Below are 288,358 nucleotides of genomic sequence, written 5' to 3' on the forward strand. Positions count from 1 at the left end.
TACTAGGTCAAATCAAAGGTCCATCTAGCCCAATATCCTGTCTTCCAACAGTGGCCAATGCCAGGTGCCCCAGAGGGAATGAACAGAACAGGTAATCATCAAGTGATCCACCCCTGTCACCCATTCCCAGCTTCTGACAAAGAGGCTAGGGATACCATTCCTGCTCATCCTGGCTAATACCCATTGATGGGCCTATCCTCCATGAACTTATCTAGTTCTTTTTTGACTCCTGTTATAGTCTTGGCCTTAACAACATCCTCTGGCAAAGAATTCCACAGGTTGACTGTGCGTTGTGTGAAAAAATACTTCCTTTTTTTGTTTTAAACCTACTGCCTATTAATTTCGTTTGGTGACCCCCAGTTCTTGTGTTATGAGGAGTAAATAACACTTCCTTATTTACTTTCTCCACACCACTCATGATTGTATAGACCTCTAGCATATCCATCCTTATCTTCTCTTTTCCAAACTGACAAGTTCCAATCTTATTAATCGCTCCTCATACAGAAGCCGTTCCATATCCCTAATAATTTTTGTTGTCCTTTTCTGAACCTTTTCCAATTCCAATATATCTTTTTTGACATGGGGTGACCACATCTGCACGCAGTATTCAAGATGTGAGTGTCCATGGATTTATATAGAGGCAATATGATATTTTCTGTCTTATTATCTATCCCTTCCTTAATGATCCCAACATTCTGTTTGCTTTTTTGACTGCCGCTGTATCCTGCATGGACTTCTTCAGAGAACTATCCACAATGACTCCAAGATCTCTTTCTTGAGAGGTAACAGCTAACTTAGATCCCATAATTTTCTATGTATAGTTGGGATTGTGTTTTCCAGTGTGCATTACTTTGCATTTATCAACATTGAATTTCGTCTGCCATTTTGTTGCCTACTCACCCAGTTTTGAGAGATCCTTTTGTAGCTCTTCGCAGTCTGCCTGGGACTTAACTATCTTGAGTAGTTTTGTATCATCTGCAAATTTTGCCACCTCACTGTTTACCCCTTTTTCCAACTGGAACACTCACAGGGCACCAAACTTTGCTAGCTGCTCAGGTAAACAAGGGACAACAGCATGTTTGTGAAGTGCTTTGAGACCAGTGGAGGGAAAGTGCTAATGTTATTTTATTATTAATTTATTATTATTATCATCATTATTTCATTAATATATAGAACACCTGTCCCTAGGTCAGCTATACCCTTATTACTAAACTAGGAAAACAGTTACACACAATGAGTAGCACTGAAGAACCACTGCTATTGTCATCAGAGATGGTAGCAACTATGGTGTGATTTTTCCAGGAAAAAAACAAACAAACAAAAGCTAAAACAAACAAATGCCATGCACCATGCTCTGAAGTGTGCTAGTCTTATGCTCTGCCAAAGAATTCTAAAGGCAAGGCTCCTCAGTAAGTCCAAACAATTATTAATTCATTATTATTATTAATTTTTCATTATTGTTTATTGCAAGGGCAGATATCATGGCCTTCACAGTACAGTGCTTAGATGTTTCATTTCACTCTAGCCTCTTGAAGCATTTATATAATACTAACTTCTAATAAAGTATGTCTCTCTCAAAGCTTGCTACAGTTCCCACAAGTAAAGCTTTAAATGAGCTAGTTATTAGATGAGGGACTTGAACGAGCTCTTAAGTGAATTTCCCTGAACATTCAAATTGTATTTTAGATGTAGGGAGCAGCATAGCTTCATCCTCGGTATGAAGTAGAGAAATGGTTATTCTTCCTTTGACAGTACTGTTGTTAATATTACACATACATTTCTATGCTTTGTCTTTATCTTCCTCTTCCCCAACCCAGGGAGCATCAATGTCACCTAAAATGATCGTTTTTGTTCCACAACATACTCATCATTCTATAAAGAAAACTAAAGGTGAATTGAAAAGTTGTGGTTTTTTTTTAATTATCCAAATATTGAAGGACCAAGATCAGTAATATGATATATGTGCAGATGTGTATTATTTTCACAGAGGTAAGCCACATCTGGAATACTCTCATGGGCCATCCAGAACAAGCCAAGCACACGATTGGAATTACAATCCCCTCTAAGAGTTAGGGTCATTCTCTGATGAGGTCATGGAAGTTTTGACAGTAGTAAGAGCCTGTGACTGACACATCCTTTTTTGTATAAAAGAGAGTAGATAACACCTGGGACTCCTACTAACAGATGCTGTTGACACTTCCTTTGAAGAGAAGGTTTTACCACTACTCTAAAACATACAATAGTACAACCAGTACTAAAGAAACCATCATTCATCACTCGAGACTTACAGACTATGCCTCAGTGTCTAATCCGCCTGTTGGAAGCAAGCTAATAGAGATACCAGCAAACAGCTGCCTCCATTAGCACGTCAACTGCCAGATTTGTAGATCCCTGTCAGTCAGGGTTCATGTCAGTGAATGGTACAGAAACAGCCCTCATTCTGGTGGCTGACCTCCTCCTGGCTATGGACAAAGGAAATACATTCATACTCATCCTACTGGACCTCTCTGTGCCATTAGATTCCATTAGTCACAGATTATTCCTGTCCTGCCTCCAAGAGGCTGCAGGGGTAAAGGGAGGTACCTCTCAGTTTGAATCCAAAGGGTCATTATGGAAAACTATTCCTCCACCTCCAGAGACCTCACTTTCAGAGGCCCACAAGGCTCTGAACTCTCCCTCATATTACTCAACATCTGTGTGGAATTGCTGAGACAGCTGGTGAGACAACATGGGCTGAAGGGTCAGCAGAACACCCAGCATTACATCTCCTTACATCAAAAGTCAACAGCACTATGGTAGATGGACACTATCCTGTAATATCCTGAACAAACCTTATGAAAATAAGATGAACTTTATAGAATTAAGCTAAACCTTGTCAAATTAGGGTTGATACCCTTGGGGTACATTGAATTAAAATGCAATTGTGTTACTGTAGGTACCTTCTCTAGTAGGGAGGGGGGATGCTAATATAGTTCCTCCATTATCAGCACTTTGAAACCACCCTCCTGGAAAGATATGGCTATACTAGTTCAAATGGTATTCCCCAGGGATCACTATCCATAGAAAGGGTTTTTGGATAATTAGCCTGGTTTTAAGCTGATTCAGGGCCTTCTTCCCAATCCATCAAACAGACAGGACCTCTGGTCCACAGAGGGCCCTAATCCTTATGGGAAGATTGGAAGGACTTGGCCTACGTAAGCTTCATAAGACTGGATGCTTGTTCTGAGCTGAAACTGTGATGAACTTGTTACCACAAGGAATCCTCTTGGATGGGGGTTTGAAGGACTGCTCCTGCCAGAATCGATGTTAGGGTTGGGGCTAACTCTGGTAAGCTTACTAGCACACATTCTGTCATTGTTTTAATATGTTGTCTCTGTAATGCTTTTTACTTTAAGACTAAAGTAGTCTTGTTTAGAAAGAGGTGTGTGGTACCTTACAACACCTGTTAAACACCTGTTAAGCACTGGAATGGGTTACCTAGGGAGGTGGTGGAATCTCCTTCCTTAGAGGTTTTTAAGGTCAGGCTCGACAAAGCCCTAGCTGGGATGATTTAGTTGGGAATTGGTCCTGCTTTGAGCAGGGGGTTGGACTAGATGACCTCCTGAGGTCCCTTCCAACCCTGATAGTCTATGATTCTATGATTCTATGATCTCTGAAGAGAAAGCAAGCAGGTGTCCTTGGGCAACCTGTCTATGCTTGGAAATACATAGGGAAGGCAGGGAAGAGAGCAGCCTGAAAATACCCATCAGAAGGGAGAGGGATATGTATCTCCACTCAAGAGAGACAACAGCTGAGGAACTGTAACCCCAAGAGTGGGTGTCCTTGCTGGGCCATTAAGGGGAAATAGAGTTGCAGTTGAAGTGAATTGTGGCACACACCATCTCCCAGCTGTCTCAATGCTTAGCTTTCTGAATGCAAGTATTTGAAGTGTCCAGTGCCAGTGGTGTTTCCAGAAACCCCAACATGACAGAGTCCCACTTTCTTTTTGCACTGGCTCATAGAGCTGAGCCAGACGAGAGGTAGTGGGTGTACACAACATACTGTTAAAGGGTACATTGTGCTGCTTTCAAGTTGGTTGAAATTGTTTGAGCAAACTTTTTACAATCAGAAAATGGTGCTTTTTCATTTAAACTAAAATGTTCAACAAAAGCGTTGTTGGTTTTGAGCAAAGTTTCTATCAGGAAGATTTCTCAGGATAGGAAGCCCAAAATAGTTCAGGATGTGGAAGATCCAGGTTCAGGTCCTGCTCTACAGCAGGAACTTGAACCTCAGTCCCCCAAGTCAGGGGTTCTATTAGCATACTACAGGGACTGAAGGCCTAAAATCTTAGTCTCTGTCATCTGAGAACAAAGGACAGAAAGTATAACTTTCCTTACCTCTCAGACCACAGAGACCAAGATTTCAGACTTTCAGTCACTGTAATAGGGTAACCGCACCCCTGTGGCTAAGATGACTTTGGTTCCACAATATCATTAACTTGTCAGGGAACTGCCTACTCCCCTTCAACAAGTTTGGATTATCTAAATCAGAAGCCTGTTCTGCATTACTGCCCCCTCTAGACAAGGTCTGCTGCTTTGCTTTCTGAGCGAGACAACTAATAAAGCATGGTTATTATCAGAAAACTATTCAGTAATTGCTGTCTATTGGCTCAATTTACTACAGATTTTAGGTAATAAAGATGGAGTTGATGTATAATTTTTCTTGGCAGGTGCCAAAAGCTTGTTAAAATTTGCCAGTGGGCTTCACTGCCATTGAGTTTAAATCACTTCAACAACTTTTTTAGAAGTAAAAGAGAATTTCTGGAAATGCTGTTTTATATTTTTTTAACAAAAGACGTTTTCCCAGTTGTGTTGGGATTTAACTCAGACATAGTGTAAATAGAAATATTCCTTATAGTACAAAGATCTTTAAATAGAAATTATTTCAATCACATCACACTCTCCACTGAATCTGATTTTGAAATATGAATAAAATGTATGGTTTTCATTATACTAGAGATCATTTTTCTATTATCCAACCACCTGTCTTCAGAGATATCCCAACTAAATATTATGTTTACTAGAAGCCACCTTTACTAGGAACTCCCCCGCTCCCCCACACACACACATTAAAGTTTTTCCTTAAGACACATTTCAAGATAATTCTTAACAATTATTTAGCACTATTCATTTTTCATATGCTATAGCAGTAGCTCCCGAATTGTGGTTTCTGGTCACTTCAGGGGAAGGAGGAGGGGAAGGGATAGGTTTCCCCTGAGCTGGGTGGTCACAGGTTCTGACTTGTTTGCAGCTGCTTTCTAAGAGCCTGTAAGCCAGTTAAAGCAGCTGGACGCAAGGAGGAAAAAGTTTTTCTTGCAACTAATAAGGGCTGCTGCTACATAAGTGGTAGGAGCGAGTGTGTAAGAGCAGTGGGACTAGAACTCAAAGAGTTTCTGGCTTTCAAACCTGGTGCGCTGATCACTAGGTCAGCTTCTCTCTCTCTAATTTCTATTTAGAAATTACTTCCCAGAAAAAAGTCCAAAAAATAAAATATAGTCAATTTGAATTGCTAATGAAGTTGGATGACAATTTTTCAATAAAATTACTTTACCAGATCTTATTTATCTACTTCCCACAACTGGAGAATTGGTTATATACTTGTTTGGGGGAAAACATACAAAAACCTTCCAAAACAAAAAATTTCACACTAGAAAAAAATTGTATCTTTTTTGTGTACTGTAATAGAATCAAAACATTCGCAGGCAATATCATATTTCCTCTATATAAATCCATGTTACGCCCACATCTTGAATACTGCGTGCAGATGTGGTTGCCCCATCTCAAAAAAGAAACATTGGAATTGGAAAAGGTACAGAAAAGGGCAATAAAAATGATTAGGGGTATGGAACGGCTGCCATATGAGGAGCGATTAATAAGACTGGGACTTTTCAGCTTGGAAAAGAAACAACTAAGGGGGGATATGATAGAGGTCTATACAATCATGACTGGTGTGGAGAAAGTAAATAAGGACGTGTTATTTACTCCTTCTCATAACACAAGTATCAAGACTGATTCCCCACTCTGGCACTTCGAGTGCAGAAGGTGGGGGCCCACAAGGATTTAAAAAATGAATACTGGCCACTCCAGGCTGGTATTAAACTCCCAAGGTCACAGCTTCTCTCTGACCTTGGATGCGTAGATACTGCTACCATCCAAATGAAAAAATCCCTTTGAAACCAGAAAGGCACACTTGGTATTCCTTTCTGTGGGGTACCCTCAAGCCCTTTCACCTCCCCCCTCCCACCCTGGGGAAGATCTGAGAAAGAAAAACAAAGCAAATCAGCTGTTGCCACCAGCTAATTAAACAACATATGCACAAACCTCTTAGGACACCAAAAATCCTGTCCTGTCCTTAAAAAGGTAAATTTTATTAAAAACAAAAAGAAAGAAAATATATCTGGAATTTAGGCTTTTGCCAGATTTTAAAAACCCACTTACAAAATTTAAACATCAAGAATAACCTTCTTGAGGTCCATCTTAAAGGTTACAAGCAAAACAAAAAGCATTTGGGGCTAACATAGAGGAGTCCACTATCTATAAGAAATAAACAGAAATAAACCTAATCGAGTCTTTCTAAACATTCCTGATCTACTTACATATTAGGGGTTGTTAAAAGTAGTTCTAGATATGATCTGATAATTTTCATATCTGGCTTAAAGCTTCTCACAATATGCGCATGCCCTGTTCCCCTCTTTCCCGGAGAACCACAACATACAGACAAAGGGAAGTTTTTTCCCAATTTTAAGAAGTTCTAGCCCTCCTATTAGCTCTTTTTGTCAGATGCCCACTCCTTTCCTTTTACCTGGGGGCTTGTTAACCCTTCACAGGTAAAGCAAGTAGAGAACAACCACCAAGAAGGATTCCATAGTCCAGTGGTTCCCAAACTTGTTCCGCCGCTTGTGCAGGGAAAGTCCCTGGAGGGCCTGGCCAGTTTGTGTACCTGCCGCGTCCGCAGATTTGGCTGATCGCAGCTCCTAGTGGCCACGGTTCGCTGCTCCAGGCCAATGGGAGCTGCTGGGAATTGATAGATCTCAAAATGTACTTGTAAATGGGGAATCATCATCAAACAGGTGTGTTTGTAGTGGAGTCCTACAGGGATCAGTTCTTGGCCCTATACTATTTTACATTTTTATCAATGATCTGGAAGAAAACGCAAAATCATCACTGATGACATTTGCAGATGACACAAAAATTATGAAGAGGACAGGTCACTGATACAGAGCAATCTGGATCTCTTAGTAAACTGGGCACAAGTTAACAATATGCATTTTAATATGGCAAAATGTAAGTGTATACTTCTACGAACAAAGACTGTAGGTCATGCTTCCAGGATGGGGGACTCTATCCTGAGAAGCAGTGACTCTGAAAAAGATTTAGGATGTGTGGTGGATAACCAGATGAATTTCAGCACCCAGTGCAACACTGCAGCCAAAGGGGTTAATGCATAACAGGGGAATCTTGAGTAAGAGTAGACAGGTTATTTTACATCTGTATTTGGCATTGGTGCAACTGCTGCTGGAATACTGTATCCAGTTTGGTGGGCCACAATTCAAGAAAGATGTTGATGAATTGCAGAGGGTTCAGAGAAGAGTCACAGGAATGATTAACGGATTAGAAAATATGCCTTATAGTGGCAGATTCAAGGAGCCTAATCTAGTTATTTTAACAAAGAGAAAGTTAAGGGTGCTTTGCTTTCAGTCTATAAGTATCTACATGAGGAACAAATATTTAATAATGGTATCTTCAACCTACCAGAGAAAGGTACAATGTGAGACAATGGCCGGAAGTTGAAGCTAGACAAATTCAGACTGGAAATAAGGTGTACATTTTTAACAGTGAGGATAATTAACCATTGATACAATTTACCAAGGGCCGTAGTGGATTATCCATCGCTGAGAATTATTAAATCAAGATGGGATGTTTTTCTAAAAGCTATGCTCTAGGAATTGTTTTGGGGCAGTTCTATAGCCTGTGTTACAGGCCTTGGAATCCATGTATCTATTGATCTATTCTCTAGTACACATAAAAATATACTAGCCCTAACACACCAGTAAACTGACTGAGGATGGCCTTATGGAAGCAATACAATATTTACAGCTGAAACTGTAGGCTCCAAACCACTTACCCAACACAGAAGAATGTGATATGTTTAATAGTTGCTGTCATTTCTCAATATCCTATGTATAATTGGTGCAATCACAATTTTACATGTATCAGCAATATTATATACTTTATTCATATGTACAACAACACTATGCAGTTTGTAATGCAGCATTTGATGCTGCACAGCACACATCTCTGTGAAATGAAAGGCCTGTCACATATGGATTTTTGACTGGTACCTATGACATTTTTATCAATAATTCCAACTCACTAGTTTCTACACATACATGTTATGACATAGTTGAATTAGTATGAAGACTGTTTTTAATTTAGTTTAGTGAATTGCATTTAATTTTACTTGGATTAAATGAAAATCAGTATCAGTATTAAATCATAAACAAAATATCTATATATAGATGATCCAGTCATTTATAGTCCTCCAGAGAGTATTATAAACCCACCTGCTGTCCCCAATTGCTAAATGCAACATTTAGATCTCTAAGTTAGCTAGAGGATGTATAAAGGCACAAATAGGCAGAAAACTCCTTGCTGACTGTGCCTCAGAGGAGATCCTACTGCATTGTTCTCAAACACAAAAAACATCTTTTGCTTATGACATTTGAGATAGCCACACTTGTTTTCAGTGGGAATATGTAGATGGCTGGTGCATCTGAAACTTCCTGCTTATGCCTGCTTTTAGGAACTATTTGAGCACAAGCACATTACACACACATATTCATCCTACTGTGCTTATGGGAGAGCATGAGAAGCCCAGTGAAAACTTTTACAAGCACAAACTACAGCAAGACCCCCAAGGGTTGTTCACTTTGTTTAGCTACCCAGTTACACTCACATGGGGACCTCGGCTTTGAATCAAGTCCTTCATGTTTTGGCTCAGTTTACAAAAATTTCTTTGCTATGAAATAATGATGCAGGCAATATTTATGGAATAAAGGACAGATATGGCCAGGTGGAGGGGGCAGGGCAGCAGAACAGCTGGGGTGTTAATGTGTCTCTGTGGCATTGTCCTTCGCAGCGTCATTGTGTGTGGCTGCTGCATGCGGGATTGTGCTCCTGTGGCCGGGCAGCCTGAGATAGAGTGACCAGATGTCCGGTTTTGGACCGGAACACCCGGTCGAAAAGGAATCCTGACTGGCCATTGAATGTCTGGTTCGCGGCACTGCAGCTGGGCTGGCAGTCTCCCTGGTCCAGAAGCAGCCGGTGTGTCTGGCTGCTAACCTCAGGGGCTGCCGGGGGGGTCCACATGCTGCCCTGCCCCCCGCCTGCAGGCGCAACTCCCATTGGCTGGGTCAGGGCAGCGGAGGAACTAGCGCCACTCGCAAGTGCTGAGCAGGTGGCTGTTGAGGGGTTGCATGGCATGCGCTTCTCCCACTGCTGACTGGCCCTCTTCTCCTCATGCTTCTCGTGTGGCTGGGCTTGAGCTGCACTGCATGCCCTGCTGTGAACCGCGGTCTGCTGCCCCATCGCCGGCACCAAGGAGTTTGAGGTATGTTTATCCCCGTCTACGAGTGCTGGGAATGGGGTTGCACCCTCATCCCCCTTCATTTCATCCCTCCCTGTCCCACCCCCACATCCCCATCCTCCTGTCATTGCATCCCTCCCCATCCCATCCCCATCCCCCGTCATTGCATCCCTCCCTGTCCCAACTCCCCTGCACCCCATCCCCTGTCTCTGCATCCCTCCCCATCCTACCCCTCCTGCACTCCATCCCCCATCACTGCATCCCTCCCCGTCCCACCCCCACACCCTCATCCCCCGTCATTGCATCCCTCCCCAACCCACCCCCACACCCCCGTCCCCTGTCACTGCATCCCTCCCCATCCCACCCCCACACCCCATCCCCCTGTCATTGCATCCCTCCCCGTCCCAACTCCCCTGCAGCCCTATCCCCCTCATTACATTCCTCCCCGACCCACCCCCATCCCCCCGTCATTGCATCACTCCCCATTCCAACCCCCACTCACACCCCCATCCCCCATCATTGCATCCCTCCGTCCCAACCACCCCTGCACCCCTATCCCCCTCACTGCATCCACACCTACCCATCCCAGTCCTGTACCCCTTACAGCACTCTCCCACCATCCTCTCCACCCCAGAGCCGCCACCCCCATGTCCCTCACCCCCACACCCCTGCACCCCATTCACCTCCATACACTGCTACACTCCCATTATGTCCCTATACACCCCTGTGCACTCAAATCCTCATGGACCCATAGCCTTCTGCCTCCACCTGCATCTCCATCCACCCCACATACCTCTTCCTCTCTCCTTCACTGCCCCCTCATACTCCCACCCTGCTCTCATCCTTAGCCTTTTTCATAGAATCATAGAATCATAGACATTAAGGTCAGAAGGGACCATTATGATCATGTAGTCTGACCTCCTGCACAACACAGGCCACAGAATCTCACCCACACACTCCTGCATCAAACCCCTAACCTATGTCTGAGCTATTGAAGTCCTCAAATCGTGGTTTAAAGACTTCAAGGTGCAGAAAATCCTCCGGCAAGTGACCCTTGCTGCAGAGGAAGCCAAAAAAACCCCAGGGCCTCTGCCAATCTGCCCTGGAGGGAAATTCCTTCCTGACTCCAAATATGGCGATCAGCTAAACCCTGAGCATGTGGGCAAGACTCACCAGCCAGACACCCAGGAAAGAATTCTCTGTAGTAACTCAGATCCCATTCCCACCCCATCTAACATCACATCAAAGGCCATTGGACACATTTACCATAATAGTCAAAGATCAATTAATTGCCAAAATTAGGTTATCCAATCATACCATCCCCTCCATAAATTTATCAAGCTTAGTCTTGAAGCCAGATATGTCTTTTGCCCTCACTGCTCCCCTTGGAAGGCTGTTCCAGAACTTCACTCCTCTGATGGTTAGAAACCTTCATCTAATTTCAAGTCTAAACTTCCTGATGTCCAGTTTATATCCATTTGTTCTTGTGTCCACATTGATACTGAGCTTAAATAATTCCTCTCCCTCCTTGGTATTTATCCCCCTGATATATTTATAGAGAGCAATCATATCTCCCCTCAGCCTTCTTTTGGATAGGCTAAACAAGCCAAGCTCTTTGAGTCTCCTTTCATAAGACAGGTTTTCCATTCCTCGGATTCTCCTAGTAGCCTTTCTTTGTACCTGTTCCAGTTTGAATTCATCCTTCTTAAACATGGGAGACCAGAACTGCACACAGTATTCCAAATGAGGTCTTGTATAACAGTACTAAGACCTCCTTATCTCTACTGGAAATACCTCGCCTGATGCATCCCAAGACCTCATTAGCTTTTTTCACGGCCATATCACATTGGCGGCTCACAGTCATCCTGTGATCAACCCATACTCCGAGGTCCTTCTCCTCCTCTGTTACTTCCAACTGATGCATCCCCAGCTTATAACAAAAATTCTTGTTATTAATCCCTAAATGCATGACCTTGCACTTTTCACTATTAAATTTCATCTTATTACTATTACTCCAGTTTACAAGGTCATCCAGATCTTCCTGTATGATATCCCGGTCCTTCTCTGTATTGGCAATACCTCCCAGCTTTGTGTCATCCGCAAACTTTATTAGCACATTCCCACTTTTTGTGCCAAGGTCAGTAATAAAAAGATTAAATAAGATTGGCCCCAAAACCAATCCCTGAGGAACTCCACTAGTAACCTCCCTCCAGCCTGACAGTTCACCTTTCAGTATGACCCATTGTAGTCTCCCCTTTAACCAGTTCCTTATCCACCTTTCAATTTTCATATTGAGTCCCATCTTTTCCAATTTAGCTAATAATTCCTCATGTGGAACCGTATCAAATGCCTTACTGAAATCGAGGTAAATTAGATCCAGTGCATTTCCTTTGTCTAAGAAATCTGTTAACTTCTCAAAGAAGATCAGGTTGGTTTGGCACGATCTACCTTTTGTAAAACCATGTTGTATTTCGTCCCAATTACCATTGACCTTAATGTCCTTAACTACTTTCTCCTTCAAAATTTTTTCCAAGACCTTGCATACTACAGATGTCCAACTAACAGGCCTGTAGTTACCCAGATCACTTTTTTTTTCCTTTCTTAAAAATAGGAACTATGTTAGCGATTCTCCAGTCATACAATACAACCCCGGAGTTTACAGATTCATTAAAAATTCTTGCTAATGGGCTTGCAATTTCATGTGCAAGAATTTAATATCTTGGATGCAGATTATCTGGGCCCCCCAATTTAGTCCCATTAAGCTGTTCAAGTTTTGCTTCTACCTCGGATGTGGTAATATCTACTCCCATATCCTCATTCCCATTTGTCATCCTACCATTATCCCTAAGCTCCTCATTAGCCTCATTAAAGACTGAGGCAAAGTATTTGTTTAAATATTGGGCCATGCCTAGATTATCCTTAACCTCCACTCCATCCTCAGTGTTTAGCGGTCCCACTTCTTCTTTCTTTGTTTTCTTCTTATTTATATGGCTATAGAACATTTTACTATTGGTTTTAATTCTCTTTGCAAGGTCCAACTCTACATGGCTTTTGGCCTTTCTCACTTTATCCCTACATGTTCTGACCTCAAAAAGGTAGCTTTCCTTGCTGATCACTCCCATCTTCCACTCCTTGTAGGCTTTCTGCATTTTTTTAATCACCTCTCTGAGATGCTTTCTCATTCGGCTTGATCTACAACTCCTGCTTATGAATTTTTTCCCCTTTCTTGGGATGCAGGCTTCTGATAGTTTCTGCAACTTTGACTTGAAGTAATTCCAGGCCTCCTCTGCCTTTAGATCCACAAGTTCTTCAGTCCAATCCACTTCCCTAACTAATTTCCTTAATTTTTTAAAGTTAGCCCTTTTGAAATCAAAAACCCTAGTCACAGATCTATTTTTGTTTATCCTTCCATTTAATTTGAACTGAATTAGCTCATGATCACTTGAACTCAGCAACTACTTGGTGAAGGAATCCTCCAGCTACAGAAAGTATCTCTGTGTAGGCAAAGCGGGTGCATGCATGCATTGTATGTATGTAAGAGACTGTGTGTCTTTGTGCAGGGAGGTACATGTATTGCCGCATGTGTGTATACCTGTGTGAATACAATTTGCAGCCTAACTTTTTGACTTTTATTCCTCTTGCTGGCTTTCACAAAAAAATTGATGACATAAAATATGTGTATTCATTTCATAACAAGTTTTAAAAGAGAAGGGAACTCTATAAGAAATGTATTATTTCTTAAAAAGTGAATGTTGTTGACTAGTAATGCAGAAGAGCCAATGTATCATACATTTCTCCTTACCTTTGTCTAACTACAGTATAAGCTCTTTGTTGTATCTACCACCCTGGAGCCCTGATCTTAGTTGGGGTCTCTAGGCACTAATCAACAATTGTAATAATAAATAATGTGGAAGTATATGTGTTAGTGCATGCTAGATGTGTACACATGAATACACGTGTGTATCTGCATGTAGGTGTGGGAGTCAGTTTCTACAGATTTATTTGTGTAGGTATCTGGATAGGTGTGCATTTCTGTGGTTATGCTCTATGGATTTGTATTTGGGCTTCGGGAGTGGGCCTTTAATGGACCCATTGCAGCTATGATAATGTGTAGTCCTAATTCCACACATAAAATTACAATAATTTTAGTGAACAAAAAACATGGAGCTGGTTAAGAAAAATGGGAAGATGAGAGGGAAAGAATCATGAAAAACCATTGTGAAATTTTTTTTTTTCTAAATTACCCTTTTTGACTATTTGGCTGCCAGCTCTAATGTCCTGTAACAAATAAAACCTGAATTTAGCATAATATATCAGTCAAAACAATAAATATGCCTGTTTGGGTCTTGCAGTGAAAATGAGCATGTGAGAGAGGGTGGCAGAGATCAAGCAACAGAGGGAGGGGGGATGGAGTGAGTGGGGGCGGGGCCTCAGGCAGGGGTGGGGCCTCCGGGAAGGGGCAAGGCAGTGGGTGGGGCAGTGGACGGGGCAAAGGTGTTCAGTTTTCTGGAATTAGAAAGTTGGCAACCCTACCCTGAGAGTTGCCAACCCTACCCTACCTCTGGCCTGCAGCTCAGAAAATGGCAAGGTAGAGCTGCCGAAGCACAGCTTAGTGAAGAGTGGGCGCATAGCTCCAACCTGGATTTCAGGTGCCCGAGTGACGCTACGGGCCGCTGTGGCAGCACTACACCCCTGCTTAGATTTGGGCCTGGATGCTAAGCCAGGCCCATCCATGGCTACACTCCTGGACAGGAGGGAAGGCAGCTATCTACCTGTGTCCAATGAAATTAAGTAAACTGTGACGCAAAACAGTGGAAGTTCCATTTACATATGAATCTGCAGGGAGATGGGCGGTCCACCAACAAGGAAGAACAGTTTGAGGGCATCCTGAGTCTGGAGACAAAATAGTGAGTTTGAAAGATATAAGAAGAGAGAAGAGGACATCTTGTCATCCATCACTGGACAAACACAAGGGACCAGAGCTCTTTCAAGCAGAGAAAGATGGGTCCTTCAACCAAGGGGTTTGGAGATTCTGGGAACTGATTATAAGTGAAAGATCTTTCACCTTGAAAGACAAGGGGAACCACCACCTTGCACTTCTGTGGAAGGGCCTGACTGAGAGAGTCAGCCATGACTGGAAAGAAAAAGATTGGCATGAAACTACCTTGAACCAAGGGTGTAACTTGTTGAATGAAGTCTTAGCCACTAGAAAGCATATTTTACTCTTTTTGCTTGTAACCATTTTGTCTTTAGTCCTTGTACTTTAACTTACTTAAAACCTCTCCCTTTTTGAATAAATGTGTTTTACTTTTATTCTAAATCAACCTAGTACTTTGTTTGACTTGAAGTGATTATTAACTTCAGTTAAAACAACAAGCTACTATGCTTTTGTCTCTTTAAAGGACAACAAGCCTGTGATAGGGCCTTCAGTGGCCAGGCAGCCTAGCGGCTAGATCATTGGTTAGGTGTTGGAGTGGGGGACCTGCCGTCCTTTCCCTCAGGTCTTGGCTCAGAGTCATGGGCCACTCACACTTCTAGACAGGGGAGATGGATCTTGCTCCCAGCCATGAGGGGAGGGGGGGCCTCAGGATCTGTTCTCTGAGCTGCTTCCTATGTAAGTCCTTTAGTTTGGGGCGTAGCTCTGCTAGTCCAGTTTTCCCACAGTTGGGACTTGATGGTAGATTCCCCTTGGCATAGGAAGACTTACTTGCTTCCAGTGGCTGCGTTGGCAGGCAGGTTGCATCTGTGCCTTCAGGCAGACACACAGAGAGATCCTGCTTCTTTGCCAGTCAGCCCCTGACTGAGCCAGGCTCCCTTCTTTTCTCTCCCTTCCAGGCCTGGCATTGGCTTCAGATATAGTGGGGTGGGGCTAGCTGAACCCACAGGTTTTCTTTAACCCCTGCTGGGCCTGGCAGCTGCCTCTCTGCTCCTTTACACATGACCCCATTTGGGGTCTGTCCCCCCTTCCAATTGTCCTCCACCATCCCGTGAAAAGAAATCTGCATTCAGATGGGCTTTCCCAGCCTGGTGCTGGATGTGGAAGGAAAAAGGCTGGAGAGAGAGGTACCATCTCATGATTCAGGGGTTTGTGTCTTTCATGGCATGAAGCCAATGAAGGGGAGCATGGTCGGTAACTAGGGTGAAGTGCATGCCCAGAAGATAATAATGGAGTGAGTCCGTGGCCCATTTTACCGCCAGGGCTTATTTCTTGATTACAGAATAGGTCTTCTCTCACGGGAATAGTTTCCTGCTAATATACAGGATGGGGTGTTCATCGCCACCTACTATGTGCGATAGAACTGCTCCTAGGCCTAGTCAGAGGCATCCATTTGCAACAAAAACTCCTTGGCAAAGTCCGGGCTATACAAGACGGGTTCCTGAGAGAGCCGGGCCTTCAGAGTTTGAAATGCCTCCTCACAGGCTGTGGTCCACTGGATCCTTTTAGGACTCTCATTCTTGAAGAGATCAGAAAGGGGGGCTGCAATGGAGGAGAACCCCAGGATAAAGCAGCGGTAATATCTGGTTAGTTCCAGGAATCAACGTACCTGCTTCTTTGAGGACAGCATGGGGCACAGTTGGAGGGCCTGGACTTTGCTAACCAAGGGTTGGATTATACTTCTTCCCAATGTGTACCCGAGGTAGGTGGTCTCAGGCTTCCCAAGGTAACATTTGGTGGGGTTCGCTGTCAGGCTGGCCTCCTTGAGGGACTGTAGGACCGCGGTCACATGTTTCAAATGGTGCTGCCAGTTATGACTATAGATCACTACATCATCTAAGTATGCAACTGCATATCCAATATGGGGGTGGATAATTTGGTCCATTAGTTGCTCAAATGTGACTGGGTCCCATGCAAGCCAAAAGGCATAGTCTGGAACTGGAAAAGCCCAAAGGGGGTGGAGAAAGCAGCTTTTTCTCTGGACTCCAGTGTGAGGGGGATCTGCCAATAGCTCTTGTTAAGTCTAAAGTGATATATTCCACCTTTCCAAGCCAGTCGAGCAGCTCATCAACCTAAGGCATTGGTTAGGCATCGAACTTCGATACTGCATTTACTTTGCAGAAGCTCATGCAAAAGCAGGTGCTTCCATCATGGTTAGGGACCAGTACAACGGGACTTTTCCAGTCACTGAATGCCTCCTCAATCACGCCTAATGCAAGCACTGAGAGGAGTTCCTCTTTCATGGTCTCTCTAAGCTTCTGGGGAAGGGGCAAGGGGTTTTCTCTGTACTTAACGCCTGGGTCCATCTGAATATGATTGTGGCAGGTTTGGTCACAGAGATGCCTTGGGATTGTCACCTGATGTGCTGGAATTACCTCTGAGCCCATTTTCCACTGCCAGCTTGGGACTCCAGAACCCTGCCTTGTTGAGCCAGACACGCTAGTCTGCTGCAACACAGACCCAGGTCTAAAGCCTATACAGGGTAAACACATAAATTGTCCGCCCTCTATAACACTAATAGAGAGATATGCACAGCTGTTTGCTCCCCCAGGTACTAATCACTTACTCTGGGTTAATTAATAAATAAAAAGTGATTTTATTAAGTATAAAAAGTAGGATTTAAGTGATTTCAAGTAATAACAGACAGAACAAAGTAAGTTACCAAGCAAAATAAAACAAAACATGCCCAAGTCTAGGCCTAATACATTTAAGAAACCGAATACAGGTAAATCTCATCCTCAGAGATGTTCCAATAAGCTTCATTCACTGACTAGACTCCTTCTTAGTCTGGGCCCAATCCTTTCCCCGGTATAGTTCTTGCTAGTTCCACCTCAGATGGTAACTAGGGCTTTTCTCATGACTGGCAGCCCCCTTTGTTCTGTGCCACCCCGTTTTATAGCTTTGGCACAAGGCGGGAATCTTTTGTCTCTCTGGGTCCCCACCCCTCCTTCTAAATGGAAAAGCACCAGGTTTAAGATGGATTCCAGTACCAGGTGACATGGTCACATGTCCTGTGAGACCCCAAGCCTCCATTCTTTCTGGCCTGACTCACACGAACACAGGAAGGCTTACAAGTAAACAGAGCCATTTACAATCAATTATCCTGGTCAATGGGAGCCATCAGGATTCTAAATCACCATTAATGGCCCACACTTTGCATAATTACAATAGGACTGCAGAGTAATACTTCATATTTATAGCTTCAGATAAAAGAATGAGACATTCATACAAATAGGATGAACACACTCAGTGGATTATAAGCTTTGTAATGATACCTTACAAGAGACCTTTTGCATAAAGCATATTCCAGTTACATTATATTCATATCCATAAGCTTATTTCCATAAACATATGGAGTGCAACATCACAAAGATAAGGTATCAAGTGAGTGTGCCCTGGTCGGGTTGAGAAAATGGGAGAGAAGGTGGTGATCAGTTCTTGTGCCTGACCTCTCTGCTCGGGGTTAAGATTGTCCCTAATCTTGGCGATGCCGAGTCAGGTGAAGATGTTCATAAGTTCTGTCGCCACCCCTTTGGCATTCATGGAGTGTAACAGCACTGCTTCAGGGTACCAGGTAACATAGTCCACCACAACAAGCATGAACCAGTATCCGGCGGTGCTCTTCTCAAACGGACCAACTATGTCAACTCCAATCCACTCAAAGAGTACATCTACAACTGGGAGGGGGATCAACGGGGCTCTCTCAGCTGGCCACGGTGGGGTGAGCTGACACTCTGGTCATGAGGCACAGAAATCAGCCACATCTCTGTAGATCCTTGGCCAAAAGAATTGGCCTAAAATCCGGGCCAGTGTCTTTTACCTTCCAAAGTGCCCAGCCATGGATATGGCATGAGCGAGCCACATAACTTCCTTCCAGTAAGGCTGGGGCACCAAGACCTTATGTCAAACCTCTTTGGTTGGTTAATCTTTCTCTATGCGGTACAGATGGTCACCTTGAATCTCAAAAAGTGTGAACTGTCCTGCTTAGCGGGGTTCAACAGTCTCCCCATTCACCACTGCAACTTGGGTATATGCCCAGCTTAGGGTGTCGTCAGCCCGTTGCTCCTCCACAAAGTCAGAGATGTGAGTCAGGATCTTCGATTCGGGTAATGGGGTGAGTTCCCCTCCTGTCTGGATGGGGGCCTGGTGGGTCTGAGTTGGCACTGAGGCCTGTGATGCCCCTTCACCAGGGTCAGTAACCTTCCCCAAGCCCACAAGGGTCACCACTTCAGGCCGTCTGGTGGCTCAAGGTAGGGGTCCTTGACCATTGGATGGGGACCCCACCAGATCCGCTAAAAATCCCCCAAAATAGTCCAGTTCCAGCCTAAAATAACTGGGTAGGCCAGTGTCAGGGCCAGACTGACCATCAGGGGCTTTTCACATTTCCCTACGGTTAAAGTCACTTCTGTGCAGGGGTAGGCCCTCAAGTCCCCATGCACACACTGCAACATGATGGTGCCCTGAGTTGGGCTGGGATTAGGCACTACTGTACTTCATACCAGAATCTGGGCACACCCTGAGTCTACAAGTTTCATTACTTCTTTCTCATTTACCCACAGCAGAATGGTCAGCTTTGCTGGGTCCCCAGGGCACGCTCGTGCCTGGGGAGTCCATATCTTCCCAAAGCTACATTCTATGTAGGGGCAGTCTCTGGACCAGTGCCCAGAACAGCCACACGTGAAATACCGGTCCTGCTCTTGGGTGGTATGAGGGGTTTCCTGCCTGGGTACCTGGGTGATCAGGTCGCAATGGGCCTCGCCGAGGTCTGGGACGAGCAAGGGCCCTGGCTGAGCTGCTGATGGGACTGTGGTCTCTTAAACTGTGGGGCAGGTATCCAGCTCTGGGCCTCTGGATTGGGGGGCCCTGCCACCTCTAGATCCTCTAGCCTTCCGGAGTTCTGGTAGGGGGAGCGGAGGCCAACATTCTTCATGATCCGGGGGTCCATGGGTGGTTTCATCCTTCATGGGCATGGAACTGTTGGTTCCAGCCAACCCCGAAGGGGTTGTCATCCTGGGGAACTTGACAGCTAGATAGTTCTCCATGAGCTGAATGGCCTCCATCATGGTGTCAGGGTGATGCCACAACACCCACTCTCTTCCCCCAGGGGGCAGGATCTGGACAAACTGCTCTAGTAGAACCCATTCAGCAACCTGCACCCCTGTCTTTGCTTCTGGTCTGAGCCATCTCCAGCACAAGTCACGCAGCTTCTGGGCGACCAGGAGGGGTCAGGCTCCCGGCGGGTACCACTCCCCCTGCAAGCGTTGCAGAAACATTTCCTCTGTGATATATAGGGAGTCAAGGATTGCTGCCTTGACCTGGGCATAGTCCTGGGCAGCGGTGGGGTCTAAAGTGCGGTATGCAATCTGTGCTACTCCAGTTAAGTATGGGGCCAGCACTGCAGGCCATTGGTCTTGGAATCACCGGGCTACCATGGCCACCCACTCAAAAGTCTCTAAGAAGGCCTCAGGATCATTGTCAGGCCCCATTTTGGCAAGCCAGAAAGGCTAGGCAGCTCTTCTGGGGCAGCGGCTTGCAAAAGGGAGACCACCTGTTGGACCAGCTACTGTTGCTACTGCTGCTGCTGGGCTGCCAATTCACGAATTAGCTGCTGTGTAGCCATCTGCTATCCATTTCAGCAGCTGTTCCATCTCCATTCAAGGGCTTGGCCTGGGGCTTCTTCTCCCTTTCTCTCTCTCTCTCTCTCTTTTTTTGTTTTTTTGTTTTAACTCCCTTCAGCGGGGAGTGGGGTCGATACCTGTGTTCTCCACCATTTGTGATAGGGCCTTCAGTGGCCAGGCAGCCTAGTGGCTAGATCGTTGGTTAGGGGCAGGAGGGGGAGAACTGCCCTCCTTTCCCTCAGGTCCTGGTTCAGAGTCCTAGGCCACTTTCACCTCTAGACAGGGGAGTTGGATATTGCTCCCAGCCATGAGGGGGGCGCTCTAAGGACCTGTTGTCTGAGGCCTGGTCTACACTATGAGTTTAGGTCGACTTTAGCAGTGTTAAATCGAATTAAGCCTGGACACGTCCACACAGTGGAAAGCCCTTTCTTTCAACTTAAATGGCCCTTTAAACCGGTTTCTTTACTTCACCTCCGATGAGGGGATTAGCGCTAAAATCGGCCTTTGCAGGTCGGATTTGGGGTAGTGTGGACGGAATTCAACGTTATTGGCCTCCGGGAGCTATCCCACAGTGCTTCATTGTGACTGCTCTGGACAGCAGTCTCAACTCAGATGCACTGACAAGGTAGATAGGAAAAGCCCCGCGAACTTTTGAATTTAATTTCCTGTTTGCCCAGCGTGGAGAACACAGGTGACCACGCAGAGCTCAACAGCACAGATAACCATGATGGAGTCCCAGGATCACAAAAGAGCTCCAGCATGGACCGAACAGGAGGTACGGGATCTGCTCGCCATATGGGGAGATGAATCAGTGCTAGCTGAACTCCTTAGCAGTAAACGAAATGGCAAAATATTAGAAAAGGTCTCAAAGGCCATGAAGGACAGAGGCCATAACAGGGACGCACAGCAGTGCCGCGTGAAAATTAAGGAGCTAAGGCAAGCCTTCCACAAAGCCAGAGAGGCAAACAGAAGGTCTGGGGCAGAGCCCCAAACATGCCGCTTCTACGTAGAGCTGCATGCCATTCTATAGGGTGCAGCCACCATTTCTCCAACCATGTGCTTTGACTCCGTCAATGGAGAAACACGCAACAGGGAAGCGGGTTCGGGGTACGCGGAAGATGATGATGATGAAGACAATGAAGATAGCTCACAGCAAAGAAGCGGAGAAACCGGTTTCCCCAACAGCCAGGATATGTTTATCACCCTGGACCTGGAACCAGTAACCCGCGAACTCACCCAAGGCGTGCTCCTAGACCCTGAGGGCACACAAGGGAACTCTGGTGAGGATACCTTTGTAAATATTACACATGGTTTAAAAGCAAGCGTGTTTAATGATTAATGATTAATTTGCCCTGGCAATCGCGGCCAGTACAGCTACTGGAAAAGTCTGTTAATCTGTATGGGGATGGAATGGAAATCCTCCAGGGACATCTCCAAAAAGCTCTCCTTGATGTACTCCCAAAGCCTTTGCAAAAGGTTTCTGGGGAGGGCTGCCTTATCCCGTCCGCCATGGTAGACACTTTACCATGCCAGGCCAGTAGCACATAGTCTGGAATCATTACATAACAAAGCATGGCAGCGTATGGTCCCGGTGTTCACTGGCATTCAGACAACATCCATTCCTTATCTCTCTTTGTTATCCTCAGGAGAGTGATATCATTCACGGTCACCTGGTTGAAATGGGGTGATTTTATTAAGGGGACATTCAGAGGTGCCCGTTCCTGCTCGGCTGAACAGAAATGTTCCCCGCTGTTAGCCACGTGGTGGGGGGGAGGGGTGAAGTGATCATCCCAGAGAATTGGGTGTGTGTGGGGGGGGGAGTTGGGTTTGTGCTGCATGTTAACCCGGAAACCCCAGCCCCTCCTATTACATTGTAAACCCATTTTAAATGGCCAACCCAACGGGTGCTTGGTATGGGAGATGAGGGCGCTGCTGTTTGAAACCATTCCCACATGTTATGAAGGTTAAAAAAGCCAAAAGACTGTAGCTTACCATGGCTGCCTGCAAGCCGAATTCTGTTGCCTGGAACTGCATGAGTGATCTCTCACATCAAACCGGTAGGCCCTCAATATAAGAGGAAAAATGTGACTTTGTAACGAAAGCACATGTGCTGTGTAATGTGAACAGCAAAATTTAATATGAAAGAGTGTACCCATTATTCTCTAAAATGTGTCTTTTTTAACCACCTCTCCCTTCTCCTCCACCAGCTGCAAATGTTTCTCCTTCGCAGAGGCTAGCGAAGATTAGAAGGAGAAAACGGCGGACTCGGGATGATATGTTCACTGAGCCCAAGATGTCCTCCCATGCTGAAAGAGCACAGCAGAATGCGTGCAGGCAGTAAATGTCAGAGTGCAAAAAAGCACAATTTGAACAAGAGGAGAGGTGGTGGGATGAATCGCGGCCTGAACAGAGCAAGTGGTGGGCTGAAGATGATAGGTGGCGTCAGCTTGCAGACAGAAGGCAAGAGTCGATGCTCCGGCTGCTGGAGCATCAAACTATTATGCTCCAGTGTATGGCTGAGCTGCAGGAAAGGCAGCAGGAGCAGAGACCGCCGCTACAGCCCCTGTGTAAACAACAGCCCTCCTCCCCAAGTCCCATTGCCTCCTCACCCAGACGCCCAAGAACACGGTGGGGAAGCCTCCGGCCACCCAGTCACTCCACCCCAGATGATTGTCCGAGCATTGGAAGGCTGGCCTTCAGTAAGTGTTAATGTTTTAAAGTTTTAAACTGCATGTGTCCTTTTCCTTCCCTCCTCCCCCACCCATCCCGGGCTACCTTGGCAATTATCCCCCTAGTTGTGTGATGAATTAATAAAGAATGAATGAATGAGAAGTAACGATGACTTTATTGCCTCTAGAAAGCAACAGAGGGTCCTGTGGCACCTTTGAGACTAACAGAAGTACTGGGAGCATAAGCTTTCGTGGGTAAGAACCTCACTTCTTCAGATGCAAGTAATGGAAATCTCCAGAGGCAGGTATATATCAGTATGGAGATAACGAGGTTAGTTCAATCAGGGAGGGTGAGGTGCTCTGCTAGCAGTTGAGGTGTGAACACCAAGGGAGGAGAAACTCTTTCTGTAGTTGGATAGCCATTCACAGTCTTTGTTTAATCCTGATCTGATGGTGTCAAATTTGCAAATGAACTGGAGCTCAGCAGTTTCTCTTTGGAGTCTGGTCCTGAAGTTTTTTTGCTGTAAGATGGCTACCTTTACATCTGCTATTGTGTGGCCAGGGAGGTTGAAGTGTTCTCCTACAGGTTTTTGTATATTGCCATTCCTGATATCTGACTTGTGTCCATTTATCCTCTTGCGTAGTGACTGTCCAGTTTGGCCAATGTACATAGCAGAGGGGCATTGCTGGCATATGATGGCATATATAACATTGGTGGACGTGCAGGTGAATGAGCCGGTGATGTTGTAGCTGATCTGGTTAGGTCCAGTGATGGTGTTGCTGGTGTAGATATGTGGGCAGAGTTGGCATCGAGGTTTGTTGCATGGGTTGGTTCCTGAGTTAGAGTTGTTATGGTGCGGTGCGTGGTTGCTGGTGAGAATATGCTTGAGGTTGGCAGGTTGTCTGTGGGCGAGGACTGGCCTGCCTCCCAAGGTCTGTGAAAGTGAGGGATCATTGTCCAGGATGGGTTGTAGATCACTGATGATGCGTTGGAGAGGTTTAAGCTGAGGACTGTAAGTGATGGCCAGTGGAGTTCTGTTGGTTTCTCTTCTGGGCCTGTCTTGTAGCAGGAGGCTTCTGGGTACACGTCTGGCTCTGTTGATTTGTTTCTTTATTTCCTTGTGTGGGTATCGTAGTTTTGAGAATGCTTGGTGAAGATCTTGTAGGTGTTGGTCTCTGTCTGAGGGGTTGGAGCAGATGCGATTGTACCTCAGTGCTTGGCTGTAGACGATGGATCGTGTGGTGTGACCGGGGTGGAAGCTGGAGGCATGAAGGTAGGCGTAGCGGTCGGTGGGTTTTCGGTATAGGGTGGTGTTAATGTGGCCATCGCTTATTTGTACGGTGGTGTCCAGGAAGTGGACCTCCCGTGTAGATTGGTCCAGGCTGAGGTTGATGGTGGGGTGGAAGCTGTTGAAAGCATGGTGCAATTCTTCCAGGGTCTCCTTCCCATGGGTCCAGATGATGAAGATGTCATCAATATAGCGTAGGTAGAGAAGGGGCATGAGTGGACGAGAGCTGAGGAAGCGTTGTTCCAGGTCAGCCATAAAAATGTTGGCATATTGTGGGGCCATGCGGGTGCCCATAGCGGTGCCACTGGTCTGGAGGTATATATTTTCACCAAATTTGAAATAATTGTGCATGAGGATAAAGTCACAGAGCTCAGCAATAAGTTGTGCTGTGTCATCATCAGGGATACTGTTCCTGACAGCTTGTATTCCATCTGTATGTGGGATGTTTGTGTAGAGAGCCTCTACATCCATGGTGGCTAGGATGGTGTTTTCTGGGAGGTCACCAATGCATTGTAGTTTTCTCAGGAAATCTGTGGTGTCACGGAGATAGTCTGAATCTGTAAAAAGCAACAGAGGGTCCTGCGGCACCTTTGAGACTAACAGAAGTACTGGGAGCATAAGCTTTCGTGGGTAAGAACCTCACTTCTTCAGATGCAAGTAATGGAAATCTCCAGAGGCAGGTATATATCAGTGTGGAGATAACGAGGTTAGTTCAATCAGGGAGGGTGAGGTGCTCTGCTAGCAGTTGAGATGTGAACACCAAGGGAGGAGAAACTCTTTCTGTAGTTGGATAGCCATTCACAGTCTTTGTTTAATCCTGATCTGATGGTGTCAAATTTGCAAATGAACTGGAGCTCAGCAGTTTCTCTTTGGAGTCTGGTCCTGAAGTTTTTTTGCTGTAAGATAGCTACCTTTACATCTGCTATTGTGTGGCCAGGGAGGTTGAAGTGTTCTCCTACAGGTTTTTGTATATTGCCATTCCTGATATCTGACTTGTGTCCATTTATCCTCTTGCGTAGTGACTGTCCAGTTTGGCCCATGTACATAGCAGAGGGGCATTGCTGGTATATGATGGCATATATAACATTGGTGGACGTGCAGGTGAATGAGCCGGTGATGTTGTAGCTGATCTGGTTAGGTCCAGTGATGGTGTTGCTGGTGTAGATATGTGGGCAGAGTTGGCATCGAGGTTTGTTGCACGGGTTGGTTCCTGAGTTAGAGTTGTTATGGTGCGGTGCGTGGTTGCTGGTGAGAATATGCTTGAGGTTGGCAGGTTGTCTGTGGGCGAGGACTGGCCTGCCTCCCAAGGTCTGTGAAAGTGAGGGATCATTGTCCAGGATGGGTTGTAGATCACTGATGATTTATTGCCTCTGCAAGCGGTGATCGAAAGGGGGAGGGGAGAGTGGGGTGGTTGGTTTACAGGGAAGTAGAGTGAACGGGGGGGAGCGGGGTGGCGGAGGGTTCATCAAGGAGAAACAAACAGAAGTTTCACACCATAGCCTGGCCAGTCACAAAACTGGTTTTCAAAGCTTCTCGGATGCGCACCGCACTCTGCTGTACTCTTCTAACTGCCCTGGTGTCTGGCTGCGCGTAATCAGCGGCCAAGCGATTTGCCTCAACCTCCCACCCTGCCATAAATGTTTCCCCCTTACTCTCACAGATATTGTGGAGCGCACAGCAAGCAGCAATAACAATGGGGATATTGTTTTCACTGAGGTCTGAGTGAGTCAGCAAGCTGCGCCAGCGCGCTTTTAAATGTCCAAATGCACATTCCACCACCATTCTGCACTTGCTCAGCCTGTAGTTGAACAGGTCCTGACTACTGTTCAGGCTGCCTGTGTATGGCTTCATGAGTCATGGCATTAAGGGGTAGGCTGGGTCCCCAAGGATCACGATAGGCATTTCAACATCCCCAATGGTTATTTTCTGGTCTGGGAAGAAAGTCCCTTCCTCCAGCTTTCGAAACAGACCAGAGTGCCTGAAGACGCGAGCATCATGTACCTTTCCCGGCCATCCCATGTTGATGTTGGTGAAACATCCCTTGTGATCCACCAGGGCTTGCAGCAGCATTGAAAAGTACCCCTTGCGGTTTATGTACTCGGTGGCTTGGTGCTCCGGTGCCAAGATAGGGATATGGGTTCCGTCTATCGCCCCACCACAATTTGGGAATCCCATTGCAGCAAAGCCATCCACTATGGCCTGCACGTTTCCCAGAGTCACTACCCTTGATATCAGCAGGTCTTTGATTGCCCTTGCAACTTGGATCACAGCAACCCCCACAGTAGATTTGCCCACTCCAAATTGATTCCCGACTGACTGGTAGCTGTCTGGCGTTGCAAGCTTCCACAGAGCTATCGCCACTCGCTTCTCAACTGTGAGGGCTGCTCCCATCCTGGTATTCTGGTGCTTCAGGGCAGGGGAAAGCAAGTCACAAAGTTCCATGAAAGTGCCCTTACGCATGCAAAAGTTTCACAGCCACTGGGAATCATCCCACACCTGCAACACGATGCGGTCCCACCAGTCTGTGCTTGTTTCCCGGGCCCAGAATCGGTGTTCCACGGCATGAACCTGCCCCAGTAACACCATGATTTGCACATTGCTGGGGCCCATACCTTGTGTGAGGGCTATGTCCATGTCAATTTCCTCATCACTCTCGTCACCGCGCTGCAATCACCTCATCGGCTGGTCCTGGTTTTGCCTTGGCATGTCCTGGCTCTGCATATACTCCAGGATAATGCGTGTGGTGTGCATAGTGCTCATAATTGCCGCGGTGATCTGAGCGGGCTCCATGATCCCAGTGCTATGGCATCTGGTCTGAAAAAAGGCGCGAAGCTATTGTCTGACTGAGGGAGGGAGGGGCGAGTGACGACATGGCGTACAGGTACAGGGAATTAAAATCAACAAAGGTGGCTGTGCATCAGGGAGAAACACAAACAACTGTCACACAGAATGGCCCCCCCAAAGATTGAACTCAAAACCCTGGGTTTAACAGGCCGTTGATTTCACGGAAGGAGGGGGAAGCAAATGAATACATCTATTTTTTACATCTTAAGCTGGCAGCAGATGGTGCAGCATGACTGATAGCCCTCGGTATCTTCTGGGTGCTTGGCAGAAGATACTGTACTACGACTGCTAGCCATCATCATCAAGACGGTTCAATAGGACTGCCGGCAGGACTGAGTCTCCAGGAGACAAAGCATGTCTGCCCAGGTGCCTCTGACTGAACTGGAATACGACGATGACGGATATCAATCTTAATACACCATCTACTGCCAAAAGGCAAGGGGCTGCTGCTGTGTAGCAATGCAGTACCACGTCTGCCGGCACTCAGATGACACATGGTGACGGTGAGCTGAGCTGAGCGGGCTCCATGCTTGCCATGGTATGTTGTCTGCACAGGTAACCCAGGTAAAAAGGTGCGAATCGATTGTCTGCCGTTGCTCTGATGGAGGGGGAGGGGCCTGACGACATGTGCCCTGAACCCCCCGCGACACTGTTTTGTATCATCAGGCATTGGGATCTCAACCCAGAATTCCAATGGGCGGCGGAGATTGCAGGAACTGTGGGATAGCTACCCACAGTGCAACACTCCGGAAGTCGACGCTAGCCTTGGTACTGTGGATGCGGTCCGCCGACTTCATGCACTTAGAGCATTTTATGTGGGGACACACACAATCGACTGTATAAAACAGATATCTATAAAACCAGCTTCTATAAATTCGACCTAATTTTGTAGTGTAGACATATCCTGAGCTGCTCTCTATGTAAGTCCTTTGGTTTGAGACGTAACCCTGCTAGTCCAGTTTCCCCACAGTTGGGGCTTGGCGGTAGATTCCCCTTGGCAGGGGAAGACTTACTTGCTTCCAGTGGCTTCGTTGGCAGGCCAGTTGCGTCTATGCCTTCAGGCAGACACACAGAGAGCTCCTGCTTCTTCGCCAGTCAGCCCTTGACTCAGCCAGGCTCCCTTCTTTTCTCTCCCTTCCAGGCCTGGCATTGGCTGCAGGTATAATGGGATGGCACTAGCAGAACCCACAGGTTTTCTTTAACCCCTGCTATATCTGGCAGCCGTCTCTCTACTCCTTCACAAGGCCTTATTACTCCTCTGAATGTTCCAGGAGAGGGCTGGATATTTCAGGGTAGATGTTTTGGGTAAAATTTGGGACTGGGGTTGTGCTGGGGTCACTTGACAAGTAGTAACCAATGAGTTCTGGAGATCAGGGTGAGGCTGTAGACAGGCTGATGGGGTCAGAGTGTCGAACCAGGCTGCACAGCATACAGACACTCAGGGAACCACACACGTGTCTGCTGTCTGTTGGTGTCTGGGCTGTGAGCCACAGAAGCCAAGCATTTAAGGCACTCAGCCTTACAGGACAAGCAGTGACACAACCTCTTACTGGTCTGAATTACACCTCCAAATCATGACAATGTCAGCTTTGGAATTAAGGACAGATTGAATGATTTTGAAAACATGAGCTGGTGTAGTTTGTCACAGTGTGAATTAAAATAGGACAAGCTAAAGTAGTACTATACAATTGTTCTAGAAGGGATGTGAGAGAGCACTGTTTTTGCTTTGTGTCAGTGGAGAAGGGGTGTCATGTATGCAAGTGACTACCAAGCTATTTGTTTTACTATTGAATACCTATAAACACTGATAACGAAATAAGAAATAAGACTTTACAGAAGTCTGAAGACAGCTTTTAATTTGAAATGGAAATTACTGAGTCATGTCACAGTTACACCCAGTTCTTTCTGCTCCCTGTGGGACAGAGTGAGGGTGCTATAGACCATAACATGAATGGCTGTGTGAGCTAATTTAACATTTTTATTGGGTGGCATATAATTAGATTTCCTTGCCTCTGCTCTGCAGCTGCCTATGAGCTATAATAAATAGACAGATCTAATGGGAAAGCTGTTTGTTATTGCTAGGGCCCTACCTCAAACATTATACAGACTGTACTATTCTGGCTTTCTAGAAGACACCTGTTAGTGGTTTGAATACAGAGCAATACAGGTTAACTTGCTGGCTTGCTGCAAGGTACCAGAGAACACCGGAAGGAACAGAATTCTATGATGACCTTCAACCCCTTTCAGACTAGCTAGCATCTGTGCGCTTGGAGGTGTTGGCAAACCTGAAAGGGTCAGTGTGTGAGTGGACAAAAGGGTGGATCCTGCAGAGTTCATGCCCTGGGGTAGGCAATAAACCCACCCTGCAGGTTCAGGTTCAGGTTCTAAGGAATCCAAATCTTTAAAAAAATCATTTTCCTCTGGCAACTCTCCCTTTATCAGCCTGTGTTGTCTTTTTTGAGCAGGTGGAAGAAAGTGGCTTGACCTCACAACCTGCTTTCAGGTGCTCTCTTTCCCAGAGTCTTCATGAGGTGTCAGTTGGCCACACTCCCCACTTGCAGATTCAGGAGACCTGCTGTGTAAGTACAGATCTCTGCTCTAAATCCAATAAGGGTCTCAGCTGGGGGATGGAAAGCAGTTTGACTCCCTCCCCATCCATCAGTAAGAGCTGAAAAACACATCTCCTGCCACTACAGCCAGAATGACCACAAATTCCCCATAATTCTAGGGTAACCTAGCAACCATGTGCATGATTATGAGGCATTCTAGTGAGTGCCCAGGACATCTGTGTTTTTGCCTTATTAATGCTGAAGCTGGTGCAGCAGGCGCAGAGATGTTTTCCAGCTTCTACATTAACAGTGTGGGAGGGGGAGATGAGGTCAGGGTGCTTTCTTGCTCATCACCAACGACCCTTTTTACTATGGCCTTTACCTGATAACTCCCATGATGCTGGGACAAACAACCAGCTGCTTCCTTGGAGACTGTTATGAGGAGACACTCAGCAGTAGCAAAGAGTAGGAGAAAGAAGTCAGGATTCCATTCTCGTCACACACTCAGACATACAGGGAAGACAACAGAAATAAGGCTGGAGACAGGTAGAATATCCAAGGGTAAGGAAGATGGAGTAAAGGCTGTGCAACAGCATCAGCCCCAAATTGCAAATGGTCAGGGACTGATGTTTGTGGGTGTTGCTAGGACCTGAATCTATGCTGGTTTCAGGAGGGTTCAGATAACGACTCAAACTTTTCACACTGTCCATGGTGTTGAAAAAGATACAAACTCAGAAGGAATTGCCATATGCTCTAGGCTTGGCTTTGTCAATGCAATTCAATGTGTTTACCTTAGCCTTTTTAAGTATGTCAACACGGTGCAGTTAACTGCTGCAGCCATACAGAGAACAAGCATAATACACCTGAGACACTCCTGCATGGCCCATATTTCACATTTGATTTTTACATTCATGGAATCTAGAAATGTGATTGGTCTCCAACTGTAGTGGCCTTCTCTTGCTGTGGACCATTGCTGAGCTTGTAATAGTTATGGAACATAAATAGTTCTTTGTAAATAAATAGCTTATGTTTTATATTCAAATACTAGTAATAATTGTTATTTGCATTGGTGTGCACAATATTGCACAAGCCCCTGCCTCAAAGAGCTTCCAATCTATATTCAATATGAATAATGACAATATTTATTAACTGTTATTCAATACATTTTCTTGATACATCTATAACTATTATATTGACTTTTTTTAATTGTTGTCTTATATAATCCTTTCTCAAGCCTTGAAGTGCTTGACAGAGTTACGGCCCCAATTCTGCAAACACTTGGTACATGTAAGTAAGCCCATTGAAATCAATGTGATTCCGTGTGTGTGTGTGTAAGCATTTGAAGAATGAGGATCTTTTATATCTTAGGGGCATTTTGTAGACCACAGAACTGCAGCTATGGCTGAAGTGACAACCATAGGGATGCTACAACAGCACTACATAACAATTCAGGGAAGTGTGGCCTTGTGTTTAAAGAACAGAATTGAGGCTAAGGAGATTGGGGTTTGGTTGCTGCATTTGCCACAGACTTCTTCTGTGACTTTAATTTTTCTGTGTCTCAGCTCCCTGCCTACAAAATGAGGATGATGATAAAAACTACCTATTGTACAGAAGGGTTGAGAGAATAAATATATTATTTGTGAGAGGCTCAGATACTACAGTGATGGGAGCTTTAAAAGTATCTAGTTAGACAGATCTCACCCAGTGAAAGGAAAAGGGAGAATTTACACAAACAGAAATGTAATTGCACATTCAAAAATAATCCCAACTACACATATATAATGATGGGGGTCTAGATTAGCTGTTATCATCCAAGAAAGATCTTGGAGTCACCATGGATAGTACTCTGAAAACTTCTGCTCAATGTGCAGCCATGGTCGAAAAGGCTAACAGTATGTTTAAAAGTATTAGGAAAGGGATAAAAAATAATACAGAAAATATCACAATGCCAGTATATAAATTCATGGTGAGTCCACACCTTGAATACTGTTGTCCAGTTCTAGTCATCCTATCTCAAAAATGACATTGTGGAACAGAGAAAGGCAACAAAGATGATAAACGGCTTCCATAAGAGAAGAGACTAAAAAATATTAGAACTGTTCATCTTAGAAAAGAGATGACTAAGGGGGCATTCAATAGAGGTCTATAAAATCATGAATGGTGTGGAAAAAGTGAATAGAGAAGTGTTATTTACCCTTTCTTAAAATACAAAAATCAGGGGTCACCCGATGAAATAAATAATACAAACAAGAGGAAGTACTTTTTCACACAATCCACAACAAACTTGTGGAACTCATTGCCATGGGATGTTTTGAAGGCCAAAAGTATAATTGGGTTAAAAAAAGGACTGGATAAGTTAATGGAGGATAGGTCCATCAATGGCTATAAGCCAATATGATCAGGGACATAACCCCATGCTCGGGCAACCCGAAATCTCTGACTACCAGAAGCTTGAAGTGGAAGACAGCAGAGGATCATTCCATAATTGCCTGGATCTGTACACTCCCCCTGAAGCTCCAATATGGGCTACTGTCAGAGAAAGGATACTGGACAAGATGGACCATGGTCTGACCCAGTATGTTAGCTTTTATCTTCTTATATAATTCTGGAAGGCAGAATGTTCCACTGGATAGGACACCAGACTGGAAGTCATGAGACTAGATTCTATTCCTGGTTCTGCCCGTGAGCTGCTCTGTAACCCTGGAAAAATCACTCTACTTCTGTGTCCCAATTTCCCCATTGGAAAAATTGAGCTATTTACCTTCATTAATAAAGCACTTCAAACATCTGATAAGAAGTGCTATATATAAGCTAATTATTAATTACCCCCATAGGAATTTGGCCAGGAAACCAGAGTTCTTTCTATTGTGAAACCTACAGTAATGCTTAACTCTTTTGTAAATTGCTCTGAGATCCTCAGACAGAAAGTGTTATATAAGTAAGTGCTAGATAAGGAAGTTTAGGGAAAGAGAGGTTACGTTCACCCAAAGCCCACAGTGAGTTAGTAACAGAGCTGAAAATAAAATCAATGTGCCACAAGATCTTCAGTGACCAGTAGTAAACAGGAGTTGTGTAAAATATCTTCTAAAATAATGACAAAAGATGTCCATATTAATATGTGGACAATTTTATTAAATTCAGTAAAATCAAGGCATGAAGGTCACCCTTTTCCTTCCCCAAATTGTTATGTAGTGTTGCTGGAGCTATCACAATAATTGTAACATCAGCTGTAGCTGTGTAGTGCACTGGTCTGTGCAGTGATTTTAGGTGTTACATTTAATAATAGTAAAATAATGCTGAAAAATATTCTGAACAGTGATTTTTTTAAATTGCTCATTTTCCTTTAACATAGTGATATGTACTTTTAACTTTCACGTCAGCTGAGCATATGCATATATTTTTATAGAGAGTTTGCAACTCAGTCTGACAGATTTGCAGTTTGGCATCTTTGGTTGAAAAGTAGTATGTAAATGTCAGTCATTATTAGACATTTACACAGCACCATTCAAAATTATGGCAAGAAAGAAAATAAATTGGCACTTGGAGTGGCATTAATTTGCAACCTGACTGTCATACCAGGGCCGGCTCCAGGCACCAGCTTAACAAGCAGGTGCTTGGGACGGCCAAGGGAGAGGGGCGGCATCTGCGGCAATTCGGGGGGTGGCAGGTCCCTCACTCCCTCTAGGAGCGAAGGACCAGCCGCTGAACTGCCGCCGCCGATCGCTGCTTTTTTTTTTTCCAATTGCCGCCGCTGATCGCAGCTTTTTTTTTGTTGTTGCTTGGGGCAGCAGAAATGCTGGAGCCGGCCCTGGTCATACTGTTGTTCCTTTTCCCATTTTCCACCCCCAAGCAGTGATTCTAATTTCCACAAAGAAATACATTTCACCTGTGAACTGTTCTCTTTAGAAAATGTAGTTTTAATTGAGTTACTCTAATTGGAGTCATCTTTCTAATGTTAACAGATTTAGAAAGATGACTAATTACCCATATCATTCATGAAACAGCAGTTTGCTATGGTTCTGAACAAAATAGTTCAGCTTACTTAATATAAATAGTGACTTCTGCAACCATTTCATACCCTTTCAGGTTCTAACCAGTGGCAACTGACTATAGAGTTATATAAATAACAGTAACCTGAAGTACAGTGTGAAATGGGCTTTTTAAAATAAACTTTTTAAACAAACAGTGGAGAAAACCTAAAATCACTAGAACAAAGATTACAGAAAAAAAATCTCAATTTTTTTTTTTACTTTGTGCACTTTACTATACTTTGCACAAATCTAGTTTCATTGTTTCCCCGTATAGCAAGTAAATCACTTTCCTGAGTTTGTGTAGTTGTGTAGTTGTAAGCCAAGCAAGCTTGACAGGAGGATTCAGGGGGAGGTGCAGCACCTTAAACTATTTGAAATCTAGATGATTTGAAAAATAAAAAAGAAATTAAAGTTGACAGTATCTTTTAACATTTAAAAAAAAATCTTACCCAAACATTGTAGTTATTAAAACAAGCAGCCATGAGAAAACCAGGAAAGTCCGAGTTAACATTAAACTTAAAAGAAACCAAAACATATGAAAGTATGGAAATTCACAACTTTATCCACCATAACAATTTCACCCCATCAGGACCCCAAAAATAGAAAGACGTGTGTGTTACACAATTCTGTAACTGGACATCTAATGTGCCAAAGGCATGGGAGGCCACTCATCCAGCAAGGGGAGAGGGAGGGCAGAAAAAAGGAGCAGAATCAGCCTCATGAAAGAAGATGAATGGAAGAGGATTGTCACATGGCATATCGATGTTAGCTGTAGAGGGTGGGGGGGACCAGTCTTCCAAAAGAGATGATGGAGGGGTGATATTCTGTACCTCAAAGTAGCACCCTGGAACCTCCATATTCACCACTGTGATTATGATTAAGTATGGCTTGTGAGATATCATTTTGCAAGTCTTGATTTGTTGAACAATAATATCCTGTTGGATTGTATGTGAAGTTACGAGGTATTGTTACTGAAATATATTGTGAGGTGCTCTCAGATGGTACATGTGTGGAACTTGCAAGATTGCTTGCCTTTAATGGACACTCTCTCTATAACTTTGGAAACAGTTCCTGAGCATGTCTAGTAACTACCACTTCCCTCTTCTAGATGTCTCGGGACCCTTCTGACTAAGGCCATGTCTACACTATGGGTGCAAGAGTGGCACAGCTACAAAACCATGGATAAGCTGCTGTAGCGCTTTAGTGTAGACATTTCCTATAGCAATAGAAAGGGGTTTTCCATCACTGTAGGAATTCCACCTCCCTGAGCAACAGTAGCTAGGTCAATGGAATCATTCTTCCATAGACCTAGCTGCGTCTATAACCAAGGCCGGCTTTAGGAAGTGCAGGGCCCGATTCGAATACCCAGCAGCAGTCCGGGTCTTCGGCGGCACTTCGGTGCAGGTCCTTCACTCACTCCAGGTCTTCCGTGGCACTGAAGGACCCGCCGCCAAAATGCAGGCGAAGACCCAGAGCGAGTGAAGGACCTGCCGCCGAAGTGCCGCCGAAGACCCGGACCGCTGCTGAGTGAGTAAAAAAATTTCAAAGGTGCCTAAGTTAGGTGCTCTTCTTTAGGGCGCAGGGCCCTCTTAGGTGCGGGGCCCTCTTAGACACAGGGTCCGATTCAGGGGAATCAGGAGAATCGGCCTAAAGCTGGCCCTGTCTATAACAGAGGTTGATATAGCTTCAGCACTCAGGATGTGAATTTTTTCACACCTCTGAGCTCCGTAGGTATGTCAACCTAACTTTTAAGTGTAGATCAGGCCTAAGGTGTCCTGCATGTGTGCAGAGACAACATAGAGGATAAAACTGAAATCCATGGCCTGGTCTGCACTACTAAGTTAGATTAATGTAAGTAACCTTGCATTGATCTATTTGTGCATATGTTTACACTCAGTTTTGTCTCTGGTGGACATAAAAACTCCATTACAGCTGTGACGGCGTCACACCCTCCTCCTGAACTTACTGCCAGAGACTTGGACACTGACCATGGCAGAGGCAGTATACCTAAAATTCGTTTTTGGGCTCCCCTATGGGGCAGACACTTCTGTGTCCCCCAAAAGGGAAAGAAACCCTGATCCAGCTGTAGGCTCACAGCTACCAGCTATAAGAGACCTTTAGCTGGCCAGCAAAATCCCCCCCTTTCACTCAGGTTGGCCTTGCTTCCAGCTAGAGTCCTTGGGGTTTGTTCCCACCGCAGCAGTCACCAGGACCCCAACTTTCAGCTCCAGGATACATGTCTCTGTGCACCTCTTCCACTCCATTACAGCCAGGTCATGCTTCTGGGTCTTACTTGCTTTATCTCTTAAGTCCAGGCTGGTGGGCAGACTTTTCTTTTTCCAGGTCAGCCTTTTCCCAGGCAAATTGTACATCAATTTCCATTTGTCTTCCCTTGACACCATCACTCGATGAGCTGGGATACCACAGAGAACACCCTCCTGGCAGAACAGGCACCCCTCCCCTCCTGTCTTGCTAGGTTAGACACTCCAGTCAGCTTCAGCACAGACAGAGGTTGGGCCACACCCATCTGCAGTTCACTGAAACTGAGATGCACTCAGCTCAGGGGCTTCTTAGTTAACAGAGACATTCCCAGCGCCCAGTGTTCAGTCTTTCTGGGCAATTTGCAACTTGTGTAGTTTTAGCTTCTTTTGATCTTCATTTTTACTTATTTTGCTTCCTTTTCTGTCCCTACTTCCCTTTCCCGAAATAAGCAAACAGAAAATAACAAACCAGTAACCACTTTGTCTGTTCTCCAGCCACCACACTTAAAACTCACTTAAAATCACTACCAGTATCTCAAAGCAATCAGCTGTGCACAGACCCTGCTCGACTACGCCACTGTGACGGGTTGGATCACAGAAAACCTCTTGGGAGCTGCCACATGATGTGCAAAGACTAACCCTGCTTCTGTTTTCCCTGCCAGCTCAGGACTCCAGCACCCTGTCTTGCTGAGCCAGACACTCCCGTCTGGCTCCAGACACAGACCCAGGGTCTGAATCACTTGTCCCAAAGCTGCAAGTTTACCTGAAAACAGCTCACAGTAGTGTGTTTGTCTTTAGCACTCAGATGCCCAACTCCCAATGGGGTCTAAACCCAGATAAATCCGTTTTACCCTGCATAAAGCTTATGCAGGGCAAACTCATAAATTGTTCGCCCTCTATAACACTGATAGAGAGATATGCACAGCTGTTTGCTCCCCCAGGTATTAATACATACTCTGAGTAAATTACTAAATAAAAAGTGATTTTATTAAATACAGAAAATAGGATTTAAGTGGTTCCAAGTAGTAACAGACAGAACAAAATAAGTCACCAAGTAAAATAAAATAAAATGCGCAAATCTATGCCTAATCAAACTGAATACAGATAATCTCACCCTCAGAGATGCTTCAGTAAGTTTTTCTCAGACTGGACACCTTCCAGGCCTGGGCACAATTCTTTCCCCTGGTATAGCTCTTGTTGCAGCTCAGGTGATAGCTAGGGGATTCTTCATGATGGCTCCTCTCCTCCCTTGTTCTCTTCCACCCCTTTATATATCTTTTGCATAAGGCGGGAACCCTTTGTCCCTCTGGGTTTCCACCCCGCCCCCCCCCCGCACTGGAAAAGCACCAGGTTAAAGATGGATTCCAGTTCAGGTGACATGATTACATGTCACTGCAAGACTTCATTACTCACTTGCCAGCACACACATATACAGGAAGACTCACAGTTAAATACAGCCATCTGCAGACAATGGGAGTCATCGGCGGCGAACAGCAGAGGCTAACAGCGGGAGTTTGCCTGGGAGCTGTCCGAGAGGAGGTACGCTAAGTGCTGCATTACGGGGGCTGTGTTAGTGAGTATCTGAGTGTCTGCTGCTGGGACAGTTGGTCAGTTTGACAGTGTGCTTGACTGGTATATAAGGGCAGTCAGCAGTGAACCAGCTGAGCGGCGAACAGCAGAGGCTAACAGCGGGAGTTCGCCTAGGGAGAGCTCACCGAGGCTTTCATCTGCAGGTTTCTCTGAGTTGTTCCTGCAACAGTTGAGGAAGCTCTTAAGAGGACGGTGATATGGAAGGTGAGCGATCAGCTGTTGTAACCTGCACAGGTTGTGCCATGTTTGTCTTTCTTCCACAGGACAGAAGCGACTTTGTCTGTACAAAGTGCAAGCTGGTCTCCATATTGGAAGAGAAGGTTCGAGGGCTGGAGAAACGAGTATCGACTCTGCGTTGCATAAGGGAAAATGAAGATTTCCTGGACAGACGTCAGGAGATGCTTCTACGGCCACAATGTTCTGAAGATTCAGAGCAGGCGCAGCAGGGACAGAAGGATTGTGAAGAGGTTTGGCAGCATGTGACCTCCAGAAGGAAAAAGAGGAGCGTCCGTGCACCAGCAATGGAGATACAGGTGAGCAATCGTTTCCATGTTCTCTCTACAGGTACTAATGCGGAGAGTGGACTAGATGACCCATCTGAGGGAAGGGAGCAGAAGGAGACTCCACCGATTGGAAGGCAAAAGATGCACTGTCCTAGGGATGGGGGTTCCACGACCACCACTCCCAAGAGGAGGAGGAGGGTGGTGGTGATCGGGGACTCTCTCCTCAGGGGGACTGAGTCATCTATCTGCCGCCCCGACCGGGAAAACCGAGAGGTCTGCTGCTTGCCAGGAGCTAGGATACACGATGTGACGGAGAGACTGCCGAGACTCATCAAGCCCTCGGATCGCTACCCCTTCCTGCTTCTCCACGTGGGCACCAATGATACTGCCAAGAATGACCTTGAGCGGATCACTGCAGACTACATGGCTCTGGGAAGAAGGATAAAGGAGTTTGAGGCGCAAGTGGTGTTCTCGTCCATCCTCCCTGTGCAAGGAAAAGGCCAGGGTAGAGACCGTCAAATCGTGGAAGTCAACGAATGGCTACACAGGTGGTGTCGAAGAGAAGGCTTTGGATTCTTCGACCATGGGATGGTGTTCCAAGAAGGAGTGCTAGGCAGAGACGGGCTCCACCTAACGAAGAGAGGGAAGAGCATCTTCGCCAGCAGGCTAGCTAACCTAGTGTGGAGGGCTTTAAATTAGGTTCACCGGGGGAAGGAGACCAAAGCCCTGAGGTAAGTGGGGAAATGGGATCCTGGGAGGAAGCACAAGCAGGAGAGCGCAAGAGGGGAGGACTCCTGTCTCATGCTGAGAAAGAGGGACGATCGATGAGTTATCTTAAGTGCCTATACACAAATGCAAGAAGCCTGGGAAACAAGCAGGGAGAACTGGAAGTCCTGGCACAGTCAGGGAACTATGATGTGATTGGAATAACAGAGACTTGGTGGGATAACTCACATGACTGGAGTACTGTCATGGATGGATATAAACTGTTCAGGAAGGACAGGCAGGGCAGAAAAGGTGGGGGAGTTGTGTTGTATGTAAGAGAGGAGTATGACTGCTCAGAGCTCCGGTACGAAACTGCAGAAAAACCTGAGAGTCTCTGGATAAAGTTGAGAAGTGTGAGCAACAAGGGTGATGTCATGGTTGGAGTCTGCTATAGACCACCAGACCAGGGGGATGAGGTGGACGAGGCTTTCTTCTGGCAACTAGCAGAAGTTGCTAGATCACAGGCCCTGGTTCTCATGGGAGACTTTAATCACCCTGATATCTGCTGGGAGAGCAATACAGCGGTGCACAGGCAATCCAGGAAATTTTTGGATAGTGTAGGGGACAATTTCCTGGTGCAAGTGCTGGAGGAACCAACTAGGGGCAAAGCTTTTCTTGACCTGCTACTCACAAACAGAGAAGAACTAGTAGGGGAAGCAAAAGTGGATGGGAACCTGGGAGGCAGTGACCATGAGATGGTCGAGTTCAGGATCCTTACACAAGGAAGAAAGGAGAGCAGCAAAATACGGACCCTGGACTTCAGAAAAGCAGACTTTGACTCCCTCAGGGAACAGATGGGCAGGATCCCCTGGGAGAATAACATGAAGGGCAAAGGGGTCCAGGAGAGCTGGCTGTATTTTAAAGAATCCTTATTGCGGTTGCAGGAACAAACCATCCCGATGTGTAGAAAGAATAGTAAATATGGCAGGCGACCAGCTTGGCTAAACAGTGAAATCCTTGCTGATCTTAAACGCAAAAAAGAAGCTTACAAGAAGTGGAAGATAGGACAAATGACCAGGGAGGAGTATAAAAATATTGCTCAGGCATGCAGGAGTGAAATCAGGAAGGCCAAATCACACTTGGAGTTGCAGTTAGCAAGAGATGTTAAGAGTAACAGGAAGGGTTTCTTCAGGTATGTTAGCAACAAGAAGAAAATCAAGGAAAGTGTGGGCCCCTTACTGAATGAGGGAGGCAACCTAGTGACCGAGGATGTGGGAAAAGCTAATGTACTCAATGATTTTTTTGCCTCTGTCTTCACGAACCAGGTCAGCTCCCAGATTACTGCACTGGGCAGTACAGTATGGGGAGAAGGTGACCAGCCCTCTGTGGAGAAAGAAGTGGTTCGGGACTATTTAGAAAAACTGGACGTGCACAAGTCCATGGGGCCGGATGCAACTGCCCTATTGACCATGCCAGCTCTATACACTAGACACACTCCTTCCTGGAGTAGACAGGATGTACAAGGAGTTGGCGGGTGAGATTGCAGAGCCATTAGCCATTATTTTTGAAAACTCATGGCGATCGGGGGAGGTCCCGGATGACTGGAAAAAGGCTAATGTAGTGCCCATCTTTAAAAAAGGGAAGAAGGAGGATCCGGGGAACTACAGGCCAGTCAGCCTCACCTCAGTCCCTGGAAAAATCATGGAGCAGGTCCTCAAGGAATCAATTATGAAACATTTAGAGGAGAGGAAAGTGATCAGGAACAGTCAGCATGGATTCACGAAGGGGAAGTCGTGCCTGACTAACCTAATTGCCTTCTATGATGAGATAATTGGCTCTGTGGATGAGGGGAAAGCAGTGGATGTGTTATTCCTTGACTTTAGCAAAGCTTTTGATACGGTCTCCCACAGTATTCTTGCCGCCAAGTTAAAGAAGTATGGGCTGGATGAATGGACTGTAAGGTGGATAGAAAGCTGGCTAGATCGTCGGGCTCAACGGGTAGTGATCAATGGCTCCATGTCTAGTTGGCAGCCAGTTTCAAGCGGAGTGCCCCAAGGGTCGGTCCTGGGGCCGGTTTTGTTTAATATCTTTATTAATGAACTGGAGGATGGTGTGGACTGCACTCTCAGCAAGTTTGCAGATGACACTAAACTAGGAGGCGTGGTAGATACACTAGAGGGTAGGGATCGGATACAGAGGGACAAATTAGAGGATTGGGCCAAAAAAAACCTGATGAGGTTCAACAAGGACAAGTGCAGAGTCCTGCACTTAGGACGGAAGAATCCCATGCACTGCTACAGACTAGGGACCGAATGGCTAGGTAGCAGTTCTGCAGAAAAGGACCTAGGGGTCACAGTGGACGAGAAGCTGGATATGAGTCAACAGTGTGCTCTTGTTGCCAAGAAGGCTAACGGCATTTTGGGCTGTATAAGTAGGAGCATTGCCAGCAGATCGAGGAATGTGATCGTTCCCCTTTATTCGACATTGGTGAGGCCTCATCTGGAATACTGTGTCCAGTTTTGGGCCCCACACTACAAGAAGGATGTGGAAAAATTGGAAAGAGTCCAACGGAGGGCAACAAAAATGATTAGGGGTCTGGAGCACATGACTTATGAGGAGAGGCTGAGGGAACTGGGATTGTTTAGTCTCCAGAAGAGAAGAAAGAGGGGGGGATTTGATAGCAGCCTTCAACTACCTGAAGGGGGGTTCCAAAGAGGATGGAGCTCGGCTGTTCTCAGTGGTGGCAGATGACAGAACAAGGAGCAATGGTCTCAAGTTGCAGTGGGGGAGGTCCAGGTTGGATATCAGGAAAAACTATTTCACTAGGAGGGTGGTGAAACACTGGAATGCGTTACCTAGGGAGGTGGTGGAGTCTCCTTCCTTGGAGGTTTTTAAGGCCCGGCTTGACAAAGCCCTGGCTGGGATGATTTAGTTTGGAATTGGTCCTGCTTTGAGCAGGGGGTTGGACTAGATGACCTCTTGAGGTCCCTTCCAACCCTGATATTCTATGATTCTATGATTCTAAGATTCCAAACCATCCTTAGTGGCCCACACTTTACATAATTACAATAGGCCCTCAGAGTTGTTTTATATTTCTAGTTTTAGATACAAGAGTGGTACATTTCTACAAATAGGATGATCACACTCAGTAGATTATGAGCTTTGTAATGATACCTTACAAGAGATCTTTTGCATGAAGCATATCCCAGTTACGTTATGTTCACTTTTTACCATATTTTTCTAAAACTATCCCAGTTACATTATATTCACTTATTATCATGTTTTTATAAAACCATATAGTCTGCACAACGTCACAACAGCAACACAGTAAAATCACTTACCCGAATGGAGTAGAGCCCTGGTCGACCTACTGAGGTGGATAGAGTGTGAGTGTAGACATTGCTTGACATGTATTGACCCTAACAGTGCTCTGGCAGCTGTCTCACAATGCCCCATTCCCTGTGACAATGATGGCTCTGATAACAATTTTAAACCCACGGGTCACAGAGACTGAAAGCCACCCTTCCCAATCTTTAAACACTCTTGCATATTTTTAAATGCCTTTTCCTGATTGCCTACCTTGGGAAGCACACTTAGCAGCTCACATTTATTGTGTGCAACTGCCCTATTGACCATGCCAGCTCTATACACTAGACACACTCCTTCCTGGAGTAGACAGGATGTACTGGATTTCCTGGGCCTGTGGGAGGAAGATTCTGTACAAGCATAGCTATGGACCAGCTATAGATAAGTGGACATTTACAATCAGATTGCATGGTTGATTCAGGCAAAGGGAAATGACAGCAATGCCGCATGAAAGCGAAGGAACTTCACGAGAGATACCACAAGGCCAGGGAGTGCAGTAATAGATCAAATTGCATGCTGAGACAAAAACCCCTGCCATGGACAGCAAGGAAGATGAAGGAAGAGACATGGCAGGGGACTTCAGCCAACATTTGAGACTCCACTATGGTCTAGCCAGCCGTGCCAGAGAAGCACGGATGAGCCTGATGAAGGGGAAGGGAACTCAGGTAAGTGAGTGGATGCATTTTTTTCCTTACATTTTTAACATGTAAAGATGACACCCAGCCCATCCCCAAGTTAACAAGACAAAGGTTTTGACTTTTCATTGTTTTACATGTATGAGACAAGGTTGAGGACCACAAACAGAAAACAGAGTTATCTGCTTTTCTTTCCCCTGGTGGGTTGGGACGGGTGGCGGGCAGACAGAGGGCTTTGTTTATGTGTATAGGATTTTATCCTCCTTTATTCCCTTTTATTCTCCTGAGAGAACTTGATGAAACTTTCATGGAGGTACTCTGCAACCCTCTCTGAAGGTTTCTAGGAGTGGCAGCCTTAGTTCTTCCACTGCAGTAGGACACTTTCCCATGCCTCTCCGCAATGAGTTTGGCTGGCACCATTGCTGTAAGCAGGCTAGTAGCATATGGGCTCAGAAGACTTTGGGACATACCTGTAACAACTGTGCCTTTGTGATCCTCAGGAGTGAGATATCAGCTAAAACCACCAGCTATCACCTATCAGTTATCATCACCACCTGTGGAAAATAGTGCCAGTATTCAGTGCCATTGCTTTGTACTCATACCCGTGGAGTTGGGATTAAAATTTTATAGCTTCATGCAATAGAAAATCCACTCCCCTTCCAACTTGCCCCTGGCAGGCCAGACTCACCATAGCTGGGGCGGGAGAGTGGTGCTATGCTGAAGCACTCCAAAGCTGAGGTGTGAATAAGCATTTCTTACTAAAAGTGTTGATTGGAATAAGGGAAGGAAGTTTTGAAACTTATCTTTTCCTTTGACTGTAAATCCAATGGTACATCTGTCTGTTTTTATCAGTAGCTTCTGATGTGGTGGCCTTGAGGGGGTGCCATCCCCCTGCCCCCTTCCCCTCCCCCCCCCCCCCACACTCACAGAATACCTGACCCTCATGAGGAGGAGAAAGAAGAGGACTAGAGAGGAGATGTTCAATGAGATCCTGCAAGCCAGTACTGCATCAGACCATGAACAAATAGTTTGAAGAGTCAATATGACTAACAGCATAGAGAAAGACAGAGAGGACAGGAAAAAGGCCTCCCAGTCCCAGGAAGACAAGAAGTGAGAAATGCAGCAGGACATGATGGGTCTTCTCAGACTGCAAACCCAAATGCTGCAGGTATACTGGTCCAAAATCCCAGACTCTCCACCCTTTGCAGTCCTTGGAAAACTCCATGATTGCTGCTCCACACACCCTACAACATACTATGTGGCATCACGGGGCACATCTTTCATTACACCTGCCACTCCATGCCGGGAGACAGCAAGGAAAACCACAGCTTCATATACATTGACTTGTGAGAAACACTGTTGGTGTATGTGTACCACAATGGACTACATTTGTACTGAAATGGACTGAATTGTTTACTTTCTAATTTTAAATTTTCATGCTGTTATGTTAAAAGTTTGTATAACATTGCCTGTGGAGCTATTTTGCACATTGATTTTCTGCACAGTTTTTTTTCACCCAGTACAAGTTCTAGTTTTGGAAAATCAAATCATCTTTATTAGCTTACAGCAAACATTTCAGACTGCATACTGGTTGTCAAAGCAAACAATACTTGTAAATGCACACCAAGCACCACAGAACTTATGACTTCAGGAAAACACCCAGTCATATTTATCACTGACACGACACAGTTTTTAGAAGCACCCAAAGCTCCATGCCCAGAGAACATCCCAGTACAGAACACTACCGGGGTTGACCATTAGAGTACTGTTTCAAAGCCTCCTTCAACCACATAGCTCCACGATGGGCTCTTGTAATAGGCCTTGTGTCTGGCTGTTCAAAGTCAGCAGACAGCCCTTTCACCCTGGCAGCAGCTTTTCCAATTCTGCCTCACAGATATTATGGAAGACACAACAGGCAGCTATAACCACTGGGATTATTTTTCTCACCGAGATCCCAATCTAGTAAGTAAACATCACCAGTATCCCTTCAATCTACCAAAAGCAATTTTAGCAGCCATTCTACACAGGCTGAGCTATAGCTGAATCTTTACTTGGTTCTGTTGAGGTGGCCAGTGTACAGCTTCATGAGCCAGGGGAGTAAGGGCCAGAATCATGACTAGCATTTCAATATCACCAATGGTAATCCATCCTGCGCTTTGACGAGTCAGAAATGCAACATTTCCTACAGAACAGAAATGTTTGGAAAAAAATCCATTTTGAAAGACCCAAAACAGAATTTTTCAAATATTTCTGACCCGCTCACTAGCTCCTGACCTTGATAGCCTGGGAGGCAGCTAGTCCACTACATGGGCAGCCAGGTGGCATGGAGTCTGAGAGCCTTAGCAGCCTACCAGACAATCAACCAGGGGTCCCAGAGCCTGGAAGCACTGGTATCCTATACTCAGCTCTGCAGCTGCCTGATTGGTGAGTAACCAGGGAGGAGCTGGGAGCCCAGGGAATGCAGAATCTGGGAGTTCAAGCTGATGAGAGGCTCTAATGCTGCTGTTGCAGTTTAAAACTATGATTTTGCATTAGAAAGAAAATATTTATATTGTTTGGGTTATTCAGGAGCTGCTCTCCCGTGGTTTTGTGCTGATGAAACAATCAGGATTTCCTCAACTCTCTATTGATCAAGCCAATTGATCAAGGGTCAGACTCAGTTGTGGTGTTATCAATAGCTGCTGTTTTAGGAGTTAAGTCCTCAAGAGTGTCTTATTTTTAATTTCCCTCCTATGCCCTATCCCAACACACCTCATGTGAAGACTGCCTAGGGATTTCTAATGGATATTGGGACTACAGAAGGGAATTTATTTTAAAGTGAATTTAATGCTAATAATAGATGAAAGCTTAACAGCCCTAGAGACCAAATGCTTCTCATTACTCACAGAAGGCCTGTAACATGGCAACAGCAATGCAGGCTTCCCTACACTGTTTTGCACCCCATTGCCAATAAATTTCAACCTGCTCTGAAGAGATTATCTTTAGTCGTGAGTAGAGCTGGATGAATAATTGATTTTTTGGTTCAGCTAGCAAACCAAAAAAATAGAACAAATATTAGATTCAGTTCCAAAAATATTTGGAATTTGTCATCAAATTGGAAAAATTCAGAAAACTATGTGTGTTTTCCCCCCTCATTACTTTCACAACAAAGGTTAGGTCACTTGTCTGGGCTGTGGGAGACCTTGGTTTGAATCCCACTCTGAAGCAGGGACTTGAACTCAGCTCTCTCCTCCCCACCACCCCAAACATCTAAGTTATAGGTTAGTCTGCTCTCAATTTCTCCTGTAGAAGCTTGTTCCACTTTGTATATGTAGCCACCCCATATTAGAGGGTCCTCTGCACTTAATTCAGGGTTTTCCAGTCAAGAAGATCCTGCATGCTGCAATCCAGCCTTGGAGACTAAAACTCCTGGGATGCCTTGTGGAAAAGAGGGTGAGGGAAGCCTCATTTTGGATGCAGAGGCAGCAGGTGGTGGGCTCCATTTTGTGGGGGGGGGACGCTTAAAAAAAGAAAAGAAACTAGCTGTTGATAAGGTTTTCACTCATGCATTCCAAGAATACTGGACATTCTGGCACTTTCAGGAATGGCATAGGCCCTACACTACCTATGTGACCCTGACCCTGCCTGCATGACCCCACCCGTGCTGGTGTGAGGTCACACCAGTGGGGACAAAGCAGTGCACTCTTCCAAATGACATTCCCCATCTGATACTGGACAAAACCAGATCTAGTTTTGTCCCAGTATTGGATGGGCAAACCAGCCAAAAAGAGCACCATCCGGCATAAAACCAGATGAGTGGCCTCTCTAGATACTGAGTGACAGAGTCTTGTCTAAGCTCCGTGCAAACGGGATATCAGCCAGCTTCTGCTGTCCTCTGTTCTGACTTGGGAGATGAAACTGTGTTACTGGTCCCCTTGGCAGGGGACAGGAGATTGCTTTGTGGAGTCTGTCCAAGCCAGACACTGCTGCTAAGATGTTGCCAGAAAGCCAGATGCTGCTGCTGAGAAACTGCTTGGGCTTTGACCAACTGAGACACCAAGGAGGCTATTGCTGGGCTTCATTGGATCCAGGGCAGAGATTGTGGCTGTGACCACAATTGCCTGAAGTTAGCATGCAGTGAAAACAGTGTGAGAAACACCTTTTTTGTTAGAGAAAGTGCTTCCAGGGGAATGGGGATAGCATAGAGACTTTAAGGGATTTCCCTGAGTTTAAGAAGAGAAGAAGTGGTTTTATTGTCTTACCAGGATCTGAGGTTACTGATCTCCAGTTATAACAACTCCCTTCTTCAGAGGGCTTGCGCAGCTTGGAATGATTCCAAGTTAGAATGGCTGTTCATTGCTGATTTGGCTGCATTACTTTACCGGACGAACAGGATGCTGTCCCTGGCTTCATGATCTTCAAGCATCCCCACAAAAGCATCTAGAACTTTGAAATTAAGAGAAGTGCACACTCGGGGCTGGGGGAATTGGTGGTGAGGTAAATGTAAGTTGATTACATTTTGTTTACTACTGTATACTGCATTTATTGATTTACTGAAGTGCTCCCTACTTGAAGTGGTTATGACATATTAATTATTCTCAATCTGTTATGCCATATATTTCTGAGTGGTTAAGTAAAGATGTGTTATCTCTAATCTAAGAGTATATTGGTTGTACAGGGAGTGGTACTTTAGCTTAGGTTTATTCCTGGAGGTTGCATGGCAGGCCAGTGTGTGTATACATGTCCCAACCAGTTGGAAATTCATTTCCTTGTAAGTAAAAGGACTGTGGCAGAGGAGTGGATAGAGGATTCACACCCAGCCAACATCACCATAGGGATACTCAGGATCTCCTTTACTGTAAACGATATCAGGTATCCTGGCACACAGGTGAGTTTTTCCTGCTCCTGGGTAACCCAGGAAGGAAGAGAGGAGGGGGTTACATATAAATATTAATATCCATTGGGCCAGAGAGTGTGAGAGAACGACTCTATAGCCTGCTGATTGAGGCCAGGGGCAGCGGGTATCACAGGCCAGGGGAGGCAAAGCCTCCCCAAACAGCCAGGTGTGGTCCCAGCCACAATCCACCCCGAGTCTCCCTACTGGGTCCTGCTCTTCCCACATTGCCCCAGCCCAGGCTGCTTACTCCTCTTCCTGACATTGCTCAGCCCCTCTCCCAAAGCAGGTGCATGCTGGTGCTGGTGCTAGGGCCAGCCAACTGGCAGCCCAGGACTCAGGGCAGCCAGCGGCAGGGCCAGGACTCAGGCTGGCTAGGGTAGGGCTCTTCCATCCGTGATGGGGGCTCGGGGCTTCTGCAGGGGTGGGGATGGAAGGGCAGGGGAGGTTTGGGACCTCAGGTGGAAAGGGCAGTGCCAGGGGCCAACCTCCCTGAAAGGGGGTTTCACACGCCACCCATGATTGAGGCACTCATCTGGGAGGTAGGAGGTGTAGATTCAAATCTTCTCTCTGCCTGAGTGAAAGTAGGGAATCTATAGATCTAAATTTGCAGACTCAATTTGTTATAATATTTCTCTTCACTTCTTGTATAGTTGTATAGTGTTGCTAAAGAATTGCTGTGTTGCATTCCCAGAGGCATTGTGATATTCAGCTATTATTTTTACAATGCTTTGAGATCCTCAGATGAAAAGTGCTATAGAAGTTAGAAGTACCTTCCCCCAGACTCTCACTCATAGATAAAGAGTACCACCACCAAGGTCTGTGCACAAAATATGCTCCAGACCATGTGAGTTGCCAGAATGAGATTCTGCTCACTAGGGCCGGCTCCAGGCACCAGCCAAGCAAGATCATGCTTGGGTTTCCCTCCAATCCTTTTTTTTTTTTTTTTTTTGCTTCGCCGCTCTGGCTGGCCTGCAGGTTTTTTGGGGGGCTTTGGGGGTTTTTTTTGGTTCGCCGTGCTGACCGCCCTGTAGGGGGCAGCAGTGTGGAGGAGGGGAGCGCCCTGCTGGGAGCGGGCTGCGCGCTCTATCTGCCCCAGCCGGTGCCAGGTCTGCAGCAAGCCCAGCAGGGCAGCCCATGTCCTTCCCTGCCTGCTGACCGGAGCGGCGCAGAGCCCTCCCAGCAGGCAGCGCAGCGGGAGGGGCTGCATGGCGAGTGCCCTGCTGAAGGAAGCCCTGGCCGTCCCCCTTCTCTCTCTCCCCCCTGCTCCCTCCCCCTCCCCCCTGCTAGCCGGGGTGTGCACTCCGCTGCCCGGGGCACGTCTATAGTGCAGGGAGTCCCCCTGCACCCTGGCCCCGGACACTCCGCAGGTGGTTTTTTTTTTCGCTTGGGGCAGCAAAAAAACCAGAGCCGGCCCTGCTGCTCACAGTCAATGAGCAGTCTGCTCACAATGCAGCTCTGTGACTCTCCCTCTCCTTTCCTGCATGAGGAATGAAATAGTTCATAATGTTGACATTTAAATCATCGTCACCAGGCATCTGAGCTCACCCCTTCCAAGATTAATGGGGCAGTTCACACCTCTCAGTGCTATTGTTCCCGATTCTCTGCAGACTCTCAGGCTTTGGCTAAACTTGCAGATGTACAGCGCTGTGAGTAAAACCTAACTTTGTGCAGCTGAGTAGGGAAAGCGCTGCAGTCTCTCCACACTGACAGCTGCCCAGCGCACTGTCGTGGCCACATTTGCGGCAATTGCAGTGCTATTGGGAGCAGTGCATTATGGGCAGCTATCACACAGAGCACCTTTTCCCATTCTGGCGCCGTGGGTTGTGGGAAGGGGGCGTGGGTGCGGGGGATTCTGGGTCCTGTCCCAACGCCCCGTGATGCATCGCTTCGCATCCCAGAAATCCCTTTGTTTCTGTCCACTTTTGGCGCCATCTTTCAATGGTTTCTGTGCAGCGCGATCTGTCTGCGGGAAATGGAGTCCAAACTGCTGAAGCGTATGCTGACGAGTCTCACCAGCACGTCACCTTAGGTTGTCGAACTATTCCTTAAGATCCAAAGTGACAGTGAGAGTGAGGGTGAGGAGTCTGACGATGCTATCGAGCTGCGTAACGCGTACAACACGAAATTGCTTGTGGCATTCACGGACATGCTCAGCACCCTGGAACGCCACTTTTGGGCTCGGGAAACAAGCACTGAGTGGTGGGATCACATCGTCATGGAAGTCTGCGATGATGAGCAGTGGCTGCAGAATTGTCGGATGAGAAAAGCCACTTTCATGGGACTGTGTGAGGAGCTTTCCCCCACCCTGCGGCGCAAGGACACGAGATTGAGAGCTACCCTGCCAGTGGAGAAGCGGGTGGCTATTGCAGTCTGGAAGCTGGCAACTCCAGACAGCTACCGGTCGGTCGCAAACCAGTTTGGAGTGGGAAAGTCAACCGTTGGAATCGTGTTGATGCAAGTTTGCAAGGCCATTAATCGCATCCTACTCAGAAGAACCGTGACTCTGGGTAACGTGCAGGAAATAGTGGATGGCTTTGCACACATGGGGTTCCCTAACTGTCGAGGGGCGATAGATGGGACGCACATTCCTATTCTGGCACCACCCCACCTAGGATCCGAGGACGTTAATCGGAAGGGGTATTTCTCTATGTTTCTCCAGGCGCTTGTGGATCACCGTGGGCGTTTCATTGACATTAACACAGGCTGGCCCAGAAAGGTGCATGATGCATGCATCTTTCAGAACATTTGGCTGTTCAGGAAGATGCAGGCCGGGACTTTTTTTCCAGAGCGGAAGATCACGGTAGGGGACGTTGAAATGCTCATTGTGATCCTTGGAGATCCCGCTTACCCATTAATGCCATGGCTCATGAAACCCTACACAGGGAGCCTTGACAGCAGCAAGGAACGGTTCAACTACAGGCTGAGCCGGTGCCGAATGACTGTGGAGTGTGCCTTTGGCCGTTTAAAGGGCCGCTGGTGATCTCTGTATGGGAAGCTGTACTTGGCCGAAAACAGCATCTCCGCGGTTATATCTGCATGCTGTGCCCTCCATAATATTTGTGAAGGGAAGGGTGAAAGCTTCACTCAGGCATGGACCTCTGAGGTTCAACACCTGGAGGCTGAATTTTCACAGGGGCCCAGCGCGGGGCTGCAAGGATTAGGGATGCCTTGAGGGAGCAATTTGAGACTGAAAACCAGCAGTGATATCTGGTGCCCTGCACGGGAGTGAAGTGCAGTAGTTCCAATCTTTAGGAATCAGTGTTTGCTAAGCAGACAAGCAGACTTGCAGTGCCTGTTTATTTCCTGGGCTAAGGAGTCTTTTACTTTATGCCATAATAAAGAATGTTTTCAAAGCCAAAAATCCATTTATTGAAAAGAAACAAGGGTGTGGAGTGGGGAACAGTACAATCACAGATTCGTGTATGTCCTGTCTGGTGTGCTGTGCAGTGAGTGCTGCACTTGAGGACAGCTATACTGCATGGTGATGGGGGTTGAGTGCAGAGGGTAAGGGTCGTGTTTTTCAGGGCTGGGTGGTGAAGATACTGGTGTTAGAGGCAGCGGGTGGCATGAAGAACATGGAAGTTGGGGAAAATGGGTTGGAGGTGACAGTGGGGCACAACGGAAAGAATTTTGGGACAAGGACTGTGGGGGGGGGTGGCGTTTGCGTTTGCGATACTGCTCCTCTTTCTGCATGGTTACTAGCTCCTGGATAACAGCTGCTTGGCGCTTCAGGATGCTTATGAGCCTATCAGTGCTTTGCTGCCGGTGCGCAGTGCTTTGCCGCCTGTGCGCTGCATTTTCCTGGTGGATCCAGCTTTCTCTCTCCCTCCAGTTCTGTGCTTTCTCATTCTCTTTAATAGATTGCTGCATCACTTCTTGCAGAATGTCTTCTTTGCTTTTTCGCGGTCTCTTCCTGAGTCTTTGCAGTCTCTGAGCAGGCGATAAGAAGGACGACTGAGGTCTCAAGGTTGATGCAGCTGTATAGGCAAAATGCAACATTTAACAGAGGCAGCATTGTTTATACTAGACAGACAGAGTAATGATTCCCCCCGCACTTAAAGGAGTAGAAAACACACAGGGTCTACACAATAGCATAATTTTCCCATCCGAAACAGAGCACACATATCCCACGGGAGCCTCAAAATGGTGAGTAAGGGGGACTGATTGTTTCAGGGCTGCACTGTCCTCTGGGTTTCTGTGCCTTAGGGAGAGCCAACAGCTTCAGGTGGCACCTACACTGAACACTGTCCCAACATTTTCCACAGGAGTTCATCCTGGATGATATCTCGCTGCTGAGGGTGACCTGGGAAGCAACGGAGGGTCTTCTACTGCAATGCGGCTTCTGCCCTGGCCCATATGCAGCTTGCCTGTGTGCAGCAATGGTCCCCCCGCCCCTTGCGGGCGCGGACACATTAGCCTGGCTGGGACAAGGACCACAGTGGCTCTCCTGATAAACCTGCGCAAGCGCATTGCACACGTTCTGTATGAGACATTCGAGGAGATTACCGTGGCCAATTACTGCGATGTGATAAACCACATCAATGCACTATTCCGCATCTAGTCATGCATACCTAACCCTCCTCTCCCAAAGAGCACGCACCAAAAAAATTCCTTCCCGAAAAAAAAACCCGCTTACCGGGAACCTGCTCTTCTGTTTGTCCTCCACCAAGTACCGGCCGCTGAGACTGGATACCTTCCTCCTGGCTCGAGAAGAGCTCCTAGCTGCATGGCTCCACAGATTCCAGGGTGTCTCCATCCAGCCCACCACCATCACTCCCATTTTCCTCCTCCTCCTCCTCCCCCGGCTCTGAAGTGTCCATAGTGGTGCTCGGAGTGGAGGTGGGGTTAACCCCAAGTATTGCATCCAGCTCTTTGTAGAATCGGCAGGTCGTGGGGGGAGCACCCGAGCAGCCGTTTGCGTCGCGGGCTTTGCAGTAGGCACTCCGCAGCTCCTTCACTTTAATCCTGCACTGCAGGGCATCCTGGTCATGGCCCCTTTCCATCATGTCCTTTGATACCTTCCCGAAGGTATCGTAATTCCTGGAGCGCAGCTGGGACTGTACAGCTTCCTCCCCTCAAACACTGATGAGGTCCAGCAACTTGCCATTGCTCCATGCTGGGGCTCGCTTGGCGCATGGAGGCATGGTCACTTGGAAAGATTCACCGATAGCACTCCACACCACGCCGGGCTGAGCAAACAGGAAGGGGATTTTTAAAATTCCCGGGGAAATGTAAAGAGTGGGTCACATGGTTGGTTACCTGAGGCCAGGGCAGTAGAGTTTGAACTGATGACCAGAGTGACTAGAACAGGCATTGTGGGATACTGCCAAATAATTTTGAAGGCCATTCACAGCGCATTGGGTGGCCACACTGGCACCGCAGTGGCAGTGCAATACTCGCTATTCCTTTCGGAGAGCGGGAGTACATGCAGTGCTGCAACCACGGAGATACAGCGCTGCAAATGCCTTGCCAGTGTGGACGGGGAGTGAGTTACAGCGCTGGGGGAGCCTTTACAGTGCTGTAACTCGCAAGTGTAGCCAAGGCCTCAGATATCCCTGTATTGGTTACATTTGGTTTGCATTTTTCCGGTTTTCTTCACAACCATACCAGCTAGAGACTAGTTTTCTAAGTGAGATTCTGTAGAAGAAACTAATATCTTCAGGCATGCGCCAGTATAACTTGGCGCCATGTGTTGGCTATTTCTGAGCCCAGTCTACATGATTTAAAGGTTTAAAGTCAACATATACATGACTGAAAATTCATGATCCACCATGTATCAATTTTATGGTTTTCACCCAAGAATTCTGAAGGAACTCAAATGTGAAATTGCAAAACCACTAACTGTAGTCTGTAACCTATCATTTAAATCAGCTTCTGTACCAAATGACTGGAGGAAAGCTAATGTGATGACAATTTTTAAAAAGGGCTCCAGAGGTGATCCCGGCAGTTAAAGGCTGGTAAGCCTGACTTCCATACTGGGCAAACTGGTTGAAACTGTAATAAAGAACAGAATTGTCAGACACCTAGATGAACATAATTTGTCGTGGAAGAGTCAAGATAGTTTTTGTAAAGGGAAATCATGCCTCACCAATCTACTAGAATTCTTTGACGGGGTCAACAAGCATGTGTACAAGGGAGATCCAGTGGATATAGTGTACTTAGCTTTTCATAAAGCATTTGACAAGGTCCCTCACCAAGGGCTCTTAAAGTAAGCTGTCATGGGATAAGAGGGAAGGTCCTCTCATGGATCGGTAATTGGTTAAAAGATAGGAAACAAAGGGTAGGAATAAATGGTCAGTTTTCAGAATGGAGAGAAGTAAATGGTGGTGTCCCCCAGAGGTCTATACTGGGATCAATCCTATTCAACATATTCATAAATGATCTGGAAAAAGGGGTAAACAGTGAGGTGGCAAAATTTGCCAATACAAAACTGCTCAAGATAGTTAAGACCCAGGCAGACTGTGAAGAACTACAAAAGGATCTCTCAAAACTGGGTACTTGGGCAACAAAATGGCAGATGAAATTCAATGTTGATAAAGGCAAAGTAATGCACATTGGAAAACATAATCCAAGCTATACATAGAAAATGATGGGGTCCAAGTTAGCTGTTACCACTCAAGAAAGACATCTTGGAGTCATTGTGGATAGTTCTCTGAAAACATCCACTCAATGTGCAGTGGCAGTCAAAATGTCAAAAGTGCATTGATCCTCCAGATCATCATTTGCCCCATCTTGGACCTTTGCCCCCACCCAACCCCCAGGGCCAACCTTACCATGTTTAGGGAGCTTGCCAAGGGAGAATGAGAAAGAGGTGTATTTAACTATTATGATTTGATACTGTGAGTTAAACTCACAATACTGCCTTTGTGCTCTGTTTATTGTGCTTCTGCAGATGTGCCTTGGAGGGGAACCCACTATACATTGGCTGAGTGCCTCTGTCAGATAAGAAAGCAACCCAGGAGGATGAAGGAGGACATGTTTAGGGAGGTGCTCCAATTGTCTGATGCTGCAGATAATGATCACAGGGTATGGAGATAGCCTGGAGAGGAAGCAAGGCCAGAAGCATATTTTAGTGGGCCAGGAGCAAATGATAAAACTGATGGAGGATCAGAGATGCTGAAGTCCCTGATTGCACTTCAGTCAGAACACATGCAGCTCATACAGAACTGCATGCCATGCCCTCCCCAAACTCCCCATCCACAGTCCTTGTGTGTTCTCAGCCCATCGCAGTACCCCTTTCACTCCACTCCTTTGGATAGGTTCCCTAATTACTGCTGGATTTACACAAAGCTATGAGAGTGCTCCTCAGTGTCACGTCCCTTGTAAGACATCAAATTCTGTGTATTTGTTATTGCTGTTTAATAAAAATGTACTCATAGAAAGAAAAAGAATCTTTATTTTTTCCTCTCTACACAGTGGTTGCTGCTGGAATTCATAAACAGCAGCAATTGGCACATTTGCAGACTACAAATCATGCTCAGGAAGCAATCACCACAAGGGTCATTCCAGGTGGCAAGTAAACAAAGCCTGTCTGAATGCATTCAAGAAAGACACATAACTGGGGCTCATTGTCAAAATGCTGCTTCAAAGCCTCCCTGATTCAAATAGCCCCCATTGAGCCTCTCTAATAGCCCTGGTATCTGGCAGCTTATAATCAGCCACCAGTCGATCCGCCACTCGATGCTTCACCCCTGGGAAATTTTTTCCCTTAGCTTCACAAATGTTATGCAGAGCACAGCAGGCTGCTATGGCCATGGGAATGTTTTCCTTATTGGGGTCTAACCTGCCATAAAGGCAGTGCCAGCAAGCCCTTAATCTCCCAAACACACATTCAATGGTCATTCTGCAGTTGCTGAGCCTGTTGAAGCACTCCTTGCTGCTGTCCAGGTTTCATGTATAAGGCTTCATGAGCCAAGGGAGTAAGGGATAGGCTAGGTCTCCCTGGATCACAGTGGGCATTTCAACATCCCCCATTGGAATCTTCTGGTCTAGAAAGAAAGTCCATGTTTTCAGCTTTCTATACAGGTCAGTGTTTCTGAAGATGCATCTGTCATGCACCTTCCCAAACCACCCCACGCTGATATCAGTGAAATTACCCCAGTGATTCAAAAGCACCTGCAATACCATAGAGAAGTACCCCTTTCTATTGATGTACTCCATCAGAAAATGGTCCAGGACCAAAACTGGAATATGCATGCCATTTATAGCCCTGCCGCAGTTAGGGAATCCCATTGCCGCAAAGCCATCTGCTATTTCACGACATTTCCCAGAGTCACAATCCTTCTCAGCAGGAGGCGATTAATGGCCTAGCATAGTTGCATGAATACAGCCCCAGTAGTTGACTTTCTGACTCCAAACTGATTCGCGACTGACTGGTAGCAGTCTGGAGTTGCCAGCTTCCACACAGCAATCGCCACACGCTTCTCCAAGGACAGCTCTTATTTTGGTGTCCTGGTGCTGCAGGGCAAGTGCGAGCTCCGTACACAGTTCCAGGAATGTGACTTTGTGCAACCAAAAGTTTTGCAGCCACTGCTTGTCACCCCATACCTGCATAATGATATGATCCCATCGTTCAATACTTGTTTCCTGAGTCCAGTAGCAATGATCCACCATGTGCAGCTGCTCCATGAATGCCAAAAGTAATCTGGAATTGTTTCTCTCCATGGCACACAGCAGGGCAGGCACCAGGGATTCCTGTTCGGATTCTCAGCTCATGAAATACTGCATGATCTGCCACGTTGTGTTCATAATTATCACAGGGAGTAGTACAGGATCTATACTTTCAGGCAGAGATGGTGGGCACACAGTTTACATGGGCTGTTGAAAAACAGAGCAAAATGTAACACTGCTCTACAGCCAAAATGCTTCTGAAATAAATGTAGTCAAACTTTACTAATTCTGGGTCACTGGGAACGAAAATGATGCTTAAAATTGTTGATTGACTCTAGTTTTCAAGATATGCTATTGGGTCAGTATATACGACCCTTGACTTGGGAATGGCGGAGGATAAGTGAGTTATAAAGGGAAGGGATCTCAATTTAAACCAGAAATGACTAAAATACATCTTTGACTGGATCTACGAATAAATCTATGACTGGGTTTGGACAGTACTTGCTTTTTAGGCAAAACAATGAATGATGCAATCTGAAGCTGGTATTGCATCATACATGATATGAATTGCATCATGTTATTCCTAGAAGTCATGGATGATGCAATCATAACGAAGCTTACATCACTCTGCTGAACAAATTGCCCTATATCAGCTCTAGAAATCATACAGTGTCATGCTCTCTTATTTGTCAGTGTTTGATTTTGCAAAGGGACACATTTCTGTTTAGCCAAAGTGAGCAGAGGTGCCTTGTACTTGTGTGAACAGTGCAGATAACTTCTGCTATGTTTGTGGTGAAGTGACTTTTGCATCACAAAAGCGCGGTATAACCACTATGGTTAAGAAAGCCTATCACCTTTATTTTGGCTGCAAAATTGGAGATCAGGACAAGAGGTGGGCTCCACACATATGCTGCAACACTTGTGCAACAAATCTTCGCCAGTGGTTGAACAGGAAAAGGAAATCTATGCCTTTTGCAGTGCCAATGATTTGGAGAGAGCCAACAGATCATACCAGCAATTGTTACTTCTGCATGGTGCCTCCAGTTGGGAAAGGTGTGTCAAAGAAGAAAAAGTGGACAGCGCATTATCCAAACATTCCATCCAGTACCCCACGGAGAAGGACTGCCGCTTCCTGATACACCAGAATCATTCTCACTTGAGTCAGACGAGGAAGAGGATGAAACTTCTGGTCCTGAACCATCAATGTCACAGGACCCACATTTTCTCCCATCCTCCTCCTCTGAACCACACCTCATAACACAAGGTGAACTGAATGACCTTGTCAGGGATTTGGAACTACCCAAGAGTAAGGCAGAGCTGTTGGGCTCCAGACTACAGCAGTGGAATCTCCTGGCAGGTGATGTTAGGGTTTCCATGTTCCGTGACCGTCAAAAGGATCTTGTCCCATTCTTCTTCATGGAAGGTGATCTTGTAGCCTGCAACAACATCGATGGTGTGATGGCAGCCCTCAACATCGTTCACGATCCAGATGAGTGGAGACTGTTCATTGATTCATCGAAGACGAGTCTTAAAGCTGTTTTACTGCATAATAGCAACGTTTTGCCATCAATTCCAGTTGGTCATGCAGTCCATATGAAGGAAACCTATGACAACATGAAACAACTTTTGAGCTGCATAAACTATGACCAACATCAGTGACAGCTTTGTGGTGATTTGAAGGTTGTTGCTCTCTTGCTTGGTCTGCAGACTGGATACACAAAGTACTGCTGTTTTCTCTGTGAATGGGATAGTCGTGCAAGCGATTCCCACTACATCAAGAAAGATTGGCCACTGCGACAGTCATTGGAGCCTGGGAGGAAAAGTGTTCAGCATCCACCACTTGTTGAATCAAGGAAGATTTTGTTACCACCCTTACACATCAAGCTGGGTCTGATGAAGAACTTTGTCAAGTCCATTGACAAAACACAAGCAGCTTTCAAGTACCTCCATGGAAAATTTCCAAGGTTAAGTGAAGTTAAGATAAAGGAAGGTGTCTTTGTTGGTCCTCAGATTCGTGAACTTCTTCGAGATGATGCATTTGACCATGCACTGCGTGGCAAGGAAAAGACGGCATGGAAAGCCTTCCAGTTAGTGGCAATACATTTTCTCGGAAACAACAAGGCAGACAACTACAGGTTGTTGGTGGAAAACCTCCTCAAGGCATACGAAAGCCTTGGTTGCAACATGTCACTAAAGATACATTTTTTGCACTCTCATCTAGATTTTTTTCCACATAACTGCGGAGCAATGAGCGACGAGCACGGCAAGCGATTTCAGCAGGACATTGCAACAATGGAGAAACGCTATCAGGGCAAATGGAGCCCATCAATGCTTGCAGACTATTGCTGGACAGAGTGACAAGAGAGGCTCCATTTAATGAATACAAGAGACAAGCCAAGAAGCGCCAAGTTGACACTGAATAGGACTAAACTACGTACAGAATAGTTTTTTGCCTTTTGTTTCATAATAAATTTTATTTATATAACCCTTTTGCTGATTTTTAAAGTGTTACATAAACAGGACAGGTGAACTATTATCATGTAAAGCAACCATAAACACATGACAAGACCTAGGTCATAGAATCATAGAATCATAGGTTTACACTTTATGATTAAAACTCTACTATCTACACAATATACATAGACATAAAATGTAAAAACTTGAATATCTTAGAAACAGTAGCCAATCAGTTGTTTTAATTGTCATATTTGAATTCAGCACATCAAAATACATAATAAATAGCACATTTTATCTCTGAAGCCGACGACTTCTCAAAAATTGTAGACCAGTGTAATCGGAAGACCATGAAATGATGGGACAAAAAAAACTGCATTATGTGAAGGTGAGCCTGCACCCATGATGCACTGTGATCCATTCCCACAACTCCTAGTGGCAGAAGGTGGCGAGTTTCTACCCACAGTGCACCGATCTCTCTCAATGCTAAAGCACCAATTATGGACTTGCTCCACTGACACAAGGAGCGTTGTGTGAACATGCACAAGTGATGTAATTTTAGTGGTTTATGATCATCAGCATAACTTACATCGATTTCATTAGTCGAGACATAGCCTTAGTCAAACAAACACCTCTGTCTAGATGCTGCATTGTCTCTTTTTAGATGGGAGGCTAAGTATCATGTTATGCAAACAACCCCATCCCCCAAAGCAGCAAAGCTATCTATTAAGAAGTGGAATTTGCTGATAATTGCTTTCTACAATTTGTTTTGAGGAATCTAACTGCACTGTTCACCTTTCATACTGAAGCAGAGAATGGTGGGGGGGGGGGAGAAGAAGAACAGGACAGCATGATTTTCTCATCTGTGGAACACTTATCATCCTTATTTAAAAATCAAATTACAGCTATAACAAATAACTCATCAAGTATCCCCAAAACTTTATTTTACCCAGAGCAAATATTACACTACAGTACAGTTATCGCCTGGGGTCAGTTTTCCAGCCTCTGTTCCATAATATGCTTTCATTTAATCATAATTTATAAATAGACATTGTTACTATGAAAAAAAAGACTGATATGACCTTTCCCTGTCACAGAAATTGTCTTGCTAAATAAAGCCAGAGCTGCTGATCTTGTATATCTTCTTCCTATAGTCTGTCTGTTATTACAGGACACTGAAAAGTACTGTGCTAAATGTTGTTTATAACTCTTGAGCTTATCATTCATGCAAAATTTAAATGGCAATAAAAATTCTATGTTTATTGCATTGTTAAAGGATACAATACAGCCCACTGAAACCCTCCCAAAAGTCTAGCCATAATGCTCTTCCCTGAACAGATTTTCTCAAATGGCATATTGCTAGCAGATTGCACCTCAGATGAAAGCACTGATTTGAACTGGTGTTCAGCAGATGTATTAACAGATAGGTGTGCTAATCTCTGGTTCAGTATTGAGTATGGAAACATTCATTAATGGGGAAGGGTGTTATTCCCAGCCTGCAAATATACCACACATTGAGCTGGCAAGGGCTCAGCTCTTGTCAATTGAAGCAGGGTCAGGCTTGGATACGAGACCTTCTAGGAACATACAAAAAGTGTTAAGGGAAGTGGTAGTGGGTGTTCAAACTTTTAAATCTTTCCTCCTGGGCAGGCCTTGACCTGGTTATATGGACTTCACTGTTACATCTAGAGGAGCATTTTTCGAGAGATGATGTAAAACAAAACCCCTGACAAACCATGGACATTAAAGATCATACAGCACTTTTTGCTAATGTGGGAGGTTTAATTCGATGTTTTGAGCCAGCTTCCATTGTGAGGAATTGAGTTCTGCTTACCTCCGTTCCTCTTGCAGCAGAAAAGTTTATTTTTTCTCCCCTAAACTAATGTTTGTGTAGCACAGCTTTTAAATTCCACCTTGGAATTTGTATCTATGTCTTAGTGACAGATGAATAATCTCTTTACAGTGCTATAGAGTACAAGCAATTCTGCCTCCAACAGCAAACCAATCTGATTATTGCAGAGCCTGAAAAATAACCTGTCAGTATGCTGTTTCTTTAATATGGTCGACAAAAGAAGGACTAGCCACTGACATTTTTTTTCCAGTTGGTGAAAGCCAATCCTAGAATAATTTCTACTGACGATATACTGACATCTATTGATTAAGACAGAGCTCCTCAACTACATGCTCTGCTGCTCCTGAAAGCAGACACTGGCCCCCTTGAATCTTCAACACCTGGGCCATTTTTAAAAATACTTCATACGAGAAAATGACACTGTACTTTTAAGACAGGTTAAATTGAACACTGGCAGCCAGAATAGTGCAGAGATACTAATATCACCAAGATCCAGGGCTCTCATAGAAGCAGGAATAAAAGAAGAGGATAGAATAAAGCCTAATAGCCATAGCAATATGTCCCTCTTATATGACCCCTACATCAGACACTAAAAGCCTATTTTCATTATACTATTGTTTGTTAGTTTCATTGCAAAAGTATCTTCAACAGGGAATAGCTCACCTTAACTTAGAAATAATGTATGAACATGTATTCTAATCTCATGCCTCAGGGCACAGCAAAGCATTGCAAATGTTAAGCAGGAAGCCTCCTTCCTTATATGCAGGATTATAGTTCTCTGGAGCAAGAAAACAGTATTTGGCTTTCTTCTAAAGCTTCAGGTTTTGTACAGTGATGGAGCCAGGATACCAGATTTGCTGGAGCCAGTGACAGGCTGTGAAATTTTTAACACAGAGAACACATGCTTCTTCAGTCACTGACAGGTGAGACGTCTCCAGAGTAAAATATTCTTGGCCCCAATGTCCAAGTTCAATACTCTCCACCTTCCACATCCATCAATCTTTCTACCTCTCTGCCCTCCAGCACAGAACTTCAACCTTCCACCCAATTCCCTCTCCCCAGCATTTCACAGAGGCTCACTTTTCTTCCTCCACTACCTGGCAGCTGTTTCTAGGCAGTGGCAGCAGATGGGTGAACCTGTGGTCTCTGGCTAGTGGAAACCAGGTTGCTTTAGTGTTGGGTTGGGTTAGGAAATGGGTCTCCTTTGGTTCTTGGGAGTAGACAAGTCTCCCATAGGTGGTGAAAAGATGGTTCTCCCCCGACTGGTGGGTGATAGAACAGCCCCAACATTCCCTCCCAATACCAACTCTTCAGACTAGAGGCTAGTGCTGGGCACAAACAGGGAGTGTGGCAGGCCGCAGTGGGAAAAGGAGTCCCACACTGTACAGCAGCAGTTTAGCCCTATCTACCCTGCTCTTTATATGTTGCTGGAGCAGCTGGGGATGGGGTAGGGCTGTGAGGAACCATGTGGTATGGGAAGCACAAATGAAGTTGTTCTTGCATTCACTGCTGGATCAAAGAAAATTGCTTGTATGCTACACTGACAAAGAAAACTAACCTAATGAAATACAGGCACAGTCTAAGAGATGGGAGATAGAAAACAAGATTTCCAGTCTGTGAAACATTTGGGGGTTTTGACATTTGTTTTTGTTTCACAGTGGAATGTAACTGAAACCTGTTGGGGGAGAGGAGAAAAAAAAATAAAAGAAAACTACCACACACCTCAGTGATAAGGGCAGTCATCTGGGGTGTGGGAGAGCCACATTCAAGTTCCTGGTCTGCCTGATGCAGAGAAGAGATTTGAAGCTGGGTCTCTCCCATTCCAGTTGAGTGCCTTAACCATCTGGCTACAAAGTATCACTATTATGCATGTGCACATGTGCACTCACAATCTCCCTCTCTCTCCCCCTGCACATCATGAACCTGAGAAGCTTTCACAACTAAATGTTCATGAAGATTGATATAGTTCAGGTTCGACAAATCAACATTTTTGATGAAAAAACATATCAAAATATTCCTGACCAGCTCTACTGAGAGAGACTGGGGAGTCTGATGTGGCTGGAGTCAGGAAGTGCACAACAACCATGAACATCACAGGCTCTGGTAGGATGTTGGCACAAGGCAAGAGACAAACCAATGGAAGCCATAAGAAAATCCCAGGAAATAAATCCTGCTGAGATGCTGAGAAAAGGATGGATGAATGAACTTTCTAGCACAAGCCAAAGACGCAGCAGTGCATATCTGGCCTGCGCTACACTTGGAACAAGAGTTTTGGGTTAGAAAGCTAAGGCCAAAGGAGAGCACGGTCTGCCACAATCAGAGAGGTCCCCAAAGGGGGAGATATCTTAGGCTTTAGGATCACCATGTGACACACAGTAAGAGAGCACATAGAAGGAGCCATTACTGGTCAGTTTGGAGCAAGTCATGCCAATGAGACACACACAGCAGCTGGTTGGACAATCTGAACTCATGCTGTTTCTGCACCCAAGCAAGGCAAGTGGTGATGCTGAAAGTGAGTTTTGAGCTCAGAGGAGGACTGTACAGGGCAGGTCACTAGACCCCTTCTGGTTTAACTGTGGATACAGAGTAGCAACCTTTTCAGATGAGAGGCTAGTGTTGCAAGCCTGCTGAATCTTTACTGGGTAACACATCCAATTCTGGGGAAAGGGAGTGACTCAGTTCAGCATCCAGCCAGTAGTGGTCTCTGTTACCCACAGTGACCATGATAAGTAAGTGAGGGCACAGACAGGATCAGCAACTGGACCTGGTAGATGGAAGGTGAAGTGTGTGCATAGCAGCCTTAGACCTGGCTGTGAAGATAAAGTTGCATTAGAGCTGGGCAGCCACAAATCAAGTCTGGAAGAGTTGGGAGCAGGAAGGGTAGAGATACAAGGTGGCCAAAGGAGCTACTGAGGAGCAGCTGCTGCAGAAGAGTTAGTGCTGGGGAATAGAGCAGGCTGGCTCATGGGCTGAGGAGCTAGCCTATGGCCTGGTCTACACTATGACTTTAATTCAGATTTAGCAGCATTAAATCGAATTAACCCTGCACCCGTCCACACAACGAAGCCATTTATTTTGAAATAAAGGGCTCTTTAAATCGATTTCTGTACTCCACCCCAAAGAGCGGAGTAGCGCCAAAATCAATATTGTCATTTCGAATTAGGGTTAGTGTGGCCGCAATTCAATGATATTGGCCTCCGGGAGCTATCCCACAGTGCACCATTGTGACCGCTCTGGACAGCAATCTGAACTCGGATGCACTGGCCAGGTAGACAGGAAAAGCCCCACGAACATTTGAATTTCATTTCTTGTTTGCCCAGCGTGGAGAGCACAAGTGACCACAGATAGCTCAGCTCATCAGCACAGGTAACTATGCAGGCCGATAATCGAAAAAGAGCACCAGCATGGACCGTACGGGAGGTACTGGATCTGATCACTATATGGGGAGAGGATTCAGTGCTAGCAGAACTTCATTCGAAAAGATGAAATGCCAAAACTTTTGAAAAAATCTCCAAGGGCATGATAGAGAGAGGCCACAATAGGGACTCAGATCAGTGCCACGTGAAAGTCAAGGAGCTCAGACAAGCCTATCAAAAAACAAAGGAGGCAAATGGTCGCTCCGGGTCAGAGCCGCGGACATGCCGCTTCTACGCCGAGCTGAATGCAATTCTAGGGGGGGCCGCCAGCACTACCCCACCTCTGACCGTGGATTCCGAGGTGGGGATAATCTCATCAGCTACACCTGAGGATTCTGCGGATGGGGAGGAGGAGGAGGAGGAGGAGGAGGACGAGCTTGCGGAGAGCACCCAGCACTCCGTTCTCCCCAACAGCCAGGATCTTTTTCTCAGCCTGACTGAAGTACCCTCCCAACCCAATATCCAAGACCATGACCCCATGGAAGGGACCTCAGGTGAGTTTACCTTTTAAAATATAAAACTTGCTTTTAAAACAAGCGTTTTTAATGATTACTTTGCCCTGAGGACTTGGGATGCATTCGCGGCGAGTACAGCTACTGGAAAAGTCTGTTAACGTGTCTGAGGATGGAGCGGAAATCCTCCAGGGACATCTCCATGAAGCTCTCCTTGAGGTACTCCAAAAGCCTTGCCACAAGGTTTCTGGGCAGTGCAGCCTTATTCCGTCCTCCATGGTAGGACACTTGACCACGCCATGCTTGCAGCAAGTAATCTGGTATCATTGCATTACAAAGCCTGGCAGCGTATGGTCCCGGTGTTTGCTGGCATTCAAGCAACATCCGTTCTTTATCTCGCTGTGTAATCCTCAGGAGAGTGATATCGCTCATGGTAACCTGGTTGAAATATGGGAATTTAATTAAGGGGACAGAGGCGGCCCTTCCTACTGGGCTGTTTGCTTGTGGCTGAAAAGAAATCCTTCCCTGCAGTTAGCCAAGCGCGGCGGGGGGGGGGAATTGGCCCTGAGCTTTTCGCGTTTGGCTAGCAGGGATCTTCCCTGTTACCAGCCACGCAGTGGGGGGAGGGGTATAGCGATCATCCCAGATAATTCATGGCGGGAGGGCGGGGTGGGGGGGTTAGTTTGTTTTCTGCAGGGATCTTCCCTGATACCAGCCATGTGGTGGGGGGAGGGATAAAGCAATCATCCCAGAGAATTGGATGGTGGGGGGTTAGTTTGTTTGCTGTTGCTGAAGGTTAACAGGAAAACCGCAGCAGTCAACGGGCTTTGCTTGGTATGTGGGAAAGGAGGGCGCAGAAGCCGAAAGACAATGGCTTACCATGGCCACATGCAAGCTGAATTCTGTTGCCTGGACCTGCGTCTGTGATCTCTAACACCAAAGTCAGAGGCACTCAATATTAAGATGGAAAATGCGACCTTGTACTGAAATCACATGTGTTATGTATATGTGAATAGTGTTGTTCACTATGAAAGAGTATAAGCATTGTTCTGTAAAATGTATCATTTAAAAAACTTCTCTCCTTTTTTTCAACCCTCCCTCCAGCAGCTGCAAATTTTTCAAGCCTCCCTCCTCCGTCCTGAAGGCTATCTCAGATAAGGTGGTGGAGAAAGAGGACGTGAGACAAGATGTTCACAGAAATAATAGAATGCACCCGCAATGAAAGAGCTCATTTGAATGAGTGGAAGGACACGGTATCTAAATTTAGGAAACGTGAGGTCATGAGGGAGGCTCGAGATGAGAGGTGGCAGGCTGCAACACTGGGGCTGCTGCATGATCAAACGGACATGTTCCGGGGTCTGGTGAAGCTTCAGGAATGGCAGCAGGATAACAGACTGCTGCTGCAGCCGCTGTATAACCTCCCTCCCCCCTCACCATGTTCTATATCCTCCTCACCCAGACGTGTAAGAACACGGGGGGGAGGCTCCGTGCACCCTCCCACTCCACCCCAGTGGACAGCCCAACCAAAAGGCTGTCATTATATTGAATTTTTTCACTGTCCTTTTACTTCCCTACTATCCTTCTCCCAAACCTCACCCAGATTACCTTGTCGGTTCTCTCCCTATGTTTATAATCAATTAATAAAGAATACATGATTTTTAAACGATAGTGACTTTATTTCCTTTGAAAGCAAGCTGGGGGAAGAGGAGAGGGTGGGTTCCTTACAGAGAATGAGTCAATAAAGGGGTCGGGTTTTCATGAAGGAGAAACAAACAGAAATTTCACACTGTAGCCTGGCCAGTCATGAAACTGGTTTTCAAAGCTTCTCTGATGCACAGCGCTTCCTGGTGTGCTCCTCTAATCGCCCTGGTGGCTGGCTGTGCGTAATCAGCAACCAGGCGATTTGCCTCAGCCTCCCACCCTGCCATAAAGGTCTCCCCCTTACTTTCACAGAGATTGTGGAGCACACAGCAAGCAGAAATAACAATGGGGATATTGGTTTGGCTGAGGTCTGAGCAAGTCAATAACGATCGCCAGCGACCTTTTAAACGGCCAAATGCACATTCTACCACCATTCTGCACTTGCTCAGCCTGTAGTTGAACAGCTCCTGACTCCTGTCCAGGCTGCCTGTGTATGGCTTCATGAGCCATGGCATTAAGGGGTAGGCTGGGTTCCCAAGAATAACTATTGGCATTTCAACATCCCCAACGGTCATTTTCTGGTCCGGGAAGTAAGTCCCTTGCTGCAGCTATTTAAACAGATTAGTGTTCCTGAAGACGCGAGCATCATGAACCCTTCCTGGCCAGCCCATGTTGATGTTGGTGAAATGTCCCTTGTGATCCACAAGTGCTTGCAGCACCATTGAAAAGTACCCCTTGCGGTTTATGTACTGGGTACCCTGGTGCTCCGGTGCCAAGATAGGGATATGGGTTTCATCTATCGCCCCACCACAGTTAGGGAATCCCATTGCAGCAAAGCCATCCACTATGACCTGCACATTTCCCAGAGTCACTACCTTTCGTAGCAGCACCTCAGTGATTGCTTTGGCTACTTGCATCACAGCAGCCCCCACGGTAGATTTGCCCACTCCAAATTGATTCCTGACTGACCAGTAGCTGTCTGGCATTGCAAGCTTCCACAGGGCTATCACCACTCTCTTCTCAACTGTGAGGGCTACTTTCATCTTGGTATTCTGGCACTTCAGGGCAGGGGAAAGCAAGTCACAAAGTTCCATGAAAGTGCCCTTACGCATGCAAAAGTTTCGCAGCCACTGGAAATCGTCCCACACCTGCAACACTATGCAGTCCCACCAGTCTGTGCTTGTTTCCCGGGCCCAGAATCGGCATTCCACAGCTATAACCTGCCCCATTAACAGCATGATCTCCAAAGCACCGGGTCCCACGGTTTGATAGAATTCCATGTCCATATCCTCATCACTCTCGCTGCCGCGCTGCCGTAGCCTATTCCTCGCCACCTGGTTTTGCAGGTTCTGGTTCAGCATAAACTGCACGATAATGCGCGAGATGTTTACAATGTTCCTGACTTCTGTCTTGAGCTGAGCGGGCTCCATGCTTGCCGTGGTATGGCGTCTGCACTATTCACCCAGGAAAAAGGCGCGAAACGGTTGTCTGCCGTTGCTTCCCTGGAGAGGGGGGAGGATATACTGAGAACCACCCGCGGCAATGTTTTTGGCCCCATCAGGCATTGGGATCTCAACCCAGAATTCCAATGGGTGGAGGAGACTGTGGGAACTATGGGATAGCTACCCACAGTGCAGTGCTCCAGAAATCGACGCTAGCCCCGATACATGGACGCACACCACCGAATTAACGTGCTTAGTGTGGCTGCATACATTCGACTTTATACAATCTGTTTCCAAAATTCAAATTATATAAATTCGGATTAATCCCGTAGTGTAGACATATCCTAACAGAAGATGAAGGGAAGCAGAGAACAAGGTATGAGAAGAGCCTCATATAGGTACCAGACGGGGAAGGGGGGAGCATCATGCAGTCCATCTATCACCTACACCAGCAGAAGTCACACACCCAGCAAAAGACATAAATCAACAGTGTAACAAGGCACAGGGAGACTGCATGGGAGGACCCTAACATGGCCACTAGGCATCATCCAGCGTACCAGATGGGCAACCAAGCTCAGAACTGTGAGACCAAGACTCACTCACTGACTCTGGCTGACAGGCTGGACATAAATAGTCAGCTTGTATACTAGACCCAAGAAATCCTGAAGTTTGTACACTTTTGGCCTCCCCCCATGGGGATAGTATGGAAATCCTCTGCCTTTCTTTTTGTAACTACTCTCTAAGGCCTGGTCTACACTAGGAGGTTATGTTGAATTTAGCAGCGTTAAATCGAATTAACTCTGCACTCATCCACACAACAAAGCTATTTAGTTCGACATAGAGGTCTCTTAAATTCGACTTCTGTACTCCTCCCCAACAAGGGGAGTAGCGCTAAATTCGACATGGCCATGTCAAATTAGGGTAGGTGTGGATGGAAATCGACACTAATAGCTCCGGGAGCTATCCCACAGTGCACCACTCTGTTGACACTCTGGACAGCAGTCCGAGCTCAGATGATCTGACCAGCCACACAGGAAAAGCCCCGGGAAAATTTGAATTCCTTTTCCTGTCTGGGCAGTTTGAATCTCATTTCCTGTTTGGACATCGTGGCGAGCTCAGCAGCACTGGCAACGATGCAGAGCTCTCCAGCAGAGATGGCCATGCAATCCCAGAATAGAAAGAGTGCCCCAGCCTGGACTGATCGGGAAGTCTTGGATCTGATCGCTGTGTGGAGCGGTGAGTCCCTGCTTTCAGACCTGCGATCGAAAAGACGGAATGCAAAGATCTACGAGAAGATCTCAAAAGCCATGACAGAGAGAGGATACAGCCGGGATGCAACGCAGTGCCGCGTGAAAATCAAGGAGCTGAGACAAGGGTACCAGAAGACCAAAGAGGCAAATGGACGCTCCGGATCCCAGCCCCAGACATGCCGTTTCTACGAGGCACTGCATTCCATCCTAGGTGTGGCCGCCACCACTACCCCACCACTGACCGTGGACTCTGAGGATAGGATATTGTCGACGGCCACTTCCTCGGAGATGTTAAAGGATGGGGAAGATGAGGAAGGAGATGAGGAGGACGAGGCAGTCGACAGCGCTTACAACGCTGATTTCCCAGACAGCCAGGATTTCTTCATCACCCTCACAGAGATCCCCTACCAACCGTCCCCAGGTGTTAACCTGGACCCAGAATCAGGGGAAGGATCAGTCGGTAAGTGTTTTAAACATGTAAACATTTATTTTGAACAGAACATTAATATTAACATTTGGTTTTTCATGATTAGTTTGCCCTAGACGCTTAACGTTTTAGTCCTTGGCAGTGCAACTACTGCAAAAAATCTAACAATGTCCGGTTTATCATGATTGGTTTGCCCTAGGCGCTCTACTGTTTAGTCCTTGCCAGTGCAGCGACAGTAAAATTCGGTCTATATGTCCGGGGATAGAGCTGAAATCCTCATGGGACATCTCCATGAAGCTCTCCTGGAGGTAATTGGAAAGCCTTTGCATGAGGTTCCTTGGGAGAGCGGCCTTGTTGTGTCCTCCGTAGTAGGAAACGTTTCCGCGCCAGGCTAGCAGCAAGTACTCCGGGATCATTGCCTTGTAGAGCATGGCGGCATACAGCCCTGGTCTTTGCAGGCTTTCACGAAGCATGCGTTCTCTGTCGGTCTCTGAAATCCTCATCAGAGTGATGTCGCTCATGGTGACCTGCTTTGAATTAGGGGAATGTTAGTATTGGGACTGCTTGCCTGTTCCTTTACAGAACTGTAAATGGCGGTTTACAGCCATGCGGTGGAGGCGGGAGAGGGGCAGCATACAGGGATCTTTCCCGGGGACAGCCGCAAGGGGGTGGGACAGGGGCAGAGTTCATGCTTGCCGGATTGCTGGCAGCAGGAACTGGCCAACGCTAGGAGCATTGCTTTGAACGTGAAAGGAGGGCAGTGCTATTATTAAAGTTTTAAGCAGCCACAAGTCTACGGCTTACCATGTCAGCCTGCTACCCAAATTCCGCTGTCCTGCCCCGCTTGTTTGATCTGCACTGCAAGACCCCAGGCACTGAATGCGAAGGCCGAAAATTCGACCTTGTCCTGAGTGCGCATGTGATAGGTGCTGTGCATGGTCTTGTTCACAGAGAAAGATTATGTTCTTTGTTCACAAATAAATTTATCTTTCTGAGGAATTCACTCCCTTTTTCCCATCCCACAGCTGTGACTGTCTCCCGACCAAACCCTGACATCACATTCCCAGAGGCTGTCGCAGATTAGGCGTAGAAAGAAAAGGACACGGGACAACATGTTCTCAAAACTTATGGGCTGCTCCAGAGCCGAGGCAACCCAGCAGACCCAGTGGAGGGAGAACATGTCGCAATACCAGCGAGCACACAGCAAACGGGAGGAGAGGTGGCGGCAGGAAGACCAGCAGGCGACTCAAACGCTGCTTGGACTAATGAGGGAGCAAACAGACACACTCCGGCGCCTTGTGGATGTTCTGCAGGACCGGAGGCAGGAGGACAGAGCCCCGCTGCAGTCTATCTGTAACCACCCTCCCCCGCCACAGAGTCCCATACCCCCTTCACCCAAAGTACCAAGAAGGAGGGGCGGCAGAGTCCCTGAAAACTGTCACTCCACCCCGCAGACTGCTCAAGTAGCAGAAGGCTGTCATTCCCCAAAATTTGATAAGTCCTTTCCTTCCCGCCTCACCCAAGCTCCCATCCCAGTTTCATCCCCTAACTGTGTAGTTGCTAATAAAAAATACGTTTCTGTTAATTACTGTTTCCATCATGTTTTTTTAGAGGAGAGTCTGTTTGAAGTGGGGGAAGGAGGTTGGTAATTGGACAGGACAGTCACCTTTACCAGGGTACAGACACGGGGGCAGGTTCAACAGCAGGTCACACACACATTGCAGTCACTAGGCACCCTGGTGAGTCTGGGAGGTGGTTTTCATTTTCTGTGTGGGGGGGGCTATGTGACTTTGTGGCGGGGAAGAGCGGTTAGAGATCTTATGCAGCGGTTCTTATCCTGGATCACAGAGCCACGCAGCAGGGGATCTGTAACCGTCCTCCCCCTGCCACAAAGTCACATAGCCCCACACACAGAGTCCCGAACAGGAGGGGTGGCAGGCTCCGTTGAAACAACCAGTCCACCAGTGCGGACCACTCTAGAAGCAGGAGCCTGTCATTCCTCGAGTTTAGAAGCGTCCTTTGCATCACTACACTACACCCGCTCCCCACCACAGTCTGCGTCCCAGTTTCAACACTTTACCATGAAAACAGTAATAAAGAAAAGGGTGTTCATTAACAAATTTCTAGTTATTTTATTTTTAAACGTGTGTTGGAAGGGGGGGAACGGGGTGAAGGGGGTATGAAACTGGAGAGGATAGTGAACATTCACTGGGTAAAGAAACGGGGGCAGGTTCAGCTTCTCTGTAAACAAACTTAATAGTCACAGGTTACCCTGCTCACTCAGGAACCTAGCTTTCAAAGCCTCCCGGATGCACAGCGCGTCCCGCTGGGCTCTTCTAATTGCACGGCTGTCTGGCTTGGCGTAATCAGCAGCCAGGCGATTTGCCTCAACCTCCCACCCCACCATAAAGGTCTCCCTCTTGCTCTCACAGAGATTGTGGAGCACACAGCAAGCTGCAATAACAATGGGGATATTGGTTTCGCTGAGACCAGAGCGAGTCAGTAAGCTTCTCCATCTCCCCTTGAGACGTCCAAAAGCACACTCCACCACCATTCTGCACTTGCTCAGACGGTAGTTGAAGAGTTCTTTTTCACTGTCCAGGGCGCCTGTATAGGGCTTCATGAGCCAGGGCATTAGTGGATAGGCTGGGTCCCCGAGGATCACTATAGGCATCTCCACATCCCCAACAGTTATTTTGTGGTCCGGGAAGTAAATACCTTCCTGCAGCCGTCTAAACAGACCAGAGTACCTGAAAACACGAGCATCATGAACCTTGCCCGGCCATCCGACGTTGATGTTTGTAAAACATCCCCTATGGTCCACCCGTGCTTGCAGCACCATTGAAAAGTAGCCCTTTCGGTTAATGTACTGGCTGGCCTGGTGGTCCGGTCCCAGGATAGGGATGTGAGTTCCATCTATAGCCCCACCGCAGTTTGGGAATCCCATCGCGGCGAAGCCATCTATGATGACCTCCACGTTTCCCAGGGTCACTACCTTTGACAGCAGTACCTCAACAATTGCGTTGGCTACTTGCATCACAACAACCCCCACGGTAGATTTGCCCACGCCAAAGTGGTTCGCGACTGACCGGTAGCTGTCTGGCGTTGCAAGCTTCCAGAGGGCTATGGCCACTCGCTTCTGGACAGTCAGGGCTGCTCGCATCCGGGTGTCCTTGCGCTTCAGGGCAGGGGACAGCAACTCACAAAGTTCCAGGAAAGTTCCCTTCCGCATACGAAAGTTTCGCAGCCACTGTGATTCATCCCAGACCTGCAGCACTATGCGGTCCCACCAGTCCGTGCTTGTTTCCCGTGCCCAGAATCGCCGTTCCACAGCATCAACATGACCCATTGCCACCATGATATCCACGGCGCAGGGTCCCGTGCTTTGTGAGAGGTCTGTGCCACTCTCAGACTTCATGTCCTCACCGCGCTGCCGTAGCCTCCTCGCCCGATTTCTCAGCATCTGCCTCTGGAAAAGGTGGATGATAAGATGCGAGGTGTTGACAATGGCCATAACTGCAGCGATGGTCACAGCGGGCTCCATGCTCGCAGTGCTGTGGCGTCCGCGCTGTCACTCACCAGAAAAGTGCGCGAACTGATTGCCCGCCGGCGCTTTCAGGGAGGGAGGGCGGGATTGATGGTTGGATGACGACAGTTACCCAAAACCACCCTCGACACATTTTTTTCCCCAGCAGGCATTGGGGGCTCGACCCAGAATTCCAATGGGCAGCGGGGACTGCGGGAACTGTGGGATAGCTGCCCACAGTGCACTGCTTCCAATGTCGACGCTTGCCCCGTTAGTGTGGACTCACACAGTCGAATTACTGTCCTTAGTGTGGATACACGTTTGACTTTGTAATATCGATTCCACATATTCAATTTAAGTAAAATCAAACTACTCTCATAGTGTAGACATACCCTATGATTTGTGTCCCAGGGTATTTGCATACTGTCTTTCCTGCCAGCTTTAGTAAAGAATCCTCTTTTACTTAATAGAAATGGAAGAGTATTTACTGGGAATCCCCAAGGGCTGGAGCTAGTAGGCAGGGCCGGCTCTAGGTTTTTTGCTGCCCCAAGCAAAAAAATTGTTGGCTGCCCCCCACCCCAGCCCTGGGCTCTCCCTCCACCCACTGCACCCTCCTGCCGCCCCAGCCCTGGGTCACTGGTAACTCGCTCTCAGAGTGGGTCATTCAGCAGGAATTTTGGATGTGCACAGAACACAGACAGGATTGGTTCCCATATGGTTACAGAACTGCATAAAGTGGAACAATTTTCAGCTTGTGTGACTGGAGGATATCTGGATGCATATTATAAGACTGTCCTCCATAAATGAGGAAAAGTTTATTATTCTTTTGTTCCATTCTTTGTTTCTATGGGGAATGCACTATCACGGTCTTCCTTTTAAACAAATAAAACTAAAACTTGAAAAAAAAAAAAAGCAATGGCTGTTGAAAATACCAATTCCAGTCCTAATAACCACTGGGAAGCATTTCTTGCTCAATTTTTCTACTTTTTCTACAGTAAGTTACAGTGGATCAGTATATTTGATTTGGGGGAAATGAAGTAACAGCTGCCCAAATTGAGCTTGAGCACTCCTGAATTTTGAGGGTGTTCAAATCTGGAAGGCAGGTGCTAGATTCCCTTTCTGAATATTAGCTATATCTGGAAAGGAAAAGTCAATTTCTGCTTCCATGGCTCAGAAGTGGAAATCCTCCTAAGTGCCTGGTACTGTATCTAAAGCTACCCAGGTCCAGAGCCTCCCCTCCCTTACTTTTCATTTTAAATTCTAGTGAGATCCACATACCTCCCTTACTAGACTTCAGATAGAGAGGTGCACCGTCCATTTAGTCCCCCCAATTCCTTCTTTGGGGGAGAGCCCAAGGCTGGGGCAGCAGGAGGTGCGGGGGGAGGGGGAGAAAAGCCCAGGGCTGGGGCGGCAGGGAGTGCGGGTGTGGGGAGAGCCCAGGGCTGGGGCAGTAGGGAAGTGCAGGTGGGGGCCAGAGCTGGGGCAATACAGGGGTGCAGGGGGGGGCGGCAAAAAACCTAGAGCTGGCTCTGTTCCTACCATTCACAGCAAGCTGCAGATTTCAGTTCCATACTCCTTTCCCACACCCCTTCCTGTGGCTAGTGGCCAAGGGAATGCTGGGAAATGTAGTTCTTTCCCTGCTCCAGGGCTAGCTCTATAGGTAGGGAGCCTAACCAAGGAACTACAGCTCCCAGGGCCCCCTGCTGGTTCTCAGCTCCCATGCTGGATTCTTGTGCCCCTTGCAAATCTGACGCCCCAAGCAACTGCTTGCTTTGCTGGTGCCTAGAGCCGGTCCTGCTGGTAGGGGCTAGTGTGTAGCTTGGCGTGTGCACAGAGCTACTTTCTTGTAGAACACACTACCAGCTATCTAGACAGTGACACTCTGCAGCAAGTTGACTACAAACTACCTCGCCCAGACAAAGTAAAAGTAGTTGGATCCTTCCAAAGCTCACACAGTCCAGTTCAAACCACCGCAGAAGTCCAGGGAAGCAAAGCACTAAGATCTGCCTAGTACAACTAGGTAAGATCCCAGGAGGCAGTGGAGAAGGGCCTGGCGATGGGGGGCGTGTTCGTCCCCCTGGATCTGCTGGAGGACCTGGGTGTCCGTATGATCCTGACCTCCGTTCCTCCTTTCCTCCCCAATCTTGCCCTGCTGCCCACCCTTTCTACCCTGGGGAAACCAATTTCTATCATCAGCCCTCTCTCGCTGGGCTGCAAAGACCCCGCCCTCCGTCACGTCCTCTCGTTCTTCCGGCACGTGCAGCTTCAACTGCTGCTGGTGGCACGTGGGGGAGAGGCACTCGAGGGGTCTTTCCTGGTCCCCTATCAGGAGGCCCATTACTGGGTGCATTACTCTATGGGGGAGGCCCGGTGCTACCTCTGCGGGCGATGGGGCATGTCCGGAGGGACTGCCCCTTGGCCCGGCACGGAGGAGCGTCTGGGACCCCTGAGTCCCAGCAGGGCGCCAGCCCATCATCGCCGGCGCCCCTGGCTGCCCGGTACCCGGAGCTGCCCCTCCTCCTTTTCAGACCACTACTGCTCCCACTCGGGCCCGAGGGGTACCCCCCCAACATGCCCAGACGAGTGGGACAGCCCCGCCTCTGCTGCATGCACTATGGCGGGGCTCATAGAGGAGGGTGCGGTGGGGGTGTTGCCGGGTGCGGGAAAGGGCCCTCCCCAGGGGGAATCCGCCCCCCTCCTGCTGCCGCATTGTTACCTCCTCAGGTCCTCAAGCCACCATCTCTGCCCCCCAATCCAACCCCTGTCACCCAGCCCGCAGACAATGCCATGGAGGGCTGGACCCTAGTACAGGGAAAGCGGGGCAGGCGGAAGGCTCGAACTCTGCTCCTGCCATCCGGTGCGGAGGCCCCCCAGAAAACCAGGAAGGGGGGCACCGCTGCCGAGCCTTCCGCCTGGCCCGCCGGTGCATTACATCTACTGTTGCCGGCTGGGGAAGGTGTGGCAGCACCAGAGGATACCACCATCCATCCTCCGTGGTCCCTCCTCGCGGAAGCCCCTGTTGAAGCCCCTCCTGCCCCCTTGTCACCTATACCCCCTGCGATGCCCGAGGCAAGCGTCGCCTCGGGTGCTAGCGGGGAAGACCCCGGGGTGGTGGGAGGTGAGCTGCTTTCTATCGATCAAGGCCCCAGCGGGCCTCTATCTGGCCGACCTCACCCCATCCCCCCTTTCCCCGTCATCCGTGCCCCTAACTGCTGCTCCTGCTCCTGCCTTAGAGGAGCCCCTGGACTCTTTGACCTGCCCGGCTGCGGGTGCCACCCCACTGACGGCCACCGAGCCTGTTGAGGCGACGACCGGTGCCTCGCGGCCGGGACCCGAGTTACCAAGGGCATCCCTCATTGGCGTGGGGCAACTGAGTTCCTTCCCGGGTGGGGATCCCGTTGAAGATTGTCCACCTCCTGTTGCCGTGGCTGTTCCACCTGCCATAGAACTTGAGCCCGGCATCACTGAGGACCCCCTCCCTAAGCCTCAGACCCCTGAGCCCAACCGAGAGGAGCCACCTTCCAGGTGTTCAGCTCCTGGGGCCCAGGATCCTGCCTCTGTCCCTCTTCCTGACCCTACTCCTGCCCCTGGCCCTGCCCCTATTCCTGACCCCGTCCCTATCCCCTCCACTTCCTGCGATGCCATTGCCACCCTTGGGGCCGTCTCCTTCCCTTTCCCGGAAGTTGACCCCCAGGGAGCGGCCTTTGTGTTCCCCAGTCCCGACCCACTAGGGGCTGCTATCCTCCCTCCGCCGCCGCCCCCCATTGAGCCGGGGTCTGAGGCAGGCCATGTGGCGCTGGCCCATCGGGCGCCCCATCGAGGCTCTGCCCCTTGCCAGCCTGTCTCGATGGGCCACGGGGCCGTGCCAGGGGCCCCAGTGGAGGATGACCAGAAGCCAGTGACCCCCCCCTCCATACGCTGCAAGAAGAGCTGCAGGAGTTTTTAGAAGACATCCGTGGCTCCCGCAATAAGGTGCCGCTCGCTCTCCAGCGATGGGGGGATTTCCATCAGATCCTCCGGGCCGCGATGGCCCTCATGGGGGAGGGTAAAAGGACCGGGAAGCAGGGTGCCGCGGCTTACCAGCGGGTCCGCAGCTTCCGTGACACTTTGCTCACCTTCGGGGTGGGTCACGGTTTGCTGTGCGGCCCAATGGGGGCCATGAGCGTCCCTGCCAGCGAGGATCCCCCCCAGCCTTCCTCATGCCACCTATCACTTTTGCAACATTGAACACCCGGAGCTGTAGGGTGGGTCTCCGCAGGTGCCAGGTGCTCTCCTTCCTTCGGGAGGGGGGGTACTCTGCGGTTTTCCTCGAGGAGACCCACACAGATCCGGCTGCCGAAGACAGCTGGCGGCTGGAGTGGGGGGACAGGGTCTATTTTAGCCATCTCACAGTTTGTACGGCTGGAGTGGCTATCCTGTTCTCCCCCGACCTACGGCCCAAGGTGCTGGGGGTTGCCGAGGCTGTGCCGGGCCGCCTGCTGCACCTCTGGGTCTGCATGGAGGGGCTTGTGGTCAACCTTGTCAACATCTATGCCCCAACATCGGTACCAGAGCGGCTACCTTTTTATCAGCAGGCTTCCGCCTTCCTTGGCTCCTTGGATCCTCGTGAGTGCCTGGTCCTGGGCGGGGACTTCAATGCTACCCTCGAGGAGCGGGACCACTCGGGGATAGAGCATTGCCTGTCCGCCGCGGACGTCCTCTAGGAGATTGTGGAACATCACTCCCTGGTGGACGTCTGGCGCGACCACCAAACGGACGATGTCTCCACATTCACCTATGTCCAGGTGGAAGCCCATCGGTCATGCCACTCCCGGTTGGACTGCATTTACTTGTCATGCTTCCATCTTTCACAGGCCCACTCCTCCGACGTCTGGCCGGCCCCCTTTTCGGATCACCATCTAGTCACCGTGACGGCCTCTTTCTGTGCGGAGAGGCCGGGGCCAGCCTATTGGCATTTTAACAATAGCTTGCTGGAGGATGTGGGCTTTGTGGCATCCTTTCGGGAGTTCTGGCTGGTCTGGCGAGGGCAGTGGCGTGCCTTTCCCTTGGTGCGGCGGTGGTGGGACCTAGGAAAGGTGCGCGCCCGGCTCTTCCGCTGTGACTACACCCGGGGCACCAGCCGATGGAGGGATGCGGCGATAGAGCAGTTGGAACAGGTCTTAGAGCTACAGAGGCGTCTGGCTGCCAGCCCTGAGGATCCATCCCTTTTCAGAGCGTGCTGGGAGAAGCGGGAGGAGTGCCGGGCCCTTGATGATCATCGGGCCCTGGGTGCTTTTGTTTGATCCCTCATCCGCCTCCTTCGGGAGATGGATTGCGGCTCCCGCTTCTTCTACGCCCTGGAGAAAAAGAGGGGGGCCAAGAAGCATGTCACCTGCCTCCTGGCGGAGGACGGCACGCCCCTCACGGATCCGGTGGAGATGTGCGAGAGGGCCAGGGCCTTCTACGCACACCTTTTCTCCCCGGATCCGATCCACCCTACCACTTGCAGCGTGCTCTGGGACGGACTCCCGACAGTCAGCACGGGCAACCTGGACCGACTAGAGTTGTCTCTCTCTCTGGCCGAGTTCTCGGAAGCCCTCCGCCGCATGCCCACCAATAAATCTCTGGGCATGGACGGGCTGACCATGGAGTTCTACCATGTGTTCTGGGACATCCTCAGCCTGGACCTAGTCACCGTCTAGGCCGAGGCCTTGCAGAGCGGGGTCCTCCCTCTTTCGTGCAGGCGAGCCGTGCTCGCCTTATTGCCGAAGAAGGGGGACCTCCGTGACTTACGGAATTGGCGTCCCATCTCGCTCCTCAGTACGGACTACAAAATAGTAGCCAAGGCCATCTCGCTGCAGCTGGGGTCCGTGCTGGAGGACGTGATCCACCCAGACCAGACCTACACCGTCCCGGGCCGTAGCATCTTTGATAACCTCTATCTGGTCTGGGATATCTTGGAGCTTGGGTGTAGGGATGGTCTGTCATTCGCCCTCCTGTCCCTGGATCAGGAAAAGGTGTTCGACAGAGTGGACCACGGGTATCTCCTGGGCACTTTGCGAGCTTTAGGCTTCGGACCCCAGTTTGTGGGTTTTCTCCAGGTGCTGTACACTTCCGCGGAGTGTCTGGTCAGGCTCAACTGGACCCTGACCGAGTCGGTCAGCTTCAGGCGGGGAGTGCGGCAGGGGTGCCGCCTCTCAGGCCAGCTGTACACTCTGGCGATCGAGCCCTTCCTCTGTCTCCTCCGCAGGTGGTTGACGGGGTTGGTGCTTCGGGAGCTGGAGCTGCAGCTGGTCCTGTCGGTGTACGCTGACGACGTGCTCCTCGTGGTCCAGGACCCAGGCGACTTGGTGTGGGTGGAGGCTTGCCAGACCGTGTACTCGGCGGCCTCCTCCGCCCAGGTCAACTGGGTCAAGAGATCTGGCCTGGTGGTAGGGGCCGGGTGGCAGGCGAGCTTCCTCCCACCCGTGCTTCAGGCCATCCGGTGGAGCGCGGGTCAGCTGCTCTATCTCAGCTTTTATCTTTCTGCCACGCATCTGTCTCCACCGGAGAACTGGCACGGTTTACAGGGCAGGGTGACGGAGCGGCTCCGGAAATGGACAGGACTACTCCGGTGCCTCTCCCTTCGAGGGAGGGCACTGGTACTCAATCAACTAGTCCTGTCCATGCTCTAGTACCGTATCAGCACCCTGGTCCCGGCCCCGGGCTTCCTGGCCGACCTCCGGAGGGCGATTCTGGAGTTCTTTTGGCCAGGACTGCACTGGGTCTCTGCAGGGGTCCCCCATCTACCCCTGGAGGAGGGAGGGCAGGGCCTGAAATGCCTCCGCACTCAGGTCCATGTCTTCCGCCTCCAGGCCCTGCAGAGGCTCCTTTATGGTGCAGGTAGTCTGGCATGGAGAGTACTGACGCACGCCTTCCTGCGCCGCTTCCGAGGGCTCCGATACGACCGGCAGCTCTTTTATCTTGATCTGAGAGGTCTTCTGCGAGACCTCTCCGGGCTGCCGGTCTTCTACCAGGACCTCCTCCGGACCTGGAAACTGTTCTCAGTGACCAGGTCCGTGGCGGCCACCGGGGGCGGGGGGCAGATCTCCTCGCTGAGCACCTGCTACACAACCCCCAGCTTTGTGTGCAGGTGGCAGAGTCCCCCGCGGTGCGCCAGAGGTTGGTCCTGGCAGAAGTCACCAGAGTCGGAGACCTGCTGGACTACAACTGGGGAGACTGGCTGGATCCCCTGACGCTTGCTTGGTGCATGGGGCTTTCCAGGCCTTGTACTCCCCGGCGCATACTTCAGGAGGTGAGGGCCGCTTTGTTGCCCGCTGCTTGGGTCTACCTCGACCGGGTCCTGCATGAGGGCACGCCCTGCCCACACTCCACCTCCGGCCCGCCGGACCTTTTTATCGGGCCCCTGCCCCGTGGACCCAACTGGTCCCCCCGCCCCTTCTCCATGAGCCGGCTGCACGATTTGCAGCTGGTTCATTTCCTGACCGTGCCAAGGAAACATCTCTACACGCTCGTGCTCCACACCCTTCACTTTCCAACCCTTGTGTCCCGCCCCGATACAAAATGCCGGGACCTCCTACTACCTGTTGAGGGTGAGGAGCCCCGGTGGGCCAGCCTATATTCCACCCTGGTCCCGAGGCCCACCGGGGATATCAGCTGGTGGTTCCTTCATGGGGCCATGAGCACGGGTGTGTACTTGGCGTGGTTTACCCCTGGTCAACTTCCTCTTGGCCCTAGCTAAATTGGCCATCTATAAAACCAGGGAGAGGAGGTTGGCCGATGGAGGCTCCTGTGACTGTGGGGCCTGTTTCCAATCCTCTGTCCGTTCACGTATCCAGGCAGAGTTCCACTGGGCAGTGTCCGTTGGCTCCCTTGACACCTTTGAGGAGCAGTGGGTGCTGTCTGGGGTTCTCTGCTCGGTGTCCCTGTCAGGTTCCCTTCTTTTGACCCTTTGACCGCACTCCTGTCCCTGTTTTTACATTAGTTGTCCCCTGTAATTATTTGAGTTTCAGGCCCTGTGGATCCTCCCCTTAGGCTCGGGGGGAACCCTTTAGCAGTGGGCGGGTTTACGCCCACCCACTTCCTGAAGCCCAATATGTACAATCCTACAGGAATAAAAGCTCTCAGTGAGTTTTGCAGAACTCAGCCCCTCTGAGCAGTGATTATTAGCCTCAATAGTATAACACAGGACAGGACAGGAGATTCTGTCTGATTTAGAAAATATAGAGGAGAATGGGGGAAGACAGCAGAAAGAAGGAACACTGCTTTTATTAATCCAACAATTAAAATGCATATCCAAAAACAAACTTTGCTTCAAAGGTAACAATTTTAATTGCTACAGATACTCTGACTTGGATGTTTGGGACATGAGTGCTAACAACCAGAAGAAAATAATGTGTATTCAAAACAGGGCTACATGTAACTTGGGCTCCCTCCCATACTCCACTCCTAAGACCTCAAGTTATACATTATTCAGGGAGAGTGGTCATAATAGTTACTTCCAACCAATGACAATGCTTTTTCATCTTCAAAGCTCTTGATAAACATTAGAGGCACACAGCACCATTAAGGCTCTGGCTATGACACCGTTCAGGCACTGCACAATGGCTTCTGGAGTGCTGTAACATGCAGAGGCAAATGGGAATGTTATTGCATAAAGGAGAGCAGCACACATTCATTTCTGGAGTAAGTCAGCTCTCCTGGCAGTTCCGGGGGCAGCAGGGTCATGACCCTACCTCCCCTCCCAATTGGAATTGTGTGCTTCTAGCAACACTAGCTCTGCAGTGTCACTATACTCAGGTGAGTACCAAGATTGTGATAGGTCTGGTCCCTACATGTGGCTGGGGTCTCATGGGGTTCTTTGTTCTCTCTCCCACCTTGTGCACTTCAAATCATGATTTGAAGACTTCAAGTTACAGAGAATCAACTTACTAGCTAGGGACTCTGTATTTCCATTACAGAAGCCAACAGCCATGTTTCAGGTTATATTGTATGTGATTGTGTTTCTTCCTCTCACAGAGGACATTTCTAGTCACTATTACCTTTGAACGAGCCCACTCTGTAAATATTATCTATATCAACTGAAGCAGGAATTCACAATGTCAGATAACATCGCTGAGCATCTGGACAGCATTTACAGGGAGAAAATGCCTGCTCCTGGCAAAATCACATTCTGATGCCCCCTGACAAATCCAGGAAGTTTTTGGAAAGTGTAGGGGACAATTTCCTAGTGCAAGTGCTGGAGGAACCAAATAGGGGCAGAGCTCTTCTTGACCTGCTGCTCACAAACAGGGAAGAATTAGTAGAGGAAGCAAAAGTGGATGGGACCCTGGGAGGCAGTGACCATGAGATGGTTGAGTTCAGGATCCTGACACAAGGAGGAAAGGAGAGCAGCAGAATACAGACCCTGTGTGACAGTATTTCCCATAAGGCTGTATGGAAATATGCTTAGAATGTGTTTTATGCTACATATGCCACGTAACATATCTCAAAGGTTATGATCTATTAAATGTATTAATCCTATTTGTATGCATGTATCATTTTTATGAATGTTGGCTGTGTACTGGCTTGATTTCTAAATAACCTTAGTAGAGCATTTGGTCAGTTCCTGGAGAAAGGAATGTTGAAATTAAGTACCTAATCAAGAAACACTTAAAGGACAATGGATCTTGGAATGCTCCAATCCACATAAGAAGTCTACTTGAGGACATTTGAGGTAGCATGTAAACAATGGATGCTACCTGTAAAAACTGAGAGTCATTCATGGACATGTGACTTGCCCAGGTGACTCCTAAACTCCATCTTGGAGCTGGACTTTGAATAGGGGTGGGGAGGGGGTCTCCACCCACAAGAGAAAGTCTATTTAAAGCCCTGGGATTCCCCTCCATTTGGTCTTCAGATGGCTAAAGAGAGAGCATCTCCACCCCCCAGGATACTTGGAAGAAACTGGAACAAAGGGCAGTGACTGCAAGGATTGTGAGTGATTGCTGGACCAAGACTAAAAGGAGATTAGTCTGTAAAAGGGAGCATTCTGTAACTGGTGAGAATCTTATCTGTATTCAGTTTGATTAGACATAGATTTGCGCATTTTATTTTATTTTGCTTGGTGACTTACTTTGTTGTCTTGTTATTACTTGGAACTACTTAAATCCTACTTTGTGTATTTAATAAAATCACTTTTTACTTATTAATTAACTCAGAGTATGTATTAATATGTGGGAGAGCAAACAACTGTGCATCTCTCTCTATCAGTGTTATAGAGGGCAAACAATTTATGAGTTTACCCTGCATAAGTTTTAAGCTTTATACAACTCTGTTTTTTATTATTTCCATAAATTTGATGGTATGGGGAAAATCTGACAAAACCCAGAGTAATCCTGCACCTCTATGAATAGCTCACAGAGAACCATGGCATTGTGGAAAACTCAATTTGGTAGAAGTAACCCTCCCTCTCAAATACCTTTAGCCTTCAGAGAGGGCGTCATTGGGATCCTCTACTTTTGGGAAGGCTGGAGGATGTGTGTATGACATTACCAGGGTACAATCTGGACTGTTGAGCACCTGTGTCCCCTTAATTAGCTATGACTAGCAGTGAGATGAAGTCCTGAATGAAGTGTACTGGTAGTTGGCCAGAGGAACAGATCCAGATTCTGGTGCAAGGTGAGCAAGATGTTTGACTTTAGCAAAAGCATGAGAAATGATCACATCTACAATATTATATGTGAGCAGCTGGTGTGGAGGGTGGGGAGGCAAATTGGATAGCAAAACAATGCAGAGACCAGCTCAAGTGGCTAAAGCCAGACTACTGCAAAGTCAAGGATGCTAATGGTATCTCTGGAACTCCCCATTTTCCTGCCTCTTTTAGAAGGAATTCATCCCACTAATGGAAACTGCATTAAGCACTGAGCTTCCAGGGTTCATGACAACAGTGAGGATGATGACTTCTTAATACCCCTCACAAGTACCACCGGAGGAGAGCCAATCACCAGATGAAGGGCAAGCAGCGACCCTGGAGCCAATGCCAATAACCAAAGTGGTTATGCCATTGGAGTAGCTACAGAACATTCTAGGTCTGTACTCAGAGGACCCATTTAGGGACAGTCCTGGGGAGCAGTCCGCTGCACACACAGCATCAGAAGCTGTGCTGGAGTTGGAGCCTGTAAGTTTCTGCCTCCATGTTGTTTTTAGTAATATATGGATGGGTGGGATGTCCAGCTTATGGGCTTATTAAGTTATTATTACAAGATGGGGGTTGTGTGTGCTTCCATTCAGGAGAGAACCCATGTCAATGTGGATTGAAAATGGACACTGCAAAAAAGAAGAAAAAAATTAAACAAGCAGTTATAAAATTTTTACTAGTTCCTCACTGATTGGTTATATGCATGGGTTGGTGCTCAACAATTCATAGTCTCATGTACTCCTTCCATGCAATGCAGTACACCTTATAAACTGGCCATGCACATACTGTTCCTACCTGCCTGTGAACTGAGTCGCCAAAAACCTGGCTGTTATGAGTTCAAACAAAACTGGAGTGTGTATGTGGTTTGTTATTGGATTTAATGTATGAGTCCAAACTGCAGCAGAGGGTGTCAGTCTGTCTGAGTCCCAATGGAGGGCAGTGAGCTGGGTGTTCGGATGGATGCAGGGTGCTTGTAAGGAGGCTGTACTGCATCTCCATGCTAATCCAGCATTTTCTTGATTTTACCACCAATTTGCACACATTGCTGGCCGATGATGAAAGCGAACTTAACACAGAGGAACTCTGGATGGTCTACTACATTCCGGAGCAGGGTAAACTTATTAGGGTCACCTCTGTAATTCATGAATCCACTCCATTCTGTAATGTGCTGTTCACTCACTAGCTACCAAAATAGCTCCTTAGCACATGCTGATAGTTGTCCTACTGGCCTGGAACAGAAGTTGACACTTCCAGGCAGGGTAAGCTCTGGAGAGCACTGATATTCTGGAGCTTCCCGAGTGGAAGAACTGAAAAACCATAAGCTTGTAACTAAGACAATTGATAACTTCTTCTAGTAAACAATTCCCAGCCCCCAAGATGGGGATACAGAAATAATTTGAATTGAATTTTGTATGTCATCTGCTGCTCCAAAAGATGTCTGAAGTGCACAGTGGTTTTTTGTGTGCGAATAGAATAGAATACAGACCACTGATAAACACTATTATCTTTTGACCTTGAATTAAAGTTGCCCCTTTCATATACTGTGAAATGCATTTGTGACTTTGCACTCCATATGATTTAGTTGGGGATTGGTCCTGCTTTGAGCAGGGGGTTGGACTAATGACCTACTGAGGTCCCTTCCAACCCTGATAGTCTATGTTTTATGGAAGTATGTTTATAAGTGTGAATATGATGTAACTGGAATATGCTTCATGCAAAAAGTATCTTGTAAGGTATCATTACAAAGATTATACTCTACTGAGTGTGTTCATCCTATTTGTATGAATATTATTCTTGTATCTGAAGCTAGAAATATGAAGTATTACTGTGAAGTCCTATTGTAATTATGCAAAGTGTGGGCCATTAATGGTGGTTTAGAATCTTGATGGCTCCCATTGACCAGGACAATTGATTGTAAATGGCTCTGTTTACTTGTAAGCCTTCCTATGTTCGTGTGAGTCAGGCCGGAAAGAATGGAGGCTTGGGGTCTCACAGGACATGTGACCATGTCACCTGATACTGAAATCCATCTTAAACCTGGTGCTTTTCCATTTAGAAGGAGGGGTGGGGACCCAGAGAGACAAAGGATTCCCACCTTGGGCCAAAGCTATAAAAGGGGGTGGAGCAGAACAAGGGTGGCAGCCAGTCATGAGAAATCCCCTAGTTACCACCTGAGCTGGAACAAGGACTGTACCATAGGAAAGGATTGGGCCCAGACTAGGAAGGAGTCTAGTCTGTGAAAGAAGCTTATTAGAACATCGCTGAGGGTAAGATTTTACCTGTAAACAGATTCTTAATGTATTAGGCTTAGACTTGCATGTTTTTGCTTTATTTGGCTTGGTGACTTTGTTCTGTCTGCTATTACTTGAGACCACTTAAATCCGACTTTTTATTCTTAATAAAATCACTTTTGTTTATTATTAAACCCAGAGTAAGTGATTAATACCTGGGGGAGCAAACAGCTGGACTAGACCTGGGTCTCTGTTTCAGCAGGCCAGCGTGTCTAGCTCAACAAGGCAGGGTTTTGGATGTCCCAAGCTGCCAGGGAAAATGGGCTCAGAGGTAGTTTCAGCACATCAGGTGACAGTCCCAAGGGAGTCTCTGTGACCAAACCCATTACAGTGGCATAGTTGAACAGGATCTGTGCACAGCTGATTGCTTTGAGACACTGGTAGTGATTTTAAGTGAGTTTTAAGTGTGGTGGCTAGAGAACAGACGAAGTGATTACTGGTTTGTTATTTTCTATTTGTTTATTTTGGGTGAGGGAAATAAGCACAAGAAAGCAGGAAAATGACTACCAGTGAGGCAGCTACAAAACTAGAGCTGGCCAGCCTGGAAGCGGAAGAGAAGGCAAAGAACCGCAAGTTTCAAATGGGGCTCAAAGAAGCAGAGGCAGACAGGGAGGAAGCTGCTCACAAAAGAGCCATGGAGTTAAAAGACAAAGAGCTTGAAGCCCAGAAAGCTCCCCAGAAGGAGAAGGAAAGAGAGGCAGCTAGCCCTGGAGTTAAAAGACTGAGAAATACAGGCCCAAATTGAGACCCAGAAGCATGAACTGGCTGTAATGGAGTGGAAGAGACAGACCCCTTCAGCAGCTGGCTCTGCTTCCCCAAAAATCCATAAATGGGAGCGGTTATGTCCATCATATAATGAATCTAGTGACATTGCCAAATATTTAATCACCTTTGAGAGACTGTGCACTCTCCATGCAAATCCTGAAGATCAAAAAACGACTACTTTGGTTGCAAATTGACTGGGAGAGCTCTGGACATATTCAATAAGATGCCTATTGCTGATGCTTCAAACTATGGTAAATTTAAGGAACTGCTTTTGAAACAGTTCCAGATTACACCTGAAACCTACAAGGTTAAATTCAGGAGCCTTAAGAGGGGATCTGGATTAAGTTATGTGGCCTATGTAAATGAAATGAGAGATTTGTTAAACAAGTGGGTGAGGGGAAAAGGCATTACAAGCTTTGAAGAAATGTGTGATTTGGTAGTTCAGGAACAGTTCCTGAATATGTGCAGTGATGATGTAAAACAGTATTTGTGGGACAAAAATGTGGATGCAGTGGGTGAATTAGCTGGGTTTGCAGACTCTTTCAAGCAATCACAAGCTGCAATTAAACAAACCACTGGCAGAGGGGTACAGGGTTGGTGGAAAGCAGAATCACCGTTTTATCCCTGGGAAAAGGAGGCTGGGCGTTCACCTCCCCAGTCCCCTGTTACTTGTCCCAAGTCTCCTGTACAAGCAGAGGAGCCCAGAAGGTGCTATTATTGTAAGTCCACTGAGCCTCTGAGGAATAAATGTCCTTGGCTGAGTGGGAACAGGCACCAGGTAACACATGAAGCTGCTGCTTCTCAGAGCATAGGGGTATCCCAGGCTACTGCCTCTTACCATACAGGATTTGTAAAGGTTGCTTCTACACAACCAAGCAGTGAGCATAGGCATGCTGTTAAGCTTAATGGCAAAGTGCTTCAAGGTTTAAGGGACACTGGTGTAGAGATCTCTGTGGTCAGGAGGGACCTGATCCAGGAGAAGGATTTGTTACCAGGAAAAATGGCAGAATTAGAATTAGTGGGAGGTTACAAAGTCCTTGCACCTCTAGCTAAGGTACACATGGAAACTGGTAATTTGCAGGCTGAACTGACTGTTGCAGCGGTGGCACACAAGTTTGTACCATTTCTACTGGGGAATGATTTTTTTTTTTTTTGATGTGGCAGAATCTGTCCCAGGGTTTGTTAGCAGCAAGAAGGAAACTTGTGCTAAAAGGCCCAGAGGGGAGGGTAAAGTCACAAGTGCTGCTGGGGAAATAGGAGAGTATCTGTTTAATTCCTCAGTAGCAGCAGGGATGGTTGTAACCAGTTCCTGTAGCCCTGGGGCTTAAGACAGGTCCCTGTGGGAAGGGCTGGATACAGCCAGCTCCTGTCCTGTGATCATCTCCCTGGGCGAGGGTGATGGTCCACTTTGTAACAGGGAGACCTTCCAGCTGCTGACTGCCAGGAAGTTGTAGTTCAGCAGGGGACAGGCCCTGCCCTAGGGTGCACAAGGACATGTATCCCGGAGATGGAAATTGGGGTCCTGAGGACCGCTGTGGTGGGAACAGACCCCAAGGGCTCTGTAGCTGGAAGCAAGCCCAACCTGAGTGAAAGGACGGGTGGGGGGGATTTTGACGGCCAATGAAGGGTCTGTCATAGCTGATAGTTGGGAGCTCACAGCTGGATAAGGGTCACCTTCCCTTCTGGGGGACACGGGAGTGTCTGCTTCAGTGGGGAGCCCAGAGAGGGAAATCCAGACGGAAGGTGAGGGTGAACAGGAAGGTCTGCCTACCTTTTGTAGAAAGGCATTTCCCCGGGAGAAGGGTGAAGGATCTGCATCTGAAATGCCAGACCCCTCACCTGTGTATCAGGTTTTAAGGGAAGATTGGGGGAGGGGGGGGTCAAATCTCCTGGAGGGGAGAGTGCTCCCAGCTGACCTTTGGGGAACAGAGAGTGGGGTGACTGAGGGGATCTTACCAATCCAAAGCACTCCATTGAAAGAGGTTGTTCCTGCTATGCTTTTAAGAGATAAAACTCTCTCTTCAAGGCAGAAGGAAGAAAAACTTTGCATTTGGGAAGCTTCACAAGTGGGTGGGACCCAACACAAAGAGATTCCAGAGGGAGGGACCAAGGGCAGACATGGTTGCAATGCACCCTTTCCTTGCCAGAACCTCAAACACATGCTTGAATTAAGAGCCTTCTCCAAAGAGGCAGGAGAATCTGTGTCTGAGCACCTACCATGGTACACAAAGGGATTAGGAAATGTAGTGAACTCTGGGCAAGCCAGGCTGGGTGAACAAAATCTGTCAGTCATAAATCGGCTGTTAATCTTGTGTCTTTTGCTACTTCATCTATGGGTCAAGACAAAGAAGTTGATGTTAATGGTAAACCCTTTAAAGATGTGTAACATACCTAATTTGTGGGGGGAAAAAACTTTAGTACATGCTAGGTATGGTAACAAGACAGTCCCACAAGCATGTTGCTTTTCAACTTATACCTGTAAACAGACTGGCAGCTTGGCAAAGCAGGAAAAGCATAACAGGCCTACACTGCTGTATGGAAGGGGAAACTGAGGCACACTGCCTCATGGCATTGGTGGCTGAATGCAAGACACCTACACTTTAACAGATATTACTATCTGCATTCTGTTAGCAATACTACACCCCAACATGTTTTCAGGCACCTGGGGACCAGGTACCCCGCACCTTGCTAGGACACCTATGAATGGCATCATAGGGTTTAAAGGTATTGGAAGAGGGTATGTAACCAGAGACAAACAGGGATTTCACATGTACTGGCTCTGCCATGGACAATGTCCAAGATCCATCAGTAAATTCAGGAGGAGGGTGTGACGTTGCACTCCATATGTTTTATAGAAATATGTTTATAAGTGTGAATATGATGTAACTGGAATATGCTTCATGCAAAAGGTGTCTTGTAAGGTATCATTACAAAGATTATAATCTACTGAGTGTGTTCATCCTATTTGTATGAATGTATTATTCTTGTATCTGAAGCTAGAAAAATGAAGTATTACTGTGAAGTCCTATTGTAATTATGCAAAGTGTGGGCCATTAATGGTGGTTTAGAATCTTGATGGCTCCCATTGACCAGGACAATTGGTTGTAAATGGCTCTGTTTATTTGTAAGCCTTCCTGTGTTTGTGTTAGTCAGGCTGGAAAGAATGGAAGCCTGGAGTCTCACAGGACATGTGACCATGTCACCTGATACTGAAATCCATCTTAAACCTGGTGCTTTTCCATTTAGAAGGAGGGGTGGGGACCCAGAGAGACAAAGGATTCCCACCTTGGGCCAAAGCTATAAAAGGGGGTGGAGCAGAACAAGGGTGGCAGCCAGTCATGAGAAATCCCCTAGTTACCACCTGAGCCAGAACAAGGACTGTACCAGAGGAAAGGATTAGGCCCAGACTAGGAAGGAATCCCATTGGGAACTGGGTGTTTGGGTACTGGAGATAGGTAACCTGGGTCTGTGTTGCAGCAGGCTAGCATGTCTGGCTCAACAAGGCAGGGTTCTGGAAGTCCCAAGCTGCCAGGGAAAATGGGCTCAGAGGTAGTTTCAGCACATCAGGTGACAGTCCCAAGGAGGTCTCTGTGACTGAACCTGTCACAGCATTTTTTGCCATGCTCAGACAATGTTCTTGGTCTTTCTCTTTTCAAAGCCCTTCCACCTCCACAGAGCAAACACACGGCACCAGGAGCCTGGAGTTGTGGACCACCCTAATGCAGGAGAAGAGAAAGTCAATGCAAGCTGATGGGAGATATTCCTGATAAAATGAATTGGCAGATCCAGGTCCACCAGGCCTAACTCAAGTACCAAAAGGATAAGAATGCTTGCAGAGCAGAAGGAGAGAAACAGGTTGCACAGTGTGAGGAGAGATTGGTAGACAGATTCACAGAGCATGACTGCAGGTTGTGGGACAAAGATAGAGCACAGCAGTAGCTGTTTGAGTGCTTACTGGAGCTGATGGCTACCAGATAGCAGGATCCAGTGCAATCTTCAGCACCCAGGCCTGAGTTGCCTCATCATTATTCAGCCCTGCAGAGTATCCATCCCTGATTTCCTTTGCATGTCAGGATCCAGCACCAATAATGACAGGTGCAATGTCTGACTGTGTACCAGTTCAGATGTTTAGCAGTGTCCTGAGTTCACTGCTGGCAAAAAGGTTTCCCCTTCTCCTTGCAGACATTGTGTAGAGCACAGCAAGCCACAATAGTATGGACTACATTAATGACACTGGCATCCAAATTGTTTTGAAGGCAGTCCCAATGGGATTTCAGTCTGCCAAATGCACATTTCATCACCATCCTACAACTACTGACTGTGTAGTTAAAGCTTCTTTTGCCAGGTCCTCTGAAATTGGGGTACGGTTCCATAGTCCAGGGTACAATTTCAGCAACCCAACGGAGGTAAATGAGGTTCCTTAGAACAATAGCAGCAGGAATAGTTTCATTCACTGGAAATAATGTCCCACCTTCTCCATGAAAGTCCTGATCTCCAGAACACGCTGGCATCACGCCCCTGGCCAATGCATCCCATATTAGTACCCATCAATCTGCCTCTGCAGTGGACCAAGGCTTGTATAACAATGGAGTAGTACCCTTGTGCTTGTCAAACTATAGGCACATGTGCTCCATCAATGGCCTCAGTTTGAAAAGCCTATTCTGAAAACTAGCAATTATTTCAGGAACATTTATTATGCCCACCATCACTGGGCAAATCACAGTCCTGATCACAAACCTTTGCCACAACAATCCCCCACAGCTGATTTGCCAACTCCAAACTGGTTAGCCATGGACCTGTAGCAGTCTTGGGTAACCAGCTTTGAAATGGCAATGTATGCCTTGCTGGAGCCCTAGACATAAATAGCAGTATGAAGGCTGAACCAGAGTAGGTCTGACCTGGGCTGGATAGTAACACACTAGGTGTCAGCTAAGCAAGTAGGCACGTTCTTGACTGGAGACAATGGTACACACAGATCTCTCAACTAACTACATAAACACATTCCCAAGAGATGGTACAAGAAGATTAGGAGGGGATGGATAAGGATGTTTTGTTCAAACTAGCAGGTATGAGGATTAGGGTGATAGCTAACAGCATCTAGAGTGCAATACATTACTTGTTTGTATCAATGTATGTAAGAGAGGAGTATGACTGCTCAGAGCTCCGGTATGAAACTGCAGAAAAACCTGAGAATCTCTGGATTAAGTTTAGAAGTGTGAGTAACAAGGGTGATGTCGTGGTAGGAGTCTGCTATAGACCACCAGACCAGGGGGATGAGGTGAAGGAGGCTTTCTTCCAACAACTAGCAGAAGTTACTAGATCGCAGGCTCTGGTTCTCATGGGAGACTTTAATCACCCTGATATCTGCTGGGAGAGCAATACAGCACTGTACAGATAATCCAGGAAGTTTTTTGGAAAGTGTACGGGACAATTTCCTGGTGCAAGTGCTGGAGGAATCAACTAGGGACAGAGCTCTTCTAGACCTGCTGCTCACAAACCGGGAAGAATTAGTAGGGGAAGCAAAAGTGGATGGGACCCTGGGAGGCAGTGACCATGAGATAGTCGAGTTCAGGATCCTGACACAAGGAAAAAAGGAGAGCAGCAGAATATGGACCCTGGACTTCAGAAAAGCAAACTTTGACTCCCTCAGGGAACTGATGGGCAGGATCCCCTGGGAGAATAACATGAGGGGCAAAGAAGTCCAGGAGAGCTGCCTGTATTTTAAAGAATCCTTATTGAGGTTGCAGGAAAAACACATCCCAATGTGTAGAAAGAATAGTAAATATGGCAGGCGACCAGCTTGGCTTAACAGTGAAGTTCTTGCTGATCTCAAACGCAAAAAAGAAGCTTACAAGAAGTGGAAAATTGGACAAATGACCAGGGAGGAGTATAAAAATATTGCTCAGGCATGCAGGAGTAAAATCAGGAAGGCCAAATCACACTTGGAGTTGCAGCTAGCAAGAGATGTTAAGAGTAACAAGAAGGGTTTCTTCAGGTATGTTAGCAACAAGAAAAAACTCAAGGAAAAGAAGCAACCTAGTGACACAGGATGTGGAAAAAAATAATGTACTTAATGCTTTTTTTGCCTCTGTCTTCACAAACAAGGTCAGCTCCCAGACTGCTGCACTGGGCAGCACAGTATGGGGAGGAGGTGACGAGCCCTCTGTGGAGAAAGAAGTGGTTCGGGACTATTTAGAAAAACTGGACGAGCACAAGTATATGGGGCTGGATGCACTGCCTCCGAGGGTGCTAAAGGAGTTGGCGGATGTGATTGCAGAGCCATTGGCCATTATCTTTGAAAACTCATGGCGATCAGGGGAGGTCCCAGATGACTGGAAAAGGCTAATGTAGTGCCCATCTTTTAAAAAGGGAAGAAGGAGGATCCGGGGAACTACAGGCCAGTCAGCCTCACCTCAGTCCCTGGAAAAATCATGGAGTAGGTCCTCAAGGAATCAATTCTGAAGCACTTTGAGGAGAGGAAAGTGATTAGGAACTGTCAGCATGGATTCACCAAGGACAAGTCATGCCTGACTAACCTAATTGCCTTCTATGAGGAGATAACTGGCTCTGTGGATGAGGGGAAAGTAGTGGATGTGTTATTCCTTGACTTTAGCAAAGCTTTTGTCTCCCACAGTATTCTTGCCAGCAAGTTAAAGAAGTATGGGCTGGATGAATGGACTATAAGGTGGATAGAAAGCTGGTTAGATCATCGGGCTCAACGGGTAGTGATCAATGGCTCCATGTCTAGTTGGCAGCCGGTTTCAAACGGAGTGCCCCAAGGGTCGGTCCTGGGGCTGGTTTTGTTCAATATCTTCATTAATGATCTGGAGGATGGCGTGGACTGCACTCTCAGCAAGTTTGCAGATGACACCGAACTGGAAGGAATGGTAGATACGCTGGAGGATAGGGATAGGATACAAAGGGACCTAGACAAATTAGAGGATTGGGCCAAAAGAAATCTGATGAGCACTGGCTGGAATTATTTAGTTGGGGATTGGTCCTGCTTTGTGCAGGGCATTGGACTAGATGACCTCCTGAGGTCCTTCCAACCCTGATATTCTATTCTATGATAGAGTGCAGCATACATATTCTATATTCCATTCTTCCAGCCCACACTTCTTTAGCTTGCCAGCAAGAATACTGTGGGAGATGGTATCAAAAACTTTGCTAAAGTCAAGAAATAATTCTGTGGATGAGGGGAAAGCAGTGGATGTGTTATCTCCTCATCAAAGGGAATTAGGTTAGTCAGGCATGACTTGTCCTTGGTGAATCCATGCTGACTGTTCCTGATCACTTTCCTCTCCTAGAAGTGCTTCAGAATTGATTCCTTGAGGACCTACTCCATGATTTTTCCAGGGACTGAGGTGAGGCTGACTGGCCTGTAGTTCCCCGGATCCTCCTTCTTCCCTTTTTTAAAGATGAGCACTACATTAGGCTTTTTCCAGTCACCCGGGACCTCCCCCGATCGCCATGAGTTTTCAAAGATAATGGCCAATGGCTCTGCAATCACATCCGCCAACTCCTTTAGCACCCTCGGATGCAGTGCATCCGGCCACATGGACTCTCTGCTCATACAGCTAACACTGGAGCTCTAACAGCAGCAGCAGCACTGGCACCATTAACAACTAAGCAGTCTTAACAACATTGCACAGCACTAACAATAGGCTACACCGATCTGCATCTAGACTGGCAGGATTGCCATCATGTGGATGCTCTGACACTGGAGGGTAGGGACAAGCTGCTCACAAACCTCCAGGAATGTCTGCTGCTTCATGCAAAAGTTCTGAACCCAGTGCTGGTCATCTGCATGGCAATATGATCTTACCAATCTGTTCATATGGTCTTATTCCAGAAGTGCAGGTCTACAGAGGAGGAATCTACATATAAAACAATAGGCATAAGCAGCATCAGCTGGTTTGCAGCTGGCATGTTAGCATCCCCCTCTGGGAGGTGTCTTTGGCAGTTCAAAATCTGCCAACAAAATGTCCACCAGCATCCCACAGATGCTCCGCTGGTTTCCAGAAATAGGAGTGACAGCCTGAGGTAGAGAAGTTCTCCCACTGGGGTGGGATCCGTGTTGACTCTGGCTGCAGGGAGTGTGTGGGCACAAAATAGCTTGGCTCAATGTATTTGTGGACTAAAAATTTCCCCAAAAGTCTTCCGTCAACTCCTGCAGGACAGACAGACAGACAAGTTCGCTGACAACCCACTATGAAGAAAGCCCCAGTGCGGCTTCAGCTGTTGAGAGTGATAGGAACTCTGGGATATGATTGTACATGCCCACAGAGCTGAAGTTCTTACCCAGGTCTGCAGAGTGCAGCATGGCTGTGAGGTCTGGATTTCCATTGCAGTGTGGATGTTCAAGCCTTGAAAACACAAGTCCACACCAGTATTCCCTCTAATTTTTTACATTCACGTGCGGAATGAATTTTGTTGTGTGCACCAATATGGAGGTGATGTGTGACACCTTCATATTGGTGCACACAACAAAATTCATGTGGTAGGGTGAAGCCGAGGGGTTTGGAGTGTGGGAGGGGGCTTAGGGCTGGGGCACAGGGGGAGTGAGGGCTCTGGCTGCGGTTGCGGGTTCTGGGGTGGGGCCGAGGATGAGGGGTTCGTGGTGCATGAGGGGGCTCAGGGCTGGGGCAGAGAGTTGGGATGAAGGATGTGCAGGCTCTGGGGTGGGGCTGGGAATGAGGGCTTTGGGGTGTGGATTTTGGGGTGGGGACAGTGATGAGGGGTTTGGGGGTGCAGGCTGCCCTGGGGTTGTGGTGGGGAGAGAGGACTCCCCTCAGCTCTCTCTCACTGCAGCAGCTCGGGGCAGGGGGAGAGGCGCCTCTCCCCTGGCCCCAGCAGGTCCACGCTGGGGCCTCTCCCCGCTGCAGTGAGGCTTAATAGACAGCCGCGCAGCTTAGAGGGAACTTAGGTCTACACGCCCGGGTCTAACAGATCCAGACTTAGTGTGCAGCATAGACAACCCATAGTTACCACCCTCTCAGTTCAGCAGACAAGAAGACAGAGTGCCTGAGTCAAGACACACTCAGCTTTGAAAGAAACCAGGGCCGGCTTTAAGCCAATTCAGCCGATTCCCCGCAATGGGGCCCTCTGCCTAAGAGGGCCCTGCAATGTCCAGGGCTGCTGGCGGAGCGGGGAAAAAAAAAAAAAAAAAAAAAAGCCGCGTCCTGCTTCTCCCCCTTCCCTCCAGCACTTGCGCCCCCATACAGCTGATCAGCGCAAGCCTGGGAGGGAGGGGTGAGGAGGAGGAATGCGGCATGCTTGGGGATGACGCGGGGCCAGGGCGGGGATTTGGGGAGGGATCCAATGGGGCAGGGAGGGGGCGGAGTCGGGGCGGATTTGAGGCGGGGGGGGGGCGTGAGACAATTCACGTCCTGGTGTGGGGCCCTGCACCTGCTAAAACCGGCCCTGAAAGAGACCTGCAACCGATTGGCTGGATTCAGGCTATGGATGATAAAAAGGGGTGGTTTGTGTGTGTGCATATCACCAGCACAAATGTCCTGACTGTCAAGTCACCTCACTTTAAACGGAAGGAAGCTGAGAACAGGAAAGGAAGGCTAGCCTCAACTGCCTGCTCAGTTGACTGGCAGATGCAGCAAAAGCCTGAACATTGCCGGGGGAAAAGACAGTACTGTAATTGCATCTTTCTTTCCAGTGGGATCAGAAAGGCATGGAATTAAACATTAAGTATTTGAGAATTTTAGAAATATTGCACCCCTAGGAAAAATGTGACTTTGGAAAGGCATGGGTCTGTTAAGCACAAACCAGAAGATGTGTGGAAAGATAGCTCCCCATACAGCTGAATTAAGAAACAAAGCATCCCCTTGTGAGTCTGAACAATTCAAAGCATTTAAAGATGGAACTGCTGACTAATAATCAGTAAAGCAAGTCAGGGCCTAATTTAAATGTATCACATACTACAGACAGGGTTAGATTAAGGCAATCCAAGGCCTTAGGCACACCACAGCACTGCACCCTCACAGCCTTGCCCCTAACCTGGAGTAGCAAAAGCAGATGGCTCTCCCCTGCCCCAGAATGCCAATAGGACCCTCACTCCTTATCCCAGCAGCTGGGTTGAAAGTGTGAGGGAGGGTGGGCCAGGCCCGCTGCAGTCCTCTCCTGCCACACAGAGGTCTTTGCTGATGTGATGCTGGCAAGACCCACGGAAGAATACATATTGGAATTAACACTCCATTGAGATTCATGGACAGGTCACACAGCCAAAATATGTTAGGCTCTCTGCAGGCTCAGACCTGGTCTACACTACAAAGTTAGGTCAATGTAAGCTGCCTTGTATCAACCTAGCTGTGCATGTATCTACACTTAAATTTGTCTCCCACTGATGTAAGTGGCCTGTTAGGCCAACATAGTGACATCACCTGCCCAAACAGCGTTGAGCCAAGGTCAATATATGGAGGTTGATGGAGCACTCGCGTAGGTGCTGAGTTACCTATGTTGACTGTAACAGTCCTCCAGCAACTGCCCCACAATGTCTCACACTGACTGCTCTAGTCACCATAGTGAACTCCACTGTCTAAGGGTCACATAAACAGGAATGGGGGGTTCTGATCTAAGGAACCACAAAGTTTTGAAATTCCTTCTACTGATTTCCCGGCTTGGTGAGCATGCCTAGCAGCTCTCCATTGTTGAGTACAACTTCCCAGGTGACCATGCTGGCTACATGCTCCAGCCTGGAGTAGACAAGAGATATTGGATCTCCTGGGCCTCTGGGGAGAAGAGGCTGTATAGGCACAGCTCTGAACCAGATAGATAAATGTGGACATCTATGCCAATAGCAGTGCCATATGAAAGCCAAGGAGCTGAGGCAGACAAACCAGAAGGCCAGGAAGGCCAAAAATCGATCTTGTGCAGAGCGGCAGATCTGCCCCTTTTACAACCAGCCATATGTCATACTCAATGGAGACCCCACCACCACCCCACACAACACCGTTAATATCTGAGAAGCCTAAGTCACAGGCCTCTGCCATGAACAGCAAGGAGGAGGTGGAAGAGGAAGAGGACAATGGGGACAGAGGACAAACAACTGGGGGATCCAGATGCACAGCAAGCCAGGACCTGTTTTTGACTCCACCATAGTTTAGATAGTCGAACATGGACAATCCCACTGCAGGGCATGGAACCTCTGATAAGTGTGTAGATAAATTTTCCATTATAGGGATACCTCCTGCCCCAAAATAGCAGGACACAGCTTTTGATTTTTCATTGATTTACTTGCTAGAAGTAATCAAGAGAGGTAGAGTTACTATCAGCTTTTCAGTCCTCTCTAAAGTTAGGTGGTGGGGCCATTCAGAGCAGTTTCTTTATGTGCACAGGGATGTCCCTTAGAATCCTCCTGGGAGATCTGGATGAAATTTTCATGGAGGTATTCTGCAATCCTCTGCCACAGGTTTCTAATGAGGGCTGCCTTATTTATCCCTCCACGGTAGGACAATTTCCCACACCGCTCAGCAATATCTTCAGCAGGCACCATTGCAGTACACAGGCTAGTAGCATATGAGCCTGTGTAGCTTTGGGAAGCCAGCAGCAGCTGTGCTCTCTCTGCCTTTGTTGCCCTCAGGCATGAGATATCAGCTAAAATCACCACCGCCTGTGGAAAACGGTGCCAGTATTCAGTTCCAAGACCCTATACTTCTAGAATCATGCAACCAAGCAATTCCCTCCTCATTTCCCCTACCCCCAGTGGGTCATACTCACCATGGCTGATGTTATGATTGGTGCCATGCACAAGCAATCCCAAGTGGAAGTGAGAATGTAGGGCTTAAAACTTTAGGGAGCAAGGGGAGTGAGTTCAACATCTTAAGTTTTGCTTTCTGTAATGAATATTTCGACAATGGTACATCTATGTGTTTTATCTACAACTGTTGCCACTGTGGCCTTCAGGGTCTCCCCCCACACCTGCAGAATATCTGACCCAGAGAAGGAGGAGAAAAGATCCTATAAGCCCGTGCTGCATCGGTCCATGAACAGAGGGCCTGGAGGATGAACGGTTGAAGCAGCCTAGAGAAAGAAAGTGGAATGGAGAACAGTACAGGAAAAGGAGAGGAAGATGCACCAAGACATAATGGGGCTTCTCAGGCAGCAAACACAGATGCTGCAGGCTCTGAGGGATTTGCAGTTTCAACTACCCCAGGCTCGCTTCCTTCTGCAGCTCATTGAGAACTCAATATTGAAACCTCCCTATAGCCCCCCCCCTAACATTCTATGTGGCATCCGGGGCTGCTGCACAATACCTACCACTCCACCCCAGAGGAAGGACAGTTACCTGTTCCGTAATTGGCGTTCTTCGAGATGTGCTGCTCCTGTCTATTCCATAATAGGTGTGCGTGCTCGCCACGTGCACTGGTGCCGGAAGTTTTTCCCTTAGCAGCATCCGTAGTGGGGGAGCACTGCTGCAACCCCTGGAGTGGCGCCGACATATTGTGCCATAAAGGGGGCTGCGTGCTCCCCGCACCCTCAGTTCCTTCTTGTCAGACAACTCCGACAGAGGGGAAGGAGGGAGGGATGTGGAATAGACAGGAGCAAAACATCTCGAATAACACCAGTTACGGAACAGGTAACTTTTCCTTTCTTCTTCGAGTGATTGCTCCTGTGTATTCCACAGTAGGTGACTCCAAGCTATACCTAATGGAGGTGGGTAGGAGTTCTAAATGATAAGTGTTAAGGGTTACCCGGGCGAAGCACCGCCCTACCAAACCCGGCGTCATCCCTTGCTTGGGAGATGATTGCATAGTGCGATGAAAAAGTGTGGACAGAGGACCACGTAGCAGCCCTGCAGATGTCCTGAATAGGGACATGAGACACATAGGCCGCTGACGAGACCTGGGCTCTCGTCGAATGCGCCTTGACAATAGGAGGTGGGGGAACCCCAGCCAGGTCGTAACACGTGCGTATGCAGGAGGTGATCCAGCGAGAGATCCAGTGGGTGGAAACCGGTTGCCCTCTCATGCGCTCGGCCGTAGCGATGGAAAGCTGAAGGGATTTCCGGAATGGCCTCGTTCAGTCTAAGTAAAAGGCCAGCCCCCTACGCACATCTAGCACGTGTAGGTGTCGTTCCTCATTGGAGGAATGGGGCTTAGGACATAGGACTGGCAGAAAGATGTCCTGGTCCATATGAAATGCCGAGACCACCTTCGGCAGGAAGGCCGGGTGCAGGCGAAGTTGGACCTTCCCCTTGTGGAAGACAGTGTACGGGGGTTCTGAGGTCAGCGCCCTAAGCTCTGAAACCCTGTGGGCTGAGGTGATAGCCACCAAAAAAGCCACTTTCTCAGATAAGTGGGACCAGGAGCACATGGCCAAGGGCTCAAAGGCCCTGTGAGGCATGACAGTACCAGGTTCAGGTCCCAAGGCGGGACCGGGTGGCTAGCATAAGGGAACACTCTATCCAAACCCTTTAAAAACCTGGAAGTCATGTGGTGGGAGAAGATTGACTGTCCCTTCACCTAAGGCTGGAAGGCCGAGATGGCCACCAGGTGCACCCTGATCAAGGAGGGGGGCCAGCCCTTGGGTTCTAAGGGACAGGAGGTAGTCCAGGACCAGCTGGAGCAGAGCAGACACAGGGGAGGAACCTCTCTCCCTTGCCCACATGGAAAACTGATACCACTTAGCCAGGTAGGACCTCCGTGTGGCTGGCTTCCTGCTCTCAAACAGGACCCGTCTAACAGCCTTGGTACACCTCCCCTCCTCTGCATCTAGCCACAGAGCAGCCACGGTGTCAGGTGGAGCGGGGCCAGGTTGGGATGGAGAAGACGACCTCCCTCCTGGGAGAGGAGGTCTGGGCAGAGCGGCAGCCTGCGAGGGGGGGCTGCCAAAAGTTGCAGTAGGGTCCCGTAACAGTGTTGACAGGCCCAATCCGGGGCTATCAGGATAATACTTGCCCCGTCTGATTTCACCTTCTGTAGGACCCTGCCTATGAGGGGGAAGGGCGGGAAGGCGTACATCAGGGGCCCTGCCCAATTGAGCAGAAACACATCCGTCATGGCCCTGTCGCCCTCTCCCATCCTGGAGCAAAACCTGGGACACAGGCGATTCTGGGCGGTGGCGAACAGGTCCACCTGGGGAGCACTCCACAGTAGGAAGATCCACTCTGCTACCTCCCTGTGTTGTTGTGAGAACACCTTGCTCAGGCAATCTGAAAGCATGTTGCTCTCGCCAGGTAGGTGGAACGCTCGGAGGAGGATGTTGTGGGCCATACAGAACTCCCACAGGAGCTGGGCTTCCTGGCATAAGGCCTTGGAGCGCGTGCCCCCCTTGCCTGTTGATGTAATATATTGTGGTGGTATTGTCTGTGAGGACTCTGACCACCTTCCCTTGTAAGCGCTGGCGGAAAGCCATGCACGCCCGGTGCACTGCCCTGAGTTCCCTGACATTTATGTGCAAGGTCAGTTCCTCGGATGACCACATACACCGGGTCCTGAAGTCCGCCACGTGGGCTCCCCAGCCCAGGTCCAAGGCATCCGATACTAGATCTAGTGAGGGAGAGGGCTCTCGGAAGGGGATACCCTGGAGCATGTTGCTCAGGAGGGACCACCATTGGAGGTCTGCCACCACTGTTGGTGGCACCGTGATGACCTTATCCAGGCCATCCCTGGCCTGGGAGAACCAGGAGGCCAACCAGAGTTGGAGGGGCCTCATCCGGAGCCTGGCATGTTGCACCACCGAGGTGCATGCAGCCATGTGGCCAAGGATTTGAAGGCACACCTGAGCCGTGGTCACTGGGAAAGCCGTGACCAAGGCGATTAGGCCTTTGAGCGCCTTGAACCTGTCCCTTGGAAGGGAGGCCGTGGCCACCCAGGAATCTAGCAGCGCTCCTATGAATTCTAACATGGATTTCTCCTCGTTTACCACTAGGCCTAGAGTTGATCAGGTGCGTAGCAGGAGGGTTATCTGCTGCTGCACCTGGGACCGGGACTTGCCCTTGAGCAGCCAGTCATCCAGGTAGGGAAAGATCTGCAGCACTCTCCTCCTGAGGTGGGCCTCTACCACCGCCATACACTTCGTAAAGACCCTGGGGGCCGTCGAGAGGCCAAAGGGGAGGACTGTAAACTGGGAGTGGTCCTGACCCACCAGGAAATGGAGGAAGTGCCTGTGACCCTCGAAAATGTGGATGTGAAAGTATGCATCCTGGAGGTCCAGCACTGCAAACCAATCCCCCGGTCTAGGGAGGGAACAATAGAGTCTAGGGACACCATGCAGAATTTGCAGCGAACCAAGAACTGGTTGAGTTTCCGCAGATCGAGGATGGGCCGAAGCCCGCCCTTCGCCTTCGGGATCAGGAAATACCTGGAATAGAATCCCTTGCCCCGGAATTCCCAAGGTACCCTTTCCACGGCTCCCAGGGAGAGGAGGCGCTGTACCTCCTGATGTAGAAGGAGCGCATGTTCCAGGTCCTCCACTGACTCCCTGATTGGAGGGCAACTGGGAGCGGGTGAAACAAATTGCAACCTGTACCCCAGGGATATAGTGTTGAGGACCCAGCGCTCCGTAGTGATACAGAACCATTGCAGACGGAAGGCAGGTAAACTATTTGCAAACCTGAACTTTATTAACTGGCGGGGGGGTTAACCTGGCAACAGGCCCGGTGACCCCCCGCAAGCAGTCAAAAACGCCACTTCCCTGGCCTCCTGGCCTTAGAGGGCCCCGGACGAGAGGCCGAACGGGATTGGCGTTGTGACTGGCGCCTCTGCTCCCACTGCTTCTTAGGCAGGGGCTCATATCTGCCCCGAGCCTGTGGAGCGCAGGTGTGAGGCCTGGGTTTGTCCTTGGCCGGTGGGACGTACAGGCCCAGCATCTGCAGGGTGGTATGGGAGTCTTTCATCCCGTGCAGACGCGTGTCTGTTTGATCTGCAAACAGGGCCTGACCGTCGAACGGCAGGTCCTGCATGATCGACTGGGACTCAGCCGATAGCCCAGAGAGCGAAAGCCAGGATGCCCTTCTCATGGAGACAGCTGCAGCCATTGAACGGGCGGCCGTGTCCACCGCATTGGAGGCCGCCTGAAGCGCTGCTTTAGTCGCCGCTGCACCTTCATCCACCAGAGCTCGGAACTCCTTCCTGTCCTTCTCTTGGAGAGAGGGCTCAAATTTGGGCAGGGACCCCCAAAGGTTAAAATCATATCTGCTCAAGAGCTCCTGGTGGTTGGCCACTCTGAGCTGAAAGCTTGCAGATGAATAAACCTTTCTTCCAAACGAATCTAGCCTGCGAGTGTCTTTGTCCTTGGGGGTGGGAGCAGGTTGGCCGTGTCTCTCTCGGTGATGCACAGACTCCACAGTAGAGAGTTCGGAGTTAGGTGGGAGTAGAGGTACTTGTGTCCCTTTGTGGGCACAAAGTACTTTTGCTCGGCATTTTTAGAGATAGGGCCAAGAGAGGCTGGGGTTTGCCAGAGGCCAGTAGTAATACTGGCCACCCCCTGATGAAGCAGGAGGGCCACACGTCCCGGCGTTGAGGAGGTAAGGACATTAAACACTGTGTCCAAGGGTTCCTCCATCTCCTCGGCCTGGAGCTGGAGATTCGATGCCACCCTCCTGAGCAGCTCCTGGTGGGCCTTGAAATCCTTCTGAGAGACAGGAGGAAGGGCAGCCACGGAGTCATCCGGTGCCAAGGAGGTCGGTGGCATGGTGTTGTCGGTACCCAGCGTTACCGGTAGCTTGACATCCTGACCCGGGGCCCGAGTCGGTGCCAAAGGGTCGGTACCCATTGCTTCATCGCGATGCCGAGGCGGCGATGTCGGCTGGGCCTGGGACGCTCCCGCCACGGAGCGGGGTCCCGGCGGTGCCGGTGCCTGGGGCCACAGTGCCCACTGGCACCACTGTCCCTGCCAGGGAATGGCCTGGCCCTGGAACACGAGGGGGCCCGGGAGGGCTGACTGGTCCCACGGCACCAAGCAAGTCGAAGAGGGACAGCTGTGTGCCGAAGCGGAGGTTCGGGACAAGCGAACGGTGCCGTAAGAATGACTAGAGCGGTCCCGAACATGACGTCTACGGCCCCTGAAGGAGGAAGACAGGTAGGAGTCGGGAGTGCTGTCCCTGTATTCTCTCTGCCCACGGACACGACGCCTTGGTGCCTGGGACTCCCGGGACGAACTCCGAGCCTGGCGCCTGCCACGGCGGGTGCCAGAGTATGAACGCCGGTGCTGACGAGACCTGTCCCTGCCAGTACGGCTTGAAGAGGAGCGACAACACCTTTTGGCACCTTCTCTATGGTCCCCAGGAGTGGAGAAGCTAAGCTCGCTAGCAGACGACTCTGCTTGAGGCGTGGAGACATGTCTCAGTCCGTGGCTTGGCCCTTGCTGCCAGGATGGCGCCTCAACCACGGAGACGTCCAACGAAAGTTGATGGGCGCTTAAAGACGGCTTCCCACGGTATCGGGGGCCTGACTGAGGTGGCACTCCCGGCACCGGAAGCATCAAGATGTCACACGCAGCTTGAGCTGCCTCTGGCATCGAAGGCATTCTCACCTCTGACAAGGCTCGCGTGGATGGCACCGGACTACTCTGCTCCACCTGAGTCGGAAGTCTCAGTCCCGATGGGGATCGTGGGCTGCCCAATGCGGGTCTGGCCTCACCCCATTCTTTCTCCCGGTGCCGCTGAGTCTTCCCATGCTTCTTAGAAGGGGAGCGGTGCCGGCTCGTCAATGGTGCCTCGCTGTGCACCGACGATGCGGTACCGGGCGCGGAGTCAGGACGACGCACCGGTGGCGCTTCACTGCATGCCGAAGATACGGTGCCCAGCGCTGGATCATCTTGACGCGCCAGTGCCGGGGCCAATGCAGATTCCATTAGGAATGCTCGGAGTCAGATCTCACGCTCCTTCTTAGTTCGCGGCTTGAAGGAGCAGCAAATTTTGCATTTCTCACTAATGTGAGTCTCGCCCAGATAGCGAAGACACTGAGTGTGTGGATCGCTTCTGGGCATAGAGTTGCGACAAGAGTCGCACGACTTGAAGCCTGGGCCATGGGGCATGCCCTGAGCCAGGCACTGATCGAAAGAAAGTTCAGCAAGGAAAGTTCAGTGAAACAGGATACCACTAAGGCTATAAATGCTGCAGCCAAGGCTGGAGCACAAGTTCCGACTACCTTCACTGGCGGCAAGAAGGAACTGAGGGTCGGGGGAGCAATATTTTGGCGCCACTCCAGGGGTCGCAGCAGTGCTCCCCCACTACGGATGCTGCTAAGGGAAAAATTTCCGGCACCGGTGCATGTGGCGAGCACGCACACCTGCTGTGGAATACACAGGAGCAATCACTCGAAGAAGAACATTAAAAACAATCACAGGTTTGCCTACACTGACCTGTGAAAACCATAGTTGGTGCATGTGTAGCTGAAATAGACATGAATGTTCTTTCCCTTCATAAGTTCTGTTCCCTTAATTTATTAAGTTACAGTAAGTTTTAAATATATTTGTTTTAGTTTCACACAATTTTGCACTGAATTCTGTTACAAAATAAATGCCTATTATTTAAAACTTAATTCATCTTTAATAGTTTGTAACATCTGCTACCAAGTGCTTAGCAAGTCTGAAAGCAATCAATTACTTGTTACCAGTAGTGTGACAACTCATAGGCTAAGCCACAAACAAAATTAATATATGTATTGACAATGGGATATTCCTACATGTGCAGCAATCACCACACAATTCCCAACAGGCCACAAAAGAGCTGGGCCAGGTAGAGCACACAGCACCACCACACACTACTCTGGTTGATAGCTAAAATGGTCTTTCAGAGCCTTCCTGAGCTGTATAGCTTTGTGTTGAGCTCTTCTAGTAGCCCTTGTGTCTGGCTGTTCAAACTCAGCAGACAGCAGCTCCACCCCAGCAGAAAGGTTTCCTCCTCTACTTCACAGATATTATGCGGGACACAGTAGGCTGCTATAAACAGTGGGACATTTTTGTCACTGAAATCCAGTCTTGTGAGTAAACAATGCCAGTGTCCCTGCTATTGACCAAAACCACATTCAATTGTCATTCTGCACCTATTGCGCTAGTAGTTGAATCATTCCTTGGTGCTGTCAAGGTGGCCAACGTATGGCTTCGTAAATCAGGGTAGGCTGGTCACCCAGGACCACTATTGGCATTTCAACATTCCCAGTGCTAATCTGTTGCTTGGGAACAAAAGTCCCGGCTTGCAACTTTCTGAAAGATTCAAGTGTCATGGACCTTCCCTGACCAGCCTACGCTGATGTTGGTGAAGCATTCCTGGTGATCCACCAACGTTTGCATATCCATAGAAAAGCAGCTCTTTCTGTTGATGTTCTCTGTGGCACGGTGCCACAAAATAGGGATATGCATGCCATCTATTGCTCCACCCAGTTTGGGAACCCCATTGCTGCAAATCCATCCACTATGTCCTGTACATAGCCAAGAATCACAGTCCTGCATAGCAGGAGGCGATTAATGGCTCTGCACACTTAACCAACCCCCTGTGATGGGTTCGATCACAGAAACCCCTTTGGGACTGTCACCTGATGTACTGAGACTACCTCTGAGCCCGTTTTCTCTGCCAGTTTGGGCCTCCAGAACCCTGCCTTGTTGAACCAGACACACCAGTCTGCTCCAACACAGACCTGGGGTCTGAACCATGCACCCTAAAGCTGCAGATTTAACTGAAAACAGCTTAAGAAGTGCTCCTGTCTCCAGCACCCAGACACCCAGCTCCCCAAATGAATCCGTTTTACTCCACATAAAGCTTATTCAGGGTAAACTCATAAATTGTCCACCCTCTAGAACACTGATAGAGAGATATGCACAGCTGTTTGCTCCCCCAGGTATTAATTACTTACTCTGGGTTAATTAATAAGCAAAAGTGATTTTATTAAGTATAAAAAGTAGGATTTAAGTGGTTCCAAGTAATAATGGACAGAACAAAGTAAGTTACCAAGCAAAATAAAACAAAACATGCAAGTCTACACCCAATACATTAAGAAACTGATTACTGATAAAATCTCACCCTCGGAGATGTTCCAATAAGCTTCTTTCACAGACTGGACTCCTTCCTACTCTGGGCCCAATCCTTTCCCTGGTACAGTTCTTGTTAGTTCCAGTTCAGGTAGTAACTAGGGGATTTCTCATGACTGGAACCTCCTTTGTTCTGTTCCACCCCCTTATATAGTTTTGGCACAAGGCAGGAATCTTTTGTCTCTCTGGGTTCACACCCCTCCTTTTAAATGGAAAAGCACCAGGTTTAACATGGATTCCAGTACCAGGTGACATGGTCACATGTCCTGTGAGACCCCAAGCCTTCATTCTTCCTGGCCTGACTCACAGGAAGGCTTGCAAGTAAACAGAGCCATTTACAACCAATTGTCCTAGTTGATGGGAGCCATCAAGATTCCAAACCACCATTAATGGCCCACACTTTGCATAATTACAATAGGACCTGAGAGTTATAGTATTTATAGTTTCAGATACAAGAATGATACATTTATACAAATAGGATGACCACATTCAGTAGATTATAAGCTTCATAATGATATCTTGCAAGAGACCTTTTGCATGAAGCATATTCCAGTTACATTATATTCACACTCATTAGCATATTTTCATAAAATCATATGGAGTGCAATGTCACACCCCCCATGGTGGATTTCCCCAACTCCAAATTGATTTGTAACTGATTGGTAGAAATGTGGTGTTGCAAGTTTCCATAGTGCAATCATCTCTCACTTTTCCATGGTCAATTCATCTCTCATTTTGGTGTCCCTGCACTGGAGGGCTGGGACTAGCTCAGCGCACAGATCAAAGAATGGGACCTTGTGCATCTGAAAGTTCTTCAGCCACTGCTCATCATCCCAAGACTGCATTACAAACCAATCCCATCAGTCAGTGCTTGTTTCTCAGGTCCAGAAGTGGCACTGAACTATCTGCAGCTGCTCTATGAATACCACCACCAACTTTGAATTGGTTCTCATGTGCCCTACAGCAATCTGTCTTCCAAGGAATCATCATGTTTCCTACTCATTCGGTTCTTTTTATGGCTTTGCAAATACTGGCGATTAGGGACCACGCCACGGTGGTGGTGGTGGTGTTCCAACGCCGCCACGGACGGTAAGAAGGAACTGGAGGGGTCGGGTTGGCAGGGATATATATACCCTGGAGCGGGGCGCCGCTCTGGCGGGAAGGAGGGGGCCCTGCCGGCCCGACGGGAGCCGCTAAGGGGAAAAGTTTCCGACGTCCGTGCACGCGGCGCGCGTACACCTAATGTGTAATGGACGTGAACAATCACTCGAAGGAGAACCCAACATTCCACGTGGCATCATAGGGCACCTTACTACCCCTCCCAAACAAAAGCTTTACATACAGTGGTCTGAGAGAGCTAATCAAAGCACCACTACTTGTAATTGTTCAGGACCACAGAACTCATAGGTTCAGTGCAAAACAGAAATGATTATAAATGTAAGGTAAGCACTGCATAATTAATAACTGCATTAACAGGGTTATATTCATATATATATATATAAATATAAAAAACAGCCCCCAAAACTACAGGGGCAGGTAGAGCACAATCCACTGTCCATCACTGCTGACTCTTAAAATGCTCTTTCAAAGCCTCCCTCAGCCATATAGCTCCACACTGAGCTCCTCTAATGGCCCTTGTGTTTGGGTGTTCAAAGTCAGCTGACAGATGCTCCACCTCTAGGCTTCACCCTGAGGGCAACTTTTCCTCCTTTGCCTCACAGATGTTATGCAGGACAAAACAGGCAGCCATAATCATTGGGATATTTTCCTCATTGAGATCCAGTCTAGTGGATGAACACTACCAGTGTCTCTTAAATCTATCAAATGCACATTCATCTGTCATTCTGCACCGGCTGAGCCAGTAGTTGAATCTTTCCTTGGTGCTGTCAGGATGGCCAGTGTACAGCTTTTTGAGCTAAGAGAGAAAGGGGTAGTCTGGGTCCCCCAGGATCACTATTAGCATTTCAACTGTCCTGTAGTAGGTGACTTCTGGGTACCCGTCTCACTCTGTCAATCTGTTTCCTCACTTCTCCAGGTGGGTATTGTAGTTTTAAGAATGCTTGATAAAGATCTTGTAGGTGTTTATCTCAACACCTACACCTTGCCCAATAAGGAAAACAACAGAACACCACTGGCCATCACATACAGCCCCCAGCTAAAACTTCTCCAGCACATCATCAACGATCTACAACCTATCTTGGAAAATGATCCCTCATTCTCACAGACCTTGGGAGGCAGGCCAGTCCTCGCTTACAGACAGTTCCCGAATCGGAAGCAAATACTCAACAGCAACTACACACCACACCACAGAAACACTAACCCAGGAACCAATCCCTGTAGCAAACCTTGCTGCCTACTCTGTCCCCATATCTACTCTAGCGACACCATCAGAGGACCCAACCACATGAGCCACACCATCAGAGGCTCATTCACTTGTACATCTACTAATGTTATAGATGCCATCATATGCCAGCAATGCCCCTCTGCCATGTACATTGGCCAAACTGGACAGTCTCTACGTAAAAAAATAAATGGACACAAATCAGACATCAGGAATGGTAACATACAAAAGCCAGTAGAAGAACACTTTAATCTCCCTGGACATTCTATAACAGATTTAAAAGTAGCCATACTTAAACAAAAAAACTTCAAAAACAGACTTCAAAGAGAAACTGCAGAACTACAATTCATTTGCAAATTTAATACCATTAATTTGGGCTTGAATAGGGACTCAGAGTGACTGGCTCACTACAAAAGCAATTTTCCCTCTCTTGGTATTGACACCAATTGACATCATCAGTTATTGGGAGTGGACCACATCTGGGCTGGTGAACATAAACACAGGGAGTAGTGTTGCCCTGGAATCTTTTAGTGAATGCAAAGACATGTCTGTTTTCTGGTTGAAAAAATTGACTTAAAAGGGCAAGTACTGCATGGTGTTCTATATCTCCCTGGGGAAATCCGAAAAGGCAAGATTGCCAGTGCATCACTATAGCAGTCACGATGGATCTTGAAGCAGTATCAGCAGTGTTGACTGCAGCCTGTAACAAGGTTCTTGCCATTAATCTGCCGTCATCAATAAGGGCTTGAAATTGAACCTTATTATTCAGGGGATAACTTGTCTTTAAAGTCCAGGAACTTAGAATAATTCAAAAATCATTTTGCCAGGAAGGCCTGATAGCTGGAAATTCTAAATTGGAGGCTGGTAGAAGAAAATGCCTTTCTCCCCATAACGTCTAAATGCTTGACTTCTTATCCGCAGAGGTGGTCCTTGGATACTATTGTCTGGACCTTTCCATGGCTGCTTGGATGACTAGGGCATTTGGGGCAGAATGAGAGAACTCCTCTCCCTCAACAGGGACAAACTACTGTTTTTCTGCCTTCTTGGGAGTAGGGACACAGGTAGCTGGTGTGTACCATACAGTTCTTGCTGGTTCAAGGACGGCCTTGTTGACTGGGAGTGTTATTTGGCTAGATCCCATAGGCTATAGGACAGGGGTGGGCAAACTACGGCCCGCGGGCTGGATCTGGCCCCTCAGAGCTTTGGATCCGGCCTGTGGGATTGCCCCCCGTGGTGCCGTTGGCCCCGCACCGCTCTCAGAAGCGGCTGGCACAATGTCCCTGCAGCCCCCGGGAGGAAGGGCAAAGGGCTCCATGCATTGCCCTTGCCTCCAGGCACCGCCTCCCGCAGCTCCCATTGGACGGGAACAGGGAACCATGGCCAATGGGAGCTTCGGGGGAGGTACCTGGAGGTGCGGCAAGGACAGCGCACACGGAGCCCTCCGCCCCCCCCATCCCACAAGGGCCGCAGTGCTTCCTGGAGCAGTGCGGGGCTGGGAACAGGGCAGGCAAACAGGAAGCCTGCCCTGGCCCTGGTGTGTGCCGCTGCCACCCCGGAGCCGCTTTAGGTAAGCAGTGCCTGGCCGAAGCCCGAACCCCTCCTGCATCCCACCACCCAATTCCCTGCACTAAACCTCCTGCCTGCACTGTACACCACTCCTGCACCCCAACTCCCTGCCCTGAGCCCCCTCCCACAGGCTGAACCCCTCCTGCACCCCAATCCCCTTCCCTGAGCCCCCTCATATTGCCCTGCACCCCTCCTCTGCCCCAATCCCTTGCCCTGATCCCCTTCCTGCACACCGCACCCACTCCCACACCCCCTCCTGCACCCCAACCCCCTGTCCCGGCCCTGCATACAGTTTCCCCACCCAGATGTGGCCCTTGGCCCAAAAAGTTTGCCCATCCCTGCTATAGGATGTCCAGGAGTTGTGCTGAGAGTCCTGGGCCTCTTCCATGTGGATTTAGAGCTCTTCTACTCTCCAAAGTAGTTCTTGGAACTGTCTGTCATCCAGAGGAGATGGTGAGGATGGAGCAACCTCCTCTTTGGGTAAAGAAGAGGAAATCTCTTTGCACAGGTGGATCCGGTTTGTCTTCCTCTTCCTCCATAGGATCAAGAGGATCTGGTTGACCTGTTAGAGGGTTAAGGGTGATCCCTATTGGATTGCATGATGCTGGATGCCATACATAGGTATCCTATGGCCCCGAGTAAGGCCAATATGAAGGGTCAAAAGTAGGTTGTGGTGGAGGGGAGGATGGTTCCACCAGTACATCAGATTCTCCTGATGAGGTCTGGTCTGGTCCCGTCGGTAGCACAGTCAGTACCAATGTTGGGAAGCTATTGCTAGTGGATGGAATGTGAGATGGGGTTCCTCCTGGTGCTAGAATCAACCTGGTGCGGACAGGTCCCAACTAGAGGAGAGATTGCAGGTCCTGGAGAATGAAGATATCCTTTTGAGCAGTGTAGGACACCGAAACCTTAGTAATCTGTGTCTTGTTGTGTCACACTACGGGACATAGGCACCGACTCCGTGGGTGCTCCGGGACTAAAGCACCCACAGGGAAAAAATGGTGGGTACTGAGCACCCACTGGCAGGTCCCATCAGCACTTCCCCCTCCCCCAGTGCCTCCCACCCATGGGGAGGGGGAAGGAGTGAGGTCATAGCATGGTCAAGCAAGGGGGCGGAACTGGATGGGAAGAGGCCAGGGAAGGGTGAAGCAGGGCAGGAAAAGACAGGGTGGGTGTGGGGTCTTAGGGGAAGGGTTGGAGTGGAGGCAGGGACTAGGACAGAGTCGGGGGGTTGACCACCCCCATGACACTTTGGAAAGTCGGCATCTGTGCTACCAGAGTCAGTGTAAATGGACTCTTCGTAATTGGTGGTTCCTTATGTCCTGGACACAGAGCATGAGAAAAGCAAGGGAGCAGGTGTGGACCAAACGATACTACTTGCTATAATTCTCCAATCGGAGGCGCATGCAGTACATGCATATCCCACAGTGAAATAAAGACAGGAATCAGTACTTGAATAACTACATTATATCCAAAAACAATACTCAGGATATAACAGCTGAGCTGACTATACAATCTTCTTGTCAGATTTACCAATTCCTATACATTTATCCTATCCAATAAAAATAGCTGAACATTTGATGTTTAAGTAATAATTACAGATCTTGCAATATGAGTGGTACATGTAGATCAATTAGCTCTATTCTACTATTTTATTTTGAAGAAAGACTCAATATTTACATTCTGTATTACACCACAGGTGACAAGTGTTCTGAACACAAAAACGATTTATAAAACAATTATGGGCGACTAAATTAGGTAGACTACATATGGACACCTTAAATGTAATTTGAAGGAAAAAAATACACTGAACTTGGATGTGGATTTTTATTTTCTTCTATTTACAGCAGAAGTGGATACATTAATAAAAGAAATGGACATAGAACTGTATATCTGCAAAGCCTAAAAATAGGCTAAACTGTGAGATCAAAACTCACCAAGCAGAAGTAATCTTCAGAAATTTTCTTTAAATAAACACTGCATGACTTAACCAGAATCTAAATTATAGTCTTGGTACCAAGCATTAACATAGGCATTTTAAATTAACCTGAACCTAAACAGGCCCAAATGCCTAGAATACCCAGAAATAAATGCAGAACATTCCATTTGTTTATAACTTTGTGCTGCCCCCTGCTGTGCCCAATGTTTCTCAGCATTTAAGCAGTGGGATCCTTTGATAACTGCAACATTAGAGTGGATCTATTTCTTGAGGGGGGGGGGAAGAGGCAACCAACTCATTTTGGAAACAAACATTTCATAGAATCATAGAATCATAGAATATCAGAGTTGGAAGGGACCTCAAGAGGTCATCTAGTCCAACCCCCTGCTCAAAGCAGGACCAATTCCCAGCTAAATCATCCCAGCCAGGGCTTTGTCAAGCCGGGCCTTAAAAACCTCCAAGGAAGGAGACTCCACCACCTCCCTGGGTAACGCATTCCAGTGTTTCACCACCCTCCTAGTGAAATAGTTTTTCCTGATATCCAACCTGGACCTCCCCCACTGCAACTTGAGACCATTGCTCCTTGTTCTGTCATCTGCCACCACTGAGAACAGCCAAGCTCCATCCTCTTTGGAACCCCCCTTCAGGTAGTTGAAGGCTGCTATCAAATCCCCCCTCATTCTTCTCTTCTGGAGACTAAACAATCCCAGTTCCCTCAACCTCTCCTCATAAGTCATGTGCTCCAGACCCCTAATCATTTTTGTTGCCCTCCGCTGGACTCTTTCCAATTTTTCCACATCCTTCTTGTAGTGTGGGGCCCAAAACTGGACACAGTATTCCAGATGAGGCCTCACCAATGTCGAATAAAGGGGAACGATCACGTTCCTCGATCTGCTGGCAATGCCCCTACTTATACAGCCCAAAATGCCGTTAGCCTTCTTGGCAACAAGAGCACACTGTTGACTCATATCCAGCTTCTCGTCCACTGTGACCCCTAGGTCCTTTTCTGCAGAACTGCTACCTAGCCATTCGGTCCCTAGTCTGTAGCAGTGCATGGGATTCTTCCGTCCTAAGTGCAGGACTCTGCACTTGTCCTTGTTGAACCTCATCATATTTCTTTCGGCCCAATTTTCTAATTTGTCTAGGTCCCTTTGTATCTGATCTCTACCCTCTAGTGTATCTACCACGCCTCCTAGTTTAGTGTCATCTGCAAACTTGCTGAGAGTGCAGTCCACACCATCCTCCAGATCATTAATAAAGATATTAAACAAAACCGGCCCCAGGACCGACCCTTGGGGCACTCCGCTTGAAACCGGCTGCCAACTAGACATGGAGCCATTGATCACTACCCGTTGAGCCCGACGATCTAGCCAGCTTTCTATCCACCTTACAGTCCATTCATCCAGCCCATACTTCTTTAACTTGGCGGCAAGAATACTGTGGGAGACTGTATCAAAAGCTTTGCTAAAGTCAAGGAATAACACATCCACTGCTTTCCCCTCATCCACAGAGCCAGTTATCTCATCATAGAAGGCAATTAGGTTAGTCAGGCATGACTTCCCCTTCGTGAATCCATGCTGACTGTTCCTGATCACTTTCCTCACCTCTAAATGTTTCATAATTGATTCCTTGAGGACCTGCTCCATGATTTTTCCAGGGACTGAGGTGAGGCTGACTGGCCTGTAGTTCCCCGGATCCTCCTTCTTCCCTTTTTTTAAGATGGGCACTACATTAGCCTTTTTCCAGTCATCTGGAACCTCCCCCGATCGCCATGAGTTTTCAAAAATAATGGCTAATGGCTCTGCAATCTCACCCGCCAACTCCTTTAGCACCCTCGGATGCAGTGCATCCGGCCCCATGGACTTGTGCACGTCCAGTTTTTCCTAAATAGTCCCGAACCACTTCTTTCTCCACAGAGGGTTGGTCACCTTCTCCCCATGCTGTACTGCCCAGTGCAGCAGTCTGGGAGCTGACCTTGTTCGTGAAGACAGAGGCAAAAAAATCATTGAGTACATTAGCTTTTTCTACATCGTCGGTCACTAGGTTGCCTCCCTCATTCAGTAAGGGGCCCACACTTTCCTTGATTTTCTTCTTGTTGCTAACATACCTGAAGAAACCCTTCTTGTTACTCTTAACATCTCTTGCTAACTGCAACTCCAAGTGTGATTTGGCCTTCCTGATTTCACTCCTGCACGCCTGAGCAATATTTTTATACTCCTCCCTGGTCATTTGTCCAATCTTCCACTTCTTGTAAGCTTCTTTTTTGCGTTTAAGATCAGAAGGATTTCACTGTTTAGCCAAGCTGGTCGCCTGCCATATTTACTATTCTTTCTACACATCGGGATGGTTTGTTCCTGCAACCTCAATAAGGATTCTTTAAAATACAGCCATCTCTCCTGGACCCCTTTGCCCTTCATGTTATTCTCCCAGGGGATCCTGCCCATCTGTTCCCTGAGGGAGTCAAAGTCTGCTTTTCTGAAGTCCAGGGTCCGTATTCTGCTGCTCTCCTTTCTTCCTTTTGTCAGGATCCTGAACTCGACCATCTCATGGTCACTGCCTCCCAGGTTCCCATCCACTTTTGCTTCCCCTACTAGTTCTTCTCTGTTTGTGAGTAGCAGGTCAAGAAAAGCTTTGCCCCTAGTTGGTTCCTCCAGCACTTGCACCAGGAAATTGTCCCCTACACTATCCAAAAATTTCCTGGATTGCCTGTGCACCGCTGTATTGCTCTCCCAGCAGATATCAGGGTGATTAAAGTCTCCCATGAGAACCAGGGCCTGCGATCTAGCAACTTCTGCTAGTTGCCAGAAGAAAGCCTCGTCCACCTCATCCCCCTGGTCTGGTGGTCTATAGCAGACTCCAACCATGACATCACCCTTGTTGCTCACACTTCTCAACTTTATCCAGAGACTCAGGTTTTTCTGCAGTTTCGTACCGGAGCTCTGAGCAGTCATACTCCTCTCTTACATACAACGCAACTCCCCCACCTTTTCTGCCCTGCCTGTGCTTCCTGAACAGTTTATATCCATCCATGACAGTACTCCAGTCATGTGAGTTATCCCACCAAGTCTCTGTTATTCCAATCACATCATAGTTCCCAGACTGTGCCAGGACTTCCAGTTCTCCCTGCTTGTTTCCCAGGCTTCTTGCATTTGTGTATAGGCACTTAAGATAACTCATCGATCGTCCCTCTTTCTCAGCATGAGACAGGAGTCCTCCCCTCTTGCGCTCTCCTGCTTGTGCTTCCTCCCAGGATCCCATTTCCCCACTTACCTCAGGGCTTTGGTCTCCTTCCCCCGATGAACCTAGTTTAAAGCCCTCCTCACTAGGTTAGCCAGCCTGCTGGCGAAGATGCTCTTCCCTCTCTTCGTTAGGTGGAGCCCGTCTCTGCCTAGCACTCCTTCTTCTTGGAACACCATCCCATGGTCGAAGAATCCAAAGCCTTCTCTCCGACACCACCTGCGTAGCCATTCGTTGACTTCCACGATTCGACGGTCTCTACCCCGGCCTTTTCCTTGCACAGGGAGGATGGACGAGAACACCACTTGCGCCTCAAACTCCTTTATCCTTCTTCCCAGAGCCACGTAGTCTGCAGTGATCCGCTCAAGGTCATTCTTGGCAGTATCATTGGTGCCCACGTGGAGAAGCAGGAAGGGGTAGCGATCCGAGGGCTTGATGAGTCTCGGCAGTCTCTCCGTCACGTCGTGTATCCTAGCTCCTGGCAAGCAGCAGACCTCTCGGTTTTCCCGGTCGGGGCGGCAGATAGATGACTCAGTCCCCCTGAGGAGGGAGTCCCCGACCACCACCACCCTCCTCCTCCTCTTGGGAGTGGTGGTCGTGGAACCCCCATCCCTAGGACAGTGCATCTTTTGCCTTCCAATCGGTGGAGTCTCCTTCTGCTCCCTTCCCTCAGATGGGTCATCTAGTCCACTCTCCGCATTAGTACCTGTAGAGAGAACATGGAAACGATTGCTCACCTGTATCTCCATTGCTGGTGCATGGACGCTCCTCTTTCTCCTTCTGGAGGTCACATGCTGCCAAACCGCCTCACAATCCTTCTGTCCCTGCTGCGCCTGCTCTGAATCTTCAGAACATTGCGGCCGTAGAAGCATCTCCTGACGTCTGTCCAGGAAATCTTCATTTTCCCTTATGCAGCTCAGAGTCGATACTCGTTTCTCCAGCCCTCGAACCTTCTCTTCCAATATGGAGACCAGCTTGCACTTTGTACAGACAAAGTCGCTTCTGTCCTGTGGAAGAAAGACAAACATGGCACAACCTGTGCAGGTTACAACAGCTGATCGCTCACCTTCCATATCACCATCCTCTTAAGAGCTTCCTCAACTGTTGCAGGAACTACTCAGAGAAACCTGCAGATGAAAGCCTCAGTGCGCTCTCCCCAAGCGAGCTCCCAGGCAAACTCCCGCTGTTAGCCTCTGCTGTTCGCCGCTCAGCTGGTTCGCTGCTGACTGCCCTTATATACCAGTCAGGCCCACTCAAGGCCCACCTGGAACAAAGCACTCCCAATTCACACTTTTCAAACAAACAAGCAAGCAATCAAGCACACGGTCAAACTGACCAACTGTCCCAGCAGCAGGCACTCAGATACTCACCAACACAGCCCCCCTAATGCAGCACTTAGCGTACCTCCTCTTGGACAGCTCCCAGGCAAACTCCCGCTGTTAGCCTCTGCTGTTCGCCGCTCAGCTGGTTCGCTGCTGACTGCCCTTATATACCAGTCAGGCCCACTCAAGGCATTTGGCAGTGTAAGATGCAGAAGACATCTCACAGATATGTAGTGGGATTTTGCAGGTATCCATTTGCAACTTGTGTAAATGCAGCAATAAATGTCACTACTTTAGATATCTTTTAAGGTACATTTAAGTCAACGCTAACAACTCCACCACCTTTATGATTTTCCTTATTTGATTTTTAGACATTGGATTACATTGTACATTATGATTAACCACATACACCAATTGTTTTTAGGAGAACAAGGATTTAATTTGGACACCACTCTTTTTTAATTGAATTTCATCTATTAGTACTAGATTCATGCTTACACTGAGTAAGTTGTGCTGTGGAAAAAAAAAACAAGCATACAAATTGATTACAGTATAGTACTGAACATCACTATGTGATTGTTACAAACCTCAGATGATGCTAAAGCTCTGTAGCAATTATAAGACTGCAAGATAGACATAGCCAAACTTGCTTAGATAGTAAGCTGCTCTTTGCAACAAGGACTGTCCTTTTGTGACTAGACAATGCCTTGCACAATGCAGTCTTGGTTCACGACTAGGGCTCCTAAGCACTATGATCATACAAATAAATAAATACATTGCTAGCCATTTAACTTGTCCAGCATGTCTAAGTCTTCTTTCTTATAGAACATTGACCTAATAATTAGAAGGTATGAGTTCTAGTCCCAGCTCTGTCACTAACTTGCTAAGTGACCTTGGGTAAATCACTGCCCCTCTCTGTGCCTCAGTTTCCTCATTCCTACTAGGAATATACCACCACTCTCTTTTGTAAAGCACTTTAAGATCCATGGATGAGGAGCAATGCATGAACTAACTATTTCTTACTGTGAGAGCAAACACAAAGTATCTTCAGTGGAATTTTCAACAGTTTAAGAGACTTCAAAACACAAGCCCCACTGATTTTCAGTGTCATTTGTTTTCCCAAGTCACTTGGCTTTCAAAAATCTCACTCCAAATCCTTAACAGGGTGTAGCCTACTAATTTTGAAACAAATCGCAGGCATTATTAAAATCTATTTACTTTTTTAAAAATAAATTAGAATGGGCTACTGTGGGTAAACAAGTTTCAGAGTGGTAGCTGTGTTAGACTGCATCAGCAAAAATAATGAGGAGTATTTGTGGCACCTTAGAGACTACCAAATTTATTTGGGCCTAAGCTTTCGTGGGCTAAAACCCACTTCATCCCCTTCCAATCTTTATTCAGGCCTAATTTGATGGTGTCCAGTTGTAGATCTTTGATGATGCACTGGAGAGGTTTTAGTTGGGGGCTGAAGGTGACGGCTAGTGGCGTTCTGTTACTTTCTTTGTTGGGCCTGTCCTGTAGTAGGTGACTTCTGGGTACCCTTCTGGCTCTGTCATTCTGTTTCACCTGCACATCTACAAATGTGATATATGCCATCATGTGCCAGCAATGTCCCTCTGCCATGTACATTGGCCAAACCGGACAGTCTCTTCACAAAAGAATAAATGGACACAAATCAGATATCAAGAATTATAACATTCAAAAACCAGTTGGAGAACACTTCAATCTCCCTGGACACTCAATAACAGACTTAAAAGTGGCAATGCTTAAAAAACAAACAAAAACAAAAAAAAAACCCACTACACCAAGAAACTGCAGAACTGGAATTAATTTGCAGACTGGACTCCATCAAATTAGGCCTGAATAAAGACTGGGAGTGGATGGGTCACTACAAAAATGTACTTCCCCATACTAATTTCCTGCTACCGTTACACACACCTTCTTGTCAACTGTTTGAAATGGGCCACCCTGATTACATTGGCCTCATTACCACTACCAAAAGTGATTTTTCCTCCCTTGTTATTCTACTGCTGAGAATAGCACACTTTCCCCTTTAACTGAATTGTCTCGTTAGCACTGACCCCACACTTGGTAAGGCAACTCCCATCTTTTCATGTACTGTATATACTTGCCTACTGTATTTTCCACTCCATGCATCTGATGAAGTGGGCTGTAGCCCACAAAAGCTTATGCCCAAATAAATTTGTTAGTCTCTAAGGTGCCACAAGTACTCCTCGTTGTTTTTGTGGGTAAACAGTGCAAGTGGGTCAGATTACTAGAACATCTCCTTGGTTCCTTCACCACAAGCCTTTCTCCTTATCAGAGAACACGGGTAGCCGTGTTAGTCTGTATCCACAAAAACAACGAGGAGTCCAGTGGCACCTTAAAGACTAACAGATTTATTTGGGCATAAGCTTTTGTGGGTAAAAAAACACTTCTTCAGATGCATGGTCTTTAACCCATGAAAGCTTATGCCCAAATAAATCTGTTAGTCTTTAAGGTGCCACCAGACTCCTCGTTCTTTCTCCTTATGGTATTCTCCCCCCAACCCTTCAATCTTTCTTTCAATCTCTTCAGATAGAAGACACAATTATATCTCAAATTAAAGAATTAAAGCATGAGGTTCCTCTCGAACCACAGATCACACTCCTAGATCTCCTGGCAAGTCAGCCACAGTACAAAGCTTATAGGAATTGATATTTGCACTTTCAAGTGGGAGCTAGATGAGTCAAGTCACCTAGTTCTGGAGTAAAAGATCCCCAAGTGTGAAATATTGTCCCTAGACATTCTTCCTGCAAAACAAGCAAACTTCTGCTACCACCTATCACACATTTACATTTCTTTTGTGTTTACTGAACACTGATTAATTGCAGGAATTCTCCACAAGTCTAAAAGGACTTTTCATCCATTGTAGTTCCAGAGGCTTTGGAAACATTTCTAACAGTATTATAATTGCTTAGTCTCGCTGATGCTCTCTTTCGTCTCCTTTTCTGCAATGTGTAACTTCAGGGATACATGAAGCTGGTGCTCAATACAAAAAGTTGACAAACATGTCTCAGCCATTTGAACATTAGGCTATGTAACATGTTATTGCAGAATACATTTCAGGAAAAATATAAGATTCCAAGCCTGGAAAATGTTTGGAGCATAATGGAGATGCCATTTTGAACAAGTATTTCTATACAGACCAGTAAGAGTTGCTATTTTAGCAACTCAGCCAATGGTAAATTAAGAGATGCAATACCACCAGTATTGATGGAACATGATTATTCCACTCTCTCCCACAAAAATCTTATAGAAAACAGCGAGTGGGAAAATAAATAGATGGCATGTATGGAAAGGAGATAATCCTGTCTTCCCAGGCTGATTCACCCACTGCTCTGGGCCAGACATTGTGTGAATTATCCATTCTTTGCAAGAATTAAGTTGAGTCAGGACAAGAACATCATCTCTGTAACTGCATATGTGGGGTGAAGCAAGAGTCAGAAGCAGCATCACAGTTTATTAATAATAATCCTTGATTGACAAATTTCCTGGAGAATGAAATAATAATTTTAGCCCCTTATCACTGAAGTCTGGACCGACTACTGCAGAACTGAGTAACCGTTTTCCACCTTTGCTCTTGTGGCGGTGGTAATTACTGTTGCTGCGGGAAGGAGGGGTTACATCGCAGAGCCCTCCCCCGATCCATCTGCCCCCCCAACCAACACCACTGTCCCCTCCACCACCCTTGCCTACCATCTGCCTCCACTCCTCACTCCTGGACTCAGCTGTTTGCCACACTCTCCTCCACCATCTGGGACTGTTGCAGCAGCCAGCATAGACTGAGTGCACAAGCACATATGCCTTTTCCCTCCTTTGTGGGCTGGCCCTCCACTGCTTTTGACTGATGGACTTCCACACCCTCTGCTTTGCTCACTGGAGCAGTTTGGCCCCTTCCTCTTCCCCTTGCTGCCCGTATAAAAAATTTAGAATGAATTTTGCATTAGCACCAAGTGCCAAACAATGGTAGATATAAAGAGTATTCTTTGGTTTACATTATCTTTAGAACCACACACAAAAAAACAAAAACAACCTTTTATTGATGTAAACGGGAAAAAAATTACCAATTTGAAGTATTTAAATATACTAATGCCGATGTGAACTTGTTGACAAAGTCAGTCAATCCTACCAGCTCAGGCAACCTGCTCATGGGTGGCTTTTCATTAGATAGCAACATAATGGCAGGCATTATTAAAATAAAAATCCATACAGACAAATGAGAATTTGAGTGGGTGAATTTCTACACTATGTTCTAACTTTGATCAACAGTATTGATTGGATAAGAGTTACTATATTATGGGGAGAGGACATTGCAGGACTTGTACATGAGACCTTAAGGTTCAAATATACAACAAATATTTCACCCCTGCCATCCACTCAAATCAAATGCTTAATTCTCAAATGCAGACAAGCAAATATGAACTGTCTGGATGCCAATATTAAAACAGCATGAAATCCAAGTTACCCTAAAATAGAGAATTAGAGAGGAGTTAGGAATTTATTTGGAAGTTGTTGCCATACAAACAGCTTTCAAGGGAAAGCTCTGCTAAGTCATTTTCCAGTTTATAAAGCTGCCCAGAAGTAGCATAGCCAATTTCAAGTTGATTTGATCAAACAATAGAGGAAAGAATCCGAACTTTCATTTAAAATATATTTAGCAGGCTTTTCATTTCCAAAATGGACTCATCTTTAACAAATGAAATACGAGTTTGAAGAATAGTTTTCTTAACCTTTTTTCATAAATTCTTAAGAGAAAAGTTTGTTACTACATGAGACTTTAAAAAAGAAAAAAGTGGGTGAGGTAATGCCTTTTATTGGACCAACTTCTGTTGGTGAGACAGACAAGCTTTCGAGCTATACAGGGCTGCTCTTCAGGTCTGGGAAAGGTACTCAAGAGTGGTTTTTTGTTCACTTATTTTCTTTAACACAATGTCAGAAGATCGGACATTCTTCTTTATGAAATTATACAAAACTGAAATAGAGACCGTTAGTCTGATAATGTCGTTGAGATTACGGACCAGTTAGTTGTAGCTGTGGGGTATCACTGAATTGGTAAAAGTGGCTATGAGCCATTTAGCACTTTGTGTATCAAACCCAATACTTTAAATTCCACCCATATTTACCCAGTAGGGCAACCAACACAGATTTTGGAACACTGGTGTCATGTGCTCCTGCTAGGACGCACTGCTAACCTAGGATTGCTTTCTGTGGTAGCTTGTTTCCAGGTACACTTAAGGTATAGTGCCCAGGTAGAGTGCAATGCAGCAGTCTAGTCTTGAAGTGACAGAGGCATGGATTACAAAAGCATGGTAGGCATCAGGAAGGGATGGCTGCAGTTTCCCAGCCAGGCAAATGACCAACAGTGTTCCTGGATATTGCTACTGTATGTTACACAGACATTAACTGGCTCTCAAACTTGGGAAATTGCCTTTTCATCTAGGACTTTTGCACATACGCAGTGTACAAATATATATGTTCTGTAGTTCCTATTTGGGGGGTTGTGTCTTGTTTATAACTTTGAATTTACTCAGTAACAAGAGTAATTTTTCTGGTAACTGTACTAGTTGGTACATCGGCCCAATATGTTTTATACTTTACAACAGACTATTTAGCATCATTTACTATAGAGGAAAATTACTTCTTTTGTAATTATGTTTCCCTGAAAACCTCATGCATTTTGCATGAAAGCCTATTGATCTTCTTTCAAAAATGATCCTATCAAGACAAACTCAGACAGGATTTACAGATTAAATAAAAAATTCATATTTGAAAAATCACTCTCTACATACTGGTGCATAGTCCATCGCTGGCAACAGACATACCACATTACCAATGCTATGGAGTTAAATGGGAAGAACAAGAAAGACTCTTAGGGGAAGATTTTTTTTTTTATTTAAAAAATAAAACAGGAAGGAACTTCTGTAAAAAGAATACCTCATGCCACATTTCAACCTCCCCCAAGAAACAAACAGTTTTAAAAGTGTATTTACATACTGAAGACAAAAGTCTAGATTACATCTCATAAAAGTAACACCAAAATGACAGACAGTGAAAACTCAAGCTTTCACACTACTAAGGTCAGCAATGTCTCTATTTTCAGCATTTTCACTGGAAGGCTGGACATTTCCCATTTTATTCTCTGGTTCTATAACACTGCTTTCCATAAGCTCGTGAATAGGTTCTTCATCCACTTCTGCCTCCATTTTTGTGGCTAATTCATTGTGTTCCATATCCATCTCTTCCTCCATGTGCTTTGTGCTGTCCTGATCTCCTTCCTCTGTTTTACTTTCAAAATTCTCCTCTCTTCTCTTTGCTTTAAACACTTCAACTCCCATCATCCTCAGGTAATGAAGTCTCTCATTCTTGGGCACAAAGGCACGAAGTGAGGTCTTTCCATGCCAGCCACACAGAACAATAGGGCACTGAAGGGTATCAGGTTTGCTATTAAAAAATTAGGTGTTTGGTAAAGATTGAGTAAATTAATATTTAAAATATTTCTGGAGAAATTAATTCTCATTTAATAGCTATACACATGATTTCAATACAGCAAGGCAACAGTATTATGTATCTCTAACAACAATTTTACTTTTAATGCAATACCTAATCCAGCACTGGTTAAACACTGATAAGGAAGTCAATATTACAGATTGTGAGAGGAACATACAGGCAGGCAGAGCAATAGCTATATAAATTCATATTTCATAGATTCATGGAGTTTGATCAAATAGGAGAACAGACTAAGGCCAAAAGGCACTATTTGTCACAGGCCATTACATTTCACCTAATTACCCTGTACTGAGCCTAAAGCATGCCTTCCAGAAAGGCATCCATTTTTGATCCGAAAACATGGAGTTGGAGAATCTTTCACTAGCCACTGGAACAAACTGCCAAGGAAAAAAACTGTTTTGTGGTGTTTTTTTTTTTTTTTTTTTTTTTTTTTTTTAAAGAAAAAGGGGTGTGTGCGCTTTTTTTCATTTGTCTGGCTTCAGCTTCCAAAAACTGGTTCTTGTTACATCTTTCTCCCCTAGATTTAAAAGCCCTGAGTACCCAGTATTCTCTCCCCACGAAGGCACCTATGCACTGCGGTCAAGTGACCTCTTAATCTTCTTTTTGATAACCTAAACAGATTGAACTCCATAAAGCATTTTCTTCGGCACTTGAATAATTTTTGTGGCTATTTTCTGCACCCTTTCCAATTTTTCAACATACTTTTCCGTTTCCTCACACAGTCGCGAGGAAGGGAAGAATTTTTAAATCCCAGGATTCTTTTCATATATGGAAGAGACAGAGAATCCATTGATCAAAATTAAACCAGATGTATAGAAGTTTGAAAAAAATATACTCATCCAACTTGCCATTGGCAAATAGAAAGTTTTCCTACTAAGCCATCCATTTCTGCATCATTTAAGCTTTCCTTTAAAATAAAATTGTCTGGTCCTTACAATTTCAAAGGTAATTTTCTCCATGTGAGCTGTTACTTTCGTGAGTTGACTGACAACTCCAATGCCTCTGCTACTGCTCTGCGTTTTACAAAGTAAAAGACAGACAGGACAAGAGTCATTTTCACTTTTTCTATTCCAAACCCTGCAGGCAGCAGGGAAACTGGTGAAGAACTATGTTAATTTCACTGTAGAACTGTGCTCCGCAAAGCTATTAGCAGCAACAGAGGTAAGCACTGGAGTTGTTAATGGGGAAGGAGGAGCCAAAAAAAAAAATCCAAGACCATAAGGAGGAATAGAGAGTATGTGTTGGATATGTCTCCCCTGCCTGGTATTGCTCTTGACCTTACTGGTGGGCTTCCATTCACATTTTTCTTTATTTATTTGAGGCTAGTTGGCTTAGTCTTTGAGTTAATAAATATTTCAAGCCTTGTATTTACATTCAGAGCTTGGACAATAGCAAAGGTGAAGTGCAAAGTCTGCTTAACCTCTAAGGGCTTGGCTATACTTGCAGCTGTAGAGCGCTTTGGGTTAAACCAGCCTTCGGAGAGCGCACTACGGAAAGCGCTCCAGTCTGTCCACACTGACAGCTGCAAGCGCACTGGCGTGGCCACATTTGCAGCATTGGGAGCGGTGCATTATGGGCAGCTATCCCAGCGTTCAAGTGGTTGCAACGTGCTTTTCAAATGAGAGGGGTGGGGTGGAGTGTGTTGTTTGTATGTGGGAGGTGAGAGAGAGTGGGTTTTTGGAGTGTTGACAGCATGTCAGCAAGCTATCTTGTAAGTTCAGATTCCCTGATCCCCCCCGCCTCTCACTCACTTAGTAAACGTTTGCTTTGCCCCGTTGCAGATAAGCAGACGCTGTCTGAAACGGAGCTCTGAAAAGACACTTCCGCATTCCTCAGCCAATTTCACAACAAAGAGAAGAGAGGCCCCTTGATTTAATGGGATTATGGGATGTTTCCAGAGGTCAATCAGAGCGCTGTAACTTAACCCCCCGTTTACACTGGCCCTGGGGCGTCTCAGCCAATACGCAACAGCCGTTATCCCTCTTGTGGAGGCGGAGTACCAGGAGCGCTCTAGCCAGGGACTCAGAGCGCTCTACGTGCCTTGCCAGTTTGGACCGGGAGTAAGGTAGAGCACTCTAGGAGGCTTTATTGCGGTATAAAGTGTAGCCAAGCCCTAATCTGCCATGACTTTTTAGAAATGTGAGTTTACAAAAATGGCCTCCACAACTGCACCCATTTAGAATTCTAACTGCCAAAATACATTTACAAATCACTTTGGCATGTAAATTAGAAGCACCAAGCTGCAACTGCAATGCTGAAGGACAAGTTCAGGACCAAACAAAAATAGGGGCCCTAACATCCATGGCTGAAAGAAGATTTAAAAAACAATATTTATTGACCAAATTTAAGGAGAATCAACATTAGTTTTTTTTTAAACGTATGAAGTGCTAATGCCACATTTATGAATAATTTTCATGCTCCAATACTGCCTATGATGGAGTGAAGTACCACTTGGCTGTTGCTAGGCATAACCACTAAACCAATGGAAGCCTATTTTTCTAATCAGCAAATACAGTGAAAATTAATTCACAGCAAATATTTTCATTTCAAAAGATGCTCAAATGCTTTAAACTGACACTGAAATTCAAGATAAAGACCCATTGTAATGAGTTACGTGCTTTTGTTTCTATATTCACATGTATTTCTCTTACACATTTTCTGAGTGGGGATAAGTGAAAAAATATATATTAGTAAAGTATCTACTTACCTGGGATCTGGTTCATACTTCAGGACAATGCTCCCCATTGCTAGCAAAGAAAGATTAGGTAAATTTACTTGGAAACGTATTAAAAATACTTGTGATTCCAAAATGTTCTAACAGCAAAATGTGTATTGTTGTACAGCAAACAGAACAGCCTTATCGCAAAAAAACCATCCTCATAGAAACCAATATATGCCTGAATTCTAGAACAATAAAAATTTCTCTCTACAAATCTGGTTACGGGTTCCATATGAAGTATTCAAAAATAAATCAGAAGTCACAGAATGTTGGCCAAAAGACTAGATTAGAGTTTTGGAAGAATACTTTTATCTCTACATTTTATCTTAAAGGGACAGCATCAGGCATGCAGATACCAGTATGATGAGTATGGATGCAAGATTATATAGAACCCTAGCATGAAAGAACTAAAATCAAACTTCTGTCTGAATTTTTACAAATAATACTTGAGACTACTATAGCTGAAAGAGTTTAACAAATTCTTTTGCTTTACTGTGTACATTTGACAGAACTACGCTTAGAGGCATTTTTTACTGTTTCTCCTGTATAGTCAGTGCCCTGTTTGTAAAAGGGTTTTTCACATAACGGGGAGAGAAAAAAAAAGTTCAGAGTGAGCATCTTTTCCTACTTGTTTAGATAAAATATTAGTATATTTAGTCTACAGATGGCCAATGCCACCCTTAAAACATACAATGAATAAAGATCTGCGGGGGTAGGAACAGCTTCAACTAAAGTATATGCAGGAACAAAAATAGGCAGAGTTAAGAAATGTGGCTAGTCAGAAGTTCTTGCTGAATTTATGCTTTGTGAGAATCCCAGACCCGTGACTCTTCTGGTTCCATGAAGGTCACGTTCTATGCAAGAGTCCAGGCTCTCTGGGTCCTGCAGGGTTTACAAACCTTAGTCTAGTAAGCTTCCAGGGTTGGGGCCAGTGGCGTAGCCAGGTTTTAATATCAAGGGGAGTGAACACACACAAAAAAAAGACGCCACCTGACATATCAAATTACTAATTACATACTTTTAAATTCGTTATACATATTTATTTCGTACTTAAAATAAAAACATAAGAATGATATTGTTTTACAAGTACGTTAGCCCACTTGACAAGTTTTATTGTCCTTGGGTCTGGCTTCCATCCCCTCTACAACTGTTGCAGCTGTCTGGAGGTGCCTGCCTTCCACACCTTCCTCATTCACACCTCATTCATTCAACAGGTCAATTGATTAAGGAGTGAGGGGAAATCTTAGTCTATTCTTAGCAAAGAGACATTTTTCTTCTATCTTATTCTATTCTTAGGGGTTATAACATTATACCAAGGGCAATGCAAAGTTTCTATATGAGGCTTTGATACAAAGGTTTCATGAAAACAGAGGTCACACATGGGTAAACCCACTACAAGGTTATATGAAGAGGCACAATGTAAAGTCATATGAAAACTATCAGAGATTTATCTACAGAAGCCCATCATTGGGGAATCATGGGGGGGCTGGCTGGCTCACCCTGCTGCTCTCCTGTTCTACAGGAACAGAGGTGACTAGGTACCAGAACTATCAATCCATCACCTCTCTCCAGTGCACCATTCAGTCCAAATAAATAAATAAATAGTAAAAAAAAAAAAAAAAAAAACACTTTAAAAAAAAACCTCCCAAGTTCCATTTATTGCAGCAAAATGTCTTCAAAGGATCAGACCAAAGTATTACCAGTGACATGCGCAGAATATCAACTACAAACCCATTCAGGAAGGCAGTGAGCAATTCCAAGTGGCTGAAGGCTTAGTGCAGAAAGGCAAGAGAGATGCCTGAGAGCTCGGATTAAGTGTCTGGGTTTTATCGATGGAGCCTACATAAAAGACCCTGTGGCGAGGGGTGCTGGGGAGCACCCCACCAACCCAGATACACAGGGGGACTGCATGATATGTGAGAGGGATTCAGTGGGGACCAGGCCATCTTCTGTGCCGGCATGGGGGAGGGGGCTGATCCTGGATGTATTTTTAGTAAAGGGGGGGGGGAGAGGGGGGGAGGGAAATCAGATTCACTCATCTATGGGTGTAACCATTGGGTAGACTGTGGGAGTGCGGTGCCCCCTAGTGGCTGGTTCCACTTGCTCACAGCCAATGGGGTAGTTCCCTTGGCTCAAGGGGGTTGGTACTTGTGGGGCTACAGGTCCAGGGTACAATCTCTGGGGCGGCGGGCATTGTAGATATATTATATAAAGCAGCCAATCCTGCTACTGCTAGAGAAAACTCAGCTGCCATCTTGGAAAGCATGGGGGGCAGACATGAGCTCTGGAGCATTTCCCATTCTTTAGGGGTATCTGCAGCTTAGGGGATGGGCTTCTAGATAAGGCAACAGACTGGGTCTTGGGAGATGTAGGTTCAGTTCCTGCCTCTGCCACAGACTCCCTGGGGGGACCTTGGATGAGTCACAATCTCCCTGGGCCTCAGTTCCCTGTCTGTAAAATGGGGATAATACTCCATCCTCTGTCTGTTTGGAGTGAGGGTACTGTCTCTTACTAGCACAATGGGCCCTCATCTAGCTGGAGCCTCCAGGAGCTACCTTCCTAATACCAGAAGGTTTTTTTCAGACCGTATAGGCCCCTTTCCATAAAGGTGACCTGACTGAGTGGAACAAGAAAGGATCAAACCCAATACATATGTGGGAGGTGGCATGGGTCTAGTAGACAGGGCACTGGACTGGGAATCAGGAGAGCTGGGCCTGATCTGAGCTCTGCCACTGACCCATTAAGTGGCCTTGGGCAAGTCACTTCCCCTCTCTGTGCCTGTTTCCCCTTTCAACCTGGGCCTGTCTTGCCCACATAGATTGCAGGCTCAGTCTCTTTCCACGTGACTATCCTGGGAGTCCCAATCTTTGTTACGGTCTCTGACTGCTCCTATAATACACATCCTGCAATGGCAGAACGCTCCTGAACTGTTCTAGTCCAGACCCAAGACAGCAGCATCTCCCCTGACCTGGGCCAAAGAGGGCCATGTTTCCGAAGGACCTAGTTTGCTGTGTTACCAGGGGCTCAGGGACGCAAGTGGGGGCCAGGCACCTCCCACAAACTCTGCAGCCTCAGCATGCCCAATAAAGATCTCTCCCCTACAAATCTGCCTGCGCCCCTCCCCCCATTAGTGTTGCTGAAACAAACCTGAGGGGTCATTGTTCCCCATCCTTCAGCCCCCACTCCAAATACCAAGGAAAACTTGACACTCAAGTGCATGGAGGGGGTGTTAGAAGCTTGTCCAGAAGAAAATGACACCGCTCAAAAATTATTTGGAGGCACCTGTATCCAGCGGTGAGCTGCAGCCCATTTGCGTGAACTGGTTATTAAATTTAGAAGCTAGTTTAGAACTGGTTGTTAAAGGGGTGGGCAATTGGGAGAGGGAGGTTTTTCTGTCGTTACACCGGCCCACAGGCCACATCTGGCCCGCCTGAGCTCCCGGCTGGGGAGGCTCCCCCACCTCCCCCATCTTGCAGAGCCTCAGCGTGCCCTGCCACCAGCGCTCTGGACCGCTCTGCAGCTCCTATCACTTTGAGCGGCATGGTAAGGGGGTGGGGCTGAGAGCTCCAGTGGGCCGTGCAGTATCCATACACACTGCCCTGAGCAACATGGTAAGGGGGCTGGGAGGAAGGGTTGGGTAGAGGGTGCGGTCCTGGGGGAGGGTGGGGGTCTCAGGAGTGGGTGGTTAGGGGACAAAGAGCAGGGTTGTTGGGTTGCGGATTCTGAGGGGGGACAAAGGATTGGATGCGGGGGGAGAGGGGACGTGTACTCACCGGGTGGTTCCCTACCAGGTCTTTGGCAGTGGGCCCTTCACTCACTCCGGGTCTTTGGCAGCTCTGCAGGGCCTGCCACCGACGTGCCCCTGAAGACCCGGAGCGAGTCAAGGACCTGCTGCTGAAGAACAACCCTGCCCTGCCTTGACTCCGCCCCCTCCCTGCCCCTATTGGACCCCTTCCCTGCCCCTATTGGACCCCTCCCCAAATTCCCACCCTGGCCCCACCTCTTCCCCAGTGTGCCGCATTCCCCCTTCTCCCCTCCCAGGCTTGCCGCAAATCAGTTTAGCAGGGCAAGCACTGGGAGCCAGGGCAGGAGGCGACAGACTGGAGGTGCGCTGGGTGGGTGCTCAAGGCCGGGACCGGGGAGCTGGGCTGGGCTTTTTTCCCTATGGGCGCTCCCTCCAGCCCCAGAGCACCCAGAGTCGGTGGCAGCAAGGCACCACCTTTGGTGAATATACTCAGTGGGGGGAGCGGCTGTTCCCCCTGCTCCCCCCCTAGCTACGCTCCTAGTTGGGGCCAGATGGAGCCACAGCCTCTGGAAAGGCTCTTGTCTCAAGCACATTAGAATGTCTATATTAACTACTGCACTATAGATGGCTAGAAGTCATGGCTAAAACTAATATATTAAAGTAGTTGGATTTTCCATTAATTTGAATGGATAACTCATTGCAAGGAGTTTGCAAGTTTTACAGATGCACTATTTTGCCATAATAAAAACAGAAAGCTTACCCAAGTCTTTGACCCGTTTGTGTGTTTCACTGCTAAATTTACTTAAGAATGGATTCTCTTGAGTTAACAGCACTTTAACATCTTCTATGCACACATTTATAATCCTTGCATTAATGAATGGGTACAGTGTATATATTCCCTGGTGGTAAAAAATACAATTAGTTTCAAAATGCAATCTCTGCTTGTGATGCTATATAAAAGATGGGTAGCTATTTATCACATTTAATTATACAACTGCAATAAATCTTATATAAGTCATCTAAAGTATCTTTAGAAAAGTTATGATTTGCTAAATTGATAATCCTGTTTATTTGCATGTATCATCTTTGTATCTGAAGTTATGAATATCTGCTATATATTTGCATCTCAAACTTGTGCTTTTGTGTTCCTAGGTGGCACCCCCAGACAAATCTGCATCAGCATTGGCTATCTCTGCGCTGATGGCCCATCCATGAGTTAATAGGCCATTGAAGGGACTCAACTCGCCCTGCTGTTCTTCTTGAGGATGCCTCAGATAGCCTGGAGCCACTGAGGCCCTATGATTCAGCAGAGCATGTAAGGAGATGTGGTAAGGGCATGTGACCCTGGACTCCATTTCTGCTAGTAAATTTCCATGTACCTGTGCTGTGAACTATAAATTGCAGTGATGTAATAGCTGCATCATCTTCATTCCTGCGGCATTCCTCTGAACTGTAACTTTCTATGGAAGCTTTGAACAGAGGACTGAATGACCCTGAAGCTTTCGGGCGTGATCCAGAAAGCAACTTTTGCAAGCCAGCAGAATTATCATCTCTGCTATGAACCTGATCCACAACTCTATAATCACTTGTAATGTATATGATTCCTTTGACTATTTAACAACTCTCTCTCTTTTTTGTTAAAATAATAAAACCTTTAGACTAAAGGAATTGGCTTCAGTATAATATCTGGGTAAAGTCTAAGTCTATATAATGACCTGGGGAAGTGACCAATCCTTTGGGATAGGAAGAACTTCATATGTGATGAATCAGGTTTTCAGTAACCTCTCATCATAAAGCCCAGATGTCTGGGTAGTGATATGGGGACTGTGTTGTTAGCTTCTTGTTAACCAGTGTAGTGCTACAGAAACTCATTCTGTTACTGGTTTGGTAAAACTAATGTTAGAATAAAAAGACGGTTACTCACCGTTGTAACTGTTGTTCTTCGAGATGTGCTGCTCATATCCATTCCATTAGGTGTGCGTGCGCCGCGTGCACGATCGTCGGAAAATTTTCTACCCTAGCAACACCGGCGGGTCGGCTGTGGAGCCCCCTAGAGTGGCGCCTTCATGGCGCTGAATATATACCCCAGCCGACCCGGCGCCCCCTCAGTTCCTTCTTGCCGGCTACTCCGACAGTGGGGAAGGGGGGCGGGTTTGGAATGGATATGAGCAACACATCTCGAAGAACAACAGTTACAACGGTGAGTAAAAGACGGTTACTCACCGTTGTAACTGTTGTTCTTCGAGATGTGTTGCTCATATCCATTCCATTAGGTGTGCGCGCGCCGCGTGCACGATCGTCGGAAAATTTTCTACCCTAGCAACACCGGCGGGTCAGCTGTGGAGCCCCCTAGAGTGGCGCCTTCATGGCGCTGAATATATACCCCAGCCGACCCGGCGCCCCCTCAGTTCCTTCTTGACGGCTACTCCGACAGTGGGGAAGGGGGGCGGGTTTGGAATGGATATGAGCAACACATCTCGAAGAACAACAGTTACAACGGTGAGTAACCGTCTTTTCTTCTTCGAGTGCTTGCTCATATCCATTCCATTAGGTGACTCCCAAGCCCAACTTAGGTGGTGGGGTCGGAGTGAGACATTGCTGTGTGCAAAACCGCTGATCCGAAGGCAGCATCGTCCCTGGACTGCTGCACTAGTGCATAGTGAGCTGAAAACGTGTGGACTGATGACCAAACCGCCGCTCTACAAATGTCCTGGATCGGAACTTGCGCCAGGAAAGCAGTCGAGGAAGCTTGGGCCCTCGTGGAGTGAGCGGTGAGGTGCGGTGCTGAGACACCTGCCAGGTCATAGCAAGTCCGGATGCAAGACGTAATCCAAGAGGATAGGCGTTGTGAGGAGACCGGTGAGCCTTTCATTCGGTCGGCCACTGCAACGAAGAGTTGCGTCGTCTTTCTAAAGTGCCTTGTGCGGTCAATATAGAAAGCCAGGGCCCTGCGTACGTCCAGAGAATGCAAACGTTGATCCTGGCGAGTAGCATGTGGTTTAGGATGAAAGACCGGGAGGAATATATCCTGGTTGATATGAAAAGGAGAAACCACCTTAGGGAGAAAGGCAGGATGTGGACGAAGCTGCACTTTATCCTTATGGAAAACTGTGTAAGGGGGCTCGGATGTAAGCGCCCTGAGTTCAGAAACGCGCCTTGCTGAGGTGATGGCTACGAGGAAGGCTGTCTTCCAGGATAGGTACAAAAGTGAACAGGTGGCCAGTGGCTCGAATGGAGGACCTGTGAGCTTGGAGAGAACCAGGTTGAGGTCCCATGTCGGAACGGGCTGACGTTGTTGTGGGTACATCCGGTCTAAGCCCTTGAGGAATCTAACGACCATCGGGTTAGAGAATACCGAGGACGCGAGTTCCCCTGGGTGAAAGGCCGATATAGCGGCCAGGTGAACTCTAATTGAAGATATCGCCAACACCTGCTGTTTTAGGGAGAGGAGATATTCCAAAATGAGAGGAATAGGTGCCTGTAACGGGGACGTGGCTCGTTGTTCGCACCAACAGGAGAACCGCTTCCACTTGGCCAAGTATGTGGTCCGTGTTGAGGGCTTCCTACTGCTCAGCAGAATCTGTTGGACAGAGTGCGAGCATTGTTGCTCTGCCTGGGTGAACCATGGAGCAGCCACGCCGTGAGGTGGAGTGATTGCAGGTCGGGGTGACGCAGGCGGCCGTGGTCCTGAGAGATGAGATCCGGACATAATGGAAGCGGGATCGGTGTCTGAACCGAGAGTTCCAACAGTGTGGTGTACCAATGTTGTCTCGGCCATGCTGGGGCGACCAGAATTACCCGTGCCTGGTCTCTGCGCAATTTGAGCAGTACCTTGTGGACCAGAGGAAACGGAGGGAAGGCATAAAACAGGTGGTCTTTCCAGGGAAGGAGAAACGCATCCGAGAGCGAGCCCGGAGCTCGACCTTGCAGGGAGCAGAACACGTGGCACTTCCTGTTGTCTCGAGATGCAAACAGGTCTATCTGGGGAAACCCCACTTCTGGAAAACGGAATGTATGATGTCCGGACGGATAGACCACTCGTGCGTTTGAAAGGACCTGCTGAGTCGGTCCGCTAAAGTGTTCTGGACTCCAGGGAGGAACGATGCCGTGAGATGGATTGAGTGGGCGATGCAGAAGTCCCACAGGCGAACGGCCTCTTGGCATAGAATTGACGAACGTGCTCCTCCTTGCTTGTTGATGTAAAACATGGCCGTGGTGTTGTCGATGAGAACTAACACACAGCGGCCACGTAGGAGATTGAGAAATGCCTGGCACGCCAGGCGCACCGCCATCAGTTCCCGAACATTGATGTGCAGGGCTAGCTGGGGTGCAGTCCACAGGCCCTGGGTATGGTGTTCGTTGAGATGGGCGCCCCAACCCAGAGATGAAGCGTCTGTGACCAGGTGCAGAGAGGGTTGTGGGGCGTGAAATGGCATCCCCTCGCAGACCACATTGTGATCTAGCCACCAGGTGAGGGAGGTCAGGACCGAGTTCGGGACCGTGACCACCATGTTCAGGCTGTCCCGATGTGGGCGGTATATTGACGACACCCAGGTCTGGAGTGGGCGAAGCCGAAGTCTGTCATGCCTGGTTACGTACGTGCAGGAAGCCATGTGACCCAGCAGGGTAAGGCACGACCTCACCATGGTAATTGGGAAGGCCTTGAGCCCTTGAATGAGGCTCGTGATGGTGCCAAAGCGGTTGTCTGGCAGGATGGCTTGTGCACGTCTGGAGTCTAGGACTGCGCCGATGAATTCTATTCTCTGGGTAGGTTCTAGAGTGGATTTGTCCTTGTTGAGTAGGATGCCCAACTCGTTGAATGTGTGCACTATTATGTGGACGTGAGCTCGAACTTGCTCTTTGGTGCGACCGCGTACCAGCCAGTCGTCTAGGTACGGGAACACCTGTATCCCTTGCCGACGAAGGTACGCTGCCACGACAGCCATACATTTCGTGAACACTCTTGGGGCCGAGGATAGGCCGAAGGGAAGGACTGCAAATTGGTAGTGCACCTTGCTTACCACGAATCGCAGGAAGCGTCTGTGAGGCGGGTAAATTGCAATATGAAAGTATGCGTCTTTCATGTCGAGGGCGGCGAACCAGTCTCCAGGATCGAGGGAAGGGATAATGGCCCCCAAAGAGACCATGCGGAACTTCAACTTTACTACGAATTTGTTGAGTCCGCGCAAGTCCAAGATGGGTCGCAGACCTCCTTTGGACTTGGGAATGAGGAAGTAACGGGAATAAAATTCCCTGCCCCTTAACTCTACTGGAACCTCCTCTATGGCCCCCATAGCAAGGAGCGTGGAAACCTCCTGTATAAGAAGTTGCTCGTGAGAAGGGTCCCTGAAGAGGGACGGGGAAGGGGGGTGGGAGGGGGGGATTGAAGAAAACTGGATAGCGTATCCCCTCTCCACCGTGCGAAGGACCCAACGGTCCGAAGTTATAAGGGACCAAACACGGTGGAAGTGGGAGAGGCGATCCCGAAAGGAGGGGGCTGGATCCTGGGGGATGACTGGGGCGCCGTCCTCGACCGCACCTTCAAAAGTTCTGCCTGGGGCCTGCGGGTGGTCTTGGTGGCCCTTGGTTCTGACCGGGTTGAGGGCCGGTCCACCTTCGTCTACCACCTCGCCCGCGCCTCCGGGCCGAGTCCTGTCTCTGACGAGGTGGGGGGGGGGGTAGAAGCGCTGAGGCTGAGGCCTAAATGGCCTGCGCTGAGGGCCCGCAACATGCATCCCCAGGGAACGCATGATTGTCCTGGAGTCCTTGAGGCTCTGCAGGCGAGAGTCCGTCTTCTCTGAAAACAACCCCTGTCCTTCAAAGGGCAAATCCTGCAGGGTTTGTTGCAATTCAGGGGGCAAACCCGAAACTTGGAGCCAGGAGGTCCTTCGCATAGCGATGCCCGAAGCCAGGGTTCTCGCAGCCGAGTCCGCTATGTCCAAGGAGGCCTGTAAGGAGGTCCGAGCCACCTTCTTACCCTCCTCTACCAAGGCCCCAAACTCCTCCCTGGACTCTTGGGGAACCAACTCCTTGAACTTCCCCATAGAGTTCCAGGAGTTAAAGTTGTAGCGGCTCAGGAGCGCCTGCTGGTTAGCCGCTCTAAGTTGCAGCCCTCCGGCTGAATAAACTTTACGGCCAAACAAATCGAGGCGCTTAGCCTCCTTCGATTTGGGCGCTGCGGCCTGTTGCCCGTGGCGCTCCCTTGCATTCACTGATGCCACCACCAGTGAACACGGCTGGGGGTGGGTATACAAGTACTCGTAGTCTTTGGAGGGGACAAAGTACTTTCTTTCCACCCCTCTCGCTGTGGGTGGGATAGAGGCAGGAGTTTGCCATATCGTATTTGCATTCGCCTGGATCGTGCGGATCGGGGTAACGCCACTCTCGATGGGGTATCCGCCGCGAGGATATTGACGATGGGGTCCTGCACCTCCACTATCTCCTCCGCCTGCAGGTCCATATTACGGGCCACCCTACGTAGGAGGTCCTGGTGAGCCCGAAGATCTATTGGGGGTGGACCTGTGCACGATGTGCCCGCCACTGCCTCATCCGGAGAGGAAGAGGAAGATGCCTCCGGTGGTAAAGGATCCAAGGGAGGGTCCTGGTCTCCCTGCTCCTGGGCCGGAGCATCACCTGCGCTTGGGTCCAGGACGTCAGGTGGTGCGGACACGGAAGCCTCCATGCCCCCTGGCGGAGGCCGAGAGATGGTGGACTCCGGGGCCCTTCTAACGGAGTGGCCCGAGCGAGAGGTCGAAGCCATTGGAGCCCCTTAGGCCTGATGGTACGCCCACGGGGTCCAGAACGACCAGTGAGATGGGCCATGAGCAGGGTCCTCTGCTACCTCCTGCCAATGGCCTATGTCCTGCTCCTCGGCTTGCCCCTGAGGGGGGTATGCCGATCTCGATAAGTCCTCAGAGGAGCGGGACACCGATCTCGATGGCCATGGCGGTGCCGAGTGCGCCGAGACGAATCCCGTGGGCTGCGGTGCCGCACGGTGCCGGTCCGGAGATGTTCTATCTCCACGCGGTGCCGGCGATCGGTGCCGGGACCGCGACCGGTGCCGATGACCTCGCCGGTGCCGGGAGTCGGATCTGGACCTCGAGGATGATCTGGAGTAGGCCCGGTGCCGGGAGCGGCCTCTCGACGTCGAGCGTCGATCGTAGCGGTGCCGAGAACTACGTCTCGATGTTGATCGGTGCCGACGATCATAGCGGTGCCGAGACGTAGAGCGGTGCCGCGACGAAGATCTTGGCCGCGAGTACGACCGGTGCCGAGGTGATATCCGGCGCCGGGACTGCGAGCGGCGTGGGGACCTGCTTCGGGACCTGGACCGGTGTCGTGGTTCCAGCCCTTGCGATGGAGGGCGCATCAAGGCAGGTTTCCCCCTAGACTGGACCGGACGAGTCAACGGTGCCGGTGGTGCCGGTGGTTGGGGCGGTGCCGGCTCCGTGAGAGCGATCAAGTCTCTCGCCGTCTCAAAGGTCTCTGGGGTCGACGGGAGGCACTGTATCACCGCCGGTCTCGGTGGAGACCCTATCTGCACCAGACTCAACGGCCTTGGAGCCGGAGTCGACGGTGCTGGAGGCACCTGTTTCCGGTGCTCCACAGGTGGACGCGGCTCTACCCCCGGCACTGGGGGAGCCGGCGTCTTCGGCACGGAGGTCCCCGTCTTATGGGCTTTTTTATGCCCCGGGGATAATGACCGGCGCCGAGGCACTTGCTGTGCTTGCGGTGCCGACGAGGTCCGGTGCCGTGGGGGCTTGTCCGACGCCACTCGCGTGGTCGGAATAGTCGGTGCCGCCGGGGCACTGCGCACCGAGGTGCCAGGTGCCGGGGCCTGACGCGCTGATGGAGCGTCCGGGATAAGTGCCGCCTCCATAAGGAGTTGCCGGAGCCGAAAGTCCCGCTCCTTCTTGGTCCTTGGTCTGAAGGCCTTACAGATCTTGCACTTATCTGTTTGATGGGACTCTCCCAGGCACTTCAGACAGGAGTCGTGCGGGTCGCTCGTTGGCATAGGCTTAGCGCAGGAGGCGCACTGCTTGAAGCCGGGAGCCTTGGGCATGAGCCCGGCCATGCGGCCGGGGGAAAAAGGGGGGAGACAACCCCCTTAATCCCCTTGAACTACATAACAACTAGTGACAAGTGAAAAACCCACTATTTAACTATAAACAACTAGAACTAGAACTGTGAATGACTAAATAAGCTAGGGAGAGTGGAGAACAGCTACGCCGCGCTCCACAGTTCCAACGACCGTCAGGGGCGGTAAGAAGGAACTGAGGGGGCGCCGGGTCGGCTGGGGTATATATTCAGCGCCATGAAGGCGCCACTCTAGGGGGCTCCACAGCCGACCCGCCGGTGTTGCTAGGGTAGAAAATTTTCCGACGATCGTGCACGCGGCGCGCGCACACCTAATGGAATGGATATGAGCAAGCACTCGAAGAAGAACCACCAGTTTTGGGTGTGTCTGTCCTATTTTTATCAGTCTGTCCTGAGTTTGGCATTCTCAGCTGTATCCCACACCAGCCATCACAACACTGCTTTCTGACAAAAGACCAAATTAAAGAAAAGCTCTGAATGAACAGTAACATCAGAACGCAATCCATTTGTTTAATGCAGTTTAAAACGCTAAGTTTGGAGGCTGCATTTCATAATATGCAACATTCATATTGAGGATACAGCAGGCACTATGGGAAATATGAATAGAGATCTCATGATATGAAAGCATAGTGCTTTGCAATTACCTCTTGTGCTAGTCTGAAGGCACAGCCGAACTGTTCACCATCACTGTTGCGAGACCAGACTTTTATCCCAGTGTTAATAACCTGTCAATCAAAGTAAAAAAGTACCAGTCAAGTTTAAGGAAAACCAAGTTTAAGAGTTACGTAACTCATCTTGAAACTGCTTAACTAGCAATCACAGGGAAGAGTAACTCTGCCATACAGAGGTCTTCATTTCTGTTGGAGATTGAATTAAACTCAAAAGTCAGAATCAAAATTTAGACCAGCTTATATTATTAGTGCTGTTCAAGTTATAGTGCTTTGGGAGAAAAGGATGAATAAAAGTTCCCAACTCTGAAGGTACAGTTATACATCTTGGGGCATCCTCTTGTTAACCACTTCCTTGTTGAAAACTGATCACTTATCCCTATGGGGAGAAGAGGTGGTCTTGCTATTAAGGCACTAAAATGCTTCTAAGAAATAGGTTCAGTTTCCAGCTCTGTTTAGGACTTCCTGTGTGACCTTGGAAAAGTCACTTAAGGCCAAGATTAAAAACATATATACTGTGGCAAGGCACCTCCTTCGTTTCGCCAGACTTAGCACTTCCCTCTCTGGCGATGGTGGGTCTGGGGTAAATCAGTCCCACTCTGGGCAGTGTTTGCCTCCCCCCCCGCCCCGTGCTCCTTTGGCAGTGTTTCCAGGGTAGGCCCCACGGTTGACCTAATGGGTGATCCTTCATCAAAGAAAAAGGAAACAGTCTCTTAAACCCCAAAGCAAAAGGGAATACCTTTCCTTGCGTCCTCACTGGGGCACGGTGTCATCCTGTTGCTTGTCCTGAGCTGTCAGTCCTTCCCCTAGCAGCAGGGGCGGCTCCAGGCGCCAGTGCGCAGCAAGCGCGTGCCTGGGGCGGCAAGCCGTGGGGGGCGGCACGCCTGCCGGAGGTCCGCCGGTCCCGCAGGAATTCAGTGGCGGGTACGCTGAAGGCGCAGGACTGGCAGATCACCCACAGAAACGCCGCCGAATCCAGGTGACCAGTGGACCGCCCATAGGCGTGCCACCGAAGGCTGCCTGACTGCCATGCTTGGGGCGGCAAAACACAGAGCCGCCCCTGCCTAGCAGGCACTCAGGTTTGGCTGTTCCCCTATAGGAAGGAACACAGCCTCTCAACCCGGAAAAGCCGAAGCTTGTCTCTCTCCCGCACTCTTTCTGCCTAGAGGAGAGTTTTGTTAAGGCCTCAGGCAGCCCTTAATTGGATTCCCTAATTGACCTGAGGTACCCCCTCTCAGCTTGTAGGAAAAAACATTCTAGGGCTAACATATCGGCCTTCCAAGACCCTTTTGCAACCGTCCGGCCTGACTTTGACACACACTCACAGTTTTTAATCTTGGCCTTAAGTGACTTTTCCATATATGTATATGTGTGTGCGTGTATTTTTATTTTATTGATATATATTAGAACGTTATATATAATATACATTATATTATATATAATAAAAAATGCACACACACATGTACACATTTAATGTCAAGATCCTAAATCCATTTTAAGCACCCATGCCTAGCAGCGTAACCCCCCCACCCCCACCAAAAAAACGAACAAAACAAACAAAAAACCCTTGCCATTAATCTTTTGGTTCCCATCTGTTACATCTGCTGATGTAATTGCCATAAGGAAAGTTGTCTTCATGGACAAATGCAGCAAGGTACTGGAGCTCAGTGGTTCATAAGCCCTGTATGAACAACCTTAAGATCCCATGAAGGAGAAAGCTGCCATGCAGGTGAAAAATTTTAACTTATTTCAAAAATATTTTCATTAAAGATGAGAAGAAAACACAGGATAATTCTGAATTGAAGGATAAGCTAAAATAGCAGCCAAATGGACATGCAGAGAACTAACTGAAAACTTCAGGTTTTTCAAAGATAAAAGGGTAATCAAGATTATCAGTCATCATTTCCATTGGAGAAAGATTGCTTTGTGTCAACCAAATAGAAAAAAGTTTCCATTTTGCTGTGTCAATACTCAGAAGTTTTCCTACTTTCAATCAATACCTTTTGAACATCAACAGAACAAGTTTTCTCCAAATCTGTCAGCCAAATTCTTTCCATGCAGAGAGCTGAAAGATGCCACAACTGGGTGAAAAGTGGTCCTATTGTTCTGGCTGACCAAGTCAGCACACAGTGGAAGAGGAAGCAACTGTTTCCTGAGTCCTGCAAACCAGTGCTGTTTGTGCCATACTGGAGCTACCAGAATAACCAGGGCTCCATTTTGTTTGATTTTCCTCAACACAAGGGATTAAGGGAACAGGGGTGAGCATAAAGCAGACCCTGAGACCATGGAATCAGAAAAACATCCTCTAAAGAACTCAGGTTCTGTCCCTACTTTGAGCAGAAAGACGTGCATTTCTTGTGGTTGGTGGGAATAAATCTATTTGGGGTATGCCCCATTGACCAAACACAGACTTAACGACAGAGTCCTTTACAGTCCTCTTGCGGTTCATCAAAAAATTCCTGCTTAGACAGTCTACCAATAAACTGTGAAGAGACGCCAGATGAACAGCAGATATTGTTAAGTTATGCCAAGTAATACATAAGTTCCATAAAAGGACTGCTTCCCTGGCTCTGCCCTACTTATTCACATGAAATACTGTTGCAGTATTGTCAATCATATTTCAATATGTTGACCTACAACATGAGAGAGAAAGGAGCTGCATGCAAGCCATATTGACTGGAGATCCAGAACATTAATAGGATGTCAGGTAATGCAATGAGACCATTGACCCTGAAATGAGACATCTCTAAAATAACAGTGATGCATCTGTGACAATCAACCTTGCAGGAAGTGATGGGGAGAAAGGAATGTCCTTGCAAACTTGCTGCTGATCCTTCCACCAACTGAGGAAATCTGCAGCTTCACATCCATACTCTGAACTCCGAGGCGATAAAGGGTTTTTAGCCACTCCTGAAGATGCAGCCTTGCAAATGGACTTACCAGAGTGCATGAGGCCATATGACCCAACAGGCAAAAAGGCTTGTTCTGTCTGACAGGCCCTTGTTTATTCTTATGTACTGAATCAGGGCTGGCTCTAGGATTTTTGCCACCCAAAGCAAAAACAATTTTGCACCCCCCCGCCCCCCCCCCCCCCCCCCGGTTCTTTAATTACCCCACCCCCGGCCCCACCTCAACTCCGCCCCTTCCCCAAATCCCCAGCCCTGCCTCCTCCCCCCAGGCTCTCAAGCCTAGGAGGGAGGGAGGGAGGGAGGGGGAGAAGCGGCGCCCGTGCCGCGGCCACTTGGGAGTTTCTCCCCCCCTCCCAGGTTTGAGAGCCTGGGAGGGAGGGGGAGACTCCGAGTGGCCGCGGCGCGGGTGCCGCTTCTCCCCCTCCCTCCCAGGCTACCAAGCCTGGGAAGGAGGGGGAGCAGCGGCACGCGAAACGGCTGCTCGGGATCTCCCCCTCCCTCCCAGGTTTGAGAGCCTGGGAGGGAGGGGGAGACCCCAAGCCACCGCGGCGCGAAACAGCTGATTCGCACGCCGTGGCAGCAGCAGCGGAGGTGAGCTAGGGCGGCCGGGGCACATTTTTAGGGGCGACATTCTGGCGCCGGCCATGCCGCCCCTAAAAATGTGCCGCCCCAAGCACCAGCTTGTTTTGCTGGTGCCTAGAGCCAGCCCTGTACTGAATGCTGTCTGATACTTGTCAAGGAGAAAAACCTGAACTAGTCAGTCATTGATATACAGGTAAACCAAGATATTCCTTCAACTTAAATGCACTACAACTACAACCAGGTACTTCATAAAAGTCCCTGTGGCCATCAGCAAGCCAAAAGGCAGACCCTGCATTGGTAATACATACTGCCCAGTACAAAACAGGTATTTTTAATGTGTTAGGTGAATCGAGAGCTGCAAACCAATCAAGAGGATCCAGGATGGGCAGAAAGGAAGAGAGGGCTACCATCTGAAACTTGAACTGATGCACAAAGGAATTTAGATTTCTCAAGTCTAATGTCAAATGCGAGCCTCCCGATTTCTTGGGAATCAGAAAATATTGGGCATAGAAGCCGTTTGCCCAATGCTGAACAGGGAACTTCCTTGACAGGCCCTAGAGTCAGAAGCAACTGAACCCCTTGCCAAAGTAGACTCTTCAGGAACCCCCTCTCAGGAGAAGGGCAAGGAAGGAGGTTGCGGCTACTGGACAGACTAATAACTTTTTTGAATTATTTCCAGCACCCAAAATGGAAAATATTCAAACCCAACTGAAGGAACTGATACCATTTTTTCACCTTTTTACAAGTTGCAGGCAATGATGCTGGTATCTGCCATTGTAACTGTGACAGTTCTAAAACAATCTTGTTTATGGGAAAAGCAAGCCCCTCAGATTAGGACATACATAAAATGTCCAATAATTTATGTCCCTTATCTTGGACAGTCTGAATTGGCATTTCAAGTATCATTGCCATTTACCAAAGTTTAATTTATAATCCTGGTAAAGTCTAAGGTGATGAATCAGCTTTATCTGGTAATGAAGGGGATGCGTAAGTTAGGATAATATCAATAGCCTTATGCTAAGTAACATCCTTAGTGAGAAGCCAATGCAGCTAAAAAGCAGAAACCCCAAACTGCTGACATAATTGCGGATACTGAAACGCAGACAGATCCTGAGGTGAAGGCGACCTCTCTCTGGAAGCAGATGTTGAAGAGTGTCCGGTGGTGTGTTGATAGGACTACAGGAGCCAATAAGATCAAAAACTTTGACCACATAGATGAAAAAAACGTGGCTGGGGGTTGAATATTAGGCAGAGGGAACTGGCTTAATTTACCTTAGTTTGCCTTTAATCCTAGTCTGCATCCCCACTTTATATGGATCATAGCATGGCAACCTTGATGAAGGTGAGGCATCCTCACTATCAGAAGACGACGACAGCACAGCTTCATCTCCCTGTTGAGGGGCAGATCCTACAGGACTCCTAAGCAATATCCCCAATGGTCCTGACGTGGACAGCAATGGAGGCTCAGAGGGCAGTCACAGTCAGATCCCCTCATGCTGTGCACATCAGCACTTTGCTGCTCTGCTGGAGACAGATCCAGTTTGAAGGTTTTAGACCTAGATACAGCTGGCAGCAGCAACCTTGGCTCCTTAAAGCATTGCCATGAATGAGTTGGCCCCAAAGCTAACAGCTGTGACTGTGTTGGAGCTGAAGGAAGCAGAGCTGAGGAGCGCAGTGCCACTGCTAAGAGAAGCCCTCTGCCTGGTGCTAGAGAAGCAGGCACTAGCAGCCCCAAGATCTTAGAGGCTCTCTCTTTGAGACCTGAAGGGACTTGAGGTAATTTTAGAAGCAATCTCTGAAGAGCAAGGAAGGGGAATCTCTCCTTTCTTTTTTGGAGCAGTTTTAGTAGAGGACTGAGCCTTGTGCTACTTCCGGTAATAGGGTTTTTCTGCTATCTGCCCCAGCAGAGGCTGAGGTAACAGTGACCCCCTGAGGTCACTTTTAGCTGACAATTGTTCCAGACTGGGAAGATCCTATCTCCCTTCAGGATCTGAAATAGGTTACATTGATTTTTCTAACAGAGGAAGTTTTAGCCTGTTTTCTTTGAATTTAGCAGACCTTTTCATAAGGGACTTACAATCCCTACATTTTCCCCTAACAAGTCCATCAGCCAGGCAGTAAAGACAATTACAGTAGAGAACTGTCATTAAGGGGCACAGCAGCCTCACATGACAACACAATTTAAAACCTGGGGAGTTTTGAGCAGACATGAGGAAGTTTCCCTACTGGGAAAAACAAAAAAAACCAAATAAACTAAAAACTTATCAGATCAATTACGATATACTCTAACTACCAATAACTAACTATTTACAGGTAAACTAATATACGAGCAGACAAAATGGGACACTATCAACTGGTTCTGACTAACAGTCAAGGACAGTGAAAGGAAATGATGGTTGGTTGCTCTGCCCTCTTTTATCCCCTCAAGTAGGGTTGCCAAGTGTCTAATCACACAAACCCAAACACCCTTGCCCTGCCCCTTCCCCAAGGCACTGCCCCCACTCACTTCATTCCCCTCCCTCTGTTGCTCACTTTCCCCCACCCTCACTCACTTTCATTGGGCAGGGGATTGAAGTGCAGGCTCTGGACTGGGGCCAAGTGGTTCAGCGTGTGGGAGGGGGCTCCAGGCTGAGCCTGGGATAGGGGGTTGGGGTGCAAGAGGAGGTGCAAGCTCTGGGAGGGAGTTTGGATGCTCAAGGGGGCTATGGGCTGGGGTGCAGGCTCCAGGAGGGGGCTCAGGGCTGGGGGTTGGGATGTGGCGAGAGTGAGGTGTGGGCTCCGGCTGGGCAGCGCAGCAGACCTAAGGCAGGCTCCCTGCCTACCCTGACCCCGCGCCTCTACTGGAAGCAGTCAGCAAGTCCCTGTGGCCCCAGGCTTTGAGGGAGCAGGTGTGAACAACAGAGACTGCTGACCAAAGTGTTCCAATCTTTGGGGCATAGAGCACATGTGTACTTGACGTGGAACATATGTAGACAAGCACTCACAGTAGTAGTTCTGGCTTCAAAGAATCATCATTTTTCCAACAAAAAAAGTTTTGTTTGAGAAGTTCCCAACCAGCTCTACTCCACTGTTACAAATCCCAGGTTATAAGAATAAAATGTATCTATACAAATTCTATTGTACGGTCCTCTCCACTTATTTTATTTTCATTATGCAGGGTGGCACCATCTCCATTTTAAAGAATTCCCTTCCCCCATCTTGTAAAAGTAATATTCCTTCCAGTCTTGGAGGAAACTGGGTACCAAAAATTCAGACAGTCACTTCCTTGACAATAAGGCAAGAGGAAACAAAACACACCTATTCCAACTAAGTGAAGGTCCCAGCAGCCGATAGCTTCTGTAGACAGACATTAGGTTCTGGAGGGATACACAAACAAGTATCCACACACTGATTGCCTATGGGCCCCATGCTGAAAATCTAAAAATAAGAGTCATACCTTCATTCTCTCACTGTTGTTCAGCAATACATTCCTTAGCTCCTTAGAAACCATGTATAGCTGCCTCTTCTTTCCTTCTTGAGTTCGCGTTAATAAATTCATCTTGGGGAATGAAGGATCCAATGCATAAAACTTCCTGTGGTCATAATATTTATGTTTTGTTTGCCCAAGTTCAAGATTGAGTAAATGACAATTTATTGACTAACCTATTCCCCACAACCCCCTCCCGACTCAGCCACTTAATAGATGGTTTGGCTTGAGAATACATGAGGTTAATCCATGCACTCGATAGAATCAAAGCATTTTAGAAAATTCAGAGGAAAAAAAAAATACATTTTAAAAATAAAGTTCAGTTGAAAATTTTCATGCTGAATGCCTTGCCTGCATTCTGAATATATTTCTAAGCTTAACTCAATTTTCATTCTTACTTGGCTATTTCCATGTAAAAGGAAGAGTTATAGTTTTGAGTATGTTCACTTCATCTTAAAATTGAGGAAGCTTGCTTTATGTATGAGCAATAATCTAGATTTTTTCCCCCCGAGCATTATACTAGACCTAGTCACCTGTGGAACTGATCGTGAATACTTTTGAAACCTTTATTACAGAATAAAATGACAGAATTTCTCCTTACTGGATGGGTGGAAATAATGGATCATCTTCAGAGAGGAACACAAACGGATCTTCTTTAAATCCAAACAGCTTCATTTTCTTAGATGGTGGTGGTCTAGAAGCAAATTCATGTAAATACTTTGTTAAACACTGCAGATTTACTCATTAGTCAATGCTTGTTCTGCAATTAGTAACAAACGTACAAAACCAGGCATTGACATTTTCCCATACTTCACCTAGCATTCAATACTATTCTACAATTTTAATCACTGAAAACTCATAGATGGAGATGGCAGAAGAGAAATATACGGCAGCTGGAAGATGAGCAGAGGCTTATGGAGGGAGCAATTGTGAAGCACGCTGAGACATTTTCTCAGACACAAATGGGAAAGCAGGTGGGAGATAAGACAAAGAGAAGAGGATCAGGAGCAGCAACAGCTCAACTCTTGAAAGTAGTACTGCCTCCTCAGTAGGGAAGGGAGAAATAATGGACTCTGAAGGAGCCAGAAGAGGCAACTGTTTCCATACTGCTATGATAGGAAATTGATGTAAGAAGCAGTTAGTGCAGATAGGAGGTTGATGTAGTGCGAGTGAAAAAAATCAAGCACTGAAGTGTATTAGATGTGATGTAAACCTTTGCTTGCACAGCTGGCACATTGAAATGAAGGGTTTAAAATACCCATAAAATGTTTTTGAAGGTATAAACAAAATCTATGATTCCATAAAATGCAGGTATCTTAATATAGACAATATAGAGTTGGGTGCTCTCATTTTTTACCTATCCATAATCAGTCTCATCACTTCACTACTGAAACCCTTTTCTCCTCCTCACTCTTTTATGCTTTCTTCCATGGTGCCTTCTATGCCTAAAACTCCATTCCTATCCCAGTGTACCACAGACCTACTCTCTTCATTTAAGTTCCTCTTTTAAACTCATTTCTTAAAAAGGACACAAATACCGAGCCATGTCTGCAAAAAACCATCATCACTCCACTATTAAAAAGGCATCCTAACTCAGCACCCTTCCCTCTGGGCTGCCCAGTTATTCAGACCAGTTCTTTGAGAATTCAGAGAGTAAGATAATCAAGACTGGAACTGCATCCTCCACTGAGTCTTGTACAGCAAACACACACATTGTCAGCAATGTGTTTGTAAGCTCTTTAAATGTCTTTAGCACCAATCTAAGGACAGGGCAAGGGAAAAGGGCAAAATTAAAGCAAATGATCATGTTATGGAAAGTGCGGTTTGTATTCTATTAGGTCCACTTTTTAAAATTAGACATACAATTTAAGAACTGAACAGAACTGGAGTTCTCCACTGAGCACGGGACTCGTGTTAGACACTCAGTTAGGAAGCAAGGACAGGACAGATGCTTAAATGTAGTCTCTTACCCACATACTCCATCTTTTTTGCTTTGCTCACTCTCTACATTTAGCAAGTGTTGAGTTTCCTTAGATTCTTCATCCTCAGCATCTGGTGGTTCTTCAACAATTTCTAAAGAGCCATCTTCTGTAGCAGGTGCACTCACTGAAACGTCTCCTGTTCTCTGTGATAACTTGCGCTGAAGCTATTCCAGATTATAATGAAGAAAAAGTTAGATACAACTGTTATAACAAAATGCCTACATTATCCCTAAAATGAACATATGCTCAGCTCTCACTAACATTTACATAAAATGTAATTGTATATAAATTGTAGATAAAGTAGCTCCCCAAAGGTCACGTTACCATCCATTCAAAGATACATGTACTGTATTTGGTCTCTATGCACCCCATTATAGCAGAGCGAGAACTCGGCTATAGTTAAGGTTAAGATCAGCTTTCCATTTAAACCTCAACTTTTCTAAGTCCTCTAAAGTCTACCCAGTTGTTCAAATTGCCTTGGAGGCGAGAGATACTGTTAGTGGCCAAAATTCTGGGCCATTTGTCAAGTTGTTGGAGTGTGTGTCTGTTTTGAGAAATGTAATCGGAGTACAGAAGGTACTGAAACTTTCTGGAAAAAAAAAATTTTCCCACAAGAATGCTTAGGGGGAGGGGAGAGGCAACTAGAGGTGCAAGAGTAGGTGGCAACAGGGGAAGAAGGGTTTGGGTCTCCATTAAGGGATGGGAAGAGGAAGGGGGGGGGGGGGAAAGAGGACCTCCGGTAAAGTGGAGGGGGTAGAAATTAAGGAAAGTGGAAAAGGAGAACACAGGAGTGGTTGGAAAATATCAGGAATAGCAGAAACTGGAGGTAGGCAACTCTCCCCATTGGTGTGCATGCTAGGATATATGGAAGCCCTAACCCCTCGGCAGGGGGCTGATCCCCTCTACTTTCTCACTGAGTTTGAGGCTCTGGGGAGTTGGAATGAAGGTAACAAATTTAAAGACATGAAATCCAGAAAAGGAATAGTTAAAATATTCCCTGTGTGGGGTGTGGAGGCTGGTCAATCTGTTGGGAAGTGGTACAGTTTGGAGGAGGGGCAGGCTGGGTGCAGCTGGAGCATGGTGGCTGGAAAAGCCTGACTGAAGCAGGTGCAGCAGTCACAGCTGGAGGTTGGTAGTAGGAGTGAGGGGCCAGCTCAGCATGCAGCTCAGACTATATAACCAAGGTAGTGTGCAGCCCTTGAAACTGCAACTGCTAGGCCTGTGGTATGTGCATGCAGCAGCATAGGGCATGAGACAGCAAGAAGTAACTTTTTCCATGTTAATGGTTTCTACAGTGCCAACTAATGGCTTAATGGGATGGGAAGGGGTGCTGGACATTTTGATGGGGAAGGAGGTACACGTTGAGGGGAATGGTGAGGTGGAAGGCAGAAGGAGAGAGGAAGACACACCTGTCTTCTCTCACGCATTAAAAATTATAAAATAACAATATAATAAAACTGTCAAGGTTTTGAGACAGATCATAGATGAAATTTCTCTCACCAGCCCTGTTAGCAACTACACATTGCAAACATTTCAAAGTATGACCATTATCTCCATTCCATTGTAACAACATGTACAGAAGGGGGGACTGAACACTGAGGAATCACATAGCAGCCTAGTGAAGAAACCACTGGACTAAAACTATTTCTAGCTCTGCCACTGGCCTGCTGGGCAAGTCACTTCACCTCATCGTTCCACTTGATTCCCATGAGGAATATTCCCCTCTAAAGAGATGCAACATTGCAAGTTAAAGGGACACCAACTTGAAATCTTGTCAGTTTAAAAAAAAAAAAAAAAAATGTTCTTTCAGTACAGTATCTGCCTTTCTATTTTACTGGGATTTCACAATCCCCTTTTCCTACTTGTAAAAGGGATTTACAGACTATGGAACCCTAAATACCTTAGGTCAGTGGTTCTCAAACTTTTGTACTGGTGACTCCTATGACATAGCAAGCCTCTGAGTGCAACCCCCCCCTTATAAATTAAAAAGGCTTTTAAATATATTTAACACCATTATAAATGCTGGAAGCAAAGCAGGGCTTGGGGTGGAAGTGGACAGCTTGCGACCCCCCCATGTAATAACCTTGTGACCCCCTGAGGGGTCCCAACCCCCAGTTTAAGAATCCCTGCCTTAGGTTTTTTTGAAAACCTGCTTCTAAATGTTTTCCTTTACCTTCTTGCTGTGTGAAAGGCCCACACAAACAAAAGGGAATTGACAAGCTAGCTGACTACACAAAACAAACAGACAAAACAGAAAAATGATTTTAATTTCTTTCAGTTATAGCAATCTTAGGTATTATTTCTAACAAAGAAATTCAGATAGAACGATTTTTCAGTTGATGATATACCTTTAATATACCACATTCCCAATTTTTTATTTAATATTTATGTAACTATATTTATTTATTTAACAATAATCCTGTAAAGCAAAGTGTTTATCAGTATGAAAAGTATTTATACATCTTGGAAAGGTCATTCTAGCATTGAATCAAGTTCTGGAGTTTTCATGGAATGTTTTTGCAAATAAGTTCCACACTGGAAGGGCCACCACATGAGTTTAATATACAACTAGAAAAAGTTAAGATTTCATATAAATACATACTTTGTTTCCATAAAATAAAAAAAAACTGAACTTTTGCAGTGTTTAAAAAAAATACTTCACGGATGGGCATGAAAGACAACTACCTTTACTAACTGTGATTTTTCCAATAATACTCTAAATAGTTTATGAAAGCTTCCAAAACACAATATATGCTGTCATCACTGCTCTTTAAAAAGGAACATTACCTTAGATTGGCGTTTATTCCATGGCATTGACGATTTTTTTATTAATACAGCCACAAAGAAACCTCCAGTGTTCTGGTGATGTGGCAATATTCTAATGCTGGAGAGGGAAAAAAGTACTTCATGGTCAATACCAGCAATCAGATTTTTATGAAATACTGAAAGAAACATGATCACATTTACTTTAGTGTAAATTATGTATCTGTTAAAATTAGGAAGATGAAATCATTAAGTTAGAAACAGAGTCTAAATGAAATATTCTAGCTTCCTATAGTGAATTGCATCAGTTGTAAAATATCCTTAGTTTTATATTTGACTAAACTTTAGCGTTGATAAAATGAGAATTTTAAATGCTTGATTTTTTTTTTTTTTTTAAAGATTATTCACTACGAAAGGCTTTCCAATTTGCACACAACTGGTTATTTAACTGCACTACTATTTTAATCAAGAGATCTAACAATAATACCTAGCTGTTACATAGCACTTTTCATGCCCTGTATACACTTGTAGTAATTCTGTCAAATTGTAAATGAAGCCAGAATTTGTCCTTATGTTGTCATCAAGTAGTACAATCTTCCTTGAAATCAACCTATAATTATCTCTTACTGCCTTATGTATTTTTAGGGTTCTAATCATAGTATCCAGTTACCAATGCTTATAATGAATACCGCATCCTAGCCACTTAAAAGTTTAGTTCTAGCGCACAATTCATTCCTAAAACTGAACTGCCAGTTACCACAAGGTATCTTCACATCACCATAAAAGCTAAACCTCAAAAATTCCCTATCACTTTAAGCCACTCTGGGAAAACTTACCAACGCTCCAGGTTCATTGCTTTTAGTTTTTCTTCATCTTTTATTGGGAACATGGTGGGCCGAATTTGGGTCTGCCTGTTAGAAGGCACGTCCTTCCAGGATTCAAACCACTGTCCATCTTTTAGCATTACCTGCATGGAAAATGGGATAATGTCATTTCAGCCTGCAATTTTGCATCACGTAACAATACGGTGACCAGGTGTCCAGTTTTGGATCGGAACGCCTGGTCAAAAAGGGATCCTGGCAGCTCCAGTCAGCACCGCTGACCGTGCCATTGACTGTCCAGTTGGCGCTGCCGCCGCGCCGCATAGTGGGGCTGGCAGACTCCCTGCTAGCCTCTGTGCCATGCGGCTCCCAGGTTGGGAAGAAGCCAGCATGTCCAGCTCCTAGCCTTAGGGGCAGTCAGCGAGGTTCACGTGCTTCCCCGCCCGCAGCTCCTACTGGCTGGGTCACGGCACGGGAGGAACTAGTGCAAGTGTGACTCGAGAGCGCTCAGCATGCGGCTGTTGAGGGGGTACATGGCATGCCCCTCTCCCACTGCTGCCCGGCCCCCTTCTCCTCGTCTCTCCCCCCCGTGCCAGCACCCAAGAGTTTGAGGTATGTGTATCCCTATCTCCGAGTGCTGGGAATGGGGCTGCACCCCCAACCCCCTTCACTGCATCCCTTCCCATTCTAATCCTCCTGCACCCCCATTCCCTGCCATTGCATCCCTCCCCATCCCAACCCTCACACCCCCCCATCACTGCATCCCAACCCCCCGCTCTCCTTACTGCATACCTCCCCATCCCATCCTACCACCCACAACTACCCACCCCAGCCCTGTGCTCCTTACAGCGCTCTCCAACCCATCCTCTCCAGCTCCCAGAGCCGCCACCCCTATGTCCTTCACCGCCCTGTACACTATTTACCTCCATATACTGCTGCACTCCCATTATGTCCCTATACACCCTTGTGCCCCCCACATCCTCATGCACCTATAGCCTTCTGATTCCCCCTGCATCTCCCTCCACCCCACATACCCCCACACACCTCCTCCTCTCTCCCCTTCACTGCCTCCTCTCACTCCTACCCTGTTCTTGTCCTTCGCCTCTTTCCCTCCCAATCCTCTCTCCTCCATCCCCACCCCACCCCCATCTTTTCCCCTCCAGCCCACTCTCCTCCCTTCCCGGCTAGGTGATTTAGGCAGCCCCTGAAAAAGTGTATGAAAAAGTTTCTGTGTAGGCAAGTGTGTGCATGCATGCATTGTATGTGTGTAAGAGACCGTGTGTTTTTTTTGTAGGAAGGTGTGTGTATTGCCACATGTGTATATACCTGTGTGAATAAAATTTGCAGCCTAACTGACTTTTATTCCTTTTGCTGGCTTGCGCAAAAAAATTGATGGCATAAAATGTGTATTCATTTCATAGCAAGTTTTTAAGAGAAGGGAATTCTAAAAGAAACGTATTATTTCTTAAAAATGAATGCTGTTGACTAGTAATTGCAGAAGAGTCAATGTATCCTACATTTCTCCCTACCTTTGCCTAGCTACATTATAAACTCTTTGTTGCAGACTCTCTCTTTTTATGTGTATGTCCAGCACTTACCACCCTGGAGCCCTGAACTTAGCTGGGGTCTCTAGGCATTAAGCAACAATTATAATATTAAATAATGTGGAAGTATGTGTTTTAGTGCATGCTAGAGGTGTACACATGAATACACGTGTGTACCTGCATGTAGGTGTGGGTGTCAGTTTCTACAGATTTATTTATATAGGTATCTGGACAGGTGTGTATTTCTGTGGTTGTGCTCTATGGATTTGTATTTGGGCTTCAGGAGTGGGCCTTTAATGGACCCATTGTAGCTATGATAATGTGTGGTCCTAATTCCATACATAAAATTAAAATAACTTTAGTAGGGCACTCATTGAAGGGGAAAAAACCCCAACCACTATACTGCACTTAACACTAAGATAACTACTAACGATACTAACAAAGGGAACTATTTACAACTATAAGAGAATGCTAGGCAGTAGTGGGGAACTTGCTAGCAAGAGACCACTGTTCCAACAACCGTCATGGGCGGTAAGAAGGAACTGAAGGGAGGTTGGGCCGGCAGGGTCTTATATCGGCGCCACTCCAGGGGGCTCCACAGCCAGCCCAACGGGTAGCTGCTAGGAAAAAAGTTTTCTGACTTCCGTGCACGCGCACACACCTAACTGGAATTGATATGAGCAAGCACTCGCAGAACATGCAGCTGGTTATGAAAAATGGGAAGCGGGGAGGGAAAGAATCATGAACATCTTTGTGAAATTTCATTTTTTTTTTAAATTACCCTTTTTGACTTATTTGGCTGCCAGCTCTAGTGTCCTGTAACAAATAAAACTTGAACTTCATACATCTGTCAAAACAATAAATATGCCTGTTTGGGCCTTGCAGTGAAAATGAGCAAGAGAGAGTGGGGAAGATCAAGCAACGGAGGGAGGGGAGGGGCAGTGGGCGGGGCAAGGGTGTTCGGTTTTCTAGAATTAGGAAGTTGGCAACCCTATGTAACAACTAAACGGCTGTATCAAGATTACTAGTGCCAGCAGTTCATTTAGGAATAAAATTTGATGTTAATTTACTTGTTAACAAATACAGATGGAACACAAAAAAATAATGCAGGTTGAAAAACTAACCACATAAAAAAAGGTGGGAAATTCAAAATTCCTGTAGGAACCTTAACTTGGTAATATTAGTCTGAGTATATTTATACGGGACACATTTACCAAGAAAAAAAAAATCATTACATATGTGCAAGGATATCAAGTCAACATTTCTGTAAGAATGGTAACATTTTCCTGACTTGTATGATTAATTTAATCTCTTATCATATTAATATACGTTTAAGACAAAAAAGGAGTAGCTCTATTCTGCTGAATTAACTGCATACTTCCACATTTGGACAATATCAAAAGTATACAGTTGTGGAACTCCAATGAAGCAACAGCATGAAACCACAACTGCTCGTACAATACGGTTTTATATTACTCTGTTATCACATACAACATAATAATGAAGGGTTTTTGTAATAAATTTCATTCACTTATACTTTAAGAATTGTCAAGACTAGCACATGAAGTTGCAACTTCTAAAATTCAGCCATTTTTGAATTAGCCTTGTACAAAACCTGTTTTTCATGAAGATGTACTTTATACAAATTACTGGACTCAATGTAGGGGTAATCTGGTGAAATTCTAGAGAGTGTTATACAGGTAGTCAGAGTGGATTGATCTATTGGTCCGTTCCAGTCTTAAAATCTATGAAAACATACATCACAACAGGTTCTTATTCTCTGGTCCATAGCCCATGGACAAGATGGGGTCTCCTTCAGCATGATGTTCTGACATACAGTCAGAAAGGAAACAGCCATGGAAGTACCAAGGAAAGCCTACATAACTCAGCAGAAAAAGCATAAGGTGACCTCTGCTGAATCTCACAACTTTGACCTGAGAGAGTTCTATCCATATTGGTGTGTTGGAATTGTAATAGGCATATTTGAATAAGATATGTTCTCCTCCCCCACATCATGATCAGCTAACTTAAAAGCCACCATAAAGACTGTAGTTTTAAAGGAAGCTAGTTACACCTTTGGACAAACCCGAGCATTAAAAGTTTCAGTGGTAAAGATTTATTTAACAAAATTATGTGCAATGAAAGCCAGGAATTTAAAGAGTCTTGCACTTAATCTTTACTGCTGTTTTCACTATCCACAAATGCACTAAAATAAGGCTTAACGTACATTCTCAAGTAGAAGACATGGGTTCGAGACAAGTGAATCTGCCAATATTTCTCTGCATACTGTTCGTGCATTATTTTGAATACACATCTTAATGTTATGGGGAAGATTTCTATCTTGAGATCAATTTTTAGCATAAACATTCACAGAAATGCAGTACATCAGTTAACATTCTTTCTGGATATTTTGCATCTCGACTGAAGCAGTGTGTGTGTGTAAACCCTATCTTTTTGCTTATTTAAAAAGTAAAGTATGATTCCCACTCAAGGAAAAGCAAAATCTTTTCACTTTGTGCTTTGCTATTTGTGTACAACTATGGATGCTACTTGAACCCCTTTCCATTTATGGTAAAGTTGGAGATGCAACCTAAATAACTAGAATCACGCTCCCAAACCACCATTCTATCCATAAATACATTTCATCGGCCAGGATCCTCTGAGGTAAATACTAAAGCAAGATCTGTTTGTTTTATAAATTTGGCATCCTACGTTACCTCTGTTTTCCTTTCTTTTAGCTTCATCTCTACTTGCAGGCAGGTCTATTTTGCAAATGACTCTGCAGACAGATTCTATTTCATGGCGAAGCTTCGAAAAGTGTGTACTTAAATTGTAAATGCAAAACACAAGATTCCAAATTGCATATGCCATTAACCATTTTGCATTTACTACACAGGTACACATTTTAAGGCTCAGCCTTCAGCGTCAGAAGGGTCAGGAAACTTAAAGCAACCTTCTACGTTTGTTTTCTGCTGAAAGAATACAGGCAATCCTTGGATTTACAACACAATTGGCTCCTGAAAATTACGTCGTAAGTAAAAAGTCGTAACTCGGAACCACAATCCACTCCATTGCAGGACCAAGCATCGTAAAGTCGAAACCAATTGTTGCAAGCCAGATCAGGGTGTCAATTCAGAAATGTTGTAAGTGCCGTTCGTCCTAAGTCGAATGTCGTAAAGTCGAGGACTCCTTGTATTTCAAGAAGTCTGAAGGACCTGTCCACTTCTTGACCCTTTTTCGCATCCAGCTCAGCTACAGAGCCTCAGGGATGGATGACTGGCTGGAGCATCCCAGCAGCTAAAAAAGGATGGGAAAGAAGCCAGGTGGCTTCCTCTTTTGACAGATTATAAAACTTTTCATGCCTAAAGGTAAGAGACAACTTAAAGTGGATCGGACAGGATTATCAACAAAAAGGGAGATAGAACTGCCTGAAATGAAGTAAAAGCAAAATTAAGAAACATGATGGTGATTTTTTCCCCCCGGGAGACTGTATTAGTGGAGCCTCAAAGATTTGTAGAGTGTACTCTAGCTGGGGAGTATTAAAAACTTTGGTGGCATATTTATTGCTATCATTTAACTTCTTCCAGTTTTATTAGCTTAGGCCAATACCTCAATTTTAGAGCTTTTTGAGTTAGTTCCTGCCTGATTTTACACCCAAAGCTGTAAGGTCTGGGGCCTTTTTCTGCAATAAAAGCAGCAGCAAGAGTGAGAAACAGCAGACATGAGCTAAATCATATTCTCCCGTTGCATCTAAATTGCATCAAAAACAACGTAATACCAGGATGTTAGGCCGGCACTCCTGTCCTAATAGTACTCACCATCTCCAGATAAAGAAACCAAGGGTAAGATGTTTAAAGAAAACTTTGTTTGATATTTTGTCTGGCAAGGAACCACTTAACAGTTGTGATTGTGAAATCTATACTTCACTATTGTTTGGCCTTTATGGTCCCTACTTCTCTACTGTTTATCTGTATGGTCTGTCTGATTCTTTGGTGCATAACTAATTTCACAAGATTTAAATGAACTAAGATGGTGGGGTCTAACTGGTTCAAGAATTGTTTCTTAATGTGCTAGGATTGGTTAAAGAATGGTTTCATAATGGGCTAGGATTGGTGAAAAACACTGTTTTGTAGTACTTTAGTTTAAAATTATTGGCTAAGGTATAGCTAGGTAGAAACCAAGTTTTAACTATATACATTGGGGTCCAAAGGGACGTTCTTTGGAACCTAACTCCAGGGGACAGCCCAAGATCAGAGCTGTCAGATCTTAACAACCTGTGGACCATACCATGCAGAAACTAGAGCTCTGGACAATCTAATCTTGACTGGCCATCAAGAAAAGTTCATCTGCCTTATTGGGAGTGGTGAGCATTGTATGCTTAGAGTGTTTATTCTGTTTTGGTAACTGTTACTAAATAGAGGTTAAGGATATTACTGTGTAAGACTCTTTCACTGTTAAAAGGCCCCGCAGAGCCCTGAGTCCACTGAGGAGTAGAGCCCAGAGCCCACAGAGGGGTAAAGTTGGGTCCCTTACTTCCTAAGTACCCAAAAGAGAGGGTAGGGAGCTGAGAGCCCTAAATTGTGCAAGTAACAAAGCATGCATCAAGACTGGGACTATGGTATATATCTTTACAGAAATATCTTCCAAATACCTTCCATTGTGTAATCCCTGGCATCCACTTCAAGCCTGGCAACTCAGAAGAGACATCAGCAAGTTCTAAGGCACCTAGAAAGCCAAATATGCAAAATCAAATAAGTGTTCTTGAAAATATAAACTTCAGGGAAATTGTTTAGACGTGTACTTCTATGTAACCTTTCAAAACATGGATTTCTATAAAATTATACACCATGTTGGATAAGATAGAGATACTTATTTTGAAATACATTTTGTACTTCAAGATAACAAAGATAAGAAATTACACATAATTATGAACAGATTTTTAAAAGTCCAATAAGAACTTTAAAGAAGTTTGACAACAGATGAAAGTAAAGGATAAAAAGACAATACTACACAACACTGGCTGTCAAAAATGACTTTATAATTAAATAAAATGCCCATTTTCAACCCTGATAGATTTAAAGCCTGACGCCTCATAACCTAACAGTCCCTCAACAAAATACTATTTCCAGTATTTAACTCATTACTTGGTAAAATGCTTCAAGATGTCCTGAACATGAACAAAATTACATTTTCTATTATTCCTTTAAGTATACTTGAATCATTACCCATTTAAAAAAAAAAAAAAATCTCACACTACTGTTTTTATTATTATTAAATTGCTGCAACTCAGGATTGCTATAAATGAAAGAACAGAGAAAGGTCTTTTTTTAACTGATTTTCAATTTACTTGCTTTGTGCATTTTATAGTACTTTGTCAGTTTACTCCCCTTTGTCAACCAAGCAGTCACCTCTCTTATTTGCACAGGTATTCTAAACAATAATAAAAAAGTAAAAATCTTAAAATAGAAAAACATAATTGTAAACCTCCCAGATTGGCATGGGGTGTCATTTTTCAAAGCTGACTCAATTTGAAGTTAGTCACAAATGTTAAAAAGTCTCCATGTACAGTAAAACCCCTTGATTTGAACTTCAGTAAAAAGACAGACATTCAAAACCACTGGAAATAATTTGCAAGTGTGCAGTTAGCTGATTCAGTCAGAAAAGAAATGTTTGCTTGGGGTGGGTCTAGTGTGGATAACAACATAGGTTATAAAAAACTTCATGTTAAAGTCTAGAAATACCTTTACAGATGGGATGAAACTGAGGTGGGATAAAAACCAGAGATGTTAAGTGATTTAGTCAAGGACACAAAGGATGTCAGCAGACTCAGGAATAGAATCCAGGCCTCATAACTCTCAGCCTCATCGGTTGGCGGCTCGTCCATGGAGCCGTGAGCACGGGCGTGTACCTGGCGCGCTTCACCCGTTCCTGAGACCTGCCCATTCTGCGGCGTGAGGGAGACCCTGGCGCACGCCTACCTCGAGTGCGCCAGGTTGCAGCCCCTGTTCCGGCTCCTCCAGAACCTCTTGTTGAGGTTTTGGGTGCACTTTTCCCCACACTTGTTCATTTACGCACACCCTATCCGTGGCCCCACGAAGTCGCAAGACCTCCTCGTCAACCTCCTCCTGGCTTTAGCCAAACTCACCATCTACAATACCAGGGAGAGGATGTTGGACGAGGGAGTGCTCTGCAACTGTGGTGCCTATTTCCGTACCTCCCTGGTCTCACGTCTCCGGGCAGAGTTCCACTGGGCAGCATCCGCTGGCTCCCTTGACACCTTTGAGGAGCAGTGGGCGCTGTCCGGGGTTCTCTGCTCAGTATCCCCATTCGGCACCCTGATTTTGAACCTTTGACCATCACTCCACTCCACTCCATTTTTTCATTAGTTGTCTCCAGAGATTAGTTGGTTCCTGGGTCCAGTGGTCCCTCCCACTAGGCTGGGGGAGGGGCTTTTAGAAGTGGGCGGGCGCAATAAGGACTCACTACAGGGAGGGATCAGTCAGCTGTGGCTGGAGCTCTCCCTCCTCCTCCTCCTCTTCTCCTGGGCCGCTGCTGGCTGGAGCTCCCACCCATTTCCTGGGCTGCTGCCTGCTGGAGTCTCCCTCCCTGGACTACCACTGCTGCTGTTGGTGCTGCTGAGTGGCTGAGTGGGGTGGAGGGGGGGGGGCCTTGCCGGCCTGCCCCCCGCCCCTGGAGGGAGTAGCACGGGCCCCAACACCACCCAGGGGTCCTCCCTGCCTGCCTAGCTGGCTGACCGCTGCTGCTGTGTTGGAGCTACTGCCACCATCGAGAAGAAGAGAGGATTCCTACTGCGGGACATGGGGGGGGGGGGGTGTTTGTGGACTGAGTGACTTTGACCATCTCTGCTCCTGGGGTGGTGGTGACTCCTGTTGCTGTTGAAGGGAGCAAGGGGGTGGGGCGCAGAGCCCTCCCCCCGTCCATCTGCTCCTCCTCTGCTACCGCCCCCACCGCCACCCCCTCCACCGCCCCACGTACCACCTGGATCGGCTCTTCGCCCCTTGACAGGGCTGTTGTTTTCCCCCGTTTACCATCCGGGACTGTTTGTTTGCAGCAGTGAGCAGCAAGGACTGAGCTACACAAGCGCCTGTGGGCACACCTACCTTCCCACCTTGGACTTATCCTGCCCCCCCCCCAACTGCGTTTGGCTGGTGGGGTCCCCTCCCTATGGTCCCCTGGTGTTAGCTGGCCTTCCCCTGCCCCGCCTGTTACCTGCTTTGAGCCTCTCTGTTAGTTTGTTTGCCCCGCCCTAGCCCTTCAGCATTTGTTACCTGCCCTGCCCCAAACTTTAGCTTTGGTTAGGTTGCTTGCCCCGCTCTTGCCCTTGTAGTTTCCCCCCTGGACTTTGCCCGCCCCCTTGGTTTTTCCTTTTGCCCTCCCTTCCCCCGCTCCTGGTTCGGTGTATTTTGCCTGTGCGTCCATGCTCCCCCCATAAGCGCTTGTGCCCCTTTTCGGTTACCCTCCTTGCACTGTTCACAGCCTTCCCACTGATGTTGTAGTCCCTCCCCCGCCAGTGCAGCCGGAGGAGCCGGCATCCCTCTCTAGCACCTGTGCCCCCTTTTCACCCCTGTGTGCCTCAAAAAATTTTTTTTTTTTTTTTAAAAACTCTCAGTCCCCAGACAGAAGCCACTAGAACACAGTTGCCCATGAGCTAGTGTCATTTCCTGATATTTGGTAACATCCCTCAAACAGGCCTAGGCTACTTACTACCAACTACTGCTGCATCTGATCCTCCTCCCACCCTGGTGGTGGGGGAAAATATGGGGCGAAAATTACTTTCCCCACAACTCTGCTGTTTAAGCAAGCTACTGCCCCAATTCTGATCTCTTTCACAGCAGTCTGAGACACTGCTGCCAATCGTGCTACCTACTGCCGAGCTTAACTTGGCCACAAGTTCCATCCACCAGAAGCAGACAGTGGCATCCAACTTTAAGGTGGAGCTCTATTTGGAGACTTGGTTATGTTAAAATGGCACATTCTTACTCAACAGTTGTGCTCCATGTATGCTTGCTACAGTGACAAAAATAAATGTTTACTACTTTTTACTCCTGTTGATGCTACCGAGGCAACACAGCTGAGTCTGAATGAGTCTTTGGTACATCATTTACAGAACTGTTTTAAGATCCAACAGTTACAGCTATAAAATCTACCAATGCTGATAGGGTGTTGCAGGAGACCTCATTTGGTCTAGAGAACTTTTATTACAGCTGTCGATATAAGAGGAGAAAATAAGGCAGCTTCCCTCCCATTCACCCACTGGGAGTTTCTCATCTATACTGCACTCATCCCTGGCATTCTAATCTTCACATCTCCCCCCTATTATTGTGAATCAATAAGATTTTAATGTATTGTTCAGTAAATATTCAGCCAAGATCTCATTTTCTCACCTTCACTTTTTTCCAGCAGGGATGCAATCACAGCTTCATTTTCAACAGGATTCAGTGAACATGTCGAATAGACCATCCTACCTCCTTCTGCCAGTTGTTCTACACCCCGGGTTGCAATCCTTAACTGCAATCTAAAAGAAAAGTGTTTGTCCAAACCATTCAGCAAGACTCCCATTATCCCTTATTCAAAACACCCTGTTACAGATGAAGCTTACTTTAAACCTCAGGGAAAACTTCATTACAGACATTCTAGCTATATTAAATCAGGCATTAAAACAGGACACAACGTTTAAACAAGGAGCTTAATTTCCTCATGCCTCTATTGAATGTGCCTATTACCATAGTATCTGAATGCAGGCAATTTATCTTGGCCACTACCCCTCTCTGGCCCAGGAATTCTAGCATTAAAATCAACAGTATGAGAAGCACTGCCAGCAGAACACACTTTGGTTAGTGTTGTACTAGAAAGACATATCACACAATACAATAACCTGGACGACGATGTCCATCCACAATACAACTCTGCCCCTAAAATAAACCTTGTAAACTAAACTAATAGAATACTACCGTTTCAAATACACTTCCTTAGGTATACTAAACAAACACTGTTAAATTTTAAAGAACTTAGTCAATGAAGCTATTTTTCCAAAAACCTCACCAAAAAATTTCTATGGATTGCAACAATTTGCAGTGTTGAAAAGCAGCATATATAAATCTGTTCAACAAAAAGATAATACAATGTTTACATATCAAACCATATCTAAATTGAGAGGTGTAGTAAAATTAAATAATTTTAGGTTTTAAAATGAGATTTCTAAAATCTTATTTTTCTAAAAAAAAACCCACATCAATTTACAAAAATGTGATTAACTTAATTCCAGAATTCACATAAACCCTCTACCACCAAATTACAGTATTAAACTAACAGCCATGTTTGATGCATTACAATAGCCAACAAACCAAGTTGTTTATTTGTCAAACAAGGCCAGGGCCAATCTTTTATTCATATTCATCAGAGATAACAATACAGGGATTTCACCAATATTCATATTTTATTTTACATTAGACTTTTGGTGTACAAAGTGGACACTGCCATTTTAGGCTTGTACGGTCTTCCCTGCAGCTCCTGCCACCCGCCTCCTATTCAACTAGTTGGCTCACTACCATTACTGTGCCCTCACTGCTAGCAACCCCCTCCCAATGGATTCCCTGCCTTTGCATTAGTTATTTGTAGGGCCCTACAAATTCATTTTGATCAATTTCAGTTATACCATTTTTTAAAGCCAATTTCAGTTTCAGATGTTTACATCTGAAATTTCATGGTGTTGTAAATGTGGGGGTCACGACCCAAAAGGGGAGTGTAGGGAGTTGCAAAGCTAGTGTGTGTGTGTGGTGGTGGGTTGAGGGGGTTAGGGGGTATTGCAGGATTGCCACCCTTACTTCTGTGTTGCTGCTGGCAGGGATGCTGCCTTCAGAGCCCAGCACAGCCATGGAGGTTCCTGGGGGTTTGATCCAGCCCCAGAGTGGCCCCTGCAGGGGAAGAAGGAGTCACATCCTTCCCTAGCCCCACTGGGACTAACAGTTGGAGTCCAGTGCACTGTAGGAATCCCCCGCTGGGACACAGACAGCCCTGCCCTTCCCCTATAATAGCCAGATATCACAGGGGAGATCAGATTTCACAGTTCACTATGTGTTTTTCATGGTTGTGAATTTGCAAGGGCTCTAGTTATTTTGGTATTCATAAAAACCAAAAATAATAGGGATGCTGCCCTATCCTTAATGTAGACTGATCCCACATTTGGATGATTATCACCTTCTCAGAAGAAAGTACAAGGAAATTAGCTGTTTGTGGGGGAAGGGAAAGGTGGCAACATTTCATAATTTCTATTTGTAAAACTGTTACACTGATGACATTTGCTGCAAACATATACAGGAATTATAATATGCACTTTTACCCATGTAGCTGTAAGCTATTTTGTGTTGTCCATTTTTTCCACACATCAATGTTTTTTCTCATAGTTCCATCTCCACTGCAATAGAAGTTTACATGTTAATTCACAAATAAAATTTTTTTATGATCTACATTTAACTCTATGCTGAAAAAATAAGTAAATCCAAAAATGGTGTTTTAACCCATGAGGAAACGATCCATTTTGATACTAACCACAGGGGATTCATTTTAAGAGGATGCTAAACCCTCAGCAGATCTTGTCTCAGCCTCTAATATCAGCCAACTGTGAGACAAGGGAACAATAATCTGTCTCAGTTATCACCCGGAATTCCCACTAAAAACTGGAACAGTGTGTTTTGGTAGCAATCAAGTTAGACATAGATTTCTCCCTTTTCTAATTATTTCTTTAGGGATTAAAGGCAGTCAGAAGATAAGAAAATTGTGGAATAACTATTTACAGGCAAAAAATTCATTTTTTAAAAAACAAATTAAGTTTTCAAAGTTAATAGTCAAAACACGATACAGAGGAAAAAAAACACAACAACAAAAAACCCCACACATCACTAAACAAGTACTTTCTTCGTTATTATTGCAATAGTGCCCAGTCAGGATTACAACCCCATTTTTGCTAGGCACTAAACATATGTAGGAATTCCAATCCTGAACTGAAAAATGTACCATCTAATTTGATTCATATGCTGCTAGATATCATCTTACCCCAGTTACTCACTTCAACACATTCCTTGTAAGCTACCAGACCCAAGAGCAGTACTCTGACTCCTACCTCTAACTTAGGATAAACTGGATCTTCCATCTTGATCCAGTTATTTAGCTCCAAAGTCTCAGAGACTATGCAATCCATCTCTAATCTGAGTGGATTTCCAGCACCAGACTAGTTTTACCAGTTGAGAATCAATCAAGAGATGCGTTCTGAAAGCCCAATAGGCAACAAAACCTTGTTTCACCCACTGAAATTAATTTCACATACCTAACGTGTAAAATCCCAGCCCCAAATAAGTAAATTAAAAAAACTGCCATTGACTTCAATGATGCTAGGACTTCACTCCTTATTTTAATATAAAATAAAATGTGAGAGGTATTCAAAGAGTTAATATTTTTTGCTTAAATTAACTTATTTCAGACTATGCGTTGAGGTTTAACAAAAATGTGACATCATTTACAAAAGTTGGAACTTCATATTGCTATATCACTAGGCTCAAGTAAATTCCTGACAAATGCTTCTTCACGACAAGTAGTCTCTTCACTAAAAGAACTCCATTTTCAAGAGGATTAACGAAGTTAAAAGTTAAAGAGAAAGTAAAGTAAGTACCATGAAAGTGTCTTGGTTTACTCAGACAAAATAGCTACCATACAGTTCTGGAAGCTGATAATGTCAAACAGTACACTGGAAATGAGGTAAAAAGAACAGGAGTACTTGTGGCACCTTAGAGACTTGGTACTCCTGTTCCTTTTGTGGATACAGACTAACACAGCTGCTACTCTGAAACCTGGAAATGAGGTGTACATTTTTCACAGTGAGGGTAATTAACCACTGGAACAATTTATCAAGAGTCATGGTAGGTTCCTTGTAACCAAAAAAGTGAGAACAAATCATACAGCAGATGGTGATGTGAAAATTGTAGTCTCCATCCCAGTTCCAGTGGACAATAATCCACACAATAAGAAATAACATCTCATCTGTTATTCTTGTTGATACTCTCAATAGAAACATCTAGGCCACTACATACAGAGTCTATACTGCCCCACCTCGTCCCCCTCCCCAGCTTTTTACAACAGAACCAAAGCACACAAGTTGCTTTAAAAGCTTTAAGATGCTGCTGTTCATACTAAAGGACTTCTTTCCAGACTAAAAAAAAAAAGTTTTTTTTTTTTAATTTAAAGATGCACAATCATAAATATGTGAATGTTCATTAACATACGATACAGGGTAAGGGCACATAAAAAGCTGCTTATTGTAGTGACGTTGATTTTTTTCAAGTTCATTTTTAGGTGAGGAGAACTTTAAATTGAAGCTGCTCCTGCAACTTTTCTCCTTCCCAAGCAGTCAATTAGAGTCAGCGCTACACAGGAAGGCTCTAAGCTATGGCCAGTTAGCCCCAGACACTAATTGGATAAAGAACTGCATTGAGGTCCTGTTCAACTGGCCAGACTTTTCTTCTATACCCCTCTCTCACACAGTGCTGAAGGTGGTGGGGCTTAAAGCCACTCATTTGTCTCATTCTCCATTCACTAAGTGGGATGAGCGGTATACCTGCCCACCACCCATAATGAGCACAAATGAATCCTTACTCTTCAATGTGCATCATCAGCAAAAATAAGAGTGAACATAACTTGAAAGGAAAAGTGGCTTGAGTGCCTACAGAACAACTATGAGGACACCAGAGAGAAGACAAAAGGGGAAGGGAGCAAGAGGAAGAGAGGATCAAAGGGGAGTAACAGGGACAATAAAATTCCAAAAAACAGGGAACAGAAAATACATACAGAAGATTGAACAATCACAGAATAAGAATCCTCCCTCAGTTTTTAGCTTCCAATCCAATTAACTATCAATTGATTTAATAATACAAAAGTAGCTAAACAACAATGGCTCATCTTTCCCTGACCAAGCTATTGGAATCTTTTAGTGCGAGAGGATGCTGACATAGCAGACAGGAGTGATCCTACTCAAAGATGATTAAAGAATACTTCGCGGGGGGCGGGGTGGAGAAACCTGTGAAAACAGCACCTTCTAACTCAAAGTATTCAGAGTCATATCTGTTCACATTACTCATTAAACTAATTTTTACTTTTAAATCCAATTTACTCTTCAAGCACCAATCCAACTCTGAGAGAACTATCTGGATTCTACTCTGGCTCATGCATTACCAACAGAATTCTTAAATGCACATTAACTTATATTTGTGCAAAAATTTACATTTTGTAAAAAAAAAAAAAAAAAAAGCAAGCTTTTAGAAAATCTACAAAAAATAATGTTTCCAGATTTTTACAGTCTTAAAAACATTCCCTTGCAGTATTTGAAAGAAACACTGCAGCGCTAGGAACCTGAAATTAGTGATCATAAACAAATGAAAGTGACTTTACTGATTTTCATTATCCAAGAAATGCAAAAAATAAACAAGAGCAACTACCCTGAATTATTAAAAATGTTTCCTTTTAGTAGGCAAAGATGATAGCAATATAGGGAAAATAACGTATGTATTTTTATTGACTGCATCCTTTCGAATTCCATTTAAGTTTCCCTTAACTTTCTTTTTTCTTGTTGATGCATGAACTAGGAAGAATTTGGACTTTCAGATTCCAAGCTAAATTTTCAGACAGTTTTGGGGGCAAGTTTTACTTGTAAATTGGGTAGATTTGATATAGAAGTGATTGAGACAATAACTAGGAATCCTACAATGACATTTTAGAGAGAGGTATCAGAGGGGTAGCCGTGTTAGTCTGAATCTGTAAAAAGCAACAGAGGGTCCTGTGGCACCTTTAAGACTAACAAAGTATTGGAGCTTAAGCTTTCGTGGGTGAATGCCCACTTCATCAGACGCAAGTAATGGAAATTTCCAGAGGCAGGTATAAATCAGTATGGAGATAACGAGGTTAGTTCAATCAGGGAGGGTGAGGTGCTCTGCTAGCAGTTGAGGTGTGAACACCAAGGGAGGAGAAACTGCTTCTATAGTTGGATAGCCATTCACAGTCTTTGTTTAATCCTGAGCTGATGGTGTCAAATTTGCAAATGAACTGGAGCTCAGCAGTTTCTCTTTGGAGTCTGGTCCTGAAGTTTTTTTGCTGTAAGATGGCTACCTTTACATTTGCTATTGTGTGGCCAGGGAGGTTGAAGTGTTCTCCTACAGGTTTTTGTGTATTGCCATTCCTGATATCTGACTTGTCCATTTATCCTCTTGCATAGTGACTATCCAGTTTGGCCAATGTACATAGCAGAGGGGCATTGCTGGCACATGATGGCATATATAACATTGGTGGACGTGCAGGTGAATGAACCAGTGATATTGTAGCTGATCTGGTTAGGTCCTGTGATGGTGTTGCTGGTGTAGATATGTGGGCAGAGTTGGCATTGAGGTTTGTTGCATGGATTGATTCCTGAGTTAGAGTTGTTACGGTGCGGTGCGTGGTTGCTGGTGAGAATATGCTTAAGGTTAGCAGGTTGTCTGCGGGTGAGGACTGGCCTGCCCCTCTGCTATATACATTGGCCAAACTGGACAGTCACTACACAAGAGGATAAATGGACAAGTCAGATATCAGGAATGGCAATACACAAAAACCTGTAGGAGAACACTTCAACCTCCCTGGCCACACAATAGCAGATGTAAAGGTAGCCACCTTACAGCAAACAAACTTCAGGACCAGACTCCAAAGAGAAACTGCTGGGCTCCAGTTCATTTGCAAATTTGACACCATCAGCTCAGGATTAAACAAAGTCTGTGAATGGCTATCCAACTACAGAAGCAGTTTCTCCTCCCTTGGTGTTCACACCTCAACTGCTAGCAGAGCACTTCATCCTCCCTGATTGAACTAACTTTGTTATCTCCATACTGATTTATACCTGCCTCTGGAAATTTCCATTACTTGCGTCTGATGAAGTGGGCATTCACCCACGAAAGCTTATGCTCCAATACTTCTGTTAGTCTTAAAGGTGCCACAGGACCCTCTGTTGCTATTTTGGAGAGAGTCGCTTTTCAGAACAGAACTGCACTTTTAAGCCCTGAAAGAAATAAAAGCAACTATGCTTGTAGAACTTGTTTCAAATAAAAGAAATTAAGATTGATGCAGCATTTAGTAATGCCTCCTCTCCCACAGGTATTTAGACTGGCTATCTCATTTTAGATCCAGTATTAGTGTAGAAGATTGTATTTGCTTTTAATATGAATTTTGTTTCCATTAATTCCTGCAGCTTGGGAATTAAACAAAAACTAGAAACGGTTAGATCACATAGCTATGCTCCATATATAGCCTGCCATTCCTGATGTAAAGGTTTAGAAGACAAACTTAGTCCACTGGCTAATGGAAGCTAAGGATAGGCTGGAGTGAGGCAAAAAGATCATTTATCTTAAGCTAGAATTCTTTATCTAATCTGATGCGAAAGGAGAAACAGCCTGTTTTGGAAATCTTCGCAGAAAGGCCGAGGAACAAATTAAGAAAAAAGATTACATTAAAAGTAGCACAATGAATACGTGTATTAAGAAGTAAATGCAATATACCTGCAAGGGACATCACATAAAATCCTATCATAGAAGAGGATCTCTTTTCTTCCATTATTATCTATTTGTAGAGTAGGGATGCTGGAAGCGTCATGATTTACCACCATGATGCAAGGACTGTTTAACCTCTTAGCCTGATGAACCAGCAAATAGCAGCGCTTGTTGTCAACATCATTAGCAATTACAAACCCCTCTGGGAACAAAATAAAATTTACAGGTTAACGGGAAGAATCTGTGTTTTGCATTCATATATTAGCCAGCAAATATGCTGCAAAAATATGTATCACAGTACCCAAATAGTGGCTTTACTATTCAATAATTATATAGGTAAAATATAGTTTCCCCTTCATATTGCATAAATTGTTTGGAAATGAGCATTTTATAGTCCTAATTTTTAAGCCTAGTTTCAAACATTTGGAACGTGGAGCGCTCTGTTTAAATTAGAAGTGACCAATTTGGCACTATACAACTGCAACAAAATACAGTTCTTCCACATCTCATCCCAGAGTTAGCAGAGCTTTTTTGCAGAAATGATACGCACTGATGCCTGAAAAGGACAAAGCTGCTCTGCTGAATGCAATACGTGGTATTTTTGCAGCCATTTTATAGAAAGTAAAAATAATTCTGAAGTTAAAGAAGAGGGACTGTAAACAGGCGGTTCTTATAATGGAGAACACACAACCTAATGTAATATCTAAGGCCTGGTCTAAACTATGAGTTTAGGTCGAATTTAGCAGCGTTAAATCGAATTAAGCCTGGACACGTCCACACAACGAAGCCCTTTTTTTCGACTTAAAGGGCTGTTTAAACCGGTTTCTTTGCTCCACCTTCGACGAGGGGATTAGCTGAAATCGGCCTTTCTGGGTCGGATTTGGGGTAGTGTGGACAGAATTCGACATTCTTGGCCTCCGGGAGCTATCGCACAGTGCTCCATTGTGACCGCTCTGATTAATTTGCCCTGGCAATCGCGGCCAGTACAGCTACTGGAAAAGTCTGTTAACATGTATGGGGATGGAGCAGAAATCCTCCAGGGACATCTCCAGAAGGCTCTCTTTCATGTACTCCAAAAGCCTTTGCAAAAGGTTTCTGGGGAGGGCTGCCTTATCCCATCCGCCATGGTAGGACACTTTACCACGCCAGGCCAGTAGCACGTAGTCTGGAATCATTGCGTAACAAAGCATGGCAGCTTTATGGTCCCAGTGTTTGCTGGCATGCAGACAACATCCATTCCTTATCTCTCCTTGTTATCCTCAGGAGAGTGATATCATTCACGGTCACCTGGTTGAAATGGGGTGATTTTATTAAGGGGACATTCAGAGGTGCCCATTCCTGCTCGGCTGAACAGAAATATTCCCCGCTGTTAGCCACGCGGTGGGGGGGAGGGGTGAAGTGATCATCCCAGAGAATTGGGTGTGTGGGGGGAAGGAGGGTTAGTTGGGTTTGTGCTGCATGTTAACCCAGAAACTGCAGCCCCTCCTTTTACACTGCAAACCCATTTTAAATGGGCAACCCAACGGGTGCTTGATATGGGAAATGGGGGCACTGCTGTTTGAAACCATTCCCACATGTTATGAAGGTTAAAAAAGCCAAAAGACTGTGGCTTACCATGGCTGCCTGCAAGCCGAATTCTGTTGCCTGACACTGCATGAGTGATCTCTCACACCAAACCGGCAGGCCCTCAATATAAGAGGAAAAATGCGACCTTGTAACGAAAGCACACGTGCTGTGTAATGTGAACAGCAAAATTTAACGTGGAAAAGTGTACCCATTGTTCTCTAAAATGTGTCTTTTTTAACCACCTCTCCCTTCTCCTCCACCAGCTGCAAATGTTTCTCCTTCGCAGAGGCTAGTGAAGATTAGAAGGAGAAAATGACGGACTAGGGATGATATGTTCTCGGAGCTCCAGATGTCCTCCCACGCTGACAGAGCACAGCAGAATGCGTGGAGGCAGTCAATGCCAGAGTGCAGAAAAGCACAACATGAATGAGAGAAGAGGTGGCGGACTGAAGAGAGCAAGTGGTGGGCTGAAGAGGATAGGTGGCGTCAGATTGCTGACAGAAGGCAAGAGTCGATGCTCCAGCTGCTGGAGCATCAAACTCATATGCTCCAGCGTATGGTTGAGCTGCAGGAAAGGCAGCAGGAGCACAGACCGCCGCTACAGCCCCTGTGTAACCAACAGCCCTCCTCCCCAAGTTTCATAGCCTCCTCACCCAGATGCCCAAGAATGCGGTGGGGGGGCCTCCGGCCACCCAGCCACTCCACCCCAGATGATTGCCCAAGCATCAGAAGACTGGCCTTCAGTAAGAGTTAAAGTTTTAAACTGCAGTGTGTCCTTGTCCTTCACTCCTCCCCCACCCCTCCCGGGCTACCTTGGCAGTTATCCCCCTAGTTGTGTGATGAATTAATAAACAATGCATGAATGTGAAGTAACAATGACTTTATTGCCTCTGCAAGCGGTGCTCGAAGGGGGGAGGGGAGAGTGGTTAGCTTACAGGGGAGTAGAGTGAACTAGGGGGTGGGTCATCAAGGAGAAACAAACAGAAGTTTCACACTGTAGTCTGGCCAGTCACAAAACTGGTTTTCAAAGCTTCTCTGATGCGCAGCGTGCCCTGCTGTACTCTTCTAACCGCCCTGGTCTCTGGCTGTGCGTAATCAGTGGCCAGGCAATTTGCCTCATCCTCCCACCCCGCCATAAATGTCTCCCCCTTACTCTCACAGATATTATGGAGCGCACAGCAAGCAGCAATAACAATGGGGATATTGGTTTCGCTGAGGTCTATCCGAGTCAGTAAACTGCGCCAGTGCACTTTTAAACATCCAAGTGCTCATTCTACCACCATTCTGCACTTGCTCAGCCTATAGCTGAACAGGTCCTGACTACTGTCCAGGCTGCCTGTGTACGGCTTCATGAGCCATGGCATTAAGGGGAGGCTGGGTCCCCAAGTATCACGATAGGCATTTCAACATCCCCAATGATTATTTTCTGATCCGGGAATAAAGTCCCTTCCTCCAGCTTTCGAAACAGACCAGAGTTCCTGAAGACGCGAGCATCATGTACCTTTCCCGGTCATCCCACGTTGATGTTGGTGAAACGTCCCTTGTGATCCACCAGGGCTTGCAGCAGCATTGAAAAGTACCCTTTTTGGTTTATGTACTCGGTGGCTTGGTGCTCTGGTGACAAGATAGGGATATGGGTTCCATCTATCGCCCCTCCACAGTTAGGGAATCCCATTGCAGCAAAGCCATCCACTATGGCCTGCATGTTTTCCAGAGTCACTACCCTTGATATCAGTACGTCCTTGATTGCATTGGCTTCTTGGATCACAGCAGCCCCCACAGTAGATTTGCCCACTCCAAACAGATTCCCGACTGACCGATACCTGTCTGGCGTTGCAAGCTTCCACAGGGCTATCGCCACTTGCTTCTCAACTGTGAGGGCTGCTCTCATCCTGGTATTCTGGCGCTTCAGGGCAGGGGAAAGCAAGTCACAAAGTTCCATGAAAGTGCCCTTACGCATGCGAAAGTTTCGCAGCCACTGGGAATCATCCCACACCTGCAACACGATGCGGGTCCCACCAATCTGTGCTTGTTTCCCGGGCCCAGAATCAGCGTTCTACGACATGAACTTGCCCCACTTTGGGAGAGGTCTATGTCCATATCAATTTCTTCATCACTCTCGTCGCCGCGCTGCAATCGCCTCCTCGCCTGTTTTTGCTTTGGCATGTTCTGGCTCTGCATATACTCCAGGACAATGTGCGTGGTGTTCATAGTGCTCATAATTGCCACAGTGATCTGAGTGGGCTCCATGATCCCAGTGATATGGCGTCTGGGCTGAAAAAAGGCGTAAAACTATTGTCTGACCGAGGGACGGGAGGGAGGGGCGAGCAAGTGACGACATGGCTTACAGGAAATTAAAATCAACGAAGGTGGCTGTGCATCAGGGAGAAACACAAACCACTATCACACAGAATGGCACCCCCAAAGATTGAACTCAAAACCTTGGGTTTAGCAGGCTGTTGATTTCACGGAGGGAGGGGGAAGCAAATGAATACAGAACAAATCTGGTCCATCTATCTTTTACATCTTAGGCTGGCAGCAGATGGTGCAGCAGGACTGATAGCCATCGGCATCTTCTGGGTGCTTGGCAGAAAATGGTGCATTACGACTGCTAGCCATCATCATCAAGACGGTGCAATAGGACTGCCAGCAGGACTGAGTCTCCAGGAGACAAAACATGTCTGCCCAGGTGCCTCTAACCGAACTCACTGAGGAGTACGATGATGATGGATACCAGTCGTAATACAGCATCTGCTGCCAAAAGGCAAGGAGCTGCTGCTGTATAGCAATGCAGTCCCACATCTGTCAGCACCCAGATAGCTGATGATGGCTACCAGTCATATTGCACCGTCTACTGCCAAAAGGCAATTAACTGCTGCTGTGTAGCAATGCAGTACCACGTCTGCAGGCACCCAAATGACATATGGTGACGGTGAGCTGAGCTGAGCGGGCTCCATGCTTGCCATGGTATGTCGTCTGCACAGGTAACCCAGGAAAAAAGGCGTGAAACGATTGTCTGCCATTGCTCTCACCGGGGAGGGGGCGGGGATGGGCTGACGACATGTACCCAGAATCCCCCGCGACACTGTTTTTGCCTCATCAGGCATTGGGATCTCAACCCAAAATTCCATTGGGCGGTTGATACTGCGGGAACTGTGGGATAGCTACCCACAGTGCAACGCTCCGGAAGTCGATGCTAGCCTCGGTACTGTGGACACAGTGTGCCGACTTAGTGCACTTCGAACATTTTATGTGGGGACACACAATCGACTGTATAAAAACAATTTCTATAAAACCAGCTTCTATAAATTCGACCTAATTTCGTAGTGTAGACATACCCTAAGGAGAGCACTAGAACAAAAATTCCTGAGGTACAGTCTATTGAATTCACACTCGATTACATGGAAAAATTAAGCTCTGATTACATTTAATGTTACCTCAACTCTCTGCAAGTATATAATCCACTTAGCTCCTCTTCAGAGTCACAGTGAAGAAAAAAGTTTTAAAGACAACCTGCATATAATTTGAGAAGCCAACTGTTGCCTAGGGAGAGCTGTGATGACTCATGAAGTGGAAGCTGACAATATAATAAAATAGAACCTTTAAAAATACAAGTTTAAAATCTATTACATGCTGAACACCTCTCCAACCTAACTATACAATTTGGTGAATTCAGCACATAATTACAGTTTTGTTATATGTTTGTGAAACTTGCAAATGGTCTTTTATAATAAAAATCTTTAAAAAAATCGAAGGCTTCAGAAGCCCAAAGTAAGTAGTCCTGACAGACTTACCTGGAAAAGGAACATTCATGTCTGCATGCAACATTTCAATGAGCTGCGCAGTCTTAGACCCCGGTGCAGCACACATATCTAGAATCTACCAATAAAAAGTAAATATTTCAAGATTTCTCAAACATGTTCAGCAGTTTTGATTTTAAACTGTAATTCAGTGTTTCCCAACTGGGGTTCGCGAAATGTTACAGGGGGTTCTCGGAGAAAAAATTCCCTAATGGTGGACAGAGCTGTCCCTAGGGACTCTGGGCAGCATGAGGCCAACAGCCCCTGGATGTCCAAAAGCTAAGCAGATCAAAGCAAGCATATCTATCACAATGAGGAGATTTAAATTTCAAGACTCCTTCTAAGAAATGGAAAGGGAGGTGGATATTTTTTGCTGTTTTTAAAAGTAAATAGGCAGCTAGTATTGTTTTTAAAATTATTATGAAGAACAAGTTTAAGCTTTGTTGTAACGTGCGTTGTTTGCCTGGACTGCTCGAGACCTGAATGCTTGTGTAGGACGAACTCTGAGTTGGCTTTTTAAATACCTTCACACTGTTTCACATCTGATACTCCTTGATGAAGCATAGGAGCCTTGTCTTATAACAGGCTTATTCAAAGTGATACAAGCTACGAAAGTGAGATCTTGGTAGAGTGTTGCCGTTTTCATAATGGAATAAAAATACTGTAATGATAAATAATTAATAAATATTGTGTAATAAGCATGTCATTAAAAACAAATTTTATATTTCCAAGATCACTGCTTTTATAATTTATACTCCGGTACAGGAGAAAATCCCTGGAAATATTCATTTTTAGGAGGGGGTTCATGAGACTTGACATTTTAGTGAAAGGGGTTCACAGGTTGTTAAAGTTTGGGAACCACTGCTGTAATTGCTTGCAAAAAATAAAAGATGTTTTTAGGCATAAAATAGAAAGTTCAAAAGTATGACATGAAACAGTCCATTCTAGCTATTTCTCAGTTGAGTTACCCTTGTTCTGAGTATATATCCATCAGATAAGGCTATATCTACACTACCATTTCTGTTGGCAAAACTTATGTCCTTCAGGGGTGTGAAAAAATACACCCGAGCAACATAAATTACACCAACATAACACCAGTGTGGAAGCTCTCCTGCTAACATAGCTACCGCTGCTTGTTGAGGGTGGTTTAATTATGTTGATGGGAGAGCTCTCTCCTGTCAGCATAGAACAACTACGCAAGAGATCTTACAGCAACGCAGCTGTATCGGTACAGCTGTGCCACTGTAAGCTCTCTAGCGTAGACAAAGCCTGTGACAGGCGTTCTAGTTCAGTCTCCATGCACATGAGCAACTATCATTAGAGTTAATGAGAACTATGCATACACATTAAGGGTACATTTAAACTACAGTTTTTTACTTCGTATTATCTTTGGTTAACTGAAAATTAACACATTTGTAAAGGCTAGTCTGGACACTCTCCAGGAGTTTGTGGTTTACCTTAGGGGACAATTTAAAGTAAGCTACAAATTTTCACACAAGAACTGGGTCAGACCAACGATCCATCTAGTTCAGTATCCTGTCTTCCAATAGTGGCCAATGCCAGGTGCTTCAGAGGGAAGGAACAGAATAGATAATCATCAAGTGATCTTCCCCTGTTGCCAAATTCCCAGCTTCTGGCAAACTGCGACTGGCCCGGGAGCCACTGCTGTGGCAGCCTCAGGCCATGGCATCCTCCCTCCACCTAGCAGCAGCAGGAGTTTGGGTGTGGGAGGGTGCTCAGTCCTGGGGCAGGGGGTTGGGGTGTGGGAGGGGATTAGGGCTCCAGGCAGTGCTTACCTCAGGAGGCTCCCCAGAAATGGCGACATGTCCCTCCCTCAGCTGCTAGGTGGAGGCGAGGCCAGACAGCACCATGTGCTGCCTCCGTCTCCAGGCACTGACCCCATAGTTCCCATTGGCCACAGGTCCTGGCCCTAGGAGCCAAGGGACATGACACCGCTTCCGGGGAACCGTGTGGAGCCAGGTAGGGAGCCTGCCAGACCCGCCAAGCCCCCATCCGCCCCAAGCAGCAGTGGTGGTCCTGGGCCACACCTCGCGCCCCCCCTCCTCTCCTCAGCACCCAAGATTTAGTCAGGGGTGTATAGTACATGTCATGGACAGGTCATGGGCCATTAATTTTTGTTTGCTGCCCACATCCTGTCCATGACTTTTACTAAAAATACCCATGACTAAAATGTAGCCTTAAATATGATATTTCCTGTCTTATTATCTATCCCTTTCTTAATGATTCCCAACATTCTCTTAGCTTTTTTGACTGCTGCTATCATTGAATGCATGTTTTCAGAGAACTATCCACAATGACTCCAAGATCTCTTTCTTGAGTGGTAACAGCTAATTTAGACTCCATTTTATATGTATAGTTGGGATTATGTTTTCCAATGTGCATTGCTTTGCATGAATTTCATCTGCCATTTTGTTGCCCAGTCACCCAGTTTTGTGAGATCTCTTTATAACTCTTCTCAGTCTGCTTCAGACCTAATTATCTTGAGTAGTTTTGTATCATCTGCAAATTTTGCCATCTCACTATTTACCCTTTTTTTCCAGATCTTTTATGAATATGTTGAACAGCACTGGTCCCAGTACAGACCCGTGTGGGGACACCACTATTTACTCCTCTCCACTCTGAAAACTGATCATTTATTTCAACCCTTTGTTCCCTCCATGGACAAACGTATGGGAAGTGCCTAGATTACCCTTTACACACGTCAACTACCTTGAGTTTATTGGTAATCATCTTGAAATAGAACCACCAATCACCTTGGGTTCATTCACACATCTTGTGGTGTTGATAGCACTCCAAACAAAACAAAACAAAACAATGCTCCTAAATAGCTTTTGCTCAAAATGAAAAAATGAGCCACAGTGGAGAGCTTAAAAAAGGTGACTCAATATTATAAACAGAGAAAGCCACAGAAAAGGAAGGGGGGAATATACATGAATACAGTTAAATTTCGAAGATAAAATATTTTTTGAAGGATGGAGGCAATGAATTGATTCAAAAACTTAAACATACAGAGTTAAAAAAAAAATCAATTATTATTTTTCCAATACACATGAACTGGAGCATACTGTCATTGCTAATCTCTGTATGCAGAACACATGGCCTGTCCTAATAAATAAAGCATCAACACAAATACTATGGGGTTTGTAATTTTCTTATTTTTCCTATATGACTTCCAGTTCTCACATTACTTTAAAGATTACCTTATGGTGAGGATTAACATTAAGCAGCAGAGGAGGGATCATACTGACAGCTTCTTGACGACTAACGTTTCCCTAAAATAAAATGAACATGTGTGCGCTATCCATTAGATCTTATGCAAATGTGATTTACTTCACAATAATACATTAATAGTGCTGTATAAATGAATGTGCACTGAAAAAGTCAGTACTACAAAACACCATGTAACTTTCCCCCTTCTCCCTTCCCCCTCCCCCAACTTTTTCCTTCTTCCCTGTCATAGATGCAGAAAGTTTCTCCTTTGCTCTCCTCCTTTAACCACTCCACTTGCTCTCCTCATCCCATCTTCTGATCCCTCTCACACTCACTCCTCCGCTTCCTTACTCTTTTCCTTAACTTTCCTCTGACTCCTTCTCACAATATAAACATGCCTCAGTCTCTCCCATCTTAAAAAACCCACCCTTCACCCCACTTGTCTATCCAACTACTGTGCCATTTCCCTTCTACTACTAAATTTCCAGAACTATAATCTACAGTCCACAATCCCTGTCTGGAGCTCTTCTCCTTCAATTCCACCCTAGACCTTCTCCAATCTGGCTGCTGCCCCTTGCGCTCCACTGAAACTCCTCTTGCCAAAATTGCTAATAATCTCTTTTCAGCCAAAACGCAGAACCACTAATCCATCCTTATCCTCCTTGAAGTCAGCCAACTTTGACACCACCAATCACACTCGTCTTGAAATCTTGTCTTCCTTTGGCTTCTAATTGCTTCTTCAACATGTCCTTGGAGGATCCTCCTCCTCTCCCATTCCAACTTTCGGGGGGGGGGAATATTCTACAGGGCTCTGCCCTTGGTCTGCCCTTCTCTTGCCCCTTTTCTCTGGGTACTCTTGCCTGCAACCATAAATTCAATTACCATCTCTTTGCCAATGATTCACAGATCTCTCATTCTTCCCTCCTCCAGACATAAGTCCTTCTGTCCAAACTAAAATCTCAGCATATCTCTCTGACCTCTCCCTCATGGATGCCTACCAATCAGCTCAAGCACAACATGGCTAACGCAGACGTCTTAATTCCCCCCCCCCCCCCAAAACCTTTCCTCAATGCCACCATATTGCCTGTCACTCAGGCCTATAATCAGGGCATCATCACAGTTTCAGATCTTTCTCTAGGCCCTTGTGTCTAGGCTGTCTAAACCTCAAAAATTCTTTCTCCACAACATCTCTAAAATGTGGCCTTTCCTATCCATTCACACAGCTAAATCTCTCATCCAGGTGCTCATCTCGCACCTAAATTACTACATCATCTTTTTCTCTGGCCTTAAATACAGTCTTTCCCGGCTCAATAGCGTGTTTTCATTCATTCACAATAGTGTGTTATTCCATGATTAAGGATCCTAGGCACTATGGTAATATAAATAATAATAATCATCATTCTGACATTACACTCATTCATTCTAAATTTCATTACAAATTTAAATATCAAGCTCACACAAAACTGACAAATATGAGCCAAACAAACAACATTACTTTATCCTGTTCAAACTTCTCTTCTTTCCCTTAAGATTAGGGATGTATTTGATACTCAAGAGCAAGCAACTACAGAAAGTGGCTCCAGTCAAACATAAACAAACCCAAAAAAATCAAATTAATAAACCCACAAAAATAGAAGCTCTAATTATAGACTAAGTGATCACTATCATGGATTGTCTACTCGGTGTAGCAAAGTACACCACAGGGGTGATTTGTAAGCACGCTAAAATGTACCACTCTAACTACCCCACATAGACCCTGCTGGCACACTCTAAAAAGTACTTCGTTCATATTAACTGTCCCACGTAGATCCTGCTGGCATTAACGTGAACTAGGGACCTGTTAAGAGTGCATCAGCACTTCCTACATGGGGCAGTTAAGAGTGGAGCAAGTTAGGGCTTTGCAAATCACACCCTCTAGAGCACTTCATCAGTAATACGTACACAAGCCTTCACTTCCCAATAAAAAGTGTTCTGGTTCTAAAAAGAAAATTCAACTTTGGACATAATTCATTTGTTTGTTTGTTACATTTTATTAAAAAAAAAAAAAAGCCTTACACATTCTGTCTCGCTAACCAGAAACTGATGAAACTTTTCCAGCTGTGGTGACTTCCGCAAGATTTTTCTGCTCAAGTTAGTGTGCCATGCTAGCTCTTCTGGATACCTGATAAAACAAAGAGACACCCAGTGCAAACTCACGACAAACTAATGCAATCTCAAAAATCTTTCTAAACGAAAATATACAGCCACTTTTCTTTAGGCAATTTACAAACTGTCTAAATTATTTACATTCAAGTTGTCTGAAGTGTGCAGAACACAGTACAAAATTAAAATACGTAAGATGGTCAAATCAGATAAATATTAGACTTTAAGATTCCAGTCTTTAAACAATTCTGTTACAACTCTAACTATGACTCTTTCATTGCAACAGCTTAGCTGAATCCATACCACAGATACCTAGGTCAAAATCCGTCATGGGACCATCTGAATCTCAGTAAGAAAATGTGTAAACTCAACAGAACAGGACATTATCAAATAACAATATTCCTGCTCCTAGCTATGATGTCAGTACTGGATACACTTTGTGAGGCTATTATTTAATCTTTACACTAAAGCAACATCACAGCGAACAACGGATATGCCTGTAATTCACAGCAGACTATCAGAAAGCTCACACAAACCACTGCCTCAAAAACTTCCTCTGGACTATACTTTGCTTGTGCTGTGGCAAGCGGTCAGCACACAGCGAAGTAAAACCCCAACAGTATTCCCTCATTTTTTACACGTGTGCGGAATGAATTTTGTTATGTGCACCAATATGGAGACAAAATTCATGTGGTGAGGAAGGGGTTGAAGGGATGGGGCGCGCCTCAGGGCTGGGGCAGAGAGTTGGAGTGCAGGGTGGGGGGCTCTGGAGTGGGGCAAGGGATGAGGGGTTTGGGGTGCAGGCTGCCCCAGGGCTACTCTCCCTAAAGCAGCACCTGGGATGAGAGGTTTGGGGTGCAGGCTGCCCCAGCTTTCTCTCCCTAAAGCAGCACCTGGGGTGGAGGGGAGAGGCGCCTCTCCCTGCCACGGAAGCTCTGGGGCCGGAGCCGCAAAATAGGCATGTCTTCCCCTTCCATGGCAGGTCCGGGCTAGGGCACATCTGTCCCCTCCGCAGCAAGTCCGGGTTTGGGCTGGGTTGGGCCCAGGGGGAGAAGCGCCACTACCAACACGGTAGGTCTGAGCTGGGGCTGGGTTGGGAGTGCCTCTTCCCCATCGGCGGCAGGTCTGGGCGAGGCTGGGTTGGGGAAGGGGCGCCTCTCCTCTGGCCATGGCAGGTCCGGGGCTGGGGGAGAAGCCACAGCCCTGAACACCTGCATGGTGGTTAATACGCTGAGCTTAGAGGGAACTTAGCACCACAATCAGACAAATTAAGACCGATTCTGAAAAATGAACTGAAAAATAGAGCTTCTCCCCTCCCTCATATCTTTTTCTATTCAGTTATAATAATCCTAGGTGATCACTCGTAACTTTTCAAATAACTATGTGGCCTTTTCCTTTTACTAAAAAATATATTTGATGTAAAAAAAATTAATTCTATAAGAAACTTCATTTTGGGTATTAAAATGTGACTGACAAATATTTGCCAAAAACAGTACTATTGAGCAACCTAAATCCATTTTGAGTAGCACCAAGAAAGTTATAATATCTATAAAAATTATGTCTGTAATGCTAAAAGGGTGATCAGTTATATGCATTAAGATTTGATTAGCCAGTGGGTATCTTGCAAGAAAAAAATATTAGCCAAAAAATGTTAGCCAGGGCTCAACCTTAAGATCAGTGAATTCCACTACTAATAGTATATATGTTAATTATCAGATAAGGTAGAAAAGGAAGAGAGCAAGCTAAACTCTTGAAACAACATATTCTGAGTTTCCAAAGTGTCTTAGTTTTCTTACCACTTTAGTGGTTGTGGCACTTCAATTTTTTGCCCATCAACTACCAGGTCCTGCAACTCCTTGAAATACTTGTTCTTCAAGCAGTGCAGAATTTCTTTTGCATGGCTAAAGAAAGAAAAAAATGTTTTTGATTAAAAAACAAACAGTTGATTTATTTGAAGAGTGCAATGAAACAAAACTGTTCTGTGTATAACACTCCCATCTGGGGCAGAGTGCACCAACTTCATAGTGTTCTGAACCCCTCATGGCCCAGAAAACAAGTAACCAATATTAACCCACAAATTATGTACATTAACAATAAACAAGTAATACACATCATATAACCCTGCTTCATCATCAATTCTCTCCTATTTCTGTTTACTGGTTACCGGCTACCATCCAGATTTTCCCCTTTCCACTTTAAGAAGCAAGATCACACTTTTGTTGATGATCCTACATACACCATCTGCCCAGCAGCTCCAGCAACAACACAGCGAAGCTGACGCCAGTTTCACTTAGCACTTCACCCAACAGGAGCAGCAATGTGTACTAGTGCAATTCTGTGCTGCTGCTCCTGTTGCTGGGGGCACTGGTCAGGGGATGTGCAAACAGGAAAAAGAGGAATGAAGAATTAATCACAGAGAACCAAAAACCCCTCTCACCTGAGGCAGCTGTTTTCCACCATTGCCATCTCTAGCCTACAGATGAAAGTAGTTACAGATTGCACGGAAGAAAGAAAATACCCCCATGACAACCCCTCCCCGCACCGGGGACACCACCTGGCAGGAGGAACAGCAGGGGGCGGCTGCCGAAGCCCTGGGGCTGACACCGCTTCCGTGTATCACGTCTCGCGCCATCGGCGTCCCTAGCGGGCGTGTGCAGCTCCCCCCCACTCTCCGCAGCAACGGCCTTTTGCTGAGCGCTTCCTACGCCCCGCGACTGGCCTCTCCCCGCGGGCCCGCGCTCACCTCTTGTAGCCGGTGATGCGCAGAGTGGCGGGAAGTGGCTCCCTCAGCGCCGCCATGAACGGCTCCCACTCGCCCTCGGGCACAATCCGCAGTTCCTGGTAGTAGCGCTCAAACAGCGCGTTCTCCTTGACGATTTCAGGGTAGCCGCCTTCCCAGCCCTGCAAGAGGCGGCGACGAGCGGATCAGACACGGCGCGGGGCAGGGGAGCAGATCTCCCGGGTTGGGAAGAGGGAGCTCCCGGGGGGGGGGGGTCTCTCGCGCGAGGATCTGACTAGGAGTCAGGGACCCTTAGCGCTCCCCGGGTCCGAGCAGCCGATGCGTGCGCGGGGCACAGGCGCTCGGGCCAGGGGACCTTCGCGGCGTCAGTGAATCGGCTACAGCTTAGCACCCTCCCCCACCCCGCTCCGCCCGGTAGCTGCTCACCGCCTGCTCCCGGCCCTGCCCGTCCCCGCCGCCTCCCCGCTCGCGGCGCTGCTGCTGCTGCCTTTGGCGGTTGCGCTGCCTGCGGCCCATCGCGCGCCGTACGAAAGCGGCTGCTACCGCGCGCCACAGAGTGATTTTCCCGCAGCCGAAGGACAGCCGTCACCCGATATTGTCACGTAGCACATGCGGTGGCCTGGTTTTTGCGCGTGCGCGGGGCCCTTGCCAGCTGACTGCAGTGCATGGAAAGCCCCTCAAGGACTGTCCTCGAATTCGCCTGCAACATAAACTCAACTGTGCTAATTTTCTCCTTCGTTGAGCCAGCTGGCACCGGGAAGCGCCGTTATTTTAATGAACCGGGGTCTGCCTGGCGGGGAGGACATCTCTGTGTCACTTGAGGGGATTCATTGTTTTATATTTTTGGACTAGCGCTTATCAAGGACAGCCCATGGCACGCTGTCTTTAGGCGCCTGTGTGACGCCCACATGAGGAAATAAGGGTAGGGACTCTGCCAGATTTCTCAATTTTGTATTGGCTAAACTAAACGATTGACAGCCCAGCTTCTCCAATCAATGTTTGCACAGATCGGGTACCTGGCTCCTGCCGTCCTATGTGGATGAAAAGCCGCACCAGACGCTGCCCAATGACACATCCCCAAATAGCGTCTCTCCGCACGTGGCGTCTGTGTGGTAGTGATCACTGCTCAGGGCGCGGGCAGTTAGCTAGGCGGGGTTCTGGCTTAGCGCAGCTCTCCCTACCGCGGCGTGCTGATTGGGTGGCCTGCGACGAGCCTCCCTGCTGCCTGTCCCGATGCTAGTCTAGCGCCATGCCCGCGCCGGCGAGGGTTCGACGCCTTTTGCACGTAGTTGTCTCATTGGTGTCGCGTGACCAAACCCCGCCTTTGCTCTCGGCGCGCGGCTCTGCGGCACCGGCCGGTGGGGGCTGAGCGCGCCCGGCCATGGAAGCGACGGGTGGGTTGTGGCAGCGGCTGTCGGGGCCAGAGGAGCGGCGGCTGCTGGAAATCCTGTCCTACGGGCTGGTGGGCGCGGGGGCGCTCTCCGCGCTGTTGCTGCGCTTCGTGCGGATGCCGTACGGGCGCTACTCCACGCGCCGCTTCGGCTGCCCTGTGCCCGTCCGCCTGGCCTGGGCGCTGCAGGAGCTGCCGTCCCTGCTGGTCCCGCTGGGGCTGAGCCTCTTCAGCGGCGCGGCCCGCGTCTCCAAGTGGCCGAACCGGGTCCTGCTGGCGCTCTTCATCGGGCACTACGCACACAGGTAGCAGCGCGGCTCCCCGCAGCTTGTCCTTCTGGCCGGAGCGGCCCCGCTGGTTCCCTCTGGCAGGCCGCGCTTCGCAGCTCCCGCAGGGAAACCCCAGCGTGCAGAGGGGCTGCCAGGAGTAGGGTGACCAGATGTCCCGATTCTATAGGCACAGGCCCAATTTTGGGGTCTTTTTCTTATATAGGATCCCATTACCCCTCACCCCGTCCCAATTTTTCACATTTGCTGTTCGGTCACTCCAGCCCGAAGGCTCAGCCCAGCCTGGGAGTTTGTCCAGGTCTGGCCCTGAGACAAAAAGGGACAAGATTTGCCAGGCATTTGGTGTGGAAGGTGGTGGCATCATCTCGAAGAGCCCCTTGCTCCTGTGACTTCACCATAGGGCAGTGGTTTTCCATTTTTTTTCTAGCGACCCAGTCGAAGAAATTTGTTGATGCCCGTGACCCAACGGAGCTGGGGAGAAGGGGTTTGGGGTGTGGGAGGGGCTCAGGGTTAGGGTGTGGGGGTGAGGGTTGTGGGGTGGGGCTAGGAATGAGGGGTTCAGGGTGTGGGAGGCAGGGGGAGGGGGTCAGGACTCTGGGCTGGGGCCAGGGATGAGGGGTTTGGGGTGTAGGAGGGGGTGGGGCAAGGAATGAGGGGTTTGGGGTGTAGGAGAGGATCAGGGGTCTGGGCTGGGGGTGCAGGCTCTGGGGTAGGGCCAGCAATGAGGGAGTTGGAGTGCAGGAAGGGGCTCAGGACTGGGGCAGGGGATTGGGGCGTGGACGTAGCTCAGGCGGCTCCCCGTCAGCAGCGCAGCGGGGATGCTAAGGCAGGCTTCCTGCCTGTCCTGGCGCAGCAGACCATGCTCGCTGCAGAAGCGGCCAGCAGCAGGTCTGCCTCCTAGGTGGCGGAGCGCAAGCGGCTCCCGTGCAGCTCTTGCCTGCAGGCACTGTCCCCCACCAGCTCCAATTGGTGAGGAACCGGCCAATGGGAGTGCGGAGTTGGTGCTCAGGGCGAGGGCAGCGCGCAGAGACCCATGTCATCGTTGCCATCCCTTCCCTGGCCCCCGCCTTCTAGGAGCCGGACCTGCTGTTGGCGGCTTCTGGGGTGCAGCGCGGTGTCAGAACAGGTAGGGTCTACCCTGCCATAGTCGGGCAGCACCGCCAACGGGACTTTTAATGGCCGGGTCGGCGGTGGTGACAAGAGCCGCTGCGATACAGTACCTTTCATTCCGTGACCCAGTTTGAAAACCACTGCCCTAGGATGACCAGGTGTCCTGATTTTATAGGGACAGTCCCAGTATTCAATGTTTTTCCTTATATAGGTACCTGTTACTCCTCAGCCTTGTTGCAATTTTTCACTTTTGCTATCTGGTCACCCTACCTCACTCTGGGTATGTCTACACTATGAAATTAGGTCAATTTAATAGAAGTAAATTTTTTAGAAATTGATTTGATACAGTCGATTGTGTGTGTCCCCACTAAGCGCTTTAAGTTGGTGGGGTGCGTCCGCAGTTCCGAGGCTACTGTCGACTTCAGGAGTATTGCACTGTGGGTAGCTGTCCCACAGTTCCCGCAGTCTCTGCCGCCCATTGGAATTCTGGGTTGAGCTCCCAATGCCTGATGGGGCAAAAACATTGTCACGGGTGGTTCTGGGTACATGTCATCAGGCCTCCATCCCTCCGTGAAAGCAACGGCGAACAATCGTTTCTTGCTTTTTTTCCTGGGTTACCCGTGCAGACAGCATACCACGGCAAGCATGGAGCCCGCTCAGCTCACTGTCACCATACGTCTCCTGGGTGCTGCTGACAGACGTACTGCAGTGCTACACAGCAGCATCTCCTTGCCTTGTGGGTGGCAGACGGTGCAATATGACTGTTAACCATCATCGTCGTCTTGTGGGTGCTCCTGGCCGACCTTGGTGAGGTTGGTTGGGGGTGCCCAGGCAGACATAGGTGCTCCTGGCCGACCTTGGTGAGGTCAGTCAGGGGCGCCTGGACATAAATGGGAGTGACTCCAGGTCATTCTGTTCTTTAAGTTTTGTCTAATGGAGATTCAGTCCTGCCTGGAATATCATGCGAGCTGGAGGCTTTTGCCTCAGGCTGCTCTCCCAGTCGGCAGCACCGCGCGATCGCACCTACCCATTGCTCCCATGGTTCATGAAGCCTGGACAGTAGTATGGAGCAGTTCAACTATAGGCTGAGCAAGTGCAGAATGGTGGTAGAATGAGCCTTTAGATGTTTAAAAGCTCGCTGGCGCTGTTTCCTGACTAGGCTGTTTGCGATTAGAAGAGCACAGCAAGGTGCGTTGCACATTACAGAGGCTTTGAAGACCAGTTTCATAACTGGCCACGCTTCGGTGTGACAGTTGTGTGTGTTTCTCCTTGATGAAAACCTGCATCCTTTGTTGATTTTAATTCCCTGTAAGCCAACCCTGTAAGCCATGTCGTCAGTCACCCCCCCTCCGTGAGAACAATGGCAGACAATCGTTTCGCGCCTTTTTTCCATGCAGACGCCATACCACGGCAAGCATGGAGCCTGCTCAGATCACCGCGGCAGTTATGAGCACTGTAAACACCACGCGCATTATCCTGCAGTATATGCAGCACCAGAAACTTCAACAGCAGGCGAGGAGGCGACAGCAGCGCGGTGATGGGAGTGATGAGGACATGGACACAGACTTCTCTCAAAGTACGGTCCCTGGCAATTTGGACATCATGGTGGTAATGGGGCAGGTTCATGCCGTGGAACGCCGATTCTGGGCCGGGGAAACAAGCACAGACTGGTGGGACCGCATCGTGTTGCAGGTCTCGGATAATTCCCAGTGGCTGCGAAACTTTTGCATGCGTAAGGGCACTTCCGTGGAACTTTGACTTGCTTTCCCCTGCCCTGAAGTGCAAGAATAACAAGGTGAGAGCAGCCTTCATGGTTCACAAGCGAGTGGCGATAGTCATCTGGAAGATTGCAACACCAGACTGCTACCGGTCAGTTGGGAATCAATTTGGAGTGGGCAAATCTACTGTGTGGGACTGCTGTAATCCAAGTAGCCAACGCGATCACTGAGCTGCTGCTATCAAGGGTAGTGACTCTGGGAAATGTGCAGGTCATAGTGGATGGCCTTGCTGCAATGGGATTCCCTAACTGTGGTGGGGCGATAGACAGAATGCATAGCCCTATCTTGGGACCGGAGCACCTAGGCAGCCAGTACATAAACAGAAAGGGGTACTTTTCAATGGTACTGCAAGCACTGGTGGATCACCGGGGACGTTTCACCAACATCAACGTGGGATGGCCGGGAAAGGTACATGATGCTCGCATCTTTAGGAACTCTGGTCTGTTTCAAAAGCTGCAGGAAGGGACTTTCTTCCCAGGCCAGAAAATAACCATTGGGGATGTTGAAATGCCTATAGTTATCCTTGGGGACCCAGCCTCCCCTTAATGCCATGGCTCATGAAGCCGTACACAGGCAGCCTGGACAGTAGTCAGGAGCAGTTCAACTATAGGCTGAGAAAGTGCAGAATGGTGCATTTGGATGTTTAAAAGCGTGCTGACGCAGTTTACTGACTTGGTTAGACCTTAGCGAAACCAATATTCCCATAGTTGTTACTGCTTGCTGTGTGCTCCACAATATTTGTGAGAGTAAGGGGGAGACGTTTATGGTGGGGTGGGAGGTTGAGGCAATTCGCCTGGCCGCTGATTACACGCAGCCAGACACCAGGGTAGTTAGAAGAGCACAGCAGGGCGCGCTGCGCATCAGAGAAGCTTTGAAAACCAGTTTCATGACTGGCCAGGTTACAGTGTGAAAGTTCTGTTTGTTTCTCCTTGATGAAAACCCGCCTCCTTGGTTCACTCTATTTCCCTGTAAGCCAAGTGCCCTTCTCTCCCCCCTTTGATCACCACGTGCAGAGGCAATAAAGTCATTGTTGTTCCATATTCATGCAGTCTTTATTAATTCATCACACAAATGGGGGGATAACTGCAAAGGTAGCCTGGGAGGGGTGGGGGAGGAGGGAAGCACTGGGTGGGGTGGTGGATGAGGGGAGGAGGGAAGGACAAGGCCACACTGCACTTCAAAACTTATTGAATGCCAGCTTTCTGTTGCTTGGTCAGTCCTCTGGGGTGGAATGGTTGGGTGCCTGGAGGCCCCCCCACCGCGTTCTTGGGCATCTGGGTGAGGAGGATATGGAACTTGGGGAGGAGGGAGGTTGGTTACATAGGGACTGCAGCGGCGGTCTGTGCTCCTGCTGCCTTTCCTGCACCTCAGCAATACGCCGGAGAATATCAGTTTGATCCTCCTGTAGCCTGAGCATTGCTTCCTGCCTCCTCTCATCACGCTGACACCACCTGTCATCTTGATCCCGCCACCTGTTCTTGTGTTCATTTTGTGCTTTCCTGCACTCTGACAGTGTCTGCCTCCATGCATTCTGCTGGGCTCTTTCAGTGTGGGAGGACTGCATGAGCACAGAGAACATGTCATTCGCGAGTGCGTTTTTTTCGCCTTCTGATCTTCGCTAGCCTCTGGGACAGAGATGATATGGGGAGCATTGAAACATTTGCAGCTGTGGGAGGGAAAAAAAGGGAGAGTAGTATTTAAAAAGAGACATTTTAGAGAACAATGGGTAGACTCTTTCACGGTGAACCAAGCTGTTAACATTACATAGCACGTGTGCTTTCTTTACAAAGTCGCATTTTGCCTCTTATATTGAGGGCCTGCTGGTGTGGAGTGAGAGATCACACAAGCAGGGCCGGCAGGCAACAGAATTCGGCTTTCAGGCAACCATGGTAAGCCACAGTCTTTTGGCTTCTTTAATCTTCATAATATGTGGGAATGATTTCAAACAGCAGCGTCCTCATTTGCCATACTAAGCACCTGTTGGGTTGGCCATTTAAAAGGAGGGGCTGCGGTTTTCGGTTTAACGTGCAGCACAAACCCAACTAAACCCCCCACCTTCATACCAAATTCTCTGGGATGATCGCTTCACCCCTCCCCCCACCACGTGGCTAACACCGGGGATGATTTCTGTTCAGCCATAGGCAAACAGCCCAGCAGGAACGACCACCTCTGAATGTCCCCTTAATAAAATTCCCCTATTTCAACCAGGTGACCCTGAATGATATCACTCTTCTGAGGGTAACACAGAGAGATAAAGAATGGATGTTGCTTGAATGCCAGCAAATACCGGGACCATACGCTGCCATACTTAGTTATGCAATGATTCCAAACTCTGTGCTACTGGCCTGGCATAGTGAAACATCCTACCATAGCGGACGGAATAAGGCCGCCCTCCCCAGAAACCTTTTGCAAAGGCTTTGGGAGTACATCCAGGAGAGCTTCATTGAGATGTTCCTGGAGGATTTCCACCCCATCCCCATACACATTAAAAGACTTTTCCAGTAGCTGTACTGGCCGCAACTGCATCCCAAGTCTTCAGGGCAAATTAATAATTAAATACGCTTGTTTTTAAACCATGTATTATATTTACAAAGGTATACTCACCCGAGGTCCTGTCTCTGCCCTCAAGGTCCGGGAGCCCACCTTGGGTGGGTTGAGAGGGTATTGGCTCCAGGGTGATACAGTTCCTGGCTGTCAGGGAAAATGGTTTCTCTGCTTGCTTGCTGTGTGCTATCTTCAACCTCCTCCTGATCATCATCATCTTCCTCGTCCCCAAAATCCGCATTCCTGTTGCGTGAGAATCCATTGAGAGAGTCCACGCACAGGGGTGGGGTAGTTGTAGGGGCACCCCCTAGAATGGCATGCAGCTCATCATAGAAGCGGTACGTCTGGTGCTCTGACCCAGAGTGGTCGTTTGCCTCTCTGGTTCTTTGGTAGGCTTGCCTGAGGTCCTTAAGTTTCACGCAGCACTGCTGTGGGTCCCTGTTATAGTCTCTGTCCTTCATGCCCTTGGAGATTTTTTTTTTTTTCAAATATTTGGGCGTTTTGTCTTTTGGAACGGAGTTCTGATAGCACGGATTCCTCTCCCCATATAGCGATTAGATCCAGTACTTCCTGTTCAGTCCATGCTGGAGCTCTTTTGCGATTCTGGGACTGCATGGTCACCTGTGCTGATCATCTTGCCCCGCTGGCCAAACAGGAAATGAAATTCAAAAATTCGCGGGGCTTTTCCTGTCTACCTGGCCAGTGCATCTGAGTTGAGAGCGCTGTTCAGAGCGGTCACAATGGAGCACTCTGGGATAGCTTCCGGAGGCCAATACCATCGAATTGCGTCCACACTACCCCAAATTCGACCCAGCAGGGTCGATTTCAGCACTAATCTCCTCATCGGGGAGGAGTACTGAAATTGATTTTAAGAGCCCTTTAAGTCAACAAAACAGGCTTGGCCGTGTGGACGGGTGCAGGATTAAATCGATCTAACGCTGCTAAATTCGATGTAAACTCGTAGTGTAGAGCAGGAACTGTGTGCCTGGTCATGTTGGAGAGGTTGGAGCGGCATGCGCTTCGAAATGGCAGGGGCTGAGGGTAAGGACAGTAGGGTGAGGTAATGTCTTGCATGTGAGGTGATGCTGGTCATGTGGGGACAGGGTCATGCTGGGATGGGGTGCGAGGATCCTGGAGCAGGGTACTGAAATGTCAGGTATTCTGGGAATGCATGAGTCATTACCCTATCTCTGCATCTTGCATACACGGGGCTGGGCTCACTGGTGTCTCAGGGTATGTCCACGCAAACTCAGGTTTGAGCCCAACCCCCCCTTCTGTCCACACAGAAACTAGTTGGATTTGGGCCTATGGACCCTGCTGGAAGCAGTGGGTCAGAGCTCAAATCCTCCTCTTATGCAGCTCAGAGCTCGTGTATTCTGCAGCGTGGGCACTGTTCAAGTGAGAGTCCATCTACATGGCCCGGTGGCAGAAGCTTGCCAGACTCAGGGTAGTAGGGCCTCATGCTATTGCTCTAAAAATAGCAGTGTAGACAGCATTTTGAAGTTGTGTGTCCAATACTGGGTTGACACTGGTGCCTGTGGCGCTAGACACACACTCAGAAGGGGCCCCGGTTATAGGAGTAACCACAGTCAGAGCAGTTGTTGCTGCCTGGAGGAGCTGTAGCTCAGCTGGAGAGAGAGAATTGGCTCCCAAGGATCCAGCTCTGGCAGAGATGTAGGTACCAACTCTGTGCTGCCCTTGGAGGGATCATATCTGCCCTCTCCCACACCCTACTGTCCTTACCCCCAGCCCCTGCCTCGCTCTGGGGACAGACCCCCTCCCCGCCCTGCTGTGCTCTTGCCCCCAGCTCCTTCCTTGCTCAGGGACCAAACCCACCCTGCTGTGCTCTTGTCTCCAGCCCCTACCTCGCTCCGGGGACTGATCTGCCTCCTGCCCTGCTGTGCTTGCCCCTGGCCCCTGCCTTATTTCAGAGACCCAACCCAGGCAGGCCCCCTAGTAGCCCAGCTCTGGTCTCCCCCCCCAGCGCTGCCACTGGTGCTGCCCTGAAGCTTCCTGCTACCGCAGCCCTGAGTTCCCCTGCACACTCTGCCGGTGCCCCTCACTCCCAATCCACAGTTCCCTGCCAGCCCAGCCCTTTCATTTTGTTTCTGCACTGCAGTCATTTACGGTAAGGCATGTGGTGTCATGCTGTCAGCAGCGTATGTATGCACTGAAGTATACTGCAGGCATGGGTGAGGAGCAGAGCAGGAGACTATAAACCTAGGAGAATGAACAAACAAGTCCAAATGATAAAGAAAATAATGATGAAAGAACATTTAAGTGGCGCTCAAAAATGGAGCCGTAAAGCAGAAGTTGAAGATCAGAATGCAAATCTGTGTTGCATAAGCAGTTGTTTCATTAATCACAGTATAGAGACTCCTGGTGATGATATTAATACTACTAGTACTACTGGTACTGATGAGTGTGTAATTAATGATACTAGTATGGCAGTGGGTCCAGTCTACATTGATGATGGCTGTGAAGAACATGCTGTTTCTTCAGATGAAATCCTTTTGCCAAATAAAAAACACAGTTATAACCTGCTGCTGCAAAACACACCAGCGTGATTACCTTCTTCCGATGCTGCCCTGTGGACTGTTGATGCTTTCGCTCAGCAGTATTGCTTAGACACAGGCCCTGATTTCTGCCAAAATCGCGATGGAAAATATGCAATATCATCAAGACAACATAAGAACAAAACAAGGTAATTATAACTTTTTTTTATACTTGAGTCATTTTATGAGATCGACTTTTTTCAGCAGGATTACTATTAATTTTGTGAGACAATTGAAATAAACTGATTTTTGTTGTCTCTAATTATAAAAATGTACATTCTAGTTTGCTTACTCTCTTAATGCCCCCACAAGTGTGCCTATATTCATCATAAATGTTGGAGAGTGTGCATTAATATTAAAATGTATTTTATTTTAGGAAACTCTGTGATACAGTCTTTAATCAGGTGTCCCCAAATGGTGAAACTATTGAAAGGCCCTGGCTCATATGCTCACCATTGACTGGCTGTGTCTTCTGTTTTGTGTGCAAATTGTTTTCTGTGAATAACACATCTCCACTGGCCAAGAGAGAATTTGATTCATGGAATCAAATTGGCAGACTTGGTGACCACGAAAATTCTACTGAGCACTGACAAGCTCTCACCACTTACATAATCTGTTTAGCAAAGACTCAAACCTTGATAAACATATAGGTGTATTAAAGAAGGAAATTACTGGATAGAAGTGTTGAAATGAGTTGTATCAGTAATAAAATTTCTGACAACATGAGAGGGACTAATGAAACCTTTGGGAGTTTTAATAATGGCAATTTCTTTGGCTGCTTAGAGTTCTTAACAGAATACGACCTTTTCCTGGCCTGCCACATCGACAAGTATGGAAATGCTGGTCATGGCACAACATCAAATCTATCCTCAACAATCTGTGAAGAGTTCATCAAACTCATGGCTGACAAGGTAAAGAAGGATATTGTGGATGAGCTAAAATTGGCTAAGTACTTTCCCTTCAGTGTTCATTCCACACCATACTGATCAGCTGACATTTATGTGAGCTATGTGCTGAATAACTGTACCCCTATGGAACACTTCTTGAATTTTGTTCAAGTTACATCGCATACAGGCCTTCATTTATTTAATGTTATCAAGGAAACCCTAAGTGATGAACTAAATATCAATCTAAAGCACAGCAGAGGTCAAACATACGGTAATGCTAGTAACATGTCTGGCACTTTTTCTGGTGTGCAAGCTCAGGTCATTGCAACCAGTGAGGAAAGCAGTGTACATCCAGTACATGACCTGAGTGTGTACACCAAGTCTACATCCAATGCATGACCTATGCGGTGTTGCTGCTTCAGAGTCATGCACTGATGCAATCCGTTTTTTTTTTTTTTTTTTTTGTCCAAAAACTGCATGTGTTTTTCACAGGAGTAACTTATTGCTGGAGCCTCTTGTGAGATTCTATGAATGAGGAGCCGTCTGAGGCCAGTAAGAGAGCTCGAACAGATGCACTTTGCTGTTTATCATGCAGCTACAAATCTGTGCTTCAGGCTTTTGGTGCAGACACTGCAGAAGAGTGACACACAAGCAGAGGCAAACTCATTTGTTGAAACCATGGATTGTTTGGAGACAGCATTTATGACAACATTTCGGAGTAGTAGCTGTACAAGAATAAACTAAAACATGTCAACTTTCACAGTCTGAAACAATGGACTTAGGCACAACTGTGACACTGCTGAACTCGCTATCTGAGTTTGTGGCAGCACGATGGAAAATTTTTGAAGAATACCATGAATCTGCAACATCTTTAAGTTCTACAGCTAACTTTCAGTTACAGTGGCAACATCATCCAAAGCGTATGGCTGATGAGAGTGAAGAACCTGCTGTTTTGCTGAATAGTGAAGAGAAGTTCAAAGTTGAATAATTCTATCTGACTGGCTGACAAGCGAGTCAGATAGAATTATTCATCTCAACAGAAGAATTCACGCATATTCAAAAATAAACAACCGTTTCTGTTTTTTTAAAAGGTGACCTTGACAGTACTGTTGTTAGTCTCTCAGAAGTTTAATTGAATTCTATTCAGAGAACTTCAGTAAAGAGATATTTGAAGAATGGGTACCAGGGTGCTCACTTATAAAACAGTTTGCCTCCAAGCTATCATCACAAGCTCTGCCTACACTGCAAATGCTGACCATAATCAACATGCATAATTTGCAAACAATGTTTCCAAATGTCTTTATTGCACAACGCTGTGACGTTGTGCAGTCTATATGGTTTTATAAAAATTTAATAATAAGTGAATATAATGTAACTGAAATATGTTTTATGCAAAAGGTCTCTTGTAAGGTATCATTACAAAGCTTATAATCTACTGAGTTTGATCATCCTATTTGTATAAATGTATCACTCTTGTACCTGAAACTAGAAATATAAAATATAACTCTGAGGGCCTATTGTAATTATGTAAAGTGTGGGCCATTAATGGTGGTTTGGAATCATCAAAATGACTCCTATTAACTAGGACCATTGTCTGCAAATGGCTGTGTTTTACCTATAAGTCTTCCTGTATATATGTGTGCTAGCAAGGGGGTAATAAAGTCTTGCAGTGACATGTGATCATGTCACGTGAACTGGAATCCATCTTTAACCTGGTGCTTTTCCAGTGGGGGGGGTGGAGACCCAGAGGGACAAAGGGTTCCCGCCTTATGCAAAAGATATATAAAGGGGTGGAACAGAACAAAGGGAGGAGAGGAGAGGAGCCATCATGAGGAATCCCCTAGCTACCACCTAAGCTGGAACAAGAGCTGTACCAGGGGAAAGAATTGTGCCCAGGCCTGGAAGGTGTACAGTCTGAGGAAAAAACTTACTGAAGCATCTCTGAGGGTGAGATTATATGTATTCAGTTTAATTAGACATAGATTTGTGCATTTTATTTTATTTTGATTGGTGACTTACTTTGTTCTGTCTGTTACTATTTGGAACCACATAAATTCTACTTTCTGTTTTTAATAAAATCACTTTTTACTTATTAACTCAGAGTATGTATTAATACCTGGGGGAGCAAACAACTGTGCATATCTCTCTATCACTGTTATAGAGGGCAAACAATTTGAGTTTACCCTGTATATAGGGTAAAACGGATTTATTTGGGTTTAGACCCCGTTGGGAGTGGGGCATCTGAGTGCTAAAGACAGGAACACTTCTGTTAGCTGCTTTCAGGTAAACCTGCAGCTTTGGGGCAAGTAATTCAGACCCTGGGTCTGTGTTGGAGCAGATGGGAGTGTCTGGCTCAGCAAGACAGGGTGCTGGAGTCCTGAGCTGGCAGGGAAAGCAAGGGTAGACGTAGTCTTGGCACATCAGGTGGCAGCTCCCAAGGGGGTTTCTGTGATTTAACCCGTCACAGTTTCAAAATGTCTTTATTGCACAACGCATTTACCTGACACTGCCAGTCTCAAAGTGCAGTGGTGAAAGGTCTTTTTTCACATTTAAAAAGTGCTTTACGTGCTACGATAGTTCAAGAAAGACTTAACAGTCTCAGGCCTGGTCTGCACTACACAGTTTTGTCGAAAAAACACTGGCTGTGTACACACTACAAAGCTGCTTCTGCCGATCAAACTCTCCTGCTTTGCCACAAAAATAAAACCACCTCAATGAGAGGTATAGAGCTTTTTTGCACAAATTCATATTGACAGAGTGTGAGTGTAGACACCATTCTTTGTTATGTCACCGTAAATGGCCATCAGGAGGTGTGCCACAATGCCCATCCTGACTGCTCTGAGTCAGCGGTTTGATCTCCGCTGACCTGCACCAAGGCACACAGGCATCAGCCCCTCCCCCTTGAAATCACTGGGAATATTTTAAATTCCACTTTGTTTGCTTGGCGTGGACATCGTGTCTTCCCAGCTGACCAGCGTGGCTCCATACAGCTCCCGCTTGGAGCACACCAAAGCTGTTGGATCTGCTGAGTACGTGGGGAGAGGAGGCTGCACAGTCCCAGCTCCACTCCAGCTGCAGAAACTTGGATACCTACAGGCAATTTCTCATGGCTTGTTGGAAAAGGGCTATGAACAAGACATGCACCAGTGCCATGCGAAGATAAAGGAGCTGAGACAGGTGTACCAGAAGGCAAGGGAGGCAAACCATCGCTCTGGTCCTGCGCTGAAGACCTGCTGCTTCTACAAGGAGCTGGATGCCATCCTTGGCAGCGACCCAACCTCCACCACTACAAGCCCTGTGGATACTTCAGCGGGGCTGGAGGCAGTGAACAGTGGACTTAACACCAAGGACAAAGTCATGGATGAGGCAGTTGAGTTGGAGGATGATGTGGAGCACACAGCAGGGTTGTCTGGTGGCGCGGCAAGTCAGGAACTGTTTTCCACACCAGAGGGGTCTAGCCAGTCCCAGCAGTCCATCTCTGACATGCATAATGCAGGAGAGGTAAGTGATCTTTTTGAGTTGATGCTGCTCGGTTATATGAGGTAGAGCTCTCCTTTGCTCTGTATATTCTAGAAGTGGGTGAAGGGATGGAAATATACAGAACTACTTGTGTTTGTGTGTGTTCCACATTCCCCTGTGCACTAAGCAGTGTGGTGGAATGGTGTGTTAATGCACACCAAAATTTCAGGGAATCTTTCCAAGAGATCTCTAGGAAACTTTCCTGGACGTACTTGCCTATTCTCTGCCAAAGATTCCATGGCAGAGCTGTTGTTCCTTCCCCTATTGTAGGAAACTTTCCCGTGCTACTCAGCAATAATTTTGCAGGGATCAAAGTGGCACACAGGCAAGTAGCATAGGGACTGGGTCTGTAGCCGCACACGTGCAGGAGATGCACCTTTTCATCCTTGCTTACCCTCAGGGTGAGATAATGGTTACAATGACCCCCTGCCTGTGGAAAATGGTGGCGGAATTTACAATATTGTTCCTAGTCGATGCACTGATCCCCTTAAAAAAAACACCTAGACCCTTAGCCCCATCTTGAACGCTGAACCCCCACCCAGGCCACACTCACCATGTTCAGGGCATTCACCGAGATATGTGCTTGCAAGGGGACAGTGAGAGTGATTTGTATGTTAAGAGGTGTATTGATTCAATTCTGTGCATGAACTAACAATCATGCTTCTGTATATTGTTTCTTGTGCTTCTGCAGATTTGACCTTCAGGGCAACCTCTTACACACTGGCTTGTGGACATTCCAGATAAAGAAGCAACCAAGGGGGAGCAATGAGGACACTTCAGAGAGGTGCGCCAATCTTCAAAGGCCAGAAAAAAAAAATCAAAGAAGTGGAAAGAGACCCTCAAGGAAAAATTTAAAATAGAAAGGACTGAAAGGAGAGTGAGGAGCAAATTGTAAAGGACCAGGAGTAGTTGATTAAAGTGATGGAAGCGCAAACAGAGATGTTGAAGTCCCTAATCACACTCCAGGCTGAACACATGCATGCTCACCTCCCCCCTCTCTCCTACCGTACCTGATCCAGAATGGCTTTCCATGCCGTTCCCAAACTTCTCCCACACATTCCTTGCAACTTACCGGAATGTCTCAGTACCCCATTCACTTCACACCTTCATACAGCTTCCGAAATGATAGCTGGACTTACACATAGCATTGCAGGGCAGTGTAGGCTCTCATAGCGATCTTCTTTCCCACTATACCTTTTGTGGGTATTGTTAATTGGTATTTAATAAAAACAACTCTGAAAGATGAGTAATCTTTATTTATCTCCTACACATGGTGATTGATGCTGGTAGTAATTAAGAGTGGCAGTTTGATCATTTGCTGACTACAAATCCCGGCCAGGAATCATCACACTTTTCATGCATTGGGGCAAGTTTACAAAACATTGCAGAGTGCTATATGTAAAGATACATTACTGGTGCTCATTATCAAAATGTTGCCTCAAAGCCTTCCTGATTTGAATAGCACCCCATTATGCCCCTTTAATAGCCCTGGTATCTGGCTGCTCAAATTCAGCAGTCAGGTGCTCCACCTCTGTGCTCCACCCTGGGGGAAACTTTTCACTCTTAGCCTCACAAATATTGTGGAGTGTGTAGTAGGCTCCTTATGACCATGGGAATGCTGACATAAAGGCAGTGCCAACATGCTTTTAATCTGCCAAATGCACATTCCACGGTCATTCTGCACCTACTCAGCCTATTGTTGAAGTACTTGTTGCTGCTGTCCAGGTTTCCCTTGTAAGTATTTATGAGACAAGGGAACAAGGGGTACGCTGGATTTCTCAGGATGACTATGGGCATTTCAATATCCCCCACTGGAATATTCTTGTCTAGAAAGACAGTCCTGGATTGAAGCTTTCTGTACAGGCCCGTGTTCCTGAAGATGTGTATGTCATGCACCTTCCCAGTGAAACACCCTTGGTGATGCACAAGCGCCTGCAATACCATAGAGAATTACTCTTTTCTATTGATGTACTCCGTCACAAGATGGTCCCGGGCCAAAATTGGAATATGCGTGCCATCTATCGCCCCTCCGCAGTTGGGGAATCTCATTTCTGCAGAGCGGTGCTATTTCACGCACATTGCCAAGAGTCACAATCCTTTGTAGCAGAATGTGGTTAATGGCCCTGCACACTTATGTTAACGCAGCTCCAACAGTCAATTTCCTGACTGTAAACTGATTCACTACCAACCAGTTGGTTACTGAGCCCAAAAGCCACTGTGTTCATCTGCTCCGTGAATGCCAAAAGTAATCTGGTGGTGTTTCTTTCTATGGCACGCAGCAGGTAAGGCAACTCTGATTCCTGTTCAGCTTGTGATAACCCCCCTGTGTCCAGAACACCCTGCTGAGCCCCAGCCACCTGCAGAGTCCCATTGCTCCTCCACCAGAACCCCCCGCCCCCCCAAACTGTGTCAAGGTCAGGTGCAACCTCACTGCCTAGTCCCTGTACCAGGGGAGGTGGGCGCTTCAGGATGATCTGTCACCCCAATGCAGCCAGTGGCCTGTGCTCCCCACTGCCATGCTGAAGCCACATTTATTTATTGACACATAACATTTTCAGAATTTTGCAGAATTTTAAAATGTGTGCAGAATTTTTAATTTTTTGGTGCAGAATTCCTTCAGGAGTAGTTATACCTGTGCAATTCATTTTCATTGGTGGTTGTTGCACAGGTGCAATTGAGGGCAACGCTAAAAATCATGAGGTTACACAGGTAGCTGCACAGTTGGAAATTAGACAGCATTGTTCTGGGATGTGCAATCCAGAAAAATGGGGCAAAGAAATAATTTTGCATACCTCTGGAATGTCTTCCATTATGTTTCACAGTATGCAGGACAATAAAGGATTATCTCAATTACAGTTCCACCTGAACATCTGTGATTTTTATATAGGAAATAAACTTCCTGCCTGTTGGTCTTTAGATGAGATCTGTGACATTCAGATTCTTAGTATCCATTAGTCTAATGCTAGTAGTTAGCTCTCTTTCTGCAAAAGTATTGGGGTCAAATACACAGCTGTTGTAAGTGGACAAACATCTTACTGAAACAAATTCCAGTTGTCCTGATTCAAATCACTATTTTATAGCACGAGCAAATGGGCATCACTTCCTCTTTTCTATATCAGGAAACCCTGCATTTGTGATAGTGGGCAATGTCCTATAAGACATTCAGTCTGAAATGGTGCTAAACATTTGTTTGCTCACACTTGCCACTAATCTTTATTCAGCTGCACCCACTGCAAATTTCCATCATCTTCAGAAATAGCTATGCAGTCAATAAGTGTTTCAATGTTGTTGTGATTAAAGAATAGGCAGGGCCAAAATCATTTTGATTTACCTACATTAAGAAACAGCAGACTTGTAATTCACAGCTCGTAGTGGCAATAGTGGAAACTGTACTGCAGACAGATCTCAGGCATATGTTTTTCCCCCTCAATCATGTCATATAATCTTACTCTCAAATCTTGCCTACGCTAAGGAATTTGCAAAAGTTTCCCAGTGCAATGTAGGCCTGTCTTGACATGAGTAATTGAACATGGGTGAGGTCTTATTTCTTGGGAAACAGGTTAAGGGAGGTAAATGAATCAGCAGGCTGGAAACAGAATGTCTGTTTTGGTTAAGATAAGGTTGAACACCCAGGGACTCTGGACAGTGGACAAGATAATGGGTAAAATACGCCTGAATTGTAAAATGAGGTAAAGAGTATGTGCCTGGACAGTGCATGCGGAACAGGGACTTGTTTCTACAAAGTGATCAAGCCAATCCCAAAATGTATGACACAATGTATAGTTAATGCAATGTAATGTGTAAATGTATATAAAGGAAGAGGTTTGCTGTGTAACTTTGGATGTGAAGCACACCCTATACCCCACCCCATAAGCTTGAGTCTGATCAATTTAGCATAGCTTTGATGTATGCCAAATAAAGGAACCTAAGTGACAAGACTGTAGTCGAACTATGTTCTTGGATAACCTAGTGGAAGAGGTTTTGGGAATGCCAACATGCAGCTCTACTAGTGGTAGCAACATTGGGACTGTTGGGATAAACAAGATTGCCATGACAACTGTTACATTGTTTAGGACTCCTCCGGGCAGAGTGGTAAAAACCACAGGTGGCTGCAGATTTATCTATGCTAATATTCCTGCCATTGCTAGTATCAGTGATGTTAGCAATGGTGGGAAACATTTGCCAAAAAAAATCTTGTAGACAGCGTCTGAGAGTAGAATTATATGACAAGATGGTAAAAGAGCTTGAGTCTGCAGTACCACTTCCACTGTTGGTACCACAGGTGAATTTGCATTGGCAGTGAATTACAGGTCAGATTTTTGCCAGTATAGACACTGCACGTAGAATCAGAAGCCTACCTACTACTTTGGTTAAACACAATTTAACAAGATTCTGATAAGGTATCAGTGTCGGCAGATTTTGTTTTCCTCAAGGATAACCATGTTGTACAATCTTGCTATAGACTGCCACACTTCCCCATATGAGTGATTAGAGAAATCATGCCAGAACTCTTCTAGGAAAAAATGTTTAAACAGCTGTAACTACCACACGTTGTATGGCATTGTGGCAAAAAATAGTTGCATACCTATACTGTAACTCTTGTTCTTCAAGATGTGGTTGCACACATGTATCCCACTCAGGTGGAGGGAAAGAGGGAGGAAAGATGTACTTTGATGGTCATTTTATCCATTTAAGATTTGTTACTACTGGATAACTGCAGCACTGTTAAAGCATATTCAGCTTTTACATGATGTTGTTTTAATTTGAATTACATGTAAATACTATGACTATATCATTTGAATAATAAAATTAATATTTCTGTGATCAGAACTTGGCTGAATAAACATGGCACATCAAGACCACATGATATTCCATGTTTTTTCTGGAATGTTATCTGAGCAATTTCCCACATTTTCACAGATGAATGCCAGTTGGGGATTTGCCACATCCTTAATTAATTCCTATGAAACCTGCTAGAGATTGAGGCCAAGTAGTCATTTCAAAATGACTGATGATTTTGTTTGTGTGTTTTTTGGGGGGCAGGGCTCAGTTAGAGACCTTAAAGGGAACTGTTTTTCAGAGGGTGAGTACTTAGTACTTTATGAGAAGACAGTGACAAAAACAAAACAGGGAATTGGAAGATGCGTTTGCTAGATTAGCTTCCCAGAGGTAACCTGTTGGGGTCCCTTAGGGTTAAAAGCAGCAGCCTTTTTCAGGTTGCTTCCCCCATCCTTAGTTTCAGCAGGTTTTACACAGGAATGATGAGGTCATGTTTGCCTTAAAAGGAGATGCTTGGGGGAGCACCATGGTGAAGGCTTTGGACAAAATAAGGCTCAAATTATGTGCTGCATTACACGCCAGCTGCATGTTGTCCTTTTCCAAACAAGGAGCTATCCAAGGTGCTTTACTCAATATAACAAATTTACCATAAAACTAAAATATATCGAATATTAGTATTTATCTGCAGTAAAGACCTTACTAAAATAAGATTATTTGGTAAAGACTCAACTAGCCTCTTGGGACCTGAACATGCAGTCCAAACATAGTAAATGGGAATATTCACATGTTTGTTGTTCTGCACCTGCTTTGGCACTTCGTTGAATTGGGATCATAGGCAAAACTGAGAGTTTTGTAAGTATAAGGATTGCAGATTTGGGCCCTTAAAATGCATTCCTACCTACTGTTATGTATTGCAATAACAGTAACTAGGTAATTTAAAATGTTTCTTTTCCTATTTGTTCTAGGGCACTCATCTTTTCTTTCTTGATTCGTGGAGGAAAACCAACACCATTCATTACTTTTGCACTAGCACTCATATTCTGTGTCTATAATGGATACTTGCAAGGTCGGAGCTTAAGTAATTATGCAGAATATCCTTCTGGTTGGCTGAAAGGTCCTTGTTTCATTGTAGGTGAGTTGAATAAAAGCATGCTGTTTTATGAGACCCAAAAGCAAAATTGATTATCATAAGTCTTTATAAAAAATAAACATAAAATTATAGTTCTCATAAATGGGGATCCAGTGGTCTAGACTTTTTTTTTTTTTGGTTAGACCTGCTTATTGTGATACAATGGAGGTCATTTAATCTTTATTTTTCTCTCCTTACTTCCATCTTTGAGTTTTGATTCCCTCTTCTGATGTACTGTCTGAGCAACTGTATATCTATCAGCCTGACATTGGGCCTGGGCAAAAAAATGGAATGGCTGAAATGGGTCTGGATTAATATAGAATTAAAGAAAATCAATAAAATTGTCAGTCAACATGGGTTTATGGAAAACTGACTAATTTGATACTCTTTTTTGATGAGATTACAAGTTTGATTGATAAAGGTAATAGTGTTAATGTAATATCCTTAGACTTCTGTAATGCAGACATTTTAATTAAGAAGCTAGAAGAAAATGAACATGGAATACATTAAATGGATTAAAGGCTGGCTAAATTACAGGTCTCAATGTAAGTGTAAATGTGGACTCATTCATTCAGTGTGTTTCTAGTGGGGTCCCTCAGGGATCAGTTCTTGGCTCTGTGCTCTTCAATGTTTTTATCAGTGATCTGGAAAAAAATATAAAATCGTTATTGATAATATTTGTAGATGGGGAAGTGATAAGTAATGAAGAGGACAGCTCACTGATACAGAGCTATCTGGATTGCTTGGTAAGCTGGGAGCAAGCAAATAATATATGTTTCAATACAACAAAATGTAAGGTCCCAAATCTAGGAACAAAGAATGTAGGCCATACTTACAGGATGGGGGATTCTATCCAGGGAAGCAAGGACTCTGAAAAAGATTTGGAGGTTATGGTAGATAATGAGTGAACATGAACTCCCAGTGTAACATTGTGATCTTGAATGAAAACCAAGGAATATTGGGTTGGAGTAGGAAGGTTGCATTACCTCTGTGTAGTGGGGCGCCTGCCCCACTCCCGGGTGAATTTAGGCTGCAGCAGGCCAGTGGGCCTGCACAGACGGGCAGACAATCAGGGCCCAGATTGGAGGGAGCCAATCAGGGCCAGGCTCAGCCCTATAAAAAGGCTGCTCAGGGAGAGAGCAGGCAGTCTGTCCCAGGCCTTTGAAAGGGGAAGGTCTGTCTTCAGAGGTTGGGAGACTAGCACCATGGACAGCGCAGTGCTGGCCAGGCTCTGGGAGCAAAAGGCAGCTCTAGCCCATAGCTTGCCAGGCTGCAGGCCCTGAAGGGAAGGGCGTAGTGGGTGCAAGGGGTCATAGGGGAAGTGGCCCAGGGAAGCGGACAGATGAGGGGAGAGAAGGAGGACAGCAAGGCTGCCGCCAGAGGGTCCCTAGGCCGGGACCCAGAGTAGCGGGCGGGCCTGGATTTCCCCCCCCCCCCCCCACCTTCCCCACTTGCAATACACCCAGCCATCGGCCGTAGGGAGTGGCCATCATAGACTATGCCAGATCCCTGACAAGAGGGATTAGACTTTGGGGTGTGTGGTTGGACATGGTGGCAGGGGTGTAGAGAGACTGCTGATCAACCCACGGAAGGGGGTGTGGATGGACTGAGGGGCACTGCCGGAGGGCAGTGGTCCGGAAAAGGAGGCTGCAAGCTGGTGAGCGACACGGGTCCACACGCCAACCAAGGGCGAGACGACAGATGGGACTGTCCACGGTGCTCCACTGGACTGAGCTAATTCCTAGAGACGACCAGCAGGAGGTGCCAGGTGGTGCGTCCCAACCCTGTTACATGTGGTGGAGAATGTGGGAATAGCGGTCTGCCCCTGATAAAGGGGCAGGGCAAGGACTGTGGGACAGTAGCCTAGAACAGCGCGAGACTGAGAAAGGACTGAGAGACAAAATGATGGAGAAAAGGGACTTGTACTGGAGGGCCTGGGTGGCTCGGCTTGCCGAGCAGCAGAGAGAGGTGCTCTGGCTGCTGGGGGGTGTACAGCCAGACCGTATAGGAGACCAGGTGCCAAGGGCAGGAGGCCAGGGCCTGGGCTCAAGAAATGTTATGCCTGTGGGCGAAAGAGCCACTTCAGGTGGGAGTGTCCCAACTGGGAGGGGGCAGAGAAGCCCCACCCAGAAAAAGCGCCCCCTGTGAGGGTAACAGGGGGGCCTCCGGCTTGTTGGGTCTGTGGGGAGCTGGGACATCTGAAGAGGGAGTGCCCCTACAGGGCTCCCAAGGCCCGGGCCAGCCCAGAGGGAAGGGCTAGGGCCCACACAAGCAGGACTAGGGCCGTGGCAGAGGGAAGGTGCCGAGGGTGTTTCCACTGCCTCACCAAGGGCCACATAAAGAGGTATTGCCCCCTGAGGCAGAAAGGGGGAGTGCCTGAGACAAAGGCTCGGTCTGGGACTCTCTGCCAAGAAGGGATGATGCAGGCCGAGGTTCCCCCGAGAGAAGGGGGCTGGGGCAGAGAGGCCCCACCTTAACCAGGGAGCCCACACAAGGGCCGGGAGGGCCGATGTGGGAACCCACATAGGACCAGGGAGGTCTACGGTGGGGACACAGACCATAGAGGAGGGAGGCAGGTTGCTTCAGATGGTGGAAGGCCTGCGCTACGAGAGGGATTCCCTGAGGGCCCAGCTGCAAGGAGCACAGGGGCGATAGGGAATTCCCCCCCCCCCCAAGGGTTTTTAAGGGGGAGGGTGTGTAGTGGGGCGGCTGCCCCACTCCTGGTGAATTTAGGCTGCAGTGGGCCTGTGCAGATGGGCAGCCAATCAGAAAAGGGCTTATTGGGAGCCAATCTGGGCCCAGATTGGCTCGGCCCTATATAAAGGCTGCTCAGGGAGAGAGCAGGCAGTCTGTCCCTGGCCTTTGAGAGGGGAAAGTCTGTCTCCAGAGGTTGGGAGACTAGCACTGTGGACAGCGCAGTGCTGGCCAGGCTTGGGGAGCAAAAGGCAGCTCTAGCCCATAGCTTGCCAGGCTGCAGGCCCTGAAGGGAAGGGCGTAGTGGGTGCAAGGGGTCATAGGGGAAGTGGCCCAGGGAAGCGGACAGACGAAAGGAGAGAAGGAGGACAGCAAGGCTGCCGCCAGAGGGTCCCTGGGCCGGGACCCAGAGTAGCAGGCGGGCCTGGGTTACCCCTTTTCCCCCTTGCAGTACACCCAGCCATTGGCCATAGGGAGCGGCCATCATAGACTACGCCAGATCCCTGACAAGAGGGATTAGACTTTGGGGTGTGTAGTTGGACATGGTGGCTGGGGCGTAGAGAGACTGCTGATCACCACCCCTCCCCCGGAAGGGGGTGTGGATGGACTGAGGGGCACTGCCGTAGGGCAGTGGTCCGGAAAAGGATGCCATGAGCTGGTGAGCGACACGGGTCCACACGCCAACCAAGAGCAAGATGATGGATGGGACACCACCAGGAGAGGGTGTTCCACTGGACTGAGCTAATTTCCAGAGACAACCAGCAGGAGGCGCCAGGTGGTGAGTCCCTACGCCATTACAGTCTGTATTTGGCACTATTGTGACTGCTATTGAAATACAATGTCCAGGTCTGGTGTCTTCAATTCAAGAAGGAGAGGGTTGGAGAATTGGAGAAGATTCAGAGGAGATCCAGGAGAATGAGTAAAAATTGGGAAACGCTTTACAGTGAAAGACGCAAAGAGCAGAATCTGTGTAATTTAACAAAGACGTTTAAGGAGTCACTTGGTTACTGTCTATAAATACTTACATGGGGAAAAGAAATTTGACATTGGAGAGCTCTTCAGTCTAGCAGATAAAGATCCAGTGGCTGGAAGTTGAAGATTCAGATTTGAAATAAGGCACAAATTTTTAACATTGAGGGTAATTGACTATTGGAATAATCTTCCAAAGGTTGTGGTGGATTGTCTGTCACTGGCAATTTTAAAATCAGAATTGGCTGTTTTTTCTAGAAGATATTCTCTAGTACAAACAGGAATTAATTCAGGGAAATGCTATAGTCTTCGTTATGCAGGAGGTCAGATTAGGAGCAGCTCTACACTTAAAATGCTGCAGCGGCACAGTTGCATCAGTGTGTATTTACACCAGCCAGTGTAATTAATCCACCTCCAGCAGAGGCAATAGCATGTTAACGGGAGAAGTTTTCCCGTCAACATAGTGCTGTCTAAACCAGAGGTTAGGTTGGTATTAGATGTGTGGATTTTTCACACCCCTGAGCAACATATTTATAACAATGTAAGTTTATAGTGTGGACGTGGCCTAGAGATGACCACAGTAGTTCCTTCTGGCCTTATAATCTATGAGTCAGTGAAGGAGGTTTTGGAACAAACTGATAAACTAAACAGGAATAATAATGAGGAGGTGCTACAAGGACTCCTCGTTGTTTTTGCTGATACAGTCTAACACGGCTACCACTCTGTAAACAGGAATAAGTCACCAGGATCAGATGGTATTCGCCCAAGAGTTCTGAAGGAACGCATATGTGAAATTGCAAAACTAATAACTGTAATGTGTCATTTAAATCAGCTTCTGTACCAAATGACTGGAGAATAGCTAATGTGATGCCAGTTTTTAAAAAGGCTCCACAGGTGATCCCAGCAATTACAGCCGGTAAGCCTGACTTCAGTACCGAGCAAACTGGTAGAAACTATAATAAAGAACAAAATTGTCAGACCTAGATGAACATAATTTGTTAGGGAAGAGTCAACATGGTTTTTGTAAAGGGAAATCATGCCTCACCAATGTACTAGAATTCTTTGAGGGGGGTTAACAAGGTCCCTCACCAAAGGCTCTTAGGCAAAGTAAGCTGTCGTGGGATAAGAGGGAAGGTTCTCTCATGGATTGATAACTGGTTAAAAGATAGACAACAAAGGATAGGAATAAATGGTCAGCTCTCAGAATGGAGAGAGGTAAATAGTGGTGTCCCCCAGGGGTCTGTTCAGGCCCCAGTCCTATTCAATATATTCATAAATGATCTGGAAAAAGAGATAAACAGTGATGTGGCAAAATTTGCAGATGATACAAAATTGCTCTAGATAGTTAAGTCCCAGGCAGATTGCGGAGAGCTACAAAAAGATCTCTCAAAACTGGGTGATTGGGCAAAATGGCAAATTAATTTCAAATTTGATAAATACAAAGTAATGCACACTGGAAAACATAATCCGAACTATACATAGCTAATTTAGACCCTAGAGGTGGCAGATCCCTGTTCTTATCCCTTTGTCCCCTGAGGTGGAGAGGGGGATGTGACTCAAGGACATCTTGATGTCAAATGAGAGAGGGCACAGTGGTACATAAGGGTTACAGAGATCCCTTGGGTAAGGCATCTATCTTCAGTGATCTTAAACTCAAAAAGGAAGCTTACAAGAAGTGGAAATTTGGACAGATGACTAGGGAGGAGTATAAAATATTGCTAGAGCATGCAGGGGTGTAATCAGGAAGGCCAAGGCACAATTGAAGTTGCAGCTAGCAAGGAATGTGAAGGGTAACAAGAAGGGTTTCTACAGGTATGTTAGTAACAAGAAGAAGGTCAGGGAGGGTGTGGAACCCTTACTGAATGGGGAACGCAACACAGTGACAGATGATGTGGAAAAAGTTGAAGTATTCAATGCTTTTTTTACCTTGGTCTTCACAGACAAGGTCAGCTCCCAGACTGCTGCATTGGGCAATACAGCATGGAGAGGAGGTGAGCAGCCCTCAGTGGTGAAAGACCAGGTTAAGGACTATTTAGAAAAGCTGGACATGCACAAGTCCATGGGTCCAGATCTAATGCGTCCAAGGGTGCTGAGGGAGTTGGCTGATGTGATTGCAGAGCCATTGGCCATTATCTTTGAAAACTCGTGGCAATTGGGGGAGGTCCCGGACAATTGGAAAAAGGCAAATATAGTGCCCATCTTTAAAAAGGGGAAGAAAGAGAACATGGGGAACTACAGAAAGAGAACCTGGGAGTCAGCCTTACTTCACTCCCTGGCAAAATCATGGAGCAGGTCCTCAAGGAATCCATTTTGAAGCACTTGGAGGAGAGGAAGGTGATCAGGAACAGTCAACATGGATTCACCGAGGGCAAGTCATGCCTGACCAACTTGATTGCTTTCTATGATGAGATAACTGACTCTGTGGATAGGGGAAAGCAGTGGATGTGATATATCTTGACTTTAGCAAAGCTTTTGATACGGTCTTCCCACAGTATTCTTGCCAACAAGTTAAAGTATGGATTGGATGAATGGACTATAAGGTGGATAGAAAGCTGGCTAGATTGTCGGGCTCAATGGGTAGTGATCAACGGCTCCATGTCTAGTTGGCAGCCAGTATCAAGCAGAATGCCCCAGGGGTCGGTCCTGGGGCCAGTTTTGTTTAACATCTTTATTAATGAACTGGATGATGGGATGGATTGCACCCTCAGCAAGTTCACAGATGACACTAAGCTGCGGGGAGAGGTAGATACAATGGAAGGTAGGGATAGGGTCCAGAGTGATCAAGACAAATTGGAGGATTGGGCCAAAAGAAATCTGCTGAGGTTCATCAAGGACAAGTGCAGAGTTCGGCACTTAGGAAGGAAGAATCCCTTGCACCTCTACAGGCTAGGGATCGACTGGCTAAGCAGCAGTTCTACAGAAAAGGACCTGGGGATTAGAGGATGAGAAGCTGGATGTGAGTCAGCAGTGTGCCCCTGTTGCCAAGAAGGCAAATGGCATATTAGTAGTAGTAGGAGCATTGCCAGCAGATCGAAGGAAGCACTGTAATGGGTTACCTAGGGAGGTGATGGAATTTCCATCCTTAGAGGTTTTTAAGGCCCGGCTTGACAAAGCCTTGGCTGAGATGATTTAGTTGGTGTTGGTCCTTCTTTGAGCAGGGGATTGGATTAGATGACCTCCTGAGGTCTCTTCCAACCCTACTCTTCTATGATTCTATCTACTAATCCACCAAAGAGTGCCATGTAAGGACTCTAATAAAAGCCTGTATCACACTGGTTATCATAATCATTTTGAGATGTCTGTATGGGTAATATGTGTAGTTATGTATATGTACTAAAATTTATGTTCTTTACGTCTGTGAGTTAAGGCAGGTCACTGATTAAGTATTCTATGGTTCACAATGGATGGCCCTTCACAGTCTGAGCAAAATGCTAACTGATTGTGGAGGTTGCGGGGGGAAAAAGAGGAACAGCATGGGTTATGTTAAAGGATAAGACGATGAACTTTTTAAGCTGTATCTGGGTGCAGATGAATCTCCAATTATTCCTTCAGTGTGTGAGGACAAGCCGCCAGTGGGCTTTAATGTCTGAGGCTTCTCAGCCAAATTGGTTAAAAACACTGGGAAAAATACTTGAGGTAAGCTATTTTGTAGGAGATAGGTGAATGCCTTGTTAGTTAAGTTTAGGCTCTAGAAAGCATATTTTTTTATATATAACCATTTATTTCTTATTTTCTATCATTTCAATGTCTATTCTTTGCTGTTAAATAAGCTCTCTTATAGTGGCCCAATCAGATAGGCAAGCTTTGAGCACGCTTGCCAGATAGGCAAGTTAGGTGGAGAAACCCCTATTTTCCACTGGTTCATACATTGCTCTGGAGCTTCAGCGTCTGGATGCTTGGTGTGGGGCTGCAGTGTTTTTGTTCAGAGGCAGAAACATAGGCACCTAGGGAACTTTTACTGAAAGAATTTAGTCGCTGAGAGAATTTAGGCATCTACAGGATTTGGGGATAGCTGAGTGGGGGCTTTGTGAATTCCAGTTGGGCCTGATTCTGATTTTTAGGCACCTCAGACCTTTTGTGAATCTGGCCTCTAGGGCTGCAGTGCTCCGGAAGAGGGAGTCTGACTTTAAACAAGGAAAAGAAAGGGGTAGGGGAAAGCTGAACTGTATTCATTTGGTGGAATGAGAAGGTCTGAGTAGAGCACCCATAGGGACACTATTATAAGCATAAGAGAAGGTTAGTCACCCTGTGCAGTAACTGAGATTCTTCAAGATGTGTCCCCCTATGGGAGCTCTGCTACTCGCCCTCCTCCCTTCTCTGCCTCAGAGTCTATGTTTGAACTCCAAAGCAGAGGGAACTGAGGGCAGATAGACTGCACAGCGCTATATAGATGCCTCTCATGGCATGAGACAGGAAGGAGTGTATGTGCGGACAGCAGGCATTGCTACCGAAGTTCTCTGATCCCATCTACAATGGAACACACCCAGGGGGACACATCTGAAAGAGCCTCAGTTACTGTACTGGGTGAGTAACCTTCTCTTCGCTTGAGCAGTGTCCTCACAGGGCAGTTAGCATGCATCATTTTAGATTACCTGTTGCATCTTAAATCAGATCTGTCTCTCAACTCACTGAGGACCCACTTAGCAGCGATCTCAGTGTTTCATCCCCCGATTCAAGGGAAGTCAGTATTTTCCAACTCCATGGTAGTTAGATTTTTGAAAGGTATTATCAGTGTCTTTCCACGTGTAAAAAGTAGTTCCCCTCTCAGACCTTAACATGTGCTTGCTGCCCTTGTGGGACCCCCATTTGAGTCCCTAGCATCACATTCTCTTTCCCTCCTTTGCCAAAAGACAGCCTTTCTTATTGCTATAACATCAGCTAGAGGGAATTTAGGGAGGTTGGCGTGAGTGCTGGAAGCTCCCCCAGCACCCAGACCTTGGCCCTGCCCCCTGCTCGGCCTCCTCCCCCAAAGTCACACCCTAGCTTGGCCCCCTCCCCCAAGGCCTCACCATCACCGCTTGCTCCTCTCCTCAACGGAGGAGAGGAGTGAGCGATGGCAGCAGTTGTGGGGGGCCTCAGTGAAGGGGGGCTTGGAGGAGAGGAGCAACTCAGTGAGCGATGGGGCCTTAGGGGAAGGGGTGGAGCGGGGACAAGAAGGGGCCAACCAAGGGCGAGCCTTGGGGGAAAGAGGCAGGGCTGGAAGAGGAGCAGTGTGGGTGGGGCCATGGGGGAAGAGTGGAGCGGGGCCTTGAGGCGGAATGCAGGTGAGGCTACAGCCCAGGCATCCGCACTCTCAAATGTGGTGGGTCGTCAGGATGCCTCCAAAGGGAGGTGCGCCACATCCTGTTTGGGGAGGCATAGCATACCCTGGCCTATTAAACCCACCACCCATGGCGGCACTGCCCGTAATTAGTCTCAGGAGGGACCACAACTAGGTGTAGGATACTATAGAATTCTCTGACTTCAGTGCACTGGGTGTGCACACCTGAATGGAATACACATCTGCACCTACATCTTGAAGAACAATAGTTATAGTATAGTTAAGCAACCATTTTTTCTGCTCACACAGAGCTCATTCTGGATTGATGCCTAACTATACACAAAGGCCTGGATCCACACAGGCACTTAGTTGTTGCAATGTTCAGTATCATGGCAGCTAACTTTTAGGTGCCTACGAAATCACAGGAACACCACTGTGATCTACAAAATCTGAATTAAGTGCCTAGGCTCACTATACAATGAGTGGGGGGGAGGGAAAGGTGCCTTGCAACATGATCCACAAAAGACAGAACAGTAGGCCCAAGCTAGCCAATGGGAGATGCTGATGAGAGGGGTGTGTGCTAAACTATGCCCTCTGAGATAGGCATCTATCTCTGTTTAGCAATCCATGAAAGGTAACCTGCCACCCGGAATTAGGTGCCTGAATCATTTCTTGTGTGAATAAGTTGCCTGCCTGCCTCACTCCATGCTCACCTTATAACTTTTAGCCTGGTGGTTAGAGCACTCATCTAGGGTTAAGACACCCCCCCCCCCCCCACTCAAGGGGAAGAAAGGATTTGAACATGGGGTCTCTCACTTTTTAGGAGGGTGTTCTTGCCACTGAGCTATGGGATAATCTGATGTGAGTGCTTGTTGAAACTGTTCCAATGTGCATAAATACTTATAAGTCATATATAGAAAGAGTGACTGGAGTCCAGTAGTTAGGGCATTCATGCGAGATGTGAGACCCATGGTCCAGTCCCCAGTCCTGCTGCTCTTATCACTCTTTCATTATTTATCCACAGCTTCAACAGGAGATACTGAGGGAGTCCCACATTAAACTGGTGATTAGAGTACTCTCTTGGGAGACCCATGTTCAAATCCTTTCCCCCTCTGCGGCAGAGGGAGGAATTTAATGTGTAGAGTCAAGCACAGGAGTTTATTACGCATAGCACTGGTGGAGTGTCACTTTGCTTATTCGGCTCAGAGACATTGCAAAACAATTAGTTACAATAGATTATATATGGTGCTCATTGGGCAGAGAGAAGCGACAGGGATGGGTTTTCCCAAACCCCTGGATAGGTTCTAACAGCAAGACAAGATGAGCACAATAAGCCAATGGTATAAAAGATTACATAATGGTTCCACCCATGGCCCAAATTAACATATTGCTGACACACAGGTAATTACCCCCAAACTATGTCTATTGAAGTGTATAGGTTAAATCCTAATTTTGGGGTCCAGGGGAATGAGGTAGCAGCTCTCTCGGTTGACCAACAGGTACATTCCTAGAGACTTAAAGCAAAAAGCAGTAATTAGTACTTAACAATTTCACAAGTTTACCCTTGCATTTCTGTGGGCTAGGACTGGCATACATCTGTGGGTGTCATAACTCATGTTAATCATATTAGGCCTCTCCCCAAACCTTGTCTAGGATCTGAGGGGTATTGTACCACTATCTCCTCCCTGCATGAGGCCTTTCTCGGCGCTTCATGTGTCTATAACTCACAATAAGGACGCCCAATTACATTTGGAGTTATGCTGACTCTGCTCACTGACTTGAAACACACAAGGTTATCTGTTTACCCCAGCTTCCTTTGAGCTATGTATTGTTATCTATTACCCAGCCCCCATAGCCCAAGCCAAGCTCTGGACTCCGGGCCTATATTGAAAAGTTCTTAGCAGAAACTGTAGTTAAGATCTTACATCCATAGCTAATGGATTCTGACCCTTCACCTACTGTCATAAACAGATAGTTAAGAGTTAATGCCTCTTTTACCTGTAAAGGGTTAAGAAGTTCACCTAGCCTAGCTGACACCTGACCAGAGGAACCAATGGGGGGTTAAGATTTTTTTCAAAAGGAAGGAGGGAAGTTTCCTTTGTTTAGTTTCAGTTTAAGTTTTGACCAGAGTGGGAAAGCTCCAGAACTCAGCCTCTTATCAAATAGTGAGTATTAGTGAAAGAAATAAACATAAACCTATTAACTTGTCTTCGGCATTAGGGAATAATCAAATTGGGTATTTTTTGTGTAACTAAGTTTTTGCCCAGGGGAGCATCCTCTGTGTTTTGAATCTGTTGTCTGTGAAATCCGCTTGTATGCTATCTCCCAGAGTTTCTTTTACCTTTCTTTTCTTTAATGAAAAAAAAAAGGGCTTTTAAAGAACCTGATTGATTTTTTCCTTGTGTTAAGATCCAGGGGGATTGGATCTGGACTCACCGGGAATTGGTGGGGGGGGAAAGAAGAGGGGATGGTTAAATTCTCCTTGTGTTAAGATCCAAGGGTTTGGATCGGTGTTCACCAGGAAATTGGTGAAGTCTCTCAAGGCTACTCAGGGAAAGGAGTTAGAACTTGGGAGTGGTGGCAGCAAAACCAGATCTAAACTGGTAATTCAGTTTAGGGGTTCACATGCAGGTCCCCATATCTGTACTCTAAAGTCCAGAATGGGGGGTGAAACCTATGACACCTACTAATCTAGAGAACTCTGCCTCCATATGGGCTCATGCAGCCTTTGCAGTTTACTCAAAAGCTTGCCATCCAAGCTGGACAGCAGTCTCAGCACTCAATCTCTGTAGCAGAATTTTTAGAAGTACCGTATTTTCCGGTGTATAAGACAACTGGGCGTATAAGACGACCCCCAACTTTTCCAGTTAAAATATAGAATTTGGGATATACTCGCCGTATAAGACTACCCCTCTTCCAACGCACACCAAAAAAAAAATTAAAAAAACATCAGATTTGATTTCAATATGGTAATTTTAATTCAAATGCTTATGACATACAGGTACTTAGCAGGAAAACTGTCACTTATAATCATAAGGCTGTTTGTCATCAAACATGTAAACATAAAACAGTGCAAGTGGATTAAACTTTTCCTAATTCACTCTAAAGCTGAAAGGAAGGATAAGACAATAAACCCATGGGAGCTGCCATGCTGTTTGTTTTCTAAGCTGTCAACCAAACTGGAACTGATGATGATAGGAGGAAGATAACAAACAAGAGAGAGAGAGCAAGTGCCGGGCAAGTCCCTGGCGAGTTAGCAACGCCCATCATAACTGCAAGCTACGGTATTTTTACAGGTTTTGCTGGCGTGACAGTTTCCCTTTAAAAGCCTTCAAAATCCTCCTGTTCATCATCTGATATCATAAGTACATCAATGACATCTTGTGATACATTTGTAAGGCAGTCATCGTATGGATCGAATTCCGTATCAGATGGTGTGGTCTCAGCTTCGGCTTCCTCTTCATCTTGCCACAAGTAGTCGTCCTCCATACCATCTAATGAATTTGATATGCCACACTTCTTGAAAGACTTGATTACTGTTTCTGCATCAATATCATTCCAGGCTTTTATGACAAACTTGCACAAAACATCCAACTGTGGCGCACGCATGTTTCCTCCTTTTGTGAATGACTTTTCGCCGCTAACCATCCATTCATTCCACTGTTCTTGAATGCGATCTTTAAATGGCTTGTTTAGGCACACATCCAGTGGCTGTACCAACGATGTCAATCCTGCAGGAATAACTGCCGCATCTGTGTTTAGTCTTGCAAGCATTTGCTTGGTGCTGGGAGTTAAATGAGCCCTGAACATATCCCACACCAGTAGACTACATTTTTGAATAAGTCCACCTGGTCGCCTGCTCCATACATTATCAAGCCATAGCTTTACCCCTTCTTCATCCATCCAGCCTTTTTCATTCACATGTACAAAACAACCAACAGGGAACTTGAATTTCGGCATTGTTTTTCTTTTAAAAATAATCATTGGTCTGTTTGGCGCCATCAGCTGTGCATCCTAGTACCACTGTAAAACTGGACTTCTCATGTCCTCTTGTTTTAATTAAAATTGTTTTTTCACCTTTTTGATGGACAGTTTTATTTCCAACCATATCAAAATTCATTGGAGTTTCATCCATATTTCCAATACTACTTAACGCATAGCCATGTTTAGTGCGCTGTTGTATTACGTATCGATGGAAACTATTTACTTTGCTATCAAGATCTGCAGGTAATTTTGGGGCAATTTTCATCTTTTGCCTCAGTACCATATTATGCCTTCCCATGAATCTAGTACACCAGGATACAGTGGCCTTAAATCTGTTGCTGTGATCTGGGTTAGATTTGGCCCACTGAAGTGCAAACAAATGTATTTTATTTCGTGTCACTACATAACCGTTTTGGCGATGCTCATTCACCATGTCTGCTACATGTTTTTCGAGTTCTGGCCAATGTGGAGTGCCTCTTCTTAATGCACACTTACCCCTTGGCATACTCTTTAATGCTTTTTCATTTGCTTTCCAGTCCCGAACCATCTTTTCTGTTACTCCATATTGTCTTGCAGCAGCACAGTTATTATGTTCCATGGCAAAGTTTACAACTTTAAGTTTGAAACTGGCTTCATATTTCTTTCTTCTTGCTGGTGGAGCCATGATGGGGTTTTGACTGTTGGACATTTGTATACTGTACTGTATGTACTGGTGCTATACTGTATGAACAGGTACAGATACTGGTGCTGTACTGTATGTGGTACCCAGTATACAACAACCAGCCAATCACGGCAAGCGATGTACCTTACCGGCGATTGGCTGGTTGTTGTATACAAAGCCTGCTTGGATTGGTCAGCTCTCCCTGCCTGCCCAGCCCTCCCTGTCTCCAAGACTATCAGAGCGGTAGCGCAAACACGCCTCTTTCACCCGTCTGGCCCGCCCTTGTATCCTATTACCTCCTTCTCTGCCTCTCAGATCTCGCACATGCACGCCTGCGCCGCTTCACTGCAGTCCTCAGGAGCGAGATCTGAGAGGCAGAGAAGGAGGTACGGTAATAGGATACAAGGGCGGGCCAGACGGGTGAAAGAGGCGTGTTTTTCTGGGCACAGCGCCGCTCTTTTTTTCCATACCCCGGGCGTCCCGGACGCCTGCAGCTTGCTCCGCCCTTCACTTACACCTTCCCAGTGAGGCGCCCCCTCACCTCGTCATCGGGCGGGGATGCGGCCGCGGCCGTTTTTGAGCTCCCCCCACCATATGCGGCGACCGCAGATTCTCCAGTCCGGCTCGGAAGTTTCAGCACCCGCCCTATAAGACGACACCCGGCGTATAAGACGACCCCCGACTTTTGAGAAGATTTTCCTGGGTTAAAAAGTAGTCTTATACGCCAGAAAATACAGTAGGTGTTCCTGTTTTAGGCCCTGATTCTACAAACCTGCACATACTTAAGTTTACTCATATGAGAGGTCTCATTGAAGTCAAGGAAATGTGGGAATGTCTAATATTAACAAGGTACAAGCTGTATCTGTGGAAAATACTGAGACAACCTGATGCAAGCACAGTACAGACAATGGGGCTATTCACATGCACAAAATTAGAAGTGCATAAATATTTCCAGAATTAGGGGCTTTATGGATGTACATTTCTGTGCTGGGCCTGCATCAGGTTCTGCAGTGCTTACTCCTTTGTAACAACTAAAATGATGAATTTGCTGTGGAAAGTTCAGGAACACATCCAGTGAAAGAAGGTTAAAGCATGCTTTTTTTGACAGTGATCAATGTGGATTAATTTCTTTTTGAAAAGTTAGTTTATTTGACCAGTTCAGTTTCACAGTATGGGTGTGAGAACATATGCATATATTAAAAGTATAATTTAAATCTGGGGTAGTGATAAGAATAAAGCCTTCTGTCCTTGTCTTCATAGCCCCCAATCCTGCAACTGGTTCTTTGTAAATTATGGCCCCAATCCTACAATGTCACCAGAACTGCTTGATGGAATTACAGGTTCATGTAGAGTTAGATACATTACTTCTTATATTTTAGGGTTATTTGTTTGTATAAACCATAGTTTGTTCTATTAAAACAGGTGTTTTCAGTCCAGTATTTTAATATTACTTTGACTCTTTTTCTTTAGGTTTTGCAGGATGGCTGAGTGGCATGACAATTAATATCTATTCTGATCACATTCTCAGAAATCTGAGAAAACCAGGGGAAACGGGCTACAAAATACCAAGAGGTGAGTAAAAAGTTAAAGAACTTAAAATTCCAAAGGAATGTCTCAAAACTTGGTTCTGTTGTATTTAAAGGACATAAATTGCGCAGGGACATAACAAATATCAAGACCAGGAAACCAATGGGAAGAGGATTTTCAAGTGTATTTCCTGAAACAAGAAATTGGCTTTATTACTCAAAACGAAGGGAAACTGTCTGACTACACTGCAAACACTCTGCCTATCTCTGTGTAATTGCCTGAGAGCAGAAGGCTGCTTTTGTAGAATCTAGTGACTAGTCATGACCCAAGGCCTGTTAATATTTGTTGCTCTGCAGTTTTTTTGAGATATTCCACTTCTGCACTGCTTTCTCACAGTTCTTGTTAATGTGTTAATTCTCAGGAGAGTGAATAAACAAGCCTTTCCACTGAATTTTGCAACCATCTTGCAATCTCTTCTTTGGCAGTCATTCTTCTTATTTTAATTTTGAGATTGCCCTCTAACACTGACAGTTGTGAATAAAAGCACCCACCCAAGACTTGATTGCAGGCTTGCTGTGAAACGATCAACATATAAAGGTTTTGCGAAACAAGTGAGAGGTTAGTTGCTGCACAGGTAGAAGGACGCTGTTTTTAAAAATGTATTTACCTAAATAAAATCAACAACTTTAAACCAAAATGTGGTGTAAGAATTTTCATGTCAAATGTGTAAGTACTGTGCTTGGCATCCACTGTACTTTTCTGATCCTGTTTCATTTTTATTACTTAAAGAAAACAGTTTTAAAACTTTGTCCCTAATTTTTGCCTCCCTTAAATTGAACAGCATTTGCTCATCTGAGTACTCTTACTGATTACAGTGGAACTATCTGAGTCAGTGCTCTTCTAAATGAATAAGGGTGCTAAAATCCTTTGATTTATTTTACTTATAATTCCCAGTAGTGAAGAGTTGACTTTAGGCTCATACAGTTGTGAAATACAATTTAGGACTCTTTAATACCTTGTCTCTTTCACTAGGTGCCAGAGTTAAAACAGTAAAGTTTTACTCCTGAGATTCTTTTGTTCCTGTTTCCTAGTGAGGCTTTTTTTAACCAAACTTTAAGCAAACTAATTCTGTGGTTTAAGTGGGTAAAATACTTAGGACTAAACTGTCATTCAGAAGAGTAAAATTGTGGAGAGTTTGGCACTAAATTTCTAAGAAAAACAAGGAGTCCGGTGGCACCTTAAAGACTAACAGATTTATTTGGGCATAAGCTTTCGTGGGTAAAAAAAACCTCACTTCAGATGCATCTGATTAAATTGTGGATACAAACTAACACGGCTATCCCCGATACTTAATTTCTAAGGTGCCACTAGGTTACAGAAATTAAACTTTGTATTAATCTGACTAAATGACCCTTTGAAAACAGTATGGTATTATTCAAAAAGGCTATCATTTATAAATAGAAATATCACACTTCTGAGTTCTCATAAATTCTGGCTCTCACATATATTTCAAAACTTGGAAGCAGTTAGTTGAATGTGTACTTGTGGGGCTCTGTGACCAGATTGGCCATTGCTTTACAGGCATTTGTCGAGGATTTCTACTAGGCTTTGTGCCAAATTTTCAAGCATAGGTACTAGCAACATGAGAGAATTCATGAGAGAGTGACATCTGCATGTGAATAAAGGTGTACTGTTAGGTGAATTGTACATGCAAACACTGGAAACCATACACATTTTGCTACTTTTTTTCTAATGATTACATTGTAACAAGCTGGTAAATTATTACAGGTGTTTTGAAATCATTGATCAGTCTTGTATATCTATATTCCTATTTTCAGAAATGTCAGTAGGCTTTTCATTCAGTCATAAGAGCCTACTGTACCAGCATAATTGATGTCTAGAGTACTCTGTATTATGTGTTGCACCATTATGAATGTAGATATGCTTGTTAACCTTAGAGGGAAAAATTAGAGCTGTTTTCTGCTCTTATTACTACTGGGAGTAGTCTCACTAACTTAAGTGGACGCAAGACTGGGCCCCTATAGCACACACAAATATGAATAATTCAACCATTTTAGAATTTTCTACATACAAAGACTTTTTTGTGGATGAACAGTCAGCTTTTTTCAGTGTAAAATAATAATGTATGTAGGCACAAAAGTGCCTACTGAAACCAGTTAACTTATTTTGTCCACACTTTAGTAATTTAAGAAAATTGTCTGAAAGTTGAGATTTCAGAACTGCTTAGCCCAAAAGAAACTCATAGTAGAAACCTTGCAAAGAAGTAATTCTTTCACCACAAATGGGATTAATAAAGGAAATTTAGCCAGCCCTTCCTGACGGAACTGTTAGTACAATTACAGGTACCATTGCAACTTTCCTTGCATAAAGTAATAATAATGTGGTGTTCTTTAGGTGGATTGTTTGAATATGTAACTGGAGCCAACTTTTTTGGAGAGATTCTTGAATGGTTTGGATTTGCTCTTGCCAGCTGCACTATTGAAAGTGCTGCTTTTGCCTTATGCACACTTTTCATCCTAGGTTCCAGGGCACACCAACATCATCAGTAAGTTTTTGAAATTTTAAAATTTCAATCTCCTCCTCTTCACTTTTCCTCTAAATAATCTGCTATTGAATCTCAAATTCTAGAGTGTAAAAATATTTCTAGAACATAAAGATAAGGGGTTTTTATATGTAGCCATACAAAAATGTTGACTCCAAAGTATTTTTTCTTTTGATAAATTTACGTTTGGATTACTTAAAGCATTTTTAAATAAAATAATTTATACTAATCTCATGGGGCTTTTTAAGAAATGGCAGAGGGAGAATATCATGTAAAAAAAAAGGGGGGGGAGGGCATTTCCTGAGCAGGTATAAATTGGCATAACTCAGGTGAATTAAGTCACTAGATGAGGATCCTGCCCAATGTTACTTAGAACACTTTCCTGGAACCTAAGGAATTTTAAAAATCCAATTTACTTGCAAGTATTTGTTGATTGCTTACTACTTGCATTTCACTCAGCTGAAACATTAAAAACAATTCTAATTTTCATAGATTCCAGGGCCAAATGGGACCATTGTGTTCATCTAGTCTGACCTCCTATATAACACAAGCTATATAACTTCCCAAAATAATTCCTAGAGCATAGCTTTTAGAAAAACATCCAGTCTTGGTTTTAAAAGTTGTCAGTGATGGAGAATCCATCACTAGCCTTGGTAAAATGGATGTACTAGCAATTAATATTGGAATACTTGGGATGCAAATACTCCAGAGAAGTATCTATGTTAAACCCCTAAAGTAATTCAGTCAATATTGGGCTTTTAAAAAACAGAGGATCGGCTTCATAGTTGTGTTTTGGACCCTTTATGTTGCCTGCGGAGTACAAGAGGGCCAGAAAGTGGGCAGATCCTTAGCTGATGCATCCAGCCCCTCCACACTCAGTTGTGACACAGGAGACATGGAGAGGAACATAGCTGGAACATTCACGGTAGCGTAATCCCCAGGTGGCTTTAACTTGCATTAGGCTCAGGATCTAATCTATCAGTAAAGATCTACCCTGAAAATTGGGGAGCCATAACCAGTTCCCTGGAAGACCCACAACATAACAGACTACTGAGCTGCTGAAATTACAGCCTATCATGCTGACTAAAACTGTTCCACTGATTTCCTTCTACTCCCCTCTCAATCTCTCTATCATCTATTATGTCCTATATTATATTAGTCCCTGCCCCAAAGAGCTTACAATCAATCTTTTTGTTCTGTTTTTGTATAGCGCCTCACATGGGGGTCCTGCTCCATGCCTGGGACTCCTGGGTGCTATGGTAATCAAGATGCTCTTTAGTTGCTGACCAAGAGATACACGCCCTGATCATGCAAAAACTTTAGAGTAACTTTATGAATGTAGCTGTTCCTATTGAGCTCAATGGAACTGTGCATGTGTAGGTTTGGGGCCATATTTAGAACATGATCATGTAAACTACCAACATTTATGAAGAGTTAAACACTATATCTAGTTGTAACATAAGGTCTGAAAGATTTGTAAAGAATAATTATAAAAAGCTCCTAACCTAACGATAGCATAGCCAATTTCATTTTTCCCTTTTTTAACAGAGTATGTTAATTGTCACTTCTAAGGAACGTTAAGTGATTGTTTAAAGCACCCTATAAAGCAAATGAGATATTAGGTAGTTTATTCAAATAACCTCTCCAGTCAAACAAGCTATACAGATAAGACATTTAATAATCTAATAATACATTGCAATTAATAAAAGTCTGCTGTGTGAATCATAAGACTGATTAGTTTTGAATAATATGTTCATATTCAGCTCTTATCTGTGTTAGGTCTATAAAGACAAGCACAAAGTTTTAATGTAAGCATTTATTGGGGAAAGTCACTTAATTATTAAAAATGGTAATCTAAATCAGTTTAAGCACTTAGTCTTATTTTATGTATTTGATTATTTTCCACTTCCTTCTCACGTCTCGGAAAAAATGAGGTTAAGGGAAGGAGGAAAGGATCTGAAATAAGGTGTATACATGGCAGGGTGGATTTGATTTAAATCACTAGTCAGGAAGACTCCATTTAATTATGGATGTCTACATAAAAGTGCATTCTTGTTAGTTGTTATAACCTTAAAACATATTCTTCACAACTGAGAGATATAGGTTTAATTTTTAGAAGGTACACACTATACATTTTTAAAGTGATTTATTTTGAAAACTTTTCAGATTAGTTTTATAGCTATATCAGAAAGTGAATGATTATTTCATTTACCAAAGGTAATTGAAGCAGATATTTATGAAGTCATTGGGAGGTGAACTATCTCCAATTCAACAGGTTAATCATTAATATAGGGAGGATTTTCTTGCCATGCTCTATTAAGAGGAGAACATCACCAGACAGACCTTTACATTGTTTTATTTAACTAAAACAACATTATGTATTCTGGATTTTTTTCTTCAACCGCAAACATATAATATTTTAACAAAAAAGGGTATGAATTTTTGAATTTAGTTAAACATGCAAGTTTTTTAAAATCAGGTTTGTTTTTGTTAAAATTGTTTAACTAAAATAGTCAATTTAATTTTTTTTTAATATTTTGTTTAACTGTGTCAGCCAGGTCAACATGAGAAACTTAAAATATTGGCTTCTGTGGCTAACTCAGTCGTCTTCACCTTCATTTTCCTGTTTGTTCATAATCTGGAAAAGAGAAACAAGCTTTCCTGCTTTTTCAGGACCCAAACGATTTCTCAATTTGTAATGAATTAGTCCAAAGGAAGAAAATATTCTTTCTACACCGGCAGAAGAAGCTATTGCTGTTAAAAGTGAGATTATCACTTCAACAGTCTCTGAATCCAAGTGCTTAAGTGACTTCCACCAGTTCACTGGTGTGACTTTCTTTAAAACATCATCAGCAAACGTATATTTCTTGAATGGTTTACCCTTAGATCTGAAGTTTATTATAATTGGCATTATGGAGGGATGATTGCTGGATGTCCATGTCATAGCCAACCCCTCTTCAGCAATTAAGGTTTGACCCTGGTACCAAGTATTCAGAACATTTGCAGGAAAATGAGCAGGAGAGAGTACTGTCCCATTCATTTTTTTAATGCCTGTAATTTAACTCTGCCATTGCATATTTCTCTTTTTAAGATCTCTCAGTTCCTTCCAAATCTCAACAGCATCAGCAATAAAACAGCTATTTCCCTGTATTTTGTTCAAGGTTACAGAAATAGCATCAGGGTACTCAGTATGTGTTCAATATTTCTCTTAAGCCCAATGTTGAAAACTTTGGCTGTGACAGTGCCATCTATTTTTTCACAATTTTGTTCACAAACTGTCATCGGATTAGGTCAGTTTTTAATATAGTGCTCAAAATAGTCCACTACTGAGTTCCATCGCACGTCTTGTGGGAGAGTTAGCTTGGTTCTTCAAATTTTTTTCAGAGCAGCTGCTGCAAAGTGATTGTTACGGACGTATTTTGCAATTTCAACAACATTAGTTTTATTTCTGGAACACTGAAGTCTTTGGATAGGAGGTGCATCAAATGAGCACTGCAACCGTATGTTATTAGTTTGGGGCTCTCTTCACTCTCTAAATAGTTTCTTCTCATCTTGGATACATTTGCAGCATTGTCTGTGACGAAGCTGCGTACTGGACACTTGATTTTTTTTTCAGTTTGTTATAGCTTTTACTGCTACTTGTAAGTACTCTGCTGTGTGTGCATTTCCTGATGTATCAATTGTTTCTGTAAGGAAGACATTCCCTTCTTCTGTTATCACATGAGCACATACAACAGGATCATTGTGGACATTGCTCCACCTCTCAAGACTCAGGCTAACAATTTCACCTTTTGCACACTGCTCAATTTCTGTTTCGTACACTTTATCCAGCAAATTGCCTGCGACATCTGCTCTGTTGGGTGGACTGTATCCTGGTTTTAATGACTGAACCATGTTAATGAAGTGTGGGTTCTCAATCATATGAAAAGGAGAGTTTGTTGCATAAACAAACTGGGCAATTTTTTCATCAATTACCTCTTTTTGTAATCTGTTGGTTCTTATCACAAACTTACCTATAGTTGTTTCTGGATGATGGAGATTTTTTCTTTTTGCTACAGGTGATATACTGTGTGGCTATGTGACATACATGATGGGACAAACACTATCATTGGCGGATACTCTGAAACTATAGAAAATGATGGTGATCTTGAAGGTGGATAGTCTTCAGAATCCTGTACAGTAACTCCTCACTTAAAGTCGTCCTGGTTAACATTGTTTCCTTGTTACGTTGCTGATCAATTAGGGAACATGCTCGTTTCAAGTTATGCAATGCTCCCTTCTAACGTCATTTGGCAGCCGCCTGCTTTGTCCACTGCTTGCAGGAAGAGCAGCCCGTTGCAACTAGCTGGTGGGGGCTTGTAACCAGGGTGGACCGGCAGCCTCCCTATCAGCTCCCTGCTCCCCTAAGTTCCCTGTGCTGCAGCCGCCCAGCTGGCTATCAAGGCAGTTCAGCTGTCCCTCCCCCCCCTCTGCCATGTGTTGCTCCTGCCCTCTGACTTGGAGCTGCTCCCAGAGACTCCTGCTTGCTGTGCAGGGGGGGGCTAATGTCAGGGTGTTCCCCTCCCCCCTGCTCCTGCATCCCATTTACCCCTTTTCCATATAGAACAGGGAGGGGATACGGACGAAGAGAGACAGAGCTTGGGGCAGCAGCTGCTGTCTCAACTTCCTGATCCACTTAAAAAGACAATGCACTTAAGAGTGGGTCAGCTTACTTAAAGGGGCAGTGTGCATCTCTCTCCCCCATACACAAGGTGTGTGTCTATCTCTGTCTGCTATGCCGTCTCCCCTACCTTGTGTTCATGCTGCCTTGTGTGAGAGACTACATTAACAACTTGTTAATCCTTGAGGGCTCAGCCGAGTGCTAGTTCATCATTTAACAGCAAGGCATTCCCTGGGAAATATCCCTCCCTCTTCCACCCTCTAACTTCACCACCTAAACCAAGCTTCACAATCATAGCTGTGAACAGTATTATATTGTATGTTTAAAATGTATACTGTGTGTATATCTATATAATAGTTTTTTGTTTGGTTAAAAAAATTTCCCTGGAACCTAACCCCCCATATTTACATTAATTCTTATGGGGAAATTGGATTCGCTTAACATCATTTCGCTTGAAGTCGCATTTTTCAGGAACATAACTACAATATTAAGCGAGGAGTTACTGTATGTTGAGGATGAATTCTCCTAAACAAAATAAGTCAATGCAGTTCTTTATTATTACCATACTGCTCATTTAGTATTACTCAGTGCATTCACTGACATTCTGTACTACTTTAAAGGTGAAATTGTAAAAGGAAGATCTGCCTATTTCAGCTATTTATTTTTTATTACAACTGCATCTAAAATGATAGTACCATAGAGTAACAACTATATTTTTTGCTCAAACATGGGAATTCAAGAATAGTCCTGAAGGAAGACAGGCAGTCCTTAAGAAAGAGTATGAAATAAAAAAGTTTACCAACCTGAAGATCCTGGCCTTGCATTTCTTTGTTGCACTCTTTGCATTTTGCATGCATGTCTGTCTTACCCACAGGTAGAGGAACTTCATTAAAATATTCCCAAACTAGCTCTTTTTTACGGTCTGCTGCCATTCTAGGTTTTCCCTTCTAGTGAGAGAATAGTATGGTAGATCTCAGATCAATGAAGGCTACACTCAGAAAGACCTCAAGACTTCTGGAATATGCTGCTCAAACAGTTTCACTTTTGTTTCTACTGCCTGTCCCTTCTCACATTTATGTCCAGACTTCTTCTCCTTGTCCAGATCTGTTCCGCCTCCAACAATCTCCTATTCACTGAACTTTCTGAAACTTTTCACTTTTAGAGAGAGGTAAGGGATTGACTCTGTGTACACAAATTTGCAAAGGGACAATAGGGTTGAGGTCTGTTATTTCTCACCTCCATTTATTTGTTTATTTTTTTTAAAAAATTTTTGCTGTTAACAAGCATGTTATCACTGGAGACGCAAATCCACAGTTTGAGAACTGCAAAACTAAGCACCTCTGATGGTATCTTCTAGACTGAGCACTAAGTCCCATTGGGCATATAGAAAGATTAACCTAACTATTCTATACAGAAGCCCCTGAAACCCCATAAGATTAGATCCCTAATCCATGAACTATTGGAACTCATTTACAAAACTTTTCTTAAACATTACATGAATATATTGTTTCATACTATAGAATTTATAATCCCTATTCCATGATGAGATATCTTTGAGCTATAATGTATCTTAATTAAAACTATCTTTAGATAGGTGTCTTTCCTCAAAAAGCATTTTATCCAAAAAATACATTTTAAAATTTTTTTTTAAATCATTGATCTTTATCCACCCTGATATATGGCATGGAGGGACTGGAGTAAACTAAGTAGCCGGAGGCTGATAATGGCAACTGCAGAATTAAACTGATTAAGGCTACTCCCTTTGTAGTAGACTCCTTAAAATTGTAGGCAATTCTCCCAGATTTAGGACATATTGATACATCACTACCACTCAGGTGGATAAAAATAATTTAGTTAAAAACAATTTTAACAAAAACAAACCTGATTTAAAAAAATGTGAATGTTTAACTAAATTCAAAAATTCATATGCTTGTTTTGTTAAAATATTATGTTTGCTGTTGAAGAAAAAAATCCAGCATACATAATGTTGTTTTAGTTAAATAAAACAATTTAAAGGTCTGTCTGGTGATGTTCTCAGCATGGCAAGAAAATCCTCCAAATATTAATGATTTAACCTGTTGAATTGGAGATAGTTCACCTCCCAATGACTTCATAAATATCTGCTTCGATTACCTTTGGTAAACGAAATAATCATTCACTTTCTGATACAGCTGTAAAACTAATTTGAAAAGTTCTCAAAATAAATCATTTTAAAAATGTATAGTGTGTACCTTCTAACAATTAAACCTATATCTATCTTGCAGTTGTGAAGAATATGTTTTAAGGTTATAACAACTAACAAGAATGCACTTTTATGTAGACGGGCCAATCCGGGGCTATCAGGATAATTCTCGCCCCGTCTGACTTCACCTTCTGTAGGACCCTGCCTATGAGGGGGAAGGGTAGGAAGGTGTACATCAAGGGCCCCAACCAATCGAGCAGGAACGCGTCCGTCATGGCCCCATCGCCTTCTATCACCCTGGAACAGAAGCAGTTCTGGGCGGTGGCGAATAGGTCCACCTGGGGAGTGCCCCACTGAAGGAAAATCCATTCTGCCACCTCCCTGTGCAGGGACCACTCGTGCTGATGTGAGAACACCCTGCTCAGGTGATCTGCGAGCATGTTGCTCTCGCTGGGTAGGTGGAACTCTCGGAGGAGGATGTTGTGGGCTATACAGAACTCCCACAGGAGTTGGGCTTCCTGGCATAAGGCCCTGGAGCGCGTGCCCCCTTGCCTGTTGATGTAATACATTGCAGTGGTGTTGGCCGTGAGGACTCTGACCACCTTCCCTTGTAAGTGCTGGCGAAAGGCCAGGCACAGCAGGCGCATAGCCCTGAGTTCCCTGACATTTATGTGCAGGGTCAGTTCCTCGGGTGACCACATACCCTGGGTCCTGATGTCCCCCACGTGGGCTCCCCAGCCCAGGTCCGAGGCATCTGACACTAGATCTATTGAGGGAGAGGGGTCTCGGAAGGGGATTCCCCGGAGCATGTTGCTCGGAAGGGACTACCATTGGAGGTCTGCAACCACCGTTGGCGGCACTGTGACAACCTTGTCCAGGCCGTCCCTGGCCTGCGAATAGCGGGAGGCCAACCTGAGTTGGAGGGGCCTCATCCGGAGCCTGGCATGTCGCACCACTGTGGTGCATGCTGCCATGTGGTCGAGGATTTGAAGGCATATCCGAGCCGTGGTTACCGGGAAGGCCATGACCGAGGCGACGAGGCCTCTGAGCGCCTCGAACCTGTCCCTTGGAAGGGAGGCCGTGGCCGCCTGGGAGTCCAGCAGCGCTCCTATGAATTCTATGCACTGAACTGGAACTAACGTGGATTTCTCCTCGTTTACCACTAGGCCCAGAGCAGAGCAGGTGCGTAGCAAGAGGGGTACTTGCTGCTGCACCTGGGACAGGGACTTGCCCTTGAGCAGCCAATTGTCCAGGTAGGGAAAGATCTGCAGCCCTCTCCTCCTGAGGTGGGCCGCTACCACCGCCATATATTTGGTAAAAACCCTGGGGGCCATCGAGAGGCCAAAGGGGAGGACCGTAAACTGGTAGTGGTCCTGACCCACCAGGAAATGGAGGAAGCACCTGTGACTTTCCAAAATGTGGATGTGGAAGTAGGCATCCTGAAGGTCCAGCACTGCAAACCAATCCCCCTGGTCCAGGGAGTGAATAATAGAGGCTAGGAACGCCATGCAGAATTTGCAGCATACCAAGAACTGGCTGAGCTTCTGCAGATCGAGGATGGGCCGAAGCCCACCCTTCACCTTCGGGATGAGGAAATACCTGGAATAGAATCCCTTGCCCCGGAATTCCCAAGGTACCCTCTCCACGGCTCCCAGGGAGAGGAGGCGCTGTACCTCCTGACCCAGGAGGAGCGCATGTTCCGGGTCCTCTGCCGATTCCCTGGCTGGAGGGCAATTGGAAGGGGGCGAAACAAATTGCAACCTGTACCCCAGGGATACAGTGTTGAGGACCCAGCGGTCCGTAGTAATACGGGACCCTTGCAAACGGAAGGCAGGTAAACGATTTGCAAACCTGAACTTTATTAACTGGGGGGGGGCGGTTAACCTGGCAACAGGCCCGGTGACCCCCCGCAAGCAGTCAAAAACGCCGCTTCCCTGGCCTCCTGGCCTTAGAGGGCCCCGGATGAGGGGCCGAGCGGGATTGGCGTTGTGACCAGCGCCTCTGCTCCCGCTGCTTCTTAGGCAGGGGCTCATATCTACCCCGAGCCTGTGGAGCAGAGGTGTGAAGCCTGGGCTTGTCCTTGGCCGGCGGTTCAGGCCCAGCGTCTGCAGGGTGGTATCGGAGTCTTTCATCCCGTGCAGACGCATATCTATTTGATCTGCAAACAGGGCCCGACCATTGAACGGCAGGTCCTGCATGATCGACTGGGACTCAGCCGATAGGCCAGAGAGCGAAAGCCAGGATGCCCTTCTCATGGAGATCGCCGCGGCCATCGAACAAGCGGCCGTGTCTGCCGCATCAGAGGCCACCTGGAGCGCCGCTTTAGCCGCCGCCTCACCCTCATCCATAAGGACTCCTTCCTGTCCTTCTCGAGGAGGGAGAGCTCAAACTTGGGAAGGGACCCCGACAGGTTAAAATCATATCTGCTCAAGAGTGCCTGGTGGTTGGCCACTCTGAGCTGAAAACTCGCAGATGAATACACTTTTCTCCCAAAGGAATCCAGCCTGCGAGCGTCTTTGTCCTTAGAGGTAGGAGCGGGTTGGCCATGCCTCTCTCGGTGGTTCACCGACTCCACCACTAGAGAGTTCGGAGTTGGGTGGGAATATAAGTACTCGTGCACCTTTGTGGGCACAAAGTACTTCTGTTCGGCCTTTTTGGAGATCGGGCAGAGAGATGCCAGGGTTTGCCAGAGGCCAGTAGTAATACTGGCCACCCCCTGATGGAGCGAGAGGGCCACACGCCCCGGCACCGAAAAGGTCAGGACATTAAACAATGTGTCCGACGGCTCCTCCATCTCCTCGGCTGGAGCTGGAGGTTCGATGCCACCCTCCTGAGTAGCTCCTGGTGGACCTTGAAATCCTCCTGAGAGACAGGAGGTGGTGGCGCCACAGAATTGTCTGGCGCCGAGGAGGTCGGTGCCGCGGTGTTGTCTGCACCTGGGCTGTACTGCAAGCTCGACGTCCTGACCCGGGACCCGAGTCGGTGCCAGAGGATCAGTGCCCACTTCCTCTTCGTGGTGCTGAGGCGGCAACGTCGGCTGGGCCTGGGATGCTCCCGCCATGGAGCGGGGTCCCAGCAGTGCCAGTGCCTGGGGCCACGGTGCCCACTGGCACCACTGTCTCTGCCAGGGAATGGCCTGGCCCTGGGACGCGAGGTAGTCCGGAAGGGCCAGCTGGTCCTGCAGCAACGAGCGGCTCGACGAGGGGCGGCTGCGTTCCGAAGCCGAAGTCCGGGATGAGCGGACGGTGCCGTGCGAACGGCTGGAGCAGTCCCAAACATGACGTCTCCGGCCCCTGGACGAGGACAGGTAGGAGTCGGGGGTGCTGTCTCCGTAGTGCCTCCGGCGCCCAAGACTACGACGCCTCGGTGCGTGGGAGTCCTGTGACAAGCTCCGGGCGTAGCACCTTTCATGGCAGGTGCCGGAGCGGGAACGGCGGTGCCGCCGCCAACGAGACCTGTCCCTGCAGTCAAGGCTCGAAGAGGAGTGGCGCCGTCTCTTAGTGCCTCCCCTACGGTCTCCCGGAGTGGAGTTGGAAAGCTCGCTCGCAGACAATCCTGCTCGCGGCGTGGAGGCGCGCCGAGGTCCGCAGCTCAGCCCTTCAAAGCGGGATGGTATCTTGACCTCGGAAACGTCTGGAGAGGGTCGATAGGCAGTGAGCGAAGGCTTCCCACGGGATTGGGGACCCGACTGGAGCGGCGCCCCCGGTACCGGAAGCGTCATGATGTCGCATGCAGCCTGAGCTGCCTCCGGCGTCGAAGGCATTCTCACCTCTGGCGAGGCACGCGTGGACGGCACCGGACTACTCCACTCTACCCAAGTCAGTGGTCTTGGTCCAGATGGAGATCGTGGGCTGCCCAATGCGGGTCTAGCCTCCCCCCGATCTTTCTCCCGGCGCCGCTGAGTTTTCCCTTGTTTCTTAGAAGGGGAGTGGTGCCGGCTCGTCGACGGGGCCTCGCTGCGCACCGACAACACAGTACCGGGCGCGGAATCAGGACAGCGCGCCGGGGGCGCTTCGCTGCGCGTCAAGGACGAGGTGCCTGGCGCGGGGTCGGCTCAATGCCCAGTGCTGGGGTCAACACCGACTCCATTAGGAGAGCTCGGAGTCGGATCTCACACTCCCTCTTTGTTCGGGGCTTGAAGGAGCGGCAAATTGTACACTTCTCACTAATGTGAGCCTTGCCCAGACAGCAAAGACACTGAGTATGTGGATCGCTTCTGGGCATAGGATTGCGAGAAGAGTCGCACGACTTGAAGCCTGGGCCACGGGGCATGCCCCGAGCCCAGCACTAACAGAGAAAGTTCAACAAGTAACTTCAGGGAAAGCTGGATACCACTAAGGCTAGAATTGCTGCAGCAAAGCTGGAGCACAAGTTCCGACTATCTTCACTGGCGGCAAGAAGGAACTGAGGGTGGGGGGAGCACGCAGCCCCCTTTATGACGCAATATGTCGGCGCCACTCCAGGGGTCGCAGCGGTGCTCCCCCACTACGGATGCTGCTAAGGGAAAAACTTCCGGCACCAGTGCACGTGGTGAGCATGTACACCTACTGTGGAATACACAGGAGCAATCACTCGAAGAACGCCAGTTACGGAACAGGTGACTGTCCTTTCAATTACCTTTGGTAAATGAAATACCCAAACAATCATTCATTTTCTGATATAACTGTAAAACTAATCTGAAAAGTTTTCAAAATAAATCACTTCAAAAATGTCTAGTGTGTACCTTCTAAAAATTAAACCTTCATCTATCTCTGAGTTGTGAAGATATGTATTAAGGTTATGATAACCAACAAGAATGCACTTTTATGTAGAAAATCCATGATTAAATCGAGTTTTCCTGACTAAATCAAATTCACCCTGCTACCGCTGCTCTACACTAGCACTTTCATAAGGTGCTAGCACTGTCGAGCTGCAGTGATGTGAGATCAATTGTGGCTAGAGTTCCTAAAGCTCAATATAAACACAATCAGGTATAAATAGTTTGCCATGGCAAATTGCCTAGGATTTTTCCAGTTTCCTCCTACATCAAGCTTTTACCAATGCCTTCAAAGAAGAAGAAAACTGAATAATCCTTGCCAGTTCCCTTTTGCAAACTTTTTGCACAGGGAGCCTGGTGAAAGGCAGAAAAGGTTGAGAAGGAGGGGGGGGAAGTGGTACAGAAGACAAGCAGGAGGGGATATGGGGGCGGGGGGAAACCTAAATGAAAAAGTGGAGAAAAATTATGCCAAATTATTTATTTTGTGCACTTGACAGTCTTTTGGGTGTAATCAGTTTTAATGTTTCCCCATAATAATTATTTAGACCCTGATCCTGCTGTTGGATCTGGTAATATGAACACCTGCACCTGTGAGGAGACCAGATTAAATCAGATCCCATTTCCCCAGGATGTGTGAGTCTTTCACACAGCAAGAAGGGGCAGAAAAATATTTTTAAAACAGGAAAATGTATTTGTAAAACAAGGACCCCAGGACAGGTGTAGTAACTCAAAACACTTAACTCATTTTTTTAAAATGGTCTTGTTTTGAAATTGATGGTGTCCCTTTTGAGGGTGTAGTAATGTGAGAGCTGACAAATCTTTTACAATCAGGGCTTTGGAGCGGAGCTCGGAGCAGTGGAGCTGCAGATTTTTGCCTGGAGCTGGAGCAGAGCCAGAGCACAGCTCCAAAGCCCTGTTTACAATACTACCAAAATAAGCCTGGGTCTTTTTCCAGGTTTGGAGATGCTTAAGCCTCATGATTTGTTTTGTTTCTCACCAGCAATCTGAATTGGTATATCTAAATTCTTATGAGAGTTCATATAGATCTTACCTAGAGGAAGGTACTATTCTTCCAACCTGTCAGTCTTTCCTCATGTCGTTTCTTGTAGCTGCTCTAAAATCTACCCACTTCACTTTCATCATCCCTATGTATCCATCTTGTAATGGAATCTGGGCACTTGTTGTGGTACATTATCTACTTGTTATGATGTTGGGCCACCCACTTGCCCTTGCTCCACACACACCACTGTCATTAATTTGATTTCACCATTGTTGGCAATCATAGGTTTGATTTAATTTTTGTAGTCAGCACTCTGATCTCATGAGGATGGGTGTGGTAATTTTAAAATAGGAGTTCTGCACATGAAGTGAAGCCTGGAGATGTTCCTTTGTAGATTAATCCACTTAGATTTATATTGCTATAAATGTTTCTCTGGCAGTTTCCTACAATAATTTAGTCTCTTTTGTAGTATTTTGATGATGAATACTAATTCAAGTGGCTTGTTTTTTCAGATGGTATCGTGAGAAATTTGAAGACTACCCAAAGTCCAGGAAGATTGTGATTCCATTTGTGCTCTGAGGTGTGCATCATGGAGTTGGCTGACTTTGAATGATGGTGGTTGCTATTCTGAAAATATTCAGTTGACAAACAACTCCCAACAAGTTAGCCTAAAGGTTTTCTTTTAACATTTTCAGTATCACTTTTGTTGGTTTCCTAACATATAAAATACAACTGATGGATGAGGCCATAGTGACAGAAGAGTCAGCCATCCTGTTCCTATTTGGAGCATAGTGTAATAACCGCCTTAATAAGATAGTATCTTCATCATTGGAACTACAGTGGTGTCTGTATTGCTTCTTATCCTGCCTCTACCTGTTGCCTTTTCTGCCTCAGCCAGGCACAATACCTCCAAGATCTCATATTGCACCATATCAGTGGGTGCTTGTGCACTATCTACCCCCACACAAACACAGGATTGACTTGCCTCACCCCCCCGGATAATCTAGTGCTAGTAGTGTCACTAAATGTAGTCTTTGTACTCAGTATTATGCCTAGCCACTGAGCAAGGAGTAGTGGTGAGAGCTATCCTCAGCCCCCGCACATCTGTGCAGGCACAAACAATAGAACACTGTTAACACTACATGCACTACTTATGACAGTAGCAGTAACTTTGGCAAATAATGGGTTAAGATTTACTTCTTCCTCCAGATTAATAACTCTCTCAGGTACTTTTCAGTGGCTGGCTTCTCACCCACTTCCATGACATGTTCTACTTTCCTTATTTTTTCCATTCTACTCTTTGTTCTGCTTTTTATTTTTCATATGAGAAATATTAGTGTTACTGGTAAAGGATTTGCCTTAATTTTTTACCAGTCCCCGCTGACATTCTAATGACTTTTAAAGTTTACATTTGGTATCTATTTCTGTTTTAGGAGGTTTAGGGTCTTTAACTGACACTTTTAGTAGTTTTGGGTAGCACTGTTTTCTGGCTTGCCTAAAATAACAAACCTCACCTCCTAAGAACTATAGAGAATTTTTCAAAAATGTTTTTACTTTATGATAAGTGTATGGATGACACCTGTTTTCCAAAGAGAACTGGATTTTTGAATACTTGTTTTTTACCTTAATAATGTCAAGTCTGTTCTCCTTTCCTAGATTTGCTGAAGAACCTCTGTGAGCTCACAGTAAACATTCATGAGAGTTCCAGTACCTTAACTGAAAGAGTGGGGCTGTTGAATCTTAAACAGAGACTTAATTGCTGGGTTTTAAATAGGGACTAAAAGTAAATGGAGTTTTAAATAGCGATTTAAAAATCCCTTCTCTTCCCAATTGCTCAGCTTTCAGTCTCCTTTCTCTTGTGATATTCCTACTTCTCCAGTCTCCATAGTCTTTTACAGTAGAAAAGTCCTGAATCTTTAATGTAAAAAACAAGCAGAAAGTGTTTTAACAATTTTTTTCTTTATATAAATCCCAAGGAAAGGCACAAGCCCAGTTTCTCTTTTTTGGGTGGGGTCAGGGGAGGAGGGTTGTTTTCATTTTCTTTGGAAGTTGCCTTTTAAATATTCTCAATCTGCCTGGACACTCTTTAGATCTTAAGTGCTGCTTTGAAGACAAACAAAGCTTAGCTGTATTGCCTTCTTTAAAGCCTTATCTTAATTCCAACATAATTTGAGTCTACCTGCCTCCCATTTCAGACCAACAAGGCAGCCTTTGCCTACCCACACTGAAATTAACCTCCCTCACCATCTCCTTCCCTCTAAAGCAACTTTGCTGTACTGTTTGTCATTTTTGGATTTTGGCAGGTGATTAATAAAAACTTTTAAAAAATTTGTTTCCTTCTGAGTAGGTGCTGTGTTTGACAAATTCAACCAGAAAGTGGAGAGGCATATATAAAGAACAAAACAGTTTTTAAAAAAGTTTGGTTCCATTGTCGGGATCGTTTTCTAAGATTTAATGCCTCATCTGACTTCCGTTTATTTAACTGGGAGTGCAAAGTGATCGGAAAGTATGATACCACTGGTCCTTCAAGTTTGTGCAGATGTGTATTCCACACTGGTGTGTTGGTGTCTTGCACACTGCAAGTTGGAGACTTTTTTTGCCACAGCTGTACCTTCTCATAGCCCTTCCTGAGGCTATATAAAGGTGGCAGCATCCTGACTCCACTCAGTTCCTTCTTACCACCTGTATCTTGAGTTGGAACTCCCTGTGTTGGATTCTCCTAACAGTTTCCCTGCTGCATCACAGTTTGTGACTCAGTCTTCAGTAGTGTAAATAGTAACTTGCAGTTAGCACCAATAGTTTAAGTTAGCGTTAGTTGGTTTATTAGTATATTTAGTTGTATAGTTAGTTTTTGGTCTGCAGCACTGAATGTTATGCACCATTCCCTGGGCTTCAAGCATTGCCCGGCATGTGAGGTCTCTGATCCTAACAGTAACCCACACATGTGCTGCTTGGTGTGCCTTGGAAAGGGGCACATAAAGGCAAAGTGCAGTAGCTGTCATTCCTATAAGGAAAGGACACAGGTTGCAAGAAACCTTCTTTTAAAGCAACACCTGCTAGAACAAGCTGTGAGACTGCCTCAGCACTGGGATCCTCTTCCAACTGCTCAATTAACTGTCCCTAGACATCATCTCAGGAGGATCCTCTACCTCTGCAGGAGTTGGGGACAGTCCCAACAGTCTGATCAGTGATAGAGGCAGGAAAGGGATTGTTCATCATTCCTGCATGTCCCTCAAATGAGAATCCATAAAATGGACTGGTGCTGCCAGAAATCAAGGAAGGATTAGTCCTCCTTTTCATCAAAAGCAGGGGATCACTGTCAGCAAAACTCTGGTACCTAGAGATGCCAACCTGTGTCTCCCAGTGGAGGATCCTTGTGCTGTACTGTTGACTCTGGAACCATCTACAGGGTGGCCACCGAGTCCAGTACCTGTGGAAACTCCAGCATCCTCAGGTTTCCTTTGTCTATCCTTACCATTATGCCCACTACCTTTGGATGTCAGTGCGGGGATGGTACCCCAAACTCTGTCCTCTTCATCTCTGGGATGGAGATTGCCTTCAGTTCAGGTACTGATGAAGAGGCAGGTTCTGCATATGGTGCTTATGCAGTCTAGGTCAATACCAAGACATCCCCTGCTCTCGGCACCATCTACAACATCAACCTTGCTACCAGAGTCCTCAGTACCGGTAGCTTCCTCTGATTGGGGACCAAATCCTGACCCCTCAACACCAAAAAAGGACCCATCCTTTGTACTGGACCCAATTATAAGACCATCTACCTCCTGCAGTTTCCTCTCAGGACCAAATACAATGCCAACCACAGTACCAACGTTAACTTTTCCATATTAGAGAGTGGACAACTCAGGTTTTCCAGTGATGCCACCAGGTTGGGTGACACCCCCACCCATCCCTATTGATTATTCAAACAGCTCTTCTCACTCTGGGTCAGAGTCCTCCAGCTCTTTTCCTGCCCCACCTCAGCTAAAGAGATCACATACATCATCCAAACACGCAGGAAGTAAGTGTTGATACCAAGAGCAGATCCATTCCTGTAGTAGGGACAGACCTGCCTGGCCTGTGATACATTGACCTATTATGCTGTGCCTTGTGTTGCAGTGGCCCCCCGGAACACCTCTTGCCATAGAGCCAGATCTCCACATAAGTTGGATGTAAGATCCCCTTATCTGGAGATGGCCCAAGCCACAGTCCAGCCTATTGTGGAAGCTCAGGATGACATTCCTTCTGGATTAGTCTCTGTGGCTAACAGTTTCCCTGAGAACCAGCATGTACCTCAAAGTATCTGCAGCTCCAGCAGCCCCGTCATCACCATCCATGTACGATTCAGTGGCCCTGACTTCAGATTCTTCAGTTCCAGTTCATGTCCTACCAGGAATTGCTCAAGAGAGTGGTTGCAACTCTGAGTATTCAAGCTGAGCTGGTACAAATTGGCGGCCATCCTCCAGGCTTCAGCCCTAGAAGGGTTGCCTTCCCTATTAATGATGCCCTATTACAGCTGGCCAAATCTATGTGGCACACACTAGCATCGCTAGCCCCAACAGCCAAGCGAATGGAAAAATGATAGTGTCCCTTCCTAGGGTTTGAGTGTTTCTGTTTGAACCAAACTCCTTAGTTGTCATGGCAGTTAATGAGACCTCCAGAGCAATGGCCTCTGCAATCATCATGAGGAGTGCACCATGGTTATTTAATTCTGGAATAGCATCAGATATCCAATAATCTATTGATGATCTATCTTTTAATGGACTGTTTTTATTTTCAAACTAGAGAGATGAGGTGTTTCACTCTTTTAAAGATTCACAAACAGCTCTCTGCACTCTGAGAATTTATCCTCCAGCCTCTAAGAAGGATCAGTATAAGCCCCCACAGCAATATTCTGATCACTGTCACAGACAACTTTTCTGTCTTCCCAGACACAGTATGTCTCTCCTAAAAGAGACAGAGGCCCCAGAAAAGGTCATCTAATTCTAGCACTACAACAATTGAACCTGCTATAGGGAAAACCTTTTTTACTTGTTTTTCAGAGCTGCGCCACTCACTGACTAAATGAAAGGAGAAAGGAATGGAAAAATTCCATAGATCTGACAGTGAGGCCCACCTTTCACATATGGGATCTTCAGTCAACCTGTTTGCTACAAAAGACAACAGGAGTGTCATCAGTTTTGTTCTCAGGCCTCCCATAGTCCAGGCTTCCTCACTGATGCCTTCACATAGAAGAGAACTGGGGATTTAGTGCACACCTTTCCCTGATCCCTCTCATCCCGCAGATCATCCACAAATTGAAGCGAGACCATGCCAGATTAATCCTGATGGCCCTGGTTTGGCCAAGGGAGTATTGGTTTTTGAATCTTCTCTCTCTCTCTTAGTTCAACCTCCTCTTTCTTTCCCGCTCCTCCCAGACCTTTTATCACAGGAACACGGTCAAATGCTACATCCAGATCCATCAGTCTCCACCTCTCGGAATGGCTGTTGAGAGTCTAGATAAAGTGTGGGAGTATTCCCTGGTGGTTCAAGAGATTCTGTCCAACAGTAGGAAACAATCAATTATGTCTGCTTACTGGCCAACTAGTAAAGGTTCTCTGCTTGGTCCATTGCCTGGGGGGGATACAACCTGTTTAAGCAAGAATCCAGGACATTTTAGACTACCTCTTACATTTCAAGTCCTCAGGCCTTTCAGTGAGTTTTCTAAAGATTCACTTTGCAGCAATCACTCCCTTCTATGCGGGGATGGATAGTAGATTGGTATCTTCCAACCCCATGGTTGCTAGCAAGGCTATCAATTAACCGCAGTTAACGCAAGCGATTAATGCAAAACAAATTAACTAGATTAAAAAATAGTTTAGTTTTAATTGCACTGATAAACAATAATGGAATGCCAAAATAAATGTATTATATATATTTGGATGTTTTTTCTAGATTTTCAAATATATTTATTTCAATTACAGCACAGAATACAAAGTGTACAGTGATAACTTTATGTTTTTATGACAAATATTTTCACTGTAAAGAAGATAAACTAAATTCATTTTTTTTTTCAGTTCACCTCATACAAGTACTGTAGTGAAATCTCTTTATTGTGAAAGTGCAACTTATTAATGTAAAAACATTTTAATAACTGCACTGAAAAACAAAATAATGTAAAACTTTAAAGCATACAAGTCCATTCAGTCCTACTTCTTGTTCAGCCAATCGCTAAGACAAACAACCATTCCCAGAGAATAGTTACCAGTGGTTCATAGTCAAGATGGAAAGGCATATCAGGAGGAGACCCACAGGGATCAGTTCTGAGTCCAGTTCTATTCAATATCAATGATTTAGACAATGGCAAAGAGAGTACACTTATAAAGTTTGTTGACGATACCAAGCTGGGAGGGGTTGCAAGTGCTTTGGAGTATAGGATTAAAATTCAAAATAATCTGGACAAACTGAAGAAATAGTCTGAAGTAAACAGGAAGAAATTCAATAAGGACAAATGCAAAATACTCCGCTTAGGAAGGAGCAATCAGTTGTACACATACAAAATGGGAAATGACTGCCTAGGAAGGAGTACTGCAGAAAGGGATCTGGGGGTCATAGTGGATCACAAGCTAAATATGTATCAACAGTGTAACACCGTTGCAAAAAAAGCAAACATTCTGGGATGTATTAGCAGGAGTGTTGTAAGCAAGACACAAGAAGTAATTCTGCTCTGCTCCACACTGATTAGGCCTCAACTGGAGTATTGTGTCCAGTTCTGGGTGCCACATTTCAGGAAAGCTGTGGACAAATTGGAGAAAGTCCAGAGAAGAGCAACAAAAATGATTAAAACATGACCTAGAAAACATGACCTATGAGGGAAGATGGAAAAAATATGGGTTTGTTCAGTCTGGAGAAGAGAAGACTGAGGGGAGATAGTAACAATTTCTAAGTATATAAACAGTTGTTACAAGGAGGAGGGAGAAAAATGTTTCTCGTTAACCTCTGAGGATAGTACAAGAAGCAATGGGCTTAAATTGCAGCAAGGGCAGTTTAGGTTGGACGTTAGGAAAAACTTGGTAACCATCAGGGTGGTTAAGCACTGGAATAAATTGCCTAGGGAGGTTGTGGAACATGGAGATGTTTTAAGAGCAGGTTAGACAAACACCTGTCAAGGATGGTTTAGATAATACTTAGTCCTGCCTTGAGTGCCGGGGACTGGACTAGATGACCTCTTGAGGTCCCTATGATTCCATGTCAGTGTTGTAGCTGGCATTCTAAGGTATTTACATGCCAGATATGCTAAATATTCATATGCCCCTTCATGCTTTGACCATCATTCCAGAGGACATGGCTCTATGCTGATGATGGGTTCTCCATGATAACAATCCAAAGCAGTGCAGTCCAATACATCTTCATTTTCATCATCTAAGTCAGATGCCACCAACAAAATATTGATTTTCTTTTTTGGTGAATCGGTTTCTGTAGTTTCCGCATCAGAGTGTTGCTCTTTTAAGACTTCTGACAGCACGTTCCACAGCTCGTCCCTCTGAGATTTTGGAAGGCACTTCAGATTCTTAAACCTTGGATCGAGTGCTGTAGCTATCTTTAGAAATCTCATATTGGTACCTTCTTTGGCTGAACAAGAAGTAAGACATAGTGGACTTGTAGGCTCCAAAGTTTTACATTAGAGGTCTCCAAACTGTGGGGCATGCCCCCCTAGGGGGCACAGAGGAACATTCAGGGGGGTGCGGTGGGATCCAGGCCAGCTCCGATAGTGTCGGGGAGAGAGCGCCACCCAGCCCCACTCCCAGCCACGACCCCAGCTCCCGTCCCTAGCCCCACCCTCAGTGTTGGCCCCTGACTGCAGCCCGGCTGCAGCTTCTGCTCCCAGCCCCACCTCCAGCCTCGGCCCCCAGCTGCAACCTCACCCTCAGCCCTGGCTCCACTCCTGGTCCCAGCCCCACCCCCATCTGTGGCCCTAGCCTTACACCTGTCTGCGCCCCTGCTCTCAGCCCCAGCCCCTGGGGAGGGGGGGGGGAGCACAGACAGAGGTAAGGGGAAGGTATGACCATGAAAAGTTTGGGGACCACTGTTTTACATTATTTTGTTTTTGAGTACAGTTATGTAAAAAAATAATTCTAAGTCTGTAAGTTGCACTTTCACTATAAAGAGATTGCATTACAGTACTTGTAAGAAGTGAATTGAAAAATACTATTTCTTTTATCTTTTTTTATGGTGCATATATAAAGTGAACACTGTACACTTTGTATTCTTTGTGGTAATTGAAATCAGTATATTTGAAAATCTAGAAAAATATCCAAAAATATTTATAATAAATTTAAATTGGTATTCTATTATTCTAACAGTGTGATTAAAACTGTGATTAATCGTGATTTTTTTTTAATCTCATGATTAACTGCAATTTTTTTTAATCGTTTGACAGACATAGCTGTTAGCTTTCTCAAGCTTTCCCACCTATTAAGAATTTGGTGCCACTTTAGGACCTCCGCTGTTGTCTATGTGGTGCTTATGAGCCCGCCATTTGAGCCCTTGGCTACTTTCTCTTGGACTCCATTAAGTCAAAAGATTGGTTTCCTCATAGCCATTAGATTGGCCAGGATGGTGTCTGTGAGATACAGGCAGATCCTCCTTTTACAGTGTTCTGTAAGGATAAGGTAGCCCTGCATCCCCACCCTAAGTTTTTAACTAAAGTTAAAGTTAGCTTTTATTTAAAGTTGTGTTAGCATTTATTTAAATCAGACAATATATCTATATTCTTCCTGAAACTACACTTGGGTGTGATAGTCTGTACCCCTATGTTCACCCATTTTACAAAGCATACTGTGTAAATTCATGATTTGTCCTTGTAAAATATGTGTGGCAACATTGTATGTAATGATACAAGATTCCATTGTATAATATTACCAAGGCACATTCCAACATGTTCTGGAGGACAGTCACAAACAAATTCCCCAGAGAGGAAAGACTAGTCAACACCTCAACTAGGTGTCAAATGGACCACCATCTGGTTAAGTGGCCACTCTTTGGCAAAAGAGAGGGTGTGAACAAAATATCTATATTTTGACAACGCAACCTAAGGTACCTGCCCACAGATTTTCTGTCTTCTGAACATCATCTGGAGAGGATTCTTGCACAGAAGAAAGGGCTAGATGTGGAGAGGGCAGATGCCCCAAATGATTTCTCCCTTGCTGTCTACCCACGGCATAATCAACCCCCAAAGAACAAAGGAAGCAGCATTGGACTGGGGGGGGGGAAGGGGGTGCACAGGAGATCCTGAATGAAACAGGGTTCAGCCAGTAAGACTGCTGGAATATTTGGTGAGAGACCTTCGGTTTGTATTCACTTAGCTTGTTAAGTTAGGTATTAGTTGCATTTTACCTTTTGTTTCCTTGTAACCTATTCTGACTTATATGCCTCATTACTTGTACTCACTTAAAATAGATCTTTCTGTAGTTAATAAATTTAGTTCATTGTGTTATCTATACCAATGTGTTTTGGCTTGAAGTGTTTGGGAAACTGCCTTTGAGATAACAATATTTGTGCATATCATTTTCTATTAATTAATGCCTGACTTTATATGAACTTCTATTGTGCAGGAGGGTGCGGGGCAGTACAAGATACACATTTCTGGGGGAAAGTCTGGGACTGGGTGTGACATTCAATACCTTGGGGGAGTGTACTGTAACCCCCATATTCCTCATTTTCATATAATCGCGATCTTGCATATAAAGCATGCCTTGTAACAGGGGTGGGCAAACTTTTTGGCCTGAGGGCCACATCTGGGTGGGGAAATTGCATGTAGGGCCATGAATGTAGGTCTGGGGCAGGGTGTTGGGGTGCAGGAGGGAGTGCGGGGAGTGGGGGGCTGAGGTGTGCAGGAAGAGGCTCAGGACAAGGGGTTGGGGCGGAGGAGGGGGCTCAGGAAGGGTGTGGAATGTGGGAGGGGGTTCAGGGCAGGGGGTTGGGTGCAGGCAGGGTATGGCATGGGGCTCAGGGCAAGGGGTTGGGGTGCGGGGTGCAGGAAGGGTTCGGGGTGCCAATTACCTGGAGTGGCTCCGGGGTGGCAGCAGCACCATGTCACTAAGGCAGGCTTCCTGCCTGCCCTGGCCCCGCACCACTCCTGGAAGCGGCCGGCACCATGTCCCTGTGGCCCCTGGCAGGGAAGGGGGGCAGAGGGCTCTGTACACTGCCCTCGCCTGCAGGCACCGCCTCCCGCAACTCCCACTGGTCAGGAACAGGGAACCGCAACCAATGGGAGCTTTGGGTGTGGAAGCCACAGGTGAGGGCAGCGTGTGGTGCTCTCTGCCCCCACAGGGGCCGCAGGCACGTGGTGCTGGCCACTTCCGGGAGCGGCACAGGGCCCGTAGTGCCATGGGGGTGGCAATCCCATGGGCTGGATCCAGCCCGCAGGCCATAGTTTGCCCAACCCTGCTTTGTAAGGTATCAGGGGAAAGGTTATGATCTGCTGAAAGTCATTTCTCTATCCATATATGTGTATCATTAATGCATATGAAGTTATGAGAATTGTGTTGTATGGTGGTCACTAAAACATGCTGCAAGTTGGGGAATCAGCCAGTTATTAGCTCCCCAGAGGCAACAGCAAGCAAAGTAACCAATGCCCGTGCGGGGTGTCAAACAACCCATCAACAGCCATTGTCCAGCAAAGGAGCTACAATGCAATGACTCACCTGCATGAGGCAACACCAGGGCAATTGCTCAGCCTTGCTTGGAGAGACTCAGCAGTGCCCCCCAGACATGCCTGGACTTGTGCTCCCCAAGTACATAGACTGAGGGTATAAAACAGAGTGGACACATACTGGGCCCTTCTCCTGCCCCCACTTTCACTGCAAGCAAGACACTGAAAAGAAGATAAGACTCTAGCAGAGGAGATTGTTCCTTAAACTGGGCCAAACCTGTATATTAAGGACTGCAGTATCTGGTGGGGTGAGAAAAACTGCTTAATCTAGATGTTGCCCAGTCTAATAGGGTTGAGAGTTTAAACTGCGTGCTTATATTTTATTTCATTTTGGTAACCACTCTGACTTTCTGCCTATCACTTAATATCACTTAAAATCTATCTTTGTAGTTAATAAATTTCTTTGTTTATTCTATCTGAAGTAGTGTGTTTGGTTTGAAGCGTGTCTGAGGCTCCCCTTGGGATAACAAGCCTGGTACATATCAATTTCTTTGTTAAATTGACGAACTCATATAAGCTTGCAGCATCCAGCGGGCATAACTGGACAGTGCAAGAGGGAGGGTCCTAGGGTTGTGTCTGGGACCGGAGATACTGGCTAGTGTCATTTGGTTGCACAATCCAAGGAGCAGCTTACGTGCCAGAGGCAGTGTGTGAACAGCCCAGGAGTGAGGGTTCTCACAGCAGAGCAGGGTAAGGCTGGCTCCCAGAGTCAAGGAGTGGAGTGACCTAGCAGATCACCGGTCCGGGTAACACCAGAGGAGAACGTCACACTGGGAGTTTGCTGATGTTGCCCTAAAATGTAATTCTTGAGTGGCTGGCTATAGCACTCATACAGTATAGCTGGGAGTGATTTACATGCTAGAGGCTGTGTGTGAGCAGACCAGGAGTAGTTAGTCTCACAGAGAAGCAGGGTAAAAGGCATCCCATGCTGGAGATTTGAGGGGACACAGCTGTCCATCAGTCCAGATTGTACCCTGGCTAATGTAAAAGGAAGAATATCTACGTACTTTGGACATCAAGAGGGAGTTAGCTAATGTAACTTGGTGAACATTTTGTAGTGTAGACATGGCCTTAGTTAAAGGTTTTCTTTTCTAACTTGGTGGATTCATTGTGGAATAAAAGGGTGTTCTCCCCTATGAAGCCTGTCTTGAACTTATTGGCAGCCCCCAGGAAGGGGGCTGTGACGGTTGTTGGAACAGTGGTCTCTTGTCTTTTCAAGTGTTCCATTTATCCCTAGCGTTCTCTCTTATCTTCGTTGTAAATAGTTAGTAGTTAGTAAGTGTTAATCTTTCTTTTATAGTATTAAGTGTAGTTTAGCTGTTAAAGGGTGGTCTTGTCAACGACTGCCCTGCAGGGCTCTGGGGCATGCCATCTCAGAGCTTCAAGTCTTGCAGCAGGCCCATGTCCACGGGCGACCCCCACGATTCCTGTCTCAGGTATCTGGGGGAGGGCCATCAAGCAGACAAGTACAAAATTTGTAAAGCGTTCAAACCTCGAATGCGTAAGGAGAGGGAGTTCTGTCTTAGGCAACTCCTCATGGAGTCGGCCCTGCGGCCCTCTCAAGACATGGGCCCAAGCACCTCGGTGCGGAGTGCCCCTCCGGCAGTACCGGCTCCAACACCACAGAAGATCCCATGCTCATCTCGGGACCAGCGTTCTCCCGGGCCACAAAAACGTCCACCTCGGCACCGCTCCCATTCCCCAGCTGCTGCCAAGAAACAAGCTGTGGGACAACCTTCTCGTAGAATCGAGACAGTTGTCACGGGCCCGGCAGTGCAAGACCCTGGACAGACCTCTGATCAAGTAACCATGCCTCGATCTCTTCAGACCACCCCTCCACACGAGATGGTGCAAGTAGAAGAGATCATTCTTCCTTCCACGCCAAACACCTTCGAGGCGGCGAGAGGCCTCATAGAGATGACGGCTCCAGTGCTTCCGGCCCTGACACCAGCCCCAATTCAGGCCCCAGTGCCATCCAAGGGCAAGCCAGTGATGTTCTGGCTGTCAGCCCCCGGACCAGCATCTCAACCCCGCTCAGAGACCCGGTGCCGTTCTGAGTCCCGGCACCGCCCCAGGTCTCGGTCTGACTCACGGCACTGGTCCCACAGTCTCGAACCTCGGAGCCGCTCACACTCGAGGTCGTTTTCGACTGTGCATACATGGTCCCGCTCAAGGTCCAGATCTCGATCTGTGACCTCGCAGCACCATTCGCTCCAACGAGCTGTGGGTTCCCGATCCCCGAGTCAGCGATCGCCACGGCGGCACCGCTCTCCGGCTCAACACCGCTCCTGGTCGTGGCACCGCTCAATTTCCTGGCACCGCTCGCGGTCACGATCAGCCTCCCAGCGCTGATCACCGCGTGACCCACATCTGCCAGGAGACTCTGTGCCTGCATTGATCCACTCCCGCACTGCCCCCTCTTGGCCGTTGCAGTCCAGATCTCCTTCTGGCAGATCAGAGAGAACATCTGGGGTCTCGGACATCCCTCACTGTGGCCCAGGAAGCCTCGGTCAAATCCCTCCAGCAACCCACTGCCAACCCCAGTGGCAATTTTGGACACCCTGGGCATACTATCAAGCCCAGGGTGCTCCCCCAGTTGCCCGGCCACCGTCTCGCTTGAGCAACAGGCCTCCTGAGGCAACCCTTAGCCGTCCTCCTCCTGACACATACAAAACTGTGGATCCAGCACCTCCAAAAGAGGCTACTCTAGCTCCCCAGGAGGAGCCACCCACGTCTGATCAGGATGTTCCATCCGCACCTGTCCTGCCGGTGGAGTCATCTTCATTCTCCCCTGACAAGGCTGTGGCTGGCATGTCCACATCTGGACCACCCCTATGGACTTTAGGGTCCTCCAGGAGCTGTTGAGGTGTGTGGCCCTCAATAAGAACCTCCAAATTGAGGAGGTTGTGGAGGATGAGGACCCCATGGTGGACATTCTAGGCCCAGAAGAGCCCTCCAGGGTGGCCCTTCCCATGAACAAAACCATAAAGAATAATGCAAAGTCCCTCTGGCAGACCCCAGCCTCCATCCCTCCCACAGCTAAAGGGGTGGAACGAAAGTACTTTGTTCCCACCAGGGGTTATGAGTATCTGTTTACCCATCCTGCCTCATGTTCGCTGGTGGTAGATGCGGTAAATGCCAGGGAGAGACAGGGCCAGCAGGGGCCTGCTCCCAAATCAAAAGACACGAAACGGCTGGACCTTTTGGGGAGAAAAGTTTATTCTACTGGGGATCTCTCGCTGCGGATCACTAACCACCTGGTGATCTTCAGTAGGTACAATTTTAATTCTTGGTCTGTGGCCCTTAAGTTCCAAGATCTTCTCCCAGCAGAGGCTCATACAGAACTGGGGGCCATTGCTGAGGAGGGTAAGCTGGTTGCTAGGACTTCCCTCCAGGGTTCCCTCGATGCTGCGGATGTGGCTGCGCGTACCCTGGCGTCGGGAATCGCTATGCGGCGGAATGCCTGGCTTCAGTCCTCCAGCCTTCCACCTGAGGTCCAGCATACCATCCAGGACCTCCCTTTCAATGGCCAGGGCTTGTTTGCAAATCAAACTGACTCCCGCCTGCATACCTTAAAGGACACAAGAAACACCATTAAGTCCTTAGGTATGCATACCCCGGTTACCTAGAGGAAGCCCTTTAGGCCACAGACCACCCAGCAACAGCCTTTCCCTCCAAGACCGAGGCAGGACCCTTCTCATCGGAGGAACAGATACTCCTGACATAGGCCATCTCGTCCTCCCTCTGGACAAGGCCAAGGACAGTCTAAGCCACCCCCGGGCCCTAAGCGCCCATTTTGAAGGTGCGCCAGAGGACGGACTACCAGTTCTCACCCAGGACAGTCATCCCTTTCTAAATCGTCTATCCAGTTTCTACCATGCCTGGTCCCATATTACCTTGGACTGTTGGGTCCTCCGCACGGTGCAAATGGGATATTCTATCCAGTTCCATTCCAACATGCCCTCCCACCCCCCCTCCCCATCCCTCTTCAGGGACCCTTCTCACGAGCAACTTCTCCTCCAGGAGTTTCAGTCCCTCTTCGCTCTGGGGGCAGTGGAGGAAGTTCCTCAGGAGTTCAGGGGCAAGGGTTTCTACTCCTGCTACTTCCTTGTACCCAAGGCAAAGGAGGCCTAAGACCTATTCTGGACCTCAGGGAGCTCAACAAGTACATCGTCAACCTGAAGTTCCGTATTGTCTCCTTAGCCACTATCATCCCTTCACTGGACCCTGGAGACTGGTATGCCGCCCTCGATATTAAAGACACGTACTTTCACATTTTGATTGTCCCGCCTTGCAGACATTTCCTCCGTTTCATGGTGGGCAAGACGCACTATCAAGTCACAGCCCTCCCGTTTGGCTTGTGCACAGCCCCCCCATATCTTTACCAAGTGCATGGCGGTTGTGGCTGCTTTCCTCCGCTGACACCACGTGCACGTCTTCCCATACCTGGACGACTGGCTTATACGGGGCCAGTCTCATCATCACCTGCAGTTGCAGGTACACAACTGGACATGTTCACTCGCTTCAGCATCATGGTAAAGCTCAGCAAGTCCGTCCTCGTCCCTACTCAAACAATAGAGTTTATAGGAGCGGTCCTGGATGCAAACCAAGTGAGAGCCTTCCTTCCAGAGGCACAGTGCCTGGCTATAGCAGGCATAATTACCAGCCTCTGCAAGTTTCCGACCACTACAGCAAGGCAGTGTCTCAGGCTGCTGGGTCACATGGCGTCCTGCACATATGTTGCGCAACACGCCAAGCTCAGGCAGCTTCAGGCGTGGCTGGCGTCTGCCTATCGACCAGGACGTGACAGCCTAGACATGGTCCTCACAGTCCCACTCGACTCCCTGCAGTGGTGGCTGGACCCTCAGATGGTGGGTGCCGGGGTCCCATTTCGTCACCCCCAGCCCACTCTGACTCTAGTTACAGACTCGTCTGCCCTGGGATGGGGAGCCCACCTCGGCAGCCTGACAACACAGGGCTTATGGCACGAGAGCGAGCTGCCGCTGCACATCAACATCAGAGAGCTCAGGGCGATCCGCCTTGCGTGCCAAGCCTTTCTTCCCCACTTGCGGGGTCACTGCGTAGCAGTCCTAATGGACAACACCACAGCCATGTTCTACCTGAACAAGCAAGGCAGAGCCCAGTCATCGCCGCTCTGCCAAGAAGCCCTCTCTCTGTGGGACTTCTGCGTAGTCCACTCCATCAACCTCCAGGCCTCGTACCTGCCAGGCGTCCAGAACGTCCTGGCAGATACTTTGAGCAGGCGTTTTCTGACTCACAAATGGTCCATACGCCCGGATGTCATTCATTCCGTTTTCCGCACCTGGGGGTTTCCCCGAATCGACTTGTTTGCTTCGCAGACCAACAAAAAGTGCCCAGCCTTCTGCTCCTTCCAGAGTCACAGCCTGGGCTCGTTAGCGGATGCCTTCCAGATTACGTGGTCGGGCCAGTTGCTGTATGCCTTCCCACCGTTCCCGCTGGTTCACAAGGTGCTCCTCAAGATCCGCCGGGACAAGGCAGATGTAATACTGGTAGCCCCTGCCTGGCCGCGTCAGTGTTGGTATCCGACTCTGCTGGACCTGTCAATTCAGGCTCCCCTACGTCTTCCTCTTGACCCCAACCTCATATCCCAGAATCACGGCCATCTCCTTCACCCGGACCTCCAGTCGCTCCATCTCACAGCCTGGAGGTGCTTCTGGAAAGTCGCAAGCCGTCAACTAGGCTTACCTACGAGGCTAAATGGAAGAGGTTTTCCAGCTGGTGCGCTCAGCGGAAGGTGGCCACGCTCCTGGCTTCCATTTCATGCATTTTGGACTACCTGATGTCCCTAAAGGACCAGCACCTAGCCTTTGGATCCCTTAAGGTCCACCTTGTGGCCATTTCTCCGTTCCACCCAGGCGCGGTGGGGCGTTCAGTGTTTGCACATCTGGTCGTGCGGCATTTTCTCAAAGGCCTGGAGAAAATCCATCCTCCAATGAAGCCACCCGTGCCTGCATGGGACCTCAACTTGGTCCTCTCCTGCCTTATGGGCCCTCCTTTCAAGCCGCTGGCCACCTGCTCTCTTCTCTCTCTCTCTCTCTCTCTCTCCTGGAAGGTCGCCTTCCTAGTGGCCATCACTTCCGCATGTCGAGTCGCCAAACTATGGGCTCTCACGTGTGAACCGCTCTATACCATCTTTCATAAAGATAAAGTCCAACTAAGACCTCACCTGGCCTTCCTACCAAAAGTGGTGTCCCGCTTCCACATCAGCCAGGATATCTTCCTACCGGTTTTCTACCCAAAACCGCATACTGACCTACGTGAACAACTCCTCCATTCTCTCAATGTTAGAAGGGCACTTGCCTTCTATATAGACCGGACAAAGCCCTTTCGTAAAACAACCCAGTTGTTTGTTGCCATTGCAGAGCAGATGAAAGGCGCCCCGGTTTCCTCTCAACAAATATCTTCGTGGATCACCGGGTGCATTCGTGCTTGCTATAACCTGGCAAACGTCCCTCCGCCTGCTGTTACAGCTCACTCCACGAGAGCTTAGGTGTCATCAGCTGCCTTTCTGGCACACATTCCTCTCCAGGAAATCTGCAGGGCTGCCACGTGGGCCTCGGTTCAGACCTTCACGTCCCACTATGCCATCGTCCAGCACTCTGGGGATGATGCAGCCTTTGGCAGAGTGATCCTTCAATTTGTGGTTCATTGACTCCGACCCCACCTCCGAGGTAAGGCTTGGGAGTCACTTAACTGGAATTGATATGAACAATCATTCGAAGAAGAAAAAACGGTTACTTACCTTTCTGTAACTGTTGTTCTTCGAGATGTGTTGCTCATATCTATTCCATTCCCCCCCCACCTTCCCCTCTGTCGGAGTAGCCGGCAAGAAGGAACTGAAGGGGGGTCGGGCCAGCAGGGGCTTATATGGATCGCCATATCGGCACCACTCCAGGGGGCTCCCCAGCCGGCCCAATGGGTAGCTGCTAGGGTAAAAGTTTCTGACATTTGTGCACACGGCATGCGCACACACCTAACTGGAATAGATATGAGCAACACATCTCGAAGAACAACAGTTACAGAAAGTTAAGTAACCGTTTTATTTATTTGTAAGTACCTACGGGAAAATCCACTATGTAAAGCATGTAATAGACACAGGGGAATATAAACCAATTTGTCAGATATATAATTGGAGTCTGGAAAACCAGAAGTCTGCAATAGCTCAAGAGACCAGTATGTTGAAGTTGGGTGTGAGAGAACTATCTGTGAGTGCATGGAGATCAACAAAGGTAAAAGTACCGAAGATGGGCAGATAAGCCTTTATATTGACAGTAGAATAATTAATAGCATTTCTAAATTTGACTCCTACACTATGCTCAGAACTAAAGAATGAATTATTGATTGGGTAAATCCAAATTTATAATTACCCATGATTTAACTGAAGCATAATGGCATATCCCTTTGGAATACAGATCCCAAGAAAACATTGTTTGGTTATGTTGGTTATATTCGCACTGCATCGACCTCTGTAGGTCAATTATACCTTTATGCCAGTAGAGAGGTGGTTTTACCGCATCACTGTAATAGGGGGCTTACATCAGCCTGCAAGAAATTAGAGTGTAGACATATGCACACATAGGTCAACCTAACTTTGTAGTATAGACAAGGCCTAAGGGCTGTGGTCCCACTTCTGTCCCTGGAGTTGAGAGTCCTTCAAACAATCTGATTTTTCCTTTAAAGAAAATCTCTCATCTCTCTGCCTAGAGCAGGGATGCAGTTCTCACCAGTCCAAAACCACAACCTCCACCCCACACAGCTATCCTCCCTGGATCTGGGACAGTTCACCAGTCTTCTATTACCCTTACCACAAAGAACCTCCCCAGACCTGGTTTCCTTTACTCTCTACAGGGATCTAATTCCTTCCAAACTGATTCTTCTCCCCTTCCTATGCTCTAATAAGCTTCCTATGAGACACAGCTGCTTATTATCATTTAAGCCCTAAAGAACTACCTGGTCAGGCTGGCTCACCAGTATTATTCACAGGGTAGACTGAACCCAGCTTTCCTTCTAAAAGAGCTAGTCACCCTGTGACAAACCCCACAAGAGAGGGTCTCTAATATGCCATTAGTATTACGAAGTTGGGCATAACTACTCACACTATTGGGATGACATTCTGCTGAAATAGTTGATACTGGATTGTTAGGGGGGGGGTCTCTCTCATCCCACTTTATAAGAAGATTCACATGGCAAACTGTCCTACAGGTTCTCTCCTCAGATAGCTTAATAGCATAATCTGCTGGATCAATTTGTCTTAAAATCCTTGCCTCTTGGCCAGAAGCTTATTTTTGTAGTATTAATAACTTTTCACCTGGTTGGAAAATTCTATCGCTTGCCTGTTGATTATACTAAATGTTCAGTTGTTTTTGAGCATTGCTCTGACTGACTTGTGCCAAAATCAGACATCTGAGAGAATTTCTCTCATCTCAGTTATATCAGAAACAGCACTTTTTCCCATGTGGGAGCATACTAACCATTGTTCTTTAACAGCATCAATGGGCATAAAATTTAGCCCTCCAAGAAGAAATATATCTATATCTATAGATATATAAAAACTGTTCCTCAAAAAAAAAAATTAAGTTTCAGGTTTCTAGGCCCTTGAAGCAAATCCAAGGTGATTGGAATCATTCTGCTTATTACCCTTAAGATGATGTGAAAGTAGGGTTACCATTCGTCCGGATTTACCCGGACATGTCCTCCTTTTTGTTCTAAAAATAGCGTCCGGGGGGAATTTGTAAAGCACTCAAAATATCCGGGATTTCCCCCCTCCCCCGGCAGAGCAGAGCGAGCAGCTGGGAGGGCTGCAGGAAAGTCCCGGGCTGGACTCCGGAGCAGCTGTAGAGGAGCCGGATCCGCCCTGCATTCTGAGCCAGGGGCAGCTCTCCCCTGCAGCCCGGTCCGGCAGCACTGTGCAGGGCCAGGGACCGGGTTTTGTTGTGCTGGGGAGCGCAGCCACGTGTCCGGCTCGGCTCGCACAGAGCCCAACACCCTGTTCTGAGCAGCAGGGTAAGGGGGCCAGGGGGCAGGGTAAGGGGGCCAGGGAGGTTCCTGAGGGGGCAGTCAAGAAACGGGGGGGGGGCTTTTTGGGGGGAGTGGAGAAAGTTTTGGGCAGTCAGGGTACAGGTAGGGGGTAGGGTCCTGGGGGGCAGTTGGGGGGGTCTTAGGAGGGGGCAGTTAGGGGACAAGGAACAGGGAGTCTTAGGTAGGGGGTGGGGTTCTGGAGGGCAGTTAGGAGCAGGGGTCCCAGGAGGGGGCAGTCAGGGGACAAGGAGCGGGGGGGTGGGGGGCTGGGAGTTCTGGGGGGGAGCTGTCAGGGGGCAGGAGTGGGGAGAGGGATCGGAGCAGTCAGGGGACAGGGAGCAGAGGGGTTTAGATGGGTTGGGAGTTCTGGGGGGGGCTGTCAGGGGGTGGGGAGTGGTTGGATGGGGCGTGGGAGTCCCAGGGGTCTGTCTGGGGGTGGGGGTGTGGATAAGGGTTGGGGCAGTCAGGGGACAAGAGGCAGGGAGGCTTAGATAGGGAGTGGAGTCCTGGGGGGCAGTTAGGGGCAGGGGTCCCAGGAGGGGGCAGTCAGGGGACAAGGAACGGGGGGAGGGTTGGGGGTTCTGGGGGGGCGGGAAGTGGGAGGGGCTAGGGCGGGGCTCCTCCCGTCCTCTTTTTTGCTTGCTGAAATATGGTAACCCTAGTGAAAGGCATCCATTGATATAAAGGTTTTTTCCCTCTACTTCTAAAGCTGAACTTCTAGTTCAACCCAGTTTAAGGTAATACAACTACCTCGATCCTGTTGTGTGCAACATAGTTTGAGAGACTTAGTTTTGGTGCATAGGCATTGTGCTGGTCCCTTGCAGGTAAATTTCATCCTTAGTGAAACTGGAGCCAGTTTTCTTTACATCATGGTAATTCTTGGTTTACATATACCAGCATGCATCTTATGTGCCTGTGCTGCTCTGGAAGCCTATGCATTCTTTCCCTTCTAAAGCCTAGAGAAAAAGAAAAGTGCTATGGCAACTAAATGTTATGAAATGTGAATGTCAAGACAATGTAGGATTTGTTACACTGTATCAAAATGGGATTAATAAAGACATTAGAAATCTGTATGTTATGTTTAGTGCTTTTCTATTGTAAATCCTCACTGTATAAAACCTCCCAGATCTTCCTTAATTAAGTTGGAGGGCTTACCTGGTCACTTCATTCTTTATTCCTTTGTACCTTATCCCATTTAGAAAGAGACCTGTGCCTATTCCCCCAAGGCCCAGAGCAGGGGTGGCCAACCTGAGCCTGAGAAGGAGCCAGAATTTACCAATGTACATTGCCAAAGAGCCACAGTAATACATCAGCAGCCCTCCCATCAGCTTCCTCCCCCCCCACTCCACTCCCAACACCTCCCACCCAATGGCAACCCCACCAATCAGCGCTTCCCACTCCCTCCCCGTACCTCCCAATCAACTGTTTTGTGGTGTGCAGGAGGCTCTGGGTGGGAGGGGGAGGAGTGAGGGCATGGCAGGCTCAGGGGAGGGTGTGGGAAGGGGTGGAGTGGGGGCAGGGTGTGTGGCAGAGCCAGGGGTTGAGCAGTGAGCACCCCCTGGCACACTGAAAATTTGGCACCTGTAGCTTCAGCTCTGGAGTTGGTGCCTATACAAAGAGCCGCATATTAACTTCTGAAGAGTTATTAACTTCTCCAGAGCCACAGATTGGCTACCCCTCACCCAGAGGGTATTTTTAATAGACAAAGCAGGAACAATAATTTTACTGAATCCCGGAGTCTCCTTTCACTTTTCAAAAGTAGTCTTTGCGGGGAGGGCCATGTTTTGTTCTCTCCCCGCTCATGAGCTTTGACAGCAAATCACATCTAATTCTCAAATAATGGCATTTTCATATGCATTTTATTATTGAAAACTGTCTCTTGCACAAACTATTATTATTTTAAATCCATCTATCCAGATTTTCTAGTATAATGTGATTTCAGTTGCTAAGTAGAGGCAGACATGTTGCAACTATTACAACAAGGAGCCATGTTAATGTCCTAGGCTGGTATTTTCGAAAAAGCCTAAGTAAGGCAGGTACGTAAATCCCACTGAAAATGCCAGCCCTATGCACTTAATCAATTTATTAGAAAGTGTTCTGGTTGTCAGTGATACTTAATTCTAATCTGAAGGCAGGGTTGTTTTGTTTTATTTGGGGGTTCAAAATCAGTCTTATTGGAACAGGATTAGTGGTCTGAACATTAAATAAGGAAAGACTAAAACAACACACACCTGAAGAGCTGGGACTAGCACCTGGCTCTCTAATGCACACACCACACTTTACGCTTGAGCTAAAGTAAGATCTTTCTCAGTTGTAGAAATAGCCTTAATCTCTAAACTATAACCTAATGAAATTCAAATGGATCATTAGCTCATCCACTATCTTGGCTGCCCAAACTTCTTGTTCAAATTCCAGAGATCACTTTCTGTATTTGAGACCAATTAGGTGGTTCAGTTTTGGATTCCCTATTCCCTAGCATTTTGTAACATGTCACGTATAATGTTGATGTAAGCAGAGTCTGAATGAGCTCTTCCCTGACATCTAGTGGTGAGGTGTGGAAAAAGACTTCAGAAGCTGATCTCATTTGCATGGGCACACCCACCTTGCCTAAGTGCTCAGCATAATGGGACTGCTTGCCCAGATGGTCACTTTTGGCTGGTGTGGGATCCCCAGTCTCCTTGTTATTGGGGCGGGAGTAATAAAGGGTTGTAATCCTTCTTGTGTGAATCAAGGGCAGCAGAATTGTACTTGGCATGTCCAGATTGAAGGACTCACCCTCAATTAAACAGCACTCACTAGGCAGGCGAGATGGGTTCCAAAGCCCAGTGAGTTGAGAGAGGGTGGGGAAAGTGGGTGATGCAGATACCACTTGACTGGTCTACTCTCCGTTATGTAATAACAGAGCTAATTTAGACTCAATTGAGAGTCTTGTTACATGCTGCAGTGCTGAAATCATTAATATCTAGTTTAAGTATAAGACCTGCTTTGGGATAGTGTCTCTGATGCAAGAGACTGCCTAGGTACACCAGCAGTGAGGTTCCCCCACTAACAGCTGAAATCACTAAGAGCTATGTTAAGTGGGGGCCCTGAAGACATCTTGGCCTGGGTGGCTGGTGGAGAGTGCCAGAGCAGAGCCCTTCAGAGAGTGGTGATGAATGAGTGCCCAAGCAGTGGTGTGAGTAAGGTGCCTCCTAACCCCTGCCCCTTCCATCCAGGGTGGGAGGCGAACTCTGCAGCTATGGGTCTGCACTGTCCAAGGACAGCAACTGTGAGTGGGGTGCAGAGAAGGGATGGGCACATTAAAGGAACTTTTGGGTTGCTGGTCTTAAGAACGTGAGAGGAAAAAGGACACTGCCCAACTTACTTGGTGATGGGTCCTTTGCTCATGGTTTATGTTTATAAACCCTGTTTGCAGTGTTTTCCCCCAAATTAATGCTGCATTATTTCCTTCCTTTTATTAAAAGTTTTGTGCTACACTCAAACTCTGTTCTTGCGAGAGGGGAAGGTGCCCTCTTAGAGACGCCCAGGGGATGGTGTGTAATTGTCCCAGGTCACTGGGTGTGGGCTCAAGCCGGTTTGTGTTGTATTGTTGAAAAGGAACCCCTAGATGCTGAACCCAGCCCTTGTTGCTGCAAACTCTGACTGGCAGAAGGGTTACATTATGTTTGAGCCAGTACCCACTACTTATTTCCTGTGCTCTTTTTTCAAATTGGGTGAGAGCCTTTCACTAGACACTTGTGACATTCTGTCCTGGCTTAGCTTACATTTATAACAATCCTATTTATGCCAGTTTTTTCACAGTACCAGTATTTAACTGAACTGCTTTCCCTTAGTTTTTGCATTATTGACTTTTTTAATAAAGTGAATTTCACTTTTTGTAATAAAAAATATCATGGATGAGATTAGAATCCCCTCTTGCATTTTACATATTAGACACAGAACTGTACTTGGAGAAAAGCGGATCGCCATGGGTCCATCTTCCTCATGAGCGGCTGCTTCCTCTTCTGGTGCACTGCTGCCAGGAACGTGTCTTTGCATGTCTTTTGCCAGTGCAGGTGGCGTCTCCCCTTTCCCACTCTTTATAGCGCTGGGCTGTGCCCTAGCCAGCTCACATTGATGGCTGGCTCCAAACTGCACATTAGGTGCTTGTACCAGATCTGAATAACTCAGTCTCTTTTTGAGGATATGTTTTGCAGCACCATCAGAGCTGGGCCACTCAAGCTGGCTGCCGGAAATCCCCCTCTCTGTTCACCTTCTCAACCATTCATTTGGGCTATGATTTTGAACTGAGCCAAATAAGTGTCCCTGGGAGTTTCCCCCTAAAAGACAGTGGGGTTTTGCATTATTTGAGCTGGGACAGATTGATGTCTCACCTCTGGGCCTTGGGGTGGAGGTTTACAAATCAGGAGAAAAGTTTGTAAATGTCTGGTCTTAACCAAGTTCTCTGGCTGGCCCAATTCCACATCCAGGCAGCTGACCACTGTGGTTTCTGATTCTGATTTCCTTCTCTAGGTGATTTCTCAGCTCTTTAAGTTCCTGCTTCAACTCATCTCTGTTAGCAAGTTCCCATTTGGCTAAGGCCTTCCTGACCTCCTCTCTTTCATGGAAAACCTTCTGATCCATGGTAGTCATTGCTGGTCACATCATGGATCCATCTTGCCATTCCAGGCTGGGATCTTTGTAGATGGGTTTCCCAATCTGTCCAGACACTTTGTAGTTGCTGCTCCAACAGAGATTCTTCTTCAATTAGTGTGCCTGTAGGTGCTCTGCTCTAGGTGTATCCACGTCCTTGCGCATCAGATTGAGATTTTAGGTAGCAGTGTCCGTTTGGCCCGCACATGCGCTCTTCTCATGTCATGCCCTGCCTCATGGCTATATAGCGCTGCACAAGTTAGCCGCTTTCAGTTCCTTCTCAATCGCCTTTGGCCTGAGATGGCGCCTCAGCACAGTTCAATTTGAGAATTCCTCATCTATATCTTGCTTTCTGTTCTTGATTAATAATGTTAGTTCATAGAGTTTCCATTAGTAAGTTGTGATACGCCTCCCTTTTTTCCATTTTTTCCCTAACACAAAAAAATTGAAAATTAAATAAATAAAATTTCCTTTATTTTGTTGTTAGAATAGCCAACTACCTGTACTTACTTAGTTTGTTATCTCTTCCCTCTGGGGAAGTGAATCATGGACCGCGTATGCCCAGCTCTCCTGGGTTTAAGTATTGTATTTCCTACTGGAAAGCAATTCCAGTCAGCGATGGACATTCTTGCTGCATTCACTGCCTCAGAGAATCACACGTACCTCTGGATGAAACTAAAATTGAGAGCTAGGAAGAACCATGCACTAAACCCTAAGACTTCTAATGATGGAAAGTTCACTCAGACCAGCCCTGGGAAAAGCCGCCTTCCCCTGTTACAGCAGTCCCCAACAAGGCTGATTCCATCAATGTCCTCGGCTCAGAATTCTCCAGCAGGTTAGAAGAGGGGTGGGGGGCTTACAAGTCTCTGGAGTAGAGAATCTACCATAAAGAGACAATCCTTGAGAAGGTTGATCACCTTGGTACCATCCAATCTACAACTGGGTACCCATGAAGCTGCAGGCTGCTCAGGTACTGGTACCAGCAGTAAACCTAAAGACCCTGAGGGCACAGGCTCAGGGAGATTAGTACCATCAGGGGAAAGGAGCAGTAGAGAGCAAACTAGCTCTTCTAAGACAGCACTGATGGAGTCCTCTAGGGCCTTTGTACTGAGTACTTTGGGCCTGCAGAAGATCAAAATGACACCTCCTGGCCATCCATCGGGGTGCAGAAGACTCCTGATACTGTCAGTTTCCATCTACATCACCTGCTCCCACTCAGCTTGCCTCAGCGGTACCAACTGCTATTCTGGTACCGCAGAAATTTCATTTCTCCAAAGACTTAATAGTTGAGAGACACTTGACTCACCCCTACTCAGCACCAACACGATCTCAGTACCTGCCACATCTCAGTCCCTTGACATACATACAGTACCAAGAGAGTCTCACTCAGCGTACATGATGGCTCCACCTCTGTCAAGCAACTATAAAGGGGATGATGATGACAATTTATATTCAGTCTCTGTGGAAGGCTCCCCGTTCCAATACCAAGGAGTGAGCCAACCAGTAACCTCTACAGAACCAGTTTACCACCACGAGAGAAACCCAGTTAGTATAGACCCCCTTGGATGCCCCCACCAATGCCACTCAGTGGTCATAGTGGGACCTCTGCGTGGCCTATAGGCACCAATTCTCGAGGGCCCCCAGTGCCGCTCACTGGGATAGGGGAAGGCAATCTCCTTCAACTTCTCTATCAGACCTCATGATCCACAAGAGAAGATGTTTGAGGAACAGGAAGTGAGGCTAGACAAAGATTTCTCCAACAATTAACTTCATCCTCTCCTGATGAAGCCGTTATGTCTTCTCCACCAACCATGGCAGATGACTTCAAACAGTTCCAAGATCTCATTAAGAGGGTAGTAGATTTTCTACAAATTCCAATTGAAGAGGTGAAGGAACACAAGCTGCTCGACATCCTATATACATCATAATTGACTCACATTGCATTCCCTATCAACGAGACCTTGCTGGACCCCACAAAAACTCTATGGCAGACATCAGCCACAATAACTCCCACATTCAAAAGACCAGACAAAAATTATTATGTTCCCTCTAAGGACCTAGATGATTTATTTTCCCACCCATCCACAAATTCCCTTGTGGTCAATGCTATGTGGCAGAGAGCACCACACTAAAATCGACACCCTATGATAAGGACTAGAAACGACTGTATTTATTTGGACAAAAATCATATTCACTGGCAACCCTACAATTTAGGATCACTAATTACCAAGTGTTTATGGCAAAATACAATCATATAATTATTTTTTCTAAATTAAACACCGTCATTGAACATCTTCCAGCTGATCAAAAGGAACAGTTTCAGGTGGTCATTTCTGAGGGTCAGCTTCTCACAAAGACATTGTTGCAGGCCTTCTAGACTCCACTGACACAGATGCTTGCTCCATCTCAACAGCAGTGGTCATGTGCAGAGCTTCCTGGCTTCACCTTTCTGGCTTTCCAAGAGAGATTCAGACTATGGTGGAAGAACTTCCATTCAAAGGATCCAAGTTGTTTACAGAAAAAAACTGATGAATCCCTCCACACACTAAAAGACTCTAGAGCCACGTTGCATTCCCTGGGAATTTACACACCTACACAAAGAAGGAGATAAAGTAAATCCTAGACAGCACAGAGATCATAAAATCATAGAAGATTAGGATTGGAAGAGACCTCAGGACAACCTCCTGCTCAAAGCAGGACCAACCCCAACTAAATCATCCCAGCCAGGGCTTTGTCAAGCTGGGCCTTAAAAACCTCTAAGGATGGAGATTCCACCACCTCTCTAGGTAACCCATTCCAGTGCTTCACCACCCTCCTAGTGAAATAGTTTTTCCTAATATCCATCCTAGATCTCCCCCACTGCAACTTGAGACCTTTGCTCCTTGTTCTGTCATCTGCCACCACTGAGAATAGTTGAGCTCCATCCTCTTTGAAACCCCCTTCAGGTAGTTGAAGGCTGCTATCAAATCCCCCCTCACTCTTCTCTTCTGTAGACTAAATAAGCCCAGTTCCCTCAGCCTATCCTCGTAAGTCATGTGCCCCAGGCCCCTAATCATTTCCATTGCTCTCTGCTGCACTATCTCCAATTTGTCCACATCCTTTCTGTAGTGGGGGGCCCAAAATTGGAAGCAATACTCCAGATGTGGCCTCACCAGTGCCGAATAGAGGGGAATAATCACTTCCCTCGATCTGCTGGCAATGCTCCTACTAATGCAACCCAATATGCTGTTAGCCTTCTTGGGCACACTGATGACTCATATCCAGCTTCTCTTCCAGGTCCTTCTCTGCAGAACTGCCGCTTAGCCAGTCAGTCCCCAGCCTATAGCAGTGCATGGGATTCTTCCACCCTAAGTGCAGGACTGTGCACTACTCCTTGTTGAACCTGACCAGATTTCTTTTGGCCCAATCCTCCAATTTGTCTAGGTCACTCTAGACCCTATCGTTACCCTCCAGTGTATGTACTTCTCCCCTCAGCTTAGTGTCATCTGCAGTCTTGCTGAGGGTGTAATTCATCCCATCATCCAGATCATTAATAAAGATGTTGAACAAAACTGGCCCCAGGACCGACCCCTGGGGCACTCCACTTGATACCGGCTGCCAACTAGACATGGAGCTATTGATCACTACCTGTTGAGCCTGATGATCTAGCCAGATTTCTATCCATTTTATAATCCATTCATTCAATCCATTCTTCTTTAACTTGCTGGCAAGAATACTGTGGGAGACCATATCAAAAGCTTTGTTAAATTCAAGGTATATCATGTTCACCACTTTCCCCATATCCACAGAGCCAGTTATCTCATCATAGAAGGCAATCAGGTTGGTCAGGCATAACTTGCCCTTGGTGAATCCATGTTGACTGTTCCTGATCCCAGCCTGCTCAATTTCCTCCTGCCCACAGGCATTATGAACCCCAAAGAAAAAGACAGACTACAAAAGCAGAGACCAGCTGCCTCACAATCATCAACATCACAGCTCTCTACATCTAAACACCAATTCTGATGTGTTATCATCCCCACATTTATTTGCCGAAACAATCCAAACATCTCCATCCCTTTGGCAACCGCCTTACTCTTCTTCAAAACTGGGAGTGTATAACCACAAACACCTAGGTATTGGAGATCATCTACATAAGAACATAAGAATGGCCATCCTGGGTCAGACCAAAGGTCCATCCAGCCTAGTATCCTGTCTACTGACAGTGGCCAATGCCAGGTGCCCCCGAGGGAGTGAACCTAACAGGTAATGATCAAGTGATCTCTCTCCTGCTGTCCATCACCACCCTCTGACAAACAGAGGCTAGGGACACCATTCCTTACCCATCCTGGCTAATAGCCATTAATGGACTTAACCTCCATGGATTTATCCAGTTCGCTTTTAAACCCTATTATAGTCCTAGCCTTTACAAACTCCTCAGGCAAGGAGTTCCACAAGTTGACTGTGCACTGTGTGAAGAAGAACTTTTTTAAACCTGCTACCCATTAATTTCATTTGGTGGCCCCTAGTTCTTATATTATGGGACCAAGTAAATAACCTTTCCTTATTCACTTTCTCCACATCACTCATGATTTTATATACCTCTATTCTATCCCTCCTCAGTCTCCTCTTTTCCAAGCTGAAAAGTCCTAGCCTCTTTAATTGATTCGCTTCACAGGATAATCAATCTACTTGACCTCTCTTCTCATCCTACTTCAGAGACCCTTCCCACGAGCACTTTTTACATCAAGAAACAAACCATCTTCTGAACCTAGGTGCTATAGAACCAATTCTCACTAAACACAGAGGAAAGGGCTTCTATTCCAAATACTTCTTGACACTGAAAAGGAACAGTGATTGGAGAACCATTCTGGATTTAAGGTCATCCAATAGATTGGTAAAGATACAATGATTCAAGATGGTTGCTTTGGCAGCAATAATCCTATATTTGAATTAGGGGGACTGGTTCTCAGCCCTCGACCTACAAGATGCTTACTTTCACATCACAATCCTCCCATCTCACAGGAGTGTTAGCATATAAGCCTGTTTGTCAGCCTGAGATAGAATTTTGGGTTTGACCTTTTGATACTCTTATATCTTATACTAATATGTGTAAACAAAAGACAAAGACACTGTGTTACATCTGCCTACAAGCAGATGGGGTGAAAAGAGATAAGAGATGGAACTAAACTGTTACACTTGCATCTGAAGAAGTGAGGTTCTTACCCACAAAAGCTTATGCTCCCAATACTTCTGTTAGTCTCAAAGGTGCCACAGGACCCTCTGTTGCTTTAAACTGTTACAAAGTGTCAAGGCTGAATCCACACTCTGGCACCTCAAGTGCAGGAAGTGGGAGCCCACAAGGATTTTAAAAATTAATACTTGCCATTCCAGGCTTGTGTTACACTCCCAAGGTTACAGCTTCTCTCTGACCTTGGCCTGGTAAATGCTGCCACCACCCAAATGCGCAAAAAAAAAAAAAAAAAAACCAACCCTTTGAGTCCAGGAAGGAGCACTTGGGTATTGCTCCCTGTGGGGTACCTTCAAGCCCTCCCCGCTACCCTCGGGGAAGAGCTGAGAAAGAAAACAAAGGAAATTAGCTGTTGCCACCAGCTAATCAAACAACATATGCACAAACCTCTTAGGACACCAAAAATCCAATCCTGTTCTTAAAAAAGTAAATTTTATTAAAAACAAAAAGGAAAAAATATATCTGGAACTTAGGCTTTTGCTAGATTTTAAAAGAGCAATTCAAAAAATTAAGCACCCAAACTAGCTTTCTTGGGGGTTCAGATTAAAGGTTACAAGCAAACAAAAGCATCAAGGGTTAGCACAGAGGAGATCCACAAGCCAAAATAAAAAATAAACCTGATTGTTTTTAACTAAACATTCCTATCCAAATAATTTCTTCTAGGTATGGAAGATGAATTTTCATACCTGGTTCAAGCCTTACATAGCATTGCTGTTCCATGTCTCCTTCTCCGGAGAACAACAGACAAAGGGAAAATTTCTTTCCCAATTTTAAAAAGGTCTACCTTCCCATTGGCTCTTTTGGTCAGGTGCCCACTCCTTTTCTTTTACCTGTGGGCTTGTTAACCCTTTACAGGTAAAGCAAGCAGAGAACAGACACCAAGAGGGATTTTATAGCTAACTGGCTTGCTGGGTGTCCATAAGGGAGCTCCTCCCCCCCCCTTCAGTTATCACACAGAGTATGGTGGGAGTGTAATAAAATATATGAGCATACACTGAAAGGCTGCCTGGCTCCTTTCTCAAGCCAAGGTCAAGCAACCAGTTAGGAGGGGAAAGGTGGGATGTGGGGAGACATAAGAAACACTAAAAGACCAAAGAAATGCCTGGCCTTGGCCAGAACACAACCTCACTCCTTACCCCTCCTATGGGACACAAAAGAGGTTGGATGAAGACCCTCCAAAATGGAACATAACCATAAATTGTAAGGGGTGGGACTGTGGGCGTGCATTGCAGGTATATTTGGGCCTGCTAAGAAGGAAGAAATGGGAATGGGGTGGGGGAAATGGGGACACAGGGAAGGCTCTGTGGTGTCAGATCTGGGAAGGGAGACACAGGGTAAAGGCTCTGTGACATTAGAGCTGGGAAGGGGGACATGGAGAAACAAGACTCTGCTGGCGTGTAGAGCTATGACTATGCTTGCTTGGAATTAACCCCAATAAATATCACATTGCCTGCACTTTGGACTTCTGGTTGTCTGCTTTCTATCTCCATGACAAGAACCAGGGAAGAGGATGAAGAGAAAGCCCTCTAACAAGGAGGTTTCTAAGATTCACTCTGGCTCAAGACCACTTTCAATTCAACGTGCTCCCATTTGGTCTATCATCTGTATCCAGAGTGCTCTTGAAGGTCATTTCTGTGGTAGCAGCACACCGTTGCAAACAAGGAATTATGATATTCCCATATCAAGACGATTGCCTGTTCAAAGCACATTCCTTCAACAATGCCTTGAGAGCTACATAAAAGACTATGGATCTATTCCTACATATGGGACTATAACTAAATGTCCAAAAGGCTACTTTAACTCCAGTACATCTGAAATTCATAAGAGCCTACTTAGATGCAGTAGAGGCCAAAGCCTTCCTCCCCTCACAGAGGTTCAACACTTAGCCAACTTAATCTCGACAGTCCAGGCCAGTCCTCAGACCTTCACCAGCAACTGTCTTCAACTACTAGGACACATGGTAGCAGAAACTGTTGTAATAAGTCTCTTGAGACTCCACATGTGCTGCCTTCAAGAGTGGCTCAGAACGGTGTACGTACCAAGCAGACACTGCTTAAACAAACTTCTATCAATGCCCTCAACAGTCAAAAATTTCCTCTACTGGTGGAAAGATTCCCACAATGTCTGGGCAATGTGTACCCTTCACTCAACCACCCCCAACATTAATATTGACAATAGATTCTTCCCTATTGGGATAGGGAGCCCATCTGGACATCCACACTACTCAAGGCAAATGGTCCCTGTTGCAAGGCAAGTGCATCCCATCTCCCCTTTGGAGCAGGGGAAGGTGCATTATAGCCCTGCAGCTGAGCCTATCTGATCACCCTTTGCCTCAAGGCTCTATGGCCTAGTGTCCAGAGTCAACATGGCTGCCTTTCCTCGCAGGGCTGTGTGAACAAGTGGCCAGAGCCAATACGGCTGCCCTCATTTGCAGGGCTGTGTAGCTTAGCAGCCAGAGTCAATATGGAAAAGAAGGAGCCAGGTTATTCTTCTAGCTCCCATGTGGCCAAGACAGACATGGTTTCCATTATTCCTTACCTGACTCCCCTACTGTGTTCCCTCTAAGCTGCACAGTTGGGCAGCCACCCGGAGTGATTCAAGTGGCGTGCACTTGATTAGCAGAGCCAAACACATCCGGCAGTGTGTGTTCAGGTGTCCCTTCCCCCTCCCCCTGTTGCTTTTCAGCCATGTTGGGGACAGGGCTCAGGACTTGGAGCAGGAGAGAGCTGCTGCTGTCTGAAGTCTGAGCGAGCCTTCCAGGTGGTGAGTGAATGCCTTAAAGAGACAGTGCACAGTCTCTCAGAAACTTCCCCAGCAGCCAGTACACACACAGTCTTTCACACTCACCTCCCAACACACACTTGTATTATTGTTGTTACTTCTTGGTACTTCCTGCACTGCACATATATTCTCTGTAATTTTATTCTTTCAAAGTGAAGGGTTAAAATCCATGTGCATTTTATATAACAACCTGGTATATGGATTGTGCCAGCTCTTTTTCAGACCCAAAGTCCAGAGTTTGGTTAAGAGACCAGAGGCCTAGCTAATAGTGATTAGCTAAGAGAAAGCAGAAAAAACAAGATAACATTGCCTTTGCTAAGATATGCTTGGTCAGTAGAAATGCCAAATGTTGAAGCACTAACTGAATAATTATGTTTCATCCAATGTTTCAAATTGAACAAAGGATCCCTGTTCCTATTGTGTTTCTCCTGAAGGGAAAACAGTCTTCCCACAGATCCAACCTTGAGTTTATGAAAATTCGCACATGTCAGTATAATGATATGGCATCCTTTCACCTCCCTTCCAAGGGACCAATGCCCTGCCTTAAGACATAAAGGAAACAATCTCTATTTCCATATGCTTTCACTGTTTCTTTGCTTTAACCCCTAGGAATGTACCTGTTGGACAATCAAAGGAGTTGCTTCATTCCTATGGACTCCAAATCAGAATTCAACATATATATTTTATACTAATAACATTTTATCAAAGTATTAATTAAATGTTAACTTGCTAACTTGAGACCATGGGCGGAGACATTATGTAAACCTTTTAACCATTGGCTACTGTGCTATCTTGTCTTGCTGCAAACCTATCCCGGGGTGTGGAACTGCCTACCCTGTCACTTTCCCCCACCCATGGAAAATCTATATATTCCATTGTAATCAATTAATTGATAGTGTCTCTGAGCCTGATAAGCCAGGTGACGCTCCGCCAGCGCTGTGTGTAATAAACCCCTATGCTTTGACCTCTACACGGTGTGGATTTATGTCCTTCACAAAGTGTGTTATTTTAGTTTTTTGACTGGTCTATGCATTTCATAATTTTTATTTCTCTCTTACACTTAAATTTAATTCTTTGAGTAGTGAATTCTAAAATGCCTAACCTGTCCTGGCTGGAGTAATTATCCCTATTGTAACTTTTAAAAATATATATATTATATCTAGGTTTTTTGTCTCTACTGGTGGCACACATCCGCACATTACCTCAGTGCACACAACACAATTTATTCCACACCATGGATGGAAAAAATTAGAGGGAACATTGCTCCATTAGTGATTTAACTGCCAATCACTGTCCAGCCTGCTCCTCATCTTCTCTCTCAGGACACTGACCAGATCTGTCACCCTAATCTACAGGTTCTATGAATTAAGACATGGCTCCTCAATGGTTCCAAAGTTTAGAAAATACTTGCTCTGAAGATGTAAGAGAGATGGGGTTGTATATCAGGAAACAAACTACTCGTCACTCATATATTCAGAAGTGGAAGAAATTCCAATTCTGGTGTGACTCAAGACATTAATGCTACCATCCTCTCCACTACTACTTGTGCTAGATTACATCCTAGAACTAAAAATATCAGGATTAGCTCTAAACTCCGTAAAAGTGGCTCTCGCAGCCATCACTCTCTTCCATCATAAGATAGATGGTTATTCTGTTTTCACTCATCCTACAACAAGAAGGTTTCTCAAGGATATGGGTAACCTCTTCCTACAAAGCAGATGTCCTACACCAGCACAGAACCTCAACCTTGTCCTCAAGTTCCTTACAAGGCCTCCCTTCAAACCCATGGCCACTGCTCTCTTCTTCACCTCTCTATGAAAACTACATTCCTAATGGCCATTACCTCTGCTTGGAGAGTAGAAGAGATAGGAGCTCTAAGGTTGTACCATCCTTTACAATCTTTTTCAAAGACAAGGTTGCATTATGATCCCAAATTCCTACCAAAAATATCTTTAAACTTCCACATAAATCAGCTTATTTGCTTCCCTGCTTTCTTTCCCAAACTGCACCGGGACAGAAGGGAGGTGGCATTACACACACTCAGTCAAGAGAGCACTGGTCTTCTATTTGGGTAGGACAAAACCTTTTAGAAAATCTCCCAGACTATTCCTCTCCATTGCAGGCAGATGCAAGGGATCCGCAATCTCTAATAAAAGACTCTCTAGCTGGATATTGGACTGCATTACTTTTGCTATCATGGTCACAATCTTCAACCTCCTTTTAGAGATCAAACTCACTCCATGAGATGTCTTTCCACTTCCATAGCCTTCCTCAAGAATGCTCCAATCCCAGAAATATGCAGAGTCATGACTTGGACATCTGCTCATACATTTGCTCAACATTATAGAGTATCACATGACTTATTTTCCAATGCCATATTTGGCTTCACTGTCTTATCCTCAATTTTAGACTCGTCTCTGAAGCTCAACCTCTCCATTAGGGGAGCACTGCTGCAGAGTCACCTAGAGTGGAGCATCCATGGGATACAAGAAGAAGAAGAGTTACTCACCTTATGCAGTAACTGTGGTTCTTTGAGGTGTGTCCGCCTATAGGTGCTCCACTACCCACCCTCCTTCCTTCTGCTTTGGAGTTGCCTTGTTACTCACATTCTAAGATGAAATGATGCTCACTACATGAGGAGAACGGGTATAATCGTTTCTCAAATGGTACCTTGATGATAAATGGGCTCGCATAATCTAAAATCAGTATGCTATCTTTTTGATATTCAATTATAACATTACGTCTATTTGGGCCAAGAAATTAACATGCACCACGATCAGAAAGGTGAACTTGTGTGCAGAAAGAAAGCTGATTGGCGCACATGCAAGTCTATCAAGGATGTCCTCCAAGGAAAAATCAACAAGGCAACACACGCCAATCTCTTCAATTCAACAGTGCTGCCAGCTATGTTGTACAGCAGTGAAACATGGGCGCTGGCAAAGATAGAGGAGCAACAACTGTATGTCACGGAGAGGCCAATGGATAGAAGAATTCTGAGGATTTCAATATGCGACTGAGTCCCCAATGAAGTGATCAGACAGCAGAGTAGAGTGCAGGATGTTGTTGCTGAAAGCAGGTACAGTAAAATGTGATGGGCTGGGCATATAGCCAGGCTCACTGAAAATTGATGAACTACACCTGCCACCGAGTGGTACTCACAGGAACTGAAACGACCACTCGGCCAACCTCCAAAGAGATGGGAAGATTTGATCGTGAAAAGGCATGGCCGCACATGGAGAAGGAAGGCCAGGATAAGAGAAGAATGGAAGATGTGTTGTGATCAGCGCAATCCATATGAGGACTGAAGGATCACGGTGATCAAGATTATAACAACACCCCCTTAATTAATTAACATTAAATCCACCTTTTACCATAGCTATATTTCTATTACCGTAATTAAATATTTTGTACTTTTTCATTGGCTATTCAACATTAAATACGATCCTAATTAAAATCAGTGTAAATGCCATACCAGTATAGATAGCATTTTCCAAAACATTAACATTTTATCTAAGAGACTTGTAAAAACCATTTAAGACCAAAACATATTTACAACATGAACTAGGATTATGATCTGCCTTATCTTCAGCTTCCTTCTTAACTGCCTCACTTCACTTTACTCATATTTTACCAGGCCTCACTTGACTATAGTCAAACCTATTTTTAGGAAATAGATTTTTGGGCCTACTTACATTTCAACACATTTCTATATAACATAAGTAAGAACCATCTCTATAGGCTGGTCACTAGTTCAATTATCTGGCTTATTCTTGACTGTTCATCAGTCCTGGATGATCATGATGAATCCAGTAACTGATCCTTCAGTACTTTGGGGATGAAGTAATTTCACTTAAGACCGTGTCAATTTCACTGCCCCCAGGATTTTCAGATTTTATCAGTTCCTGATTATGAGTATATTCTGGGAAACTTTAAAGAAAGGTCTTTTTTTGTAATCTGTCATATAGACTCTTACTATCTTATTCTGATCATAAGACTGTCTTGGATATGATCCTAATTGCTCTCAGACTCACAAGAATCAGTTACTTTATACAGATTTGTAGCAAAGACTTCAAATGTTTCCTTGTCCTTTAGCCAATGCAGTTAAAGTCATGCTCTCCCATTTAGTTCTCTTCGGGACAAAATACACATTATACTTTGGTAGAATTTTGTCATTATCATCCTCATTCTTTTCTAGAAAAGTGTATTGATATTAAAATATACGGTACTTCCCTTCATATTGCAAGATGTGCAAAAGCTTATCCAAGCAACTCCTATTTCTTTGTAAGTGGATTAAAGCTGACAAATCTTTGTTGCCATCCTAGCCACTCTGAAGGATGGGAAAAAGTGAAGGATTTTCAAAATTCTCTTTAGTCAGCCACCACAGGCCGGGGGAAAAAAAGGGCAGGGGGGGAGACTCTGTTTTTTAGCAACCACAGCTTTCTTGCAGTACAAAAGATTTTTCACACACACACACGATTGCAGCATATAACCTCTAATTAGCTATACTGTAAACCATCATTTGATGGCAATCATTAATACAGCATATGGTTCTTTTACTGACTAGATCCTATTTGTTCAATAACACAGTTCTGAACTGCATGCATCCAAGAGTTAGATATCTGAACAAAAGTTTGATAACTTGACTTTGCCACAGGAGTTTTTTCTGAAGTATTCCATTGCCCCAGTGTTCACTATGGAAATATTTTATCAGTCAGGAAATAAAGCTATAATAGTTTTTTCAAATATTGGTTATCACTTCAGCCCTTAAATGATGTTGAATGAGAGGGCTTTCTGTGATGCTCCAGCTCAAAAGGTCACTACTGATTTTCATTCAGAGTGCAGGTTGGATGGTGTGCAGTGAATGAGGCAAGGTCCACTCCCTAAACAGAGAGGATAAACATAAATATTGAACAGCTTCTTCATTCATTGCAATTTATCAATCTTGTGCCCGGAATGAAGTACGGGTCTGAAGAAATAATAGTACATGATCATTCCTTAAAGACTGTGTCCTAATGCATATGCACAAGCGGGCAGAATTAAAGTCGCCTATGCAGTTTCAACTTTGGCATTTTCTGCTTAGCCATGAAACCTTACAGTTCTTTGAACTCAGATATTTTTAAAGTCAATTTTAAACAGTCCCCTACAATGGTTTGTGACTAATTGAGGATATTAAAAGCCTGGTTTTTATATTTAGATCTATATTTTCTTTGTGCATCTAGTTCACCATCAGCTATGAAGGAAAGGCCTGGGTTGCTTAGTTATTGTTTTTTTAAACACAGCAGTTAGGTAATGAGTGAACCTCCAAGAGCCTTCACATGATATAATTTTAAGGGTTTTGGTGATAACCCATCTGTGGATAATGATGTTTTTATTCCTCTCAGCTAAACAGAATAGCCTGCTTTTAAAATCAAAGATCACCTCCTTTTAACAACTAAACTGTGTATTTAAAGTAAGGCTTATTAATACACTCTTGTTTAAAATTCATCCGTTTTCTTAGCTAATCCTACTTTCTAATGAAGCTAGAAATAAACAAACAAATTTAGGATCCAATTAAAAACTGCCCTCTCCATGGTTCCCATCAAGGGCATCATTTACTATGGGAGAAGTGGGGGCAGTTGTCCACCAAAGACCTTGATTTGCTCTCCCCTCCCAGACTTTTCATAGGTCTATACATTCCTCTCCCCTGACTTAGCAGGATATAATATAATGACATATAATATTCTATATGCTGATAACTGCCCCCTCCCACCCACCAAAAAGATCCGAAAAGGCAATGCTGGTTCTCACGGATCTCATCTCTTCCAACTCATTCTCCCTCTGCTCATCTAGCTCTAAATTCCTCTCTGTTCCTTCACATAGTCTAACCACTGTTTGTGCAAGACCCTCTTCCTCTAACCTCCTTTCCTTTTGGAAATTATCCCTATCTCTGTCTGCTTCATTAATTTGCCATCTATTTTCAAATCTCATTGGAAAACATTTTTTTCTCCCCCATCTCAACCTCCTTAATCTAGGTTTTTATACTACGCTGGTCACCATACACCTTCAGCCAGCCAACAGAGGTCACCTACTTCATCTCTTTCAAAGCTGATTGTTTCATGTCTGCACCATGATCTGCCTCCACTGTCCTATGTAGGCATCCCAAGTTAGTTTCAAAATCTGGATTTCCAATACAGCATAAAATGCAGCTGCTAAATATACTCATTCATAAGCCGAATTTTTTTAGTAAAAAAGGGAAGCACCAGAGAAGGGGGTCGGCTTATGAATGGGTATAGAGAGGGAGAGGTGGGACAGAGGGAGCAATGAAAGGCAGCACAGCCAGCAGAGCCAGAAGGGAAGAGGCGGGGCCAGAGTCTCTCCACTTCTGGCCACGCTGCTCTCCCCCCAGCCTCCGAAGCAGCTGCAGCTCCGGGGCTCGCAGGCTGCAGCCGTGCCGCTCAGCCCCGCCCCCCAGAGCAGGCTGCGGCCGCACCGCCCAGGCGCCGGAGCACACTGTGGCCATGCCGCCCGGCCCAGCCCGCTGGAACATGCTGCGGCCATGCTGCCCGGTCTGGCCCAGCGGACCAGGCTGCAGCCATGCTGCCCAGCCTGCCGGAGCAGCTCAAACCAGTCCAGAGACATCCTTCCCTGGCCCTCCCCAGCTAAGGTGGGAAGGGATGGGATGGGGAGAGTGTGGGGGTCCCGGGCTAGGGGTGGGGTCATGTGGGGGATGGTCACAGGGGTTACTCCCCTGACCTCCAGCTTCTCCTCCCGGAAAACATTTCCCCACCAGTTGCTGTCCCGGCCATCAGGGTAAGCAGTTGACGCGCTGGAACACTTTGTTTACTTAGGTTTACCTCCATGCCTGCGGACCCTCGAGGTAAACAAACCATCTCGGCCCACCAGCAGCTTATCCTGATGGCCTGGGAGCCAAAGTTTGCTGACCCCTGAATTAAAGGGTCAGCTTATGAATGGGTCATAAAAAAATTCCATTTTTACTTATCCATCTTGGGGGAGGGGTGTCGGCGTATAAACAAGCCAGCTTATCATCGAGTATATATGGTAGGTTACTTTTACTAATTATCTTGAATATTTTTTATTTCTGACATAGAAACAAAAAAATTGAAATCCAAGTATATGAAAAGCAACAACTTCCTACTGTGCTGCTAAAAGCAGCATCTTTCAATGCTTGGTGTCAGCACTAGTAGCAGGCCAGTCAGGAAGCCAGCAATGGCTATGAAATCTGCAACAGATTTATGGCTCCCAGAAGGAACAACATTTATCACTTCTACACATCTTGAACTAACCATTAAAATTTGCATGGATCTGCTCATCCTATTGTGACTCTAGGCACCCCTGTATTCATACTGCAATGATTTTTGTACAAAATATGCCTTGTGAGGTATCATTTGAAAATTAATAACAAACTGATCAATAATATCATTGTAAACTATATATAATAATGCTGTATGGGAAATTATGGATACTCACTTATGCCCTGAAGTCTGTGGCTAAAAGATTTTTAAATCAGGCTGTGATGGGCTATCCACCACACATAGGACAGGAAGGGGTTAAGATCATAGAATCATAGAATATCAGGGTTGCCAGGGACCTCATTAGATCATCTAGTCCAACCCCCTGCTCAAAGCAGGGCCAATCCCCAGCTAAATCATCCCAGGAATGGCTTTGTCAAGCCTGACCTTAAAAACCTCTAAGGAAGGAGATTCCACCACCTCCCTAGGTAACCCAGTCCAGTGCTTCACCACCCTCCTAGTGAAAAAGGTTTTCCTAATATCCAACTGTGATCGGCGTCAGCCCACCTACCCGCTAGGGGGCGGTGGGGAGCTACGAGGTCACTGGCCGGCCTGGGTCACGCCTCCGTCAGCGGGGAATTAGCGGCGGGGCGGCCGCCAGCCAGAGTCTGTAGCACCCCTCAGGCAGGGGAGCGCCGGCAAAGGTCAGTGGCGCGCCCCTCAGGCAGGGGAGCGCCGGCAAAGGTCAGTGGCATGGCTCGGCTGGGTAGGGGAACGCGGGCCCACCCTACACCACTGCGCTCCAGCCCAGGGCCCTGACAGTGGCAGAACGAGGGTCCCACCACTGGGTCAGCGGGGTCGTCCCGCTATATAGACTCACCACTGTGCAGCTCTGTCCCTGGGCTACTTCCTACCCGATTGCTCGCCCGAATCCCTCTGGTCCCGTGAGTGCGTCGGGGTAGTCCGCTGTTGGCAGCTCCGGCTCCCCCTCAGGCTCAGGCTCCTCCAGCTCCTCTGGGTACTCGGCAGCAGGCAGTCCTGGCAGCCCCAGTCCGTCCTCCAGGTGAGGTTTCCACGGGTCCAGGGCCTCCCCTGGTGTGGCAGCAGGCTCTGAAGGGAGCAGCCCACAGACTGTGTCTGCCTCCCTCCCTGGTGCTGCCCTAACTGAGCTAAGGGCCCCGCCCTTTATACTTCCTGTTCCACCCCTCCCCTTCCGGGGGGTGGAGCGAGCTTGGGCTGGCCCCGCCCACTCAGGCTGAGAGAAAGGCACTTTACCCTCAGGTTCGGAAGGAAGCCACCCTGGCTCCCTACAGGGAGGGATCGGTTGCTGGAGCTCTCTCTGCTCCCTTCTCCCTCCGTCCTTCCCTGGCCCTCCCCTGCTGCTGCTTGCTGCTCTCCTTGTTGCTGCCGCTGCCGCTGCTGCTGCGTGAGTGAGTGAGTGCGGAGGGGGGGGCCTTGCCGGCCTGCCCCCCCCCTCGCCCTCGCCTCCGGAGGGAGAAGCACCGGCCCCCCAACACCAACACCGATACCATCTGGGGGCCCACCTGCCTGCTTGCTTGCCTGCCTGGCCGGTTGCCCGGCCGGCTGACTGCCACTCGCTGCTGCTGTTGTTCCTGTGTGGGAGCCGCTGCCTCCGTCGCGGAGTGCGAAGAGACTGCGTCCCTGGTTCGGGAGATTGTGGAGAGGGTTGTTTGAGGACTGTGTTTTGAGTGACTTTGCCATCTTTGCTCCTGGGGTGGTGGTGCCCCCAGTCGCGTTAGGAGTGTGGACGGTACTGAGCCTCTCGTTTGTAATTCCTCGGACTGGAAGCCGTCGCTTGCCAGGAAGCTCCGAGGTCGACTTGGGAGCCTGCTATCCCGTCCCCCGTAGCGGACTGTTGCAGGGGGTGTGGGGGGGGTGCGGTGCCCCCCCCCTTCGTCCATCTGCTCCCCCTCTACCACCACCCCCACCGCCGACAGCTGCCGACAACCCCTCCACCGCCCCGCGTGCCACCTGGACCTGCTTTTCGCCCCTCGGCGGGGCTGCTTGCTCCCCCCGCCATTTCCATCGTCCGGGACTGTTTACTTGCAGCAGTGAACGGCAGAGCCTGCGCTTCGCGAACGCTGTGGGTGCACCTTTTCCCCCGCCCTGGACTTCTCCTGCCCCCCAACTACGTTTCGCTGGTGGGGTCCCCTCCCTGTAGCCCCCTTTGTATTAGTTGGCCCTACTTTACCCCCCTCCTTTTGAGCCCCTTCGGTTTATTTTTTTTGGTGCCCATTCCCCCCCCCCCCCCCCCGGTTCCTAGCCTGCTGGCTGTGTTCCCGGCCCTGTCCTTGGGCTGCGGCTGGCTGGAGTTTTTCCTCCTACCCCTCCTTGTCCTTGGGCTGCAGCTGGCTGGACATTCCATTCTGTTTTCGAGCCGCTGCTCCGGTGACCCCTCCCCCTTCGCCCCCCCGCGCGCGTTTGTGCCCCCGTTTGTTGCCCCCTCCCCTTTTGCACTGTTCACCCCCCCTTTTACTGTTGTAGTCCCCCCCCCCGCCCCAGTGTAGCCGGGGGAGCCGGTTTTCTTTTTTGGCACCTGTGCCCCACCCCTCTCTTTTCGCTCCTGTGTGCCCTCTCCATTGGCACCCTCCTCCCCAGCCTGCAGCCTAGCGGGGGGGAGTGGTTGCCTTTTCCTCGTTTTGTCTTTTGCCTAGAGGGGAGGAGCGGCTGCAGGTTGTAATGGCGGGGGACTCTGCCCCTGCCCCTGCCCCTGAACCCCCGCCCACCCCAGTGGCCGGCCCCTCGGCTGGCCCTGTCCCGGATACTGCCGCTGCCACGGCTGCCCCCTCCACCGGCAGGAAGGGCCAAGGGAGGAAGAAGGGCAAGGGCCCTGCCCGTGGAGCCAGACCTCCTGCGGGCGGGGCTACGGTCCCCGCTGCGGCCCCGACACCGGCCGCGGCCCCTCCCTCTCCTGCCGTCCCTTCCACCAGCTCTGGTGGTGCTCCACCTCCGGCCCCCAGAGCATACGCCCAGGTGGCCGCCGCCTCTTTGCGTGCCGCCGCGTCGTCCGCCCCGACCGCCGCCTCTGGACCTGTCCCTGGTGACCACGGCCCCTTCCCCTCGCTGACTAGGAGGCATGGCGTCCGTTGCCATTTGGTGCCTGCCTCGCCCCACATTGAGACTTATGTGCGGGCGTTGGCGAGGGTGGTGGGGCCTACGGCCATCGTGGCAGCCTCCAAGATGTACGGGAAGGCCGTGTTCTTCCTGGCGTCGGTGGCCGCCGCGCAGGAGGCGGTGGAACGAGGCCTGGCGGTGGGGGGCGTGTTTGTGCCTTTGGAACCCCTGGAGGACCTGGGCGTACGGGTGCTCTTGACCTCTGTCCCGCCCTACCTCCCCAACGCTGCCCTGTTGCCGGCCCTCTCCACCCTGGGGAAGCCCATTTCCATTCTGAGCTCTCTTTCATTGGGCTGTAAGGACCCTGCCCTCCGGCACATCCTGTCTTTCCGCCGGCAGGTCCAGCTTCAGCTGCCACCGGCGGCGGGTGCCGGAGTGGCGCTTGAGGGGTCCTTCCTGGTACCCTACCGGGGGGCCCATTATCGGGTCCACTATTCGACGGGGGAGGCCCGGTGCTTCCTCTGCCGGGCGCCGGGGCATGTCCGGAGGGACTGTCCCCTGGCCCGGCCTGGAGGGGCGTCCGAGACCCCCGGGGCCCGGGAGGGTGCCGGCCCTGTCATCGCCGGCAACCCTGGCGGTTCGGACACTGCTGCTGCCGCCGCCCCTCCTCCTTCTGCCGCGGTTCCCGCTCTGGCCGCGGAGACGGCCGGGCAGGCGGGCCTTGCCGTCGCCGACCCTGGATCGGCGGGGCATGTGGAGGAGAGGGCGGGGCAGCTTCCGCCGGCCGCGGGGAAGGGCCCGCCCCAGGGGGAGGTTTCCCTCTCCCCTGCTGTCCCTCCGACCCTGCCGCCCCAAGCCCCGAAGCCATCGCCCTTGCCCTCTGGCCCTGCCCCTGCTGACCGGCCCTCCACCTCCTCTTCCACCTCGGGGGGCTGGGTGACCGTCCGGGGGAAGCGCGGCGCCCGCAGGTCGCGGGCTCTCTCCCTCCCCTCTGATGAGGAGGGAGAGCAGGCCCCCCGAAAGATGCCGCGGGGGGCCGACGTTGTTAGTTCTGTTTCCGCGCCCCCGGACGGTGCCCAGCAGGAGGAGACCGTGGATGCCGTGGCAGCGGCTGGGGAAACTTCTGTCCCTTTTGTTGGGCCCACGCCTGAGGAGGCTTCAGCAGCGGTTCTCCCGGCCCTTGCTCCGTCTGTGCCCCCCGCCACCGCCGCCGATGCCGAGGCGGCCTTTGTCCCTGTGACTGGCGGGGAGGTGGCCGGGGCCGAGGGGACCGCTTTCGCCTCCATTTTCGATGAGATCGAGGCCCTGGGTCTGACCCCGGTTACCCAGGGGGAGGACGACCCTCCGCCAGCGGGCCCCGATCCGGGTGCTGGCTTAGTCCCGCCCCCTTCTCCTGCTCCCGGTTCCTCGCCCCACTCTGCCGCTCCCGACTTAGTCCTGGGAGAACCCTTAGCCCTACCTGCCAGCCCGGCCGCGACTACCGTCTCGTGCACGGCCGCCGAGCCCCTCGGGGCGACAGCCGTTGCTGAGCAGCCGGTTCCTGCCCCCGATCCTGCCCCTTCCATCGTTCCTGCCCCTGAGGCTTCCCCTGTCCCTGCTGCCTCCGTCCCCTCGGATGCTGACCTTGGCCGAGGGGAGCCGCAGTCTGGCAGCTTGGCAGCGGGAGATGAGGAGCCCGTTCCCGCTCCCGTCCCTGATCCTGTCCCCTCTCCTGCCCAAGTCCCTGTTCCCGCCTCGAGCCCCGCCCCTATTCCCGCCCTTGCCCCAGATCCTGTCCCCGAGGTGTCTCTTTCTGCCACCTCTGGTGTTACTGCCGCCCCCGGGGTTGTCGCATTTCCGTTGCCTGCAGACAACCCTCAGGGGGCGGTTTTCGTGTCTCCCCTTCTTGCCACTGTGGGGGCTGTGTTGTTCCCTCAGCCGCCCTCTCCTTTGCCGGGGATGGGGACGGGCTGCCCGGCGCAGGAGCGCCGGAACTCGGCCCCTTGTATGTCCGTCACTGTGGGCTGCGAGGACCCTTCAGGGGCCCCGCCGGAGGATGGCGGCGGCTTGGCCGCTGCCTCCCCCTCCGCGCTGCAGGATGAGCTGCGCCTCTTTCTATCGGATTCCCGTGGTTCCCAGGGTAAGGTGCAGCTCGCCCTTCAGCGCTGGGGGGACTTCCATCTCGTCCTCCGGGCCGTGCAGGCGCTTTTGGGGGAGGGGCGGGGGTCCGGTCGGCGGGACATCGCGGCCTATCGGCGGGCCCGCAGATTCCGCGACTCCCTTTTGACCTTCGGTGTCGAAACCGGGATCTTGCGGGGCCCGCTGGGGGCCGATGGTCCCTCCGCCCGTGAGGATCTGCCCCAGCCCTCCGCATGACAGTTACCACCTTTGCATCGCTGAACACTCGGGGCTGTAGGGTGGGTCTCCGCAGGAGCCAGGTGCTGTCCTTCCTTCGGGAGGGGGGGTACTCTGTGATTTTCCTGCAGGAGACCCACACGGCTCCGGCCGTCGAGGCTAGCTGGCGGCTGGACTGGGGAGACGGGGTTTATTTTAGCCACCTCAGCGCCCATTCGGCTGGGGTGGCCACCCTGTTCTCCCCGGGGCTGCGGCCTGAGGTACTGGGGGTCGCCGAGGTCGTGCCGGGCCGCCTGCTGCACGTCCGGGCCCGTGTGGAGGGGCTGGTTCTGAACTTGGTCAATGTTTATGCCCCGAACGCGGGCCTGGAACGAGTGCCTTTCTATCAGCGGGCGGCGGCCTTCCTCGGCACTCTGGATTCTCGCGAGTGCCTGGTCCTGGGCGGGGACTTTAACACCACCCTCGAGGACCGGGACCGCTCCGGGCTTGAAAATTCCCAGGCAGCCGCGGGCGTCCTCAGGGAGATCGTAGACCATCACTCCCTGGTGGACGTCTGGCGCGAACACCACCCGGACGACGACACCACCTTCACCTATGTCCGGGTGGAGGACGACCGGTCGCGCCACTCCCGGTTGGACCGGATCTATCTGTCCCGCTTTCATCTGGCGCGGGCCCATGCCTCCAGCGTCCGGCCGGCCCCGTTCTCGGATCACCATCTGGTGACCGTGACGGCTTCTCTCAGTTCTGAGCGGCCGGGGCCGGCCTATTGGCATTTTAATAATAGTTTGCTGGAGGACGTGGGCTTCGTGGTATCCTTCCGGGAGTTTTGGCTGGCCTGGCGGGGGCAGCGGCGCGCCTTTCCCTCGGCGCGGCGGTGGTGGGACGTGGGGAAGGTCCGCGTGCGGCTCTTCTGCCGGAACTATGCCCGGGGCGCCAGCCGGCGGCGAGATGCGCTGATAGGGCAGTTGGAGCGGGAGGTCTTGGAGCTGGAGAGGCGTCTGGCCTCCGGCCCCGAGGATTCACCCCTCTGCGCGGTGTACCGGGAGAAGCGGGAGGAGCTACGGGCCCTGGAAGACCACCGGGCCCGGGGCGCGTTTGTTCGATCCCGCATCCGTCTCCTTCGGGAGATGGATCGCGGCTCCCGCTTCTTCTACGCCCTGGAGAAACGGAGGGGGGCCAAAAAGCATGTCACCTGCCTCCTGGCGGAGGACGGCGTCCCCCTCACGGATCCGGAGGAGATGCGTGACAGGGCCAGAGCCTTCTACGCCGCTCTTTTCTCCCCGGATCCGACCGACGCCGAGGCCCGCAGGGTGCTCTGGACCGAGCTCCCGACGGTCAGCGCGGGCGACCGAGACCGGCTGGAGCTGCCTCTTTCTCTGGCCGAGTTCTCGGCAGCCCTCCGGCTCATGCCCACTAACAAATCTCCGGGCATGGACGGGCTGACCGTGGAGTTCTACCGCGTGTTCTGGGACGTCCTCGGCCGAGACATCGTCACCGTCTGGGCCGAGTCCTTGCAGGGCGGGGTCCTCCCTCTCTCGTGCAGGCGAGCCGTGCTCGCCCTGTTGCCGAAGAAGGGGGACCTCCGCGATTTACGAAATTGGCATCCCGTCCGTCAGCACGGACTATAAGGTCGTAGCGAAGGCCATCTCGCTGCGGCTGGGGTCCGTGCTGGCGGACGTAGTCCACCCCGACCAGACCTACACCGTCCCGGGCCGGAGCATCTTTAACAACCTGTACTTGGTCCGGGACCTGTTGGAGCTGGGACGTAGGGATGGTCTGTCGTTCGCCCTCCTGTCTCTGGACCAGGAGAAGGCATTCGACAGGATGGACCACGGGTATCTCCTGGGCACTCTGCGGGCGTTCGGTTTCGGGCCCCAGTTTGTGGGCTTTCTCCAGGTGCTGTACGCTGAGGCAGAGTGTCTGGTCAAGCTCAACTGGACCCTGACCGAGCCGGTCAGCTTCGGGCGGGGAGTACGGCAAGGGTGCCCCCTCTCGGGCCAGCTGTACGCTCTGGCGATCGAGCCCTTCCTCTGCCTCCTCCGTCGGAGGTTGGCAGGGTTGGTGCTCCGGGAGCCGGAGCTGCGGCTGGTCCTGTCGGCGTACGCCGACGACGTGCTCCTCGTGGTCCAGGACCCAGCGGATCTGGTGCGGGTGGAGGCCTGCCAGGCCGTTTATTCGGCCGCCTCCTCCGCCCGGGTCAACTGGGTCAAGAGCTCTGGCCTGGTGGTCGGGGACGGTTGGCGGGCGGGCTCCCTCCCACCCGCGCTTCAAGCCATTCGGTGGAGCGCGGGTCCGCTGCTCTATCTAGGCGTTTATCTTTCCGCCACGCATCCTTCTCCGTCGGAGAACTGGCTGGATTTGGAGGCCAGGGTGCGTGGGCGGTTGCGGAGATGGACGGGACTACTCCGGTGTCTCTCCCTGCGGGGGAGGGCGCTGGTGCTGAACCAGCTCGTCCTGTCCATGCTCTGGCACCGGCTCAACACCCTGAGCCCGGCCCTGGAACTCCTAGCCAGGCTCCAGAGGATAGCCCTGGAGTTCTTCTGGCCTGGACTGCACTGGGTCTCTGCAGGGGTTCTGAGTCTTCCCCTGGAGGAGGGGGGACAGGGCCTGGTCTGCCTTCGTAGCCAGGTCCATGTCTTCCGCCTCCAGGCCCTGCAGAGGCTCCTTTACGGTGCGGGTAGTCCGGCATGGGGCACGTTAGCACACGCCTTTCTCCGCCGCCTCCGAGGACTCCAATACGACCGGCAACTCCTTTTTCTTCACCCGAGAGGTCTTCCGCGAGACCTCTCGGAGCTGCCGGTCTTCTACCAGGACCTTCTCCGGACCTGGAAGCTTTTCTCGGCGACCAGGTCCACTGTGGCCACCGAGGGTGTGGATCTCCTCGCGGAGCCCCTGCTGCACAATCCCGATCTCCGTGTGCAGGTGGCGGAGTCACCCTCGGTGAGCCGGAGGTTGGTCCTGGCGGAAACCACCAGGGTCGGAGACCTCCTGGACTACACCAGAGGGGACTGGGTGGATCCCCGCGCGCTTGGTCGGCGCATGGGGCTCTCCACCCTCGCGACCCCTCTGCGTGTACTCCAGGAGGTGGGCGCTGCATTGTCACCTCTTGCTCTCGGCTTCCTGTGGCGGGCCCTGCGGGAGGGCGCTCCCCACACACCCCTCACCCCGGGCCCTCCGGACCTTTTTCTCGGGCCCTTGTTCCGTGAGCCCCCCCGGCTCCCCCGTTCCCATAATCCGAGCCGGCTGCACACTTTGCAGCCGGTCCGGTTTCGGACCGCGTCCAGAGACCACCTGTACACTCTCGTGCTCCACACGTTGCATCACCTCACCCTCGTGTCCCGCCCCGACACCAAGTGGAGGGACTATCTGCTACCTGTGGAGGGTGAGGAGCCCCGGTGGGCCAGCCTTTATTCCACCTTAGTTCCAAGGCCCGCCGGGGACATTGGTTGGCGGCTCCTTCATGGGGCCGTGAGCACGGGCGTGTACTTGGCGCGGTTCACCCCTATTCCTGAGGCCTGCCCATTTTGCGGCATTAGGGAGACCCTGGCGCACGCTTACCTTGAGTGCGCCAGGCTGCAGCCCCTTTTCCGGCTTCTCCAGAACCTCTTGTTGAGGTTCTGGCTACACTTTTCCCCGCACTTGTTTATTTATGCGCACCCTGTCCGTGGCCCCACTAAGTCGCGGGACCTCCTCGTCAACCTCTTCCTGGCCCTGGCCAAACTCACCATCTATAATACCAGGGAGAAGATGTTGGACGAGGGGGTGCTCTGCGACTGTGGGGCCTACTTTCATACCTCTTTGGTCTCACGTCTCCGGGCGGAGTTCCACTGGGCAGCGTCCGCTGGCTCCCTTGCCACCTTCGAGGAGCAGTGGGCGCTGTCCGGGGTTCTCTGCTCGGTGTCCCCATCTGGTTCCCTGATTTTGAACCTATGACTGTCACCTCGCTCCCTGTTTTTTTTATTAGTTGTCCCACGTAATCATTTGGTACTGGGTCCAGTGGTCCCTCCTGCTAGGCTGGGGGAGGGGCCTTTCGTAGTGGGCGGCTGAGCCCGCCCACTTCCCGGTTCGCCAATACGGCTCCCTACACCAACCTAAACCTCCTCCACTGCAACTTGAGACCATTACTCCTTGTTCTGTCATCTGGTACCACTGAGAACAGTCTAGATCCATCCTCTTTGGAAACCCCTTTCAGGTAGTTGAAAGCAGCTATCAAATCCCCCCTCATTCTTCTCCTCTGCAGACTAAACAATCCCAGTTCCATCAGCCTCTCCTGAGAAGTCATGTGTTCCAGCCCCCTAATCATTTTTGTTGCCCTCTGCTGGACTCTTTCCCATTTTTCCACATCCTTCTTGTAGTGTGGGGCCCAAAACTAGACACAGTACTCCAGATGAGGCCTCACCAATGCCAAATAGAGGGGAATGATCACATCCCTCGATCTGCCGGCAATGCCCCTACTTATACAGCCCAAAATGCCGTTAGCCTTCTTGGCAACAAGGGCACACTGTTGACTCATATCCAGCTTCTCATCTACTGTAACCCCTAGGTCCTTTTCTGCAGAACTGCTGCCTAGCCATTCGGTCCCTAGTCTGAAGCAGTGCATGGGATTCTTCCGTCCTAAGTGCAGGACTCTGCACTTGTCCTTGTTGAGCTTCATCAGATTCCTTTTGGCCCAATGATCTAATTTGTCTAGGTCCCTCTGTATCCTATCCCTACCCTCCAGCGTATCTACCATTCCTCCCAGTTTAGTGTCATCTGCAAACTTGCTGAGGGTGCAATCCATGCCATCTTCCAGATCATTAATGAAAATATTGAACAAAACCGGCCCCAGAACTGACCCCTGGGGCACTCTGCTTGATATTGGCTGCCAACTAGACATGGAGCCATTGATCACTACCCATTGAGCCCGACGATCTAGCTTATAGTCCATTCATCCAGCCCATACTTCTTTAACTTGCCAGCAACAATACTGTGGGAGACCGTATCAAAAGCTTTGCTAAAGTCAAGGAATAACACATCCGCTGCTTTCCCCTCATCCACAGAGCCAGTTATCTCATCATAGAAGGCAATTAGGTTAGTCAGGCATGACTTGCCCTTGGTGAATCCATGCTGACTGTTCCTGATCCCTTTCCTCTCCTCTAAGTGCATCAGAATTGATTCCTTGAGGACCTGCTCCATGATTTTTCCAGGGACTGAGATGAGGCTGACTGGCCTGTAGTTCCCCGGATCCTCCTTCTTCCCTTTTTTAAAGATGGGCACTACTTTAGCCTTTTTCCAGTCATCTGGGACCTCCCCTGATCGCCATGAGTTTTCAAAGATAATGGCCAATGGCTCTGCAATCACATCCACTAATTCCTTTAGCACCCTCGAATGCAGCGCATCCAGCCCCATGGACTTGTGCTCGTCCAGCTTTTCTAAATAATCTTGAACAACTTTTTTCTCCACAGAAGGCTAGTCACCTCCTCCCCATGCTGTGCTGCCCAGTGGAGTAGTCTGGGAGCTGACCTTGTTCATGAAGACAGAGGCAAAAAAAGTACATTAGCTTTTTCCACATCCTCTGTCACTAGGTTGCCTCCCTCATTCAATAAGGGGCCCGCACTTTCCTTGACTTTCTTCTTGTTGCTAACATACCTGAAGAAACCCTTCTTGTTACTCTTAACATCTTTTGCTAGCTGCAACTCCAAGTGTGATTTGGCCTTCCTGATTTCACTCCTGCATGCCTGAGCAATATTTTTATACTCCTCCCTGGTCATTTGTCCAATCTTCCACTTCTTGTAAGCTTTTTTGTGTTTAGGATCGGAAAGGATTTCGCTGTTAAGCCAAGCTGGTCACCTGCCATATTTACTATTCTGGTGGGCCAATAGCTTAACAGGCTGCACCTGAAGCAGGGCCAGCGCTTCCACTAGGCGACCCTAGGCGGTCGCCTAGGGTGGCAGGATTTGGGGGGCGGCTTTTTGCCATCCTCGGCGGAAATTTGGCGGCGGGGGATACTTCTGCTCCGGGTCTTCGGCGGAAATTCGGCGGCAGGTCCTTCACTCGCTCCGGGACCCGCCGCCAAAGTGCCCCAAAGACGCGGAGCGGAAGGACCCCCACCGCCGAATGCTCAGAGGAGGAGCGCTGCCGCCTAAGGTGGCAAAAACCCTGGCGCCGCTCCTGACCTGGAGGAGGCACCAGGGAGCAGAGAATTGATTGAAAACTGCCTCAGCTGGAGGGGCGTATATAAGCCAGGAAACTGGCAACACAAAGGGGTACAGGAAGGTGGGTGGCAGTCACTCCCGGGGAGGAGGGTGTGTTAGGACTATAGAGGTAGTCTACAGTTGCTTCCTGGGAGAAGGGAGTTGGGAGGCTAGCAACCCAAAGAGGAGGGGAAGCTAGGAAGGTAGGAGAAGGCTCAGGGGAATAGCAGCAAGGACTAGCAGGGAAGGCTTTGGCTGCTAACCGGAGGGCCCCTGAGCTGGAACCTGGAGTACAGGGTGGGCCTGGGTTCCAGTACTAGCCACTAGAGATGTGGTAAATACCAGGCAGAGGACTGCCTGGGATGATTTGATTCACCTGCCTGCTGTAAGGGGGAAACCATATTGTGACCTGGCCAGAGGACTGAGTCATGAAAAGGAGTCTGTAGTTTCTGGAGCAAGAGGGGCTGCAGGATGAGAGGATGGTGGGAGAGATGCCACCCATGGAGGGTGCACTAACTGGCCAGAGCTAATCCCCAGAGGGACCAAGAGGAGGTCTCACCTGCGGTTAGTGGACCCCATGATACCGGCATGTCAGCGGGCATTGATAAACAAGTTTTCTCCAAAGGAAAGAGGCCAACACCTCAACCAGGTGTGGCCCAAAGTCAATGGGCTATTCCTTTGTATCAAAGGTTGCATCAGGAAGAGATAATTTGCATAGTAGCAACAACCAGCAGGGAAGGAGTCAGCATTTAACCTTATCTTCCAGACCTCTTGGCTCGTTTATTTGGGGTATCCTTCAGAAGAATACATTTCAAAGGTTCACTGAACTATAAAAGGGAGGGTCAAAGAACCCTTTTATCTTTCACCTAAGAAGACAAAGGAACTGAGCACCTTGGATTTTGTGAGAGATACTGACCAAGGGCTTGGTCAGCCATCTTGATGGTAGGTGGTGGTGTAAAAATCTTACCTTGAACCAAGACTACTTTTCTTAAGTCTTAGTCAGTAGAAAGTATTTTTCACTTTTGGTTGTAACTATTTCTGACTTTATCCCCTTATAGAATCTAGAAGGCACCTTGACTGGAAGGCACCTAGTCCAGTCCCGTACACTCAAGGGGGACTTACTTAAAACCACTTTTTTATTATTAAATTAACTTGTTTTGCTTTTATTCTAAATCAGCCCAGTGGTGTGTTTCACTTGCAGTGATTAACTCCAGCTAAAAAGCAACAAGCTGCTCTGCTTTTGTCTCTTTAAAGGAATAATGGACCTTTATTACTCTTTTTTGAATGTTCTAGGAGAGGGCTGGACATTTCAGGGCAGATGGTTTTGGGAAAATTCAGGACTGGGAGTGTGTTGGGGTCACTTGACTATTGAGTAACCAATGCTGGTAGAGACCAGAGTGTGGCTGTGGTGTAACAAGCAGGTTGCTGGAGTAAAAGCTGCTGAACCAGGGCTGCCCAACACACAGACACTCAGTGCATGCTTATGCTGACTGGGAGCTACAGGAGCAACGGATTTTAAGGCACTAAGGGCTACAGAACAAGCAGTGACACAACTTCTCACTGGTCCGGGTTGAACCCCCATATGCGTGTTATATGTGTTGTATCCAAAAGCTTTACTAGAGCATTCTGCTCAATCGGTGAGATCCATCCCCACATCCAATATAAAGGTTGATTTTATGCTGTGTAAGTGAAACATTCATGGTCTGTGTATATTGGTAAGAATAACAAGGTGTACACACTTATAATTAATGTATTGACCGTCTCAACGTATAATAACCGAATGCTAGTCAAATGAGCTGTGACACATAAAAACAAGTGTAAACATTACAGGTGGTGGCCTTTTTGGAAACAATTTGCTTCTTCTCTTTGGAATGAGACACTAGTGCAAAACTAAAATGGTAGGCATGTTGCCAGAAATTTAGGCATTTTATTGGTCTCAAAAGAAATGTTAGAAGTATTGTCCCATTTTGTTGGCCTCTGAAGCTGTGTAACACATATATTTTCACTTTCCAGTCCCTGAGTAAAATAAAATAGAGTGCACTCTACAATCTCAGATCATATCTCTGTTTGGATAAATAAACACTGAATGAATGAATAAATTTTAGTTACTGTGTCAAGTGTTTGTTTTGTTGTTTCCTAATGCCTTCTCTAATTTTGTGTGTTTCTCAAGAAGAGATCGATGATGGCATGTCTAAGAACAGCTTCCATAAACACCAGAGGTTAACTCAGTTGTTTAGGCTGGTGGAAGTCATAGATTCATAGATTTTTAAAGTCAGAAGGGACCAATATGATCGTCTAGTCTGCCCTCCTGCACAAGACAGGCCACAGAATCTCACCCACCCACTCCCGCAACAAACCCCTAACCTATGTCTGAGCCATTGAAGTCCTCAAATCATGGTTTAAAGACTTCAAGGTGCAGAGAATCCTCCAGCAAGTGACCCGTGCCCCACGCTGCAAAGGAAGGCAAAAAAACCTCCAGGGCCTCTGCTAATCTGCCCTGGAGGGAAATTCCTTCCTGACCCCAAATATGGCAATCAGCTAAACCCTGAGCATGTGGGCAAGACTCACCAGCCAGACACCCAGGAAAGAATTCTCTGTAGTAACTCAGATCCCACCTCATCTAACATCCCATCACAGGCCATTGGGCATATTTACCGCTAATAGTCAAAGATCAATTAATTGCCAAAATTAGGCTATCCCATCATACCATCCCCTCCATAAATTTATCAAGCTTATTCTTGAAGCCAGATATATCTTTTGTCCCCACTGCACCCCTTGGAAGGCTGTTCAGAATTTCACTCCTCTGATGGCTAGAAATCTTCATCTAATTTCAAGTCTAAACTTCCTGATGGCCAGTTTATATCCATTTGTTCTTGTGTCCACATTAGTACTGAACTTAAATAATTCCTCTCCCTCCCTGGTATTTATCCCTCTGATTTATTTATAGAGAGCAATCATATCTCCCCTCAGCCTTCTTTTGGTTAGGCCAAACAAGCCAAGCTCTTTGAGTCTCCTTTCATAAGACAGGTTTTCCATTCCTCGGATCATCCTAGCAGCCCTTCTCTGTACCTGTTCCAGTTCGAATTCATCCTTCCTAAACATGGGAGACCAGAACTGCACATAGTATTCCAGATGAGGTCTCACCAGTGCCTTATATAATGGTACTAACACCTCCTTATCTCTACTGGAAATACCTCGCCTAATGCATCCCAAGACCGCATTAGCTTTTTTCACGACCATATCACATTGGCAGCTCATAGTCATCCTGTGATCAACCAATACCCCGAGATCCTTCTCCTCCTCTGCTACTTCTAACTGATGAGACCCCAGTTTAAAACAAAAATTCTTGTTATTAATCCCTAAATGCATGACCTTGCACTTTTCACTATTAAATTTCATCCTATTACTATTACTCCAGTTTACTAGGTCATCCAGATCTTCTTGTATGATATCCCGGTCCTTCTCTGTATTGGCAATACCTCCCAGCTTTGTGTCCTCTGCAAATTTTATTAGCACACTCCCACTTTTTGTGCCAAGGTCAGTAATAAAAAGATTAAATAAGATTGGTCCCAAAACTGATCTCTGAGTAACTCCACTAGTAACCCCCCTCCAGCCTGACAGATCACCTTTCAGTATGACTGTAGTGAGTCGGTGTGGCTCCCCTCCAGCCCAGAAGAGGGAGCCCACGTGCAGGCACCAGAGTGGGTGGGACCACCACCGCCTGTCCCCGCCCCCCGGAAGTCAAGGGGCGGGACAGGAAGTATAAAGGCCGGCCGCCAGAGCTCAGTTGGCGGCCAGCCACCACAGGGAGCAGACGTGCGGTCGGGAGCTCCTGGCCAGGAGACCATCGAAGACCGAGGCCTGGACCCTAGCTGGCCTGAGTTACCCCGGGCCCGCTATGAGGAGGAGCTGCCGGAGCCCGTTCACGCCCGCCACTGGGAGAATCCCTGGGAACCGCACCCCACTAACCCTGAGGGTGAGACTGGACCCGAACCCCTTCGCCCCTGCTGCTATCCAGAGGAGCCGCCTGAGGACCATTGGCCGGACTTCCCGGCAGAGCTACCGGACTTGCCGCCGAGCCCGGGCAGAGAGGAGCCCATGCAGATGGACTGGCCCGATCCCGGCGCGACGAACGAGGTAGGCTTTGAGGGGGATCATGGAAGCAGCCCGGGGGTAGCCGACCCCGGTCCGGCTGTAACCGAGTGTGAGCCTATGTCAGTGTGTTGCGGTCTGGATACCCCACTGACCAGCAGCGGCAGCAACCGCTGTTAGGGCCCCGGGCTGGAACGCAGTGGAGTGGGTGGGCCTGCGTTCCCCCCTGCCACCCTCCGCTCACGGGTGGCAGGCTTCCCCCTCACCCAACGCTCGGCTACGGACGCCTAGGCGTGCCTTACCTGAACTGTTTATCCGCTCAGCCCCCGCAAACAAGGGCCTGAGCTAATTGTGTTTGCCCCGCCCTGATCCAGGGCCTGGGCTTTGAACTGTCTGCTCGCTCAGCCCCTGCAACAAGGGTCTGAGCTAACTGTGTTTGCCCCGCCCTGATCCAGGGCCTGGGCTCTGAACTGTCTGCTAGCTCAGGCCCTTGTTGCAGGGGCTGAGCGAACTGTGTTTGCCCCGCCCTGATCCAGGGCCTGGGCTTTGAACTATTTGCCCGCTCAGCCCCTGCAAACAAGGGTCTGAGCTAACTGTGTTTGCCCCGCCCTGATCCAGGGCCTGGGCTTTGAACTATTTGCCCGCTCAGCCCCTGCAGTCAAGGGCCTGAGCTTTAACTGTGGTTGCTCCGACTCTGCACCAAAGAGCCGGAGTTTCAGGACTAACTGACTGCTTGTTCCCACTGTAGTGAGTCGGTGTGGCTCCCCTCCTGCCCGGAAGGGTCGAGCCCCGGCTAGGACCTATTACAATGACCCATTGTAGTCTCCCCTTTAACCAGATCCTTATCCACCTTTCAATTTTCATATTGATCCCCATCTTTTCCAATTTAACTAATAATTCCCCATGTGGAACTGTGTCAAATGCCTTACTGAAATCAAGATAAATTTGATCCACTGTGTTTCCTTTATCTAAAAAATCTGTTACCTTCTCAAAGAAGGAGATCAGGTTGGCACGATCTACCTTTTGTAAAACCATGTTATATTTTGTCCCAATTACCATTGACCTTAATGTCCTTAACTACTTTCTCCTTCAATTTTTTCCCCAAGACCTTGCATACTACAGATGTCAAGCTGACAGGCCTGTAGTTACCTGGATCACTTTTTTTCCCTTTCTTAAAAATAGGAACTATGTTAGCAATTCTCCAGTCATACAGTACAACTCCTGAGTTTACAGATTCATTAAAAAATCTTGCTAATGGGCTT

The 288,358-nt window shown here is 47.1% G+C and overlaps 2 protein-coding genes across 20 annotated transcripts; one reads left to right on the forward strand and one right to left on the reverse strand.

The window, feature by feature from the left end:
- Window positions 1-122,584: 122,584 nt before the first annotated feature.
- NSUN2 (NOP2/Sun RNA methyltransferase 2) lies at window positions 122,585-182,824 on the reverse strand. 14 transcript variants are annotated; one of them, XM_065584187.1, is made up of 21 exons: window positions 182,586-182,714; window positions 181,573-181,730; window positions 181,267-181,302; window positions 180,626-180,730; window positions 178,743-178,848; window positions 176,678-176,749; window positions 173,451-173,535; window positions 168,100-168,292; window positions 162,873-162,947; window positions 162,358-162,447; window positions 160,918-161,048; window positions 157,164-157,237; window positions 150,984-151,114; window positions 150,172-150,268; window positions 147,373-147,548; window positions 146,004-146,096; window positions 145,373-145,508; window positions 138,422-138,502; window positions 130,441-130,579; window positions 125,924-125,963; window positions 122,585-123,150 (listed from the first exon to the last, which is right to left on the reverse strand). In XM_065584187.1, the coding sequence occupies exons 2-21, from the start codon at window positions 181,626-181,628 to the stop codon at window positions 122,766-122,768; spliced, it is 2,301 nt and encodes a 766-aa protein (XP_065440259.1). In that variant the 5' UTR covers window positions 181,629-181,730; window positions 182,586-182,714; the 3' UTR covers window positions 122,585-122,765. The 14 variants fall into 14 exon arrangements, with proteins under 14 accessions (XP_065440259.1, XP_065440260.1, XP_065440255.1 ...); XM_065584188.1 differs by lacking the exon at window positions 182,586-182,714 and adding an exon at window positions 182,288-182,395; XM_065584183.1 differs by lacking the exon at window positions 182,586-182,714 and adding an exon at window positions 181,996-182,213.
- A 126-nt stretch (window positions 182,825-182,950) lies between these two features.
- On the forward strand, window positions 182,951-241,281 carry SRD5A1 (steroid 5 alpha-reductase 1). 6 transcript variants are annotated; one of them, XM_024109623.3, is made up of 7 exons: window positions 182,951-183,264; window positions 196,331-196,423; window positions 201,384-201,550; window positions 216,586-216,687; window positions 219,058-219,208; window positions 232,316-232,383; window positions 236,843-236,977. In XM_024109623.3, the coding sequence occupies exons 1-6, from the start codon at window positions 182,951-182,953 to the stop codon at window positions 232,380-232,382; spliced, it is 894 nt and encodes a 297-aa protein (XP_023965391.1). In that variant the 3' UTR covers window position 232,383; window positions 236,843-236,977. The 6 variants fall into 6 exon arrangements, with proteins under 6 accessions (XP_023965391.1, XP_023965394.1, XP_008171221.1 ...); XM_024109626.3 differs by lacking the exon at window positions 219,058-219,208 and having other exon boundaries at window positions 236,843-241,281; XM_008172999.4 differs by lacking the exons at window positions 196,331-196,423; window positions 236,843-236,977 and having other exon boundaries at window positions 232,316-234,131.
- Window positions 241,282-288,358: the final 47,077 nt, after the last annotated feature.

Source organism: Chrysemys picta, chromosome 2, assembly GCF_011386835.1.
Source record: "Chrysemys picta bellii isolate R12L10 chromosome 2, ASM1138683v2, whole genome shotgun sequence".
NCBI lineage: Eukaryota > Metazoa > Chordata > Testudines > Emydidae > Chrysemys > Chrysemys picta.

Coding starts and splice junctions, on each gene's coding strand:
- NSUN2 (XM_065584183.1), bottom strand. CDS start 182,085: ATGGGCCGCAGGCAGCGCAACCGCCAAAGGCAGCAGCAGCAGCGCCGC. Junction 138,503..145,372: donor ACAACAGTGAGAGAATGAAG/GTATGACTCTTA, acceptor TTTGATTGACAG/GTTATTAACACTGGGATAAA. Junction 125,964..130,440: donor CAAACGGGTCAAAGACTTGG/GTAAGCTTTCTG, acceptor TTTCTTTGCTAG/CAATGGGGAGCATTGTCCTG.
- SRD5A1 (XM_024109623.3), top strand. CDS start 182,951: ATGGAAGCGACGGGTGGGTTGTGGCAGCGGCTGTCGGGGCCAGAGGAG. Junction 216,688..219,057: donor GGGCTACAAAATACCAAGAG/GTGAGTAAAAAG, acceptor GGTGTTCTTTAG/GTGGATTGTTTGAATATGTA. Junction 219,209..232,315: donor AGGGCACACCAACATCATCA/GTAAGTTTTTGA, acceptor TTGTTTTTTCAG/ATGGTATCGTGAGAAATTTG.